Here is a 264,385-nt window from a genome sequence, read left to right on the forward strand (position 1 = left end):
TTTTTTTTGTTACATTTGTAGAAAGATATGATTCTACAGTTAAACACAGACTCCGAAATGGCATTTCTGTAATTACGGTTTTTTTATGAAGTGTTTCTATAAAAGCGGAAATATCCCACACTGACCGTTTGCTAAGAAAATTCTTTCACTGCGAAGGATTAACACAGAAACCGTTTCCATTCATAATACCGCTTGGACTTCACAATTTCCTTTCTTCTAATTTATATTGCAGAGAATTCTCCCGTCCCTCGCCCCCATCCTACCCTCCCGCGCACACAGAAATAGACCACTTCCTCAGAACCCTTGTGCCAAAGGGCGAATTCAATTCTCTGTGCAAGGGGCAGTGGTTAAATGGTTATAATAAGATCCTTGACCTTGGCCTCTGTTTTGTGCCTCTACTAGTGTGGAATTTTTAAAGCTGAATGGGAATCCGCTCGTTTTGTTTACATTGTGTTATTTAGGGTCCTATAAACAGTCTCTATTACCATTGTTGTGGCTCTTAATTACAAACTTGTTAAGTTAAAATGATGGAGTGCTTTACCCCAAGTTTGTTTTCTTCATCTATTTTCGTGGAACGTTATCCCAACGATCCACGCTTTGACATCTGAGCGTGTTCATGATTTTAAAAATAAGTAAGAGATTTTCAACCGTTTCCTTGCTTGTGAAATTATATCACTCGCACTTAATCCTAAATGTACTTAAGCATTAGTGATCTTGTTCGGCAGGTTTGTGGAAATGTGGAATAATTGCTTAAATAAAACAAACCGTGTGTTTATTTCTGAATCCCGAATTAGGGGGAAACAGTCAAAATATAGTTATGTGTGGATTTCGTTCAAAGGATGATACAAAAGACGGGAAAAAGAATGTCATGGCGACTTAAACCAGGTGAAAAGCTATTTTATCATACAAAATAAAACCCTCATCGACGAAAAACAGGAAATATGCTCATTTGCCACCAGTTATTTTTGGAGATAAATAGCTTTGCCTTTTATCGAATTAGTTTGCTGGATACATTGAACAGTCTGGTGTTATTGCAATGAAATGTTAAATTGTTTTAACCAGTGTTCAGAACGGGCTAGTAGAACTTGCAACAATTTACTACAACTCCACTCGGACATCCAATCAAATATAAGACCAACTGGTCGAGGGAGTGACGGAGTTGCTAAACGCACTAAAAAGCTGTTCTTTTAATAATCTGGTCGTTTTTACATAAATAATTCTAGCAAGTGTGTTTACCTACATATCAAACATCTTAATGCACTCGGCAAACTTTTTAGTACGCCACACAACCGTGACGGTTCGGACTTTGGTCTTTTTTTATCAATGTGTTCAACGATGATCGAAAAACAGAAACAGGGTAAATTTTGGGAATTCGAGTCGATCTTTACTGGTAAAATAAAAATCCAAATCTGGAAATACGGGTATTTACGAATCATTCCCGTGCGGTGATTTTGTTTATTCTATTGCATGTTAAAATGAGATGGTGAGTTTGGGGGAGGGGGCTGTATAAGTATAAAATGGAGCCAGAATTTGCATGTTTGCAGATCAGAATTACTAGGAACTGTGGCGTGTTTCTGAACCAAAACGATGGAGACGAGCGACCCCGAGTGGAGGGAATAATCACTACAACAGGCGTCTCCACTTGAGTGTTCAGACCAAACCACAAATACAAAAATATGTTAAAAAAAATCAAATCGTGGGATATTAAGAGCTTCCAATCTATTATGGAGCACCAAATTAATGGGACATGCTATATAAAACTGAGATCGTTCACGAAGTATAATTACACTAACTCCCCTTTGTGGTTAATCCTATTTCATTTAAATAATTGCCAAATATTCACGGATCCAAGATGGTTGGACGCCAGAAACCTGCAACAAAATTAAGAGGAATAGTTATCTTGTAGTAAAGTCTACGGTTGCCGTATACGAACTGAAACTACATTGTAGAAATGTGGAACCGGGGTACAGTGCGTTGGGGTGACTCCGTTAAGTAACGGGACCTAACCTATCACCATAAGCAATGCAAGAAATCCAAACCTAGGTCCTTTAAAAAAATCAATTATAAATAGTTTTTCCTATTTGATTCTGCCTTTCTATTTGTTAATTAGATAGGTCACTAGACTTGTGAATTTAAATATTACTGTACAATTCTAACAAAATATCTGGAACGGTTTATTCCCCAATTAAAATATCGTTGCTAATATTTCTTTTCTTAGTAGTTAAATGTTTGGCTCCAAAAAGTGTGTTATAATATAAACAGTATATCTCTCGAAGACTCTCAGAGACAATTCAAGTGATTGGAAATGAATATGCAACACATTTAGCCAGAGAAACACACAGTATATAGATCTAACATTGAATTAAAAATTGAACTCTTGTCTGTTCAGCTTCGCGGGGATTCTTATTTAATATGACTGAGGTAACATTACAGCTGGTGATTCATACTCTGACAGAACAACAGATAGGGGAGAGATGAAAGTAATTTTAGACGCGTACATAAAAATCGGTTTAAACCTTCTGTTAGTTTGAGGAATACGAATGGCTTCAGAGAGTTGTTTAAAATAAAGCCAATGATTCCTGCATCAATTAAATAAATATTATCCACGACACAAAATGTTCCCGTTTAAGAGATTTGACCTTTCCCGTGTAGAAAGGTTCTCATTAAAGAAGTCTGGAGACTTCTAAACAAATTTAGCATTTTGAATTTCTGTGGAACAGAGGGACATGATTGTTTGCAGTTAATATGTGCTCTGTAATATATGAATGTGGTTTTAGATCTATTGCAATCATTGCTTATATATTGATACACTCCTGTATATATATCTGATTTACCATTTAAATTATTAGTCACAACGGTAATTAATTCTCTATTAATTGAATGGTGATGCTTTAAAATTTTGAAAAGCATGAAATGTATTCGTTGCATTTTAAAGAGCGTCTAAGCGTCACAAAAGTTCAGTAACACCGTCCTCAGATACACATATATCTTTACTGTGTTTATTGCACACAAGCGCATAGTCTATACGCAAACACAAATAAATATCCACACTCCTAAAGACACATAAATATATCGATATTCACACATATGAAATATATGGCAGATTTCAATATATTCTTTAACAAAATACCTTGTCTCCATTCAAATTAAACCAGGGCATTTTAAACTGTTTTGAAAACATAAAAAACGCAAATATTTTTTAAAATATGTGAATAGATTTTAATAAGGTCGAGAATTTCAAACCTAGTTTAAATAATGATAGGACCCAAGTTTTTCCCAAAGTGTCAAAGGAATTGAATCAACTCGAACCAGCTCGCTAATACATAAGTTACTTGCAAAATACCCGCAAGTATTCGACCTGCATTGATTTATGGATTTATTAATTTGCAATAGAACCTTCAGATCAATTTAACGGGCATTTAACACGGTAACTTTTCGAGTTTTTTTCTGAATGTTACAATCATTTTGTTAGATCACTTCGAACACGTTGGCCAGGTAGTGAGCATCACGCTGAGATGAATCGAATTATTAAAAACCACAACATTTGTATTGATTTGCCCATGCTCGGTCCTATGCGAAAGTCAACCAATTATTTTGTTTGGAATATCGATACAAATTAGTGTTTACTTCCATGTTACCAGAAAACAAGATGAGAGGTACGTTCGATTCCATATCAATGAAATACGACATCAATAAATATTAAACGTAAAATCGTCAATTGAAATATTTAAAATGTCCAAGAGGGATTGCAGATATTGTTCTCAGTTTTTGTGCATACTGAGAAAATAGTCATTAAATAATTATTCCTACAGATTCACGTTACGTTATTAATAATGTCCCAATTTAGATTTGTGTTCCAAAAATGAATGATTTACAAATTAGCTTTAAGTCCAGGTTGTTCAGTGTGATATATATTGGTTTCATTATCCTTCATAATCTTGATGTTGAAACATGAATAATTCGATAAATATTGGATTTCTTTCTTTAAAATGGATCAAGCTAATGGCCATTCTTGGCAATTAATCGAACAGTAAATGGGGCTTGTACCGCCTTAATGTAAGTTTTGTAATTCGCGAGAATAAAACTGTGTGGGCCTTAAAACATAATCTTCTGCTAGATTTCATTTATTTCATTCATCAAAATGCTTTAAAAGATGGATTGATTTGTTGTATTTTCTCTTTACTCTGTTATGAAATTATTTTGTTTAACTTATGCTTGAAATTTTAACTGCAATTTATATTCTGGGTAAACGGTGAAACTCCTGAACATCAGCCCGAACACGAAATCAGACCTTTCATCGCTCACATTTCGTTACATTTAACGACTCATTCCAGCTGCCGGTGTGTTAGAGATCAGAAGTTGTCACTAAATAGAAGGAAAGTTTTACAATGAGGTAGATGTTAATTGCTGGCCGGAGTTACTGTGGAATTGTAAGGAGATATATCTAGTTCTGGTTGGGCAGTGTCACCATAACAATAGAATTTCCGTCTGATACCAACCAGAGTTATATACCAACCAGATGCAAAACTAAGCACGTTCCAACCCCAAACAGTATAATTTCACACATTGTTCATTTTGCTGAATTGACATTTCTAATGACAGAGTTGGAACCTGTCCACCGTCAGTGTAAACTTTCATTTTAGTAATTCTTATGGTTCATTTTGAAATTGGTAACTACGATCCATTGGAAATGGTAAAATGTTTGTCTCATAAATTTATTTTATAGGCATCGTGGTATCTGTTATGTTTCAGTGCGATATTCCAAGTTAAATTCCACAGCCAATTCCCAGTCAAGCCCTGAAGTCCTGTGTTGGTACCTCAAAGATCCTTTCTCTGTGATTTTGCCATCCAACCTCAGCAGGCTGTGATACCCCCAACCGCCCCCCCCCCCATTCTATAACACCTCCAGCCAAGTCCCTATTCCCGAAATGACCCCAGACGCTCCCAACCTGTAACAACTGCAGCCAAGTCCCCATCACTGTAATAACCTCAGCCACCCCTAACCCTGTAACAACTGCAGCCAAACCCCCCATTCCTATAATAACCCCAACCAATCCCAAACTGTACAACTCCAGGCAAGCTCTCCATCTGACTGCCGGTACGATGCAGAATTTCTATCCAAGGACACTGCCAAGCATATTTCCAGTTTGCTTATCTACCTGAAAACAACCTCAAGGGCTTTCATATCAGACAGCGAATTCCTGACGGTGCTTCAGTAAACCTACCACTAAATCTGAATACTTACTTATTTTTAAAATAATTACTGGAATTAGAGACTGTCTTGTTTTGTTCCTTGATGCCAAAAAGACACCGCTGCGTTAGATGTGATATTTTCTATTTTCTCAGACCTGCTAGGTAATAAACTGGCATCCCCGACCTCTTGGCGAGAGGCATCGCTCAGTTCTCGGACTATTGACAATGGCTGGCCGAGATCTGGCGTTTCATTCACTGGATGCCAGGTGGGATTCATTGCACATTCGTGTGGCAAACTTCCGAATGCACCAAGTTTTTGGCGCTGTCTCTAATGAACAAAGCATCCACCTCTCTGTCCGTTTTACATTGGTCATCGAGTTCGTTTTTGAACCTTACGATATGTAATTAAACAATTTGGAGACAGAATTGTTAAACTATTAACAATTAGTCCAACAAGGGGTCAGGGACCGAGAGACAAAACGATTTGCATCTGATCGATTCATGCTCAGCAGTATTTGTCCCGGGACCTCAGTACATCCACCCATCACGTTGAGATGATCTTGGCGGATTGTGGGAGGAAATTCGCTCCTGTGCTCAATTCTTTAAAGATTACAACGCCCACATTCTGTCTATTAAGCGGAAGACTTTTTTAAATAAAAGATAATACGTGTTGCGATAGCGAGAAAGTGAAGAGGATGCCTGTATTAACAGGAGAGTGGATGTCAGGAGCCAGAGACAGCTGACTGCTGATTGATGCAGGGACCTTTGATTTCTCCTGTGCATGCATATTCTGTTGTGCGTGTGTGATCTGGGCGTTGTCAAGTGGATATTTAGGGTCTTGTTACCGCTGATAACATAAACAACACATATCACACACCGCCCTGTGCACTGATACCCCTTACTGCCCCCAATGCAAACCCCACCTCGCTCTCCATTACAGATACTGTTGTGCCTCCCATATGGTCTAGAAAAGGGGAACCCGTTAGTTAAAGGATAACTATCGGTCAAGGGTCGTGCCAGGTGTCGGCTAGGTTTAAATATTCGTGTCAAACGTGAACTACCTGAAACCGCACCTTCCAAACTCACCCTCGCCACGTTACCTTCCCAATGACAACACCCACTTTAGCTCGCTATAGCGGCTCCTCCCCATCGCCAGATCGGTGGAGATGGGATCTGCGTTAGGAACGATCAGAGGCGGCGAGAAACTGCTGGAGTTCATTCCACAAACATCACCTCCCCCCCCCCCCCCCCCCACCGAACGCCAACCCCAACACCCCTCCCAACCCCAACCCCGCCCGCTGGAAGGTCACCGATCCTTCGAATTAAGAACACTCTTATTCGTAAATAAGTCAATGCTCTGGAAGTGGGAACACACCGACGGATCACACAGATTGGACGCATCCGTGGATCAGCCCGTGGACTACAATTGATTGATTACACCACACTGATCGAGCACCCTGCTGCGCATCGTTATGCCAATCACACTGCCTGGATATTCCAAACTTCAAGGTGCAACATTCCCCAAAACAATCTCCTGTTTGGTATTAAAAAGTCTGTTGATTTCCTGAAACAAATAAAATGATTTGAAAACTGCCCACAAGATCCCCCACTCTTGTTGCTTCAGGTAGCCGACATCCAGACACGGGCTCAGGAGGGGACACTGCAAGAACCAGACCCACTGGTACACTGGAAGGACACGCAGTATTTCCCCCAACAGCCAGGCCTGAAACGAACATAGCCTTTTGGATGAAGCACATGGAGCTATTTATACAGATAAGGCAGGCGTGGAAACACGTCCAGGTACACACAGAATATAGTCATGTAGCTGAACACGGAGGAACAGATGATACACGGGCAGGAACACATCACACACACAGGCACACTCCGAATACTCACATGACATAACACACACACATTACAGACACACTACAGACACATGCAAACACTCTCGGAAACAGAATCTATAGATACAGGCACACCAATACACACAAACTACAGATACAGGCATACCATCTCACACACACTATAAATACAGACACATCATCTCTCTTTCTCCCCCCCCCCCCCCCACTCACACACACACACACACACACACACACACACACACACACTACAGATACAGGTACACCATCACACACAAACTACAAAAACAGGCACGCCATCTCTCTCTCTCTCTCTCTCTCACACACACACACACACACACACACACCCCCCAAAAATACAGCACATCTCTCTCTCTCTTTCACACACACACACACACACACACACACACACACACACACACACACACAAACTACAGGCACACCATACACCCACACTGCAGAAACACACACTACATGTACAGGCACACACAGTCTCACACACATACATAGGTACAGCGGATGCACACACAAAAGCCCCCCCCCCACCTCCACACACGTGTACACTATAGACAAGGCACACACACACATAATACACACTAACACGCACACAAACACATAGTCACAGACACAGCTGGAAGGACACACAAATGAAATAATTGGAAGTAACCCGAAATCGCTCCATCTTCGGTTAGCACGGGCACAATGGGACGAACTGACTCCTCTGTGTGCCTTAGATTTCTATGATTCTACGAAACCAGATATGGAGATCCGTACATCATAAACCCGATCGACAATAGTAAAATGAGCACACACGCGAAAACCGCCAGTACACTATATGAATATAAGAGTTTCTGATTTGGGTCCTGAAAATCCTAAATGTCTTAAGACACTTTTGGGGTTGAAATTGTGTCTATATGTTTTACACCAACTGAACTGGTCACAGCGGTGAACCTATCCTTGCCCGGAACAGCGGGGTTTATTTCTCGGGATTGGTCCACACACTTGAACCGTTCACTCTACTGGACTTATTCCGATTGAGGCTTGGCTGGCGTTTTAAGCCACCGGTTGCACTGGTCAGTGCGGACACAGAGGGATCTGCCTCAGAGCGTTTGATTTTGTCATTGCGCTCGGAACTGGGACTCGGGCGATCCCTCAGAGTCAGATCCTTCCCTACTTTGTCCAAGCTGTAGTATCGACTTTGATTCCCCTCAGTGAGGTCAGTTGCCACACCGAACAATGTCATGGTTTTCCATCGCTTGGGATTCAATTACGGTATGAAGTGTCTTTCCTCAACTCCCCGATTCCCCACTAAAACTGGTCTGAGCATCTTCGGACAAAACCATTTACCGCATGGTTATTGACAATAATAAACTTCAGCCCGCAGAATGTAAACTTTTACGAATGCGACGTTTTTCATTTAAATAATCTACAGAAGATTTTCTTTGGCATTATCTCGTTCTAACAAAAATACAAATTCTATTGGGCATTAAATCTTTTCCACAAAATTGAGACCTTAAGCTTTAAAAGATTACGGGCAGGAATCTGTCCGCCTTCTTGCAATGCACAATTTGCAAAATGCACAAATGTTTCCGAACTTTCAAACTTACTGTGTACCACTTGTCTGTTCTGTTCCCGGCCGTTGCATCTGTGACTGGCCTCCGCTTTCTGGCTGCGCCGGAGTGTGAGGCGCGGCTCATGTCCGCCATCTGCCGGGCGCGATGGGAAACTTCAGCGGGGAAGAGGGATAACCGAGCCCTGGGAGGGGCAAGTGATTAAAGTCGCCGCTTCGCTGCTATCGCTGTTTCGTGGACTCATGCGAAAGGGAAACTCGCTAAATAAAAGGCAGACCTACCCTTCCTCCCCCATTGAAACCAAGCAACAATACTTTTGATTTCTCCATGATAAAAATCATTATGATGGGAAAAAATATTTTGATTCCCAATGAGTGGGGTGCTGTTGAGTGCAATACGTCAATTAATATGACAGCTACTTCCAGTAGCTTGTACCAACAAATAAAGGTGCAGGTCGACAGCATAGATCAAACCTAAGTATTAGAAATAAAAAGTAGCGAAAACCCTCGCACCATCCACGATACAGTCCTGAACAGACCAGATCAAATCAGGTTAGTTTATTGTATTGGTATTGGTTTATTATTGTCACTTGTACCGAGGTACAGTGAAAAGCTTGTCTTACAAACCGATCGTACAGGTCAATTCATTACACAGTGCAGTTACATTGGGTTAGTACAGAGTGCATTGAGGTAGTACAGGTAAAAACAATAACAGTACAGAGTAAAGTGTCACAGCTACAGAGAAAGTGCAGTGCAATAAGGTGCAAGGTCACTATGGTATATATTGTCATATATACCAGGGTTCCTTGTTTACCTGAAGCTCACAAAGTAAACTATACATGGTAATAATAAATCCAACAATAAATATAATGATGAACGCAACTCCAAAGATTGGCACAAAGATTGCAGTGCAAATGGAAGTAATTCAAAAACAAGAGCTCAAGTGACATTCACTCCCTTCACCACAGCTTTCAGCTGCAAAATGCAGAGATTACTAGGCAGATAAAGAAAGGTCAATGATGTGGTCATTTGCTTGAGAAAATGCAACATCCCCACTCAGTGCTGGGGATCTCGCGACCCACCGCTGCTCAAGTGGAGAAAGAACTTTTAGGATGGTGTTGAGAACCTCAAGTTCGTCCAGGGGGAGCAAACAGAAGCCCTGCATTTGTGAGGGAAGAAGCATATCACCCCACCAACCACCTGCCCATCTGTGGATGTCTGCAGTTCCCACCTGAGTCAGCTCGCAACCCAGAAACCAGAGTGGAAGCAAGTCATCCTCAGTCCTGACGGACTTCCTCAGAAGAGAAGTAGTGTATAGCAACTAATCCAGGCTTCTTCATCGCAATCTACAAATGCTTCGCTTTCACCATCTGGAAGGAAACAGACAGTGGGCACATGGGAATATCATCAAATCCAAGTCACACTCCCCTGACTTGCAAAGAGCCCAACACATTAATGCAATCATGAAGAAGGCATGCCAGCAGCTCTACTACATTAGGAGTTTGAGGAGATTTGGTATGTCACCAAAGACTCTTACAAAGTTCTATAGATGTACGGTGGAGAGAATCCTGATTGGCTGCATCACAGCCTGGTATGGAGGCTCCAATGCGCAGGATCGCAAGAGGCTGCAGAGGGTTGTAGACTCAGCCAGCTCCATCACGGGCACAACCCTCTCCACCGTCAAGGACATCTTCAAGAGGCGGTGCCTCAAGAAGGTGGCATCTGTCACTAAGGACCCTCACCATCCGGAACATGCCCTCTTCTGGTTACTTCCAATTGGGAGGAGGTACAGGAGCCTGAAGACCCAAACTCAATGTTTCAGGAACAACTCCTTCCCCTCCGCCGTCAGATTTCTGAATGGTCCATGAACCCATAAACACTACCTCGTTATTCCCTTTTTTGCACTATTTACTTATTTTGTAATTTAGGGATTTTTATGTCTTTGCACTGTCCTGCTGTCGCATAACAACAAATTTCACGTCATATGTCAAAGGTAATAAATCTGATTCTGCTTTTGAATCTGACGTCTGACGAAAATCCCTGCTTAATTGCATGGATCTGTACACCACTTAAACTGTGGTGATTCAAGAAGACAGTTTACCATCAAGGTGTCAAGGGTCATTGGGAATGGTTTGCCGATGATCCCCACATCCCATGTAAAAACAAAACTCTCTTTTCCTTCCCACTTCTTCCAGAAATCCTTCCAGTGCACTGCCTCAAAGCCCTTCAATGCTTCAGGAGGGCACATGTAGGTCCAACACCTTCCTGTCCTTGGAGCTCAAGTATCCATTCTTTTGCAATCCAGGACAGTACAGTGATTTTCAATGCCCTTACTATCAACTCACACTCATGCACTTGCCAGCAGGCATCTCCCAAACCCTCAGTGTCCCTCACAGAAAGGGACAAGGGCAGCAGACAAATGAAAACACCAACGTTCCTCTCCAAGTTGTGCACCAGTTTGACTTGGAAAGGGAGTCACAGAGTCATACAGCATGGAAACAGGCCCTTCAGCCCAACTCGTCCATGCCAACTGTGTTGCTAGTCGAGCTGGTCCCATCTGTCCATATTTGGCCCATAGCCCTCTAAACCTCTCCTATACATGTCCTTATCTGGATGGCTTTTAAATGCTGCTAATGTGCTCGCCTCACCCACAATTTTTGACAGCTCATTCCAAATACACACCATCCCTTGCATGAAGAAACTGCCCCTGATGTCCTTTTTAAATCTCTCGCCTCTGATGTCTTGTTCTTAGTATCCTCTCCCTGGGAAGAAAACGATGTGCTTTCACCCTGTCTGTGCCCCACTTCATCTTGTATGCCACCATTAGGTCACCTCTCATAAGATATCTTTCATTATACAAATCCTGGAACTCCTTAATCAACAGTGGGAGTACTTTCACCAGAAGGACTGCAGCAGTAGTTCACATGAGCTTTTCAAGGGTAATTTGTGTTGGGCAATAAAATACTGGCCTGTCAAGCAATGCCACCCTTCCAAAAAAAAATAATCTCAATCAGAGTTTCAAAGATCTTTACAGTCAATTAATGACTTTAAAATGTAGTCATTGTAGTATGTGGCAAATAAGAGTGTCCTTAAATTAGTGAAATAAGAACTGGGATCGATCAGCCATGATCATATTGGACAGCTGGGCAAGCTTGAAGGGCCGTGGCCTCCTGCTCCTGCTTTCTAAAGTTCATATGAAAGATCTGTTACCCAAGGGGGGCAGAATAAATGTGAGCTGCGTCCTGCCAGCTCTCAGCTTTCCAAACTTGTTTCACATTTTCCGGCTACTTGGCAATGAGGAAGAGCTGTGGGCGAGGGACATAACAGCAAGTTCCCACCAACAGCAATCTGATAATGAACAAACAAACACTTTTCCGTGTGTGTGTGTGTGTGTGTGTGTGTGTGTGTGTGTGTGTGTGTGTGTGTGTGTGTGTGTGTGTGTGTGTGTGTGTGTGTGTGTGTGTGTGTGTGTGTGTGTGTTAAAGGATAGGTACTGGCCAGAACACCAGGAAGAACTCACCAGATGTGAAGCTTTCACTTTGATCCAAGAAAGCAGGCAAGACATCTAATGGTCCCTCAGCACAGCACTGGCTCATCAGTGTTGGTTTATGCCTCAAGCCTTACCTCCTGGCATTTTTCGTATTTTTTGGGGATCTGGATGTAGCTGGCAAGGTCCACAATTATTGTCCATCCCCTAACTGTCCTTGAGCAGTGAGTGGTGAGCTCCTTTTTCAAACCGCTACTGTGCTTCAGGTGAAGGCCCTCCCACTGTGCTGCTCAACAGGGAGTCCTTGCTGCATAAAAATAGCTCATAACATAGAAATTGGCTAATAGACACACACACACTAATAAACCAGAGAAGCAGCTCCCTACGTAGCAAGGGCTGATTGTTTTCAGTCTGTTCAAACTGGGGTGAGACAGCATACATCACTGGGATGTTGGCAGACTGTTCTTACCTACATGAATCTCAGTGCCTTCAGACAAGGAGAAGATAAGGACAGAGTGGACATCAGTCACTATTGGTATTTATTGAAGTCAGAGGGGTCTAAGTTCAGCATTGACATGTCCACTTATACAGTGGCATGCAAAAGTTTGGGTACCCCTGGTCAAAATTTCTGTTACTTTGAATAGCTAAGTGAATAAAAGGTGACCTGATTTCCAGAAGGCATAAAGTTAAAGATGACACATTTCTTTAATATTTTAAGCAAGATTACTTTTTTATTTCCATCTTTTACAGTTTCAAAATAACAAAAAAGGAAAAGGGCCCGAAGCAAAAGTTTGGGCACCCTGCATGGTCAGTACTTAGTAACACCCCCTTTGGCAAGTATCACAGCTTGTAAAAGCTTTCTGTAGCCAGCTAAGAGTCTTTTAATTCTTGTTTGGGGGATTTTCGCCCATTGTTCCTTGCAAAAGGCTTCTAGTTCTGTGAGATTCTTGGGCCATCTTGCTCCTTTGAGGTCTATCTACAGATTTTCGATGATTTTTAGGTCATGGGACTGTGAGGGTCATGGAAAAACCTTCAGCTTGTGCCTCTTGAGGTCATCCGTTGTGGATTTTGAGGTGTGTTTAGGATCGTTATCCTGTTGTAGAAGCCATCCTCTTTTCATCTTCAGCTTTTTTACAGATGGTGTGATGTTTGCTTCCAGAATTTGCTGGTATTTAATTGAATTCATTCTTCCTTCTACCAGTAAAATGTTCCCCGTGCCACTGGCTGCAACACAACCCCAAAGCATGATCAATCCATCCCCGTGCTTAACAGTTGGAGAGGTGTTCTTTTCATGAAATTCTGCACCCTTTTTTCTGCAAACCTACCTTTGTTCATTACAGCCAAAAAGTTCTATTTTAACTTCATCAGTCCACAGGACTTGTTTCCAAAATGCATCAGGCTTGTTTAGATGTTCCTTTGCAAACTTCTGACGCTGAGTTTTGTGGTGAGGACGCAGGAAAGTTTGGAGAAAAAAGGGTGCAGAATTTCATGGAAAGAACACCCCTCCAATTGTTAAGCACGGGGGTGGACCAATCATGCTTTGGGCTTGTGTTGCAGCCAGTGGCACGGGGAACATTTCACTGGTAGAGGGAAGAATGAATTCAATTAAATACCAGCAAATTTAATTTGGAAGCAAATATCACACCATCTGTAAAAAAGCTGAAGATGAAAAAAGGATGGCTTCTACAACAGGATAACAATCCTAAACACACCTCAAAATCCACAATGGACGACCTCAAGAGGAACAAGCTGAAGGTTTTGCCATGGCCCTCACAGTCCCACAACCTAAAAATCATCGAAAATCTGTGGATAGACCTCAAAAGAGCAGTGCATACAAGATGGCCCAAGAATCTCACAGAACTAGAAGCCTTTTGCAAGGAAGAATGGACTAAAATCCCCCAAACGAGAATTGAAAGACTCTTAGCTGGCTACAGAAAGCGTTTACAAGCTGTGATACTTGCCAAAGGGGGTGTTACTAAGTACTGACCATGCAGGGTGCCCAAATTTTTGCTTCGGGCCCTTTTCCTTTTTTGTTACTTTGAAACTTCAAAAGATGGAAATAAAAAAGTAATCTTGCTTAAAATCTTAAAGAAATGTGTCATCTTTAACTTTATGCCTTTTGGAAATCAGGTCATCTTTTACTCGTTTAGCTATTCACAGTAACAGAAATTTTGACCAGGAGTGCCCAAACTTTTGCATGCCACTGTACATCAAAAAATTGGAGAGACAGCAAAAACAGTCCAGGAGCTCATTTTGAGTGCATGTCCCCACCTCAATATAGAGTGAGTCTCATGTTCATTCATATGGGCTTCTGGATGTGTTTATCCTCGCCCGGGACTGTTTGCTCAAGCTCTAACTGATGGTTCTAGCATCTGATCAGCCTACCAAGACATCCTCGAAAGCAGCCTCACAATCATGGCCAAAAATTTAAGAGATACATTTTTATGGTGTTGGGAGGAGCAGAAATGCGCTTTCTGTCACAAGACAATCACATGTCACTATTTGCTTTCCCTTGACCCTGCTCCTGCACATCTCTATCTCGAGATGTTTCTCTGGATCTTGAGTAGTCTGTAATTCGTAAACCCTGAATAATTTTAAGACCTAGATGGGCAGGCTTGGTGAGCCATCTGATTTATTGTAAAGGAGCTCAAGGATCAGTATTGTTCAGCACTCAACCCTCCCTTCTCCAGGTGCCAACCAGAATTACATTTTACTCGATCAACAAGGAGCACAGAATCAGAAACAGAATCAGATTTATTATCATTGACATATGACATGAAACTTGATGTTTTGCAGCAGCAATAAAGTGCAAAGACATAAAAATCTATAAATTACAAAGATAAATAAATAGTGCAAAAATAATGAATAATGAGGTGGTGTACATGGGTTCATGGACCGTTTAGAAATCTGATGGCAGAGGGGAAGAAGCTGTTCCTGAATCATTGAGTTTGAGTTTTCAGCCTCTTGTACATCCTCCCTGATGGTAGTAACGAGAAGAGGGCATGCCCCGGATGGTGATGGTCCTTAATGATGGATGCCGCCTTCTTGAGGCACCGCCTCTTGAAGATGTCCTGGATGGTGGGGAGGGTTGTGTCTGTGATGGAGCTGGCTGAGTCTACAACCCTCTGCAGCCTCTTGTGATCCTGTGCATTGGAGCCTCCATACCAGGCTGTGATGCAACCAGTCAGGATGCTCTCCACTGTACATCTGTAGAAATTTGTCAGAGTCTTTGGTGATATACCAAATCTCCTCAAACTCCTAGAGCTGCTGGCGTGCCTTCTTTGTGATTGCATCAATGTGTTGAGCCCAGGATAAATCCTCTGAGATGTTAACACCCAGGAACTTGAAGCTGCTCACCCTTTCCACTGCTGACCCCTCAATGAGGACTGGTGTGTGTTCTCCCAACTTCCCTTTCCTGAAGTCCACAAACAGTTCTATGGTCTTGCTGACGCTGAGTGCGAGGTTGTTGTTACAACACTACTCAACCAGCTGATCTATTTCACTCCTGTAAGCCTCCCCGAGGTCAAGTGTTTCCAGGTAAATGGAGGAGATCTCAGCGAGAAATAAAGGGAGCGAGAGAGAGAATAAGAACTTCTGCAATATCTTGATACCTCTTTACCAATGATTCAGAAAATTGATGGCTTTGAATTAGTGATAATAGACCAGTGAAAGGGACCTTTGTTGTCAGTGCTGTCAGGCTGACGGCTTCCTAGAGGGCAACTTCATCAAACATGGAAAAGATGCCAAATCCCTTTGTGATTTTCCTCAATGTAGAGATGTTTTAAGGGAGTTTTAAAATGCAGCTTGTTCACTTAAAATGTTTTCCCCTGTAACTGCACTTGAAAACTCACAATCCATGATATATCTTTATTAAAGGAGCATAATACCTTTACACTCTTTTGATTCCACTTCATGCTCAGTATATGACACTCGACATAGTGATACACGCTCATCGTTTCTATTGTGACAGTTCATGTCATTCTCACATGTTGCCAAAATGGCACCGCTCCTTCTGAAGATCGTAGCAACGCATTAGCACTAGATCCTTCTCATTCGCAATCTCTCCTGCAGATGCTTTAAAGGCTCTTTCCCGGGTGAGCTGAGTTTAATTCCTCACCAACCTCACACGTCACAATCAATAAATTCGAACAACTCATCCTCAAATTTTTGTATCAGTTCCAAATTCTATAACCTCTCTTGTCTCTCTCCTTATCAATTGAGAGTATCCCTTGAAAATGGTTGCAATGAACAAGTAGATGTTTCTACAAAACTGCAAAGTTTAATTGCTATCAAGTTAATTAAAATCTAGACAAGTACATCCAGGGGTCAATGAGGAGACTGCGGATATCCTGGCTCTAGAATTTTTGTGTTCCTTAGGTATTTCTTTGCACTTTTCTTTGAAGCATGACTCAGAAATTTGATTGTGTCATTTGTCAGAGAAGTGTGACAGTCAGGAAATGTACATTAGCCATACCAATTTTAGATTAGAGATAGATAGAAAGACATTATTCCTTTGAGGTTTTCTAACTTACAACTCCCTTCTATCTTCTCCCTGCATCTTTAATAGTTTGAAGCTAGAACTCATTTCCTACACTAACTCCCTCTTCCCCAAGTACTTCAAACTACAATTCCTTTCTACAGTGTGAAATCAAAACCACACCACTTCATTGTTGCATCTTCATCCACCTCGTCTCCTCTCAACTCTGGCAAACTCCTCCTACACATTGGAGATGTTTAATGGGATTAGTGCAACAAGCTCTTTAAACCATTGATGCTTGGTACTGAATTTAAGCAACTTATTTAGTCTAGAAGAACAAAAATTAAACCTCTCTCCCCCAGTCTGATGTAGAGTCCCGGACCTGAAATGTTAACTGTTTTTCTTTCCACAGATGCTGCCTGAGCCGCATCTTCTGTTTTTATTTTGGATTTCCAACATCTGCAGTATTTTTCATTTTCTTTTTGTTGGTTCTTACAATAAGCAATAATCATGACCAGAAGCCAATGGTGATAGGAGTCAGCACCCACAATAAGAAGAATCAACAGTGACTGAGAGTGGTGTTACTGACAACACTGAGTGCGTTACACAGAGAGAACCGAGTGTGACGGGGAGTGCAGTGTGGCACCAGGTATCAAGGACGATGGTGATGGAGTGCTGACTGATTAAAGCATCACTTGTGACAGGGAACACTAGCGGTGAGGAGAGCGATGGAGTACTAAGAGTTGTAGAGGGTGCCCTGAGTGTGATGCTGGATTGAGAGTGACAGAGGGTGTCGTGTGTGTGTGACAGAGCACAGAATGTGACAGTGGGTCTGGCAAACAGAACTGTGTGTGACTGAGAACACTGTGACCAAGGATACTGAGTAGAACTAGATGAACTGTTGTTGTGTATTTCTTTATTGGGATTTTCATCAGTCATAATGTACAGGTTAAGTTGTAAGAAACAGATTCATAATTTCCATTTTGAAGAAGATTTATTTTTCTTTGAACTGTATTATTTATCAGTATAAAAGATTGCCTCATTTTCCCTGATCCATTCGTATCCAGTTTAGACCTGAGCATACATTCTGTGCAAGCGTTGAGGTGCTGCTTCCATAGGGTTGGTGAAGAAGTCTTAGGTCGGTTTGTTGTTCCATTGAGATCTCCATTGTTCCATGTAATCGAATGAGCTCTGATGGTGAAGTCTTCTTCATACCATGTCTCCTTCAAGTCCAGATGAAGGGCCTTGAGTGGAAACATCAACTGTCCATTTCTCTCTGTAGATGCTGCCTGACTCGCTGAGTTCCTCCAGCATTTTGTGTGTTTCTCCTTCAAAATAATTTCCTTTGTTTGGCATTGCTTCCATTGTTTGATGGTTGGATGCAAGATGCAATTGGTGAAGTGGGTTTCAGGGGCTTTTTTTCTAACATCTGGCGACAGTTCTCAGGTATATTTAAGTCACTGTATGAGGTCTTCACCCCAACCAGCTGAGGGTTTCACTGACATTTTAAAAACAAGACCTGATGATGTCAACCTTTGGCCAACCTTTCAGGAATGTGCCAAACCTGCAGGAATTTTCGGGTAACTTTCGGAAACAATCCAGGAGAAAAATGAGAAAGTCAGAGGAGATTTTTACATTTATTAACACTTTTCTTTATTACAGACTGTCCTCAGATTATGAATGCCCCATTCATGGACACCCCAACAAATGAACGAGCTCCCATTATTATTATTAAATTCAAAAGTCCAAAGCACGTACATCTGTTCATTCCTACGAACAGCAGAGCTAGTTTCCTCTCTCTCTCCACTTTCAGTAATTGTTCTTTCAATTCAGTCTTATGTGCTTTTGATGCCATTCATTACAAGATTGTGGAGGTCTGGTACCGTAATGTAATTTTTGTGTATTTTCCAAATTATGGACAAAATAGACTTCTAGATGTCTGTAAAAGCGGAACCCATTCATTACCTGAGATGGCCTCTATTTCCAAAAATGTTAGTGATGGGAATAAACAGGCTTTTTGACTGGATGTGAAATATGGAAGCAAGGAGACTCCTGTGAGGGAACCTTCAGGAATAAAAGTATTCACTTAGACATTTTTGCAATACTGCCATTTACTCTTTTTGGTATATATTTTTGATTTATAGGCTGTTCTTCACCATAACAGAATTAGATAGGGGCCAGAAAAGATTTACAAGAAAGGTTCTGTAATAAGGACTACAGTTACAATGATAGATTAGAAAGGCTGGGACTGGTTTCTTTGGAGAACGGAGGGCTGAGGGGAGATTCAATAGAAGTATATAAAATGATTAGAGGTCTGGACGGAGAAGATAGTGCAAAACTGTTGCCTTTCATGGAGGGGTTGAGAAATAGAGTGGTCCTGGAAGAGGAGCAGCACAAACATGATGGGCTGAATGGACTCCTTCTATGCTATGACCTTTCTGTGATTCTACAAATAGCAGGCAACTTCCCGCTGAGAAATTCACACTGTTCCAAAGTACATATATTGCATTTCGCCCAACCTTTTCAACATATGAAACTTCATTTAAAAAATGTTTTCCAATGACACATCCCTTTTGTAAATCAAGGCAGGCACGGTAGTGTAGCGGTTAGCGTAACACTTTACAGCGCCAGCGACCTGGGTTCAATTCCGGCCGCTGCCTGTAAGGAGTTCATACGTTCTCCCCGTGCCTGCATGGGTTCCCTCCGGGTGCTCCGGTTTCCTCCCACATTCCAGAGGCGTACAGGTTAGGAAGCTGTGGGCATGCTATGTTGGCATTGGAAGAGCGGCGACACTTGCGGGCTGCCCCCCAGAACACTCTAAGCAAAAGATGCATTTCACTGTGTGTTTCGATGTACATGTGACTAATAAAGAGATCTTAAGAAGAATGGCTGTATATTCAACTGGGTTTGGAAGCGCTATGTCATACAGACCCAAGATCAACGTTAACTTAACTGGTAACAGTGAACTTGCTGCCTGGATTCCACCTCGCTGGGAAAATTTAGTGCATGGGATCATCAGGGCCAAAAGGTAGCTGACTGATCTTTCAAAGGCTTTGTTTCAAAGGCATTATTGCAGGATCAGAGGTTCAAGCCCCTTTTAGGCCCCAAGCTGAGTGTGCCCTTATTACAGAGGAATTTCATAGCTCAATTCCTCAGCTGCTGAAGGCATGACTGCCAATAACGGAGCAATGGAAATTGGGGCACATGTGAGGCCAGAGTTGAAGAATCCAGAATTATTGAGGATTGTTGAGCTATAGGAGGTGACAGAAAACATACAACATAGAACATTACAGTCCAGTACAGGCCCTTTGGCCCATGACGTTGTGCCGACATATTATCCTGCTCTAATATCTATCTAACCCTTCCCTCCCACATAGCCCTCCATTTCTTTATCATTTATGTGACATGATAGAGAAATGCAGGTCTATATGGGAGGGAAGGGAGATAGGGAGCAACACTTAGAAGTCAAAGTCGAATTTATTGTTGTATGCACAAGTACATGTACACACAGGTGCAAAGAAAAACTTACTTGCAGCAGCATCACAGGCACATAGCATCATATAAGCAGCATTCACAAGATTAACATAAATTAAACATAAAGTATACCTAATTTTGCCAGAAAGAACACAATTAAGACAAAAAAACCCACAAAATCCATTTTAGTGCAAAGTGATCAAAGTGGTCACAGTGTTGCTAAAGTGTAGTGATTAGGGTTGTGCCGGTTGGTTCAAGAACCAAATGGTTGAAGGGAAGTAGCTGTTCTTGAACCTGGTGGTGTGGGACTTCAGGCTTCTGTACCTCCTGCCTGACGGTAGCTGCAAGAAGATGGCATGGCCCGGATGGTTGGGATCTTTGATGATGGATGTTGCCTTCTTGAGGCAGCACCTCAAGAACTCCTACAAGAAATGTTTTACACTTATAAATTGACCGGCAAATGGAATGGCTACTTAGGTAGAGCAGTGGAGACTAAAATACTTAGAGTTAACAAAAGAAACAAAATTCAGATACTGTTGGAAGAATTTTAGGCTCTTTCTGAATGATGTTAGGCTGGGGCAAACTGTCCTCCTTGTCTGTTCCTTCATTGTGTAAAACAATATTTTGTGAGATCAAAGAAACAATTAAATTTATGGCAGAAGAAGTGGTCATCATTCATACCAGCTATAAAATGTTGCTGCCTAATCCCATTTGCCAGATCTTGGTCCTTACCTGTCTAGGCTAAAATATATCAAGTACATTTCACCACTCTTTCAAACCTGTATTTTAAATTTATTTGTTTTACTTAAATAATTTTACTTTTCATATCATTACCCGGAGACTTCCCAAGTAATTTTCCAAATTTTCACCTGCCGCAGTGTAGAAAGATGGGGTGAAATTAGCCCAGTATTTCCCTTCTCTTTCGCAAGTGGCGTGGTTCCCCATCTGTTTGCTAAGTGCACTTCTGATAACATTGAAAACAAAATATTCATTGGATCTATGTAGGCTGTGTACTGCAAGTGAGTAAAATAACACAAACAAAGCTAAGACACTTATTCTGCCTGGTGAATTCAGCAATCACCTAGCAACCAGTAATGTAAACATGGCCCATTCCAAGGCTCAGAGCTCACCTTGATCACAAGTTTGTGGAGGTTTTGCAGTCTAGAGTAAGTAATTCATCTCATTTTTTAAATTCTCGGCGAATAAATTTTGTTCCATTTGATATTCTGTTCAACCTGGTTTAGGCTATGAACTAACTGACCTAAACTTAATCCCTCATCTATGCTGCTAATAAGACAGTCATGGGGACAACATTGAATTTCAGTTGTATATCCATCTCAGTACTGACTCAGAAGCTTGTGGGTTTAAGACCTGAGATGAGAGTATAAAACTCCGACTGCTACTCTAGTGCAGTACAGAGTAGAGTTCCGCACTCTCCGGGCTGCCATATTTTAGATGAAATGTTAAATCAAGGTTTCAGCTGTCAAAGGATCACACAGCATGGTTCAATGCAAGGGTTCTGACCAATACTTACTCCAAAACCAACATCATTAAAACAGGTTGCCAGGTTATTACCTCACTGCTATCTGTGGGACTTTGGCATGTGAAAATTGGCTTTTGTATTTCATCAATGTCAAATATTCAAATGTGTTTAATTAGGTGTAAAGCACTTTGGGATTTACTGAGGCCATGAAAGAACCCATATAAGTATAAGTTCTTTCTTTATAACTGGCATGGGAACAGGAAGAGGGAAACTATCCAGGGTTCGGAAGCGGATAGGGCAGGTGAAATTGTCCAGGGGTCCCATTTCTGATAACTATCCAATTGCTCTTATTAATGAGTCTGTGTGTTTGTGCACTGCATGTAGACAATTAGAATCAACTGTAATGTTTGTGACTGTTGAATAACCTCACAACCCATGAAAAATGGGACCTTGGCTCAGTCCTCAGCGGGCAGCTAGGATCGGTGCAACTGCAAACCAGCCGAGAGTCACCACCTTCTGCAGAAGGAGGGGGAGTGATTGTAAAACAGAGCCCAAGGCCTTGCACTGAGTATAAATGAGGTGCTCCAAGTGGCAGCAATTGATTTGCATTGGCTCCCTTAATTCTGTATCACCCAGATTTGCAATATGCAAAACTCTTACTGTGATGTCCCTATAAATTCTCGTGAGAAAGAAAGTCTGGAAATAAAGATCCCATCTGGCACCTTCATGGGACTTTGAGCCAGAGCTGAAACAATGCCAAATGGGTCTGTTCAGCAGAGAATGAGTTCATGCAAATGAGGCAGAGTAGACATACAGAATGCTGTTGATTGGCCAGCAAGTACTGTAAAACCCACAATAGAGGCCCGGTTTCACACAGTCACCAGAGCCCCTTATTGTTCTACTCTGAAACTGCTGCTGTGATGAGGGGAATCACACAGTGACAGCAACAAAACTCAAAACTTTGCAATAAAAATATTAAATTAATGGGTTATTTAACAGTGATGTTGAATTCAAAGGCAGGAATTTATCTCTCCCTTGTCCATTTTAATGTACATTTTTATTTTGTTTCACTTTGTTTGAGTGCACAGACCCTGGTTGGATGAAATCCATGACACACATGGGTCTTTCAGTTCATTAATGCTTAATTGAATTGATTTGGTTGAGTACGAGACTCCCTTGTTTGCATTTTATAACTGGCAGACTAGCTGAATGAATTGTTTCTATGTGTGGTACGGGATTGCAATGCCACCAGCGGGCACACCAGGTACCATGGTTACGATGCAGCCACTGTGCCAGCATGGTGACATCATTTTTAGTACTGGCGCCTACCGTTGCTGGGAGACTAAGAGCCAAGCTGTGAAATCATTTTTTTTTTCTTTTGAAAAAAAAAGCTAGATACATAGCTTAAAGTAGGCACAGAATGTCACATTGATGCCAGGCAAAATCAACTGATAGACAGACTTGAGATTTAGTCTGTCACCATCCGCTTAATAAAACAGAACTGTTACTACTATGCTACTTCTGAAGATCCAATGCTCTCCAACTGAAATCCATTTACATGCACTGAATATGAATTTGAATCAAAACACATTCACTGTACCATTCCACCTTCACACCCTCCTACTGTCCCTACCACTTTTCATTAGCAGACACACCCAGCAGTCTGGTTGTGATACAGGAGGCAGGAGGAGATCTATAATTGGCCTCAGCATCCCTCAATTGCTCCTTTATCACTGTTCTAAAACCATTGTTTGAAAATGCACATGGGGATGAAATGAAAAAAGGGCAGGACTGGCATCGTGCACGATGGGATCTGCGATCATTAAGACTTTGTCCATGTTTAACGTTCAAAACATGGCCACATGACACCTATCGAACAATCATCCAGACTTGTTCGATATTTTCAGAAGCAAAGAGAAAAGTGAATAAAGCAGAAGTATGTAGACAGAGAGGATTTTCACCCTGCACAAATACTGTAGTACCCTAGGGGTTAACTCGTGTATGATGTTTCACTGTATTGCCATGGTAGTGTTGCTAAAACAGGCAAACAGTGAAGGATTTTCTCACTACATCAGTTTCCTCATCCTGTCTTGATAAAGAACACACCAGGTGCTGGCACCTAGTTCTGGTCAAAGATGTTCAGAGCTTTGGTTAATTTCTTTGATTTTGACCTAAAAAGAAGTTAGAATAATTGTTAGCTATTTGACAATAGAACATGACTGAATTTTTATTTTCCATTTCATTCTCCTTTTGCTCCCCTTCTTTAGCTGTTTTGTTATCGAGAGGTTGTTCACCTTCTGACATCACACTCAGGTGTCTGTCTTCACCTGGGACTCGCTGGGTGGTTTATGGTCAACATCTTCACCCAATGATTCCATTGCACTTTACAGCAGCGGTCATTGGATGATGACCTTAAGAAGCTGAGGACACCTGTAAGCCTCTGCAGCCACTACTATCTGGGGTCAGGCAACTCAGGGAATGCAACCTGGGGTCTTCCTGGAAAAATCAAAACAGTGCAGAATCAGGAAATCTGAAATAAAAACAGACAATATTGGAAACATTCAGCAGGTTAGGCAACATCGTGGAAGGAGAAACAGTTAAAACTTCAGGTCGAAGACGAATGATCTTCACCTTAAAACATTAACTCTGTTTCTTTTTCTACAGATGCTGCCTGACCTGATGAGTGTTTCCAGCACTTTCTATTTATACTTCTGGGGCCTTACTTGTCCATGCAGTGTGATTTGATATTAAACAGACTAAGATAACCAATAAAAGACCTTGTATTATGTATATTTAATCTGCTGGGTATTATTTAATGCTTTGCTGTCTTTTCCCTTCGCAGCAATGATCAAACCAGGAACTAAGATGAAGAACTCACTCCTCAGCAGCTCTGGTTACACAGGTCAATAAAGGCAGGGTAATTTTCAAGTTTGTACAAGGTGTCACATTTGATTTTTCATTCTTGAAGAAGCCAAGGAGAGCACGTCAAGGTCAGGGGAGAGGAACAAAGAATTCACATTACACAGTGAAACAAAACGTCACTGAACTTCATGGTCCATGGTCATCCCCTTCTTGACCTTCATGTGGATAAAGATAACATCAGAGCATATATTTTTAAAAATCTGCAGATGTTGAAAACCTGAAATAAAAGTAGGAAATGCTGTAAATACTCAGAAGTTTAGGGAGCATCTATAGACAGAGAAACAGAGCTAAAAGTTTCAGCTTGGTGTCCTTTCATCAAACCTACAGGATGTTAGCGGTGAACAGCTTTTATGCAATCACCCAACCCGGGAAAATGGGGAGGGAAGGAACAAAAGGGAAAGGTCTATAGTTGAGTGGAGGGTATTGAGAAGGAATTAAGTGAGAAACAAATGACAACATAAAGGGAAAAGGAGGTTCTAAGCCCATCTTATGTTTCTTTATGTCTCATTGTTATCCGCTATTGTTTTGCATCAACATTATGTTTATTGGGCAAGGACTTTGCAACACACATACCCCATAAATTGAACGAAAAAGAAAACAAAGGTGCTGACTTAGCGTCAGTATATTTAACTATTGATTGAATTAAAGTGTTTAAATTGCAGATTTCAGGAGCCATCTTGAAAATACATGGAATGAGGATTTCCATAAAGCTGCGATTCGGGCCAATTTTTCCTTGATTGTCACACAGCTTCAGATATCGCCAGTGTTCTACAGACTTCTCCGGGAAAAGGGGATTCTATCCGACCAACAAATCCGAACAATCCAGGTACAGGAGGGGAAAAATGGTTCTGGTACTAAAATGGACCTCTGTACTCACATCATATGTCAGTGATAATAAATCTGATTCTGATACTGAGTTAGGGTTCTCTATACACGATAGCATGAGTTGATGTTGGTGGAGAATGGGATCAGGCTTAGCTAAGATGCTTTTCTCAGTTAAATCTGCTATAAAAATTTCCTGTGCAGGCTCACAGATAAAGGGTCCTAACTTGTGAGGCATTTGATAGCTGCTGGTACCCATGGAAAGGTACCCAAGCATTAGTCAGTGGTTTCTGTGAAAGTGGGGCAGAAAGTTGAGAACAAATTGGATAATATTAACTCAAGGAGCAGAAAGTAAAGGGGTGATTTTTTTGCACTTGCTCCTTTGCTGGAATATGATTTTAGTTCTGAATTTCATTTGCTTTTTTCTTAAATTTTGCATTGTGTTCTATCCTTTTTACTTGCAGAGGGAAGGAAGCCAAGAGTATAAAGTTGCCAAATTGCTCTCGCTGTTGGAGGAGGAGGGATGTTGGGTCTTGGAGCCATTCTCTGAGGTGCTAAAAGAGACAGGCTATGTTGAGTTGGCTAAAGCCTTAAATAACACAGCATTAACAAGGAGCCTAGGTAAAGTAAAATAATGCTATCAAAAATAGTTAATTTACATGGGAAATAAAAAATGGCTTTTGCCTTACAATTCCTTTCCCCCTGTAGGTCATTTAATTCCCTTTTACATACAATGACTGATCTACTTTATCACTTTCTTTACCACAATCCATTAATGTCCCTTCATATACCCGGGTAAAAATTCTTCAGGGTCCATCTCCAGGCCCAGAAGCAGCATGAAGCAAATTGTGAATGTCCTAAGCATTAGGCCCAAGACCAACCTGAAAGTAGGCCTCAGCAACCTGAGCTAGTTAATTCTTGCCTCTCACCCCTTTATAGAGAGTTCTTCTCTATCTGAAAATGAGGCAATCCTCAAATATGTGCCAAGAAGTGGGCATAATGCAGGGACAGGTCCTAGGGAGACGGAGAAAAGACAATGGCTGCGGAAGGGAGGGATAGTAATGAAAGCCAGCAGCCATTGGGATGTTGTAGAACGGGGACAACCACTGTTTCTTATTCCATATGAATTTCAGACATAACGTTAGTTAGCCTCGTGACCATAGGCATAGAACATACAGCACAAGGACAGGCCATTTGGCCCACGATGTCTGTGCCGACCATGATGCTAATATAAACTAATCACACCTGCCTGCACATTGTCTATATCCCTCCATCCCCAGCCTGTTCACGTGTCTGTCTAATTGCGTCTTAAACGTTGCAGCTGTATCTGCTACCACCACCTCCCCTGGCAGTGTATTCCAAGCACCTATCCCTCTCTGTAAATCCTCGTAAATCTCCTTTAAACTTTTCTCCTCCAGACTTAAAGCTATGTGGGCAGCACGGTAGTGTAGCGATTAGCGTAACACAGTTACACGCCAGCGACCTGGGTTCAATTCCCACTGCTGTCTGTAAGGAGTTTATACATTCTCCCTGTGTCTGCGTGGGTTTCCTCTAGGTGCTCTGGTTTCCTCCCACATTCCAAAGGTGTACAAGTTAGGAGCTGTGGGCATGCTATGTTGGTGCCAGAAGAGTGGCGACACTTGCGGGCTGCCCCCCAGCACATTCTCAGTAACGCAAAAATAGACGCATTTCACTGTGTGTTTCGATGTATGTGTGACTAATAAATAAATATCTTATATCTTATCTTGTCTATGTGCTCTATAGTTCCACCCTGGGATAAAGACTCTTACTATCTGCTCTATCAATGCCTCTCATTATTTTATATACTTCCATCAGGTCTCCCCTCAGCTTATGTCCAGAAAAAGTAATTCAAGTTTGTCCAGTCTCTCCTGATAGCTAATACTCTCCAATCCAGCAATAGCCTGGTGAACCTCTTCTGTACCCTATCCAGAGCCTTCACATCCTTCCTGTAACATGGCAACCAGAACTGCACACACTATTCCAAATGTGACCTCACTAAAATTTTTATACAGCTGCAAAATGATTTCCTGATTCTCATACTCAATGCCCCAATCAATGAAGGCAAGTATGTCATCTTTATTACCCTATCTACTTGTGTTGCCACTTACAGGGAGCTATGGACTTGCACCCCAAGTTACCTTGTACTTTCCGCTAGCATTTGACCTCCCAAAGGGCAACACCTCACACTTGTCTAGATTAACCTCCACCTGCTATTTCTCCACCCATACTTCTAGCTGATCTATATCCTGCTGGATCCTTTGTCAACTTTTGTCACAATACACAGCTCCACTAATTTTCATGTCATCTGCAAACTTGTATGGTAGTGTGTGGGCAGGCACGGTAGTGTAGCGGTTCGTGTGATGTTATTACAGCACCAGCAACCTGGGTTCGATTCCAGCCGCTGTCCGTAAGGAGTTTGTACGTTCTCCCCGTATCTGTGTGGGTTTCCTCCGGGTGCTCTGGTTTCCTCCCACTTTCCAAAGACGTACGGGTTAGGAAGTTGTGGGCGTGCTATGTTGGCGGCGGAAGCGTGGCGACACTTGTGGGCTGCCCCCAGAACACTCTACGCAAAAGATACATTTCACTGTGTGTTTCGATGTATGTGTGACTAATAAAGATACCTTAATCTATCTTATTTTACTAATCATCTCACCTACATTTTAATCCAAATCATTTATATGTTTTACAAACAACGTCCCAGCACCGAAAAAATGCCATAAATATGTATTTTAATGATGTTGATTGAGATTTAAATATTGTCCATAAAATAAGTGACTAGCACTGATCCCTGCAGTATTGTCACTGTCAACCTTACAGCACTCTGAGCAACTTAAACCTGAGAAATCTCTGGATTTGACCCTGGGCCTCCAGTAATCACTGGTGATCCAGGAACTTTGACGCAAGCTCCAGGTCACTGTAGGGCAATAGGTCAGTCCCTTACAGCCACATGTGTACCCAATGCCCTGATTGCATAAGTACTACATTGGAGCCTATGGCTTGAAAGATCTCAGATGTGTTGAATGCAGATAGTTCCCAGAATTGTTGTCAACCACTGGGCAAGTCATATTCACCTCTGGAAACTGAGCATGATGGCTCAGCCATTTTTAGGCTGCCCAGTTCCCTACAGAGCAGGCTTTAGATCCTGTCATTAGCAAAGGCATTCACTCTGTTGCCTGGTTTGGATGGCCACCATGGATGATCCAATCATACTCTACTGCCTCTTTTGCTATTTTACCCAATTTCGCCCACTCCCCCTTCCCCAGCTAGAGTCTAACTTCACAACCTGTGCTATTCCATTCCTGAACAATTCCTGATTTTGGCACGTTTTCATATTTCCACCAGTTCAATATTCAATCGACATTTCAAATGAATGAGACCTAATATATATAGATAACATATATATATATATATATATATATATATAAGCACAAAAACTTTAAAAATGTGATGTTATTTAACTCATGATAGAGCAATTCAAACTGGTTAAAAGTAAATTTAGCATTAATATCAGGACTTGGAATCATCCTCTCGGTGCATTTATATAGTATCATCCCACATTTCATAAAATTATTTTGTACTTTGCATGTAATGAAGTTCAGTGACTGTTATTATGCAAGTAGACACCACAGCCATTTTGCACACAGCACTGTGTCACAAATAGCAATAAGATGAATGACAACTTAATTCAGATTTCTTAGTGTTGGTTGAGAGATAACCCTCATCTAGGACCTTGAGAGACATGGGCTTTCTTTTATGAATAGCGCTCAGGATCTATAACACCTATTTTAAATATCAGAGGAAAGTTTTGTTTGATACCTCACTGAAAAATATCTAGTTGATTATATTGTGTTCCTTCTTGATTGCCAACCAAGATTATGTATTCAAAACTCAGTGGGGATTGAACCCACAACCTTCCAAATAGAAGCATTTTTATCACTTCCTCAGCCAAGCCAAAACACAAAATCATTCTAAAAACTATTTAGAAGTGAGGCATTGACTGAGGTGGACTGCTCAGCATTCCTCCTATTTGTGTCTATGGTGTAACATTTTATCAGCCTCAACTAAATTTGCAACTTATATTTCACTGGTGAGACATTAAGATGAAGAAAGATGGGGATCATAATGTTTCAATTTGTGTATTAAAGTATAAAATAACTTCTAGATTCCACAAAGTTTAGTTGGAATTCAAATTCATATATTTTGGAATTGAATTGAACTGAGCTTTGACAACCTCAGAGCATTCAAAAATGGTTCTTTGATATAGTCTCCATTGTAATGTAGGAATGCAGCAGCCAATTCACACATAGCAGGTTGAGTTGAGTTTATTGTCATATGCATAAATATGGTGAGGTATAGATACATTGAAAAACTTGCTTGCAGCAGCCTCACAGGCACATAGATTCAGACAACACACAGAACATATATTATACATAAATTATACAAGGTACTGAAGGAAAAGACTGCAAAGCAAGACATTAGTGCAGAAAAACCCGCAATCAGAGTTGTCCATGGTAGTGCAAGAACTAGTCTGTAGTATCCTGCTACTGAGGTAGGATTAGGGTTGTGCAGGTCAGTTCAAGAACTTGATGGTGGTAGGAAAGTAGCTGCTCCTGAACCTGGTGTGTGGGACTCCAGGCTTCTGTACCTCCTGCCCACTAGTAGCAGTGACAAGAGGCCATGACCGGATGGTGGGGATCCTTGATGATAGATGCCACCTTCTTGAGGCAGTGCCTCATGTAGAGGCTGTCAATGGTGGTGAAGGCTGTGCTCATGATGGACCGGGCTGTGTCCACTACTCTCTGCAGCCTCTTGCATTCCCATGCGTTGGAATTACCATACTAGGCCATGATACAACCAGTCAGGATACCTTCAACAGTGCATCCCTGGAGGTTTGTGAGAGTATTTGGTGACATTCTCCTTAAGTTCTAAGAAAGCAGAGGTGCATGATTGCATCTATGTGCTGAGCTCAGGACAGGTCATCCAAGATGCTAATGCCCAGGCTGCTGCTAACTGCTGCTAACTCTCTCCACCTCTGACCTACCAATAAGAACTGGCACTTGGTCTGCTGACTTCCCCTTTCTGAAGTCAATAATTAGTTCCTTGGTTTTGTTGACGATGAGCGTGAGGTTATTATTGAGGCACTACTCAACCAGGTGTCCTATCTCACTCCTGTAAGTTGACTCATCACCACCCACGATTCAGCCAACAGCACTGGTGTCATCAGTGAAATTATATATGGCATTAGACCTGTGCAAGCAACCATGACCACATTGTGATGGTGACCATGTGCATTTTTAACCAACTCGACTGGATTATTAATATCAGCTAGAACAATCTGCCCAATTCCACAATGACAGGAGGCTGTGTTACCTGTGACTGGTTAACACTGATTATCAGGCAGCACTTTGGTACCACCACTGTTTCAGAAAGTGGTATTTATTCTGGGTGGCTGGGCACTTTGAAATGGTGACAACATTATCTAACAGCAGCATAACTAGCAGGCTATGAAACTGGAGGAGTATTAGGCCATACCCCAGCTCAGGCTGTGCAATTCAATAAAATCACAGCTGAACATTTTCTCAAATCCTCTCTTCAACCAGATCTCCACACCCCCCACACCCCCCAACTTCACTATTGCCCAAAGATCCATCTTGAATGTACTCAAACACTGAACATTCACAACCATCTGAAGTTGAGACATCCAAAGATTCACAACCCTCAGTAAAGACACTTTTCCTTATCACAGCCTTAAGTAGCTGACTACTTAGACTAATATGATGTATCTTAATTGTAGATTTTCCATCCTGAGGAAACACTCACTCCACATCTATCCATTTAATCCCTCTTCTAGCCTTGCATATCTCAATGAGACCACCTCTCCTCCTTCTAAACCCTAATGAGTTTCTCCTTGTACGGTTTAGCCCAGGAATCAATCCAATCCACTGGCTCCAAGACAAGTTAATGAAATCATCGATAGTCTGAAAAATGGCACCTGGGTTCTTAGAGGTGTAGCGGACAGTCACAGTTTTTTATTGAATGTAAATTATGGTGGAAACTGAGAAGGTAAGATGAAAAGACTGAAATCTGAAGCCAAATTAGAAGATAATGTCTTGTGTGATACTTCTAAGATAGTACATTTAAGATAGTAAAGAAACAGGATGATGAGATTTGTATAAATGGTCCCTTTTGGAGTTCAGGGAATAAGAAAGACAAGCTTGTTGACTTTATTAGTATGAATGCACAACACTATATCTCCCAAAACACTGTATGGGTAATGAATCAGTGAATAGAATTATATAAGGAGATATAGGAGCCATTTTGCACACAGCAAGGTGCTCTGTACAGCAATGAAGTGAATGATCAGCTAATCTGTTTTTGATAGTTTGCTGTGGGAGGTATGTTGCACAGAACATCTCCTTGCTCTTTGTTGCATAATTTACTGGGAATTTTAATATCCACCTAATCACTGGAATCAGATTTGTTGGATTTCAGACAAAAAATGGTGCTCTGTTACTGTAGCACTCCCTCCACGCTTCCGTGATGTGTCAGCTTAGATTATCTCAAATCCTAGATGTGTGCCTAAAACCAATACTTATTGCTTCAAAAATGAGAATTCCAATGAGTGAGAGAAACAAACTCCTAAATAGGGTGAAATTTCAAGGGTAGGATTAAACAAAGGATCACAGCACATGACAGAGGGTGAAACCTCAAGAGCAGGATTAAGCTAAGGATCACAGCATAGGATAAAGCTTTTGCTCAATGACAACGTCTCCATCATACCTTCTTTTCAATAATTGCATGCACAACATTAAATCTGAAATCTATTTCTTATCACATTCATGCCAACTCTGTTTGCATATTTTATTTCCAAAGCCACGGCAGATTATAATTTTCTACTGTTGAAATTATGCTTGTATGTGTTTACAGAGAAACAGGATAATGGTGGTAGGAGACACAGACTTTGGAAACAAATGAAAACACTTGAAGAAGAGCTACAGAAGGGTTACATGGAGGAGGCACTTACCCTCAGAAGAACCCTGGAAGACATTAAGAGGGAGTATTTACTACGGTAAAAGGATGTCATGTTATAACAATGGGATGTCAACAAGGAGAAACTGGGTTAATATTTCAAGTCTGAGGCCCTTAACTGGGACTGGGAAAGAGAGAGAACAAGTTAATTTTAAGTTGTAAAGGATGTGGAGGTGGAAGAGGATGGTTATAACAAAGAGAATATCTCTTTGTGACTCCCTGGTCCAGTTTTGCATCCCTACCAACCACTCCCCATCTTATGGCACTTACTCCCACAGCCACAGTAGATATAATGCCATTCCTTTCATCTCTTCACTGCTCATCTTCAACTTGGACCCAAACAGTTGTTCCAGGTGAAGCAGTAAGTCACTCACACTTCTTTCACTCTAGTACGATGTGGTTTTCTCTAAGTGCAGATTAGGCGATTGCTTTGTGGAACACCTGCATTCAGTCCATAGGAGTGACACTGAGTTTCCGATTGTCTCCCACTTTAATTCCCCATCCCACTCCCATTGTGACCTATCTGTCTGTGGCCTCCCGCACTGTTACAATGAGACCCACTTCAAGCCTGAGAATTGACACTTCATCTACCATTGGGTCATGTTCTAACCTTCTACACTTGCGATTGAATTCTTTGACTTTCGGTAACTCGCTCTTTCTGTCTGTTTGAGAACTGACAGTTTCTGCCTGTCATCCATTTGTGATTTTGACTCAGTTTTTCACTTCCTATTGGTATAGTCCGGCCTGCTGGACATGCCCCACAACCCTGCTATTAATGCAGACAGAAGCACAATCTGATTCAGTCACTTTAACACATTTGGTCTCACTCTATCACAGAAAATCCATCCCATCCCTCATCCACCTTCACTGCTACTAATTTATTTTCTCTTTCTCAGCTCTGATGAAGAGTCTCAGACTTGAACGGTTAACTGTTCCTCTCTCCTCAGATGCTGCCTGACTTGCTGAGTAGTTCCAGCATTTTCTGTTTTTATTTCAGATTTCCAGCATCTGCAGTTTTTTGATTTGCATGTTATAGAAATTCTGGTGATGGTAGCCCACATTATCAAAATGTACATATAGTTTCATTTCTCTACAACCATTTCAAATTTATAAAATCAGCTATGATGTGTATTCAACTTTTAAAACAATTTCATCAGAAAAGTTAGTCTCATTCAGGATCTGATCCTATATGTAATGTAATACAAGAGGAAGGAGAGGGAGAAGCTGGGTTGGCGGAGGATTGATGAGAGGGGATTTGTAGAGATGAGAAGGTGTGGTAGAGAAATAAAATCTTCTTTGACAATAATAATTGATACATAATAACCTTTAGGTTACAGGATTTGGAAAATGAGTTGGTCTTCATGGAGAGGGAGCGAGATATGGCCAGAAGAGAGCAAAATGTAGCACAACAGAAGAAAGAATCACTTTTGAGGGAGAACAAGGAGCTTCTGAAAATATTGAGACACTTGCGCCAATCCCTCGAACATCAGGAAAACAAGTGGAAAGGTGCAGCCTCGACTCATCAGACACTGTTCTATAACACACCGACTAGACAGAAGTGGAATTAATTCCCAATAATCCAGTAGAATTTGATCCTTAGTTGGCTTTTTTGTCTTTTCAAATGGAACTACAACTCATTTAGGAGTTCCTTTCCCATTTTAAATTCACATCTTGCTTAATAAAAACAGAAAATTCTGAAAAATCTCAGTAGATCAGGTAGCATCCATAGGAAGAGAAACAGTTAATGTTTCAAGTTGAAGATCCTTCTTCAGAGTTCTGATGGTGTCTTTGATCTGAAACATTAACTGTTTATCTTTCCACGTATGCTGCCTGACCTGTTGAGTTAGAGGCACAGAGTCAGAGAGCTCTACAGCACGGAATAAAGGTCCTTTGGCCCATCTCATCCATGCCGACCAAGTTGCCTAACTGAGCTGGTCTCATTTGCCTGCATTTAGCCCATATCCCTCTCAACCTTTCCTATCCATGCACCGTTTTCCCAGCATTTTCTGATCTTATTTCAGATTTGTAACATCTACAGTGTTTTTTTTTTGGTTTTCATATCTTGCTCCTGCTGATTAATATCGACTCTCCATGATTGTTTGTACCTTCTGGAAGGAATTTCAGAAGCATTTCCTCTTTCAGGATGTTCTTCTAATAATTTGAATGCTTCATTTTGCTAATCTTGTGGAATTGAAATACATCCCTGCAAATAGAGTGCAGTAGTATAACTTCTGTGGTGTTATTTCTGATGAAAAGCAATACTAAGTGGTAGTCACTGAAAAATGACTCAAGAGTTGCTTACAGGAATACTGCAGTCTATGCAAGGTTCCTTTTAGATTGTATTAATGTGAGAGAATGAAGAAATTTTTAAAAAGCCAGCAGCACAGCTGAAACTGGTCTGTCTCTTGATTAATTTGCTTTAAAAAATAATGTGGGGGGTGAACTATTGGCATCCCAGACCAATGCAATTAATGTCTCTCATTCCCCCTGTCTGCAGTATTTTGGACAGTTCTTGACCAAGTTTCACCTGGGCCTGGGATCATCAGCTATTCCACTCACACTTTTAGATGCCAGAAGGTGATTGATGATAGATGACAACTACTAAAACATATAATTAAATGGCATCTTTAACATAGAAAATTATCCTAGGCTGCTTCATCAGAGTGTTATCACATAACATTTGACATACATGAGGCGATTTTAGCAACAATTACCTGAAGTTTGGTCAAACAAATCTTTAAAGGTGGAAAAAGGAGTAAAAAAGCAGAAAAGTTTAGAGGGCAACTGGAGTTTTGGACCTTAGCAGCTAAAGGAGAACGACAAGCAAAAATTGGTGGGAGGTTCTCACAAGCAGTAGAGTTTTGTATGACCCCAAGTTTAGAGGATAGAACACGGAAGGCCTACGGGGGTGCCTTGAATATAATTACGTGTAGCTGAGGGTTTCAGCAGCAAATAAACTGAAGCAAAACTTGAGTTGGGCAATGTTACAGAACTGATTGCGTTTATTGAAGGGACAGAAAAGAAGCTTATTTAAGGGCCAAATATAATTCCAAGGTTTTGGGGAGTTTAGTTCACTTCAAATTGTCACGAAGGAGAGCAATATAATTGGTGACCAATGAAAAGGATCAGAAATAATGGCTTTAATCTTTTCAGTGTTGAGAGAAAGTTAGCAGTACAGTAGATGTTGTTGGTGTACATATAGAAACTAAGGATGCATTTTCAGGTGACGTTGAGAGAATTAAGATAGAGCCAAGGATAAATCCTAAAAGGATACCAACAACAACACCATTGCAAGTTATTCCCTCTGCAACGGATCGACGAAAGGAAAAAGAGACACTGTCTTCTCAATGTAGTCTCCTTTACAATGGAGAAATCAAAGACAGATGGGTTGATTGCTTTGTGCAGCACCTATATTCAGTCTGCAAAGTGACCCCGAGCTTCTGGTTGCCAGCCACTTTAATTCCCCAAACCACTCTCACTCTGATCTATCTAACTGTGGCTGCACTGTTACAACAATGTCCAATGCAAACCCGAAGGACAACACCTCATCTTCCACCAGGGGATGTGGCAGCCTTCCAGACTCAATATCAAACTCTCTAACCTTAAATAACTCAGTCTTTCTTTCTCTGTCTGTCTGTACCAGAATAGGCTATTTCTCCTTGTCATTCATTTGTGATTCTGGCTCAGTGTTCCTCTCTCCATTAGTACAGTCTGGCCTGCTGGGGTGTCCCACAGCCCTGCTATCAGCAACATGTAACACAGACAAAGAAGCACAACTGCCTCGCACTGCCACATTAACTCATATGATTTCACCTTATCAGAGGTATTCCTTTTGTCTCTTCCATCCTCTCCCACCTTCTCTGCCACCTGTGTTCTCTCTTTCCCAGTTCTGAAGTGTCTTGGACCTGAAATGTTAACTTTTTCTCTTTCCACAGATGTTGTCTGACCTACTGAGTTTACAGCATTTTCTTTTTTATTTCTAATGTCCAGTATCTGCAGTATTTTCAATTTTCATTTCAATCTCTCCCTGTCTCTTCCATACCAGAGGAACTAACAGTTTACGCTCATAACTAAAATTCTACTATCTTGCAACAAATCTTGAATCCTCTTTGTACCTTCTTTGTGCTTTCACATCTTTCATGTATCTGATGACTAAACTGTACATAGCATACAACCTGTGGCCCATTTGGTGTTTTGTACAGTTTTAGCATGATCTCCCTACTCTTATGTTCTTTGCCTTTGTTAGATAGTATGAACTTAACCATGTTATCTATGTATCCCACTTCCTTCAGGGATCTGTAGACATGAATTCCAAGGTCCCTCTGTCCTTCCACATTTCCCAATTTGCAAGTATTTATTGTTTGTCCTCTCCAGGTGCATCATCGCACCATTCTCTTGTTTGAATTCCATTTGCCATTTTTATGCCCATCTGAGTAGTCTGTTTCTGTCTTTACAGTCATGTTACAAATCTTTTAACCATTCACATGCATTTGAGGGATTTGATGGCTTGAGTTATCAGGAGAGATTGGATGGGCTAGGGTCTTTTTTTCTCTTAAGCAAAGGAGGCTGAGAGGTGATACAACAGAGGTATATAAAATTATGACAGGTATAATTTAGCATAGATAGGCAGTGTCTGCTTCCCATGGTAGGGGTGTCTAAAGTTAAAGGGTGTAGGTTTAAGGTAACAGAGAGGAGGTTTAAAAGGCATCTGAGGGAGTAAGATTAGTTGGTAAGATTGGTATCTGGAATGAACTGCCAGAGGAGGTAGTCAAGACAGGAATAGTGACAACATCTAAGAAGCATCTTGACAGGTACTTGAATGAACAGGGCATAGACGGACATGGAATTAATGCAGGCTAGTGGGATTAGTATAGATAGGTACGATGGTCGGCATTCACACGGTGGGCCGAACAGCCTGTTTCTATGCTGTACAACTCTATGGCTCCATTTGAATTTAAATCACTAATATTTACCACGTAAAGCAAGGGATTAGTACTGAGCCCTGCAGAACCCTACTACAAGAAGAATCTGAAACGCCAAAGCACTTTTTCACCATTTGCTCCCCATGCCTTTGGAGAATTTGTCTGGCGGGCTTCACGGCCCCTTTGGATCCATCACCTCCCTTCTCTCCCTATGCAAAACAAGACCACAAGTTGACTTGTTGGTCAATCTTGCGGGTAGCCCTCTCCCATGTAGCCCTACAAAAATACAGAAGTCAAAGGTTTAGGGGAAGAACAAGGAAGACAAACTAAATGAATGGAAAATCCAGCACAGACATGAGAGTTTGAATGGGCTCATAAAAATGCAAGATTTTATTTAATAACTCGTTCTGAAGAAGAGGGTAATCCCAAATGTAAAAAAAAATTGATCTTAAAAGCGACCGCGGCAGGACTCGAACCTGCAATCTTCTGATCCGAAGTCAGACGCCTTATCCATTAGGCCACGCGGCCGACGGGAGACACGGTGGCAGAAGCTTAGAAAAGCACTGACAGCGCTGATGTGTTTTAACCTGGGAATTATTCTATTGGGTCTGTAATTAATTATTTATGCTTTATAATCCATCAAGAGTTTTTCCCCAATACATTCAATGGGGTAAATGTTAGCATTTCGGTGTCTATTTCGGTACCGGTTAAGTGACATAAAGGGCGCCTATTGTGAAAACCTCGCTCCACATCGCCGCCTAGAGGAACCTGTGTTCAGCGCAATCACCCTCTGCGGGGAGCCGATCTCCGCCTGCACCGCCACCTAGGGGAATCTGCGCTCACCATACGCCTGTCCTCCAGGGACCCGATCTCCGCTCAGAGCGCCGTCTAAAGGAATCTATGTTGAACGCAAGCCCTCCATGGTAGGTTTCCGCTAACAGCGCCGCCTGAAGTCACCTGAGCTCAGCATACCTCGCCCCTGCAGGTAAATGACCTTATACCGCTACTTGGGGTACCTGCATGCAACCACAATGGGTCTACTCATTGGAATGCATCCTCAACGCAGACAAGAGTGAGTTTGTCTCCGTTGAGGGTGAGTTCTAAAGAGTGGACCAGTCGTAGTAAGATACAGATCGTCATTAATCTAAAAATTTAACTCTATTTCTCTCTGCACACGACCTGTTCCATGTCCTGCATTTTCTACTTTTGCTTTGTGATACGTGCTGTTTAAATTTAGTTAGTTCCATGAAATTATGATTAACTCCACAAAATACAGACAATACCACGTCTGCTCTTTCAAATTGGTGTAATGAGGGGACAATCATTAGAGTTGCTACTTCTTATTACTGCCCAATGATCCTGCTGCAAATGTGGGCATCAAGGAACATCAGGGTCTGATGCGATGCCCAGAAAGCCACTCTAATGAAATAGACTAGTTATACTTATTGCTGCTGAGATATTCCCCAATGCAAACTGCCCCAAATGCAGATATTTCAGCTGACAGCATGGGAGATTGTGACCTAACCTTCAAACAAAAGGATAAATCTAGTACAACACCATTCACTATAAGAACAAAAAATATAGAATGAGGAGTGGGCAATATAACTCCTCAAACGTTTGCTGCCATTCAACGCATCATGGCTATTCTGGTGCCTCAATTCCACTTTGATGCCCAACCTCTGAATCTTATGATGCTCTGAGTATATTCCTTTAATTAGGTCTCCTTGAGGACTCTCCACCATTCAATAAAATTGTGACTTGACTCTAAGAGTGACTCAGTATTCCTGCCTACCCTTTCACCCCCTTAAAAATCTATGTAACCCAGCTTTAAAAAAATAAGACTCCACTTTCATTCCAGAAGAGTTCTACAGGCTCACAACCCTCTGAGAGAAAAAAATCCCTTGTTTTTCTTAAATTGCCAATTGACTCCTTATTGTCAAAAAGTTCTAGATTCTCTCTTAACTGGAAACTTCCACCCTGTCAAGACCCTTCAGCGTCCTATACACCTCAACCAAATCACCTCTCACTGATCTAAACTCCAGCAGATACAGGCCTAGCCTGTTCAACTTTTCCTCTTAAGACAACCCTCCATTCCACATACCAGTCCAGTAAATTTCATCTGAACTGCTTCCAACTACATCCTTCCTTAAGTAAGGAGATGAGCCATGGTCTTACCAATACTCTATATAAACTGAATTATGACCTACCTACTGTTGTATTCTGTTCTTGCAAAAACATTCTGTTGGCTTTCCTAATTACTTGCTGTGCCTAAAGATTCACCTTTAGTACATCATGCACAAGGACACCCAGACCCCTTAGCATTTAGATAATATGTTTCTTTTTTATTTATCCTGCCAAAATAGACAATTTGCCACATTTTGCTAGATCTTGGCGTCCAAGTCCAGAGCTTCCTGAAAGTGACAGTGCAGGTTGGTAGGGTGGTAAAGAAGGCATATGGCATGCTTGCCTTTATTAGTCGAGTCGTTGAGTTCAATAGTCAGGAAGTTATGTTGCAGCTTTATAAAGCTCTGGTTGGGCCGTATCTGGAGTATTACATTCCTTTCTGGTCGCCCCATTAGAGGAAGGATGTGGAGGCTTTGGAGAGAGTGCAGAAGAGGTTCACCAGGATGCTGCCTGGATCAGAGCTCATGTGGTATAAGAAGAAGTTGGACATACTCGGGATGCTTTCTCTGGAGTGGCAGAGGCTGAAGGGAGACCTGATAGAAGTTTATAAAATTATGAGAGGCATAGATAGAATAGGCAGCTGGTATCTTTTTCCCAGGGACGAAATGGCTAATATAAGAGGGCATGCATTTAAGGTGTGAGGGCATAAGTTCAAAGGAGATGTGCGAGGCAAGTTTTTTTTCGTAGAGAGTGGTGAATGCCTGGAATGCACTGCTAGGGATGGTAGTGGGGGTAAATACAATAGAGGCATTTAAAAGGCTCTTAGATAGACACATGAATGTGCAGAGAATGGAGGGATATGGACATTGTGTAGGCAGAAGGGATTAGTTTAGTTAGGCGTTTAATTACTAGTTTAATTAGTTCAGCACAACATCGTGGGCTGAAGGGCCTGTTCCTGTGCTGTACTGTTCTATGTTCTACGTAACTGTCAAAATTCTTACTAAGTATTTTACATTTACAGTTCAATTTACCACTTCCTCTATTTTTTCCTTCCTTATTAACCTTTTAATTTTTTAAACATTTCCTGTCCATTCTCCAGTCCTGCCACCAATCTTTGCACAATTATATGCCTTTTCTTTAAGTCTGATCTTTCTTTACTATTTTTTAGTTCATCATAGATGACGAGTACTCCCCTTAAGAATATTTTTTCTCATCAGAATGTACCTATTCTGCATATTCTGAAAGACTTCCTTAAGTGTCCACCACTGCATCTTGATAAACTGATCTCTGACTCTAGTTTGCCTGTTCACTTTACTATTTGTACTTGTATGCCTTCATAATTGCCCTCATTTCAGTTTAAATACTAATCCCTCCCTCAAACTGAATGTAAAATTCAATCATATTATGATCACTGCTACCTAGAGGCACCTTCACTGTTACTTAATCCTATCTCATTACACCATACCCGATCAAGTGTAGCCTGCTCTCCATAATATGCTTTTCTTAGAAACTATCCCCAAAGCAGTCAATGAAGTCTTCATGTGGCTACCTTTGTCAATCTTATTTTTATCTATTTACGTGTAGACTAAAATTATGATTACCGAAGCACCTTTCAGAGAAGCAATGCAAAAGGTTATGTTTCAGTTACACAGAGCATTGGTGAAACTACATTTGGAAAATTATGTACAATATTGCTTCCTTATATAAGGAAGGGTGTAAATGCATTGGAAGAATTCAGAGAAGATTGACTGGACTGATACCTGGAATAGGCAGATTGTCTTTGAGGAAACCTGGTCTTATATTTGCTGGTGTTTAGAATTGTGAAAATTGACTTGATTGCAACATATAAGATCCTGAGTAATCATGACCAGGTCAATTTGGACAGGACGTCTCCTCTTTTGGGAGAGCCTAGAAGTAGGCATCACTATTTAAAAAATAAATGGTAACCCATTTAAGATAGAAATGAGGCAAAATGATTTCATTCAGAGTGTGGGAGTCTTTAGAACTCTCTTCCTGAAAAGTTGGTGGAAACAGTCTTTGATTGTTTTTAAGGTAGAGGTAGATCGATAAGCAAAGGGGTGAGAAGTTACTGATATAAGCAGTGATGTGGAGCTGAGGTTACAATCAGGTCAGTCAATGATCTTATTGAATGGCAGAGTCAGCTCGAGGAGCTGAGTGACCTACTCCTGCTCTTAATTCATATGTCCTTATGTCCAAAATCTATCAATCTCAGCCTTGTATATGTCTAACGAGTTCCTGGGGAACAGAATTCCAGATTAACAACTCACTGCCTAAAGAAATTCACCTTAGCTCAGTAAATGACTACTCATGCTGAGTCTATACCTACTACATTAGGATGTTCTGCAAAAAGGAAATAATCTCTCAGTATCTTCCCTGTCAATCCTTCTCAGAATTATGAATGTCTCAATGAGGTTATTTCTCTAGTCTAAATTCCAGTGAGCGTCTGACTTTTCATGCACATAAAAATAAACAACAAACATCCATAGTTCACCTCTGGAGTTGCCTGTGTCAGTTATCCCAGTTACGATAAATCCCCACGGTTTTATAGCGTAACGAAAATTAATTCCACGATTATATATTTTGCCACCCGAGTATTCTTCTGGAGATGCCTGCGAAATCCCCAGGGCATATGCTTTACACATTTTGAGAGCCTGTATTTTAGTTTCTAACAACAGGATTTTCCAAACTATTTTTATTTTGTCGGATTCATTCAACACCTGATTTGTTAACTTTCTTTTGCTCTTCAACAGAAGCTGAGACCTACTTCGCATTTCCATAGCTGTTCGTTGTAACTAGTGGATATTTGAGTTGTGTATAGATGGCGGTGTGGGTGGAGGTTAAGGGCTATTTAACAGCGCCTAGCATTGCATTGCCTCTTTTGCACTTGAGAGGGAAATGAATGTGGGCATGTGCGTTCAGCTGGTTTTATTTTTGTTACAAGGTAAGGAGTGGTGGAGTTCGTATTGAGAGTGATTGTAAACACACAGTGTTTGATTGCACAGAATGAATTACATCACAACTGGTGTATTCAAACCAAAACTTTACAGAGACGTTTCAGAACAACCTCCAAGTTTATAAAGTGAAGCATTGTAACCGATGTATTGTAAAACCTAAGTGCACAATGAATCTTTACATAACCCCAATTCTCGACTGTTGTCTCAAGTGCTCGGTGAAGCGGTGATATCAGACTGCCAGACTATCGGTGTGGGATGCAGGTAAATTGCCCCGAAGTGCAGGGTTTGTGCTCTAAGGGACTGCGGGCCACTGCGGGTGCTGGAATCTGAAGCAAAATACAAACTGACGGAGGAACTCCGCAGGTCGAGCAACATCTGTGGAGGCAGAGGGATGGTTAATATTTCGGGTCGAGCCTCTCTCTCAGGACTGAGAGTGTAGAGGGAAGATAGCCAGTAAAAAGAGTGAGAGGGAGAGTTGAGCCGGGGCTGGTAGGTGGAAGCGGGTTAGGTTTTTTGGCAGGTCTGAAACCACGTTGAACAGGAGTAGGGAAGGAGCTGAAGAGATTAGGACTAAGATATCAGGAATTGAGATGGATGAGAAAATGAGTGGTGTGAGGTTTGGATTTATTACGGATTGAGCAAAACTGGAGTGCATTTCAGAAAACTTGTAAGTCTACCACTAAAGCTTTGATTTGTTGTTAATTAAAAATAATTAAAACACCTCGATTATCTTCGTAGCAGAGAACTATAAATAGTTGGCTTCTATTTTGAGAGCCAGTCTTTTGATTTCTATCTTTATATCTTCTGCATCTTAGTATTGGGTAAATAAAAACACAATCCCAAAGGCCATTTAGGATTGACTTTGAAATTAGTTATACGGGGTGTTGTAGCTTGATTATTATTGTATAAGCCTTTGATACTAAGAATAAATTGCAGCCTCTTTGAAATTTGCATCACTGTGTGTAATCTGATTAACTGTGAACCTGGCATTACTGGGTTTACATGTTTTTAGAGTCATGGATGGAAGAGTCATCCAACACGGAAACCGGCCCTTCGGCACAACTTGTCTGTGGCGACCAAGATGTCCACCTAAGCAAGTCCCATTTGCTATTGTTTGGCCCATAACCCTCCAAACCTTTCCTATCCATGTACCCGTCCAACTGTCTTTAAAATGTTGTACCTGCCTCCACCACTTCCTCTGGCAGCTCATTCTGTATACGCACGACCCTCTGTGTGAAGAAGTTGCCCCTCAGCTCCCTCTTAAATCTTTCCCCTGTTTGGAATCTGGTCTTGCTGCATGATGCAAAGGCATGTGAGTGGCCCTTAGTTGTTGTTTGTGGGCAACCGGTTTGATTAATCTTCGCTTGCTGTCTTTGGGGGAAATTGACCAGTGTTCCTGACCTATCTTCAATTTGCCACTTTGGCAGATTCCTAAATTACTCCTCCCAAACCATATATAGGAGAGCTGGAGATTAGATTATGGCCTTTAAGTAAACCATCAGGTCAATACAGTGATATTATTAGTTACCAATGCTTATGTTTAATTCTGCCTTTGCCTCTGAATGGTATGAGGAAAAATATGGGAATTACTCAGCTGCAAACTAACCAAAGAAAATTGATGAGGACAGAGCAGTAGACGTTGTTTGCATGGACCTTAGTATAAGGCTCTTGACAAGGTCCTGCATAGTAAGCTGGCCCAGAAGGCTAGGACACAAGGGATCTGAGGCCAGTTGGTAAACTGGATCCAAAATTGGCTTGGTGATAGGAGGCAGAGGGAGGTTGTTTTGTTGACCAGAAATCTGTAACAAGTGGTGTACCACAGGGATCAGTGCTGGGACTTCTGTTGTTTGTTTTATATAGGATGAGAATGTATGTGTTATGATTAGTAACTTTGCAGATGACACAAAAATTAGTGGATTTGTGGATGGTGAAGAAAGTTGTCCAAGGATACAAGCAGGACGTAGAGCAGCTGCAAAGTTGGGCAGAGTGGCAGAAGATGGAACTTAATCCAGACAAGTGTGAGGTAATGCACTTTGAGAGGTCAAATTCTGGTAGGACATATGTAGGCTCGGTAGTGTAGCGGTTAGCGTCATGCTTTACAGCGCCAGCGACCCGGGTTCAACTCTGGCCACTGTCTGTGAGGAGTTTGTACGTTCTCCCTGTGTCTGCGTGGGTTTCCTCCAGGTGCTCCGGTTTCCTCCCACATTCCAAAGACGTACGGGTTAGGAAGTTGTGGGCTATGTTGGCGCTGGAAGCGTAGTGACACTTGCGGGCTGCCCCCAGAATACTCTACACAAAAGATGCATTTCACTCTGTGTTTCGATGTACATGTGAGTAGTAAAGATATCTTATCTTAGATGGCAGGAATTTTAGGAATATTGATGTACTGAGAGACTTTGGGGTGCAAGTCCATAGCTCCCTGAAAATTAAGACCGCAGGTGGATAGGGTAATGAAAAAAACATTTGGTTTGCTTGCCTTCATAGGCTGAGGCATTGCGTATAAGCGTTGGGACATCATGTTGCAGTTGTATAAAATATTGGTTAGACTGCCGTTAAGAGTATTGTGTTCTGGTAGCCACACTGCAGGAAGGATGTAGGTAGCAATAGAAAGAGTGTAGAAGAGATTCACCAGGATATTGCCTGGAATGGAGGCCTATAGTTATAAGGAGAGATTGCATAGGGTGGGTTTATCCTCAATGGAACGTAGGAGGCTGAGGGGTGACCTTATAGAGGTTTACAAAATTATGAGGGGCATAGGTAGGATAAATAGTCAAATTCTTTTTCCTGGGGCAGGAGAACCTAGAACTAGAGGGCATAGTTTTAAGGTGAGAGGGGAGAAATTTAACGGAGATCTGAGAGTAAGTTTTTCACACACAGGATGGTAAATATCTAGAACGAGCTGTCAGAGGAAGTGGTGGAGGCGGATACAATTACAACACTTAATAGGCATTTGGAAGGGTACTTGGATAGGGAAGGCATAGAGGGATACCAGCCTAATGCAGGTAAATGGGATTAGCGTTCATAGGCATCATGGTTGGCATGGACAAGGTGGGCTATAAGGGCCAGTTACTCTGCTGTACCTTTCTATGATTCTAAAATGCCTGTACAGATTTTTTATCGTTTACTTTTAAGTTTAATTTTGGAATGGAATGATGTGAAGCCTTGCTCCCTTTCCCATCTTTTTTGCATCATAGGAATCATGAGCAAGGAATAGAATGAATCTGTTATTGAAGAGGAAATCACTTCTTTCATTGCTCCCAAAATGGAGGGTTACTGTATCCAGATGGGCCAAAACTTCCACTGCAAGCTCAAAGCTAAAGGAGTGCGACAATCATGGAAAGTCTCAGATGCGCATGAATCCATTAAATATCCAGATGCTGTCTGGTGGTCTCCACAAACAGATCTTTGGAAATATTCAGGTTGAGTACTCGGAGGAGGCAATCCAAAAGAGCATTGAACATCTCAAATATCACAACCTCTGGGACAAGGAAACCTCCATACTTCCTGATGTAGATTTGCAGCTGCCTAGGATGTATGGCAGAAATATCGACGAACACTTTCGTATCCTTGCTCAGAAGCAAAGCTTCCCTTATCTGGAAGCAGCCAATGAACTACTGCAGTGTGACCTCCCTGCAATGCCCACGGAGTGGACCTGGGCTGTTGGCTGGACAAAGTACAACCAGCATGGTGAAGCAAAGTCAGTGGACTTCCCTGATGACAGGGCACTGGTGTTTGATGTGGAGGTGTGCTCAACCGAGGGCCTGTGTCCAACATTAGCTGTTGCTGTGTCACCAAGTGCCTGGTAAGAATTTAGGTATAAATACAATAAAGGGATTAACGATATGCTCCTCAGCAGGGAAATGAATAGCTTTCTGCTTTGTCCACCCAATATTAACGAGCACTCCTTGTTAAACACATTAGTAGTTGTATGCAGAGTCAAGCTTGCTAATCCCCACCTTGGAAAAGCTTCATTTAATGAGCCCTTCCAGTTTACTGGCATTTTAGTGTTAATTGAACAGTTTGACTCAGGGTATCAGTGTTTACAGGGAACTAGATTGAGACAAACCAAATAATTTCACACTGGGGGCACAAGAGGCTGCAGATGCTGGAATCTGGAGCAAAAATCAATCTGCTGAAGGAACTTAGCAGGTCGAGCAGCATCTGTAGAGGGAAATGGACAGTTGATGTTTCGGGTCTCTACCTTTCATATTGATTCCAGATAGAGTCCAGATCTATGGTCTTGACCTGAAATGTTGACTGTCCATTTCTCTCTACAGATACTGCCTATCTCACTGAGTTCCTCCAGCAGTTTGATTTTTAATTTCACATTGGACCCTTACAGATTCGAGACTTTCATTTTATCACGGGTTTGTTTAAAATTGAGGTTCCATAGGATAAAGGTCAGTCCATTGCCATCTACATGTTTGGTCCCATTGCCCAGCTAGTGGAGAATAGGCAGTGTCCCTTCTGGTCATTGACCTCGACCAGAAACTAATCATATTGAAATAAGATGCTGGCCAGGTACTCTGCTGACCTTGGCTGCTCAGCCCTGTAATTGAAGAATATAAATTTGGTGGAAGTGTTGGATTTGAATCAGCATCTGACAAGGAGGGGAAGCTAAATTGTTGGTTCTACTGTAGTGTAGGTCTGTGTTGCCTTGAAATTGGATTCTGTACAAGCCTTACCTGTTCCACAGGTATTCCTGGTGCAGTAAGCGTCTCATCGAGAAGCGTTACACTTGGTCCAATCATCTGGTCCTGGCAGATCTAATTCCCCTGGAGACTTCTGCAAACTTCACCCGCCCATCAAGAGGTGAATGGCTAAACAGACTGGTGATAGGCCACAATGTCAGCTATGACAGAGCAAGGGTGAAGGAACAATACCTGATGAAGGTGAGCTGGCCAGTTAGGTGAATCTTCCTATAAAATATCCTGTGCAAAAGTATCGCCTGCAAGGGTTGAAGCCAAGTCAATCAGAGCTTTAAAAAGTGGGATTGGATCAGTATTTGAAGGAAAATAGTTTACAGGGAAAGAGCGAGTTAATGATAATGAATACTTTGCTCTACAGGGAGATAGAATGTAATAATTCCATTTATGTACAAGAAGCAGAGCTATTTGGAACATGTGAACATAAGTTGTCCAATCAGAGAAGTCTGATTTTACCACAACACTCCTCATCTCAAGAAGGATTTTTGTAAATCTTTTCTGGAGCCTCTCCAAAGCCTTCACATCTTTCTTATAATGTAGCAATTAGAACTGAATACACATAAGCTTTAATTATATTGAAATTTATATTGTTTGTGTCGTAAATGTGTAAACAGGAGTTCATAATGTGAAAAGTTGACGCAAAAGTGTGACCAAAAACATGATGAGAAGTAGTGAAGTTTTAGGGAATCCATTAATTCCAAAGTTTTTTTTTGTTGCATGATTGACCCACAGTATTTACAACACAGGAATAAGTCAGTCATACAAATGTTCATGCTCCACGTCAACATCTTTCTGCCCTTCTTCATTCATCCCAAGCAAATATCAAATATAATGTTATTTTGCATGTGATAACCTCCTTTTCAATGCATTCATGCTGGTCACCTGAAATATTCCTTGTACTGAATCGATCCCGAGTTCTCATGTGGGTTTATTACTTATTATGACCCCAAAGTCTTCTCAAACTAATTCCCTTCACTAAGACCATCTATCTGCATCTTCATGATGTCACTTAGCTTGGCCGCTATCTCATCTCATCGACTGCAGAAACTCTCATCCATACCTTTATTCCCTCCAGACCTGACTCTTTCAATCCACACCTATCCAGCTTCCCTTCTTCCACTCTCCATGAACTTGAGGTTCTCTTAAACTAAGCTACCTCTTCTCTATCTTGGATCAAGCCCCATTCACCCATCATCCCTGTGCTTACTACCCTACAGAGGTTCCTTGTAAGAGATACCTTGACTTTGAATTTCTCATTGTTGTTTTCAGATCCCTCCATGATCACACCTCTTCCTACCCCAGTTACTTCCTCCAGTCTACAACTTTCCAAGCCATCTGCACTCCTCCAATTATCTTTATTTTCCTTAGATTTATTCTCCAGTGTCAACAGCTATGGATTCCACTGCCAAGTCCGGTACTGTGGAATTCCCTCCTGCACCCTGCCCACTCTTTTACTCTCCTTTTAAGACATTTAAGGCTTTTGATTTAAGTTTTTGCCATTTGCCTTATCTTTAGCCCTCCACCAAGTGTGACTTAATGTTGAATTTTGTTTGATATTGTGCACATGAATCATTTTAAGGGGTTTACCTGCAGCAACTACGTAGATATAATTTGTTGTGTTTTTTTTCATCTTCCTACACTCCTGGCTGTTACTTTGTGACTGTCAGGATTGGTATCTCACCCAACTGTCTGCGTTTAACTTGTGTCTGCAGGGGACAAAGCTGCGCTTTCTGGATACGATGAGCTTGCACATGGCTATTTCTGGCCTGACTGGTTTCCAGCGCAGCCTCTGGATGGCAAGTAAGAAGGGAAAGAGGAGTGGCCTGGAAGAAGTAAAACAGCACATCAAACGAACCAACAGCAAGTCCAGAAGTCCAGGGGTGAGTGCTGCAAAACAAGCTTGCCTCATTTGACTTTGCAGGAAAACTAAGCCATGAAAATATTCAAAATCTGAAGCAATGGATAAAGCGAATGGCAAAGGGAAGTCCTAGTGTCCCACCCAAAGCAGCAATCTGATCCATCGTAGGACATGAGTGTGGCCATCCATATTGTCCATACTGGAGAATCTGTTCACCCTCTGTATCTCGTAGGTGATGGATCTCAACTGCAATAGAATCTCCTGACCTTTTCTGCTAATTTAATTTTATAAATGGCCATCAAGCTAAGTCTCCACTCCAAATGGAATGTTTCACAGATGTATTTATTTATGTGTGTCATTATCCTTACTTCATCCAGAGGAGAGAAATGTGTGCATGTTCCAGACTGCTGAAGGGAGGGTCCTCTGAGAAATGTGCCAAGAGCCACACAGATATTTCCCTTCAATCTGAATCATCAGCTTCCTGCTGGAGTAGTTAACGGTTCCATTGTCACTTCTGTAAACAACTGGACTTTAAGTGCATCCAATCAACTCATTAGATGTTACATTCAGTGTATTTGAGTGCCAGTGAAGCAAGTGTAGTGACCCATGAAATAGTTAAGTAAACTAATGTTAACCCCTTGGGAACTCAGTGTTAATCCCTTGGGAACTCAGTGGGCTAAATCCTAGTGATATCCTAAACTGTTGTGAAGTCATGTACATATTGTACATCCATCTTGTTCACTGTCTTCCTTTTTCCTTGCACACTACCAAGCATGATCATCTCCATTCCATTCACATGGCCAAGATATGTCAGTTTCTGCTGGAGCATCATGTCCTCAAAGGGTTAATTGGTCCAGAACAGAACAGTTGGTTCTTTTTGCTGTCCATATCATTGACAAGTAACTGTTAACACCACTTGCCCTGCCATAATATACATCCTGAGGAGCGCAGGAGGTTTAGAGCTTGCAGGAGGTTTAGAGCTTGCGTCCCATCAAAGCAGTAACTGACACTCCTGGGTCTCTTGCTAAGTGTCTTTGATGAAGTGCTATAATGTGAATGACTCTCTAACTCTTGGGTTTTGTACCTGCATGATAGGGAAAAGTTACTGACTGTGCATTGCCTTGGAATATAATTGGGAATTAATTATGTTGATCTGGTTCATTCACCAAGTAAGTTTCTAGCCCTTGTTCTCGCTGTGCTTGAAAGATTAATGAGGTTCGTTATAAATAGTGGATCTGATATTGCCTAGTGTGATGGAGACCCATGTTTGTACTGTTCTTGTTGCAGATTGGAGTTTGGAACTGGGTGAACATCAGCAGCATCAATAACCTGGCAGATGTCCACGCACTCTATGTTGGGGGAAAGCCTCTAGAGAAGGAGGCTCGAGAGATTTTCATCAAAGGCAACATGAATGATGTTCGGGAGAACTTCCAGGTGGGACAATGATGCAGACTTCCTTTTATTGTCACATAATGGCATATCTTGCATTGTTGCAACTGATCAAATGACTGTTTTACAGCTGTTTTCTATCAAATCTATAATGAGTTGTCTTACAGTCAGTAGCAAAGCTGTGGTACTCATCATTGATAAGATAAGATTTATTTATTAGTCACATGTACATTGAAATGCACAGTGAAATGCATCTTTTGCGTAGAGTGTACTGGGGGCAGCCCGCAAGTGTCGCCACACTTCCGGTGCTAACGTAGCATGCCCACAACTTCCTAACCCGTACGTCTTTGGAATGTGGGAGGAAACTGGAGCACCTGGAGGAAACCCACACGGACGCGGGGAGAACGTACAAACTCCTTACAGACAGCGGCCGAATTGAACCCTGGTCACTGGCGCTGTAATAGTGTTACACTAACTGCTACACTACAAGGAAAGCTGCCTGCTAAAGTTTGGTTTCTCTGTTCCCTTTTCCAACACTGGTTGCAGTCAGGCATCAGATCCAGGTGAACATTAGCATCCAGTGACAGTGATATCATCAGGTGTAATTATCATGAATAGCAGACCAGGAAGTAAATGGCTCAATGTTAGCTAACTTTTTCAATATTTACCAAGAGCTAAATAAAAGTTGGAATGTACACATGTTGGATAGTATTATAAAAGTAATTGTTTTTAATATTCAGGTATTTAGAATTTTCAAACATGACGTGGGAATGACAACCCTAACATTTAAAATCAGATTTTTGGTGTAAAACTAGTTGTTGGATAGTAATTATGGCCTCATATGCAAAAAGGACTCTTGTGCAACAAAGCATACATTTTTTTTGTCTTTTTTTTAAGGTGACAATAATTCAGAGATGCCTTAGATTCCTTACAGTTCAATGATTTTTGCAGCTTGGATTTAGAATAAATTTATTATTGTCACATGTACCAAGGTATAGTGAAAAGCTTGTCTTGCACACCGTTCATTCAGCTCAATTCATTACACAGTGCATTGAAGTAGTACAAGGTAAAACAATAACTGAATGCAGAATAAAGTGTAAGAGCTCTAAAGAAAGTGCAGTGCAGGTAGACAATAAGGTGCAAGGTCATAATGAGGTAGATTGTGAGATCAAGAGTCCACCCTATTGTACTAGGGAACTGTTGAATAGTCTAATAACAGCAGGGTAGAAATTTAACAGCTTAAATTAAGAAGGCTGCAACAACACACCCCATAGAGCAGCAGGGAATCAGTGACAGCATTTCTGCATTTAACTTCGCATGTGTGTATTCCAGAAGTTGCTGTTTCATTCCTTCTGTTGCTGTCCCCGTAGATTCTGGACCAATAAAAAAAACACGAGTAATTTAGAAATTTATAATTTATCTTAAATTTTAATCACTATGTTCTTTCTCAGGCAAAGTGCTGTCACTCACCCAAGGCTGTTGCCAAAGAGGCAGCTTACAATGTAAATGTAGGAATTGCAATATCTGCATGTATAATGGATGTCATTCTTGGCTCAGCAATAACATTTCTGCCTGTTTAAACAGAAAATGATGGGTACGGATGTTATTCTAGAGATGCACAGTTATAAAACTGAGTGATGCTTCAATGCAATTTTGGGGAAAGTCGCAAAGTATGTAAACAAAAAGAGAGGTAGAATTTGATGTGAATTTTTTTTTGTCTCTCGTTTTGCGTGTAACATCAGTCTAACTTGTATTTTATTCCACCTATGGCAGGAGCTGATGCGTTACTGTGCACTTGATGTTAAGGCTACATATGAGGTGTTTTGTGAGGAGCTTCCACTATTTCTAGACAGGTGAGTCAGCTTTTCTGAATAACCAGTGTCGTTTTTTTTTTACCCTTATTAACTGAAAGCCAGATTAAGTCAATAATAAACGTGTCCATAACGTCTTGCTGAGCCCCACACTGATCAAAGGTTATTAGACTAATCTTGGCTGATTTTGATGCGGTTCTATTAGAGGGGTATATTTCGCCTCAGGAGCAAGGAAGAGTTGTCCAGGCTTCCTGCTCCCAAACACTAATGGATAACTCACTGCCAAAAAAATGCATAGGTTTCCATATTCCCTTATGATGCAGAAGGAGGCCATTAAACCCGTTGGTTTCAATGTTGGCTCACAGATCAATCCCATTTTCCCACTTGTTTTCCCTGTAATTAAGGTATACCCCTCCTGTTTCCTGTCGTAGACCATGTCTTTTGTTGGGGGCTTGGGGGACAGGTGAGCAAGAGTGTTGATGCATCTCGTTTTACTCTACCCTCCAAGAATTGCGGGGATTATCGTGTGCTTGCAGACTCTGCCTGCTGAATTTGTGAAGAGAAGCCCAGGAACCTAATTTTACCTTCTGATACAGATGCTGTCTGCTTTAGCCATAGACTTGTTTGCACAGAAACAGGCCTTTCGGCTCATTATGTCCACATGACCATCAGGTACCCATCATTTACCAACACTGGGTCGGTAGCCTTGGCAATTCAAGTGATCGTCCACGTACTTAAAAAATGTAGTTGTGAAAGGATGAAAAAACAACAAGATGCTGGTGGAACTCAGCAGGCCAGGCAGCATCCGTGGAGAAAAACAGTCAACTTTTCGGGTCAGGACCCTTCTTCAGAACTGAAGATAGGAAAAGGGGAAGCCCAATATATAGGGGGGAGAAACAGAGCTTCACCACCTTCTCGGGCAGTGCATTCCAGATTGCAACCAGCCTCTGAGTGAAAAATCTTTTTCCTTGGCTCCTCTCTAACCCTATTATTCCTCAATTTAAACCTATGCGCTCTGGTTTTAGATATCTTTGATATGGGGAAGTTCTTCATCATCCATTATGCCTCTCCCAATTTTGTATGCCTCTAACAGGTCTGTCCTCAGTCTCTCCCTCTCTAAACTTCTGTCATTTGCCTTCTAGGTGGGTTGGTGGTACAAGCAGGATGGTTAGTGCCCCCTTGTTCAATCGGCTTTACCCTAATTTCTGTATGTTCATCAACTAGAGAAATCACCATCTAGCGCTGTGGCGAAGAGCATGACTTCCTTGCTGGATGGTTAGGCATACAGAACACTAACTGTGATTGTTTCTTCCTGCTGAGGTGCCCACACCCAGTGACTTTTGCTGGCATGCTGGAAATGGGTCAGTGCTACCTTCCCGTAAACCACAACTGGAAGCGTTACCAGGATGAGGCACAGGGGACGTACGAGGAACTGCAATGGGAGATGAAGCAATCCCTCATGAACCTGGCTAACGATGCCTGCCAGTTACTGGAAGGTGAAAGGTGAGTCATTTTTTATATTTGATTTCTAGATTCCTACATCTAAATCTGGAATCTGTGGGGCTTGAGTGCTTAGAGGGAATGCTCTGTTTTTAAAGGCTCTGCTGTTCTTGGGAGATAGACCAAGGCTGCTCTGTCCATTGCAGTGAATTAAAGATCCTAAGGTACTTTCAGAAGTGGTCCCAAGAAAGAAGCTGTCCCCACATCTTGGTCAATCCTCCCGAGTCACTGCAGCCAGACAGGCCATTTGGCCCATCTAGATTTTGAAGCTCAGTGATTGCTACTTTGTAGCCAAATGCCATTCCATACCAGCACAGTCATTTGTTGTGTGAAGCTTTGAAATGTAAAGTGGATTTTTAACCCTTAACCTTCCAGATCAAAATTCAATGCAAATTATCTTTCTTGTCATTCAATTGTATTTGTGGACTACTAGAATCTTCTCCCTAAAGCAACCAATTCTGAAATTCTGGTAAGTATTCAAAAAGGATATGGACATATTAGTAATTCATCAAATGGCAGAGAGGAGTATTTCACTCTAGGGTCAAAATTGGGACTCTTGATGACACAATTGCGAATCGTTTTCTCCTGTGCTTGTATGCCTAAGAGATGTTGCATGTATTTGTCATTGCACAAAGCTTCTTTTCCCAGGTATAGAGAAGATCCCTGGCTGTGGGACCTTGAATGGGACATCCAAGAGTTTAAACAGAAGAAGAACACGAAGAGGAAAGGCAAGGCATCAGTTTGCACCAGTGAGGATAAAGATCACGTTTCGGCGGTGGAGTTTGAGGAAGGTCGGAAAGTTTTGAAACTTGCTGCTTTCATTAACGTTGTTGATCTTCTCTGTTGGCAAAACTATTAAACAGGAATTCTGTGTGGTAAGTGTACATTTAATGCAGAGTAGACTCCAATGAGAATAAGAACATAATCAGGAGTAGGCCATCCAGCCCCTTGCCCCAGCCCTGCCATTCAATAAGATTATAAACTATCCTCAGAACCACATTTCTGCACTAACTATGCTATGTTGGCGCTGGAAGCGTGGCGACACTTGCGGGCTGCCCCCAGAACACTCTACGCAAAAGATGCATTTCTCTGTGTGTTTCAATGTACATGTGACTAATAAAGATATCTTAACTTCATATCCCTTGATTCCCTCAGTATCCAAAAATCTATTGACCTCTGTTGAATATATTCAGTACTTGAGCCTTCACACCATATTAGATAGAGAATTCCAAAGAATCACTACTTTCTGGGTGAAGAAATTTCTTAGCTTGGTCCTGAATGACTAGTCCCTTATTTTGAGACTCTGCCCTCTGGTTCAAGACAGCCCAGCCAGCAAGCATATCCTTCCTGCATCTATCCTGTCACAACCCATAAGAATTTTGAATATTTCAATGACTACATCTGTCATTCTTCTGAATTTGAGAGAGTATAGCCAGTCAGCTTAACCCCCACTACATGGGGAAATTTAACCCATCCTGGAATCAGTATGGTTAATTCCTGTAGCACTAGTATTTTTCTTCCTTGGGTAGGCGATCCAGACCCTACACGTAGTATCCAGGTGCAGTCTCACCAGGCACCTATATATAATTGCAGTAAAACATCTCTACTTTTGTACTCAAATCTATTTGCAGTTAAGGCCTTTCTAATTTCTTGCAATGCTTGTGTGTTAACTTTGAGTGATTCATGTACAAGATGGTCAGTTCCTTCTGAGCACCATTACTTTGCAATCTCTTGCCATTAAAAATCTGCTCTTCTATTTTTCTTCCAAAGTATGCTGCTTCACATTTTCTGCCGCAGATGTCATTTGCCTATTCATTTCACCTGTCTCTATTCCCTTGAACTTCCTTTACTTACTATGACACAGAAGCCATAATGGGCTATCAGGTCCATGTGGAGTCCCAATAGAGCCATTCTGCTGGTCCCTTTTTCCACTCCTTTTTTCCCAGTAGGCCCAGCAATTTATTCTCTCTCACATTGCCCATCAACTTCCTTTTGATTGCTTTGCCACTCCCTACACTAAGGCGTAATCTACAACAGCCAATTAATCTACCGGCAAACCTCTGGGATATGGGTAAAACCGGAGCATTTGGAGGAAGCCCATGTGGTCACTGGGAGAACTTGCAAACTTCACACAGATAGCACCGGAGGTCAGGATCGAAACCAGACCCTGGAGCTGTGAGGTAGCAGCTCTAAAAGGCCTGGATAGAGTGAACATGGAGAGCATGTTTCCAGTAGTGGGAGAGTCTAGGATGAGAGGGCACAGCCTCAGAATAGAAGGATGTCCCTTTATAACAGAGGTGAGGAGGAATTTCTTTAGCCAGAGGGTGGTGAATCTGTGGAATTCATTGCCAAGTCAATGGGTATATTCAAAGTGGAGGTTGATAGGTTTTTGATTAATAAGGGCGTCAAAGGTTACGGGGAGAAGGCAGGAGAATGAGGTTGAGAGGGAAAAATAAATCATTCATGATCGAATGGCAGAGCAGACTGAATGGGCCGAATGGCCTAATTCTTCTCCTATGTCTTATGGTCTAACTGTTGTGCCAACTATGCTGCACATTGTTGTGTCACCATGCTGCCCACTCTATGCCCTCCTCTGCACTGCCACCAAGTTTTGGACTTGGACGCCTCATCCAAATCACTTATGTAGATCTTGAACAACAGGGTCTCTGGCAACAATCCCTGCTGCATAGTTACAGCCTCTCGATCTGAAAAAGACCTATATGTGGCTACTTTCCATTTCTTCCATTTTAGTGATGGTAAATGAGGAGGTTTATCTTCTTTCTGTACTTGGAAACCAATTGAAATGAGCCTGTCCTCCCAGATTAATTGATACTCAGTGCAAGAAATAAAGGTTTTATCCTGTGATGCTATTCAAGGAGTGTACTGTCACATTTAATAGTAGATGGGTCTGAACTTAATGATGTTATAACTGGTGCATTGTGTTCCAGCTGGCTACGCACACATCAATTCCTGAACCCCACTTCAAAGCATAAAACACTCCACGAAGGAATTTTCCTCCCGATCGTGCTGGGTGTCCCATTCTGTGCACTTTTCTTCTGCCCTGCATCTTCACTGTTGGAATGAAGAACTGTCATAGCACCACAACTCTCTGTCCCAGAACCTTAAAAGTGGAACCGCTAAACTCTTTGAATGTTTACGTGCTCCTACACTCGAAAGACGTTGAAAATCTAAACTTGGAATCAACTCACCACTTATTTCATTGAGGAGACAACATTCATTAAGGATCAAGTTTTCAGTCACCTTCAGTATAAGTAGAATAAAATGCAGTATAATAAATAAAATTCAGTATAATCACCCACTTTGTATGATAGTCCCATGAAGTTCTTTAGGATCCATTGTATAAATACACATTGTTTGGTTGAATCGTGGAATGATGCAGTTGAATATACAAGCTATTTAATTCTTTTCAGTCTGTGCCTCCATTTATTCATGTGTAGGGGCAGTCTTTTTCAAGTCTTTACTCTGCACTTTCACCTGTTGGTGAGTTGGGTCTTTATTATGTGATCCCGTTAGCAAAATGTAACCAATGATGTGCCATGGGGAGCAGTGTTGGGCTGCCAGCTTTTTACAATTTAAGTTAGTGACTTGCACAAAGGGAACAAAGATATGGTTGGTAAATGTGCTGATGATGCAAAGAAAGGCAGGAAAGTAAGCTGTGAAGATGAAAAAATGGAAAAAGTGAAAAAATCCATTTTGGCAGGTTTTTTTTAATTAGAAAAGCACATTGTCTGAATATTGAGAGCATATATAGGTCTGAGAGGCTGAGAGATTGAGATGTCCTTGTGCATGACATAAAAGGCAAGTATGCAGATATGGCAAATAAATAGGAAAATTGACAGAATGTTATTGCTCATTGGGAGGGAATTTAAAGCAAAAATAAGAAGGTTGTGCTTTAGTTATATAGGGCGCTTATGAGACCTTGTTGGAGAATTGTGTACAATATTGGTCTCCTTGTATAAGGAAGGATGAAAGTGCATTGGAAGCAGTTTGGACAAAGATTGTTAGACTGGTACGTGGAATGGGTAGGTTCACGTGACGAAACGTTGGACAGACTGGGCTTGTATCTGCTGGAGTTTGGAAAAGAGAGAGGTTGTGATTGAAATATATAAGATCCAGAGGGGTTTTGACAGGTTAGTGGAGAGGATGTTTCTGCTTGAGTGAGAATCTGAAATTCTGGGTCACTTTCTGAAAATAAGGGATTGCCTATTAAGGGCATTTTTGTTTCTCTCAGTGAATTGAGTCTTTGGTACATTGCTTCCACTACTGTTTGAGGAAGAGAGTCTTTGAATGTCTTCAAGGCAGAGGTAGATAGATTCTTGATAATCAAGGGGCTGAAAGATTATTTGGGATAAATGGGATTGCAGAGTTAAGGTTACAGTCAGATAAGCTATGATCTTATTAGGTGGCAGAGCAGACTTGGGGAACTAATTGACATGTTCCTACTCCTTATATATTCATATCCCCATCGGCAATGTGTTTTTAAAGTATCAACCCTAATTCCTTGATAGAAGTCTTAATTCTGAGTTAGCTTCTACTCCAGACACTTGAGCACACTGTCAATGGTGCCTTTCAGCAGTGATATTAGAGAAAACCCTTGTCTGTCCTCTGGATATAAAAGCCTGCATGGTGCCACCTGAAGAATAGTGGATGTCTTCCAGTGTCCTTTCCAACATTTATCCCTTATGCAAAATTATTCAAACAAATTGTCCAATTGCTCTGTATGGCATCTTAGTGTGGAAATTTCTTGTCACATATCTCTTCAGCAACAGTGCATTAGTGAAGGTTGTGGAAGAGGCTATTCAAAGGCACCATTGCATTTTGTTGTAGTTTGTTTCTGAAACACACTGCCTCCTCTCCCATTTTCTACATCCTAACATCTGGCCTCTTGTGACACTGCAAATTATGTCCTTGCAGGTCAAGATCCAGGACCTCCTTCAGAAGAAGAAGAGAAGATGAAGGTTGTTACAAGTACAGCCCTCCTAGATAATCTGCAGCAAACAGCCAGTCTTCTTCCAAAGAGGAGACAGCACCTTCCAGGCCATCCCGGGTTAGTTGGCTGATCTAAAAAATCTATTTATGTTCAATGCCTTCATATGATCTCTAAGCCATAGAAAGCAGGGAGAGAATCAGTGCAATCTCTAGGCAGTGGTCTGCCTTATCTCTCTGAACTAATGTCTTGAAAACTTCAGTCAGATCCAGGGAACACCTCCCAGGTTTATGAAATTCTCTCCTTGTACTTCAAATACTGGAGCTCAGGCATCATTCTTGTAAGTCTGTGCCCCACTCCCTCCATCCAATATATTCTTCCCAAAATGTGCTGACCCGAACAGTGTTTAGTACACAGACTCTGATCTAACCAGGGCTTCAAGTAGCTGTGGCTTAACTTCTATTTCACTATACTTGAATCTTCTGGAAATAAAGGCCAGTATTCCATTGGCCTTTCTGATTATTATTCTGTGTCTATCCAGATCGCTTTAGGCCTTCATTTCTTCTAGATTTTTGCTACATAGCAAATGCTCTCTTCTATCTTTTTGGACAGGTATTTGGTTTTATTATTATCTATTTGCCATGGTTCTGCCCCTTTAAGTTATTAATATCTCTTTGCAACTTAAAGCTTTCATCTAAACAGTTTTTAAATGCTGTCAATCTTTGTTTCATCAGTAAACTTTGTTTTTTTTTCCATATGGTTATCCCTGTAGATCAGTAAGCTCCTTTTGGAGCACTGCTGTGACAGCTTCGATACCTGTTGATTATCCCTAGTGTTTTCTGATGCTGAGCCAATTTCTTGTTTAAGTAATTTGTCTTCAAATCCACAAACCTCAGCTATCAGTCTGTTAAGTGGAAATTCAGATGGTTTCTGAAAGTCCATATAAATAATTTTCCTGGACTTTCCTGTTCATTATTTTGATCACCTCTTTAAAAGTCAAACAGACATTCTTTGGTTAGTGAGGTAGAAACCTTGACAGGGTTCTTGCTCCTGTACCTTAACTGATGTTTGCTGGAAAGTACATGTCTGTAGAAATCAGGTGTAGACAAGGCCCCACGTGGCTCTACTGACGCTCATTTGTCCGAAGAATGGTGAAGGAGCAGGCCAGTACCCAGAAGATTATAGCTGGGCAGAAAGGACTGTTAAAATATTGATTTATGGTCTGTTAATCTGAAATGTGTAGTCAGCTAAGGTTAAATCTAATAGGAAGTGGGCCAGTAAATTGCTTATAAAGCCATTTCCTTCCTCTGGTTGCAGATGGTATCGGAAGATGTGTCTTAAGTGGAATGATCCACAGTGGCTGCCAGGGCCCGGCCTCATTAGTCTCCAGATGAGGGTCACTCCAAAGCTGATGCGCTTGACTTGGGATGGATTCCCACTGCACTATGCAGAGAATCATGGGTGGGGTTATCTGGTCCCAGGAAGAAAGGACAACCTACCCACTGCTTCAGAAGTCACGAATGCACCTTCCTGTCCGTACCAGTAAGTAAAGACTTTTGCTTAAGCTCATGCATTAAGCAGTTTCTGCCCTGACAGGAGAAGTATTAAACCAGTTACTTTGGATTACATTTGGAGAGTTAGTATGTGCATTTACCAGCATTATTGTGATGACCAATCGTACCACCAGTGTGATTTTTAGCTGTAAAGGAAGAAAAGACCATCCATGACCTCTGGATGGCCATAGTCCAAACCAACCCATTTTAATCTCTATTATGTGCAGAGCTGGCTGATCTAAAAGTCTGGGCCAGAAAAGTCAATGTTTATCTGGACTATTCCTTCTGATGTCTGTATTAACACCAGCTAAGGCTCATTGCAATTGACCTAAAGAGAAAATTCCCAGTAACTGATACTGTTTGCAGGCTATAACATAGATTAATCGCCTTTTAAAACACTTTTTTTTTAACCTATGCACCTGACTATTCCAACAAACTCTTGGCCATAGACCTGGGTTCAGTTCCGACCTCTGGTGGACATCTGTGTGGAGTTTGCACATTCTCCCTGTGACTGTGTGGTCCCAACGATGTACGAGTGTTTAGATTACACTGTAAATTGCCCGTACTGTGTAGGTGAGTAGTAGATTCTGGTGCGGGGGGGTGGGGGTAGTTGATGAGAATGTGGGGAGAATAATAAAAAAAAATGGATTAATGTAGGATTAGTGTAAAATAGGTGGTAGTCGACTGGTGGACTGAAAGGCCAATTTCTATGCTGTATCTCCCTTTGACTCTGGGAATTCGTTGTTACCATATTCATAAGGAAAAGTTATCTGTTTTTGTATCCACCCTATAAAGTTACCCATATTGCTTTACTTATAGGGTTTGAACCAGGACTTCAATATCACGAACATTGACAGATTTGGTGCACTTTTTCAGCAATTTTCTGCTTTATTTCAGATATTTAGCCATGTCGGGATATTTTTTCGATCTTAATTTTTGCCCTTTGTTTGTCAGAGCCATTGAGAAGTTGTACAAAGAACACAGCAAAAAGAAAGAGCAGGACTCAACAGAAGCCCTGGAGACTTCACTCAGTGATGAATTCATGTTGACAGAAGACAGTATGTGGGAAAAGGTAAGAGTGACTAAGAAAATAAAATCAAGCTGCTTGTGATCTATGATGTTTATCTTCCTTCCTTTGTCTTCCTGTTATAATCCATGAATGCATTGGGCCAATAAGGTTATCTAGCTGATTCATCGGTTAATGCCAAATGTACCTGATCAAGAATCACCCAAACACCACCACCCCTATTCCAGGATATCAAGTATGTTTAAGTAAAATAATTAAATGGACCGGACTTAGATAAGGCATGATCTAACTGAATGGGTGAACGGTCTGCTGCTCTTTCTCTGTCGTCTCTTGGGAAAGCCGTAGATCATAACTGTTTCATTCTATGACATGATTGAGGTATATAAAGTTATGAGGAATATTGATAAGGTGGACTGTAGGAAACTTTTCCTGATATCAGAGGTAGATAAAACAAGAGGACATTGATTTAGGGCAAGGGGGAAGAGATTTAAAAGGATATGAGGGGGACCTTCTTCACCCAGAGTGTGGGAAGTACCTGGAATGCACTGCCTCAAAGGCTGGTTGAAGCTGGGTCACTGACAGCATTTAAGAAATATCTAGATGAGCACTTGAATCACTTAGATGAAGAAGGCTATGGACTAAGTGCTTGGAGATGGGATTAATATAGAAGGGTGCCCAATGGTCAGTGTGGATGAGTTGGGCCAAATGGCCTGTTTCCATGCTGTACGATTATGTGACTCTCATATCAAAAGCACAAGACTAAGTTGTTAGTTTTTACACTGGATGTGGGCATTGCTGGAAGGCCTGCATAAAATGCTAATCCTTAATTGCCTTTTGAAGGTGGTGAGTTACCTTGAGCTACTGCATTCTGTGTTGGAGAGGGAATTCCAATATTTGGGCCCAGTCACCATGAAAGAACGGCAATAATTCCAAGTTAGGAATGTGTGTGACTTGAAAGGGAAATTGCCAGTTCTGACATTCTTTGCACCTGGGGTTCTAGTCCTTCCTGGTGAAAGATGAAGTCCCATTAATGAAGTCTTAGAAAGTTTCTGAATTGCATTTTGCAGATGGTGTATATTGCAGTAGGGTTCCCTGGCAGTGGAGCGAGTGAATGTTTAAGGTAGCGAGTGAGGTGCCAATTGAGTTAAGCTGCTTTGTCCTGGATGGTATGTAGCATCTGGCTAGAATTTTACTCATTCATTACTCATGAAGCATATTCATTACATTGCTGACTTGACGCTTGCATGTAGTGGAAAAGCCTTGGGGAGTTGGAATGTGAGTCACAAAATTTGTTACAAGATATGTAGGACATTCTAAGACAAATGGCCCAACATCTTGGCCAAAGAAGGAAACTTTAAGGGGCTAAGGGCCAGGGTGTTCAAAAACATGCCAGTGGTGAAATGATTAAAATCGAGATGCACAAGAGGCTAGAATTGGAGAAGTACAAATCTCAGGGTTACGGGGTTATGGAGAGGCAAGGTCATAGATGGTTTAGAAAGTAAATGTTTGAAAATAGAGCGGGAGTCGGTGAACAAATGGGTGAAAGGTGAACGGGATTCAGATGCGATTGCCTCCATACAAAAAGCCCACGGACAACCATCATGTGACCTTGCACTAGAAAAGTGGCAACTTGAGCCAGGTTCTGAAGGGAGAAGATCAGCAGTACCCCTGCAGGGGTGGGCACTTCCCAAGGAGGAAGCAGAAAATTCCATTGTGATTGATGCAGGCTGCCTATTCCATGGGATTGTTAGTGACAAGTCTATCTGTTGCCACCAGGTGGAGGAGCTGAGCTGCTTGGAGACTGAGCTTGAAGCTGATTTCCACGGGTCTGGGAGCGGGAAGAAGAATTCTGAGCAGGTGAAGCCCAAAGCCTGTTTGTCTTCAATTCATAAAAAAAAATGTTCTGTGTTTATCTTATTCCAAGAGGTGTTTAGAAACGGTGAGAAAGTCAGCAGTCTGCCACTATCTGACCCAGAGGCTCAAAACAAAAGGCTGTGTCTGCTGTCTTTGGCTGGAAGTGAGATTCCTTCTCTTAAACCTTACAAGTGCTTACTGTGAGAACATTATGCAACCCTCGTTCCAGTCTGGTGTGAGTCCATCTGTTCACCTCTCATCATTTCCTCATTTTGATTCATGGTTAGTTTTACGTGTTGTCACACTGTTTATATTAAGATATCATCATACCCTTTCTCCCCTGCAGACTTGTAACACCACTTGCCTTGCCACCCTACCAAAAGCTGCCCCCTGTGTTTACAAAGTCATGTGATGCTTAAGTTATCTCTCTGCATTATAAATTGTCGCGGTAACTGATTTATTTCACATCAGCTGACTTAATTTTCAGTGATGCCAAATGCTGCTTCTCTGCTTTTCTTTCAGAATCAAAATGGAAAGCTGCAGCCAACTCTTGAGGATAGCTGCCATTCATATTACCATGGCAACGGCCCGTACCCAGTGGTCAATGTGCCTGGATGCTGGTTCTTCAAACTTCCACACAAGGTTTGTTATTTTTCTTTCCCAGACTGGCTACTGTCTCCTGGGTTGGCCCTCACAGTCTTGCCTTGCCTCAGTCTTTTCACTGCGCCAACAGATGGTGATAATTCTTGCCACGATCCCACGTGTAAAGATATCCCCTAATACCAAATGCAACAGCCCATTCATCACATCTGAAAGTACTAGTGAGGATTGTGGCAACTCCAACCGCGTTTTGCAATTGCTTTGCACCACGGGAAAACATCCTGAGGTGGCTCAGAGGCCAAACGGGCAAAAGAGTGAAGGCAGTGATCACTGGGAAAACTCTGCGGCTCAGGCTCCATCTGTGGAGGGAGAAACCAAATCGGCATTTCAGTTCAATGATCTTTTATTATCAACGAGTGGACGAGTGGGTTTAAAGGAAGAAAGTAGTTGGTGGGGATACGCAAGGGAAGGAGGCATGGGGTAACACAAACACTGATGATGGCTCTAGTGGGAGGGCAAAAACTGCAGTCAAGGGAGTAAGTTGAGCTTCAGGCTGTATATATAGATCATCACAAAGCCCGACTGTGTTCATCTCCAGAACGTCACCCATTTCTGCCCTTGCTCATCTGCTGCTGAAACTGTGATCCAAGTCTTTGTAGCGTATTCCTATGCATTCCTGAGTGTCCCAGTGCAATCCTGGCCAACGTCCCTCTTTGTACCCTCTCTAAACTTGAGCTGCCTATATCTTAACTCTCCAAGTCCATTCAGCCTTAGTTCACCCCACTGCTGGGTGATTTAGAACATAGAAAACCTACAACACAATTCAGGCCTTTCGGCCCACAAAGCTGTGCCAAACATGTCCCTACCTTAGACATTACTAGGCTTACCCATAGCCCTCTATTTTTCTAAGCTCCTTGTACCTATCCAAAAGTCTCTTAAAAGACCCTATCGTATCCGCCTCCACCACTGTTACCAGCTGCCCATTCCATGCACTCACCACTCTCTGAGTAAAAAAACTTACCCCTGACATCTGTGGGGCGGCACGGTAGCATAGCGGTTAGCGCAACACTATTACAGCGCCAGCGATCAGGGTTCAATTCCCGTCGCTGTCTGTAAGGAGTTTGTATGTTCTCCTGTGTCTGCGTGGGTTTCCTCCGGGTGCTCTGGTTTCCTCCCACATTCTAAAGACGTACGGGTAGGTTAATTTGGGTTTTAAAAAATAGGCGGCGCGGACTCGTTGGGCCGGAAGGGCCTGTTACCACGCTGTAAATAAAACTTAAACTTAAATCTCCTCTATACCTACTCCCCATCACCTTAAACCTGTGTCCTGTGGCAACCATTTCAGCCCTGAGATTTTTCGGTAATGAACACCTCATACTTAAAATTCTGAGCCTTGTTTTCCGGATCCTCTGTGGCGTTACCTCTCCTTCCACCTGAAATTTCCTCGGGTACCTGCACTTCTCCAATTTTGGTCTTTTGATCGCCCCCAAATGTAATCAGCCATTCTTTTTGGTGCCAAGATCCTAAGTTCTGGACATCCCTCCTTAAATGTCTGCATTGCACCCCACTTAAGGAGATCCTTTAAAACTATACTATCTCCTGATGTGCCTCATTGTGCGATTAGGTTTGACAACACTCCTGTGAAGCACCCTGGGTGTTGTGAACGGCTTGATGATTGGATGGTGTTGGAGGAGCTGAGACATCAGATTGGGTGAGGGCAGGTCAGGGAGGTTCTTAAATGTGAAGAAACGTAGAGAGGGCCATGATATTGACGGGCTGCCAGTGTCCAAAATGGGAGTGATGGTTGGAGCAAGGTTGGTAAAGAAGTAACTGAGGAAGTAACAGTGAGGGTGTAAGTCAATTAATTTAAATGCAGGACTGTGGGTCATTTGAAAGTTATAAATTTCTGCACAACGTGCAAGCTCCTTCTTGCAGCAGAGGAGTAGATACAGACCAGAAGCAGAACTATTGTATAATATTTCCCTTCAGCACCACAATTGATGCCTTATCTGATAAGAGTTGATTCAGCCCAACTGAGACTTCATAGAAACATAGAAAACCTACAACACAATTCAGGCCCTTCGGCCCATAAAGCTGTGCTGAACATGTCCCTACCTTAGAACTTACTAGGCATACCCATAGCCCTCTATTTTTCTCAGCTCCATGTAACTATTCCAAAAGTCTCTTAAAAGACCCCATCGTATCTGCCTCCACCACCATTGCCGGCAGCCCATTCCACGCACTTACCACTCTCTGAGTAAAAAAACTTACCCCTGACATCTCCTCTATACCTACTCCCCAGCACCTTAAACCTACGTCCTCTTGTGGCCACCATTTCAGCCCTGGGGAAAAGCCTCTGACTATCCACCCGATCAATGCCTCTCATCATCTTATATACCTCTATCAGGTCCCCCTCTCATCCTCCATTGCTCCAAGAAGAAAAGGCCGAGTTCCCTCAACCTGCTTTCATAAGGCATGCTCCGCATTCCAGGCAGCATCCTTGTAAATCTTCTCCGCACCCTTTCTATGGTTTCCACATCCTTCCTGTAGTGAGGTGACCAGAACTGAGCACAGTACTCCAAGTGGGGTCTGACCAAGGTCCTATCAGCTGCAACAATACCTCTTGGCTCCTAAATTCAATTCCACAATTGATGAAGGACAATACACCACATGCCTTCTTAACCACAGAGTCAACCTGTGCAGGAATGAAAGTGGAAAATGCTGAAAGCACTCAAAGTCAGGCAGCATTTGTGCTCAGGGAAACAGACTTAATGTTTCAGGTCCAAGAACCTCCATCAGAACTGGGAAAGAGAGACATCAAGTTAGTTTTCAGTCGCAGAGAAGTTGGGAGAGGGATGGGTAAAATAAAAAGAATACCTCTGATAGAGTGAGGCCAGTGAGTTAATGTGCTAGTTAAAGTCAGTTGTTAATAACAGGGCTGTGGGACATGTTCAATAGTCAAGGCTATACTAGCAAGAGAAACTGAACCAAAGTCACAGATGGCAGAAAATGGAAGATCTGATACAGACAGAAAGAAAGAGCAAGTCGATTTAATATTGAGTCTGGAAGGCTGCAACATGCCCAGATGGAAAATAAGGTGTTGTTCCTCAAGCCTTGCTACTACAGTGCAGGAAGCCATGGACAGACAGATCAAAGTGAGAGTGAGATGGGGAATTAAATTGGCAAGTAACCGGAAGTTCAGGGTCACACCAGCGGACAGAACGCAAAGCGATTGCCCAATCTGCATTTGGTTTTCCAGTTTGGAGGAGATGACGTGAGTCCAGAAAGTACTGTATGAAACATTTACAACCACCCTGCATCTTTAGATATTCAGCTCCCTTTGAGCAACTACACCCAATGCTGCTCCAAGGAGATGCTAACAAAGCTGGGACCTGTGCCACACACATCTGTGACCTATAAAGTTTCATCAATTTCAGTACTGGGATTAAAAACTAACAATGTGATGGAGAAACTGAAACGGAATCTGTGCTTTCTTCTTTTTATCTATTTCAGGATGGGAACCATAACAATGTTGGAAGCCCCTTTGCGAAGGATTTTCTCTCGAAGATGGAAGATGGTACCTTGCGGGCGAGCAGCAATGCCACAAATGCAACCAGAGCATTGGAAATAAACAAGATGATCTCCTTCTGGAGGAACTCCCAGAAAAGAATTGGGTAATGGTATTTTCTATATTCTGTTTTGTTCCAGTCATTTCTTGCACAGTCTTCCACATGCGTGCGTGTGCGCGTGCGCGCTGCAGACTGAATGTGGTTAGTGTTTATCTCATTTAGAAAACCGCCTAATAAGCCTGGCCACATCCAGTTTCCACTACATAGGTTCAGTGTACTCTCAGGTTTTAATTGTTCACAGTAAGCAACAGGTTCCTGCTCTCACCATTGGCATTGTACAGATCAAATCAGAGCAGCGCCGTAAATCCTTGCCTGTCCCATCAAACGCATCCAGGTTACACCGTGTTAAGCAGTCGGCATCAGTCAATCTGTGATCAGCCAGCAGCTGTTCGAATGCAAGGTGAAACTCCATCTTTGTGTATCAGCAATGTGTCTCCATCTCAGCTCCTATTAATTGGACCAATGACATTCAGTGGGCACACTGAAGGTTCTACTAACAACATTATGCCAGAATTTGCAATAATGTTTTGCTGCGACAGGATGAGTACAAAGGGCTGAGCCCTTGCAGGAAGACTGGTCTCTAATCTGAAGCAGTGCAAAAGGCCTAGATGCAGACATTGCTGCATGGTAGTCAGCATTTGGGGAGGGTAGTGGTGGGGCTGGTTTTATTGTAGAAACAACAATGTTAATCATCTGAAGGCTGTTTTGCAAAAGTCACTTAAGATTGGGAACTTCAATTGTAAAGTTCACAGAATAGCAGTGAATGGTAAATTATCCCAGCGTAACAAATTAATGAATGGATGCTGCAATATTTGGAGTGGCAGTGATAAGGAGAGTGCTCCCGGGGGTGAGCAAGACCTGGACAGGTTGGTGAAGAACAATGCATCAGGAAGCCTGTTCTTTGTGCAAAAGGGTCCATGGCCACTCTCCAGGCGCAGGTCGCCAAGGAGGTTCCTATAGTGATGTGAGTGCCATCTCTAAGTGCCTGTATTTTTAGGAAACCCAAGTAAATCCCTGTACCTACTCTGCCCACAGTGGGCTGAAGGAGAAGCAGATAAAGACTCCTGTCATAGAGCATGGAGTTTGCGCGACCTTGCTAATACAGCGGTGAGCTGCAAACAAACCATGGTGCTACAAATTTTATTTTTGTGTAATAGCTGACAAGTCGACATAAACTCAAACCCCATGATTGCTTGCACATTATTGCCTACTTTCAGGATCTGCAGCTAAGCTCCAGATATTGCCTCCTTATTGCAACACTGATTAGCCTCAGAATCAGGTTGATTATCACTGACTTATATGACATGAAATTTGTTGTTGTTGTGGCAGCAGTACAGTGCAAAGACATAAAACTACTATACATTACAAAAATAAATAAATAGTGCCAAAAAAAAGGAATAATGAGGTGGCGGATTCATGAATCATTCAGAAATCTGATGGCGGAGAGGAAAAAGCTGTCTATTGAGTTTCTGAAATGTAGGATTGCAAGGGACTTGACAATGAAGGTCATTCATCCCAGTAAACGTGCTGCATTTTGTGATAACATAATGCAAATTTGATTTTCTTCTGCAGTTCTCAGATGGTTGTGATGCTAAAGAAAAGCGAACTGCCTCGATCAGTCACCAGGTGTGTATATTGATTTATCACCAATCTTTGGGCACTTTTACCTTGTCAATATCTCTTGAAGACATTGATTCCTTGTTGGAGTCTGGTTGCTCATTCTGTGGGATGCCGTTCAAATGCCTGTTTTTCATTTTGTTGCTGACCAACTATTTCACCAGGGAGTTGGTTCTGCTTGAGGTTTTGCGCATATACATTTTGGTTTTGGGCATGTATAGATAATGGCACTGGGGCAGCTCCTCACAGGAGGGGGAGAAATATTGACAGAGAAACAGGCCTGCAGTAGGGTATAGAAGGTGATGGAGACTTGCTCAGCACCCTGCATCCTTTCGTGACTCCTTACCGCTAGTGGGTATTATCAAGGTATTGATCGAGCGCAGTTAAATGTTTTGTATTTCACAATTGCAGGCATGATGCATTTGAAGAAGAAGCCGCTTATGGAGCCATTTTACCACAGGTGATCACTGCTGGCACAGTGACCCGAAGAGCAGTTGAACCAACCTGGCTAACTGCCAGCAATGCACGGGTATGTGAAACTAATATTAGGAACATTGCCATTCCTTTAAACACTATTGCCAATACCAATACCTGTCATACCGTATTGGAAAGGTAATGGCTTGATGGGACAATGCAGAGTGATCTTTATTCTGCACTTGACTTCTGCTACAGCTGAGTTTGCCTAAAACTGTTAATAAAAGTATGAAGTGGCCTGGTTTTATGTTGACCAGTATTAATTAAAGAGCAATCCTTTCTCCTGTTCCTCTTCTGTCAACCACAATCCTAATTGCAATACAAGTTGAATATTGCAAGGTATTACAAATTAAGGCAAATTTTGTACTTTAATAAAGACATCAGGATTTTTCTTCCAGGCCAAACTCTAGTTAGATATCATTAGTTGCTCTTAATTGTGTCACAGCCTGAGATTTAATTTGCAAGCATCAATCTATTTCATAAAAAATTGTACTGCCTGATGTCTTCCCCAGGGCATTAATCCATTAGAACCCAGTGCTCTCCAGTCCCTGCCTCACAGGCCATTCTTTAAGGGTGACTTTAGAGGTTCAGGGCATTTTGTCTTGCTGCTGAAGTGTAAGACAGATGATAGCAAACCAGTAGCCTTCCCTTCATTTCTATTGGAATGGATGTGAAACAGGCTACTGGTTCACAATTGTCCAGTTTACACTTTTTTGCATAAAATAACTGCATGCATTTATATGGGGCCTTTACCATCAAACTCTGCCACTGTGCCTCATGGCTAAATTTGAAATTAAACCGCATATGGACATATTAGGGCAGCTTGATCAAGAGGTAGTTTATATGGAGCATCTTAATAGAGGAAAGGGAGGCAAGGCAGATAAGGGAGAGTTATAAAATGTTTAGGGCCTGGATAGCTAAAAGCCTGCCTGTAAATACCGAAGCAATTAAAATAAGTGATCTGCAAGAGACTGGAATTGGGACAGTAAAAGACTTCTGAGGATTGAAGGGTTATAGGAGATCACAGGGAAAGGTGGGGTGAGACCATGGAGGGATTTGGAAGCTGGCGTGTGAATTTTAATATTAAGCTATTGCTGATCTGGGAGCTCGTGCAGGTTAGTGACTGCAGGAGCTGATGGGTAAACAGATCTTGATGTGAGTTAGTATCCAAGCAACAGAGGTTGGTACCTTAATGGAGGGTGCAAAGTGGAAGGCTGGCCAGATGTGCATTTGAATTGGGGTGGGGGATGGAAAACAGCTAAACCCAATTAGTTGACATCCACACAAGTCCAGCAGAGTCATTAAGTAGTGATCTTGAGTTTGCTGCCTGATTATTCTGTCCCTAGCCCAGTCTGTCCCTAACTAGCTTAGTTAGTTAACTTGATAAAAATCAGAACAGAAATGTCCTGGCCTGCATAGTTGAATACTACCCAGGCCAGTGAATGGACTTAATCACCGTGATGTTATCGCGGGAGCAGACATTTCACTGTCAGCTCCATGTAGAGTGTAAATGTATTGCTTTCCTTCTCTTCCTGCAGAGTGATCGTGTAGGAAGTGAGCTGAAAGCAATGGTTCAGGTACCACCCGGATACCATCTGGTCGGGGCGGATGTCGATTCACAAGAGCTGTGGATTGCTGCCACCCTCGGAGAAGCCCATTTTGCTAAAATACATGGTAAGGATGGAGACTCGATGAACTTCGACCCAAAATTGGATTACACAGATTATGCCGAAAGGCTCCGGCTTTGACCTCCTTTACATCATTTTCTGATCAAGGAAGCGCTGTCAATAGATCTCTCTTTCATGCCTAGATCCCATCATTTGGCCTAACTCTCTCACAGTCGGCTCTTTCCGTTTTACCTCCCACTTAATATGTAGCAGGAACATTTCAGATGACTTTCTCCTCTTTGTCCCACTGCTAGAACATGAGCCTTCAGTCTTTTTTGAGTCGGGCATTCGCTCTCTAACTCCCCTACCTTAGACCCTCTCTCCTACTTTAGATCCACTTTAAAGCCCATAAGTCTTGACCAAACTTTCGTTCACTCAATATTTTGGCCCTTCCTCCATTTTCAATTGATCAGGTTTCGTTTAGTGCTTTTCTATGTTGACAGTGCGACATAAGTAGAACTTTTTATTGAAGATTTTTTTCAAATTTGAGGTGCTTTATATGAATCAACCAAGACTGATGAAAAAAATGTGTTAATTAAGAGTTTTAATGAAGGAACTTTGGCTGTTCCAGGCACGGTAGCGTAGCGGTTAGCGCGATGCTATTACAGCGCCAGCGATCGGGGTTCGATTCCCGTCGCTGTCTGTAAGGAGTTTGTACGTTCTCCCGTGTCTGCGTGGGTTTCCTCTGGGTGCTCCGGTTTCCTCCCACATTCCAAAGACGTACGGGTAGGTTAATTTGGGTTTAAAATGGGCGGCACGGACTCGTTGGGCCGGAAGGGCCTGTTACCACGCTGTAAATAAAATTTTTTTAAAAATTTAGGGATGCACGGTGGTGCTTCCAATTTGACCCAAAATTCAGTTTTTCTTGCAAGTGGTAGAAGGTGCCTGATGTTGCTGGATGTAGATACCAGAAGACCCAACCAAGAGGCCTGGGACACATTCACCACAAGCATTCCAGTTCAAGGAGCTCATCCCCACCTTCTTCGGGGCAATTAAGAATGGGCAATAAATGCAGGACTTGCTAATGACACCCACGTTCTATAAATGAATAAAAAAAAGAGATAAGCTTGCATTTATGTGCTGCCTTTAATGTTGGAAAACATCCCAAGGTGCAAAACCTGAGACAAAAAGAAAGACTAAACAAACACTTGATTGGAAAAGCTCAAATATAAATCAATAGCTATCTTCATTTCACAATTCAATTAATGTGCAGAATTGTAGTTATAAGATTAGTTTAAACAGCATAATGCTATGGGGCGAACCTTTCAGTGTCCCAGAATTGCTAGCTGTCTGCCTTGTTGAGTGCTGTTTGTTTCAGTGCTGCCCTATGTGCCATCTTCTGCAGGGAGGCCAGCTCCTCGTACTTCAGCATGGCCGTGCTTCTCAGTCCGATTGCAAATACTTGGGTCTTTATCCTGCTTCAACAGACTGGGCTCTGTCTTAAGTTTCATCCTGCCTCCAACTCAGTGTCAATGGATGGTCTCACCCTGCTGAGTCACTTTACTTCACTTTAATGAGATCGTCACAGTAATTTCTGTTTGATGCAATTAGCAATCTAGTTTGATGACTCTAGTCACAAATGATGTGTCTCTCCCTTTAGGCTGCACTGCATTTGGGTGGATGACGCTTCAAGGCAAAAAGAGCAATGGTACAGACCTGCACAGCAAGACAGCTGCCACGGTGGGAATCAGCCGAGAACATGCCAAGGTTTTCAATTACGGACGTATTTATGGGGCTGGGCAGCCATTTGCGGAACGGCTCCTCATGCAGTTTAACCACCGACTGACGCCTCAGGAAACTGAAAAGAAAGCACGGAAGATGTATGCAGCTACTAAGGGCATACGAAGGTTAGCTCTTTGTATTCCATTTCCTCTCAATCCACCTCATTCTTATTAGCAAATGGCCAGTTGTAAATGACACTTGTTAGTCCTTTGACAATAAGTTAAGCAGTGGTTTCCAGTGACAACATTAGGCTTTTCTTGGGTTGTTGTCATTGCGTCACTTGATTTTTTTTCCCCCCATTTCTTAAACCAGCTGTACTCTGAGTCAGTTGTACATTGTTGATAATTTTGAGTGTTTTTTTTCTGTCCATTTCCCTTTCACTGTGATTCTTGCAGAAAACCTTTGTCCTGCCCCCAGAGGTGGATGGAAGGGACAGTGAGAAAAGAACTGGCTTTACGCAGACAGTTAATGGAGATGATTCTACACTTGTATTTCATAATTACTGTTTGCCAAAGTATGGGTCTCTTCTCAGCTCTGCCATTTATCCTTCTTCATCTCTTTTGAAGGCAGTGACTTTTGCTGGCTTATTGTTCCTTGTTACAAATGCTGTAGTGTCTTCCCCAGATAAGCAATTGCATTGGCTTGTCCAGACCTCAAATGCAAGTCTTAATGTACATAGAGCTGCATCATCAGAGGATATGGGCACTTTACAGGCCAACAAAGAGTGTGGACTCCTGAGATTCAAATATTTATGATGTTTGTGGGTTGTCTTCATTTTCCACCAAGGGCAAATAAGTGCACTGAAATTGTCATCCCAAGTAATAAATCGATGAGAAGAGGTCAAATAATAACAAAGATGAAGATAATCGGGGAAAGTGAAATGGATTCAAAAGATACTTAGAAGCATTCGTTAGGGGAATTAAGACAATGGAAAGACTCAATGTGTGAATGAGAGAGAAAACTTGTTTATAAAGTGCCTTGAGAGGAATTGGGTGGCATGGTAGCATGGCGGTTAGTGTAACACTATTACAGCGCCAGCGATCGGGGTTCAATTCCCGCCGCTGTCTGTAAGGAATTTGTACATCCTCCCCGTGACTGTGTGGGTTTCCTCCAGGTGCTCTAGTTTCCTCCCACATTCCAAAGATGTACAGTTAGTGGGTTAACCTGGGTGTAATTGGGCAGCGCAGGTTTGTTGGGCTGGAAATGTTCAGGATTTCCCAGAGCACTTTATGGCCGATTAAGCACTTTAACTGTGGTTACTAGTGTACTTAAGAAAGTGTGGCTGCCAATTTGCCCACAGCAAACTTACACAAATAGTTTTGATGTTAGTTGAGGAATATGTATTGGCCTGGGCACTAATCCTCAAACAGCAAATAAAGTATAATGTTATATTTCTCTGGCATACTAAGCTATTGATGAAGAGTTCAAGGCTCAGCTAAAAATGAGGAAAGCTTAGTGGTCAAGGAGTTACCACAATCTCATTATAACTTACTATTATTAAAAAAAGTCTCAACTTAAGTGATCAGACTTGAATTATATCCACTGTTTTGATTTGAACCAGGTGTGTGCTTTCACAAGATGGGGAGTGGCTGGTGAAGGAATTGGGAATCTCTGTGGAGAGGGCAGAAAACGGAACAATCTCGAGCGCAGATGCAAAGAAAATCCAAAAGGAGGCTGCGAAAAGGTCAGTGTGCTTTATGAAATTCCTAACCCATATAACAAGATAAAAATAACTAGATATAAACGTATCTTATGATCTGTCTGCCACACTTCTAATGCACTCAGTGGATGCCATTTGAACCTTTCCTTCCCTGATGACTTTCAATAGATTTACACATGAGCCACTATAGCCTGATTGACAGTAGTGTATTGACCAACAGCAGGGTACTGATGCTTCCGGGATTCAGCTTCACCCTTTATTTGCTCTCCAGCAGAAGACAGTGAGAATGAAGCTGTGAGGTAGGATTATCCCAGCTTTGCTACAGGAATTGAAATTCCAATTAAAATACAAACAATGAGCCAGTAAGGAGGTCCCTGTGGTGACTGAAATCAATAACTCACCTGCTCCTAAGAGCAGGTTAGAAGCTGAGGAACCTGCAATGAATGACTTTCCTTCTGACACTTAAAGCTTTTTCATCTGCAAGGCACAAGTCAGGAAAGCAATGGAATCTTTTCCACTTGTCTGAATGAACATGGCTCCAGCAAAGCTTGGGAGGTGACACCATCCAGAACAAAATCGATTCAGAATAGAGCCCTTACCTGAACATGTCATCCAAATGATGCCACCGCTAGCACGTCCTTGGTAACATACTGAAAAGTTAGCCTTTTTGTGCTCAAATCCTGGAATGGCACTTCAGTCCACAGCTTTCCGACTTGTTTGAGTAAATAAAATCCCAGATTCTTTTGGTGCCACTGAATGTAGTTGTAGGATTGTTAGATGGCCTTTGACTCTGGGCCTTGGTTCTGTAGGTGTAAAGGCTGTGGCTGGAGACAACAGAACCTGAATCAGCCCGCGGCACCATAGATTGGTGGGATGGAGATTTGTGTCACCAGATCAGTGTGAAGTGACAATAAGTGGAAATATTTATTTGAACATTTTATTTGCACACAGTGTTGCGATGGTGTGGGGAGAGGGGAGAATAAAAGCTGTGAGAAATGATCCTAGAAGATTCTTTGCGATAGTGAAGAGAGGTGCAAAGCCCAAAGTCAAATTTGACTTCTTATAATAAATAAGGTTATTGTACCAAGAGTGATGGTTTCTGGTCAATACTAAATTTGCTGATCTTAGGTTTGGCCTTTGGCTGAGGGGAACCAAGATAATTTGATCTGTAAATGCACTGTTGATTAGTGTTCTGTTGTTCTGCATGAGTACACTAAAAATACTCAGCTATGACACTTCTACAGTTGCAAAGGCTTCTAGTCACTGACTGGATTCGTGCAAAATTTGGTGTGGAATTGGAATTGCATCCAATTATATGCCTCCAACTGGAAGTGTCGGGAGGTGGGATCAGCTAAAAACTGTGCTGAACTAATAAGTGTAAAACAGCATAATAGCTGAGTTGCTGGACTTGCAGCTGGAGTTCTGGGCCATTGATCCGGAGACATGAGTTCAAGTCCCACCAAAGCAGCTGGAGAAGTAATGAAATGGAAATCTGGAATTTAATGAAAGGCTTATCTCAGTGACATTAACTGGGATTGTTGTAGAAACCTACCTGCTTCACTAATGTACTTCAGGGACAGAAATCAGCCGTGGATAGCCAGTCAGGTGCATATATGACTCCAGACCACTACCACCCCTCAACAGATGTGGGCAACGCCAGCAGAGTCCATATCATATGAAAAATAAAAAAAACTCTGATTCTAAAACTACTTTTAAAATTGAACTGTATAGGTCAAATGGTGCTAAGTGGAAGGTTGTGAAACAGCGAGTCTGGAGTGGAGGTACAGAGTCCGAAATGTTCAACAAACTGGAATGTATCGCCACATCACACTGCCCCCGCACTCCGGTGTTGGACTGCTGTATCAGCAGAGCTCTAGAACCAAGTGCTGTAGGACATGAGGTATTGATGATCTTTTTAACCTTGTTTACACTCCTAAAGGTTTAACGTAGCAATGTCTAAATCTTGGGCTAAAGCAGAAATGGTATTTCTGCATTTAACTTCTTTCATTCTCCAGACTTTAATGCCTTAAATTAAGAACCACCAAAATACACCATCCTGAACTGTTTTGTCTCCTATTCATTGCATCCTTGATGGTGTTGTGCATTGTGGACTTAGCCCCTTCCAGGCACTTTCTTTGTATGATGTGCACAAAATTCAAAGTATAAGTTTGTAAGGTATGCAGGAATCTTAGAAAAGTATGACATGGGAGGCCGTAGGCCTGATGTGTCTGTGGCAGTGAAATATGTGCTACGACACCCAATCCCAATTTCCAGGACCAGCTCTGTAATCTGCTGGTCACAGCTCTTCAAGTACACACCCAGGTACTTTAAATGTGACAAGGATTTCTGTATTTGCCACCCTTTTTTGGGTAGTAAGTTCCAGACCTCTGTGGTTGAAAATCTCTCCTCTAATACTCTAATACTCCAATTAACCTAAATTTTTCTCCTCTTCCCCCCCCCCCCATTTTTTGATGACTCTGTTCAGGGAAATAAATCCCCTTCTAATTTTATGAACCTCAGTTAAATCTCCATAGTCTGACAGACCATATTTTAAAGTTTCTAAGATTCTGAGAAAAATATAAGGGTAATTTTCTGAAACAAAAAGATTTTGGGCTTATTCAGGGGAGACGGTGACCTTCCTGAGTGTTTACATTGCTAACCTTTATGTCAATTAAAAACGTAGACACATGCTCTCTCTTTCAAAGAACTATACTTGATGGGCTGAGTCGGCAAACAAGATTCATTGTGAGAGTTATTAAAATCTAATCTCTTCAAACCCAAGCTCGCAAAAGAGAATAAAGAGTGAAATCATTTCTGGTTGTCATACTGTAAGATTTAACAGCAAAGGGGATTTATTTTGTCAATACTCTCAGCCAATGAATTTGTGACAGTAAAGAGCACATGACCCTCGTCAAATAGTCACTTTATTCAGAAAGGTTCATATAAAGACTAGAAAGAAACTAGAGCAGTGTCTACTAATAAAAAGTTATTTGCCCAGAAATTGCAGTAAGTGGGACATAGTTGCATGTAAATTGTGAATGAAATCAGTCTCACAGTGGTATGATTGCAACACCCAGTCATTTCTACACTGATGACTAAAGTATTGGCACTAGATGCAGCCAAAATAGAAAAATTTATTCCTAGTCCTCACGTACATATGGAACTAGGTCTGATCATGTAACATTCTCACATTCCTTCCCTTCTACAGTTCATGACTAGCCGTGTGAATTGGGTGGTTCAGAGTTCAGCTGTGGATTACCTTCATCTGATGTTGGTGTCCATGAAGTGGCTGTTTGAGGAATTCAATATTGATGGTAGATTCTGCATCAGCATTCATGATGAGGTCCGTTATTTAGTGAATAGTGAAGATAGATATCGAGCTGCACTGGCATTGCAGATTACTAACCTTCTAACACGGTAAGAGATTTTCTGTTTCTGCTTGTCACTTTGATTTTGGGTCAATATACAAAAAACTCCAGTGTTGAGCTGTGCAATACAGCCAAATGGTCTTCAACCTCATTATTGTTTTTAAGTTTGGGCTGCCTCTGATCACAATCTCCTAACTACCTGCTTAATACCTAGAAGTGCATGTGCAATCGCCAGGATTAAGTTTTATTTGGATTTACCCCTCTGCATTTTGCTATTCACTTTTTATACTAAATATGAAAAATAGCCGGAAAATAATTTGCCCCTATGTCACAGCACTTTAAGAATTAGTATCTTCAAGCTAGGAAAACAAAATTGGGAGGTTTAGGTGGAAGAAAGTTATTTCAATGTTTGACAAGAAGCAATTTAAAAAAAACTGTATGCAGTTAGTAGAATATTATAAAGTGATGTGTTAATAGTGAACCACAATTTTTCTCGTTTCAAGTTGCATGTTTACGTACAAACTCGGGATGCAGGATCTGCCACAGTCCGTGGCGTTCTTTAGCACAGTGGATATAGATCACTGCCTGAGGAAAGAAGTGACGATGGATTGCCAGACACCATCCAATATTGCTGGACTGCAGAGGCGATATGGGATTCCAGAAGGTACGGCTGACAGTTGAATGGAATGTATAGGGTGACAAAATATAAACTTTTTATCTATGGAATTGAATAAATGGTTTGAGATGGGATTGACTGTATGCTAGAAACTTGAAACAAATATACAGGAAGGCAGAAAGAAATGCTGGAGTCAAACTCAAGATATTAGTCAAATTTAATACAATTAGGTTTTAGTTGGAATTTGGGAGTTTGTGATTACATTTAACAAAGTATATTCTTGCTGCAAGGCTTGAGGGAATAAAGTTTCCAACTTAAACTGTCCTGAGAGGGGAGTATTTATATTAGTTTTTAAAAAATATTGTGAAAATTTCCATTTTAACAGCAGTGGAGTCCCAATTAATGCAATTAGTTTAGCCAGTTCCTAATTCTCAGACGCACAGTGAAACAAAGCATTGAGGGTTGGCTTAATGTCTTTGTTTAGTGTTCAAGTCATCAACATCATCTCCATTGGACTCATTTTTAAAACTTCTCAGATCTGTGTACTTTCTCGATGTCCCAGTTACCGTTTGCCTACAATGCATCAGTGTATGAGGTAAAAACCTTAACCTGATTCATGTCCAGAAAGCAGAACAAAAGCATCCAGAACCCATTCAGAAAGGCACTAGTCACATGGACCAGAACAAGCTGTGATCTGACTATCAAACACTAAATGTTCATATTTTTAAGTGATTTAATCCTAAACACATTTAAGTTGATGTGTTTGCTTTATTTAAAAAAAAGTAACTTGTTACGGCCATGAAGTTCTGTTGCAATGAATAGGCTTGCAGATCCTGCCACAGATCTAACCTGGGTGCAGGTTCTGTAGGCTAATACTCCAGCAAAAGTACTGGGCAATCTAGCAAGCTTGCATTCTGTTGTTGGACCCCATGTAGAGTCCAGCAGTGGAGAGAGCAGCCAGGAAATTGGAGAACCATATTTCTGGCAATTACACATAGTAGTGTTTGGTTGTTGTGGAATTGCCATTATTTCTGGCTTATTGGGAAACTGGCAAATGTAATGATTTTTACAACTCGGGGAGATAATGTGGCAAATAGAAAGAAGACACCATTCTTGCTTCTGAACTACTTATGCCCAATGTTTTCCTGGCTGGAGTATCTAGAATCAAGGATCATAGTCTCAAATTGACTATTCAGGCCCAAAATAAGAAATGTCTTCACTCAGTAAATCTTTATAATTCTCTAACCAAGAGGGCAGTGGATGAGTATATCCAAGAACCAGATTGCTTGATAGTAATAAAATCAAGGAATATGGGGATAGTAAAGGAAAGGGGCACTGAGGTAAAAGATCAGCCATCATCGTATTGAATGGTGGAGTAGCCTCCTACTTGTTTATGTTGCTCTTTGGAAAAAATGTATATGAATTTTTGCAGGAATGTAAAAGCATTTGACAAAAATAATCGGGCAAAATGTTCACTGCAGGGATAATGCTCAAATCTTGCAACAGGGTGGGGTGAGGGTGAAGACATGGTACAAATTTAGAAACTGGCTGTAGGAAGATGTGAAAAGACTGCTTTAAGCCAGTGGCTAATTGTGACGTGGAATGTTACCATGGAAGTAACCATCAAAGAGGGAGACAAGAAGACTTCTACAGAGGGAAGATCTGAGTAACAAATGGAAGGGGAAAAAAAAATTAGTAATGTGGAAATGATCAATAGACCTAAAAATTAACTTTTTTTTGCTCCTTCACTGGTTGGACTATCTCGTCAACATTTCACTCTAAATGCATTTTGCTAATTTGAGTATTTAAATTGAATACTTTCATCCCTTCAATTCTTAGGTTGAATATGATACACAGCCATGTATTAAATAAACAAATTGGCTCCTCTGCAGGAGGGCTGCAGTTCCTCTGGTCTTCAGTGTACAAAGGAATTGACAGAGGGGCTTATAAGAGCTGTGCAGTACCAGATGTTAATTAATTATCAGCTTTTACTCTTTGCTTTAAAAGATTAAGTGGCAGCACTTTAGTCATTATCATTTGAACCTTACAAAATATACATCTGGTTTTTTTGGCACCATCTGCGAAAAAATGAATCTTGTATAAAGTTCTGAATCCTGGCAAATGGCCCATTTAACATTGCCTTGCCTCCCACAAGCATAGCTTTTGTCAGGCTTTTTGTCAAGCTCTCAAGTAGTAGATTGGTCCTGACTCTATCCAAGTCCAATCTTAATCTTCCTCCTGGGTCCCCAGGATGGATGATAATTCTTTCTAATAGGTGATTATATATTAAACCATTTAAAACTGGAATGCCACAGTGGGTATCTAAGGTAGAGAAGGAAGTACTAAACAAAGTTTCTGCTGATTACTATTGAGTGATTTTTTTTTGTTTAAAATTGCACAGAATAACTCATTGATGATGCCCCTTGTCCTTTGCCCCACCCACTTCATCAGATGAATGGCTTTTCAGCAGTCACTGTGCGAAGTGTTGCCATATTTCACCTCTCTGCCATCAAGGGAAGCAGCAGACAGCATTATCATGCCTGTGAATCCATAGGCTTTGACTAATAGGGGTACTTAGAATGAATCTCATCATTCCACGTACCAGGCCAGTTAATGTTGGAAGCAAGACGGCTGATTGAGGAAATTAGATTGCTAATATGTGTGGAACTATATCTACAGCATGTAGCAGTACTTTTAACATGGGAACAATTGGTTTTTGAGCTTGAAATAGCAAACTTCTATTTTCAATTTTTAAAAAATGTCTTCACAAAACCTAATAAACTAACCATTCAGTGCGCTGTCAAATGATTGATGAGCACAAATCCATTTGATGTCTAGACATGTTCATTAAAGGCTATTCAATAATTTGGAAAAGAACAAATGAAGATTTTGTTTCACTTTAATAACTGCATTTTTCAGAGTTTACATTATATAATTTATGGTTTTCTTTCTGGCAGGAGAAGCATTAGATATTTACCAAATCATTGAAAAAACAAATGGTTCTCTTAAACGAAAATAAGCACAGAACAAGAAATCTTTGGACTACAAATGACAACTTCAGGAAAGTGACAACACAGTTCACCCACAATTACTTGTGTGTGGTATTTTGGAACATAAATTGTACAAATTGAAGCTCTGAGATCACTCATCAGGACCAACTTTTGAAAATCAGAATGGGAAAGGATTCAAGACTGATAATGAGAAGCTGATTACATTTTGAATGGTTTGGATCTTGTGATGGGTGCAAGCTTAACTCTAATATCCTTGCTGGACAAAATATTCACCATTGATTTAATTCATCTTTTTCTTCTTTTCTTCTTTGGTTCTCGGTTTTCATCTACAGTGGTATTTGACTAAATAAGGAAAGTAAAAAGTTCCACTGTATTAATTGCACAATATGGAAACCTCTGTTTAAATATACACGCTTCATTTAACACAAAATTTCAGTAATGCTGAAAGACTACTTCTCTCTTTCCTGTGCTGTAATTACTATAATTGTATCAGTATGAGCTATGAACAACCACTTGGCAAATCAACATGATTATTTCCCAGTGATTATTCATGGGTCAGGGATTAGAACCACTGGGTAGCAGTAATAATGGGGTGTATTTAAAGTCTCTTAGAATGAGCATGGTATTTGGCACATTTCTCACTATAATTGTGTGCTCCATCCTTATTACCTTTCACTAATCAAAAGGGAATCGACTTGCACATTTAATCAAAGCATAAAAGTTCAGTTTTTTCCATTCCTACTGTGTGAAATTCCTGAACTAATATAAAATGCTCTCAGTAGTTTGATTGCTTAAGATATAAAAAATATTTTTGTATATAATCAATGTTAAGAACCAATGTTTAAAATGTGTTCATAAAAATTTCCCCTTACAACAGTTTTGACCATCTCCCAGTCTAGTTTGTACTTTACATAATGAAAATTAAACTGCAAATGCTGGAAAGACACAGCAGGTCAGGCAGCATCTGTAGGAAGAGAAACTAGAATTAATGTTTCAGATAGATGTGAAGTGATAACTGTTTTTTGCTCTACAGATGATGCCTGATTGGCCGGGTACCTCCAGCATTTTCTGTTTTCATTTACACTTTATTCAAATGAATAACTTTGTCTTGGTTACTCTACAATGACTGCCTGAATTTTTAAACCAAAATTGTTCTGTTCAAAAAAAAAACCCAAGGTATTCATTGCCCAAATCCATTTGCAGTCCCCATTCCTTTGTATAGGTGGATCTTGGCAATTTTAAGTCATAGCCAGTGGAAATGAGAATCAGTGCTTTTCTTTCTTACTCCCCAATAGAAAAACAAAATGCTATTAAGTATAGTTGTCTCATGCAAGTTAAAGGCATGTTAATAGTTCTATTTTAAACTGGTTGCTTCCTCTCCACCTTTTCCTCTTGTAATTTTTTTTTTGGTGACTTAGGCATCATTGTTTAAAATCAATTATTTTGAGAGATGCACAGCTGTGGACCTGGATCTTGCTTAACAGTGTGTATTACAGCAGTCCAGTGTGAACTTTGTGTGAGATGTTGCTCAACACCAAACAGCCTTTGACAACTGAATATACTGAACTGCTAGAAGGTTAGGTGTTATGGACTCAGTGAAAGTCCCTTTAAGATAGAGAGTGTGTGTGTATGTGTGTGTGGGGCGTGCTTACGTCAATAGAAGATAAAGGACGTAATGACGTTGTTGAAGAAGTCAGAAGAAGAAGAAGGAGAGAGAGAGAGAAGGGAGAGAGACACCAGCCTGCTTGTTTTCTCTATCGATGGATGAGAAACAATAACTGTGTTTGCCACTGAAATCCATGTATGGAAGTTGGAAGTAATCCGGTGGAGTTCACTTTGTTGCTGACCTGTAGAAGGAAACAGGTATTTGTATGTGGACGACCACGGTTCGGATGCTTTTCGGGGTGAGGAAGTCACTACCAAGTAAACACTGAAGTGTCGTTTGGGTTCCATCATGGAACATTTGGATTTCGTATGTACTCTCTCTATGTTTTTCTACATCTACATCTTATCTTCAGACAACGGTGGTTGTTGAAGAAGCCCTTGCTCAGGTTTCACCTTATGGCTTGCGGAACTGAACTTTAAGAACCATTCAGGAACTGGGAGTTTTGGACTTTGTCACACACACACACACGAAGAGTTTAGTTTTGGGGTTAACGTTCGAGGTTTAACATTTTTGAATTCTAACATACTAACTTTTTTTAAACTTTTATTTTACGTATTATCATAAGTAGTGATTAATAAAATAGTTTTTAACACTGAATCATGCTCAGTGTGTTTCTTTTGTTGCTGGTTTGTGACATAGGTGTATAAAGTAACTTCACAGCAAGAACTGCAAAATATTTTTCAAATTTTACCTGATCATCATTTTCATTCTCATCATGCAGAATGTCACCCTCTTCCTGTTCTTGGAGGGCTGCATCCAACGTGGCTGCATTAATCCTGAAATCTCGGGATGTGCTGAGCTTCATGTACTGCATTAAGTTCACCTGCAAGGAGGAAAAAAACACCCTCTTAGTGGAATGTAAGGTTAGTCACAAAGCTGTTCAGCTGCTAAACAAAAGGATCCACAAGTCGCTAAACACTACAGGAAACCGTAGTTGGGTGACAGGAAGGAAGAAGCCAACCATAGCATTTTTCCAGAAGTATGGGCCAAATGACCTTCGTCTTTAAATTCAAGAGAAAGAGAACAATCTGCTTAGCTTACCGATTTTTATACAAGTAGTTCATTGCCTCATTGATACAGTGTGTAGTGATTCAATTACCATGGCCATTTCTGTCAGATCACTGAATAAGTCAATAAACTTTACCAGAAGCATAAGGTTTGAAATACTCTCCTTCAAATGATGCATCCTAGATTTACCGAAGGAGCAGTTAGAACAATTAATTGAATGGCTCATGGTTCACCCTCAAAGCTATTCTTTAAAGGCTGCCATTTTAAACTTGTAGATCTTCATCCCCTTGCGGTTCAAAGTCAGGGGCTGTAGAATTTTAAATAAAAACAAAATGTACATTGTTGCACTTTACCATATTTTATACCAGCATCATAGTAATCAAATTCAGCAGTCAGATCTGCAATAATGATGCACTGCAGAAATGTGGGTCAAATCTGCCTATGGGCTGTTGCCACTGGTAGGAAGCAGTAGCAAAGCCTTACTAATGCATCAGTGCTTGCTGGATACTACTTTGAACTATTGTAATATTTTTGGGAAAAACTATAATTTTTCAAAAGAAAAATTCAACACTCCATTTCTTACAGGTAAATATACATTGCAGAGTTGTGATGGGTAACAAAATTCAAATCCAGATTTGTCAGTATCTTGAAAATGAATAAAGTAGCAAAAGGTAAATCAGGATAAGGTATGCCTTACGTCGAAATTTTTTTTTACATATTTTAAGCTTCTTCATCGAGCACATTTGGTCAGATCTTACTGCCCTTGTTGGCAGAAAAATGAAAGCATCACGTTTCATAAACATAATTGATAAGAAAAGTTAAGGATATTTGTTTTCCTTGGAATGTTACTCAGATTTTCAAGATTATGAAAAGGTTTCAAAACTGACCCAGGCAAGTCAATCTACACTGAAAAGCTCAAATTATAGCGAGTTAAAACCACCTCTACAATAGGAAATAAAGTTTTACTTCTTCACCCAAAAGATAAATAATTTCTTGAATACGTTGTCATGAAAGTATACTGAAAATGATACAAATGGGCTCAAGGCAATTTTATTAATGGAGAGATAAAGAAATTAAGAATATAACTGGACATAGGATTTTTGGAGTTGGTTATAACCGTGCTGTGAAAAAGAGATCGATTGAGCCTAATGGCATTTTTATGCTTTGCAATGTGACATATGCTGTCATAGAATTAAAAAGATCAATTTCTCTAGGACGTAGATGGTTTAATTTCCTTCAGTGTCTTTTATCTCTAAAAAAAATTAATGCAATTTTTCTGATCAATAAAACAAAGGTCATAAATTAACAGTTGAAGAATAGCCATCTACCTTTGATTTCTTGGTAAGGTGGATCAGGAATTTCTCATACTGCTCAATGGCAAATATTAGGTTGGGTATAGGCTTGGTTTCACGCAGTACTCGAGCCTGAAAATAGAACAAGATATAAGCTGTTTATCCTGAGCGACCATGAACAACAGGTCAATGATAGGGTAGATAATGATCACAACACAAGCTTTCACATGCCTTTAGTATTCACAATTATCTCTGTAAATCTCAAATGGTGACATCAATTTTTAAATTAATTTCACAAACGATAGAATTAGTGTGTAGATGACAGAACATCTGAACTCAAGATTGTATTTCCACCATCTTTAGATAATGTAATAATCTATTATAATAGTAATTATCCTTGTTAACAGAGCTGAGTCACATAATACAAAATGTTTATATCAATAAATTAAGTTTTTTTAAAATTGCGTGTCACAAAAGGCCAAGAACAAACTAGCAAATGACTATTCTTAAGACTTAAATTCTTTTTCTTCACACTGATAAACTCATGAAAGGAATCTTGGATTGGCGGGGAGCCAAAGAATCATTAGTTGATGTAGCAGGTGAGTAAGGATTGATGAACTAAGACAATAAATGGCATTCCTCATCCACAATTATACTGTGAACAAAAGGCTTCTGCTCCAGGTTAAGGATTTGGAAGATCTTGTACCGTTGCTGCGCTAACAGCTGCCATTTCCTTCTTTTTGTCCTTTTTCTTTTCTGCACCTCCTCCAAAGCTCATCGTCTCATTCTGGATATTCTATTAAGGAAACTCAAAAGTTAGAATGAATAAAGATTTGTTTCTGACACTGATCTGCTGCAAAACAGTAATGCTACATTCACACACTTGCAAGAGCTAGGCAAAACAAATGTCCTTTAAACTATGATTTGTAACTTCGGCAGGGGAAGGTGGAATGGAGTTCCCAAAGTAGGAATGATCGACATTTCAAATAGATCAAAAGCATAAATGAAATAAAAATATCCAGCAAAATATTTTAGAAATAAGCTATTATCTATACTGTCCTTGTTTACATTAAACAAGCTTCATTAGCTCAGGTAAATAAATTGTTTGATGTACCACTAAAGAATTACTGCTGAGTGCAAGTTCAACCCCTGCTTTGTGCCAAACTGACAAAGATCTCTATGGGAACTTAGTTTCCCTAGAGCTAAGGGAAAGGTCAGTCCATGCTTATAATTCCTATTCGATGGCCCTTACTGGAATATGTGTGTATGTACTATATCATGTAAGAGTAGAAGCAAGCTTAGTTTAATTCTTTATTCTTCTTGCCATTTCTACAATCTGGTTAATGTCTGCTCTTTTCAATCTTTCTTGCTGCAATGTTATGTCTCACCTCCAACAATCTTCCCCTGGGACTGGAGCCAATCTTCAGAACTAATGGGAAGCTTTTCAACTTACAGTTACTACACTCCAGGATCAGAATTACCCAAAACTCAGTGGCTGAGCTGCAGTATCCAGATAACTTTTACATATATAGAGGTAACATTGTCCCATTACATCCAAATATTAAATGTACCAAAATTGCCAGAAGATCATTACCATAACTATATACAGAAAATGAATTATTACATACCTGAACATAGGTTATAAAAGCATAGCACTGTGGCGTCAGATGTGATCCCGAAAGTTTAACCTAAAGGCAACAGATCAAAGATGTCAATTTACAGTTCAATGCATTATATAGAGTTTCCACAAAGGCATAAAATAGGAACCTTAATTCTTAACATCACATGGGGAAGGGCTGCATGTTTGTCCAAGGTACCACTCAGCTCTTGATCTTATAATTTTGTGGAAGGTACCATAGAGGCTACCTCTTTTTTTTCTTGTAATATTCTGAAACCGGTGGACCCTGAAAGCAGATTGCTCCTCAACTTGGCATGTTTGTAGGGTAGAGCAGAGAGATTCTATAATACTCTTTCACCAGTTTTTATCAGTCACATTCCCAAACACCTCATTCTTTGGTTCAGTATTGTTTTGGAATATGACCTTACAGGTTTTTTCCCTATTTTATAACTACAAGTTCTTGATTGTATTGTGCCTTAGATACAAAAGAGCGCACCGTAACTGCAATTTCCTACAAGAGCCAGGTACTGCCTATACAAGGAAAGATGGCAAAAACAATACAAAATCAACTGCTCCACACAAGGTAAACACAGTTAAGTTGGAGTACATGGAATGCCCAGCAAGTTCCCAGGATGCTCGTTATTTCCCCAAGGAGCCATTAATAACAGGCTGGGGACCAGGTTGTCTGCCTTTGGCTATAAAGTGGGCACAAGCTGGAAGGGCAAGACTAATTAAAACAAACAAAAAGCTGGATCTAAGCAATGATTCTTTGGATAATACTCTGGTGCATTACTAGATACAGAATCCAGGAGAGTTGCAGATGTAATAACTGATTGATACTGGGTTGACTGATTACTACTGGTGAATTTGAGCTGATGCTAATTGGTTTCAGAACGAGTTAGGGAGAATCAACCAGACTACCTTCTGGTATTCTGTGGCCTCAAGTTGGGAACTGGATGCATTTATACTAGTGTTTAACAGCCTACTCATACTATCCAAGTATTAATGTAAAGAATGGAGGCTTAGTTGATGTGTGGGGTTACTGCCCAATGACTGAGGAATACAAGGGTATGTGAATCAACTCGTTTTAAACCTTTCCACCAACTAGTAGTGATCACTTGCTGCACGGGAATTACCAGCGCATTGATTTGCTGCCCTCAGGTGGTCGCACTGTTTGTAAAAAGAATGCAACATCTAATAATTTCAGCAACTGAATTTCTCGCTTAATACATAGAATTTGTTCTTATGTTTTGTGCTTGTGCATTAACAGGAAATACAGTGGTTTTTATTACAGGAGTCCCGTCTTCATTATTACCAAACAGCTGTACAATATCACATCCAGATGACAGAATTGCAAATTGGAATTGGTTTATTATTGTCACATGTACTGAGATACAATGAAAAGTTTTTGTTTGTGTGCCATCCAGACAGATCATGCTATACACAAGTACATTGAGGTAGTAAAAAGGAAAACAGAATGCACAATATATTGTTACAGTTGCAGAGAAAGTGCAGTGCATTAGGTCTTACATTTGCCATTAAATAACATGTAGTCTTGTAAATATTACACAATGGTCAAGAGAAAAAGAGAGAATCCTGTCTACCTAAAGTGGTCACTTTGACCAGTAGATGATCTGGGAATCAAGCTGAGAAAGGTACAACTTGCAAGTGACAGCAATAAGAGAAATAACACTCCAAGGCAAAATGAGATCAGATAAGATTATAAACTGGCAATAGTAAAATGCCAGACTTGTTAAATGAGTACTTTTTAAATGTTTACCCAGGAGAAAAACACAAAATCCAGTGTAACCTGGAAACCAAATTGTGAAGAAACCTAGTATGTTAACTAAGTAATAATGAAGAAAATGAGAGTCAAGAATATCTCTTGGTGGATTTCCAGTCCAAGTACTAAAAGGAAAATAAATGCAAATATGTTCTTCATAATGTTTCAAAACTCCTTAATTTCTGGATTGTATCTATGAATAGAAAAATGTCACTCCTTTAATTTGTTTGTGAGGAAGGAACAAATCAGGCAACCTCAGGCCTACTTAGCACTTCCCCCAGAATTTATCATCAGGAAAACAATGATAAGTACAACTGATGGAAGAGACCCAGTGTGGATTTGCACAAGATAGATCATGTCTACCTATTCCATTTAACTTTTTTTTAAAAGGAGGATATAGTCAATGGAACAGGATTAACTGATGTCTGCCATGGACTTTTAGAAGGCATTTGCTCCACACAGAAGATAATCAAAAAAGAATGTGGAATTGGAGATACAAGAGATTCTGCAGATGCTGGAATCTGGAGCAACACACACAAAATGCTGGAGGAACTCTGCAGGTCAGGCAGCATCTATGGAGGGAAATAAACAGTCGACATTTCAGATCCTGATGAAGGGTCTCGACCCGAAACATCTACTGTTTATTTCCCTCCACAGATGCTGCCTGATGTGCTCAGTTCCTCCAGCATTTTGTGTGTTGTTGAACTTGGAATTGGAAACAATTTTATTACACAAAATGGATAATTTGATTGAGCAGTCACATGGAGTTGGGCTTAAAGGGTAGGCAAACTGATCGTTGTCATCTGTGATCAGTTTCTCACCCATATATACAGTATTAATCCTCAAGTGCGACCGAATGAATGCAGAGCAGGAGGATACAAAGGGTCGTAAATTATGTGAGTGGGTAAAACTGCAGCAAATGAGATTCCATGTTGGAAAATGTGTGGTCATCTGCTTAGAATTTATGAAAGTCAAGTCATGTTTTCTTAAATGGAAGACCCCAGTCAAGGAGCAAAGTGATCACAATTCGCAAAGCTTGAGCACAGGTACTAAAAAAAAGTCTCATGGAACCTTGGACTGGAACTGAAAACAGGAAGTGATGCTTCAAGTGAATACTGCTTTGTTCAGATCCCATCTCAAATATTGTGCAGAGTTTTGGCCACTGCATCTCAGTCAAGGTGCATTGGCTTGGAGAGGATGTGGCACTGACACAACAGAATGATAAGGGGTTAAGAGGATATATTACAGGCATAAGCTGCACACCAACTTGTTGGTATTCCTTAAATTTAGAAGGCTATGAGATAATCCAACCAAGGTGCTTGTGATGATAAAAGAACTGGATATTGTAGATACAGAGTTGTTGTTTGGGGAGTCCATAACAAGATCTTAAAATTGGAGCCAGACCATTAACACCTTTCCTGCACATGATACTAGAGATTTTGAACTCACGCTCCAGAGAGGTGTAAGGAACTGAACATTTGAGGGATACATAGATAGGTAAATGGAACTGAACTGTAAATTGGTCATGGTCTAATAACACAGGTGGAACATAGCTTCATGGCCTACTAGCAATCTGATGGGATGGTCTTTATTGGGAACTTTCATTTACATCTCCCCTCCTCACAAAAGGTTTCATAAAATAAGAATCAACAGTTTATTACTTACTAGTTTCTCAAATCTTGCAGGAAGATGTGCCACATTTGTTGTGTAACCTTGGATGTACTGGGAGGGCCGACAAAAGAAAATGTGTTAACATTCACATTCAGTAAAGATGTTAAATTCCCCCCAGTCACCCAGAGGGATTGGATCTACAGACAATAGAATACCATGCACTTAGAAAGAAAAATATTTCTGTAATACCAAAGAGCAAAAATGGCTCCAACCTCGCCCCTTTTCTAAACAATGGTTAATTTGGTCAACTGGTGCAGAAGAAGGAGAAGGAAAGTGGATTCTTCCTTTTCCTTCACACAACTTGCCAAAGGAACATTCAAAGGAAACGACTGAACTAACAGGGATGTTAAAGGTATGTTTGGTGCCAGAAACAGATTATGTTAGATTGATTAAGCTCATTACAATTGAACTGACAGAAAAAAAAAGTCAACCAAGGACCTAGAAGGCACACAGCTAATTTCACCTATTTCGTGCACTTACCCACCTGACCATTAAACAGATCCTACTTTTCAATATAATTTCTACCCCTTCCTTTGCTCACCCTGTCATCCCTACTGTAAACAAATGCAGGGAGCAACCAGTTTATGTTAGGGTTAGATTCATAGAGTGGTGCAGCACAGAAACAGGCATTTTGGCCCAACGTGTCCATGCCAACCGTGATAGCAATCTATGCTAATCCCATTTGCCGGCATTAGGCCCATATCCTTCTGTTCTTTTCCTATCCAAGTAGCTGTGTAAATGCCTCTTAAGTGCTGTAATTGTATTTGCCTTTACCACTTCCTCTGGCAGCTCGTTCTATATAACCACTCTGTGTGTGAAAAACTTGCCCATCAGATCTCCTTTAAGTTTCTCCCCTCTCACATAAAACCTATGCCCTCTAGTTTTTGACTCCCCCATCCTAAGAAAAATGCCTTCTGTCTATGCCCCTCAAACTTTATAAACCAATACAAACCTCTGAATCTCCTACATTCCAGTGACAATAAATTCAGCCTATACAATCTTCTCACAAGTAAAACCCTCCATTCCTGGCAACATCCTGGTGGTTATAATGTGGTGATTCACCATTCAATTTCCTTCCCTTTTTCTTCACCATCCCACACAATATTCACCTCTAAAAATCACATTGTAATCATGGTCCAGTGCAGTTCTTTGTGTGCATCAGGAATAAGCAAAACCAGTTCTGTATACTTACGTATTTTACTAATGAGGTGAGAATGTTATACATTTTGCCCAACTCCTTCAGGAGGATGTCCACGCAGCCTCCAGATGGAATCGATGTTTGTATAAGTTCATGGAAAGCAGTCAGCAGGGTGCCCAGCTGAAGGATTATGGCTTTCTCCACAGGTTCTCTCACAGTTGATCCTTGAGAATTCTCATCTACAAATAGAGAACAAAATTTAATGTGGATGAGCCGAGTTACTGAGAACTGGAATTACAACCTTCATCTTCTTTCCTGGTGTCACTGACAATCCTGTGGGTGACAGTCACCTCCCTTTTGTAATAAATTATTACCGAAGGGTTGATTCCATTCAAAGTGACTTCCATTTATTAACATCCTACAACCTAAAAGCATACAATACATACATAGTGAAGAACTATCTTATTCTTAGACAGTCCCTTGGGGGTCAAGGATAACTTGCTTCCATTGTGGTGCTGTGGACTTCAAGGTGGCTGATAAAGTCATTCTGGGATCCACAGACATTGCCGCAGGTGGGGTAGCTGATGCTTGATGCTGGTGTGGGGAGGGAGAGTTAGATTGTTTGGGATGTCCTGTGCTCATTCCTTTTTATGTGCTTAATCTCCTCGCACTCCTGTCATGTAGACTTAAGGTGCCCAGTGCTTTCCTGGATATTTCTCCATTTTGAGCAGTCATTGGGAAGGGATTCCCACGTTAGTCAGGATATTATGCCGTTGGTCCATCCTGGATGTTGCCTGATGTTTTCTGGTAGAAGAGCCTTACTGGTGCCAATGATGCTGGACATCAGGGAAAACCAGGCACTGTGATTACTTTGTAGCTCCTGTTGGCTGGGAGTCAACAGGTTGTTAGTGGGGCACTGACTGAGCAGATCTCTTTGCAGGTACCTTGAAACCTTAAAACACTGTTTATCTTGTAGCAGCGTTGGAGAGAATAGACCAGATTAAGTGGTGTAAAGTTTGTCATGCCAGAAGTGATCTGCCATCCCTGTAGCCCTTCTCTTGAACAATGATGCAGGTGCCAAAACTTGGTTTAAGGACATTCCCATGAGCCCTTGTTTCTCTGACGATCATGTTCCAAGTGTTTTATCAGCACGTTGACTTTCTTGACTCTTTCCTTGCCAATCACCCCTTTTCAGAAGACGATGTCCTTTGTTACGCTGGCAATAAAATCACCAAGCAGCTCATCTTCAATTGGGAACCAGGCCAGGAGCTGTTGAAGGTCGGCGTTGAATGCCTCTTTATCTTATCTGTTGCTTCTAGCGATAACGCACATGTGATGACACCCACAGCCCCCGGTTCACTACAGTGATCCAAATAAGATGCTTGTTTATCACTAAGTTCTAAGACTAGTGACGAAGACTGCGTGAAGTAGCAAGAATGGACAGCTGAACAAAGTGTGGGTGGGGGTGAGTGGACTTAATGGAATACGAGGGTCAGTCTACTAACTTGTATAAGCTGATAGTTCATTTTTGCAAAACTTAACATATTTCATAACAAAGCATTTCTCAGCAGCTTTTAAAATCATGTGTGTGAGCATGACAGAAGGTCAGGCAAGGCAAGAGAGAAAGGAGGGAGGGAGGTGAGGGAAGGAGGCAAAGGAAGGAGGGGAGGGAAGGAAAAAGTTTAGGAAAGAAATTCCAGATCCTAGAACCTAGGCAGCATGGTTGTCTACAGTGGAAAGTTTAAAACTGGGGATACGCAAGGGACTAGGTTTGAAGGAGCTTGGAGAATTCAAGAATTGTAGGTTGGAAGTAGGTGAAAAAGATGGAGAGAAGCAAGGCCAGGATGAGATCTGAAAACAAAGATGAGAATTTTAAAAGTGAGGTATTGCAAATTATATTAAGGACAGCATACAGCATATAAAATGTGGAAGAGGTTTACCTAGCCGTATATTGGGATATACTAGGTATGCATTGGAACAGTCAAGCCCAGATGTAACAAAGACATGGATAAGGTTTTGAAAGAAGACAAGCTGAGGCAGGCAAAAAGCCAGGCAAAAAGCCAGGCAATGTTACAGAGTTGGAAGTAAATGGTCTAGCTAATGGAGCAGATATGTCATCAGAAATTCATTTTACATCCAACACTAAGTTGGGGTTCAGGTAGAGGGGCAGTCAATGCTCAGGGCTCTAATGGCTTAATTCTTTTCAATAATTAAAGGAAGTTTCTGTTCCTCCATTACTGAATGCTGCAAAAGCAGTGTGACAAATTAAAGACCATGGAGGGCTGTAGTGATTAAGCTCATTGTTCAGAGCATATGGCACTTGATGAGTTTTAAGATTATTACTGTGAGTGACAGCATGCAAATGAGAAATATCATGGGGCCAAGGATAGATTCATGAAGGACTCCAGAAATAATGGTCCAACAGTGGAAAGAAAGGGAAAAATGGAATTTGCCATGATCACAATTACATCTGCAACATTGATAAGACCTTTTCAGTACTGCTACAGGTGGGGAAACTTGATCAGTGGGATATCCACAAGTTCCAGAAAAGGTACGAGGGATTGGACAGGTATAAGTACATTCAAGGATTTAAGAGAAAAGAGCAATTGGATAGAGGGCAGATTAATGCCAGGAGTTACCATGGTCTTGAAAAGCAGGGAAATGATGAAAAGGGATTGGAACCGTACCAGAAGCTAGCAAATAATTAACAGCTGACATAAGGGGTTATCAGCAGTTAGTGGGAAAAGACTTAAAGGAGTTAATTGAGTTCCAGGAGGACATGACGAGACAAGATACATAGATGTTATAAGGATGGCTGAAAACCACAGAACCCTGCCCCAACACACGTCAATGCTTTCTGGATTTGAATTGGGGAAAGAGAATGGGATTAGTGTAGTTGCTCTCCTGATTATTGCAAAGAGACCAACTTCTTGGTCTGAGGCCCATTCTTATAAACTAACAGATAACCTATATGGACTAAAGCATGGTGTTACTTCACCATTCAGTGAGTACGTATGCTACTCCCATGGCGCACTGTTGTATTGTGAAGTCACCCTACCTGTCGGTGCTTTTTCAGAGCTCAGCTGGGCCTTTAGTTTTGTGATAAGCCAATCAACTTCTTCCAAAACCTTCTCCACTTGGGATAAAATGAGCTGCTGTAAAAGAAACAAAAAGTACATTAATACAATTATCCTTTTGTTATTTAATCTCTCCTCCCTTTCACCCCATCACAACCCCTTCCCTTTTGTGCTTTTTTTCTCTACGCCTCTCCCTTCACCTTGAAACCCTTTTATCTTTCACTTTTCACAGTTCCAATCGAAGGGCATCAACCATAAACATTAACTTTGTTTCTCTCTCCATATCCGCTGACTCACTTGCTGAGTATTTCCAGCAATTTTTATTTCAGATTTCCAACATTTGTAGTTTTTCACTTTTGTATTGAAGTTACTTTCCCTGTCAGATACCTCCATGACTTGGACATTTAATACCACTATTTTTCCTTTTAAATGCAGCACACTCAGAATACGAGAATTCACCATCCATTACTGTGGGAGCACTGTAAAATTTACAGTAATTCAAAAGGACAAACCCCCACCTTCTCAGGACATCCAAGGATGGGCAATAAATGCAACCATGCCAGCGTTATAGTATCCCAGGAACAAAACTTTAACAAAGACAATTTAAAATAACACTGCAATGCCAAGAGAAGAACAGTAAAAGTTCAACTACACAGGCAGAGTAGGGGAGATAAAAAAAAATCAAGATTCTCACAAGCTGTTATGAAATGTCAGCACTGCACAACAGGCTAATCTTCATCTCTGTAATGTGGAAATAACTTTAAGCCACTTTTGTTTTGCCACCTCCCTCTTATCTCAAAAGTCTCTTAAAACAGAACCATTTATTTTTGCTAGGTTTCTCTGCTTATTGTTCAGTATTTCCTTGTCGCTGGCTATTCATGAAGTATGCAAGTTGTTATTGCAGCAAAAAGTACAGCTATTTCCCCGATAGCCAGTTACAAAGTGTTTACCACTACAGTTGGGGCTGCAGTCTTCGAGTTCACCATGGCAAAATGGGATTGTTCATCTATTTCAATATCCTAGAGAAGTTAAGCAAGGAACACGGTTATATTTGAGTGAACACCAAAGAAACATGCACAGTACAGGACAAGAATCATTCAAGTATAAATTATGCAGGGTGTATGGTTAGATTGGTATTCTGGTCATATTGTATAGCAACATCAAAAATAAATGTTTTACAATTCTAGTGAAATTATAGAACATATTCAAATGTGTTTCCTTAGAATTTTCATTTTAAAAAAGATCTTATTTAATTTTGTGAAACAAAATCTTTCTTCAGATGAATAAGTGAGAGAATCCATAACACAGCACCACTTGGAAGCAGCATGCACGTTGACAACAAATACTCCACTTATTTCAGGCTTTTTATGAAAAAGTCTCCAGGCCCGTACGTTTAGTTCAGCAATTACATCATTAGACACTGAGAGGGAGTGTAGTCACAAAAATATCAATCTGAGGGGCTGGATTATTTCAATTTCACCACCTCAAATTTTATTATTCAGGAATCAGCATAATCTACAAAACTGTGAAAGGATATTGGCATTTAGTCAGGTGCCAACAATTTATGATCAAATTTTTATTAAAAAATAGGCTGCCACAGAACTTTGTGAAGAAGTTCTATCAATCAAAAATTGGAGAAGTGGTCATCTAAGTTTTAGTCACTACGCTAAACTGCATTTTCTGATTTTTGTACAAGGTATTTAGAAAAAGCTTAGGACTTTCTGATTGCAGTCTTAAACACACTCTCCCAAAATACTTTTTACAAAAACCCAGTTCACAATTGCAAGTTAATGAATTCTGTTTTAATATTTCTAAAATATACAATGACTATCTGAAACTACAAAATATGCACTCTAAGAGTATCTAATTGAAGACATAATGTCACTGTACTAGATACACAGGGTCATCTTTACAATGCAACAGATTTATTCAGACATGTTCACTAAATATTTAAAACTTCCACAAACCATTTTGTAAAAAAAATCTTAACTTGCAGACTTATTTGGAACTCCGATTAAAGAACTGAATTAGCTTTAATATTTTAATATAATGCAATAAAACTGATTAATTTCCTGTGTGATTATTTGCACTGGGCACAAACAAACAATGCAGCTCTATTAAGGCATTGGAGACACAAGAGACTGCAGATGCCAGAGTCTGGAGTAAAGAAACAAACTGCTGGAGGAACTCGGCAGGGTGAGCAGCAGCTGTGGGGTGCTTCGGGTCAGGAGAGACATGAGGCACGAACTATCATAACTTTCTTTCATCAATGAATGGACATGCACCAGAAACTTACTGTTTCAATCGCACCCCTAAATTCAAGTTGTAAGCCAAAAGTATCTCTCTCATTGATTTACTGTTTAAGAGGTCAGTCGTTATTTTTAATCCCAACTCTTCTCAAGTGGTTCACTCAGCTTGGGCAGTGGCCTGAAACCTTCATACTGTTACACTGATAAAGATAATTGGTACAGCATCAACTGGAGTGCACGATATATATTTTGGAAAATGTGACAAGCCTTGGAAATATTAAAATATCACCAAGCTCCGAGACCTGGGACTCAACACCTCCCTTTGCAACTGGATCCTTGACTTCCTGACCAACAGACCACAATCAGTAAAGATAGACAGCAACACCTCTGGCACGATTATTCTCAACACTGATGCCCCACATGGCTGCTACCTCAGCCCCCTACTCTACTCCCTATGTACTTATGACTGCGTGGCCAGATTCTGATCTAACTCCATCTACAAGTTTGTAGAAGATACCACCAAAGTGGGCCATATCTCAAATAACATTGAGTCGGAGTACAGGAAGGAGATAGAGAGCTTAGTGGCATGGTGTCATGACGACAACCTTTCCCTCAATATCAGCAAAACAAAAGAGCTGGTCGTTGACTTCAGGAAGGGCGGCAGTGCACATGCTCATGTCTACATCAACGGTGCTGAGGTCAAGAAGGTTGACAGCTTCAAGTTCCTAAGAGTGAACGTCACCAATGACCTGTCCTGGTCCAACCACGTAGACGACACAGCCAAGAAAGGGCACAAGTGCCTCTACTTCCTCAGGTTAACAAAATTTGGCACGTCCCCTTTGACACTCACCAATTTTTATCGATGAACCATAGAAAGCATCCTATCTGGATGCATCCCTGCTTGGTATGACAACTGCTCTGCCTGTGACTGCAAGAAAGTGCAGAGAGTTGAGGACACAGCTCAGCACATCACAGAAACCAGCCTCCCCTCCATAGACTCTGATTATGCTGGCTGCTTTACTAAAGCAGCGAGAAGTATAGACAAAGACCCCACCCACACCGGACATTCTCTCTTCTCCCCTCTCCCATCGGACAGAAGATACTAAAGCTTGAAAGCATGTACCCAGCAGGCTCAAGGACAGCTTCTATCCTGCTGTTATAAGACTATTGAACGGTTCATTAGTACGATAAAATGGACTCTTGACCTCACAATCTACCTCATTATGATCTTGCACCTTATTGTCTACCTGCACTGCACTTTCTCTGTAGCTGTGACACTTCATTCTGCATTCTTTTATCTTGTACTACCTCAATGCACTGTGCAATGAATTGATCTGTATGAACGATATGCAAGGCAGGTTGTTCACTGTAGCTCAGTACAAGTGACAATAGTAAACCAATTCCAAATATTAAACTTGAATGATCTGTGTGGAGTTTGCACATTCTCCCTGTGACCACCCGGGTTTCTTCTGGGTGCTCTGGATTCCTCCCACAGCGCAAAGACATGCAGGTTCGCAGGTTAAATGCTACTGTAAATTGCCACCTGTGTAGGTGTGTGGTGGAATCTGGGGGAATAAACTGGGATTAATGAACATGGATGCATAATAGTCAGTGTGGACTCAGTGGATAGAAGGACCTGTTTCCATGCTGTATGACTAACTACTTAAACAGAGGAAATAGATGTACAGATTTCCATCAGTGAAACTGTCTTGTTACTAAATGGAAACGTACTTTAAACTGACAGACTTTCCTGCAGTGATCTTTCGATTGAATCCCAGGTATCCTCTGCAAACTCCTCAAATTAGAACTCACTCAATAATCAGGTACTGCTGAGCATCAATATAAAAAAGTACTGCATCTAAATTGAATTTAAAATGATCTACACGGCTATGATATAGCATAAGTGAAATATGAGAAATTGTATTTTCTGATAAAGGATTCCTATGAAAGTTCAGATTTGAAACTTAATAGGAATATGCCCATTTGAAATATTATTTATTTCTAATCATTCACTTGCACCTCAGTATTAGTTGTAGGTTGAGCTGCATCAACCAGTACACTATAACAGGATCAAATTGATCTTGTCACCTAATGACACAACGTTTAGTTCATGGTCTCACAAAGATGATTAACTGTGAGTAAACAAGGATGCTGTCTTTGCAGACAAATCTTTGTTACATGTCACATTCTCCCCAACTACACCCCATTATAAACAATCTTCAAAGGAGGATTGTAGGAAGGTGGATAAATTTGTAAAAAATAATTAATCTCCCAAAAATAACCACTTGCCCTGTCTTATAGGGGGATGCTAATGTATAGAAAATCAGTAGTTCACTGTTCCTGTTGCTAGAGAATTTACTCATGACAAAACCTATAACTAAAATCCAGAAACATAATTAGGAGCCATGATTGATATCTAAATGGTCGAACAATATGCAATCATGAATTTTGTTAGTACTGCTTCACAATCTAAATCATAAATGTGATTTGAGTAAGTATTTTCTGAATTTGTGGTATAAAAATCCCAACAATCAGACATCTTTATTAATTCTTAACACAAACTAAATTACTGCATGCATTATCAAATGGTTATGGTGACAGGAAAGGGAAAGCTTTCTTTCTGGTTTCCAGTTGTCTCTTTTAATCATGAAGCACAACTGAAGTGTCACCAAAGTGACACCAAGTCTGTTGATTTCTATCGTACATCAGGACCAAGGCCATTCAGATCATGCTGTTTGCGCTGGGTGAAAACTGGCTCAAAGGATCTAGTATCTTCCAACAAAAAATTCCGCCGGAGGAACTTAGCAGGTCGAGCAGCAACTGTGGGGTGGGGGGTTGGGAGAACTGTCGACATTTCAAGTCAACAATTCCTCTCCCCCAACAGATGCTGATTGACTGCTGAGTTCCTCCAGCGGATTGTTTGCTGCTCCAGATTCCAGCATCTGCAGTCTCGTGTCTCTAGTTATGTTCCATTCCTCCCTAGACATGGTTATTACCTGATCAATATCACCCAAGCGACTGTGAACATCTCGAGATAGCTCTTGGAGCAAGCTCACTGGACTCTTACGCAGAACATGCAGACTGAACATCATGCTCATCAAACCTTTACAGAATTGTACATCTTCTGTGAATCCAACAAAACATTTTATTATACCAAATGTCCACTTAAAAAATGCCAATACTCTCAGAACATATGAAGATTGCAGACCTGATCACTACAGCATTTTGTTTCACTTAAGCCTCCATTTTAAGGTGAAAAATGTTTCACTGATTTTGCTTGACACCAATGGATAACGTGCTTAAAATCTAACATGCACCCACCTCCTTACAGAAAATAAAATCTTCTTCTAGTAAGTTAGTAATGAGAAATATTTACAACTTATTCATTAATTGCATTTATCCTCAACTGTTACCTTAGAAAAAACCTTAATAAATCTAATATTACTGATTCACATTCAACAAAAAATACACTTCAGGCAGCTCACTTCCCTCAGTAATGATCTGGTGTATGTTGTCGTGTCCCACTTGAAACTTTAACCTGTCGTTTCTTCTACAAATGCCAACGGACTGGCAATTTATTTCCATCATTTCCTATCTTATCTGCAAAGGTTACACTTCTCAGATTAGTGTTTGAAGTATTCTTACCTATATTATTTTCCTTGCAAATCTTTATTGTCCACATTAACATTTGAGCAAACTGTCAAAAAAAAGGTAACTCACGTCATTCAATTGATAATCAATGCTTCACTTTTCACTTGACAAATTAAGAAATAGATAACTTGGATTGCAATAAATAAATTTTCACACATTTTATTAAAAATACAAGACCTTTTTTACCCTTTTCAGCTCCAATATAATAAAACTAACAGGCTGCCAAAGAAAAGTAGCATTGCCATAGTAACATATTTAATGCACAGAAAGATATTAATCAACACTGTTATTCTAAGAATACCTCTTTCGTGACTACTTCTGTGAAATTGTTCACTGTCATTGTGGAGACTTAAGTACCTTATTGTTTTCCAAGTTATTTTCTTCTCTGTGTATTATCCATAAAAAAATGGAAGCAGAACAGTTCTTTTTGTTTCTAACAAAAGATCACGGCAATTATCCATGAGGAAAAGAAAGACAGTTAGTGGGGGGGACAGGTCTCACCTCAACCATAGTCAGTCTCATATTACATTAGTTAACAGATGTCAAATTTGTCAAAGTGACCAAAACTGAAGCAGGGGCTGGGGAAATTTCGAACAAAGACGAGAATAAATTTCTTTATTGGACAGTTGTGAATCTTTGGAATTCTCTACTATTGAGGTCTCTGGATGGTCAGACAATGAGCAAGTAATTTGGAACATTGCCCTTTATTGCAATGGGTATGGGCTATAAAAGTAGGGAAGCTTCAATGCAACTTTATAGGATGCTTGGTGAGACCACATCTAGAGTGTCACATACAGTTTTGGTCTCCATATTTAAAGAAGGATTATGTTTGCATTGGAGGCAGTTCACAGAAGATTTATTAGGCTGATTCCTGGGTTGAAGGGGATGACATTTGAAGATCAAGATTAGGCCTCTCCTCCAGTAAAACTCCAATAATGCAGCAGAGGTTTGTTCAAAAGTCCTGATGGTCTGGCATCTGCCTCACTCACTAGTCAGGAATATGAGTCGAGGGTCCACAGTACAAGTGGGGTCCAGAATGGGGCTGGGGCCAAGGCCTGGACTGCAGGTGAGGTGAGTGGCTGGAACCAGGGTTGGGATCCAGTATACCGGGGTCAGGAAAGTGGATAGGTTTGCTGCTGGAGCAAGGGTCTGAAGTATTTGTTTATTCCCCACTCTCTTTGAACTGACTGTGCTCACTGGAAAATTTATATTTACTTGTGACATATAAGAAAGTGAAAAGAATTGGGCTTTCTTCTTGGAGGGTTAATCAGGAAGCTCTGTTGAAAGGGAGAGTTGTTACAGTCTTACAGTTCTATCACCATAGGTAACCATAAATACTTAATATGGTTGGTGCAACACCAATTGCTTTACTAGATTACCAAGCCAATCAACATTAAATGATTTCTTAGGGATGGGCATCAGAAACAGATTTCATATAACCTGTTACTCTTCATTTTATTGGCAATCTTGAGTCTCCCACACTCACGTGATACATAAATACAGAATTACAAGAAGTCTGATTCTCTTTATGTGCTCCATCGTACCCTGAACGTGCATTGTTTGTAACTTCTGGAAAACATACACTGGACATACTTTCTTTGGGTGACACCAGGATTCAAATCCAAACCAGAAGATGAAACTCCTCTGTCTGTTATGTGGCTTATTGTAGTCCAATTTTTCCAGTAGCATGTGGCCACACACAACATTCTTAACTACAATTGCCCTAACAGGGCAAAATTAATCAATTATTAAGATAGCTCCTGCAGGAAACAGAAAATCTTCACATATTTGCAAGAGTGATCGCTCCTTATCCCAAGGCTAATACAGAATGTTAAGGTTAGGTTAAATAATAGAAAATAGAATCCTCTGGTTGTACTATATCTGAAATGTTAGTGTTGAACAAGTACAATGAGAATATTTCACTCCCTATTTGTAACATGATCTTCTTGATCACAAAACAATAGGGAAAATAGAAATGTGCTTTTTGTATGACTCTCAAACTCACTGGCGAGAAACTAGAAACAGCTGTCAGACTTAATGTTTACATACTTGTTCAGATGTCGGTTCTAATAGCCGAGAGAGTGTTGACAGTATGCTCACTAAAAGCTGTGCTTCCTTGCTGTTAAAATCCTCTTCATCCCCACTCAGTTGTGTCACAAGGGATCTCTGACAGCAAATGGAACAGAGCAAAAATCTTTTTTATTTTCCATTTGCTGTTCACATTAAAGGGTAATCACACATTCACAATTAGAAGCATAAATAAGATATATTTACTACAGATTGTTGCAGGGGTACAATCGTGCTACAAAAAGATAAACCACCTTAGTTTGAAAGCAGCACTACTTACTTGGAACTGTCTGATGTGGAAAGCTGCTTTCTCTGTAATATTGATGTCCTCCTGCTCTTCTTCCCCATCACTCATTACATCTAAATATAAAATTCACAAAGCAGTTTATTCTCCATTTTCCCCTTTCCAAAAGGATTAATGTTCAACAACCACTGCTCGTACCTTCTCTCATTAACTAGTCTTCAAGGAACCAATGGAAACGTCAAGTGTTTCCAGATTACTTGCAACTCTGGTCAGATGCACACCTCTCTTTATAATGCTTCGTCAAATATTTCCTGACCAGATACTGGAAAGCAGGTGTGGATTCATCAGATTGACCAGACGTTGAATGCAGAGCAGGCTTTCGTTTATACTAACCCAATAACATTCTTCATTCTCAAACACAGACAATCGTGTTATTTCATTCTTGATTATTAACGAGAAACTCAATTAAACTTAGATCCAGTTGCAGTTTGGGCATGGTCTTGGTAGCTGGATGCCATTTTCCCTTTTTCAATTTTATTAAATTCTTGCCCATATCCTACAAAATTTCCCATGATTTAACCCTCAATACACAGCTCTAAACTCCAAATAAGGTTTTTTATTGGAGATGGGGTCATCGATGTTCATGAGTTCTCAAAAGGAAGGTTTCTTTCTATGTTGTTTGTTTGTTAGTAAACTGGGTGGAGATGGCATAAGAAAGATCAAGAGAGGCGAATAAATCAAAGTAATTAGTCAAATATTCCAGTGCCCTTAAGTACTAGGCAACAATGAAATACCATATGCATGAAGAACAGCTCACATGGAATTCCAAATCAATGATAAGCAATTAACAGAAAAACTAGAAATCTAAACAAATGCCTTTGAACAATTTCAGACAATCGAACTTGCCAACACAGGTCAGTTTCATGGGACTCAAGTATGCAGGTTACTATAAAGCTTCTAATCTGCACAACTATCAAATTGAATTGGTCAATTATATAAGGATTTCCAAGTTGTATGCTATACATTCTCAACAATGATTAACAGATTTAGGATCAACATTTGGCAGCCACATGTTACAGCTTCAGCCCACTTTCAAACACAAGTCACCACTGACAGCTTTTACTTGAGAAGGGAAATGGGAACCAAATGCAGCAATGGGACAATGTAGGAAAATGAGACAGTACGCAAGTGATTTAGGAACAGCAGAAACCACACACTTACACACACATTCAATGTACATAAATTACTTACAACATTAATGGTAGAAAGGAAAGAAAGAGAGAAAGAACAACAGAAGGTACCTCTCAATATCACAATAATGCATTGAAGTGTCAGCCAGATTACCTGTTCATTTGCCCATAACCTTTCAAAGACAAGGAGAATACTTTTGAATTGAGCCATGGAAACTATCAGCTAGGTGCTCATTTAGTTAATTTATATGAAGGTATCATACAATTTAATATTAATGAGTCACTTAAACAAAATATCATGTACATTCTAGGGGACTACAACATTAAAAAAAATTTCAACAGCTGAATGGATTTTAAAACACTAATGGTATTCTCATCTGGCTGATCCAGTCTGGCCTTCACATTGCCTAGAAACTTAGGAACCCATTCCCATGACATACTGTGAAGGTTTATTGCAAGCAATAAAAATCATGGCCATGCCTACTAACCTACTGCACTGAAGAACTGTTGAATCTTGTTTTGATATCTATGTTGCACAGTGTTAAATATGCGCAGTAATCCCTCCAAACACAGTAATGAAATAGTTCTTCCTTTCTCTTTCTTCCCAGATTCTTCCACTGCTGATGGAATTGAAGTATATCTCCATAGCAGAACCCTGCCATGCAACAAATGAATGCTGGTGACCGTACAGATTGCATTATTTCTCAACAACTGAAATCTACAGTTTGCTGGTACCAATTACACATTTACAAATTCAGGTATTTCGATGCTTGAATATTAGACAATTAAACAATACATTTAAATTCTCAACAAAATTAGAAAGCACATAAGACAAACGACATCTGTTAGGGTAACATCTGAAAATGGAACCATTAACATTTTGTCTGCAATTCTTCAAAGCAACCCAAAACAATAAACCGTATTTCCCTTTCCAGTGCTGACCAAGTTGCCGTGTATTTGGAATATTCTCCAATTTTAATTTAGGTTTACAATATTTGCAGCCTTTTTTTTATTGCCACTAAAAGTCAAAAATAATTATATAAACATGCTTCGGAAAAAATGATGCAATATTATCCAATTCTGTTGATATGCAAAAATGCCATTTTACCGAGTAATATCACATAGATATTTGAATGTTCTCTCAGTATTTTGCCCATCTGGTCCATCTGCCTGTCCCGTTTCCTCAAGCTGCTGTACTTTCTGCAGTGCCATGCTTGCAGCATAACGCATGAACTCATTATTAGAGCGCAGAATAGACAAACTCTCCTTGTGGCTCTGTGCATTATCTCTGAAAAAAAAGAAACATCCTTTTAGAAATTTATAAAAATTGATCTTTCATATATGCAGTCAATTTTATGACTGGGGGTCCTAACTTATTTAAGTAGGTTAACGGTTTCAGGGGATATATTATGAAGGAAGATAAATGGAGGTGATGCTCAGATTAGCCCTAATCGAGGCGAATAATGGTGAATGAACCTACAAGGGGCTAAATAGCTCACTCCTGTCCAAACATTCCTGATCCTGGACAAAGATCGGCAAGTACCGAACACAACGGGAGCTTTTAAGGAAATAAAGAACACTTAATGCCTGATGTACTAGCAAGTAAAAGCACCATCCTTTAACATTGCTCTTGTAGACATAAAAGTTTGATATCAAATTGCTCACTGTATGTGGAATTGGGTGCTCTCAATACAGAAAAAAAATTGGAATCCTAGATCCTTAGCACATCTGTGATCGTGGAGAGAAAAAAAATTGAGTTGGATTTCCGTTCCTCATCAGTAGTCACAAAATGCTCAGAACTGTGCACATGATGTTAACCAAGCACAAGATCAGATACTGCTGGCCTGTAATGAGGAGCAACCTGCCATCATTTCCATCGGTTAGCGTAATGCTTTACAGCACCAGCGACCCGAGTTCAAATCCGGCCGCTGTCTGTAAGGAGTTTGTACGTTCTCCCCGTGTCTGTGTGGGTTTCCTCCCACATTCCAAAGACGTACGGGTTAGGAAGTTATAGGCATACTATGTTGGCACTGGAAGTGCGGCGACACTTGCGGGCTGCCCCCAGAACACTACGCAAAAAGATGTATTTCACAATGTGTTTCGATGTACATGTGACTATCTCATCTAGAGCAAATACCACAATTCAGATGGATTTAGAAAAGGACAAAGTTAAATTGTAGTGAAAGCTCCTAAATGGGGCAAGGCCAAGTTTACTCTGTAAAGAGGTAATTTCACAAAAGTAGAGAAGCACTAGCTAGTTGACTGCAAATCTGTCTCAGGGCAATGGGAGATATTCAAAAGAGACTCAAAGAGGTTAAAGTTCCCAAAAAGACAGATGAGTCTACCAAATCTAGAGCCCCCAGATGAAAAGTTCTATAAAGGGTAGAAGGCAGCAAAAAGGGAAGCCTCTGTCATATAACTGAGAACTGAATACTTCAGAGTATGTAGAAAAATATACAAAGTGTAGGTCTGAAAATAAAAGGGAAGTTAGGAAAACGAAGATGAGGACATAAAAAATATTGGCAGGTAGAGTCAAGGAAAATCCAAAGATGTTCTACAAGTGCATAAGAGAACAAAATGACAACTAAAGGAAGAGCAAGGCCTTCTGGGGATCAAAAAGGTAATCAATGTGTGAAGGGAGTGAATATGGGGAGGGTTCTTAATGAATACTTTGACATTATCGCCTTTCTTGTAAAGATAGCTGCAATGTTCCAGTTAAGGAGAAAGTATGAGAAATATTAGATTGAATAAGAACAGTAAAAACAGGAAATGTTGAAGGGGATTAGGATCTTTGATGGCGTAAAGTTGCCAGGCCCAGATGAACTGCATCCTAGGCTTTAAAAATGAAGGGATAAAATTGCAGAAGCTCTGGTCACCTTTCTCTCTCATTCCTGGCTGAAGCAGTGGTGACAGAGAATTAGAAGACTGCTAACATTGTACCATTGTTTCAAAAGAGAGGAGGAAATAAAATATAATTATAGACCATTTAGTGTAACCTCGGGGTGGACAAAGTAAAGACCACCCCTGGGTTAAGAACACCCGACTTATGGACATTCTGTACATACGACTGAACTCCCAGAATATTATTACATTTAAAGTCCAATGTACATACATACATTCATTCCTGTGAGTGGCAGAGATAGTTTCCTCTATCAATCTACTTTTAGAAATCGTTCTTTTTCATCAGTCTTATGTGCTTTTGATGTCATTCATTACAATACTGTGGAGGTATGGTTACCATATCGAGAGATTTTTGTGTATTTTCTGACATATGGACAAAATCAACTTATGGGCACCTATAACAACGGAACCTGTTCACTACCCAAGGATGGCCGATATTGGAATCAATTCAGTGGAACAGCATAGGCCTTCATTTAGAAAGACGCAAATCAATCAAGGACTGTCAGCATGGATTTATTAAGGGAAGATCACTTCTGACTAACTCAACTGAATGTTTTTGAGGTAACAGGAAGAGTCAAATGAGGGCTATATGTTTATGTCGTCTACACAGATTTCAGCAAAGCTTTTGATAATATCCTACTTGATGGCTGGTCAAAAAAGTAAAAGTGCATGGGATCCAAGGGAGAGTACCAAATTAGACCCAAAGCTGGGTCTAATTATTGCCCTCGGCTCAGTGTCAAGGAGCCAAGGTCATTAATTGATGGATGTTTTTGTGTAACTGGATGGCTGTTACCAATGGGGATCCACCAGGCTCAAGTACTCTGTCCCTTGCTTATTGCTGTATTTGTTAATGACTTTAACTTAAAATGCATTGAGCATGAAAGAGAAGTCTGGCTGTGTAGTTGACAGGGAGGTAGAAAGAGGATACAAATGGCCTTGTCATTCAGGCAGAAAAGTGGCAAATTAAATTTAATCCAGAAAAGTGCAAGTTGTGAATTTGGGGAGGTGCAACAAGACAAAGGAACAGATAATAGATGGGAGGATACACAGAAGTGGGGAGAAACAAAGAGAAGTGTAGGACTATACATCTATAGATCCTCAAAGTAGCAAGGCAGGTAGAGAAGGTCATTTGAATATGCATGCTGTCTGCTTTCATTTATTTGCTGAGGTTTATTAGACCATAGCTCAAGCCTAGCATACAGTTCTGGTCACCCCATTACAGGAAAGATATGATTGCACTGAATTCAGTGCAGAGGAGATTTAAAAGTATGTTGCCAGGACTGGAAAAAAAAGCAATGAGAAATTATTGGACTGACTAGGATCATTTTCTTTAAAACTTAGGAGATAAAGGGAAGATTTAATTGGGTATAAAATTATGAGGTGCCTGAACAGAGTAGATAAAGGCCCATTTCCCTTGGCCGAGTCAAAAACCTATGGCCATAGATTTGAAGTAATTTAAAGATTTGAGGAAAATCATTTTCACCCAGATCGTGGCATGGGCCTAGACTCATTGCCTGGAAAAGGGCCTGGACGTGTACTGGGAGAGCTGTGTTTGGCCAGACTACGAACCAAGTGCTGGATGGTTGGAATAAAGTTGGGAAGCTCTTTCTCAATTTAAATGGAGACCTTCTGATGTCTTGAATTTTCTATGATCTCTGTGATAATAGTAGTTTTACCATGTCAAGGCGGCTAAGATCAGTATCGCAGAAAAAAAACTCCCTTCAAGAGAGAAATGGTAAGTAATTGGCAGGGGGTGGGAAGAAAATTATAGCTCCTGGTTTTTATAAATGAATGTTTCATTGTGCATTCACAGGAAACTATATTTACTTTCAGAAATTTACTGGGGAGAAACAAGTGCTCTGCTAATTGTCATGACAAAGACTGTCATATATCAACTGAAAAAAAATAATGTACAGGAGATTTAAAGAACTGGGGAATAATGGCATTTTCAAATCAATTACTGATGCAGTTCATGTTTTCTAAATACAAAAAGATCACAATTAGTACAGTTACCAAAATTAAAGTCAAAAAAGCTGAGCAATTTGCAGTACAATTAAAATTCCACATATTGGACAGTAACAAAGATAAAGACAGATTAATATTTCAGCTGGAATCCTTCAGTACAATTTTTCCGAGTTGCCACCCTACCATGCCTTTCCAATTTCATTCATATGCATTTCTAAATTATCATTTAGAGTTCTTGATAATGCACCAATATATCAATTATAAAATTTGGAAATCCCCAAATCATTGATGAGGTTCTTTCAAAGCATACAAATGTATGTTTGCTAGATTTAGTGTCATCAGCTCCTGATATTTGGGTTTCATGAAGCTAGTGGCAACTCTAAAGCAAATTTGCTGGAATCACCTCATTAACACACTTACTTTGGTGCATCAGCAGCATCTCCACAAATGTGATATACAATTTGCTAAAAAATTCAGGCTACAATATTGTCATTATACATAGAGAGGCAGGAAAAGCCAACATAACATTCTGTGTTCATAACTTATTCGTCATAAAATAAATCATACAGCATGCACTTTGTTTTGAAGATCTTGACTGTTAAACTGTATGACATTCATTCCCCAAGCATCAAGATATTTTTATGATCCGTTTCAGTGTAAATATGAGTATTACAACACAGCATAACACGCACATTTCCATAGCATGGAAAATTCTCATTCATGCACAAATATTCTAGCAGATGCAGAATTTCTCTTCTGCAGGGTCATTGCACAGGTCTCTATTACCTGAAAAGTGCAGTCAGTAATCTAGAGACAAAACCAAAGGTTAGAAGACTCCTGGTCGTTTTACTGGATGAGAGGGATTTGCCTTTTCCAGATTTCTCTTTCAGAAGTTCAGAAAGTTTGTAGTAACAGTTGAAGAGACTTATAACATCTTCAAACCGATTTGCACTACAACAAGAAGATAAACAATCTTAGTTTCTTACTTTAATCTGCTAATAGAATAGCTTCAAAAACCCAAGAAAGTTTTATGCATTAGACCCAGAAGGCATTAAAATAGTTTACCAAGCAAAGAAAATTCAATGGGATGTTAATCTATCATTGTGCAGTGTGCCAACAACTATTTTGGTTAGTGCTACGTCCCCTAAATCAGCATTGCCTGAATTCAAAGGCTTCAGGCACTACTGATGCCCCATACACATTTTCCACAGCATACTGCGCCATTGCAGAGTGCACGGAGAAAGTAGCAGGTAAATCCAGGAGCAAGGCTGAGATTGTTAAAGAGGTTTATGGGAGGGAGCAGGGAAAGAAAGGAGAGATAGGAGCCTAGTAACTGGGAGTCAGATCATTGGATCATTGCTGCGCTCCAAATAGGGGTTTTACAAGGAAAATGTTGGTGTCCTTGTATGCATCTGGCATGGAAAATGCATCCTCAGTGCAAGTGCAGTTCACAGCAGAAGTGCCTGGTCTAATTTCTGGAGTGGTGTAGTTTGGTCCAAAAATTGTAATTAAATTACAGAAAAATTTTAATGCTGAAAAATTTGCACAGAATTGTGCATCAAAATTTCTATACTACACCATCATGGAACTATAATTTTGCTTTTTAATTTTACTTGAAACATTACATAGTGCAGATAGATTTGAAATAATTGCTTAAAGTGCCAGATTAAAGGTTATTCCAAACTAAGGTAAACACAGTATATTTGTCGCCTTTAGCTTTTCTTCCCATTATCTTTCCAAGTGCAGCAAGTCATCAGTAGTACAGTTCCAATAATATGATACTAGTAGGAGATGTAAGTAGGCAATGTTGCTCTGGGGCTACCATAGCCAAGTCTGATTATATTCCTATCCACAGTGGGGTCATAAAGGTAGCTGCCAAAAGTCCAAGATCTGGTTGATTTTCACGATCGTTGGATGAAGATGTGTTCATCAGGTGTAACCACAACGCTAGCTAAGAAAGACCAACCCATCATGGTACAATATTCCTGCTCTAATTGTTTACTATCACAACACAGAGGGTAAATGCACTGAGCTCTTAGAAGTAACAAGCTAAGCAAATTTAAAATAATAAATTACTGAAAACCACACAAAACGTGGCACATACAAATGATAGTGCTTTGCAGGATTAAACAAAAATCAGCTGATGAATTTGGAAACATTTATAAATTACAACAAAATGATAACAATTTATACGAAGTGTCCTCTTCCTGTGTCCTACTGACTATGTTCTTATGTTCTATGTAACTCATCACAAAAACATGCATTCTTATGGTTTAAAGGCTATTTAGACTGTTGAGAGCTTACAAACATAAACAGTACATGTTGATCAGGATGCATGTGAAAGATGCATCCTGATCAACTTAACTTTAATGGTACTGTGCCTCAAAACTGGATCTACATGAGCATGTATTTTATGTGCAGTTTGCCATAAAAATTGTCCTGTGCAGGTTAGATCGTGCTTGCTTTCTTACGTTAGTGATTTCCAAGTTGATTCATGACCATCAGGAAGGTGGCCCAGGCACTTCCAGCCGTGATTCACCCCAGCACATCTGTCATTTTCCCAGAACCATTAAAGAACCAAATTAGTAAGTTTGCGGATGACATGAAAATTGGTGGAATTGTAGATATCAAAGAAGTTTGTTAAGGATAAAGAGGGCCGTATATCAGATGGAAGGTTGCGTAGAGCAGTGACAGATGGACTTTGATCCATTCAGAGTCTTTTTCCCAGGGCGACAATGGCTAACATGGCGGGACATAATTTTAAGGTGATTGGAGGAAGGTAGAAGGGGGATGTCGGGGTAAGTGTTTTTTTGTACACAGAGAGTGGTGGGTGCGTGGAACACACTGCCGGCAGAGGTTGTGGGGCAGATACATTCGGGACATTTAAAAGACACTTAGATAGCCACATGAATGATAGAGAAATGGAGGGCTATGTGGGAGGAGAGGATTAGATAGATCTTAGAGCAGGATAAAATGTCACCACAACATTGTGGGCCGAAGGGCCTGTACTGTGCTGTAATGTTCTATGTACATATTGTCCAAGATCAAGTTGTCTGAATATTTTCAAATATAATCATATTTAAAGAAAATACAAAACCACTCATTTACAATTTGCAAACCAAAAATTAGAAACAGGAAAACACCAGTCTCACATTAAAAGCCTTTTTCATTGATTTAATAAATCTCACCTTGCTTCAGAAGAAAATTCAGTGCCTGTTCAAGTCCCATTACAGGACCTGATAACATAACCTGGGCTAATAGTTTCAGTACACTACACAGGGAGTATTGCATTCTTGTGTATAGTGATCTTAAAACAACTTGTCACTCTGTCTGGCTCACTAATTCAGGTGAATTGAAAAAAATACATGAAGCAAGCTAATTAATTACATATAACCACTATGACTTTAGTGGCATACCTGTAGTTGCTGGTTATAAAGTTGTACTCCATCAGAACTTCAAAGACTCCCATTACAAGGACAGCATAGATATTATTTTTAATACCAACATTGGATGTTAATGAAAAATCTGCTGATTTGTCCTAAAAGGAAGGTGGGGAAATAAAAGAAGGTATGAGAAAATTTTTCACAACAAATAAAATTCAGGCACGGAATTAGAAACAATCAAGTAGCATGCATAGGAAGCTGATTGGGAAAATGAAAACACTGCGCTTTGATGAGTAGTGAATTCTTAGATTAGATCATGATTACCCAAAGATACAGAAGGACTAGATTTAGTGCCAGGATACATATATCTAAGTTTATAGATGATAATAAACTGGGTGTAGAAACTATAAGTAAAGAAATGAATTAAATAATTGGACAGATAACAGCAGTCGCAGTTCAAATATTAATACACAAGGCAGTACATGTAGGTTGAAAGAAAGGTGGAGTGAATCCTACAAGAAACACTTGTGGCAACAGGTGAATGAAAAGTTTAGGAGTCCATGTGTGTAAAAGCTGGCTTGAAAGAGAAAACACAATGAAAAACATTAATGGCAGGATGAAATTCATTGCAATAGGTGAAGAATTTGTAAACAATGTGTTGCTGCTGCAATTATATAGAATACTAATAAGTACACATTAACAACACGGGCTTAGTTTTCGGCACCTGAACTTATGCAACTTTCAGCCTTGAAGAAAGCCCGGTGATGATTTATCAAGATGACATTAGGAATGAAAAGATGGGATAAAATTTGGGTTCTACTCAGAGATGAAGAGAATAAGTTATGTTGTGATCAAAATATTTAAACTAATAAACAGAATTGACAGAACAAATTAGAAATGATTCATTTTCAGTAATGGAATTCAGAATAACTTTAAAATTTGAACTATGCTGCAAGTGAACTAAAGAACAGCACCTCAGATGGTTGCAGGGTTAATGGCTTTGATTTTGCAGTGGTAACGATGATGAAATAACAGCTATTCATAAAACTGACAGCATCCACCACTTTAGAAGCTGCAATGTTTGTAACCTTCTCTGCTGCAATCAATCTGGAATCACTTAAACTGAATTTACCGATGTACAAGATTATTTTGTTTTTAAAAAAGGCAAGAGATAGGAAGGTGTCGGTGTTCAGACAGGCCCGAGTGTCCTTGTACACAAATCACTGCAAGTTAATATATGGGTTCAGCAAGTAAATGGCATGTTGGCTTTTACTGCAAGACGACTTGAGCACAAGAGCAGAGACATCTTGCTCCAATTATACAAGGGCCTGGTGAGATGACCTTGTGTTCAGGTCTCCCTACCTTAGGAAGGATATACTTGCAGCAAAGGGAGTGCAATGAAAATTCCCAGACTGATTGCTGAGATGACGGGTTTGTTGAGAGTTTGAACAGACTAGGCCTAGGATTCAGAAGAATGAGGGATGACCTCACTAAAATGTACAAAATTCTCAAGGGATTTGACAGAAGAGGTGCAAACTTAATGCTTCCGTTGGCTGGTTGGCTAGAACTTGGAGTCAGTCTCAAAATATGGGGTCCCCTTCCTGCAGAAATGGACTGGACTGTACAGAAATTTTTAAGCAAATTCTTGTCACAACTCCTTCGGTAAAAGCAATGCATAGCTAAACCATGAAGAAGAAGTGAATTCAGCTCTTATTTTCTTCCTCCTGTCGAAATCAGTTTGCATCTCCACAAGCCCAGATATCTAACAAATGTATTTTGCGGTTCCAGATTAAAAAGCTTGTCCCTTGTATTTTATATTGCATGTCGGCCCAGAATTCTGGATCCTGCATGGAAGGAGGCTGTGGTCATAAAATCAGGGCTACCTCAAAAAGGATAAATGATCAGTAGGGTTCACACTACTTGGAAAAACGGTTGAAAACGTCTGACCTATGTTCAACAAAAATAAGGTATAACATCGGAGACAGTTAAATTATTGGGTTGGTAATCAGTAACCTTGATTGTTGATTTAGAAACAAGTTCTAATCCTATCATGTTAACTAGAGAATTTAAGTACATTTAATTAAATCAATCTGAACTAAAGAAGCTTGTATCAGTGATGATAACCATGAAACTACTTGATTGTCGTAAAACAAGCATTTGCTTCACTCATGTCCTTCGAGATAGGAAGTCTGCCATCTTTACAAGGCACAGTTTTCAGACCCACCAATGTGCTTGACTCTTAACTACTCTCTGCAAGTGGCCAGAAAGCTAGTTCAATTAAGATGAAAAATAAATGCTAGCATTTCAAGGAAAGATCCATATTCCAGCAACAAATGAAAAAACCTAACTGGATAAAAGTGGTTATTTTGACATTTATTGGGCAGGCATGGTAGTGTAGCGGTTAGCATAACGCTATTACAGCGCCAGTGACCTGGGTGCAATTCCGGTCACTGTCTGTAAGGAGTTTGTACGTTCTCCCAGTGTCTGCATGGGTTTCCTCCGGGTGCTCAGGTTTCCTCCCACATTCCAAAGACGTACGGGTTAGGAAGTAGTGGGCATGCTAGGTTGGCGCCGGAAGCGTGGCGACACTTGTGGGCTGCCCCCAGAACACTCTACGCAAAAGATGTATTTCACGGTGTTTCAATGTACACGTGACTAATAAAGATCTTATCTAATCTTATTTGCATAATTATAGCGAGAAATAACCTACCCCAAATGGCTTTGACACAAACATACTTTAAAGCAATATAAAGTTAAACTAAATGGGATATAGGCAAAAATTAAAATAATTACCAGTTCAAAATCTTCCAATTCACTCTTAATCATTCTCCGAGTGATTGAGTCCAATTGCGCCTCCAAATCATGTTGAAAACTATCTTCATTGTCCTCCTCCTCATCATCATCATCACCATTAACCCTCTGACACTGTAATAAGGACTGTTTATACCAGGCCAAACAGTTCTGAATACAACTCAGAAGGTGTCCCTGTGCCGAAAGAAAAACACAAGAACTGGATAACAAGTAAAGCCATAATAACTAAAATGAATCACTTAAAAATTCACAACAGAGGAAACTGAATGCATGTAGGTCCACAATCACATTTCTCAGAAAAATCCCAATAATTTAAAATGATGAAAAGCTATATTAGACATGGAAGCCAGTTTGCAAACTGCAATACGTCAAGAACGGCTATCATGTTTCTGTTTTTTTTAATTTAAGACTGAGTATGAAATAACTAGGTTCTCTTTCAGTGTCACAAGAAACATCACAGACAGATGGAGCTTCAATTTATTGCATTTGGGTAGCATCTGAATTACACAAATTAAGCAGCAGTTTTTGAACTCATACCTTGTTGAATTAGTGCTGTCACTGAACGCAACTGAATTCACTTTGAAAAATCATGGCCACTGTGCAAGCTTTGTCCTTATTGTACAATGAATCACCTTTGGTAACCTAATTAAACGTGCAACTCCGCATCTCTCCTGAAGATGGTACTCATATCCAGAGGCATTAGCTGCTTTCTGGTACTTCACCCAAGTGACAGTATCTTCCCAAGCAAACTTTGACAGCTTGCTAAGAGCTCTGAACTCGGGCTTTGTAATAGCAGAATTTAACCCTGTGTTTTCCTCAACTGACATCCACATTTGGAGACACAAGAGATTGCAGATGCTGGAATGTCACTTGACCATCCTTTTGCTTCCACAGATGCTGCTTCACCAGCTGACCTCTTCCATCAGTTTACCTTTTGCTCCAGACATTCACATTAGCTTTTTCTGGTGGGGGGGGGGGGGGGGGTGGGCAAGGGTTTGAAATTAGGAGCAAACATTTTCCTGGTCACTTCCTTTTCTTATTCCAGGGAAACAAGTGTCAATGTCAACCATAATTTCAGAGAGCAGATTCATGGATCAGGGCAGAACCAGAGGCCTTCCAAGCAAGACTAGCTCACATCTGTGTAGAACTTAACTTTTCACATGAGCCACAATATTTGTTGATACAGATTTCAGAGTCTAACGTCATAAAAGGCTCCACATTTCAAAAGAACTGTCCAGTTAATTCAATTAACAAATAAGAATAAATTACTTGATTACCAGTGGTTCTTGGAGGTAGATCTGACCTCCCTGAGTGGTGATGCAACTTTCTAGCTTGAGCGGAGGCAGCAGGTCCTCCTCCAGTTCATAATATCGGTTGAGCTAAGGCAAGATCAGAGAGACAATGTTACAGCAATAAAAAGGTTTACATTTAGAGTTAGAAGATGTGGTATTGATCAATATCTATCATCACATCTAAAAATTAGCAATCAGGGTAATTGCTGGAAGGCTCAACTGTCATAGCCCTGTGTGGATGAATATGGAACATCTTTGGCAAGACCCATAACAGAAAATATTGGTATGGGAAATGGAAAAATAAATAACGTTAGTTCAATAATTAGTGTTTTTTTTGAGGTTAGTAACAGCTAACTCGGAAAACAGCCAACTCGGAAAATAGCCAATCCAAGAGTGCTAAGTAGAAAAGTGTAGGAGTTTTGCTCTACATATGCCCATGCCTAACTTTGTACATTTAGCATAACTTTCTGATAACAGGTGTCTGATCTGGAAAGTCCATCAATCATTAGCTAAGGTATTTCTCACCCTGACCATGGGTTGAAACATAATGATTATAAATAAATGCCTTGGTTCTAAAACACATGTATGCACTGCCACAAAGCTGTGATAAACACAGATTTATCTTGAGAATTCATGTTTATTTACTCATCCCCAGGATTGGTAATCAAGAACGGCAGTGACCGAATTCATACTGCAAGATTAGAAGGGGAAAGTTAATGTAATTGATGGCAGGCAAAATTAAAGAGTGTTCCGGACAGGATTCAATTACACAAATCTTTAAAAGATAGCAACACAAGCTCATTAGTTAATAATTCAGGCAAAATCCATGCATTTATAAATAGAAGCATAGAATATACAACCAAGGATATTATACTAAAAAAAAAATGACTGGACTTATCAATCTAATTTTAGCCACCATAACTTTGGATGTCAGGATCTCAAAAAGTGGATTTACCAGAATTATGCCAGGGATGGGAGACCTGGAAAGACCACAGGAATTGGGAGCATTCTCTTTATCATTAAAGGGAATGTCTTAATAGAGTAAAGAAGGGAAAATTATTTCAAATTTGAGTAGTCAAAGGTCATAGATAATTGGCAAACAAACCAGACAAAGAAGAAAATTACTTTTGAAACATATTAAGCTGACATGATCCAAGAGCAACTTACAATAGTGAACTGAATATATGCTTGAAAAAGGGAAATAAAAATCACTTGCTGTGGGGGAAAAGCAGGGGAGCAGAGCTAAATGGTTAATTCTCTTTACAGTTGCACAGGCAAATTGCCCTTTTCCAGATGATTTAATGGCTTCTCTCAGAAGCCTCCCAGCATCTGGTTCAAAAGCAACAGAGTGCAAGTAGGCTGCCTACTACTGAAATGCCAAATAATTTGTAACCAGCAGGAGCATCAATAGGAAGAATAAACATATACATCCAACTGCTTAAGCTTTGATGTTGACAAACTGGTGCCATCCTTTAACTATTTCGCACTCACCTGTGAAAGAAGGGTTCGTAAGATGGTATTTGCCAGCTGTGAATTTCGGCGTAGAACATCAAATAAACCCTAAAAATGACAAAAAAAAGCAAGACCGAAATTGAAGGAACAATTAAACAAATCACCAAAGAGCACTTCTTTCAAAAGATATTATGAGAGAAAGGAATGGTGGAAATAGTTAAGTCAAACAGCATATTGACAACTATTAGCAACTCTCCTTGGTAAATCCAATGGTGGCAAAGGACGCAGGGTAAACCTTGATAAAGTAGTTCTCTTTCAAAGGAGTAAGAAATGACTAGTGAATATTCATGTTAAAATTTAAACTTATGGACATGGAAACAACAGGTTCAGGTTTTCCTTTTTTGTTTATTTAATCATTTCTCAGGATGTGGGCATTGCTGGCAAACTGAGCATTTATTTGCCACCCCCAAGTGCTCTTCAGATGGTGCCGGTGAGCTCCCTTCTTCAACTGCTGTGTATAAAATTATGAAGGGCATAGAAGGGGTGAATGCACAGTCTTTTTGTCAGGGTTGGTGAATCAAGAACTAGATGTCATAGGTTTAAGGTGAGAGGGGAGAGATTTAGTAGGAACCCGAGGGGCAACTTTTTCACCCAGTGGTCAGTATGAGCTGCCAGAGGAAGTAGTTGAGGCAGGTACATTAACAACATTTAAGAGGTACTTGGACAGGTAAATGGATAGGAAAGGTTTAGTGGGATATGGGCCAAACACGGGCAAATGGGACTAGCTTAGATGGGAATCTTGGTTGGCATGGACCAGTTGGGCTGAATGGCCTGTTTCCGTGCTGTATGACTCTATGCTGACATCACTCCCACTATGCTGTTGGATAGGGAGTTCCAGGATTTATAACCAGCGATGATGGAGAAATGTATTTTAAATCAGGACGGTTTGCGACTTGGGAAGAGAACCTTCTGTGTGGCAGATATCATGGGAAATGATTTTGGAGTAGCCCAAGGAAGTAACTGCAGCATATTTTGTAGATGGAACGCACTACAGTCCCTGAATGCTGGTGATGGAGAGATTGAATGGTCAGGGTGTTCAATTCCATTGTAGTCATGATTTATGCCTTGTAGATGGTGGAAAACGTTTGGGAGGTGTCAGGAAGTGAGCCACTTGCCACAGAAGATTTAGCCTCTGACCTGCTCTTGAAGCCATGCATGTATGCAGCTAGTCCAGTTGAGTTTCTATTCAATGGTGACTACCAGGAGGATGGTGGGGAGAAATCACAGGTAAGGTGGATAAGGGAGAGGCGGTAGATGTTGTGTATTTAGACTTTCAAAAGGCCTTTGATAAGGTGCCTCACAAGAGACTGATTAATAAGATGAGAGGTCATGGAATTACGGGTAGGATAACAGAATGGATGGAGCATTGGCTGGTTGACAGGAAGCAAAGAGTGGAAATAAAAGGATCTCGTTCTGGTTGGTTACCGGTTACTAGTGGTGTGCCGCAGGGGTCGGTGTTGGGACCGCTCCTTTTTTACCTTGTACAGTAACGATTTGGATGATGGAATAAATGGTTTCGTGGCTAAGTTTGCGGATGACACCAAGATAGGGGGAGGAGTAGGGAGTATTGAAGAGATAGGAAGGTTGCAGAGGGACCTAGACAGTTTAGGAGAATGGGCAAGGAAATGGCAGATGAGATTCAATGTAGGGAAATGTGCAGTTGTACACTTTGGAAGCAGAAATAAGCGGGCAGGTTATTATCTAGGAGGAGAGAAAATCCAAAGCACGGAAGTACAAAGGGACTTGGGGGTACTCGTGCAGGATACCTTAAAGGTTAACCACCAGGTCGGATCGGTGGTAAAGAAAGCGAATGCTATGTTGGCATTCATTTCGAGAGGTATAGTGTATAAAAGTAAGGAAGTGTTGATGAGGCTCTACGGGGCACTAGTGAGGCCTCATTTGGAATATTGTGCGCAGTTTTGGGCCCCACATCTTAGGAAGGATATGTTGACGTTGGAGAGGGTTCAGAGATTTACGAGGATGATTCCAGGAATGAAAGGGCTTACGTATGAGGAGCATTTGTCGGCTCTTGGACTGTACTCACTGGAGTACAGAAGAATGAGAGGGGACCTCATAGCGACATTTAAAATATTGATAGGAAAGGACAGAGTAAATGTGGCTAGGCTGTTTCCCTTGGTGGGTGAGTCCAGGACCAGAGGGCACAATCTTAGAATTAGAGGGTACAGTTTCAAAACAGAGATGAGGAAAAATTTCTTTAGCCAGGAGGGTGGTGAATTTGTGGAACTCCTTGCCATGTACAGCAGTAGAGGCCAGATCAGTGGGGGCGTTCAAGGAGGAGATAGATAGATATCTAAATAGTCAGGATATCAAGGGATATGGGGATAAGGCCGGAAATTGGGATTAGAATAGTTTTTTTTCTTCTTCTTCTTCCCCCATTCCCCATTTCTCATTTCTATTTCCCTTTCCTTGGAGCAGACTCGATGGGCCGAATGGCCTGCTTCTGCTCCCTTGTCTTGTGATCTTGTGACTTGTTGGTAAAAACACTGAATGTCAAGGGTAGATGGTTGGACTCTCTCTTTTGGAGATGATACTTCTGTACAGCGAAAACTACCTGCCATGTATCAGCCCTGAATTTTGTCTCATGCTTGCTGCATGCAGAGATGGACTGCTTCATTTGGAGTGTTGCTGCAAACAGAATTGAACATTGTGCAATCAGTGAACATTCCCACTTCTGACCTTATTATGGAAGCAAGTCACTGACGAAGTAGCTAAAGATGGTTAGGCCAAGGACACTGTCATAAGGAAGTCCAACAGTGATGTCCTGAGGCTGCAATGATTGACCTCTGACAACCACAACCATCTTCCTTTGTGAAAACTACTGCGCTAATCATTGGAGTGTTTTCCCCTTGACGTCAAAGCTCGTCACTCTCACCTCACCACTGGAATTCGGCTCTTTGATCCATGTTTGGACCAAAGGAGTGCTCAAGTTTGGAGCCAAAGGGTCCTGGCAAAACTCAAACTGGCGAGTAAGCACCACTTGGCAGCACTGCTATGATACCTTCCATCACATTGTTGATGATTGGGAGTAGATCAATTAGGCTAGGTTGAATTTATCCTGCTTGTGGTGAACAAGATATCCCTGGGTAATTTCTCACATCGTCAGGTAGAGGCAAGTGGTGCTAGAACACCTTGCAAGAGGAACAGTTAGTTGTGGAGCCCAGGTCTTTGGTTCCCCAGCTGGGATGTCGGCCAGTCCCATAGCCTTTGCTGGAAATTGTGCTCTCAACCACTTCTTGATGTAATGTGGAATGAATCGAGCTGCCCTACCATTGTAAAAGATGGGTACATTCATGTAGGATCTTCCTTCCATAAGCCATTGAATTGTCCACCACCATTTATGACGAGATGTGATTGGATTGGACAACTTCAATTTGATCTGTTGGTTGCTACGTAGCTCTGCATTGCACGATGTTTAATTTGCATAGAATCCTGTCTTCCATCATCACTAAACTAGCACCTCAGCAGTTTTAGATTTAGTTGATACTGCTCCCAGCCTGCCCTTCTAAACTCCTCATTGAATCAAGCTGATCTCTTGACATGGTAACAACGGTAGAGTGAGAAATATATCAGGCCACAAGGTCAGATAGTGGTGTTGTACATTTCTGCTGCTGCTGATGGATCCACAGCCTTTAAATTTGTTACATGACGTATAACTATTGTTGCCCATTTAACCTATTTGTACAGACTGACCTGCACCAACCTACTTTCACCTATGTCCTCAGTGTCTCATATCTGTTATTGGAGAAGCAGGGACTGATCAGCGATAAACAGCATGGCTTTGTTAAGGAGCATGTCTTCACTAATTTGATAGAATTTTGAGGAAGTGACTAAATTTGTCAATGAGGATAAAGCACTTTACGTAATCTACGTGGAATCCAGTAAGGCCTTTCACAAGGTACCACAGGCACAACCCTCACGACTACAGTTTAGCAACACCACGACCACTTTGGTCACTTTGCACTACAATGGACTTTGTGATTCTTTTGTTCTAATTGTGTTCTTTCTTGTAAAAGTTGTGTATTTAATTTATGTTTTTCTCATGAATGCTGCTTATATGATGCTATGTGCCCGTGATACTGCTTCAGTTAAGTTTGCTATTGCACCTGTGCATACATGTACTTGTGCATATGACAATAAACTCGACTTCGACATGGGAGACTGGCCCAAAGGTAAGAACTTATGGGATCTGGGACAGTCTGGCACTTGGATCCCAAAATGGTTTGGTGATGGGTGACAGAGGTTGATATTGATGGTTGCTTTACAACTGCAAGACAATGGCAAGTAGAGTACCGAAGGGGTCAGCACTGGCACCCTTGCTGTTTGCTCTGTACATTAACAACCTGGATGTGACTGTCGGAGGTACGATTAGCAAGATTGCAGATTGTACATAGATTGGTGGTATTGTTGATAGTGAGGAGAGTAGTCTTTGGGTGTGGAATGAAATTGAACAGTTAGCAAGATGGGAAAAGAAACGATAGATGGAATTTAACCCTGAAAGATACATGGTAGTATATACTGGGAGGTCAAATAAGGCTAGAATATACATATCAGTGGTACAATCCCAGGATGTACTGAGGAACAAAAGGACTTTGGTGTACATGGCCAAGGATCCCTAAAGGCTGTGGCACAGTTACTTAAGGTGATTAAGGAATAAGGGATACTTGCCTTCATTACCCAAGGGGTACAGTTCCATTATCACATTAATAGGAAGGATGAGATTGCAGAAGATATTCAACAGGATGTTCCCTGGGATGGAGTGTTTCATCGATGAAGAGAAACCTGATAGGCTGGGTTTATTTTCTTTGGAGTAGATAAGACGATAGGTGGCCTGTCTGAGATATATAGACTTATTGGGGCATAGACAGAGTAGATAGTGAGAACTTTTTTCTCCTTAGCAGAGGTGTCTACAACCATGGACCATACATCAAAGATAAGAGATAGTCAAATTAGAGTGGATTTGAGGAAGAATCCACTCTGAGGGTAGCTGAAATCTGGAAGGCACTGCCTGAGTGGTTGTGGAGGCAAATACCTTCACAACATTTTAGAAATAATTAGAGGAACATCTTTAAACACCATGGCATAGAAGGCTACAGGTCAAGTGCAGGGTAATGCATAGGTACTTGATAGCCAGCACAGACACAATAGGCCAAATGGCCTGTGTCCATGCTACGTGACTATCTGTTCTGAGTCTATCCAATTTAGCACAATTGTAGTGCCACACAACATGATGGAGGGTGTTCTCAGTGAGAAGGAGAGACTTATCTCCACAAGGACTGTGTGATGGTCACTCCTATGATACTGTAATACGGCCAGATGTTTCTAACCCACATAGATTGTAAAGAACAAGATCAAAATAGGTTTACCCATGCTGACTGAAAAGAGAAAACATAAAGCTGATATAAAAATTGAAGAGAAAGATGTAGGATGCAGGATGCAAAAACGAAACCTCTTTCAAATTGCTTCAGTATTACTAATGCAGTAATAATTAGAATTAAACTTGGCATAAAAAAAACAGTTTCTAACGTCAATACCTCATAGAGCATGAGCCTAACATCAGCTTGCTGGCTAAGGCAACGCCTTAGGCTGCCCAAGATTTCCAAACATAGGGCTTCATTGGCAGAAGCATTGTAGCATGTATGCACATCCACTTGCACCTGGAAAATAACAAGATACTTTGCTCACTACTTACAATATTTATGAAGTCAAGGTAATTGCATGATTATCTGTTTTTAATCAACTTGCACTGCCACCTTTAATGATCAGAATCAGATTTATTATGTCTTATGACATGAAATTTGTTGTTTTGTGGCAGCAGTACAGTGCAAAGACATAAAATTACTATAAATTACAAAATAAATAAACAGTGCAAAAAAACGGATAATGAGGTAGTGTTTATGGTTTCATGGACCGTTCAGAAATCTAATGGCAGAGGGGAAGAAGCTGTTTCTGACTTGTTCAGTGTGGGTCTTCAGGCTGCTGTACCTCCTCCCTGATGGTAGTGATGAGAAAAGGGCAGGTAGTATTCAGGTTTGATTTCCAGTATATACCTTTTAATGAAACACTTAAGATCAATCTAAATTATTGTCTTGACAACCAACCCATGAACCATGATTTTCTCTCCCAGTCAAATCAAGGGGTCTTAATTTGGATTTATTCCACTAGATGGCAGGATATTTCTCAATTTTATCTTATTTCTCAGCTCAAAGCCACATTTTTTTTGTTTAGCACAAATCCATATTGACCCAAAGGTACTATTTAAAGTTCTCTTGGTCCTTCTTCCAGAAGGACATTAAGCATGCAGGAAACCCCATTGGGGTAACGGAAATTTGCCCTTATTGAATTCACAAATCACTACCCAAAAATATATGATACATCATAAAATTTACTGTCATGGAATTTATGTGGAAAAAATGATGAAAATCCAGATGGCTATTATAGGCAGATACAACTGGGAAGAACAAATGCCGATGATTTACCTGACTGGCTGTGAGAGTCTGAGTGCACTGACTGAAAGCCAGACTTCCCAACAACTTGAAGTTCTTCAGCAGCAGCAGAAAGCCAGCAACTGCCGACTTCCGGGAGTCCAGTTGGCTGAAGGAAACAAAGGAGGGGAGAGGGCAAGAGAGAAAATAAGCAGTAAGATTTATAAAACTTTATAGTTCAATGCTACAAGTGCAATTCAGGTCACCAGTGAATAATCCTTTTAATCCGGGCCACATCAAATCCATATGTTATTCTGATGAGCAGAGTAACTCCTTTCCCTCAGGAGTACAGTATGCAGCAGATAACAAATGACAATTCACAACCATTTGACATTTTCTCACTAGTGCGCTTCAGTTGCACAGCCTTTCAGTCAAATACAAAAATACAAAATAATTGCAAAACTAGTTATAACAAATAAATCCTAAGTTTGAATAATTCAAGGAAAAATTCTTCTGTTCTACTTATCCCTCCAGGCTAAACTTCCAGTTATCTAGAAAGTTAAGAAATCTCCATAGAATAAACAAGCAAACAGAAGCACAGGCTGTAACATACCATGACTTCCATTTACGTGGCCTCAGAGCATATTACACAAATAATTAATTTTATAATGACCGTTGTCACAAACACAATGGAAACAAATGCAAGATAAACAAATCTTACTACAGAGCGTGTTATAGCAGCTAAGTATTTCCTTTTTAAGAAAATAATCTACGCATCCAGCTAAATGTTAGTACTGGGAAATTTAAGACTTTCCATTTAAAACACCAGGGGGCAGAAATTCACCTTTAGTCACCAGCAGCAAACACTTGCAAGTGATTGAACCATTGCAGAAAATATGAATGCAAACCATTCTATTTCACAAAAACCAATGGAACCAAATACATAGTAGGCAAGTAAAATTGGCAACTGATATTTTCAAATGCATTTAGCACTAGCAATCAAAGATGGATGAGTATAACAAAGCTTTTCATTATCAAATAGATTCAGAATAAAATTCCTCTGCTCTCCTCTGGGAATGCACCTCAGCGACAGAAGACTTCTTTAGCAACAGTGTGTTTTATTTCCTATTACCATGATCCAACTTCCTCTTTTCAGTCGATCTGTGACAAATTAATGAATTTTGTGCCTTGCCCCAAGCCAACAAGCAATAGTTGCAAGAGCAGGTGAAATAATGGGGATCTGAGGGGGACCTATTTTTAACCCAGAGAGTGATGAGTACCTGAACTACACTGCAAAAGAGTGGTGGAAGCAGAGTCACTGACAGCATTTTAAAAAAATGTTTAGACGAGCTCTTGAATCACTTAGGCATAGAAGGCGATGGGTCAACTGCTGGAAGATGAAATTAGTAGTAGATGAGTCCCCACTGGTCAGTGTGAACATGGTGGGTCAAATGGCCTGTTTCCTTGCTATATGAATATACTCTATTAACAACCCCTGCTTTTTAATTCCCAGTATATAGAGGTAACAAACCTTAAAAAGGATAACAATTCAATCCCTGCTCCTAAAATTCTATATTTTAGATAAAGAGCCACCGAGTGAAGGCAGATCTGGAGTCAACAAAAATGCCTCAACAGTTAAGAAGCATCCTAACCCACACAACAGTGTGCAGGAGATACCAAATGGCTTATGGCACCTATGGGGAAAAATAAGCCCTTTAAGCATCAACACAGAATGGGAAATTTTAAAAAAGCTTAAAATCAATATTGATTTTAATGTACAAATTAATAAAAATCAGACCATTAGAAAGCTGTATAGTAACAAGTTTTTATATAACACTTGTCATTTCAATAGATTAAATAATTCATGGGTTCTGCTGCACAATCAGAAATTGACAATGCTTTGCCACCAAGAACGGAAGTTCTTTTACAGAATAAAATTCGCTGCAGCTCCAGTTGGCTGTTCTTTATTCACCTGGAAAACATGGCTTTCCGCAGGACCAAGATTAACGAATCTTTCATGGACATACTGATTTTCAGCAGGGGCTTTAAAAAGAAAAGAAATTATTAAATAAACCATAAGTTACTGACTTCATATCACATTAAAAATAGGATAAGTGTTGAGAGTGTATGTAGTGCAGGGCTACCCTGTTAACTGATTTTGTTCACATGGATGGAATTGAAAAGAACAAAAGTCCATCCCACATTACTGTCAACTGAGGTATGGTCACATATCCTGCTTTACATGCATGAAGTAAAAAAGTTTTATCAGAATTCAACAAACAATTGAATCCTGAAACTGCATTTCAGCTATTGCACAGTAACCTATGTTCAATACAGTACACAGAAAGGATTAAAGCATTCATAATCTATTACAATTCTGTAACATCAGTTATGCATTAAAAAGCAAACTGTTTAATATCTTGTCTGAGATATTGTATCTTATCATGCAAAACTCCAAGTACCTTATTGATCTATCATTTTAGGTTATCAATTCAAACTCCTGGAATGGGGTTCAAATTAGAAACACCACAAAAGGGGTCAAACTAACACAAGTTTGGATCAAAGTCGTTAAGTGATATCAATATGTTTTACAAAGAAAATGGGAAATCCCATGGCCTTTTTAAGATTAGAAATCAATCACAGATTATTCTATTACGGAAGATAACAGATAGAACAGAATGCTTTACCTGCACGGCTTTTAATAATCCCTGGACTGTGCTGAGGGGCAAGTAGGACAAGTGATCAAATGCCTCAATAACCTTGGAGGAAGAATCCAGGAGAATGAGAGGTGCAGATGTAACAATATCAGATAGCAAGTCTGAGAAACAGAAAGAAAAGATTTTCTTTTCTAAACACATTTCACTTCAGTGTGACCTCTAAAAAAACAAGTGGTGGGAAAGCAAACTACACTAGAATAGGCATAATTGATTAATTGCCATCTGAACAGTATTAAAAGGACTGAGAGTTAACGATTTTGAAACTATACATTTAATATGACAAGGCTGTAGCATCCAGGTAGAAATACAAATTTACATTGTATTCCCAGAAGCTGTAATCTTGACCAGATAAAAAAGGTGACTGAAATTGTTGTGTAAAAGCTCAACTTGCACAGGAAGAAATTAAATAACAATGTCTTTGGATTCTCTGTTCTCCATCTCCACCTGCTGTGTAAAAAGTTTAATTGGGTGAATAAGTCGAACCAAGAAGTTTTCAAATCTACTTGCTTTACACCCAAGCCTATTAGGACAATTCCTTCATTTTCAGAGTCTTGTTTTCACATGTACTTGCCTATGTATTGACTGATGGGTGAGGTTGTCTTTGTCACCACCCTGTTCAGAACTTGCTCCAAGATTTCACTTCTAATTGGCTCATGCACCTGAATAAATGGTAGGAGAGGAGAGTTGGGACGGAGAAAAAAAGATGATAACATGTATCTAAAACAATAACTTTGATGCATCTGAATATTCAAAGCAGAAAGTGGAAAATATTAAAAGGCCAGATGATTAAATTAAAAATATTAGTAAGTTTTCATACTCAGAACAAGATGCAAAGTTTATGTCTATTCCAGCTGCTTAGACGAGTTTAAAGAGTCTATGGCACTAAATGAAGTACAGAAGATCTTTCAATATCCTCTGGAATATTTTATCCTCAATCAATAGAAATAAAAATATATTAACTTCATTCTAAATCATTCTCTGCAACATGCATTCTACACTTTCCAGTCTCACTGGAACTGAAGTTAGGATGGCTTGAATACTGATCACATTATATCACATTCACCTTGAAAGTTTCCAGAAGAATCTTGGCTCCCAGTCTAGAGGCCTGCTGTGCTGGTGTTTTTGCTGCCACTGGATTGATTTCCATAACTTTCCCAAAAGGACCCCCTTTTGGTCCAAAGGAATCCATGAATATAAAGCCCAGTTGTACCAGTGATTGAGTAACATGGTCCCAACCAAACACACTGCATAAAGAAACAAGGAAAACGTCTCAGATGGAGTGCAAGCAATTTATACGACCTAACAGGAGAGCCTACAATTACAGGTAGTTAAACATTTAGTGGTTAAATCACTATTCTGCAAGGGACAATAATATCTCAGGTCTTACCAGTCCTTTCCATAAAAGGTCAAATCCCACCCCTGCCGAAGAATCCAATATTTGTTCTTTTATTACCACTTCTTTGAAAAAAAATCTCAAGGGCAAATATACTACTTTCATTATAGTACTAAATGAAGGCTGGTTAGGTAGATATTTCAGTGTGGTAATGGATGCCCTCACTCTTTAAAGCAAGTTTAAAAAAATAAAATTGGCAGTGCAGTAAATACCTGAAATTCTTTCAATAATAATAGTAGTGGCTGAAATACTGAAATGTAACAGCAGAAAAAAAAATGTGAAAAAAACTGATGAAAAGTCATTGGACTGGAACAATAGTTCCTTCTCTTTTCACAGCTCTTACTAGTTTGCTGAGTACTTCCAGCACTTTGTTTCTGTATCAGCATTCACAGAATCTTGTTTTTGTGAAAGTACAAACCTGTTTGACACCGTCTCCAGAATCATTTCAGACACACTGCATTGACCAGGGATCAAATCCTGGAGAAACTTTGAATTCTGCTGAAACAATCTATCTTTAAAACTTTTAATAGTCGCTGTTTTGAGAAAGTCAAACACCTACAAAGATAAATAAATAAAATCATCAACAAAACCCATCTGCTGCAAAAGCAATGTGTTTTAGCCATATATCTGCAACAAGAGCATTATTTCAATAATTTCAGAAGATTGTAGGTATCTTAAATTATATTGGGATATTCAAGTATGAACAGTGGACATGCACAATTGAAAGAAAGACAGGTCTTGATCTCAGGTAAATCCTTCCTCAGAACCATCATACCCAAACAAAAGAATTTCTTTTATACATTATGCGTTTCCAAGTTTTAACAAAAAGCATGTTGATATTACTTAGCGCCATTCAAAGACTTAAAAGTTCAAAACAAAGAAAGTCAGAATACCGACAGTCATCCCATGCATTATCTGACAAAGCTAATCTGCTACTGCAAATTCATTCCCAATTTTAACATCAGTTGATTAACTCATTCTCTGGAGACACCCTTCCCCCCCTCCCCCCTTAAACAAATCTGGTTCTTTCCAATACATCAACACTGCGTGCCAGTATCCCAACCTGCATAACGATACTGATAAATTCAGACTTTCCAGCTTGGTAACATTCATATTGTATTAGCTATCGTCCACATTTATTTTATTTATAGTCACCTTCTATGAGGGCTAGATTCAAAACTCCAGTGCCAGGAGAACTAACTTGCTATTTAAATTTAATCCCAGAAACAACTAAAATCTTGAGGAAAACAGAAGAATATTACAAATAAAATATTTGCTTATGTAGAACGATTCTATTCTAGTTCTGCAATAACCAACTGATAAATTGGTTAAGCAGTTAGTAGAAACTGATAAGATTCACACACAACCTAAAAGGCAACCACAACCACTCCACAGGAGCCGAAAATGTAAAACAAGAAGTGAAATTATTGATCATTTTAAAAGTTGTAACTGAGTTTAATACAAGCTGAGCTTCAGCATCTAGAAATTCAACTGTAGCTAAAAGCTCAATTGAAAAGAGCCACAGGGCTAAGAGAAGCAAGATATGTAGGCTGAATAGCTTGGATTAATAAGCAGCCTTGTGCACTGTTTCTGACTTGACTATGACATGTTAAGGCAATTTCAAAATATTAATTCTGAATTTCATAAGCGAGTCCTATAATGCAAAATTTAACTAATTTATATAAAATTCGTTGGTCTCTTAAGTCTGGGAGAACCAGCTCAGCTTGAACAATAAGGATTAAGATCTAGAATTTCTTCAGTTCAAGTTTCTAACACAGGGGGCCCTGATATTGTACTGTAGACTTAGAATTGGCCTTGTACCAGCAATCACACACAACAGCTTTTCATCGGTGATCCCACAACTCAGAGAGCAGAGATTTTGGCATGAGCACTGGGCAACAGAAGATGGGGCAAGGATGGGCTAAAAAGGATTGTGCAGAGGATAACAGATAACTGAGAACAGAGGTGGGAAGAGGTTAAAGAGGATCTGGGTGAACAGTGGAACTTTAGAATGGGCTGGGGATACTCAAGGTTACATAGAAGTTTAGCCGCATCAGGAAACAGATCAGTAAGAGGAAACACCCGACAGGAGAGATGCAAGAGGCTATACAAAAGGTTATTGGTAAGAGAACAAACTGCAGGGGCTAGGAACTAGTGCACTCATTATGGATGAGAAGATAAAACCAGAACCTACTAAGGCTGACTGACACCTCAGACTCCATGCAGATAAGTCCTTTCACTAGTACTGAAGCAGACCTCAACCCTCTATTTCAGCATTGGAGGACCACGCCTCAAATACAATTTCACACGCCAGCCGATAACATTGCACATATCCAGTGGACTCCATGTCAATTGTGCCAAAAGTATGCAGATCCAGGTTGAATTTCCAAAATTCCACTTTACGTGATTAGGTAAAATTCAATCATGTTGTACGAAAATGTTGTGCTTCGCAGTTAATTTTTTAAGCCTCCATCCTTTATAATCAATAATACAATGTCTAATTACAACCTTCTTGGTCAGCTCGCACTTAAGTCTATTTGCAGATTCCAAATGGAGAAAATAAACCTACCTGATCCTCAAATCGGTGTATCCTTGCTACCGAGAGCAAGAGAGCAATGTTAAAAGAGCAGAGAACCCGACTAGTGTCTCCTTGTTGACCAGCCTAGACAGATGACAAACATAAAACAAGGCTTTTATTAATCAGATCAATTTTACTTGCACCTAAAATACACAAAGAGAATTTCTGGAAAAAATGGTCCTTTCCTCCTGCAATTTTTGGGAAATGAGTGATGTGTAAAAAAAACAACAAAGAAACTGCAGATGCTGAAGGGGGAAGTTAAGGAGAAGACGTCTGGTGGTGGCACTGCACAGGAGGTGGCACAAGTTGCTGAGGATGAACAGTTGAGCACGAACAATGTTCTTCTCCAACCCCCCCCCATCCCCCATCAAGCAGAAGATACAAAAGCTTGAGAACATGTACGTACCACCAGGCTCAAGGACACTGTTATAAGACTCCTGAACGGACCTCTGATACGATAAAGTTGAACTCTTGATCTCTCAGTCTACCTTGTAATGGCCCTTGCACTTTATTTGTCTACCTGCACTGCACTTTCTCTGTAACTGTAACACCATATTCTGCATTTTCTTTCCTTTTGTACTACCTCAACATACTTATGTATATGATCAGTCTGGATGACATGCATACGAAAGATTCTTACTGCATCTCAGTACGTGTGACAATAACAAACTAATTACCAATATGGCAGGATGGATGCAGAGATCAAAGGGAATCCCATCCTCGTTAGGAGTTGTGTGGGGGGGGGGGTGTGGTGGGTGGGGAAGAGAAAGAATGGAGAACGAGACAAGAAGTGGACCAGACACATTTGGAAGTTATTTTAATTATGATAGATGGGGAATTGGAATTGGTTTATTATTGTCACATGTACCGAGGTACAATGAAAAACTTGTCTTGCATACCGTTCATACAGATCAATTCATTACACAGTGCATTGAGGTAGTACAAGGTAAAGCAATGTCAGAAATAGAATAAAGTGTCACAGCTACAGAGAAAGTGCAGTGCAGGAAGACAATAAGGTGCAAGGTCATAATGAGGTAGATTGTGAGGTCAAGAATCCATCTTATTGTACTTGGGAACCATTCAATAGTCTTATAACAGCGAGATAGAAGCTGTCCTTGAGCCTGGTAGTACATGCTTTCAGGCTTTTGTATTTCTGTCCAATAAGAGAGAGAAGAGAGAATGTCCAGGGTGGATTACGCTGGCTGCTTTACCGAGGCAGCGAGATGTATAGACCATGGAGGGGAGGCTGGTTTCCGTGATGTGCTGAGCTGCGTCCACAACTTTCTGCAGTTTCTTGTGGTCATGAGCAGAGCAGTTGCCATACCAAACTGTGATGCATCCAGATAGGATGCTTTCTATGGTACATTGATAAAATTGGTGAGGGTCAATGGGGACATGCCAAATCTCTTTAGCCTCCTGAGAAAGTAGAGGCATTGGTGATCTTTCTTGGCCATGGTGTCTACAAGGTTGGACCAGGACTGGCTATTGGTGATGTTCACTCCAAGCAACGAAGCTCTCAATCCCCTTGACCTCAGCACCGTTGATGTAGACAGGAACGTGTGCACCGCCCCCCCCTTCCTGAAGTCAATGGCCAGCTCTTTTTTTTTTTTGCTTACATTGAGGGAATGACACCATGTTAGTAAGCTCTTTATCTCCTCCCTGTACTCTGGGGTAAGATAACATGACGACATTTCAGATGCATAGGTATAATAGGTGCTGTCTTCAGAACAGATACAAGAGAGCCAGAAAAACTGTAATCCTTCTGGGAATAGGGTGGGAAGAGATGCATTCAAGACAGATGTGGGAATCTATAGGATTGTAATAGGTATCGGTCACTACTCCAGCTCCATTTCAGGAAGGAAAGCAAAGAATCAGAGATAGCCCACATGAATGTGACAGCAGGGTGGCAGTTGACCACAAAAGTACAGAACTCAAAAGTTACATCACAAGAGCACAAGGTAACATTGACATGGTGATCAATATAATGGAAGAAGAAATGAGGGAGACACATCCACCTCAAGTAGAACTAAAACACAAACCTTTCCACGTATCCCACAGGGACAGCCAAAAGCTTAGACTGTGTTGATTCCCATAGCTACAACTTTGACATAGAGGAAATGGGTGCAGTTGAGCAAGTTATGTGACCCCGACCACCCATCTTAATTCCATCATCTCGTTGGGAAAAACAACAACCTTTGCAACTGATGGTTTACATTGGAGACACAACAGGAAGACACACATCTGACACACATTGCAAGACATCAAACATCACTATGCTGATGCGCCATACCCAATGTTTAACATTTAAATACAAAGTCATTATCAAAGGTTGTCATACTGGTGGGTTGAACGTGGGGTAAGCAGTTAATGGGCCTTTGTAGCTAGGGGATAAAGGGAAGTGAGCAAATGCACTGTAGGAGATCAAAGTTTTAAGGAGGATTTTGAAGGAAGGACATAGCACTGGTTTTGGAGGTTAATTCCAGAGTTTTGTGGTCAAACAAATGAAATGTCTGCATCAGTTTTTTTTAAAAGAAAAATTAATGAAAATGTGATATAGACTAAAATGAAAGAAAAGGCTGAAGAAGATTGTAATTTTTAAAGAGGCAAGAAGCTAGATGAAGCTAATGGAAGTGCAGCCAATAAGTTGGGAGGTGCACTTCCAGACCCCCCAAGTAGGAGCTCTGTGTTTGAAGAATAGCATGAAAGGAGTTTCAGAGGACAATGCAAATGCGATAGAGGGGGAGATGGGCAATATTTCAGATACAGCTTAAATTTTATTTAACTGCCAAATTCATACACCCCCAGTGTTTCTATTAACAGATGAATGTCCATTATGAAATACGATCTCTCATTAACAAAAGATGACTTGCAATTAAGGCAGCCACAGAAAAATTTAGCAACTCAGATCATTAATAATAATTTACATTTCACTTTTAATCTATTAATTGGCTTGGTATGCTTTACCAAGGAGAAACACGGGCCTATAATTAAGGTAAAAGAGATAGGCTTCAATGAGGCATTTCTGGACAGGGGCAAGTTAAAAGATCAACAATGAAACAATCGAAGGATCCTCTACAATGAACGTCTGGAAGAGATGAGACAGAGCACCAGTGGCCGAAGTTTGAGACTTGGTGCTCAAGTATCCTACTTTATGGAAAAAGCACTGTGACGTGGAGGTAATGGAGAGGAGATAAAATGGAGTAAGAATAAATAAAAACTCCTGTTTAACAAGTTTCAAACAGAATCAATGCTTAAGCAGTAAAGTTGACAGGCAGCCTTTCCATTTTTAAAATGTTATTGTTATTATGGGTCACAAAGGTATTATATTATTGATCAAGAATAACCAAACAGATATACATTGAATATTGGGAATCATATACAGCCCTCTGCAAGGAATTATGTAGCTGCTGATTTTGACTGAAAATAAAAAATCTATTTCAGAAATATATTAACAACAAAACAAACATTAGCTAAAACTAAAACTTACAAGTGTTGCAAAAACCTTTACTTTCAATGACCCTAAGTTTTGGACAGGCAATCTTACATACATTTATTCCACAAAGTATCATCATATTTTAAACAAAAAGGTAGAAAATGTATCCAAGAAACATATAAAGGTGACACAGTGTGGAACAAACACCAGTCTTATGTGAGGACCAACCACTGAAACCCACATTCTCCCAACCATCCCCAAAATCCTCTAAGGAATGACGATCTCACTACGGTTGGCCAGAAAAGGGATCAGGTCATCAGAGAGAAAGGCAATTGGCAACCCCATCCCCAGGACATGAGCAGTGGGGGAAGAAGATAAGATAAGATCTTTATTAGTCACATGTACATTGAAACACACAGTGAAATGCAGCTTTTGTGTAGAGTGTTCTGGGGGCAGCCCGCAAGTGTCGCCATGCTTCTGGCGCCAACATAGCACGCCCACAATTTCCTAACCTGTACGTCTTTGGAATGTGGGAGGAAACCAGAGCACCCGGAGGAAACCCATAAAGACACGAGGAGAATGTACAAACTCCTTACAGACAGCGGCCAGAATTGACCCCAGGTCACTGACACTGGAATAGCGTTACGCTAACCGCTACACTACCGTGCCTGCCCCACACTAAGCAAAATATTTAAACAACGGTTGGCTCAGATTCCTCTTCCATCGTCAAAATATAATCAGGCCCGCTTTAAATAATGCCACTCAACAGGGGACTCATATGAACAGAACTATGCATGTGATTTTAAGATAAATGTGACATGCCATTTGCCAGCAGTACATGGGTCCAGTTGCCTTATCACAGAAGGCCTGTAACACATTTCCAGAGGTGCCCTGGTGCATTCAGATTTTTGATGAAATTCAATCATGTGCTGCACAAAAGTGCTGCACTACATATTAGAATTTCTCAACCAATTTGCTGCATAAATTCAAATTCAATTTCTGCCAGGGCCTCAAAACTGCAATTTTTCTTTGCATCAATCTCCTCTCCCACTTGCAATCTAAAGATTTTTGAACCCCAATTCAACATTACTTCAGCTGTTTCATCTCTACTTTGTCACAAAGCTTATTGCTGTCCTGCATAGCTATCCTTCTAGATTTCTCAATAACAGTAAAGCAAAAACTCTGAACAGAAATTGGACTTTACCACACCTTCAGATATTTGAGGAGTTCACGTCCCAAGTCATGGTCCAATTTGATAGCAAACACGATGTGAAGAATGATGGTTCCTTCTATGTGACGGAGCTGGTCTTTTGGTACAGTGGCAGCTTCCAACTCCGTGGACCTTTAAAACAAAAACCAAAGTCCAATTCAGCACATGAAAGAAACAAGGAAGCAATTTAGGGAGTAGGAAACCCAGATCTTCTGCAATATTCAAGAGACTCTAATCAGAAAGCAAGAGGGTACGTGTTAAACTTGATGGGAAAGTAAGAAGTGACAGTGCTTTATCTCCATCAAGTAATTCATCAGGTAAGGAGAAAGTCAGCTCAGATATACACTACCTTCATTGTCTGGATTAACACAGGTATAGTGATCATTTAAGTGAGAAATGGTTAAAACTCACTCAGTTCCCATCTGTTCTTCTTTTTGCAGTTGATCCTGCTGATGGAAAAATGTTACGATTCCTTCCAAAAGAGTTTTCTTACAACCCTGTTGAATGAGAGGAATAATCACCAAAGTGCACTGACCTTTCTAATTTTTCATCTCCAACTGCAATACCATGAATGTTATATATTCTTGCTGAAATATGGTCAGCCTCAATTAAAGTCTCAAGAAGCATCGTGAAGAACTGATGTCCATCATCAAATCTTAGACTGACACACACCACCACCACCTTTTCTACCATCTTACCTTAGCAGAGAGAAGGAGTAACTGGTAAACAAGTGGAGGTAGCTCCTGCAGATCCAACTTGGAGAACATCTTCAGCACTTTTATCATAACAAACTGAAGCTCTTCTGTACTGACAGGTACATCCCTTTAAGAATGGGAGTAAACAAGAATGGGTATTTACATATACAGTGTTTATGTAATGAAGTTCACTTAAATGAGTTTTTACCCCAAAAAATTAGTGATTAAACTGACCAAACCATACAAATTTTACCTAAACATGGATGTGAGGTGAATCACACACTTTGGATCCCATCTGAAAAATATTCAAAATGATTTTTAAAATATCAAGAATGTTGTCACACCATTCATTTATCCAAAAAGAATTCCAAGAATAATTTAAACACAGAAACATATAATTTATAGCTCTTATATACCCAATAAAATATAGGTTTGAGTTGGGAGTAGGATGGTGGATACTTGGGAGTGACATGTTCCATTTCCAGGCTGAACAGAGTCATTTCACTCTGGCTCGCAAAACACAAGGCCGATAGTGGAACCAGCCACAGGTCTGTGTCAGGGAGCTCCTGATACACAGTCAGTCTACAGTAACTTGTTGTTTTACAGCTTGTATGTGCACTTTCTGGAGAAAACAGAGTCAGATCTCCACAGGCATTTTGCGAGCCATAACCCACCATTCAAAATACAGAAAGACTAATCCTGGAACAATTTACCCTGGAGTAAGTGGCATTGTCAGAACAGTACTACACATGATGCTGGGATTTACAGGAGAGAAGGAGAAAGTGAAAAACATTGCAGTTTAAGATTTCACAAAATAGTCTTAAATTACCAAGAACCTTTCTAGTTCAAGAGATTATATTCTTTTGTGGCTCACTGCTTCTTGGTTAAGTATCTAATTCCCAAAATAATCCCAGCTAACAATATGGTATTTTGGTATAGTCAGACATGTTGCTACTTGCCTACTTGAGCATAACGTGTTTATCAATTGTTTTTTGTATTCTTCGCCACACAACTGACCTGGCAAAACAAACAGAATAAAACCACGTAACGTTATGCACAACAAGCAGTTAAAATCCCTTAAAGGTAGATCACTCACATGACAAAAACTTTTTAAACAGGATTAGGGAACAAAACATAATACTGTATATTCCTCACTTCATGCAGTTAACAAATTTTGCCTACCTCCACCATAACTTAAGCTTTCTTGAGAAGCCAGAACAGTAAGTATCGTAGGGAACAAATCCAGCGATTTGCCATTAATAATACTGCCTCCTTTGATGGCATCAACATACAGGCTTGCTAGTTCAGCTAGAGTGGCTCCAGGCAACTGATGAGCCTAAAATCAAGACTTCAGATTATGAGAACAATGTTCACCTATCCCAAATGGATGCTATAACTTGCAATTCCACCACCACACTCCACCATCCTTTTAATTCCTTGTTTAAACATAATACACTTCAGTCACAAGCACTGGGGAGCTGGTGTACATTATTTCTTGTAGTACTGGACCAGTTGGGAATCCCAGTTGGGAATTAAATTCATCTCAATTTAAAAGAAAAATTTAGTATCACTAATGGTGACCAGTCAGGCTGGTATAAAATTCCATCTGGTTAACTAAGGTTTTTCAATGGAAGGCAATCTACCATCTAAGCAAAACAAGACCTGCAAGGTGTTCTCTAAAATGTCCAAGGGATAATAAATGTGGGCCTTGCGTTGATAACCACATTCCATGAATGAACACAAAGAAAACCAGCAGCTCTCATGATACAGAGATATCTCAAGAATTTTAGATTTGTAGTTTTCTTTCTAAGAACAACACCACTGTTTCAATGGAGGCACTCATTGTGCATAATGGATGCCAAATAAATCATCTTCCTCACAAGTAATTATATTGAAAGCATAGGCACACATGCATTCACACACATACATAATCTTGCTACTTCATAGATATTTGCTTTCCAATTGACCGCATGACCAAGGTAATAAGCTCTTGGCCAACTACCATTATCCACCCTTCTAAAGCTTTACCTCACCAAAATCTTTGCTCATGTTGCCTTCTCTCACTCAAATCCCAGTCCACTATAATAATTGTTTTTGCTGATCTACCCTGACTCCCAATCCACAGTGGCTCTAATTTAAAAAACAGTTGTGCTCTTTTTCTAAATCTATTCAGGTCCCATTTCTTGGCTCATGGCTTCAATGTTTCTGTTGTTGATTTATTCAAGACAAAGCAACTTAGTTTTAAGATTTTGTTTTAGAAAGAGATACCAAAACGACATCATATCTCACAGCCTTCTGATGGATCTCAATCCCACCAACATTCTCACTGCATCCCCTTCTATCACTGGAAGTACGTCTTCTTATCTCATGGACCAGTTTGTTCTGCCAGGTTCAACAGATTTCCAAATGAATTAACCCACAACTCCATCATGCATCGCTTTCCAAGGTACCATTTAACTTCTGTTTTTAGTTTGCATTCTCCCACCTTTTTAAATCTCTCACCAGTGACGAAAGTCACTTTGTCAGTTTCTTTCAAAGTCTTACAATAAAATCTGGACCATATTCTATCTCCTATCATAAAGAAAACAAGTCCACTTTATTAAACTTTTTTTGGAGCACAAAGTACTCAATGTCAAAGACGAATGAACTTTTCAGTGAAACGTGATGGTGTGAATTTTTACATTCTAATCAAAGTCAGTAACACATCAAATACCTGTAGAAGAAGAATTTCCACCCAGGTTACGTAACTACATTAGGGCACAAAATGCTACCACCTTGCATAATATGTGGGTCATTTTTCACACTTAAAGGTCTTAATTAGATTGCATATTTACGGGCTATGGGAGCAGGGTCTGGTTAATAAATACTCTGAATACATTTCAAGTATTGAAAGTTATTGACAGTGAACTATAAAACTTTTCATAACTTACTTCAAGCATCAGTAAACCAATCACGTCTGTTGATATATCCGATTGAAGGTCTCCTGATTCAACCAGCTGTATGCAGTGTTTATAAACAAAAAGCCTCCGACAAACTCCTTCATTTTTAGAACATGGGGAACCTATAATGAAAAAACAAAGGTAGTAAATCACTGTTATGACAGAAATAATTAATTAAGAGAAAAAGATCAGGTGGTCAGACATGAATAAGATCAGAATTCAAATTTACTTTTCTTTGTTACATGGAATCATAGAATAGTTACAGCACTGGAGGCCATTCAGCCCATCATGTGTGTGCCAGTTCTCTACAAGAACAAGTATTTGGTTCCATCCACTGGCCCTTTCGTTGTAGCCTTGCAAATTTCTCTCCACCATGTATTTATCCAGTTCCTTCAAAGGCCACAAAGGAACATGTCTCCAACACATCTGCTGGCAGATTCCACGTATTCTATGTTCAATTTAATTCTTATCCCCTTTATTTTATACCTGTAACCTCTAGAATTTAATTCCCCACCACCAAAAAGAACACCACCCCATTATCCACCCTCTCCAGAGCCCTCATCACTTTACATATTTCGATTACAGCTCTTCTCAGCCTTTCCTCCTCCAAAGAAAGCAGTCCCAGCCCCTCTAATCCCTCCTTGTAATTGTGGCCCTTCGTTTCAGTAACCATGCTTGTCAATCTTTTCTGGACCCTCTCTAATGCCTTCACATTCTTCCTACAACGACATATGAAATAACAGCAGGAGTAGGCCATTTGGCCTTTGACCCTGCTCCACTATTTGTCAAGATCATGCTGGTCATCTACATCAAAGCCACATTTCTGCATCAACCCTATGTCTCTCGATTCCTTAATATCCAGAAATCTATTGATCTCTGCATTCAGTGAACTCAAAGACTGACCCTCCACAGCCCAACGGTGGAGAAAATTCCAAAGATGCACCATCCTCTGCAATGAATCAAGTTCTCCCCATCTTACTCCAAAATGGTCTATCCCACATTCTGATTGTGAACCCCTAGTTCTAGACTTCTCAAGACAGAGGAAACTATCCTTCCTGTTGACCCTTGCAAGAATTCTGTAAGTTTCAATGCAATCTCCTCTCATTCTTCCAAACTCAGGAGTGCACAGAGCTGGTCCACTCAATCTCTCCTCATACGCACAACCTATTATCCCTGAACCAGTCTAGCGAATCTTGACTGCACTCCCTCAAAGGCCTGTGCATTTTATTTTCCCCCTGGAGACCAATACTTCATGTACAATCTCATCAAGGCTCTAAAGATATCTTTACTTCTGCATTCAAATCCTGTTGCAATAAAGACCAATGTATCATTTACCTTCCCAATCACTTGCTCCATTTGCACGTTGACTTTCAGTAATACGTACAATGACACCCAGGTCCCTTTGAATATTAACATTAGCCAATATCTTACCATTTATAAAAAATATGATGCTTTTCTGTTGTGTGTACCAAAGTGGATAACTTCACACGTTCCTGCACGATATTGCACCTGCTATGTTGCTGCTCCCTCACAAAGTCTGTGAATATCCCCTTGATGTTTCTTACATCCTCCTACTACTCACAATTTCACCTAGCTTTATACTATCAGCAAACTTAGTCAGGTTGTTGTTGTAGGTAGTGAACAGCTAGGCTCCAGGCACTGATCCATGGTATGCCACGAGACGCAGTCTGTCAATCCACGTACTTCCACTTTTTGCTTTCTGTCCAATATCAAATTGTCAATCTATTTTAGTATATTACCCCTCGTTCCATGTGCTCTAAACTCATTGAACAACCTGTTATGTGGGACCTTATTAAAAGCCTTCTTGAAACCTAAATATACCACCTCCACTGGTTTTCCCTCACTTATGCTACAAGTCACATCCTCAAAAGAACTCCAGTAGATTTGGTGAACATTATTGTCCTTTCATAAAACCAAACCAGCTCTGCTGAATCCTATTATTAATTTCAAGGCGTTCTATGGTTATATTCTTCATTATAGCATCCAGTATTTTTCCTACTACTGACGCTGGGATAACATGTCAATAGTTCCCCATTTTTTCTCTCCCTCCTTTCTTAAACAGTGTGGTCACATTTGCTACCCTCCAATCTTCAGAAATAATTCCAGAATCAAGAGAATTTTGGATGATGATAACCTGAACATTTACATCTCTACACCAAGCCTTTCAAAACTCTGAGATATTGGTTATCGAGTCTTTGGGATTTATCAGCTTTTAGTTTCACCAACATCTCCAGTACTTGTTTTAACCAATACTCATATCCTTCAGTTCCTTATTCTCACTAGACTCATGGTTCTCTAGTACGTCTGACAGGTCTTTTTGTGTATTCCTTGAAGACAGACAAAAAATAGCCATTTAACCTTTTGACAATTCCTCATTCCCTGTAATAAATTCTCACCTGTCTCTCTTACAGAGATCTACATTGGTGTTCCCTAGGCTTTTCTTTGTTAGATTCCTACAGAAGGACACTTTTATGTTTGTTGCCAGTTCTTCCGTTAGTTGTTAAGTGCAATTTAGAAGTGCAAATGCTCGTAATCTTATATCGTACTTACTCCAGCCACTAGGCCAGCCAATTTAAGGCTTATTGCCATAAATACTGTATATTGTTTATTTATTTACCAACCAGTGTAAATACTGGGCTAAATTCATAAAAATAATTTCTATTTGTGTTAAACAGCTTTGACGCTACGGTAATCTTACACTTTCCATGTTAATTGCCCTCTTTCATTCCATCCTCTGCTGAGTTAGCATGGAGGACCCAACCTTGACCATTTCATTAGAGAATAGAGTTCTTCTACATCATGGATGATTCTTCAGACAGAGAGTCTTGGTAGCACCTTCTCCTCCCAAAATATAGCTAACCAGTGATTCACTGGGTGCTCATCTGGCCTTTGACAGGTCTTATTTTTATCCTGCTGAGTCCCCCATACACTCTCTTCACCCACACTGGTCCACATAGAGGCAACGGTTATTTCAACAACAATGGGACCATCTCTAGGGGTTTACACACACCAGACAGACATAGAGAGGCCTAGCTTAACTGGACATCATCTTCAACACAATATTAATGCATTTATATTGCTGAAAACATTCATAGGCATTTTATTTTCCAAATGCAATGAACAAATTTATGCCAATCATGGGAGGTGGCAGGGTCAGATAGATCTGTTACATGCTTAAAAAGAACCAACCTTTAAAAATAGCTCTGACAAGCATTCCAATTTCTTTCCCTTTCAAAGCATGACCTGTTATCAGAGCGCCAATCTGAAACAAATGCAGTAATGAAATTCAAAATATAATTTTAGATTGAACAGCTACAGGTCAAGGACTACATTACAGATGCTCAATCTTATATGTCACATCATTCATAATTCATTCTAGTTACAATCTCCTTTTAAAAAATTAAGCACTTTTCAAATCACATACCGTAAGTATGTGCTGGAATGAAGCTATTTGAAAGAAAATATTTGGTCTATAAAAATTGGTTTTGGAGAAAATAAAGCACAATGTTTACATCTTTGAAATGTCTATTTGAATGCAACATACATGTTATTTGAAGTAAAAGAAAACATTAATTTCAACAAATATATATTTTAATCCCACTGCTGATTTCAGAAAATGTGGAAATACAGCAGCTGCTTACCTCCTGCTCTTTCATGTGCTGCAGACATTGTTGCAATCCTTCTGCATCCTCAGCTGAGGCCAAATACAGAATCTTCTGATCCATCCCAGCTCATATAAAAGCAACACTGAAATTATTGAGAGTTACCTTAACAAGAAAAAAGTAGTGAACAGGTCATTTCACAGAATGCCTTAAATATTGTTCAAATATCTCAGCAGGCTTCACTTCCAATAACCAACTGCAGCAAAATAAAATCCTTATGAATGACAAGATAAAATACTTGCTTGTCTGGTTGAAGTCCAAATGTAGAATTTAGAGCATATAATTCTAGAGCATATAATTCAGGAGAAGTTCATCAGTACAGACCCCAGGGAATGCCACATTGTCAGTGATGCCATGTTATAAACGCAACAGATAACTTTGTTTTCTGTTCTGTTCTCCTTCTCTCTCTTCCTTTTAGCTGAAGGAAGGCACATCGCAACAGAGCGTCACCATCAGATAACATGCAAACAAGTCTTTATTAGTCCAGGCCCAAATCCTAGACCACCGTTTACCCTGATAGCATAGGGGGAAAAGAAACCTGAAGCAAGCAATACAGGGTCATTGGGCTGCTATTGGAAATTTGATTGGGACTTAGGAAAGAAACAAATTACAAAGTTCAGTATAAAACCAAACAGCAACAACCATCACAACATGTTGTATGTTAGTAAGAGGGAGCACATCACAGGAATCCAAAGTAAGTACGTCACTCCATATGGTTTAAAATTACAATCTAATCTGTAATTATTTCTAAATTACACTTTCACAAACAAATTAATTTGAATAAAATCCAAACACTATTAAGGAACATCAATTGCAAGTATCTGAACTCTGATTACAGCTTCAATTGAAAGCATTTCAAATGGATGTTCCAAATGTAATTCAACACTTTAGCACTGATAGTTTAGTAGAAAAGGAAATCACTGTACAATCACTACTAACCAGGACAGAAATTCAATACAGTCAGCCCAGCACAGAAGAGTTTGCCCTGGCATATAGTTCACCCTGTCAGACCAGCGGAGAGGGTAATAATCATTGTGGGCCACCTTGTCATTCCTGGGGAAAGGGCTATCACTCCAGGGCAGTGAAAGAAGTTGATGGAGAGGGTATAACTGTGCAACAGTTGAGATGAGTGGGTTACCTTGGCACAGTGAGGGACACCATTCACCATATACCACAATACGTGTGGTGTGCAGGGAAGACTGCATGCTTGTGTCACTATCATCATTAAAAAGGAGCATAATACTGTACCAACTATACTTAGATGTAAATATCGCCCTCTGATCAGCAAGGAGCCCACATTTAGCCCTCTGACCGACACTGCTCTCTCAGCTTGCTTGATGCCGAGTTGCTGAGCACCAACAGCCGAGCTGAGAGTCACTGAACCAGATACTCAAACCCTGCCACACAGCAAATTAACGCGCCCTGAACCTTACCTCCGCCATCACACCTCCCGCGCAAATACAGCCAGCCCATTGGCCAACGCTCAAGACACTCATTCCTTTCATTGGTGCAAGGAATATCCAATCAGCATAAGGGAACGACAGAGGCACGCTGTGATTTCATTGGTCCAACCCCGAAACCAAGGCGGGCGAAGCAGCCCGCAGTTATCAAACGGCAATTGGCCCTTTTCATTTGTCCGTCATAGTCAATGGACAGAGAAACTGTCAATCAACTGTTCTGGCCACTGATTGGTTTGTTTTCTAAGAGCTGAACGTGTAATATACGAATGCTGCAATTAATGAATGGAGCTCACGCAATAAAATAGCAACTAAACCCCAACAAAGCAGTGTCGGGAGATAAATGGCACTCAGCAATGAATTAAATGGATTCTCAAAGTGTAAATGACAGGAGAAAAAAATAACGTTTCAAATCCGTTCCGTGGAGCCTTTACTTACAGGGCAGACTTAAGTTCAATCAATCTAAAGCCTGGGCCACAATGACTAATAAATGAATCTGATTCTCGTGTCTTCGGTTGTTTTGTTGTGCTGGCTGCAGGGAATACGGAAAAGAAATATCATAAATATAAGTAGAACATCGTTTGAAAGAGATTCCTACCACTAAAAGTAACAGTAAATTTCATCGGGCCAGTGGCGCAATGGATAACGCGTCTGACTACGGATCAGAAGATTCTAGGTTCGACTCCTGGCTGGCTCGAAAATTTTTATACGATCAGTCTTTTTGCAATAAACGTACTTTCCCATTTTCTGTTGCTGTTATATTTATGTGATGTTTGCAGTTGATTTGTTACAATGTCTGATTTTGGCATATTATTTAATGTCCAGGGGCTGAGATGTAATAATATAATGCAAATTATTTACTAGAAAGCGCCCTTCAGAAATACTTCTTCATTTTTGTCTGAGAATAGTGATAACACATTTATGTTAATGTTTTATAGATAATTGTCGTGGAAACACTAATTTAATCTAAAACACCCCCTAAATCCTCATCATGTTTGTTAGAGAACATAACTACACTGTGTGATGAATTGACCTATATGATCGGTATGCAAGACAAGTTTTTCACTGTACCTCGGTACAAGTGACAATAATAAACCAATACCAATACCAAGTGTTGTGTAGCAATATGTGTAGTTTGCATCTTCTCCCCCTCCTCCCTGAGTGGAAAGAGAATTAGATGAGAACTCTTGAATTTAAATGGCTATTTCTAAGATGGTTCTGGTAAATACCTGGGAGAACAGGTAAGCAGCAGAATGTTTCCTTACCTTGAATGGCAAAACCTGAACAGGGACGTATTACATAAGTTAAGCGTACCTTTGAGAACTGTGACATGCCGTTTGATGTATTATTGAAACAGACACTGCACTTGGTTGAGAATCTACTGCTTTCAATAAAGGATGTTCTGTTAATAGCTTTACCTCTGTTATTTGCCTTTGCAACCAGGAGCAGGGGAAAGATTGGTGAACACGTATCAATGCTGGAGACACTGGCAATAAATTGCAATTTCACGACCTTTTCAGATTAGGCATTGCAGAATTACTTTCTGTACAGACTAACCAATGAAAGGATTCTGGCAAAACCATTAATATGCTAGATTCTGCATTCAAGAAATCATGTAAAATAGCCATCATTATTGAAAATGCATTTAAAAATTGGAGAAAATTTCACAGTGGATGATTCAAACATGCAAGCAAGGAACAAGCCTGCAAGTATGGTAAAGGCAATATGATCTTCTTTGCATCCAAAATCACGTGAGCACTCCAAGTCAGTTTGATGGGAAATCCATTTGTCATATATGTGCCAAAGGCAGGATGACTGGAAGTCATATGTGTGGAACAAAAAAAGCAGGATGTTTTGCCATACATATACAGAGAGCTCATTCAAGTTGTCCCACTGTTATAATTATCACAGGCAAAGGAACATTGCACGAAAAAGATAACTTCCAGTAAAGATAGTAGTTTCCATTTGCCTTGCATGCAATGGTATGAAACAGTCCCACTGGGCTACCATACACAAAAATCATATAATGAGAAAGTGGAGTGCTCAACAATATCTATTGCACTACCAGGGAGTGTGATGACGAAAATATATTTGTTATTTTATTGATGAGGTAACAATTGATAGCTAACACATCGATACTGCCACTTTCCAATGACTAAGAGCAAAATGGCACTGGAATATGTAGGATGGACCCTCTGTGTTGGGGGTGGTGGTGGTGAGTAAACTGTTGACTTGCCAGTGGAGATTCAACAATCAAAACGGTTTCCCATCATAGCATACACCAAGAATTATGGGCAGAGATTGAACTGAGTCACTTGGATTGAGAGTGTTTTTGAAAGGATCATTGCACTGGTCAAAAGGGAAATCCAGGAACTACTTGCCCTTTGGGGTGCACTGACCACACTTAAACACATCACTGGTCAAGTGAGCCTGAGAGATATCGAAATGTCTCCAACTAGTGTGCACTGCGAGGCCACTTAAAAGAATATATCACTAACAAAACTGTAACAAAATTCAGTATAAGTACATGGTTCACTGAAAGTGGAGTCACAGGTAGAAAGGGTGGTGAAGAAGGCTTCTGGCATGCTGGCCTTTATAAGTCAGGGCATTGAGTATAAAAGTTGGGAGGTCATGGTGTGATTGTACAGGACACTGGTGAAGCCTCACTTGGAGTATTGTGTTCCGTTTTAGTCACCCTGCTATATTAAACTGGAAGAAGTGCAGAAAAGATTTACAAGGATTTTGTCAGGACTTGAGGGACTGAGTTATAGGGAGAGGTTGGATAGGCTAAGACTTTATTCCTTAGAGCACAGGAGACTGAGACGTGATCTTATGAAGATGTATAAAATCATGAGGGGCACGGATAGGGTGAATGCACTCAATCTCTTTCCCAAAGTTGGGGATTCAAGAACTAGAGGGCATAGGTTTAAGGTGAGAGAAGAAAGATTTAATAGGAACTTGAGGGGGAACATTTTTTTTTACACAAAGGATAGTATCCATGTGGAATGAGCTGCCAGAGGAAGCGGTTGAGGCAGGTATGGTAACAATATTTAAAAGGTACTTGGACAGGTACATGGATGGGAAAGGTTTAGAAGGTTATGGGCCAAATGCTGGCAAATGGGACTAGCTTGGATGGGGCATCTTGGTAGGCATGACCAGTTGGGCCGAAGGGCCTGTTTCCGTGCTGTATAACTCTATGATAATGAAAACTGCTGGTTCGATCTACCATGCATCTATATGGGATAGTGGGAGAAGCAATGATCTGGGATGAGTGTGCAGCAAATGCAGGCAGCTCTTGTTATGAGGATAGGTGTGGTAATGAAGGAGTGGTGCATCAACATCATTATTAATTAAGTTAGATCACTGTCCATCTGATGAATGTGAAGCTTGGGCTGTGAAGAGAGTCAAGCTGTCAAACATCAGACCATCCTGAATCGAGGTACGTCAGTAGTTTGGTCAAAGCATGCAAATATTGCATGCTAATGAAACTGAGAAAAAAGTTGTGCAATGCAGTCAAGGGCTGTGGTGTGGTGAAACCACGTGAAAATGAATAGGATCACCATATCCTCTGAAGTGGGCAATATCAACAAAGAATATAACTTCTGAACAAAAAAAGAATATTGAGAGAATTCTTTGAGAGTTGTGGAATTGCAGTGCTGATAATGGGTGTCTGTAGCATTTGTCCATCTTGTTTGCAGATTGTGAAGTAATGCAGGTATTGCATCATGATGGCAATCAGATACTAGGACGGAAAGTTTCAATTATGGAAGCATCAAGTAAGGCCACCATGAGCTTCAGAAATAGACCTGCGGAACAAAGTACTGAGCTGGCCAATGAACTAGGAGATTGAGGGGTAATGTTATAGAGGTGTATAAAATGTGCAGGGCTTTAGATAGGGTGAATGCATATTGTCTTTTTCTCAGGGAAGGGGAACTAAAAATTAGAGGGCATAAATTTAAGGTGAGAGGTGAAAGATTTAAAAGAGACATGAGGGGCAACTTCTTAAGGCAGAGAGTGGTGCGTATATGGAATGAGCAGCCAAAGAAAGTTGTTGAGGCAGGTACAATAACATTTAAAAGACGTTTGTATAGGTAGATAGGTAGGAAAGATTTAGAGGGATATGGGCTAAATGCAGGCAAATGGGACGAGCACACTGGGCAACACAGTCGGCATGGATGGGTTGGACTGAAGGGCCTGTTTCCATGCTGTATGACTCTATGACTCTTATAACTGTCATGTACATGGAATAAAGAACAATATATGGTAAAGGAGCACATTCTTAGTGTCTGCATTTCTCTAAATCATTTTGGCTAAGGAAAACTTCAAGCCCAAGTTGTCAGTATTGTGACTGGATTTTAGGGTGGTATTAGAACTGAATTAACTAACATGAACCCTTCTGAGGATTAAATGTGTTAGGACTTCATGCAGATTGGGGGAACAAACAAAATGTTAAAAAAAACAAATATTTGTTCCCCTTGTAGGTGTCAGCACAAATGAAATTTGCCAGTGTTATTTTGACTGATTTTAGTTTTCCAACTTTGTCTCATGTTGCAATTCTTGCTGCTGTAAATAACAGCAAAGTTCATGTGAAATGAGGAGGAACAAATTGTTCCTAAAAGTAGAGTTGACTTTGTGCTGATGTTTAACAGAAAGTCAAACTTCTGTGCTTTCAGTGGAGCAAAGGCTATCTAGGGATGGGACACAGAGTGTGCTATCGAGAGAACTTCCATCTCAGAAATGGGAAGCTCTCACTGAGTTTTTTTAAATGACTTTATTCACAAATCAGTATGACAATTAATAATTAACCTTTATCCACACATAAACAGTAGCAGTAAAACCAAGTTCAGTGGTTGTCAATTTGAGAGGGTGAATAACCTCACCAAAGAGAAAAGAATGTTAGCTTCATTAGTTGTTATTGCTTTATCTTATGCAAAATATTTTCCCATTCGCATGACACTGCAAACTTGTGGAAGTATGTTTTTCAAGGGTGAATTCAATTATGAATAGTCTTAAATGTAATTTGATGAATGCACAGTGGGAGGGTTGGTATGATGCCTCATCAAGGAGCTCCATGGGAAGGTATGGGATAGTTTTAACTCCAGCAGGTCATTCTTACCATTATACTTTGTGGGTTGGCTCCTCAGGCATATAGCCAAGGGTCTGATCTGGTTTAGTCTGTTAAGAGAGAGTGAAATGTTAACCTGGGGTGGGGCTCATTTCTCTTGGTGTTTGCAACTATATTAAGCGCAATAGCACTGCTTCCACTTGCATTAAGATCATATACTCCATCTACAAGTTTGCTGATGATACCACAACAGTGGCCATATCTTAAATAATGATGAGTCGGAATACAGGAAGGAGATAGAGAACTTAGTAACATGGTGTCATAGCGACAACCTTTCCCTCAGTCAGCAAAGCAAAAGAGCTGGTCATTGACTTCAGGATGGGGGCTGTGCACATGCTCCTATCTACATCAATGGTGCTGAGGTTGAGAGGATTGAGAGCTTCAAGTTCCTAGGAATGAACATCACCGACAGCCTGTCCTGGTCCAACCATGTAGACACCATGGCCAAGAAAGCTCACCAGTGCCACTAATTCCTCGGGAGGCTAAAGAAATTTGGCATGTCCCCTTTGACCCTCACCAATTTTTATCGATGCACCATATGAAGCATCCTATCTGGATGCATCACAGCTTGGTACGGCAACTGCTCTGCCTGTGACTGCAAGAAACTGCAGAGAGTTGTGGAGACAGCTCAGCACATCACGGAAACCAGCCTCCTCTCCATGAACTCTGTCTATACTTCTTGTTGCCTCGGTAAAGCAGCCACCATAATCAAAGACCCATCCCACCCTGGACAATCTCTCTTCTCCCCTCTCCCATTGGTCAGAAGATACAAAATCCTGAAAGCACATACCACCAGGCTCAAGGACAGCTTCTATCCCACTGTTATAAGACTGTTGAATGGTTCCCTAGTATGATAAAATGAACTCTTGACCTCACAATCTACCTCGTTATGACTTTACACCTATTGTCTACCTGCATTGCACTTTCTCTGTATCTGTTACACTTTAATCTGCATTCTGTTATTGTTTTACCTTGTACTACCTCGATGCACCGTGCAATAAATTGATCTGTATGAACAGGATGCAAGACAAGCTTTTCACTGTAGCTCAGTACATGTGCCAATAATAAACCAATTTCAATTCCAGTTCCAGTATGGGTGGTAGCAGAGGTTGTACTGCTAATCAAGATGGAATTATATCCTCCTCTTGCTCAGAGTGGGCCATCAATAACCTTGAGATCACAGGACTTCTTTCCCCTGCTAGCATCGGCTTAGTTCTAGAGGGATGCTTATGACAATCAACACTACAGGGGCTAAACTTGAGGTAGCACCAGAAGTATAAAGCAGGATGACTTTCAGGCATAGCACTGATAGAAATCATATAGTATAGTTTAAGCAAAATAATGTTTACATGGCAGAAGATTGTGATATCTCTTTTCATTGTGTAGCTGGAGGTCACGAGGACTAACAGTTTTCATATGAAATGTCCAAGTCTAGTTTTTTGAGCCATATCTGGTGTGAAATTCTATAAATCTTTCTGCTTCTGGCCACCTTTAAGATGTTTGACCATTCCTTTGAAAGTCTTCCCTAGCGTCTCTATGCGATAGCTTGAAGAATTGTCAATGCTCTTATGAAACACCTTGAGATGTTTTGCTGTGTTACAGCAAGCTACAATTGGATGAAAAGCTATAAAATGCTTGTCAGTAACTTTTCTGTTGCAGAGTCCTGATTTTAAAAGGTCATTTTTTTCACCAAATTTCACAAAGCATTCTGGAATTTTTGTTAGCTTAGTTATGTTGAGTTGTATGAAGCTAGTTATTGACCGAGCTCGCTGAGCCCAGGTTGCACCTACATTAGATGATGCTGATCCAACATGATTGAATAATGATTTGAGCTCATCTTGACCAATCTACCTGTCACAGATACATTTGTTAATGACAGTATTCATAGGACCATCTATCAGGTGCCCCGTAGAGACATTTTCACACTGAGGATATCCCATCTAAATAATATAATTTCAAAATGGAGTGATCCTCACGATTGCATGGCCAGATTCTGCTCTAACTCCATCTACAAGTTTGCAGATGATACCACTGTAGTGGGCCATATCACAAATAACGATGAGTCGGAGTACAGGAAGGAGGTAGAGAGCCCAGTGACATGATGTTATGATGACAACCTTTCCCTCAATATCAACAAAAGAAAAGAGCTGGTCATTGACTTCAGGAAGGGGGGCGGTGCACATGCTCATGTCTACATCAATGGTGCTGAGGTCAAGAGGATTGAGAGTTTCAAGTTCCTGGGAATGAACATCACCAATAGCCTGTTCTGGTCCAATTACACAGATACCATGGGCATGAAAGCTCACCAGCACCTCTACTTCCTCAGGAGGCTAAAGAAATTTGGCATGTCCCCTTTGACCCTCACCAATTTTTATCGATGCACCATAGAAAGCATCCTATCTGGATGCATCACGGCTTGGTATGGCAACTGCTCTGCCCGTGACCGCAAGAAACTGCAGAGAGTTGTGGACACAGCTCAGCACATCACAGAAACCAGCCTCCCCTCCATGGACTCTGTCTATACTTCTCGCTGCCTCGGTAAAGCAGCCAGCATAATCAAAGACCCCACCCACCCTGGACATTCTCTCTTCTCATGTCTTCCATGAGGCAAAAGATACAAAATCCTGAAAGCACGTACCACCAGGCTGAAGGACAGCTTCTATCCCTCTGTTATAAGACTATTGAATGGTTCCCTAGTAACATAAGATGGACTCTTGACCTCACAATCTACTTTGTAATGGCCTTGCACCTTATTGTCTACCTGCACTGCACATTCTCTGTAACTGTAACACCTTATTCTGCATTCTGTTATTGTTTTACCTTGTATAACCTCAAAGTGTAATGAATTGATCCGTGTGAACAATATGCAAGACAAGTTTTTCACTGTACCTCGGTATATGGGACAATAATAAATCAATTTGCCAATTTACCAATTTATTCTGTGGACCATTAGCAGATTTGTTATTGTTTAGTTTGTTTCTCTTCTCTCCCTTGCTGTCACCCTAAGACCTGTTTAGTTCTGAATTTTCCCAGTTCTGATGAAAGATCAAAAGTAAACCCTTGCAGTTGCTGGAAATCTGAACCAGAAACGGAGAATGCTGGAAATAACTCGGTAGGTCAAAGAACATTTGTACAAATAGAGAAAAGAGTAAATATTAATATAATATAAATTAATATTAATATAAAGAGTAAAGAGTAAAACAGTAAATATGAGGTTGTGGCCATTATAGAGACTTGGTTGAGAGAGGGACAAGACTGGATGCTTAAATGTTCCAGGGTTTCAATGTTTTAGAAAAGGTAGAGAGAGGTAAGAGAGGTGTTGGGGGGTGGGGGGGGGGGGGGCAGGCGAGTTCCACTATTATTTAGGGACAATATCACAGCTCCACTCCGAGGCGGCATAACAGAGAGCTCATCCATTGAGTCTGTGTGGGTAGAATTCAAAAATAAGAAAGGTGCAATCACTCTGATGGGATTATACTGCAGACCCTTGAATAACCACCGGGACATTGAGGAGCAGATATGCTGGCAGATCAGGGAAAGGTGTAAAAACTACAGTGTTGTTTTCAGGGGTGACTTCAACTTCCCCAATATCGACTGGGACTTCCTTAGAGCAAGAGGATTTGTTGGGGCAGAATTTGTTAGGTACATCCAGGAGGGTTTCTTAATATGTAGATAGTCCAATGAGAGGAGAAGCCATACTGGACCTGGCGTTGGGAAATGAGCCTGGTCAGGTGACTAACGTTTCAATGGGAGAACACTTAGGGAACAGTGAGCACAACTCCTTAAATTTTAAAATGGCTATAGATAAGGATAAATATGAACTTTGCAGGAGAGTATTAAATTAGAGCAGGACAAATTACAAAAATGTTAGGCAGGAACGAGGCACAGTTCATTGGGAACAACAATTTTTGGGCAAGTTCATATCTGACATGTGGAGGGTGTTTAACAACCAACTGTACAGAGTACAGGACAAGTATGTTCCAGTAGGAAGGAAGGCCAAAGATGGGAAGGTAAGGGAACCTTGGATGTTGAGAGAGATGGTGAATTTGGTCAAGAAGAGAAGGGAATCGCATGTAAGGTTTAGGAAGCTAAAATCAAGTGGAGCCCTTGAGGATTGTATGGAAGCTAGAAAAGAACTCAAGAGGGGAATTAGGAGAGCAAGGAGGGGACATGAAAAGTCCTTAGCAAGTAGGACTAAAGAAAATCCCGAAGGATTCTATACATACATCAAGAGCAAGAGGATAACTAGGGAAAGGGTAGGACCACTCAAGGATAAAGGATGGAACATGTGCTTGGAGGCGGAGTATGTGGGAAGAGGTCCTATATGCGTACTTTGCATCAGTATTTACCAAGTAGAAGGATGTTGAGGATAGGGAGATCAGTGTGGAGTGTGCTAATATGCCAGGGCATTTGGAGATAAAGAAAGAGTAGTGTTGGGTCTCTTAAAGAATATTAAGGTGGATAAGTCCCCAGGGCATGATGAGATATACCCCAGGTTAGTGAGAGAGGCAACAAATGATTTTTCTGGGGCCTTGACCAAGATCTTCATGTCCTCTCTAGCCACAGGCAAGGTCCCAGAGGACTGCCAAGTAGCTAATGTTGTTCTGTTATTCAAGAAAGGAAATAAGGATAATCCTGGAAACTATGGACTGGTGAGTCTCATGTCAGTGATAGGGAAGCTATTGGAGAGGGTTCTGTGGGATAGGATTTATAAGCATTTGGAAAACCATGGCCTAATTAGGAACAGTCAGCATGGCTTTGTGTGGAGCAAGTTGTGTCTTACTAACTTGGTTGAGTTTTTTGAGGAGGTGACAAAGGTGATTGATGAAGGTAGAGGTGTGGATTTTGTCGAAATGGATTTTAGTAAGGTGTTTGACAAGGTCCCTCATCGTAGGCTCATCCAGAAGATTAAGATGTATGGGATCCACAGTAACTTGGTTGGTTGGATTCAGAATTGGCTTGCCCATAGAAGACAGAGGGTAGGGGTTGATGGGAGCTATTCTGGCTGGAGGTCCGTAACTAGTGGTGTTCCACAGGGATCCGTACTGGGACCTCTGCTGTTTGTGATTATATAAATGACCTGGATGAAAATATAGATGGGGGGGGTTAGTAAGCTCACAGATGATACAAAGATTGGTGGTGTTGTGGATACAGCAGGATATAGATCAGTTGCAGATATGGGCAGGGAAATGGCAGATGGAGTTTAATTTGGCCAAATGTAAGGTTTTGCACTTTGGGAGATCAAATGAAGAGGGACAGTACACTGTTAATGGCAAGACCCTTAACAGTGCTGATGTAGAGGGATCTTGGGGTCCAAGTCCATAACTCCCTGAAAGTGGCTGCACAGGTTGATAGGGTGGTAAAGAAGACGCATGGCATGCTTGCCTTTATTAGTCGAGGCATTGAGTTCAAGAGTCGGGAAGTTATGTTGCAGCTTTATAAAACTCTAGTTAGGCTGCATCTGGAGAATTGAACTCAATTCTGGCTGCCCCATTATAGGAAGGATGAGGAGGCTTTGGAGAGGGTGCAGAAAAGGTTTACCAGGATACTGCCTGGACTGGAGGACATGTGTTATGAGGAGAGGTTAGACAAACTTGGGTTGTTTTCTCTGGAGTGGCAGAGACTGAGGGGTGACCTGATGGAAACTGATAAGATTATGAGAGGCATAGATAGAGTGGACAGCCAGTATCTTTATCCCAGGGTCGGAATGTGTAATACAAGAGGGCATGCATTTAAGGTGAAGGGGGTAAGTTCAAAGAAGATAGAGTGGTAGGTGCTGGAACGTGCTGCCAGGGGTGATAGTGGAGGCAAATACAATAGAGGCATTTAATAGCCTTTTAGATAGGCACATGAATGTGCAGAGAATGGAGAGATATGGACATTATGTAGGCAGAAGGGATTAGTTTAGTCAGGTATTTAATTAATTCAGCACAACATTGTGGGCTGAAGGGCCTGTTCCTGTGCTGAACACTTCTATGTTCTATGTTCTATTTCAGATCAATGACTTTTCATCAAAATTATATTCAGAACAAAAGTGGGTAACATGTATACACCCACTGAAAAATTCTTATGGATGGTTATTGAAAGCATTTTCTATTGTTTGGTTAGGATTTCCAGCATCTGTGGTGATTTGCTTTTTACCTTTGATCAGAGCTAGGAAATCAACTTGGGTATTTCCAGAATTTTCCATCGTTGTATGGGATTTCCAACGTTTGCAGTATTTCCATTTGAGGTAAGAGATTGTCCACACAGTGATCTATTTACACAAAAATGAGAGCAAATCAGACCATTCAAAGAATTAGCTGAACCTGTGAGTGGGAGGTGGGTGTGGAAGGAACTCATTTCAGAAAACAATGATGTTAAGAATAAATAAAACCCACGAGCTGGACTGGATATTAATGCACTGACAATAAAAAAACTCTCCCTTCCTCCTTAAGCTATCGAGAACAGTGTTCGAAGGTAAGTTAACCGACTCTGATTTAAGAATTTTAGAAAGTACAGGATTTAGATGAAAGGAAATGACAAAATAACAAACGGCCTGATCACCAAACCAAAAAACCTTGAGCACATCTTACAAATGGGGGGGCGGAGGGGCATCTGAATTTTATCAGAAACAATCAAAGGGCAGTCTAACTTTTAAAAGGGTGCCACTGCAGGCCCGTATTGGTTTTCTGAAGTGCACTGCAGACTGTAACTCCGCTGCTTGTAAAACATGTAAACATGTAAAAATGAATTATTTTATGCAAACTTGCCAAGATAGTGCCTGCGATCGAATGCTGCTCGATTGGCTGCTTTTGTCATCCAGATTGTTTCCCATTTTCTTAATGAAAGAAGCTTGGGGGAACATTGGAAGGCAGATTTAGGTGTTTACCTTGCAACACAAGAACTTTGGAAGACAAAAGGACAATGGGGGCAGTCATCATGTAAATTTTCGGGAGAGAAACATTGTCTCACTTCTCTATTTTTGTAAACCTGTCAGTCTAACTCCAAACAGAGAAGTAAAGCTTTTGTAGCATTGTAAACACGCCACTTATCACACAACAAATACAATGATGAAACTGGAAAAGTTAGTAGCAGGCACAGTAAGTAGCAAAAGCATGGACGGAGACACAAGAAACTGTAGATGCTGGAATCTGGAGAAAGTAAAACAGTCTGCAGGAGGAACTCAGTGGGCGGAGCAGCACCTGTGGGGGGAATTTCGACATGTCCCCAGGGTTTTGACCCGAAACATCGACAGTTCCTATCTCCACCCCCCCCCACACCACACCACCACAGATAGGAAGGCACACTGCTCTTTATAAAGTCATAGAGTGATACAGCATGGAAACAGGCCCTTCAGTCCAACCCACCCATGCCGATTGTGTTGCCCAGCGAGCTGGTCCCATCTTACTGCATTTGGCACATAGCCCTCTAAGCCTCTCTGATCCATGTACTTATCTAGATGGCTTTTAAATGCTGCTAATTTGCCCGCCTCACCCATTACTTCTGGCAGCTCATTCCAAATATGCACCACCCTTTGTGTGAAGAAGCTTTCCCTATGTCCTTTTTAAATCTCTTGCCTCTGATTTTAAATGAATGGCCTCTTGTTTTAGCACCCCCTCCCTGGAAAAAACGACTATGTGCTTTCACCCTGTCAAAGCCTCTCATGATCTTATAAACCACAATCAGGTCACCCCTCAATCTCCGATTTCCAGGGAATAAAGTGCTAGTCAACGCAACCGCTCCTGTAACTCAAGACCCCCAAGTCCAGGCAACATCCTGGTAAATCTTTTCTGCACTCTTTCTAGTTTAATAACATCTTTCCTATAACTGGATGACCAAAACTGTACACAATATTCCAAGTGCAGTCTTGCCAATCGGTTGAGGAATTAAGGGCTATGTGGAACCGGCACAGAAGAGGAGTTGACATCTGAGGCAGATCAGCCATGATCATGTTGAATGGTAAGGCAAGTCTGAGGGATGTGGTGGCCTGCTTCTGCTCCTAATTTCTTGTGATCTTCCAAATTCAGGCCACACTGGTTTTACACATCCATTCCACAAACATAACAGTGCGTCCGGCACCCAGGTACCAGCACTGTCTCCTGGTCAAATCATGTCTCCATGTTAAAAATTCTCATCCTTGTTTTCTGGTTGCTCCCTATCTCCGTCATTCCTTTGAGCTTTACGTGCTTATCCTCTACTGGCTTCATGCTCATTCCTGAATTTAGTTGCTCCATTGGTGGCATTGCTTTCAGTTACTAAAGTCCTAAACTCTGGAATTCCTTCCCAAAACGCTACACCTCTCCAGCTCAGATGTAGAAGGGAGATGGAGAATTTTTTTTCACACAATGGGTGGTGAGAGTCTGGAATTCACTGCCAGAAAGACTGGTGTAGGCAGAAACACTCATCACATTCGTATGGTGTAGTGAGCTAGAAGGCGGGATTAAGTAAATTAGCTACTTTTATGCCCAGCACAGAAACTATGTGGTCTCTTCATTGAAAATTTTCTATGAAATGATTCTTGTAAGATACTCCTTAAAACCTATTTTAATACTTAAGATTTTGGTCATCGACTGTGTTCGATAAAGCTTTTGTAAAGTAAACTTTAAGCATTTGCTATGTTAAAAGGTCCTAAGTAAATAAACTTCCTATTGGGTCAAATCCCCGAATGCCGCACTGGTATTTTCTGACCACTGCCTCCCACTGGCCGATGGTCACCTACAGGAAGACCAGAAGGCTGGGTAAGGGTTATGGAAGCTGCAATTGAAACTGATGACTCTGGAAAACAATGAAGACCTCAAAAGGGATTATAGAGGTTGGACAACCATGATATTTTTCTTTGATTTCCCCAGTTCACAGCTGAGTAGCAGTCAAGGTGAACATAACGAGGTTCTTCTTCCTCAGAGGTGTTTAGAAAGCAAAAGACACTGCATGAAAAATGCACTTACTTCAGGAATGCATGCACTATCTGTGCCTTCTGCAGTCAAAGGGGGTAGTTGTTGTGGAGGAGCTTCAAGAGATAAAGAGCCAGCAAGTCACACTGTTTGTCTCAGAACATTTTGATCCAGAGCCTCCTCCATGGGCCAGCCTGCAACACAATGTTGTTATTGATTGGACAGATTGAATCAACCATTAACTCCTGGACATACCTGCCAGGGTTTTTCCATTAGTATTGGTTTATTATTGTTACATGTACTGAGCCACAGTGAAAAGCTTTTGTTTTTATGCTATCCAGACAGATCATGCCATACATAAGTACATTGAGGTAGTACAAAGAAAAAACAGAATCCATAGTAGTGTTATAGTTACAGAGAAAGTGCAGTGCAGTTAGATAAATAAAGTGCAAGGACCACAACAAGGTAGAATGGGTGATCAAGAATTCATCATTTAGCATATGAGAGGTCCATTCAAGAGCCTGATAACAGCAGGATAGCAACTGTCCTTGAGCCTGGTGTTACGTGCTCTCAAGCTTTTGTATCTTCTGCCTAATGGGAGAGGGGAGAAGAGAGATGACTGGGGTGGGACGGGTCCTCGATTATCTTGGCTGCTTTTCCATTCCTTCACGACAAGTAAAACCCTTGGATATGCTGGCTTGTACTCGGCTCTGTGGGACTAGATCAGTCCAGATCTGCTGGAAGCATAGAACATCAGGTGTCTAGCTTGCAGCATGTCAGAATCCACAAGGAAGGGCATTGCTGCCCTTGTCTATAACTGAAAAGGGCAGATTGAAGAGATAAGAAGTTGGTGAACTCATTGCATAATGTGGATTTCAATACTCTGTGCAGGGTCATTGTTAGAATCAGAATCAGGTTTATTCCCACCGATATATGTTCTGAAATTTGTTGTTTTGTGGCAGCAGTACCATGCAAAACATAAAGAAGTAAAAATTACTATGAGTTACAAAAATAAATAGTGCAAAAGAGGAATAACAAGGTAGTGTTCATGGGGTCATGGACCATTCAGTAATCTGACGGCAGAGGGGAAGAAGCTGCTCCTAAAATGTTGAGTGTGTGTCTTCAGGCTCCTGTACCTCCTCCCCAATGGTGGTAACGTGAAGAGGGCATGTCCTGGGTGGTGAGGGTCCTTAATGATGGATGCCACCTTCTTGAGGGACCACCTCTTGAAGATATCCTCGATGGCAGGGAGGGTTGTGCCCATGATGGAGCTTGCTGAGTCTACAACCCTCTGCAGCCTCTTTCGATCCTGTGCGTTGGAGCCTCCATACCAGGCGGTGATGCAACCAGTCAGAATGCTCTCTACTACACATCTGTAGAAATTGAGTTGAGTCTGATCTGGGGCTGGTGATTCACCAAGGTTGGTCCTGCACTGTACTTCACCACTTTGCACTTCTCAGAGATATGAATGCCTGCCTGCAGGGCAGGAGGGGCAGATGCTTGCCTAATGAGCTTGAACCAAGAGAGAGCTTTTGACTGAAAATAGCATGTGTACATAATGGACATGCTCTTCGAAACAGGGTTTGGGGAGGGAATACCTAATCAGATTTGACTGATCTACACAGACATTAGTGTAGACGGACAAAAATGTCAGTATGGATATGGTGAACCATTTCTGTGTGTACAACTCTATGACTCCAAGGCTCTGAGGCTGACAGCTGGAATGTTGCTCATGTTCACAAACATTCATAGAATCAAAAATGGAAAACAACATTGCAGGTTCGTAGAATCAAACTTGAAACTAAACGTCATAAAATGATTGAACCAAAACATAAATGTAAGTCCCAAACTTCCTGATGGGCAGTTACATCAAGAACGATCAGCATTCTCCAAAAATATCTGTGAAATTATATTTAAAAGGGGTTACATGAGGGGTGTGAGCTGACCACTTATCCCCTCTCAAAGTTAATTTGGGCACTGGTGAGGGGAAAGGGTATTCATGTATTCCACTGTTTCTCTGAATGTTGCAGACCTAGAACAATATATCACCACCCACCACCTGCCTTTAGCACCACTTTTGAGCAATAATCTCAAACTCCATATAAGGGATACTGAAATTGGTAATCTTGCTGGTTGAGAAGAGTAGGGTCATATATAAACCTCCCTTTCCATGGTTCATTGTAATGAAATCTGCTACGGTCTTGTCATAATCTGGTCACCAATAGAATTTAAATGATTTCACATACAAAAGCTTTTGAAACTGCACACCTGATATGCTTTATGTTGAAGCCCCAGTCTGCAGTAATCAAGGAGTGAAGCTGTAGCAAAAGTATCACATTACCAAATTATGTACTGTATGTATGTAAAAGAACAATTCATGCCGTGTAGGTGTAATGTGAATTGTAGAAGTAAGCGAAATGATTTGTACTGTGAATGTACTGTATTATTTATTTGCAAACTTTACAAATAAACCGTATTTTGGAAAAAAATGCATTGGCAGTCAGCAAGGTCTTGACCTGAGTCCAAACCTGCTGCCAAGCGGCAGGACATTTCAAAATGATCTGGGGCTAAGTTCTTTTATACAGAGAGTAGTTGATATCTGGAAAGCGCTGCCAGAGGAGTTGATGTTGTTATCACCAAAACCAGTTTTCAATTTGCCAGCAGAACTTGGAGATCACTCACTCTCAATATTAAACAGTCCAAATGGGAAAATAGATTATTGGCCACTTGTGTTCTTAGTGCAATTGGTATTGGTATTGGTTTATTATTGTCACTTGTACCGAGGTACAGCGAAAAATTTGTGTTGCATACCGGTTGTACAGGTCAATTCATTACACAGTGCAGTTACATTGGGTTAGTACAGAGTGCATTGATGTAGTACAGGTAAAAACAATAACAGTAGAGTAAAGTGTCACAGCTACTGAGAGAGTGCAGTGCAATAAGATGCATGGTCACAACAAGGCAGATCGTGAGGTCATAGTCTATCTCATCGCATAAGGGAACCGTTCAATAGTCTTATCACAGTGGGGTAGAAGCTGTCCTTAAGTCTGGTGGTAAGTGCCCTCAGGCTCCTGTATCTTCTACCTGAAGGAAGAGGAGAGGAGAGAATGACCTGGGTGGGTGGGGTCCTTGATTATGCTGGCTACTTCACCAAGACAGCGAGAGGTAAGGACAGAGTCCAAGGAGGGGAGGCTGGTGTCATGATGCGCTGGGCTGTGTCCACAACTCTCTGCAGCTTCTTGCGGTCCTGGGCAGAGCAGTTGTCATACCAAGCCATGATGCATCCAGATAGGATGCCTTCTATGGTGCATCGATAAAAGTTGGTGAGTGTCAAAGGGGACAAACCAATTTTCTTTGGCCTCCTGATGAAGTAGATGCAGGCGCTGGTGAACTTTCTTGGCCATAGCATCTACGTGATTTGACCAGGACAGGCTGTTGGTGATGTTCACTCCCAGGAATTTGAAGTTCTCAACCCTCTTGACCTCAGTACCGTTGATGTAGACAGGTGCATGTACACAGCCCCCTTTCCTGAAGTCAATGACCAGCTCTTTTGTTTTGTTGACATTGAGGGAAAGGTTGTTGTCATGACACCATTCCACTAAGCTCTCTATCTCCTTCCTGTACTCCGACTCATCGCTGTTTGAGATACGGCCTACAACGGTGGTATCATCTGCAAACTTGTAGATGGAGTTAGAGCAGAATCTGGCCACACAGTCATGAGCGTATAGGGAGTAGAGTAGAGGGCTGAGGACGCAGCCTTGTGGGGCACCAGTGTTGAGAATAATCGTGCGGAGGTATTGCTGCCGATCCTCACAGATTGCGGTCTGTTTGTTAGAAAGTCAAGGATCCAGTTACAGAGGGAGGTGCTGAGTCCTAGGTCTCGAAGTTTGGTGACAAGTTTGCTTGGTATTATTGTATTGAAGGCAGAGCTGTAGTCAATAAACAATAGTCTAATGTAGGTGTCTTTACTGTCCAGGTGCTCCTGAGTGTAGGGCCAGGGAGATGGCATCTGCTGTAGACCTGTTTCAGTGATAGGTGAATTGCAGTGGGTCGAGGTTGTCTGGGAGGCTGGAGTTGATGTGTGCCATGACCAGCCTCTCAAAGCACTTCATGATGGTGGATGTCAGAGCCATTGGTCGGTAGTCATTGAGGCATGTTACCTTGCTTTTCTTTGGTACCAGGATGATAGTGGTCTTCTTAAAACAGGTGGGAACCTGAGATTGAAGCAGGGAGAGGTTAACTATGTCTACAAGTACTTCTGCCAGTGGATCAGCACAAGATCTGAGCACACGGCCTTCTGCAATTAATATATTGGCTGTACCTGTTGATGGAAATCATTGGGTCAATATGAGAATTCTGGTGAAAGATCTGAAACTTGATGGACATAACATCACTGTGCTTCATCCATCAACATCTTAGTATAGCCTGATCTTTATCAATCCATTGTGGTCCAAATGAAAAAATGTGTTGGAAAAAAAGAAACAGAAAAAACAATACAAAATTATCTACAAGAGATACTGACAGCTTTAAGGTATGGATTGACACCTTGGGCATTTCTTCAGCTGCAATATCAGGTGTGGTCTGCACTGTACTATTACTGTCAATGTGCTGGACAAATGGCTGTTGCAGTATTAAAAAACAAAGTTGTTTTAGACCAACTTGAAGGTGCTAACTTTGACTTGGTACTTACAGGTCCTGCTTTTGGCACTGGCGCAACGATATCTTATTACTTAAAACTTCCGCTGGTGTATAATGTAAGATGGTTCACCAGTAGCGAAGCACGTTTCTTCTCTGTCCCATCACCACCTTCCTACATCTCAATCCCTCGTTCACAATTGACAGACAAAATGACCTTTCTTCAAAGGACACAAGATATCATTCTAAATCTTATTCAGAAAGCTTTTTCTAAATGTTTCATTCAGCTCATTTACAATGAACTTTGCCGTCAGTATCTGGGACCAGATATGGACATTGGGATAGTCCTCCTGAGGGCTGATGTGTGGCTGATGAGAGTCGATTTTGTATTTGAATTCCCAAGACCCATCATGCCAAATATCGTGTACATTGGAGGCTTCCAGTGTAAACCAGCCCGACCACTAGCAGCAGAGTTTGAAGAGTTTGTCCAAAGCTCAGGGAAGCACGGACTTATTGTGATGTCATTGGGGTCCATTGCCAATGCAGATCACAACGGATATAGCTGCAGTTTTTGCTCAAGTACCCCAGAAAGCTATTTGGAGACATGATGGCTTGATCCCCCCCAATATAGGAAACAATACTGGCAAAATAGATCCCTCAGAGCGACCTGCTAGGACACTCCAACACATGAGTCCTTGTTTCTCATGGTGGCACCAATGGCATTTACAAAGCCATCTACCACAGGGTGCCAGTGATTGGCATGCCTCTGCTTTTTGACCAGTTTGACAATTTACTTGGATTTGAATCCTGAGGAGCAGCAAAAGTGATTAATGTTGCGACCATGCATTCAACAGATCTATTTCAGGCACTTAACAAGGTGATAAACAGTACATTTTATCAGGATAACATGAAGAAACTCTCTGGTCTTCACTGGGACCAACCAGAGTCACAATGGAGAGAGCCGTTTTCTGGGATGAGGGCATTTGCGCTCAGAATGCTACCGACTCCCCTGGTACACTTATTAATGTGTAGATGTTTTGATATGTGGAAGTGAATGCTTTCATATTTGCATGCTGATAGAAAATGTAATGCGTAATTTGGACTAGTTAATTTGAGAGAGTACAAATAAACAAAATGTTGGTATCTTTGGTACAGATCAGTTCTCCTGGAAAGTTTCTATGATGTGATTTTGATGAGAAATGTTACCTAGGAAGAGTGGAAGCACCGGAGCAATGGGAAGGAATGATGTGAAAGTGGAGGTATGGCATCTGCTGTGGTTGCATGGGAACATGCTAGCTGTGACTGAGATTAATTGGAGTGTTATAGAGCAAGCAATCACTTTAAATGTTCACAGGGGAGGACAAGATGTAATTCAAGGAGGTATCGTGCTGGAGGCGCCAGAATGGCAAAGAATCTTCTGGAAGCACAAACCCAGGCACCCTTGAGAAGCTGCAAAAATGTGAAGCAATCTGTAATCTCATAGCCCAACATATCCCTCAATCCACCATTACCATCAAGCCAAATAATCAACTTGGGTTCAATAAAGACCAGCTCATCTGAACAGGAGGTGGTACCAATCGAGTGAAACTGTAAGGCAGGAATAGTGTGACCATCTTGTGCTTGACTTTCAGTGGCATTATCATTATCGAGTCACCAATCATCAATACCCTGGGGATCACCGTTGACCAAAAGCCCAACTACATAAATTCAGTGGCTACAAGAGCAGGTCAGAGGCCTTCCATACTGTGGCAAGTGACTCACCTTCTGACACTCCAAGGCTTTCCCACCATCTGCAAGGCACAAATCACGAGTCCAATGGAATCTCTCCACTTGCCTCAATGAGTGCAGCTCCAGCAAGTCTCAAGAAACTCAATACCATCAAAGGTGAAATTGTCCACTTGATTGACACTCCGTCCACCACCCTAAATGTTCACCCCCTCCACTACCAGTACACAGTAGCTGCAGTGTGTACCAACTACAAAATGCACTGCAGTTACCTCGCAGGCTACTCTGAAAGTACCTCCGAAACCCACAACCTCTTGCACCAAGAAGTACTAAGGGCAGCAGCTGCATGGGAACATCACTACCTGTAGGTTCCCCTTCCAAGTTGCACACCATCCTAAGTTGGAAATATACTGCTGGTCACTGTTGGGTCTAACCACTGGAATGTCTTACTAAACAGCATTGTGGGAGTATCTTCATCAGAAGGCAATTTAAGAAGGTGGCTCACAGAAGACCAATAAATGATGGCCTTGCTGGCAATGTCCAGATCCCAGGAAATTAATAAATAAATAAGATTCACTGAAAATGAAGACTGATGAAGTAAAAGGCAAAATGGGGAAAGCCTGTTATGGTTCGGAGAAGGAGGGGCAGAGACAAGAGCATAAATGAGGGAAATGACATGGACCATGAGTCCTTCCAAGATGATAAAAAGCTGTCAGTCAGTATCTGTTTCTCATCAATGGTTAGAGATTAAATGTAAGTTAAATGTAAGGTTAAATGTAAGTTACTATTTGTTAAAGAAATGATAGTATACTCTAACAATCTAATTATAAAATGTTATTGATCATCCAAGTATTAAAGTTATGATATGCCTTTTTATAATAAACCAAATTTTGGTGACTCTGACAATAATGGGTGCTTATTCTGAGGGTTTCCTTGATATGATTTTAATTTAAAAACATCTACCTATGACTCTTTCAATAAACTTAAGACTTTGGATGTTCACTGAATCATTATTGTCTCATTCACTTATGGGGCCTCTTTAAGCAAAGCGGATTAGAAACAATGGTAATGCATTCAGCTCCTCGAGACTGCTCGCCATTCAATTAGATTGTGGTTGATCTGTACCTTCCCTTTTTACGCCCATGTTGGTTTCATAAGCATAAATACAGTTAGCTAACATTAATTTCTGAACATCAATTTTTGAAATATTTAATTGTCTTCCAAACCTCAGTCAGTGGGGAGAAGAACTTGAGATTTCCACTTCTCTTTGTGCAGGATGGGAAGGAATGCTTCTTGATGTCACCTTGAACAGCTGAGCTGTAATTGTGGCCTTTTGTTTGAACTTGCCTTCACAGAAGAATGTTTCCCGAGAAGCAACTTTAGTCATCTTAAAATTCTCAGTTAGATCATGACATAATCTCTAAGGAAGTAGAAACCTAGTCCAAGTAACCTGGCTTCATAATTCAACCCTTTTGGCACAGGTATCATTTTGGTGATTATGGATTACAGTCTCCAAGGCAACTAGTGGGACAGTGATCACATTTTAGCCTGTGCTTAAACCAGTATGAGAGGACCACAAAGAGTATTGAAGATTATAGAGGTCAGACCTTGCAGGGATATGAAGTCAAAAAAGAGAAGTTTAAAATCAAGGCAATGCCTACTGAGGATTAATGCAGCCCTTGAGGATTGGGGTAATGGATGAGTGGAGCTTGGTACAAGTCAGGATACAGGAAGTAGAGTTTAGGATAAGCTCCAATTTAAGGAAGACATAAAGTACGCAATACCACTGGAATAGTCAGATCCAGAGGTGCAAAAGACATGGGTGAGGATCTTAGCAGAAAATTACCTGAGAGAATGGTAGTTGGGCATTACTACAGAGATTAAACTTGGAGGTCTTGTTGACAGACCAAATTTATGACTGGAAGATTACGTTAGCACTCAGGATGGTGCTGAGAACCTTGTCCATGGACCAGGAGCATACAGAAACCCTGAATAAATGTCAGTAGGAGTGCACTACCTTACAGATTACCCACCTGCACTCTCTATACAAGCATCTGCTGGTCCCAAATTGGCCTCATCAGTCACCTCAGAACTCAGTAAACTGAAGTGAAAGCAAGTCATCTTCAATCCCAAGGCACTGCCTAAGAAGAAGTTAAGAGAGAGATCAAGATATAAAAAAAACCAGCAGGTCACAAAGTTAAGATTGTTTGGAGGAGACTTGAATAACAATAGAACCTGATTTACTGAGTGAATGAGATTTTGGTTTGTGTGTGAGTGGTTGAATATTGTTTTCAAGTTTGTCTTTAAAAACTGACTCCTCAGTATCACCCGCTGTCCTGTTCATAGAGTTGAAAGCAGCTTAATCATTTTGTCTTCGTTGTTGGATGCGTAATATTTTTGAGATGCTTGAGCTATAATCAGTTTTGATTCAATGTGTGAATATTTTGAGCTCAGTCCCCCTCATAACCTTTGAATGTATCTTGAAATTTGGAAAATATATCCATTTACAAAATTCTGCCGTTGCCCAATGACTACAAGATGCAAGTGCATACAAAGGGAGAAGTATTGGATTTTTTGCTCATCGTTGTGGTGAAAAATCTTAGAAATCATTGAATCATTGCCTTCACACACACACACACACACACACACACACACACACACACACACACACACACACACACACACACACACACACACACACACACACACACACACACACACACACACACACTCCCTTTCAGCAATCCCTACCCAAGAGTTTCACACATACTAGCACCAATGCCAACAGTTTCACACATACAGACAGACCAAGAGCCACACACACATGGCTACTGACACTGACTGATGGTCATATATGCCTGAATTACAAACATGCAGAAGATCACACACAAAATGTGTTTAGATGGAATTATACACCTGTCTCTAAAGAAAACTAATTTGATAGATGACAAGATGGTTAGATTTAAGCTCCTTACACATATTTATTTTGTTATATTTCAAAACTAAACTTTATTCATAGTAAATATATACAAAGAAGAAACTGCAAAACATTTAGATTTGTGGTCATTACATTCAGTAGTATTATCTTATTTTTTTAAAACCATAGCACCATTAGCAATTATGCGGCCCCCTGGGGTGATACATCCTTTCAAATGTTTGAGGGGCTTCCCCACCTGACTCAGCCCCTCCATGCCCTGTAGCAGAAGGAGCCTAGACTGTGGTCCTTCCCCAGTGACCCTTAGCATTGGCTGCACCGAGCTTCAGTGCATCCCTCAGCATGTACTTCTGCAGCCTGGAATGTGCCAGTCAGCAGCATTCACCTACGGACATCTCACTGTGCTGGAAGACCAACAAGTTTCGGGCAGACCAAAGAGTGTCTTTCACCGAGTTGATGACCTTTCAGCAGCATTTGATGTCTGTCTTGGCGTGTGTCCCTGGAAACAGCCCATTAATCAGAGAGTCCTCTGTCACACAGCTGCTGGGGATGTTTGCATTCTTTGCATTCTTCTCCATACCCTCTTAACAAATCCACAGTCTGCAGAGGTGGGTGACCGTCTCTTCCCCACCGCAGCCGTCCCAAGGGCAGCATGCATTGGGGATGACCTGTTATCTGTACAGGAAGGATCTGACTGTGAGGGCCCCTCTCACCGCCAGCCAAGTGAGGTCATGGTGCTTGTTGGTGAGTTCATGGCTCAGTCAAGAAGCAGGGACTTACTCCATGAGCTCTGCTGCAGGTTTTGCAAGTTTAGAGAAATATCACAGATGATTTATCACCATTTCATGTTGTCCCTATGCTTAATGCTTTAGTACACCAAAATAAGCCTTAAATCTGTCAATCCATTATTGTTCAAATGCAAGATTGCCATGGAGAAAATAAAAATAAAACTGTAAACATAATAAAAGGTTGTCTAAAAACAGCCCTGAACAATAGGCTGGCATAATGGGCCTTTGTTTATCAACAGTATATGAGCTTGAGTCTGCATTGTATTCGTATCATGGTTGCATGAGAAATTTTGCCCTTGCAAATTTCAAAAACTTGTTAGACCAGTTTGAAGATGTGGAGTTTGACTAAACAATTCTGCTTTTGGTACCAATCCAATGATTGGTATTAATTCAAATCTCCCTTCAGTGTACAAGTATATAAGGTTGATCAATGGCTCGTTGCCTTTTTGCCCTCCACCACTTTCCTATATAACAATTCCTGGCTCATGATTGACAGAGAAAATTAGTTTGCTATAATGAACACAAAATATGAACATATGAGGAAATAAGTTAGGAGCAGAAGTTGACCACACAACCCCCCTCAAGCCTGCTCAGTCATTTTACGAGATAAAAGGTGATCTGATTGTAACTTCAACTCTGCATTCCTTCCTACCCATAGTAACCTCTTACCTCCCTGGTTATCAAGTATCTATCTTCTTCTGCCTTAAAAATCATCCATTGCTCTTTCAGGAGGAGAGTTCCAAAGATCAAAGCCCTCTGAGGGGAAAAGGATTGCCTCATCTCTGCCATTTTTAGCCATTTTAGAGTGGCCATTGTGGGAGTGGACCAGTGTAGGAGTGGGAATCTGAGGCTTTGGCTCAAGAGGCTTCAGTGAGGAGGCAGAGGTGAGTAGCAGATATGACAGGTAAGGTTTTTTTATATAGTAGTTAGATAAAAATATACCAAATTACAAATAATTAGGGATGCAGGATCAGATGATGTGTTGCAGCTGCATGATGTGGGAGCTGGTGGACCCCATTGTGGTTCCTGGTGACCACATCTGCAGCAAGTGTTGGTTGTCCGAGGGACTCAGGCTCAAAGTTGATGACCTGGAATCTGAGCTTCAAACACTGTGATGCAACAGGGAGGGAGAGAGTTACCTGGACGCTGTGTTTCAGGAGGCAGTCACACCCATGAGATTAACGACTTCAAATTCAGTCTGTGGTCAGGGACAGGAGGGTGTGACTGTGAGTGAGGCAGGTAGGGGGATCCAAGAGGTGGTGCTGGAGGAGCCTCAGTCCTTGAACTTGTCCAACAGGTCTGAGATTCTTGCTCCCTGTGCGGTTGAGAGTGGGGGCTGTAGGAAGGATGAGCAACTGAACCGTGGCACTGTGGTTCAGGGAGCCATTCAAGAGGAGGAGAGAAGAGAAATGTAGTTGTAATTGGGGATAGTATAGTCGGGGGGATAGACACGACTCTCTGTTGCAAGGATCGAGAGTCCCGAAGGCTATGTTGCCTGCCTGGTGCCTGGATTCGGGACATCTCATCTGAACCGCAGAGGAATTTGGAGGGGAAAGATTCAGTTGTCATGGTCCATGTGGGGACCAACGATGTAGGTAGAACAAGGAAAGAGGTTCTGCTAAGGGAATTTGAGCAGCTAGGGACTAAATTAAATAGCAGAACCAAAAAGTTAATAATCTTTGGATTGCTATCTGAGTCACATGCAAATTGGCACAGGGTCAATAAGATCAGAGAGTTAAATGCATGGCTCAAAGATTGGTGTGGGAGAAGTGGGTTTGAATTCGTGGGACATTGGCACCAGTATTGGGGAAGGAGGGAGCTGTTCTGATGGGATGGGCTCCACCTGAACTATGCTGCACATTCACCAGGACCCTTGGTCCTGGTGAATCACATAACTAGGGCTGTGGATAGGGCTCTAAACTAAATAATAGGGGGTTGGGTTCAACAGATTGGAAAAGTATGGTTAAAGTAAAAGGGAAGGAGAGTGCAGGAGAGGTTACTGAAGTCTCCAGAATAAAGAATAAGATGGAAAGTTTAGAAAGGGATAAGAAGTTGACTTCAGGCAACATGGAGGCAAATCTGAGAAGAAGGGTGGTGAATACAGGACTGAAGGTGTTATATTTGAATGCACACAGTATACGAAATAAGGTAGATGAGCTAATAGCGCAGTTAGAAATTGGCAGGTATGACGTTGTGGGCATCACAGAGTCGTGGTTGAAAGATCACAGCTGGGAGCTAAATATCCAAGGATACACATCCTGTTGAAAAGACAGGCAGGTGGGCAGAGGGGGTGAGGTGGCTCCATTGGTAAAAAATGAAATCAAATCCTTAGCAAGAAGTGACATAGGATCAGAAAATAAAGAATCCTTGTGGGTAGAGTTAAGAAACTGCAAGGGTACAAACCCTGATGTGAGTTGTATACAGGCCTCCGAATAGCAGCCAGGATATGGGGTACAAATTACAACAGGAGGTAGAAAAGGCATGTAAAAAGGACAATGTTACAGTGGTCATGGGGGATTTCAAAATGCAGGTAGATTGGGAAAATAAGGTTGGTATTGGATTCCAAGAGAAGGAATTTGTAGAATGCCTACGAGATGGCTTTTAGAGCAGCTTGTGGTCAAGCCCACTAGGGAAAAGGCAATTCTGGATTTGGTGTTGTGCAATGAACCAGATTTGATTAAGGAGCTTAAGGTAAAGGAACCCTTAGGAGGTAGTGATCATAATATGATAGAATTCATCCTGTAGTTTGAGGGAAGCTGAAATCAGATGTTACGGTATTACAGTTGAGTAAAGCTAACTACAGGGGCATGAGAGAGGAGCTGGCCAAAGTTGATTGGAAGGGGACCCTAGCAGGGATGATGGTACAGCAGCAATGGCAGGAGTTTCTGAAAGTAATTGGGAAGAGGCTGGGTCAGTTCATCCCAAAGAAGAAGAAATATTCTAAAGGGAGGATGAGGCAACTGTGGCTGACAAGTGAAGTCAAAGGCAACAGAAAAACAAAAGAGAGGGCATACAGTATTGCAAAAATTAGTGGGAAGCTAGAGGATTGGGAAGCTTTTAAAAACCAACAGAAGGCAACTGAAAAAGCAATAAGATGAAATATGAAGGTAAGCTAGAAGGTAAGGTAATATAAAAGAGGATACCAAAAGCTTTTTCAGATATATAAAGAGTAAAAGAGAGGCAAGAGTGGACATCGGACCGCTGGAAAGTGATGCTGGAGAGGTAGTAATGGGGAACAAAGAAATGGTGGACAAACTGAATAAGTATTTTGCGTCAGTCTTCACTGTGGAAGACACCAGCAACATGCCAGAAATTTGAGAGAGTCAGGGGGCAGAAGTAAGTGTAGTCGCTATTACTAAGGAGAAGGTGCTAGGGAAGCTGAAAGGTTCGAAGGCAGATAAGTCACCTGGACCAGATGGACTACTTCTCAGGTTCTGAAAGAGGTAGCTGAAGAGATTGTGGAGGTATTAGTAGTGATATTTCAAGAATCACTAGATTCAGGAATGGTTCCAGAGGACTGGAAAATCGCAAATGTCACTCCACTCTTTAAGAAGGGAGGGAGGCAAAAGACAGGAAATTGTAGGCCATTTAGCCTGACTTCAGTGGTTGGTAAGATGTTTGGAGTCCATTATTAAGGATGAGGTTTTGGGGTACTTGGAAACACATGATAAAATTGGCCAAAGCCAGCATGGTTTCCTTAAGGGGGAATCTTGCCTGACCAATCTGTTGGAATTCTTTGAGGATGTAACAGGCAGGATAGACAAAGGAGAGTCAGTGGATGTTGTTTACTTGGATTTTCAGAAGGCCTTTGACAAGGTGCTGCACACGAGGCTGCTAAACAAGATAGGAGCCCATGGTAGCCTGGATAGAGTGGACGTGGAGAGGATGTTTCCAGTAGTAGGAGAGTCTAGGACCAGAGGGCACAGCCTCAGAATAAAAGGATGTCCCGTTAGAACAGAAATGAGGAGGAATTTCTTTAGCCTGAGGGTGATGAATCTGTGCAATTCATTGGCACAGATGGCTGTGGAGGCCAAGTCACTGGGTATATTTAAAGAGGAGGTTGATAGGTTCTTGATAAGTAAGGGCATCAAAGGTTACAGGGAGAAGGCAGGAGAATGGGGTTGAAAGAAAAAAATAACTCAGCCATGATCGAATGGCAGAGCAGACTCGATGGGCTGAATGGCCTAATTCGGTTCCTATGTCTTATTTTTGAACAGTGATCCCTCATTCTAAATCCTCCCACAAGAGGAAACATTTCTCTGCATCCACCCTATCAAGATCTCTTTTTCTTTTCTTTTTCCTGCAAAAATGGACAATTTCACATTTTCCCACATTATAGGGCCAAGCCATTGGCTATATAATGTAATTGTAAAAAAAATTGAGCTGGTGTTCCATTCATTACATCTTGCCAACCAGAGGAAGACCAGTGTAAAGGCTGCTTTCAATTTGTTGTTAGCTGCCATTCTTCTATTCTTATCCGGTGAGTCCCTTCCCAAACCATAATTTTTTTTCCTTAACAGCCTTTGATGTGGCACCTGATCAAATGCCTTCTGTAAAACACATCCACTTGTTCCCCTTTATCCATAGCACATGTCACTTCTTCAAAGAACACTGATAACTTGGTCAAGCATGACTGCCTTTTCACAAAGTACGTTGACTTTACCTCATCACCTTGAATTGTTCAAACTTCTCCATAATAACAACTTTAATAGTAACTTCTACCCTTTATTACAGACATGAAACTAACTGGCCTGCACTTTCCTTTTTGAGTAAGGGAATGAAGACAGAAAGCAAAAAACTACATTCTAAATATTATTCAAGTAGGAGGGCTGTGGTGTCCAAGTCGTTGGGCATATTTAAGGCAGAGGTTGACAGGCTCTTGATTGGTAAGGGGGTTATGGGTTATAGGGAGAAGGCAGGAGAATAGGTTTGAGAAACAGCTCTGATTGAATGGCCGAGCAGACTCGATGGGCTGCTCCTATATCTGATGGTCTAAGTATTTGCTTCAGAACTTATCATTCATCCCATTTACAATGATGTTAACCATGGATAGCAGGACCCAGACGCAGATATCAAGACAATTGTCTAAGGGTAAATGCACCCACAATGAATTACAATGAAAATAGCAGAAGTCTTTGCACAAGTACCCCAAAAAGTTATTTGGAGATATGATGGAGAAACCCCTCCTAATGTAGGAATATGCTACTGGCAGAATGTATCCCTTTTCTCTCAAAGTGGCAGGAAATCTGTTGTTACTGCAGACATACATACTGTCAGAGTGTATGTTTGCTGCTGGGGGAGACCTATCTGGATGGCTCACTACATAAGCCACAGCTGCTGGTTTGGTGCAGATGATCAGCAAACCCAGGATAGCAGAGGATCTGTCCCATTGTGTATATTAACGACTTGGGTGTACAGGGCAAAACTTCCAAATTTGCAGGTGACACAAAGCTTGGTTGTATAATGAATTATAAGGAGAATCGTGGTAGACAGGCTGGTGATAAGGGCAGATACAGGACAGGTGAAATAATCATACAGAGAAATGCAAAGTGTCACATTTGGAAGAAAGAACAAGGAGAGGCAATATAAACTAGAGTGCGAATTGTAAAAGGATCACAGGAACAGAGAGATCTGGGGTTTTTTTGTTCATGGTAAGGTACAGTGTAGGGCAGGCAGTGTAGCGGTTAGCGTAATGCTATTACAGCGCCAGTGACCCGGGTTCAATTCTGGCCACTCTCTGTAAAGAGTTTGTACGTTCTCCCCATGTCTGCATGGGTTTCCTCCGGGTGCTCCAGTTTCCTCCCACATTCCAAAGACACACGGGTTAGGAAGTTGTGGGCATGCTACGTTGACGCCGGAGGTGTGGCGACACTTGTGGGCTGCCCCCAGAACACTCTATGCAAATATGCATTTCACTGTGTGTTTTGATGTACATGTGACTAATAAAGATATCTTTATCTTATAAATCATCAGAAGTGACAGGATGGTGAGAAAGCAGTTAAGAAACTTAAAGGATCCTGCGTTTTAATAGATGTATAGAGTACAAAAGCAGTTAAGTTATGATGAACCCTTTAAACACAGATGTCAACCACAAATGAAGTATTGTGTCTAGTTCTGGATTACACTTTAGTAAAGATTTGAAGTCATTGGAGAAGGTGCAAAAGTGATTTACAGGATATCTACCTAACTAAATCAAAAGAGAAAATACCACTGTAAGGGGACTGATGAAAGTGTGATTTGATTATAAGGACCACACTGCCAGAAAACAATGGAATATAAAAGCCATGCTACCATGAAAGAAGAACGGTGACATCAGTCATTTCCATTAACACGGCACGGTAGTGTAGCGTTTAGTGTAACGCCATTACAGCGCCTGCGACTGGGTTCAATTCCCGCCACTGTCTGTAAGGATTTTGTATATCCCCGTGTGTCTTCGTGGATTTCCTCCAGGTGCTCCAGTTTTCTCCCACATTCCAAAGACATACAGGTTAGGAGCTGTGGGCATGTTATGTTAGCACTGGAAGAGTGGCAACACTTGCGGGCTGCCCCCGGCACATACTCAGTAATGCAAAAAGACGCATTTCACTGTGTGTTTTGATTTACATGTGACTAATATCTATCTATCTATCTATCTATCTATCTATCTATCTATCTATCTATCTATCTATCTATCTATCTATCTATCTATCTATCTATCTATCTATCTATCTATCTATCTATCTATCTATCTATCTATCTTAATATTGATCATCCACAATAACCCTATGAATGGCAAGGAACTTTTTCCATTTTAACTGACATACTGCAAGTATCTGAGGAGGGGTGGATATTGAAAGCTGATCTGCAGGCCACGCATACAATGTTGGCTATGGAAGGGAATATGAAAGAATTTGGCAAGATATAATTCCCAGTGGGCATGCTGGGTGCAATTTTGGTGAGAAGGCAGAAAAAGGCAAAATTGAAAATTCTGCTCAAAAGGTGGCGGGGAATGAGAAGGGAGTGCAGATGTTACTTGGTGTTGATTTTGTGCTTCTGTGGGATTGAAGAGCCGGGAGATGTGCTGATTCAATGAAGGGGCAAAACAAAGAATAACAGTTAGAGTTCACTTTAACATACAGCAATAAGCTTCAGTCCCAGTGTATGTCTGGCCAGGATCCATACAATTAAAATTAAAACTCAAAAGACAGTCTGATCATTAGGACTATCTCAAGGGGAGAGTACTGAAAGGGATAGGCTGTACTGCAGAAAAAGATTACATTAAAACTTAAGCAACTAAATAGAAAACCAAAGTCACTGCCACTGTGCTATGGATATATAGAGGTTTGAGAATAGTCAGGATTCAGATCAAAATGCAAGCAAGAAACCAAAGCTTAAAGATAAAAACAAAGAATAGATAAAATCTTGGTGTAGACAGTGAGACGTTAACTTTAAGCTTGTTTTTAAAGCCAGAACAACTTAAGAAGTGGATGAGAAGACTGAGGGAGAAATGACAAGCAATGGCAGAGAAAGTCCGGTTTGAAGTTACACAGAGATGGATCTCTCTCAGAGCTTATCAGCTTGGGAACCATCAACAGCCTTCTTTAAGTGATGAAGGTGCTTACGCCCCTAAATCACTGGTATCTAAGTTCATAGCTTCCCACGCTAGCATTTATTTTTCTTAGGTGCAAAGTAAATGAGATTACACATTCCCATGTTCAACCTTCTGTGTCCCAGCATTACCAGCTAACATGATCAAACAACATTCCATTTCAATGTTCTGCTCCCATCTATATCAGCATTGCCCTTCAATGGGATAAAATTCAAGTCTACACAGTTATGGCAATGGTCTAATTAGAAGTATTTCAGAATAAATTGTCATTGGATTTTGATGCTGAATCACAATAAAATTCATTAAAAAGTAGCAGAAATTGAATTGTTGCAGAATTGGATCTGTGTTCAAGTCATCCTGAGAAATATCTTCTACACATGCAGAACTCAGTTTCTTTATAATCATATAATCAAAATGTTTAAAAAAACTTAAGAGATTCACAAGTGCACTTTAGAGAAGGATATCTGTCATTGTTACCTGGTCTGGCCAATGGTTGACTTTAGTTGAATCTACTACAATGTGGTTGTCTGCCCTCTCTGCTTATTTGTGTTCATCCACTTTGCATTGTTGAATACCTCTACCATACAGACTTCAGCAGATCACAAAGGTTGCTCAATATCAGGACCATCATGTTCCAGTAAGGAGTTCTCAGAGACTAGAGAGTAGCCAATGATGTTACTTTGTTCAAGAAGAGAAATAGGGATAATCCAGGAAATTATAGACAGGTGAGCCTCACAGCAGTGGTAGGGAAGCTAATCCAGTAGCATCTGTGGAAAGAAAAGCAGGGCTAAAATTTCAGGCCCAGATCCCTTTGTCAGAACTAGGAAAGAGAGAACATGAGGCAGTTTTCCTGTCTCAGGACCACACTGCTACATATATTTTGTTACTGTTTCATGACAGTATATCAGCTTCAATACTGGTTGTGCCTCAATGATACTTTCTGGCAAGTTTATCTTTATCTCTTCCCTTCTCCTCAGCAACAGTAATACTCATGTGTCAGATGGTTTTTTGATTAAGCTCAAATTTACAATGTGGTTGACTGCCCTCTCTGCTCATTTGTGTTCATCCACTTTGCATTGTTGAATACCTCTACCATACAGACTTCAGTAGATCACAAAGGTTGCTCAATATCAGGACCATCATGTTCCTAGAGACTAGAGAGTAGCCAATGATGTTACTTTGTTCAAGAAGAGAAATAGGGATAATCCAGGAAATTATAGACAGGTGAGCCTCACAGCAGTGGTAGGGAAGCTAATGGAAAGGATTCTTAGGGATAGGATTTATGTACATTTGGAAAGTCATGGCCTGATTATGGCTAGGCAGCATGGCTTTGTGTGAGGCAGGTCATGTCTTCAAACTTGATTGAGTCTTTTAAGGAAATGACCAAGGTGATTGATGAGGATAGGGTAGTGGATGTGGTTTACATGGATGTTAATAAGGCATTTGACAAGGTCCTTCATGATAGGCTGATCCAGAAGGTTAAGATGCATGGGATCCATGATAACTTGGTAGTCTGGATTCAGAATTGGCTTGCCCATTGAAGACTGATGGTAGTGGTGGAAGGTTTTATTCTGGCTGGAGGTCCATGACCAGTGGTGTTCCACAGGGATCAGTGCTGGGACCTTTGTTGTTTGTGTTATATTTGACTTGGATGAAAATGTAGTAAAGAAGACATATGGCATGCTTGCCTTCATTGGTCGAGGCATTGAGCATAAGAGTAAGGAAGTCATGTAAAACTTTGGTTAGGCTGCACTTGGAGTATTATGTGCAGTTCTGGTCGCCCCATTAAACGAAGGATGTGGCAGATTTGGAAAGGGTACATAAGAAGTTTACCAGAATGCTACTTGGATTAGAGAGTATGAGCCTTAAGGAGAAGGTGGACAAACTTGGGTTGTTTTCTCTGGAGCGTCTGAGGCTGAAGGGACGGCATGATAGAAGTTTATAAAATTATGAGAGGTATAGGTAGGGTAGACAGTCAGAATTTTTTTCCCAGGGTAGATTCATCAAATACCAGAGGACATACATTTAAGGTGAGAGGGGGAAAGTTTAAAGGAGATGTGCGAGGCAAAGTTTTTTGCATAGAGAGTGGTAGATGCCTGGAATGTGTTACCAAGGGAATTGTGGAAGCAGATACAACAGTGGCATTTAAGAGACTGTTAGATAGACACATGAATATGCAGGGAACAGAGGGATATGGATCATGTGCAGGCAGAAGAGATTTAGTTTAATTTGGTGTTGTGTTTGGCACAGACATTGTGGGCTGAAGGGCCTATCCCTATGCTGTTACTGTTCTATGTTTTACCATGTTCATAAGGGCACATTTCATTGGGTAATACATGCAGGTTGAATGCATGCATTCTGTGAATGAGACACAAACCCATAAAGGATCATAGATTTTCATTAATTCTGCTCTTGACCTTGAGGACACTCTGGACATTACTGCTCAGTATAAAATCCTAGTCTTAACAGATTAAAATAACTGTACTCTTAATATTATTACATTCCCGGATATCTTATGTTTGTAATGTCAGTGCTTTAATTTTCTGAAAATTCTTTGCGTCCAATTTCAAGGCTGCCCAAAGTATTCTAATTTTCTGTCAATAACACAAAGAGGGCAGAGAGGGCAAAAGAGATAGGACAGTAGCACAAACAAAAAAACTGAAAGAAGGCAAATAATTAACAAGGAGGTAGCATACTAACAGATATATGGAAGAGAAGGAAATGCACCCTAAGTCAAAGTCAAAGTTAAAGTCGAGTTTATTGTCATATGCACAGGTGCAATGAAAAACTTGCTTACAGCAGAGTCAAGGGCACATAGAATCATATAAGTGGCATTCACAAGAAAAAAACATAAACATAAATTATGCACAATATTTACAAGAAAGAACACAATTAGAACAAAAGAAACAAAGTCCATTTTAGTGCAAAGTGGGCATGGTGTTGATGAAACCAACACTATGCCCACTTTTACTTCAACACAGCAGATCTTCTGGAGAATCTACTTTTTCTTTCCCTACACTCAACAGTACAACAAAGTTTTATACTTTTTCAACACAAAGACAACAAAAAACTATTAACTTCACTTTCAATGGCTAACTTTCACATCTTATTCTCCCCTTTCTGGTGTGTCTTCAGTTGTATTGGCCAACCATAAACAGGACCAGGTATTCAAACTCATTTCTTTATTCAATTGAAATAAAAGCGGAAATTGCTGGAAACACTCAGCATAGTCAAGTAGCACCTGTGGAAAGAAAAGCAAGGCTAAAATTTCAGGCCCAGATCCCTTTGTCAGAACTAGGAAAGAGAGAAAATGAGGCAGTTTTCCTGTCTCAGGACCACACTGCTACATATATTTTGTTACTGTTTCATGACAGTATATCAGCTTCAATACTGGTTGTGCCTCAAATGATACTTTCTGGCAAGTTTATCTTTATCTCTTCCCTTCTCCTCAGCAACAGTAATACTCATGTGTCAGATGGTCTTTTGATTAAGCTCAAATTTACAGCTTCCTTGTCTTTGGGATTTAACTGCATTACCTTCAATTCAGCACAGACATCAGACATCAGACTATGGCCTGTCCTACAGCACTCCTGTACCTACATGCATTTGAATGATACAAGTTGAGTTACCCTGATGTTTCCTATTCTCATCCTGAGAGAATGAAATATTCAATCGTTTCACAAACCAGAAAATGACGTAGTGGCTGTGTTATTATGTGTTATTATGTAGTTATAATAAAGAACTACAGTTCCCAGTAGGCAATGCAAGCGGTCACATGGGGGAGCTGGAAGTGGCTGTAAAAAGAGGGGGAAAGCAAGCCAGTCTGTTGTGTTGGTTAATAAAATGTTCAGATGTTAAACCCATGCGAAGTTTGTCTCTTGATGAACAACAAACATAACAGTGGCAATCACAAGAAAACGCACAGTTGTATCTAAAATTTTTTGTTGCCAATTTATGTTGCTTACCAACATTTCTAATCAATTCTACAACAGGACCGGTGTGATCATCCTCTCTCAACATGGATAGTCCTGGATGGAAAGGCAGATTACAGGTGGCATATGTTCTTAGTATCATCTTGATCATGCTGCCTTGTCCAGTTACACAAGGGGCTAAAATATTGATTGTACCTGTTGATGGTAGTCACTGGATCAATATGGAGATTCTAATAGAAGAACTGAAACTTCACGGACACAACATCACAGTGCTTTATACCTCATCAACTTGGTATATTAAAGAAAGACCAGATCTGTATCAATCCATCTTAATTCAAGTACAACAAAGAACTGGACAAGCTGAAATGAGTAAAGTGATTCAAAGTCTGGTGGAAAAATCATTGGGAATCTCACAGAATGGTTGGACAACATGGGGCAAAATTAAGTTGCAATATGAAATGAATTTGGGTATTTATAATTTCCATAAATTGTCTCTAAAGGGAGCTGGAGAAATTTTTGAAAACAAAACTTTGTTAAAACAACTTGAGAATGAAAATTTTGACCTCATACTTGCAGATCCTGTTTTAGGTACTGGTCCAATGCTTGCTTATTATTTAAAAGTCCCACTGATGTATAATGTTCGATGGCAGATGAGTGGAGAAGCTCATTTCCTCTCTGCCCCATCACCACCTTCCTATGTCCCAATCCCTGGCTCACACTTCACAGATAAAATGAATTTTTTTCAAAGAACAGAAAACCTCATCCAAAATCTTCATCAGCTACTGTTTTCAGAATTTTTTCTATATGCTATTTATAATGAAGTCTGTCATCGATATCTGGGACCAGATATAGACATCCAAACACTCCTCCTGAGGGCTGATGTGTGGCTGATGAGAGTCAATTTTGTACTTGAATTCCCACGACCCACCATGCCAAATATTGTGTACATTGGAGGCTTTCAGTGTAAACCAGCCCGACCACTAGCAGCAGAGTTTGAAGAGTTTGTCCAAAGCTCAGGGAAGCACGGACTGATTGTGATGTCATTGGGGTCCATTGTCAGTTCCTTGCCAATGCAGATCACAATGCAAATAGCAGAGGCTTTTGCTCAAGTACCTCAGAAGGTTATTTAGAGATATGATGGAGAAATCCCTCCCAATATCCTACTGACAAAATGGATCCCTCAGAACGACCTGCTAGGACATCCCAACACACAAGTCTTTATTTCTCATGGTGGCACCAATGGCAGTTACGAAGCCATCTACCACGGGGTGCCAGTGATTGGCATGCCTCTGCTTTTTGACCAGTTTGACAATTTATTTCAACCTGAATCCTGAGGTGCAGCAAAAGTGATGTATGTTGCAACCATGCATTCAACAGGTCTATTGCAGGCACTTAATGAAGTGATAAACAGTACATTTTATCGGGATAACATGAAGAAACTCTCTGTTCTCCACCAGGATCACCGGGACCAACCAGAGTCACCAATGGAGAGAGCCATTTTCTGGATTGAGTATGTTGCCCGACACAAAGGAGCAGGGCATTTGCGCTCAGAATGCTACCGACTCCCCTGGTACGTTTACTATTGTGTAGATGTGATGATCTTTCTATTGTCTGTGTTACTCTTGGTTACAGTGCTGGTGGTTGTAACATTGAAGAAACTTTGTAATATTGTTCGGAAGAAAAATCTAAAGAATGAGTAAGGTTACCCCATTTTTTGCTGGGAGTTAGTGTTTTAATTTCTTTCAAATTAGTTGAGGGATGTTTTTCCTGCACTTAATCCATGGAACATCCTTTTCAGAAATCATGAATTTAGCAAAGTCTATTATGAAAAAAACAGCAGTGATAGGTCAGTTAAATAATAGCCTTTACACATTGATATGCACAGAAAAATTGTAGCTACCTGTACCACATTTTGCAGGAATGTTACTTAAAAATTAAGTAATATTCTTTCACTTGGCCACAAACCTTTGGGATTCACTAGCAGGGGTGACCGTTCCTGTGCTATTTTTCTTTCTTTTTCAAACTTTTTATTAGTTTCCAAATTAATACAGATTAATATATAACATCAATGTTTGTACATGTAATACAAAGAGATCAGGAGAACAATCATGACATAGATAATCATAAAGAACAATAAAATATTTTTTTAAAATCTGTAGATCCCACGATCTCTTAGTAAGTGAATATAATATAAAAGAAAGAAAAAGATTTATTACATATATAAAAGAAAAGAAAGAAAAAAATCCCCAAATCAATAAGAAAATTTACAAACAATATATCAAACCAAACTAAACAGAAAAATTTCAAAAAAAAACAAAAGTAAGAAAAAAAAGACTGGACTGAAATTTCTCAGTAGAAACAGCAATATTATGTTGTCAACTCCGTTCCTCTAAATTGGAAAGTTATTGAAATATTTTCTCACCTACTGAATAATGGCCAAACATCTCACTACACACTCTCAATCTGTCAGCATGTTTGGTTCCTTTCCAGAACTTTCATTATTGTCAGCAACACACACAAAATGCTGGAGTAACTCAGCAGGTCAGGCAGCATATATAGGGAACAATAAATTGTCGACGTTTCGAGTCGAGACCCTTCTTCAGGACTCCCTTTATTGTCAGTCATGGTATGAAAAGCTGAAGAAATGCTTATCTTTTCATTAGATATACAATATGTTCGAGGATCAGAATTGTTCCACTTATTTGTGATGTCTTCCAAGATGTGGGACCTGGGGCAGGGGGGTTTGCAATTTGTTTGCAGTTTGCAGTTTGATTTTAAGATGTTTTGAATTTTGATCATTAAAAGAATATTACTCTGAAATCTGTCAATGATGTGTTTGGTTTCAGGAACATACATTCTTTCACATGTAAATCCTAAAACGGTCTCAGAAGAACAAATTGATCTCAGATACATATGCATTCATATGTATCACCTCCAGACATGTAGCCAGCGCTGTTAGCAATAGGAATGGGCTACTCAGTCTCTCAAGCCTGTTCGTTTTGTATACCTCATTCCACCTTAATCTCAACACAAAAGTGAATATAAGCCTAGATGATGCAAACTGTGCTCATATTTCACTCTTTCAGTCCAGACATTATCCTGCTCAATTTGCCCTGTACATGTTTAGAACATAGAAAACCTACAGCAAAATTTAGGCCCTTTGGCCCACAAAGTTATGCTGAACATGTCCCTACCTTAGAGATTACTAGGCTTACCCATAGCCCTCTATTTTTCTAAGCTCCATGTACCTATCCAAAAGTCTCTGAAAAGACCCTATCGTATCCGCCTCCACCACCCTTGCTGGCAGCCCATTCCATGCACTCACCACTTTCTGAGTAAAAAATGTACCCCTGACATCTCTATACCGTCTCCCCAGCACCTTCAACCTGTGTCCTCTTGTAGCAACCATTTTAGTCCTGGGGAAAAGCCTCTGGCTATCTACCCGATCAATGCCTCTCATCATCTTATAAACCTCTATCAGGTCCCACCTCATCCTCCGTCGCTCCAAGGAGAAAAGGCCGAGTTCACTCAACCTGTTTTCATAAGCCATGATCCCTAATCCAGGCAGTATCCTTGTAAATCTCCTCTGCACCCTTTCTGTGGCTTCCACATCCTTCCTGTAGTGAGGCAACCAGAAATGAGCACAATACTCCAGCAAATTCAATTCTCTCAGAGTCATAGAGTCATAGAAGCCTCAACCACTTCATCTGACCAGTGTTCTATATAGCTGCAACATTACCTCTCGGCTCCTAAATTCAATTCCATGATTGATGAAGGACAATACACCATATGCCTTCTTAAATACAAGAGACATCCTATGCAGCTGTCTTGAGCGTCCTATGGACTCGGACCCCAAGATCCCTCCGATCCTCCACACTGCCAAGAGTCTTATCATTAATACAATGTTCTGCCATCATATTTGACCAACCAAAATGAACCACTTCACACTTATCTGGGTTGAACTCCATCTGCCACTTCTCAGCCTAGTTTTGCATCTTGTGTCCCGCTGTAACCTCTGACAGCCCTCCACACTATCCACAACACCTCCAACCTTTGTGTCATCAGCAAACTTACTAACCCATCCCTCCACTTCCTCATCCAGTTCGTTTATAAAAATCACAAAGAGTAAGGGTCCCAGAACAGATCCCTGAGGTACACTACTGGTTACCGACCTTCATGCAGAATATGACCCATCAACAACCACTCTTTGCCTTCTGTGGGCCAGCCAGTTCTGGATCCACAATGCAATGTCCCCTTGGATCCCACGCCTCCTTACTTTCTCAATAAGCCTTGCATGGGGTACCTTACCAAATGCCTTGCTGAAATCCATATACACTATATCTACTGCTCTTCCTTCATCAATGTGTTTAGTCACTTCCTCAAAAAATTCAATCAGGCTCGTAAGGCGGGACCTGCCCTTGACAAAGCCATGCTGACTATTCCTAATCATATTTTACTTCTCCAAATGTTCATAAATCCTGCCTCTCAGGATCTTCTCCATCAACTTACCAACCACTGAAGTAAGACTCACTGGTCTATAATTTCCTGAGCTATCTCTACTCCCTTTCTTGAATAACCCTCCAATCCTCCAGAACCTCTCCCGTCTCCATTGATGATGAAAAGATCATCGCCAGAGGCTCCGCAATCTCCTCCCTTGCCTCCCACGGTAGCCTCGGGTACATCTCATCCGGTCACGGCAACTTATCCAGCTTGATGTTTGCACAGGTCCAATAAAACAAAACTTACTTGCAGCAGCATCACAGGCACATAGCATCATATAAGCAGCATTCACAAGAAAACATAAATTAAACATAAATTATGCACAACTTTTACAAGAATGAACACAATTAAGACAAAACAAAGTCCATTTTAGTGCAAAGTGGGCGTGGTATTGCTAAACTGCGGTGATTAGGGATTTGCATGTTGGTTCAAGAACCAAATGGTTGAAGTGAGGTAGCTGTTCTTGAACTGGTGGTGTGGGACTTCAGGCTCTTGTACCTCCTGCCCGATGGTAGCTGTGAAAAGATGGCATGGCCCAGACAGTGGGGTTCTTTGATGGTGGATGTTGTCTTCTTGAGGTCTGGCAAAGTGAAATGAACAGGATATCAACCAAATTAGCAAAATTTGCTTCCAGCAAATTCAATTCTCTTGGAATCATAGAGTCATAGAAGCCTAGACAACTTCATCAGGCAGCTCATTCCACAAACTCACCACCTGCTGCATGAGAAAGTTGCCCCTCAGGTCCCTTTCAAATCTTTCCCCTCTCACCCTAAACCTATACTCCCTGGTTTTGGAATCCCCTACCCTGGTGAAAAGACTGTTACCATCCAACTTATCTATGCCTCTCAGAATTTGAAACAGCTTTATGAGGTCACCCCTCATTCTCCTGCATTCCAAGCAATAAAGACCTAGCCTGGCCAACCTCTCTCTATAACTCAGGCCTTCTAGTCCTGGCAACATCTTCATAAATCTTCTTTGTACTCTTTCCAGTTGAGCCATGACTTTTCTATAATAGGGCAACCAAAACTGTACCCAGTACTTCAAGTGCGGCCTCACCAATGACTTATAAGACTGCAACATAATTTCCTATCTCCTATATTCAGTGCCCTGACTGCTGAAGGCCAGCACGCTAAACACCTTCTTCACCACCCTGTCTACCTGTGACACTGTTTTCAACAAACTGTGCACTTGTACTCCTAGATCCCTCTGTTCCACTATACTCCCTAGTGTCCTACCATTCATAGTACAAGTCCCACGCTGGCTTGACTTTCCAAAATGCATCATCTTACACCTACCTGCATTGAAATCCATCTGCAGCTCCTTGGCTCATTTCCCTAACTGAAAAAGATCCCTCTGTAATCCATGATAACCTTCTTCACCATCAACAACACCTCCTATTTTATTGTCATCCACAAACTTACTGATCAAGTCTTGTGCGTTTGTATCTAAATCATTTATATAAATAACGAATAACAAAGGTCCCAACACCGACTCCTGTGGAACACGACTAGTCACTGGTCCCCATTCCAAGAAACAACCTTCAACCACCATCCTCTGCTTCCTACCTCTGACCCAATTTTGAATCCATCTAACTAGCTTTCCCTCATATTCCAAGGGACCCAACCTTCCAGACCAGCCTGCCATGCAGGGCCTTGTTGAAAGCCTTCATGAAGTCCAAATAGACAACACCCACAGCCCTACCCTCATCTACCTTTCTGGTTATGTCTTCAAAAAGTTCTAAAAAATGTGTCAAACATGACTTTCCATGCATAAAGCCATGCTGACTCCTCCTAATCAGACTTTGTCTATCCAAATGCTGCTAGATCCCGTTCCTCAGAATTCCCTCTAGTAACCTCCCCACCACTGATGACAGGCTGACCGGCCGGTAGTTCCCTGGCTTGTCCTTGCCACCCTTCTTAAACAACAGAATGACATTAACCACCCTCCAGTCTTTGGGAACTTCACCAGTGGCTAACGATGAAGCAAAAATCTCCACAAGGGCCTCTGCAATTTCTTCTCTAGCCTCCCACAAAGTCCAGTGGTGCAGCTGGTCAGGGATTTATCCACCTTAATGCGCTGTAAGGCTACAAATACCTCCTCCCTGGTAATATGAATGTTCTCCAAAACATGTCCACTTGTTTACCTTATCTCTTGAGTAACCATGATTTACTCCTCAGGAAACACTGAGGATGAATATTCATTTAAAATCCCATCCACCTCCTGTGGCTCGACACATAGGCAGCCCTGCTGATCTCTAAAGGGACCTATTCTCTCCCCTGCCACCCTTTTACTCTTAATGTAGCTGTAGAACCTCTTGGGATATTCCTTAACTTTATCTGCCAGATCCATCTCATCCCCTCTCTTTGCCCTCCTGATTTTCCTCTTAAGTGTATTCTTAATCTTTTTATAGTCATCAAGGGATTCACTTGTCCCCGACTTCCTAAATCAAATGTATGCTTCCTTCGTTTTTCTGACCAGACCCTCAATATCTCTCGTCAGCCAGGTTTACCTTCACCCTAACAGGAACATACTGCCCCTCGACTCTTGATATTACACTCTTAAAAGCCTCTCAGTTGACATTCGTTCAAATTCTTCTTGAGTATCATGACTCTACCAAACATCTTCTCCACTAGGCACAGAAGAGTACAGTTAATTATAAATGGCTTACCATCAGTATTAAACTATTTTCAATTAGAAAATTCACTACTGTAAGTCTGTTACAAATTTCTGCATTCAAACACATGAGCTCACAAATCACTGGCTTCTTTCCAAAAAACATACAGATATAAACACAGCTATCAGTATTCAAGGTTGGAGTTATTTAGAAAGTTTGTCGATGCATCAATGATATCAATATTTCTCTGAATCTGGAATAATAAAGTAAAAGTGTAACAACTAAATAGGATAGAGACTCAGAGGAAACAAGCCAATTGAACTTGTTGATCGTGGCAACAGAAAGTTAATACAGATGGGAATATAAGAATGGGAAAGGATTAATATTACACAACAAGAAAATCTGCAGACTTTGGAGCTACCAGTTGAAATGTGCCCTACACTTTTCCTTTGCTGAGGTCTCAACAACCTGGAAACCAAAACCTTCTCTCACTTCAGTAAGTAAAAGATTATATTTGCTGACAAAATGTTACATAAACGATCTCCTATTTTTTGATGAAGTTAACAGCCAGTCTGAGTTGTAAAACACGTAGTGCGTTTGTCGATGAATGTATTAAAGTTAGTACTTTGCAGAACTGGGAATTGGATTAGCAGCAGTAGCTGAGAATTTTAGTGTTGTCCAGCAAAAGGATACATTCTGTGACTCCATGTTCTCCTAAATTATCTCTTTTCTGTATTATATCAACACACAACTTGCAGTTTGAATCTCACCCAGCAGTAGCATTTTTCATTTACTTATCTTATGATTAACACTTTTCAAACTTGGTTCCATTCTGATCCATTTATTCTGCACCCACAACATGAACACTTCTCCTCAACAGCTATCGTATAAAGGCGTGCACTGGAAAGAATCAAATATTCCATCTGTGGTCCATTTGGTTGGATTTTTACCTTTCCTTCTTAGTTTAACTTGTTCAAAGGCTTAACATACATACTTGTTTGTTCCCATGTTCTTCACATCGCAGATGAAGTTTGAGACTCCAGTGGCCTATAGTTTTGCAGGCTCAACTTCATCCATTATCCTGGTTTGAAACAAAGGGTTATATCATGCGCAAAAAAAAGGCACGTGAATGACATGCTCCTCCACAACTCTGTACATTGGTCAGCAGTCAATTACAAGACAGAGATATCCCATCTATTTCAAATTACTACAAAGGCATCACATTAATAACATTTTGTATTAAACTTCCCCATAGCTCCCTTGATATTATAGAGAATCATTGAAACTTAGAACACGGAAATGAGTGTAGAAGACCATTGTGGTCACATGGACAAGGAGAGCCAGGTCCTTTCAGCCCATCTCATTCGTGCTGACCGTGATGCCTATCTACACTAGTCCCATTTGCCAACATTAGGCCTTTTCACTTTATCTCGGTACATGTGGCAATAATAAACCAATTGTCAATTACCAATTACCAGGTTCTGATTAAGTAGGACAGTGAAAAATGCCCTTCACTGAGGATCCCCTCCCAAATATTGCGGTACAGACAACCTGGACCCATTGCAATTCACCTACCGCCGAAACAGGTCTACAGCGGATGCCATCTCCTTGGCCCTTCACTCAGCTCTGGAGCATCTGGACAGTAAAGGCACTTACGTCAGACTATTGTTTATTGACTACAGCTCTACCTTCAATACAATAATACCAAGCAAGCTTGTCACCAAACTTCGAGACCTAGGACTCAACATCTCCCTCTGTAACTAGATCCTTGACTTTCTAACAAACAGACCGCAATCAGTGAGGATAGGCAGCAATTCCTCCGGCACCATTATTCTCAACACTGGTGCACCTCAAGGCTGCGTCCTCAGCCCTCTACTCTTCTCCCTATATACTCATGACTGTGTGGCCAGATTCTGCTCTAACTCCATCAGCAAGTTTGCAGATGATACCACCGTTGTAGGCCGTATCTCAAACAGTGATGAGTCGGAGTACAGGAAGGAGATAGAGAGCTTAGTGGAATGGTGCCATGACAACAACCTTTCCCTCAATGTCAACAAAACTAAAGAGCTGGTCATTGACTTCAGGAAAGGGAGAGGTGTACCTGCACCTGTCTACATCAATGGTGCTGAGGTCGAGAGGGTTGACAGCTTCAAGTTCCTGGGAGTGAACATCACCAACAATCTGTCCTGGACAAACCACGTGGATGTCATGGCCAAGAAAACTCACCAATGCCTCTACTTCCTCAGGAGGCTAAGGAAATTTGGTTTGTTCCCTTTGACTCTCACCAACTTTTAGCGATGCACCATAGAAAGCATCCTATCAGGATGTATCACGGCTTGGTATGACAACTGCTCTGCCCAAGACCGCAAGAAGCTGCAGAGAGTTGTGGACACAGCCCAGCACATTACGGACACCAGTCTCCCCTCCTTGGACTCTGTCTTTATCTCTCGTTGTCTTGGTGTAGCAGCCAGCATAATCAAAGACCCCACCCACCCGGGACATTCTCTCTTCTCTCCTCTTCCATCGGGTAGAAGATACAGGAGCCTGAGGGCACGTAGTACCAGACTTAAGGACAGCTTCTACCCCACAGTGATAAGACTATTGAACAGTTTCCTTATACAATGAGATGGACTATGACCTATGACCTCATGACCCCACAATCTACCTTGTTGTGACATTGCACCTTATTGCACTGCACTTTCTCTGTAGCTGTGACACTTTACTCTGTACTGTTATTGTTTTTGTTTTACCTGTACTACATCAATGCACTCTGTACTAACTTAATGTAACTGCACTGTGTAATAAATTGACCTGTAAGATCGGTTTGTAAGACAAGTTTTTCACTGTACCGCAGTACAAATGTCAATAATAAACCAATACCAATACCAATACCTTATCTTTGTACATTTGGTGTCTAAATAATTTTGGAGCTATCAGACATGGCTGTTAGTAGTTAATTTATGGGCAAGGGCCACCAGCTGGATAACTTAGTTTGTCTCAGGTGCACTGGCTGTAACTCATGTTTCATTACAGAGAATGGTCTGGGTCAGAGTCACCACAAGTCTCTCCGTCGCTTTGAGCCATCTACAGGAGGGTTTGAGCCATCTACAGAATGGCTGTAGACACCTTACCCCAGTGGTACCCCATCGTGGTATGGACTTCCACTGGCTGGTGCAACTATTGTAGCGGCCCAGCTCATTTTTTGTTCACTCCCAGTGAACCAGCCTTCATTACAGACTATCAATTACTGTTATATTTTAGCACTTGGTTCATAATTATAAGAACATAAGAAGTAGGAGCAGGAGTCGGCCATCTGGCCCGTTGAGCCTGCTCTGTCATTCAATAAGATCATGGCTGATCTGGTCGTGGACTCAGATCCACCTACCTGCCTTTCCTCATAACCCTTAATTCCCCAACTATGCAAAAATCTATCTAACTGTGTCTTAAATATATTTAATGAGGTAGTCTCTACTACTTCGCTGGGCAGAAAATTCCACAGATTCGCTGGATTCTGGGAAAAGCAGTTTCTCCTCATCTCCGTCCTAAATATACTCCCCCGAATCTTGAGGTCATGTCCCGTAGTTCTGGTCTTACCTACCACTGGAAACAACCTTCCTGTCTCTATCTTATCTATCCCTTTCAGAATTTTATTTGATTCCATAAGATCCCTCTCATTCTTCTGAATTCCAGCTAGCATAGTCCCAGGCGACTCAATCCCTTCTCATAGGCTAAACCTCTCATCTTCGGAATCAACCTGGTGAACCTCCTCTGCACTGCCTCCAAAGCCAGTATATCCTTCCTCAAGTAAGGAGACCAGACTGCATGTATTACTCCATGTGTGGCCTCATCAGTACCCTGTTCTGGTGCAGCATAACTTCCCTGCTCTTAAATTCAATCCCTCCAGCCATGAAGGCCAACATTCCACTTCCTTCTTGATAACCTGTTGCACCTGCAAACCAACCTTTTGTGATTCATGCACAAACACTCCCAAGTGCCTCTGCACAACAGCATGCTGTAATCTTTCACCATTTAAATAATAATCTGACCTTCTATTTTTCCTTCCATAATGGATGACATCGCATTTACCTCGCATTGACCAAGATTGCACTCCATCTGCCAGACCCCTGCCTACTCACTTAACCTATCTATATCTCTCTGCAGACTCTCCACATCTCCTGTATAATTTGCTATTCCACTCAATTTAGTGTCATCAGCAAACTTAGATACGCTACACTCAGTCCCCTCTTCCAAATCGTTAATGTATATTGTGAACAGTTTTGGGCCCAGCACCGACCTCTGCTCACTACTGATTGACAACCAGAGAAACATCCATTTATCTCAACTCTCTGCCTTCTATTGCTTAACCAGTCCTCTATCAGACTATGGCCTGTCCTACTGCAGTCCTGCAGCTACTTACATTTGAATGATACAAGTTGAGTAACCCTGATGTTTCCTATTCCCACCGAGACGATGAATGTACAACCGTATCGCAAACCACAAAATGACGGAATGGCAATCACAGATCTTTGTGGTGGAAGATCTAATTCCCTGATCACTCTGTTAGAATTTGCTTCTGTTGGGTGTGCAAAGTCAGAACTTACCATTCCAACACTCCTTGATACTCTGCTCTGCACACTGCCAAGTCTTGCTCCCTGAACTAGTTTGTAGAACCAGTTGTTCTCCCTCCCTGTTGGAACTTGTCACTCTTGAAACATCAGCTGAAAACATGAACCAGAAACATGATCTACTTGTGCGGCTGGGTTCCTGCTTCCAAATCATGTCTGTGTGTTGCATGTCATGTAAATTCATCTACATCTGAGAATACATTCAGTGCACAGAGTTGTGTTAGTTAAAGTGGTGACAAGAAAACACACAATTGTATCTAAAATTGTTTGTTGCCAATTTATGTTGTTTACCAGTATTTCTAATCAATTCTACAACAGGACCAGGGTGATCATCCTCTCTCAACATGGATAGTCTTGGCTGGAAAGGCAGATTACAGGTGGCATATGTTCTTAGTATCATCTTGATCATGCTGCCTTGTCCAGTTACACAAGGGGCTAAAATATTGGTTGTACCTTTTGATGGAAGTCACTGGATCAATATGAAGATTCTCATAGAAGAACTGAAACTTCACGGACACAACATCACAGTGTTTTATACCTCATCAACTTGGTATATTAAAGAAAGACCTGATCTGTATCAATCCATCTTAATACAAGGACAACAAAGAACTGGACAAGCTGAAATGAGTAAAGTGATTCAAAGTATGGTGCAAAAATCATTGGGAATCTCACAGAATGGTTGGACAACATGGGGCAAAGTTAACTTGCAATATGAAATGAATTTGGGTATTTATAATTTCCATAAATTGTCTCTAAAGGGAGCTGGAGAAATTTTTGAAAACAAAACTTTGTTAAAACAACTTGAGAATGAAAATTTTGACCTCATACTTGCAGATCCTGTTTTAGGTACTGGTCCAATGCTTGCTTATTATTTAAAAGTCCCGCTGGTGTATAATGTCCGATGGCAGGTGAGTGGAGAAGCTCATTTCCTCTCTGCCCCATCACCATCTTCCTATGTCCCATTCCCTGGCTCACACTTCACAGATAAAATGAATTTTTTTCAAAGAACAGAAAACCTCATCCAAAATCTTCATCAGCTAGTGTTTTCAGAATTTTTTCTGTACCCTATTTATAATGGAGTCTGTCATCGATATCTGGGTGCAGATATAGACATCAAAACACTCCTCCAAAGGGCTGATGTGTGGCTGATGAGAGTCGATTTTGTATTTGAATTCCCACGACCCACCATGCCAAATATTGTGTACATTGGAGGCTTCCAGTGTAAACCAGCCCGACCACTAGCAGCAGAGTTTGAAGAGTTTGTCCAAAGCTCAGGGAAGCACGGACTTATTGTGATGTCATTGGGATCCTTTGTCAGTTCCTTGCCAATGCAGATCACAATGCAAATAGCAGAGGCTTTTGCTCAAGTACCTCAGAAGGTTATTTGGAGATATGATGGAGAAATCCCTCCCAATATAGGAAGTAACACCCTACTAACAAAATGGATCCCTCAGAATGACCTGCTAGGACATCCCAACACACGAATCTTTATTTCTCATGGTGGCACCAATGGCATTTATGAAGCCATCTACCACGGGGTGCCAGTGATTGGCATGCCTCTGTTTTTTGACCAGTTTGACAACTTATTTCGACTTGAATCCCGAGGTGCAGCAAAAGTGATGAATGTTGCGACCATGCATTCAACAGATCTATTGCAGGCACTTAACGAGCTGATAAACAGTACATTTTATCGGGATAACATGAAGAAGCTCTCTGCTCTCCACTGGGACCAACCAGAGTCTCCAATGGAGAGAGCTGTTTTCTGGATTGAGTATGTTGCCCGACACAAAGGAGCAGGGCATTTACGCTCAGAATGCTACCGACTCCCCTGGTACGTTTACTATTGCGTAGATGTGATGATCTTTCTATTGTCTGTGTTCCTCTTGGTTACAGTGCTGGTGGTTGTAACATTGAAGAAACTTTGTAATATTGTTCGGAAGACAAAGCAAAAGAATGAGTAAGGTTACCCCATTTTGTTCTGGGAGTTAGTGTTTTAATTTCTTTCAAGTTAGTTGAGGGATGTTTTTCCCGCACTTAATCAATGGAACATCCTTTTCAGAAATCATGAATATGGCAAAGTCTATTATGAAAAAAAACAGCAGTGATAGGTTAGTTAAATAATAGCCTTTACACACTGATATGCACAGAAAAATTGTAACTACCTGTACCACATTTTGCAGGAATGTTACTTAAAGTTAAGTAACATTCTTTCACTTGGCCACAAACCTTTGGGATTCACTAGCAGGGTGACCTTTTCTGTGCTATTTGCTGATCTACTGAATAATGGCCAAACATCTCACCACACACTCTCAATCTGTCAGCATGTTTGGTTCCTTTCCAGAACCCTCATTATTGTCAGCAACACACACGAAATGCTGGAGTAACTCTGCAGGTCAGGCAGCATCTACAGAGAACAGTAAACTGTCAATGTTTCGGGTTGAGACCCTTCTTCAGGACTCCCATTATTGTCAGTGATGGTATGAAAAGCAGGACCTTTTGCTCAAGTACCTCAGAAGTTATTTGGAAATATGATGGAGAAATCCCTGAAAATATACGAAATAATGCTGATCATTTCATTAGATATGCAATATGTTTGAGGATCAGAAGTGTTCCACTTGTTTGTGATGTCTTCCAAGATGTGGGACCTGGGGCAGGGTTGTGTGTGTTGTTGGCAGAGTCGGTGTTGTGGGCTCCGTGCTGCCATCTTTTCCTATCCCCACCCTCCTTTAGATGCTGACTCTGAATAATGTGTTTAAGTTACATTAAATGAACTTGCTTCTCATTCTCCCAGCTACACTTTCTCATCAGGAAAGTTGGTCAATATTGCACATATATCAGATTACAGCTTAGATAGAAAGGTCTCATTTATAGAAGGGCAGATGTTGGTGCTGCACTTTGTTGGTGCTAACTTTGCAGCAATCCCACAAATTAGTAAATCACATTCTTTTTCTCAGTATGTTTGCATGTTCCACAGGAGCAAAAGCAACATGCTCTCTTATACTGTTGTGCGTGCCATGTAATACTGCATCATGATGACTATTTTTTTTATTGCAACAGTTACTAGCAGTTCTCTAAAGTTTGGCGAAAGAGGTAGTTATACAAACTTAGTATTAGTGGTTACAGTTTTCCTGTAATCACCAATAGTAAGAATCTGATTCTGATTCTGATTTCCCAGCAATGGTCAGAGTAGGTAAGAAATTTTAAATGTGGAGTTACTTTTGTTGTGGAAGATTAAAAAAAGTGTTTGCAGTTTGATTTTAAAATGTTTTGAATTTTGATCATTAAAAGACTATTACTCTGCAATCTGTCAATGATGTGTATGGTTTCAGGAACATTCATTCTTTCACACGTAAATCCTAAAATGGTCTCAGAAGAATAAACTGATCTCAGATACATATGCATTCATATATATCACCTCCAGACATGTAGCCAGCACTGTTAGCAATAGGAATGGGTTCAATCATTTAGTTATATTATGGACGATTTGAATCATAAACCCATGTTACCAATTCAGGACGGGGAAGTGGGGCGAACAGGTGCCAGTCTACATCAGGGGATCGGCAGTGCAGAGGGTCAGCAGCTTTAAATTTCTGGATGTTAACATAATTGGAAGACCTGTCTTCAGCCCAGCACACAGATGCAATCACAAGGAAGGCAGCAGCATCTTTGACTTCTTGGAAGGTTTGGCATGTCACCAAATGTTCTAACAAACTTCTACAGATGTACTGTTGACAGTGTCTTGACTGGTTACATCATGGTCTGGTACAGCAATTCAAATGTGCAGGAGCACAAGAAGCTGCAAAGAGTAGTGGACTTAGGCCAATAGATCATGGGCACATCCCTCCCACCATTGGTAGTATCTACAAGAGGTGCTGCTTCAAGAAGGCAACGTCTATCATCTCAGCTCCCCACCATCTGGGCCATCTTCTCACAGCTACTGTCAGGCAGTGGGTACAGAAGCCTGAAGTCCCACACCAACAAATTCCCTTCAACCATTCGGTTCTTAAATCAACCTGCACAACCCTAATCACTATGTCAGAAAAGCATCACAATGACAACTTTGACCACTTTGCTCTACGATGGACTTTGTTTTCTTTTGTTCTAATTGTGCTCTTTCTTGTATAATTCTGTATAATCAATGTTGTTAATGTATGATTTTCTTATGACTGTTGCATATCTGATGCTTTGTGCCTGTGATGCTGTTGCAAATAAGTTTATCATTGCACTTGTGTAAACATGTACATATGACAATAAAGTGGACTTTAACTTTGACAATATTGCAATATTCTCAGTTAACCCCTGGACTAAGCAATATTTTTGTGGAGAGTGTTGCAAATATCCTCTATCCAATCAATGCCCTATGGTTACTGACATCATCCCTGAAAAGCTTAGCTGTAATTATTTTAGATTTCTCCCTATTGTTTAATCATTTTGTACACCTCATTCCACCTTAATCTCAATACAAAAGTAAATATAATCCTAGGTGATGCAGACTGTGCTCATATTTCAGGCTTTCAGCCCAGACGTTATCCTGCTCAAAGTGCCCTGGATATGTTTGCACATGTCCAATGAAAAAAACTTACTTGCAGCAGCATTCCAGGCACATAGTATCATATAAGCAGCATTCACAAGAAAACATAAATTAAACATAAATTATGCACAATTTTTACAAGAATGAACACAATTAAGACAAAACAAAGTCCATTTTAGTGCAAAGTGGACGTAGTGTTGCTAAACTGCAGTGATTAGGGATTTGCATGTTGGTTCAGGAACCAAATAGTTGAAGTGAGGTAGCTGTTCTTGAACCTGGTGGTGTGGGACTTCAGGCTTTCGTACCTCCTGCCCGATGATAGCTGAGAAAAGATGGCATGGCCCACATGGTGGGGTTCTTTGATGGTGGATGTTGTCTTCTTGAGGTCTGGCAAAGTAAAATGAACAGGATATCGACCAAATTAGCAAAATTTGCTTCCAGCAAATTCAATTCACAGAAGCCTCAACAACTTCATCTGGCAGCTCATTCCACAAACTCACCACCTGCTGCATGAGAAAGTTGCCCCTCAGGTCCCTTTCAAATCTTTCCCCTCTCACCCTAAACCTATACCCCCTGGTTTTGGAATCTCCTACCCTGGCGAAAAGACTGTTACCATCCACCTAATCTATGCCTCTCAGAATTTGAAACAAACTTCAACCACCATCCTCTGCTTCCTACCTCTGACCCAATTTTGAATCCATCTAACTAGCTTTCCATAGCATTCCAAGGGACCTAACCTTCCAGACCAGCCTCCCATGCAGGACCTTGTCAAAAGCCTTGTTGAAGTCCAAATAGACAACACCCACTGCCCTACCCTCATCTACCTTTTGGTTACCTCTTCAAAAAGCTCTAAAAAATGTGTCAAACATGACTTTCCATGCATAAAGCCATGCTGACTCCCCCTAATCAGACTTTGTGTATCCAAATGCTGCTAGATCCTGTCCCTCAGAATTCCCTCTAGTAACCTCCCCACCACTGATGTCAGGCTGACCGGCCGGTAGTTCCCTGGCTTGTCCTTACCACCCTTCTTAAACAACAGAATGACATTAACCACCCTCCAGTCTTTGGGAACTTCACCAGTGGCTAACGAAGAAGCAAAAATCTCCGCAAGGGCCTCTGCAATTTCTTCTCTAGCCTCCCACAAAGTCCAGGGGTGCACTTGGTCAGGGATTTACCCACCTTAATGCGCTGTAAGACTACAAATACCTCCTCCCTAGTGATATGAATGTTTTCCAAAACATCTCCACTTGTTTCTCTTATCTCTTGAGTAACCATGATTTTCTCCTCAGGAAACACTGAGGATGAATATTCATTTAAAATCCCATCCACCTCCTGTGGCTCGACACATAGGCAGCCCTGCTGATCTCTAAAGGGACCTATTCTCTCCCCTGCCACCCTTTTACTCTTAATGTAGCTGTAGAACCTCTTGGGATATTCCTTAACTTTATCTGCCAGATCCATCTCATCCCCTCTCTTTGCCCTCCTGATTTTCCTCTTAAGTGTATTCTTAATCTTTTTATAGTCATCAAGGGATTCAATTGTCCCCGACTTCCTAAATCAAATGTATGCTTCCTTCGTTTTTCTGACCAGACCCTCAATATCTCTCGACAGCCAGGTTTACCTTCACCCTAACAGGAACATACTGCCCCTGGATTCTTGATATTACACTCTTAAAAGCCTCTCAGTTGACATTCGTTCAAATTCTTCTTGAGTATCATGACTCTACCAAACATCTTCTCCACTAGGCACAGAAGAGTACAGTTAATTATAAATGGCTTACCATCAATATTAAACTATTTTCAATTAGAAAATTCACTACTGTAAGTCTGTTACAAATTTCTGCAATCAAACACATGAGCTCACAAATCACTGGCTTCTTTCCAAAAAACATACAGATATAAACACAGCTATCAGTATTCAAGGTTGGAGTTATTTAGAAAGTTTGTCGATGCATCAATGTTACCAATATTTCTCAGAATCTGGAATAATAAATTAAAAGTGTAATAACTAAATAGGATAGAGACTCAGAGGAAACAAGCCAATTGAACTTGTTGATCGTGGCAACAGAAAGTTAATACAGATGGGAATATAAGAATGGGAAAGGATTAATATTACACAACAAGAAAATCTGCAGACTTTGGAGCTACCAGTTGAAATGTGCCCTACACTTTTCCTTTGCTGAGGTCTCAACAACCTGGAAACCAAAACCTTCTCTCACTTCAGTAAGTAAAAGATTATATTTGCTGACAAAATGTTACATAAACGATCTCCTATTTTTTGATGAAGTTAACAGCCAGTCTGAGTTGTAAAACACGTAGTGCGTTTGTCGATGAATGTATTAAAGTTAGTACTTTGCAGAACTGGGAATTGGATTAGCAGCAGTAGCTGAGAATTTTAGTGTTGTCCAGCAAAAGGATACATTCTGTGACTCCATGTTCTCCTAAATTATCTCTTTTCTGTATTATATCAACACACAACTTGCAGTTTGAATCTCACCCAGCAGTAGCATTTTTCATTTACTTATCTTATGATTAACACTTTTCAAACTTGGTTCCATTCTGATCCATTTATTCTGCACCCACAACATGAACACTTCTGCTCAACAGCTATCGTATAAAGGCGTGCACTGGAAAGAATCAAATATTCCATCTGTGGTCCATTTGGTTGGATTTTTACCTTTCCTTCTTAGTTTAACTTGTTCAAAGGCTTAACATACATACTTGTTTGTTCCCATGTTCTTCACATCGCAGATGAAGTTTGAGACTCCAGTGGCCTATAGTTTTGCAGGCTCAACTTCATCCATTATCCTGGTTTGAAACAAAGGGTTATATCATGCGCAAAAAAAAGGCACGTGAATGACATGCTCCTCCACAACTCTGTACATTGGTCAGCAGTCAATTACAAGACAGAGATATCCCATCTATTTCAAGTGACTACAAATGCATCACATTAATAACATTTTGTATTAAACTTCCCCATAGTTCCCTTGATATTATGGAGAATCATTGAAACTTAGAACACGGAAATGAGTGTAGAAGACCATTGTGGTCACATGGACAAGGAGAGCCAGGTCCTTTCAGCCCATCTCATTCGTGCTGACCGTGATGCCTATCTACACTAGTCCCATTTGCCAACATTAGGCCTTTTCACTTTATCTCGGTACATGTGGCAATAATAAACCAATTGTCAATTACCAATTACCAGGTTCTGATTAAGTAGGACAGTGAAAAATGCCCTTCACTGAGGATCCCCTCCCAAATATTGCGGTACAGACAACCTTGACCCATTGCAATTCGCCTATCGCCGAAACAGGTCTACAGCGGATGCCATCTCCTTGGCCCTTCACTCAGCTCTGGAGCATCTGGACAGTAAAGGCACTTACGTCAGACTATTGTTTATTGACTACAGCTCTGCCTTCAATACAATAATACCAAGCAAGCCTGTCACCAAACTCCGAGACCTAGGATTCAACATCTCCCTCTATAACTGGATCCTTGACTTTCTAACAAACAGACCGCAATCAGTGAGGATAGGCAGCAATACCTCCGGCACCATTATTCTCAACACTGGTGCACCTCAAGGCTGCGTCCTCAGCCCTCTACTCTTCTCCCTATACACTCATGACTGTGTGGCCAGATTCTGCTCTAACTCCATCAGCAAGTTTGCAGATGATACCACCGTTGTAGGCCGTATCTCAAACAGTGATGAGTCGGAGTACAGGAAGGAGATAGTGAGCTTAGTGGAATGGTGTCATGACAACAACCTTTCCCTCAATATCAACAAAACTAAAGAGCTGGTCATTGACTTCAGGAAAGGGGGAGGTGTACATGCACCTGTCTACATCAATGGTGCTGAGGTCGAGAGGGTTGACAGCTTCAAGTTCCTGGGAGTGAACATCACCAACAATCTGTCCTGGACAAACCACGTGGATGCCATGGCCAAGAAAACTCACCAGCACCTCTACTTCCTCAGGAGGCTAAAGAAATTTGGTTTGTCCCCTTTGACTCTCACCAACATTTAGTGATGCACCATAGAAAGCATCCTATCAGGATGTATCATGGCATGGTATGGCAACTGCTCTTCTCAAGACTGCAAGAAGCTGCAGAGAGTTGTGGACACAGCCCAGCACATTACGGACACCAGTCTCCCCTCCTTGGACTCTGTCTTTATCTCTCGTTGTCTTGGTGTAGCAGCGAGCATAATCAAAGACCCCACCCACCCGGGACATTCTCTCTTCTCTCCTCTTCCATCGGGTAGAAGATACAGGAGCCAGAGGGCACGTAGTACCAGACTTAAGGACAGCTTCTACCCCACAGTGATAAGACTATTGAACAGTTTCCTTATACAATGAGATGGACTATGACCTATGACCTCATGACCCCACAATCTACCTTATTGTTACCTTGCACCTTATTGCACTGCACTTTCTCTGTAGCTGTGACACTTTACTCTGTACTGTTATTGTTTTTGTTTTACCTGTACTACGTCAATGCACTCTGTACTAACTTAATGTAACTGCACTGTGTAATAAATTGACCTGTAAGATCGGTTTGTAAGACAAGTTTTTCACTGTACCGCAGTACAAATGACAATAATAAACCAATACCAATACCAATACCTTATCTTTGTACATTTGGTGTCTAAATAATTTTGGAGCTATCAGACATGGCTGTCAGTAGTTAATTTATGGGCAAGGGCCACCAGCTGGATAACTTAGTTTGTCTCAGGTGCACTGGCTGTAACTCATGTTTCATTACAGAGAATGGTCTGGGTCAGAGTCACCACAAGTCTCTCCGTCGCTTTGAGCCATCTACAGGAGGGTTTGAGCCATCTACAGAATGGCTGTAGACACCTTACCCCAGTGGTACCCCATCGTGGTATGGACTTCCACTGGCTGGTGCAACTATTGTAGCGGCCCAGCTCATTTTTTGTTCACTCCCAGTGAACCAGCCTTCATTACAGACTATCAATTACTGTTATATTTTAGCACTTGGTTCATAATTATACGAACATAAGAAGTAGGAGCAGGAGTCGGCCATCTGGCCCGTTGAGCCTGCTCTGTCATTCAATAAGATCATGGCTGATCTGGTCGTGGACTCAGATCCACCTACCTGCCTTTCCTCATAACCCTTAATTCCCCTACTATGCAAAAATCTATCTAACTGTGTCTTAAATATATTTAATGAGGTAGTCTCTACTACTTCGCTGGGCAGAAAATTCCACAGATTCGCTGGATTCTGGGAAAAGCAGTTTCTCCTCATCTCCGTCCTAAATATACTCCCCCGAATCTTGAGGTCATGTCCTGTAGTTCTGGTCTTACCTACCACTGGAAACAACCTTCCTGTCTCTATCTTATCTATCCCTTTCAGAATTTTATTTGATTCCATAAGATCCCTCTCATTCTTCTGAATTCCAGCTAGCATAGTCCCAGGCGACTCAATCCCTTCTCATAGGCTAAACCTCTCATCTTCGGAATCAACCTGGTGAACCTCCTCTGCACTGCCTCCAAAGCCAGTATATCCTTCCTCAAGTAAGGAGACCAGACTGCATGTATTACTCCATGTGTGGCCTCATCAGTACCCTGTTCTGGTGCAGCATAACTTCCCTGCTCTTAAATTCAATCCCTCCAGCCATGAAGGCCAACATTCCACTTCCTTCTTGATAACCTTTTGCACCTGCAAACCAACCTTTTGCGATTCATGCACAAACACTCCCAAGTCCCTCTGCACAACAGCATGCTGCAATCTTTCACCATTTAAATAATAATCTGACCTTCTATTTTTCTTTCCATAATGGATGACATCGCATTTACCTCGCATTGACCAAGATTGCACTCCATCTGCCAGACCCCTCCCTACTCACTTAACCTATCTATATCTCTCTGCAGACTTTCCGCATCCCCTGTACTATTTGCTATTCCACTCAATTTAGTGTCATCAGCAAACTTAGATACGCTACACTCAGTCCCCTCTTCCAAATCGTTAATGTATATTGTGAACAGTTTTGGGCCCAGCACCGACCTCTGCTCACTACTGATTGACAACCAGAGAAACATCCATTTATCCCAACTCTCTGCCTTCTATTGGTTAACCAGTCCTCTATCAGACTATGGCCTGTCCTACAGCAGTCCTGCAGCTACATACATTTGAATGATACAAGTTGAGTAACCCTGATGTTTCCTATTCTCACCCTGAGAGGATGAAATACAAGCGTATCGCAAACCAGAAAATGACGGAGTGGCGATCATAAGTCTTTGTGGTGGGAGATATAGTTCCCTGATCACTCTGTTAGAATTTGCTTCTGTTGGGTGTGCAAAGTCAGAACTTACCATTCCAACACTCCTTGATACTCTGCCCTGCGCACTGCCAAGTCTTGCTCCCTGAACTAGTTTGTAGAACCAGTTGTTCTCGCTCCCTGTTGGAACTTGTCACTCTTGAAACATCAGCTGAAAACATGAACCAGAAACATGATCTACTTGTGCGGCTGGGTTCCTGCTTCCAAATCATGTCTGTGTGTTGCATGTCATCCAAATTCATCCACATCTGAGAATACATTCAGTGCACAGAGTTGTGTTAGTTAAAGTGGTGACAAGAAAGCAAACAATTGTATCTAAAATGTTTTTGTTGCAAATTTATGTTGCTTACCAATATTTCTAATCAATTTTACAACAGGACCGGTGTGATCATCCTCTCTCAACATGGATAGTCTTGGATGGAAAGGCAGATTACAGGTGGCATATGTTCTTAGTATCATCTTGATCATGCTGCCTTGTCCAGTTACACAAGGGGCTAAAATATTGGTTGTACCTGTTGATGGTAGTCACTGGATCAATATGGAGATTCTAATAGAAGAATTGAAACTTCACGGACACGACATCACAGTGCTTTATACCTCATCAACTTGGTATATTAAAGAAAGACCAGATCTGTATCAATCCATCTTAATTCAAGTACAACAAAGAACTGGACAAGCTGAAATGAGTAAAGTGATTCAAAGTCTGGTGGAAAAATCATTGGGAATCTCACAAAATGGTTGGACAACATGGGGCAAAATTAAGTTGCAATATGAAATGAATTTGGGTATTTATAATTTCCATAAATTGTCTCTAAAGGGAGCTGGAGAATTTTTTGAAAACAAAACTTTGTTAAAACAACTTGAGAATGAAAATTTTGACCTCATACTTGCAGATCCTGTTTTTGGTACTGGTCCAATGCTTGCTTATTATTTAAAAGTCCCGCTGGTGTATAATGTCCGATGGCAGATGAGTGAAGAAGCTCATTTCCTCTTTGCCGCATCACCACCTTCCTATGTCCCAATCCCTGGCTCACACTTCACAGATAAAATGAATTTTTTCCAAAGAACAGAAAACCTCATCCAAAATCTTCATCAGCTGGTATTTTCAGAGTTTTTTCTATACCCTATTTATAATGAAGTCTGTCATCGATATCTGGGACCAGATATAGACATCCAAACACTCCTCCTGAGGGCTGATGTGTGGCTGATGAGAGTCGATTTTGTATTTGAATTCCCACGACCCACCATGCCAAATATTGTGTACATTGGAGGCTTCCAGTGTAAACCAGCCCAACCACTAGCAGCAGAGTTTGAAGAGTTTGTCCAAAGCTCAGGGAAGCACGGACTGATTGTGATGTCATTGGGGTCCATTGTCAGTTCCTTGCCGATGCAGATCACAATGCAGGTAGCAGAGGCTTTTGCTCAAGTGCCTCAGAAGGTTATTTGGAGATATGATGGAGAAATCCCTCCCAATGTAGGAAGTAACACACTACTCGTAAAATGGATCCCTCAGAACGACCTGCTAGGCCACCCCAACACACGAGTCTTTGTTTCTCATGGTGGCACCAATGGCATTTACGAAGCCATCTACCACGGGGTGCCAGTGATTGGCATGCCTCTAATTTTTGACCAGTTTGACAATTTATTTCGACTTGAATCCCGAGGTGCAGCCAAAGTGATGAATGTTGCGACCATGCATTCAACAGATCTATTGCAGGCACTGAATGAGCTGATAAACAGTACATTTTATCGGGATAACATGAAGAAACTCTCTGCTCTCCACCGGGACCAACCAGAGTCTCCAATGGAGAGAGCCGTTTTCTGGATTGAGTATGTTGCCCGACACAAAGGAGCAGGGCATTTGCGCTCAGAATGCTACCGACTCCCCTGGTACGTTTACTATTGTGTAGATGTGATGATCTTCCTAATGTCTGTGTTACTCTTGCTTACAGTGCTGGTGGTTGTAACATTGAAGAAACTTTGTAATATTGTTCGGAAGAAAAAGCAAAAGAATGATTAAGGTTACGCCATTTTGTGCTGGGAGTTAGTGTTTTAATTTCTTTTAAATTAGTTGAGGGATGTTTTTACTGTGCTTAATCAATGGAACATTCTTTTCAGAAATCACGAATTTAGCAAAGTCTATTATGAAAACAAAACAGCAGTGATAGGTCAGTGAAATAATTGGCTTTACAGATTAACATGCACAGAAAAAATGTAACTACCTGTACCACAATTTGTAGGAATGTTACTTAAAAATTAAGTAACATTCTTTCACTTGGCCACAAACTTTGGGATTCATTAGCAGGGTGACCTTTTCTGTGCTATTTTCTCATCTACTGAATAATAGCCAAACATCTCACCACACACTCTCAATCTGTCAGCATGCTTGGTTCCTTTCCAGAACCCTCATTATTGTAAGCAACACACACAAAATACTGGAGTAACTCAGCAGGTCAGGCAACATCTATAGAGAACAGTAAACTGTCAACGTTTTGTGTTGAGACGCTTCTTCAGGACTCCCATTATTGTCAGTGATGGTATGAAAAGCAGAAGCTTTTGCTCAAGTACCTCACAAGGTTATTTGGATATATGATGGAGAAATCCCTGCCAACATGGGAAATAATGCTTATCTTTTCATTAAATATGCAATATGTTTGAGGATCAGAAGTGTTCCACTTGTTTGTGATGTCTTTCAAGATGTGGGACCTGGGGCAGGGGTGTGTGTGTTGTTGGTGGAGTCGGTGTTGTGGGCTCCGTGCTGCCACCTTTTCCTATCCCCACCCTCCTTTAGATGCTGACTCTGAATAATGTGTTTCAGTTACATTAAATGAACTTGCTGCTCATGCTCCCAGCTACACTTTCTCATCAGGAAAGTTGGTCAATATTGCACGTATATCAGATTATAGCTTGGATAGAAAGGTCTCATTTATAGAAGGGCAGATGTTGGTGCTGCACTTTGTTGGTGCTAACTTTGCAGCAATCCCACAAATTAGTAAATCACATTCTTTTTCTCATTATGTTTGAATGTTCCACAGGAGCATAAGCTACATGCTCTCTGATACTGTTGTGCGTGCCATTTAATACCGCATCATGATGAGCATTTTTTTTATTGCAACAATTATTAGCAGTTCTCTAAAGTTTGGCGAACGAGGTAGTTATACAAACTTAGTATTAGTAGTTACAGTTTTCCTGTAATCACCAATACTATGAATCTGATTCTGATTCTGATTTCCCAGCAATGGTCAGAGTAGGTAAGAAATTTTAAATGTGGAGTTACTTTTGTTGTGGAAGATTAAAAAAAGTGTTTGCAGTTTGATTTTAAAATGTTTTGAATTTTGATCATTTAAAGACTATTACTCTGCAATCTGTCAATGATGTGTATGGTTTCAGGTACATTCATTCTTTCACACATAAATCCTAAAATGGTCTCAGAGGAATAAACTGATCTCAGGTACATATGCATTCATATATATCACCACGAGACATGTAGCCAGCACTGCTAGCAATAGGAATGGCTTCAATCATTCAGTTATATTATGGACGATTTGAATCATAAACCCATGTTACCACTTCAGGAAAGGAAAGTGGGGCTAACATGCGCCAGTCTACCTTAGGGGATCGGCAGTGCAGGGGGTCAGCAGCTTTAAATTCCTGGTCGTTAACATAATTTTAAGACCTGTCTTAGGCCCAGCACACAGATGCAATCACAAGGAAGGCAGCAGCATCTTTGACTTCTTGGAAGGTTTGGCATGTCACCAAATGTTCTAACAAACTTCTACAGATGTACTGTTGACAGTGTCTTGACTGGTTACATCATGGTCTGGTACAGCAATTCGAATGTGTAGGAGCACAAGAAGCTGCAAAGTGAAGTGGACTCAGGCCAATACATCATGGGCACATCCCTCCCACCATTGTTACTATCTACAGGAGGTGCCGCTTCAAGAAGGCAACATCTATCATCTAAGCTCCCCACCATCTGGGCCATCTTCTCACAGCTACCGTCAGGCAGGAGGTACAGAAGCCTGAAGTCCCACACCAACAAAATTCCCTTCAACCATTTGGTTCTTAAATCAACCTGCACAACCCTAATCACTATGTCAGAAAAGCAACACAATGACAACTTTGACCACTTTGCTCTACAATGGACTTTGTTTTCTTTTGTTCTAATTGTGCTCTTTCTTGTATAATTCTGTATAATCAATGTTGTTAATGTATGATTTTCTTATGACTGTTGCATATCTGATGCTTTGTGCCTGTGATGCTGTTGCAAATAAGTTTATCATTGCACTTGTGTAAACATGTACATGTTCATATCAATAAAACTGGACTTTACCTTTGACAATATTGCAATATTCTCAATTAACCCCTGGACTAAGCAATATTTTGGTGGAGAGTGTTGCAAGTATCCTCTATCCAATCATTGACCTATGGTTCCTGACATCATCCCTGAGAAGCTCAGCTGTAATTATTTTAGATTTCTCCCTATTATTTACTCATTTTGTACACCTCATTCCACCTTAATCTCAATACAGAAGTGAATATAAGCCTAGATGATGCAGACTGTGCTCATATTTCAGGCTTTCAGCCCAGACGTTATCCTGCTCAATTTGCCCTGGATATGTTTGCACTGTCCAATGAAAAAAACTTCCTTGCAGCAGCATCACAGGCACATAGCATCATATAAGCAGCATTCACAAGAAAACTTAAATTAAACATAAATTATGCACAATTTTTACAAGAAAGAACACAATTAGAACAAAACAACAAAGTCCAATTCAGTGCAAAGTTGGCATAGTGTTACTAAATTGCAGTGATTAGGGATTTGCATGTTGGTTCAAGAACCAAATCGTTGAAGTGAGGTAGCTGTTCTTGAACCTGGTGGTGTGGGACTTCAGGCTTTTGTACCTGCTGCCCGATGGTAGCTTTGAAAAGAAGGCATGGCCCAGACAGTGGGGTTCTTTGATGGTAGATTCTTGAGATCTGCCAAAGTAAAATACGACAGGATATCAACCAAATTAGCAAAATTTGTTTCCAGCAAGTTCAATTCTCTTGGAGTCGTAGAGTCATAGAAGCCTCAACAACTTCGTCTGGCAGCTCATTCCACAAACTCACCACCTGCTGCATGAGAAAGTTGCCCCTCAGTTCCCTTTCAAATCTTTCTCCTCTCACCCTAAACCTATACCTGCTGGTTTTGGAATCTCCTCCACTGGGGTAAAGACTGTTACCATCCACCTAATCTATGCCTCTCAGAATATGAAGCAAACTTCAACCACCATCCTCTGCTTGCTACCTCTGACCCAATTTTGACTCCATCTAACTAGCTTTCCAGGTCATTCCAAGGGACCTAACCTTGCAGACCAGCCTGCCATGCAGGACCTTGTCGAAAGCCTTGATGAGTTCCCAAATAGACAACACCCACTGCCCTACCTCATCTACCTTTTTGGTTACCCTCTTCAAAAAGCTCTAAAAAATGTGTCAAACATGTCTTTCCATGCATAAAGCCATGCTGACTCCTCCTAATCAGACTTTGTGTATCCAAATGCTGCTAGATCCTGTCCCTCAGAATTCCCTCTAGTAACCTCCCCACCACTGATGTCAGGCTGACCGGCCGGTAGTTCCCTGGCTTGTCCTTGCCACCCTTCTTAAACAACAGAATGACATTAACCACCCTCCAGTCTTTGGGAACTTCACCAGTGGCTAACGAAGAAGCAAAAATCTCCGCAAGGGCCTCTGCAATTTCTTCTCTAGCCTCCCACAAAGTCCAGGGGTGCACTTGGTCAGGGACTTATCCACCTTAATGCGCTGTAAGGCTACAAATACCTCCTCCCTGGTAATATGAATGTTCTCCAAAACATCTCCACTTGTTTCCTTTATCTCTTGAGTAACCATGATTTTCTCCTCAGTAATCACTGAGGATGAATATACATTTAATACCCCACCCATCTCCTGTAGCTCGACACATAGGCGGCCCTGCTGATCTCTAAATGGACTTATTCTCTCCCTTGCCACCCTTTGACTTTTAATATAGCTGTAGAATCTTTCTGAATTTTCCTTAACCTTACCTGCCAGATCCATCTCATCCCCTCTCTTTGCCCTCCTGATTTCCCCCTTAAGCATATTCTTAACGTTTTTATAGTCATCAAGGGATTCACTTGTCCCCAACTTCCTAAACCGAATGTATCCTTCCTTCTTTTTCCTCAACAGAGCCTCAATATCTCTCATCAGGCAGGTTTCCCTAAACTTGCCAGGTTTACCTTCACCCTAACAGGAACATACTGCCCCTGGATTCTTGATATTACACTATTAAAAGCTTCTCAGTTGACATTCGTTCAAACTCTTCATGAGTATCATGACTCTACCAAACATCTTCTCCACTAGGCACAGAAGAGTACAGTTAATTATAAATTGCTTAACCATCAGTATTAAACTATTTTCAATTGGAAAATTTATTCCTGTATGTCTATGACAAATTTCTGCAATCAAGCACGTGAGCTCACAAATCACTGGCTTCTTTCCAACAAACTTACAGATATAAACACAGCTCTCTGTATTCGAGGTTGGATTTACTTAGAACGTTTGTCGATGTTGTGTGAAATCTTAAAGATCGAGGACTCTGAACATGAGCTTTGTAGACCAAAACTCGTTTAATCACAAAGGCAAATGCGGGACAGAATGGATGGGAACAGACACACGCTCAGTCATGCACAGGATGCCACGGACACGAGAGGGAAATCGAAACTGGGGTAAAATACACTCACACACACGCACACTGATACAAACAAGCACACAATAACAATGTACAAATTCAGGATATAACACTTCAATGCCCCACACTAGCATTGTCTCTTAACGCTACCTGAGTCTGAGTGAAGCGCTCATTGACCATGTGGTGATGGACTCTTACCAATGATCTCTCCAGCGTTGTCTCACTACTCCTGGGGTCATCAGAAGAGAGAGAGCTAGGGGATGGTAGCCCTTGTAATGGTCCTAGGAGGCTGAGTGGATCCTCAGTGATGTGAATCAAAGAGACCAATGGTGTATGGGGGGGGGGGGGGGGTCAAAGACAAAGGTTCCTGCTACAGGCCAATGGTCAGGCAGGTTCAGAGACAAAGGGTACTGGTCAGGCAAGTTCAGGGGCAAAAGGTACTCCCACACCTGAGGGTGGGTGGAGCCGCACCTTGATTGAGAGTAGTATCACTTCCTATCAGAGGAGCAATGCTGTCTTCCGGTCAGCTGGGTCAGTGTCGTTACTGTCACGTGACAGCCATGTGGATTTCTCACAACTGTCGATGCATTAATGTTTCTCTGAATCTGGAATAATAAAGTAAAAGTGTAATAAACTAACTAGGACAGTGACTCAGAGGAAACAAGCCAATTGAACTTACTGTTGATCGTGGCAACAGAAAGTTAATACAGATGGGAATATAAGAATGCGAAAGGATTAATATTACACAACAAGAAGACCTGCAAACTTTGGAGCTACCAGTTGAAATGTGCCCTACACTTTCCCTTTGCTGAGGTCTGAACAATCTGGAAACCAAAACCTTCTCTCACTTCAGTAAGTAAAAGATTATATTTGCTGACAAAATGTTACATAAACAATCTCTTATTTTTAGGTGAAGTTAACAGCCAGTCTGAGTTGTAAAACACATAGTGCGTTTGTCGATAACGTATTAAAAGAAGAACTTTGCGGAACTGGGAATTGGATTAGCAGCATTAGCTGAGAATTTTAGTGTTGTCCAACAAAAGGATATATTCTGCGACTCCATGTTCTCCTAAATCTCTCTTTTCTGTACGATGTCAAACACACAACTTCCAGTTTGAATCTCACTCAGTAGTGGCATTTTTCATCTACTTATCTTATGATTAACAGTTTTCAAACTTGGTTCCATTCTGATCCATTTATTCTGCACCCACAACATGAATACTTCTGCTCAACAGCTATCGTATAAAGGCGTGCACTGGAAAGAATCAATATTCCATCTGTGGTCCATTTGGTTGGATTTTTACCTTTTCTTCTTGGTTTAACTTGTTCAAAGGCTTAACATACATACTTGTTTGTTCCCATGTTCTTCACATCGCAGACGAAGTTTGAGACTCCACTGGCCTATAGTTTTGCAGGCTCAACTTCATCCATTATCCTGGTTTGAAACAAAGGGTTATCTCATGCACAAAAAAAAGGCACGTGAATGACATGCTGCTCCACAGCTATATACATTGGTCAGCAGTCAATTACAAGACAGAGATATCCCTTCTATTTCAAATTACTACAAAGGCATCACATTAATAACATTTTGTATTAAACTTCCCCACAGTTCTCTTGATGTTATAGAGAATCACTGAAACTTAGAGCACAGAAATGAGTGTAGAACAGCATTGTGTACAGCATGGACAAGGAGAGCCAGGTCCTTTCAGCCCATCTCATTCGTGCTGACCGTGACGCCTATCTACACTAGTCCCATTTGCCAACATTAGGCATTTTCACTTTATCTCGGTACATGTGGCAATAATAAACCAATTGTCAATTACCAATTACCAGGTTCTGATTAAGTAGGACAGTGAAAAATGCCCTTCATTGAGGAACCGCTCCCAAATATTGCGGTACACCTTGCATCCTTATCTTTCTTCATTTGGTGTCTAAATAAATTTGGAGCCATCAGACATGGCTGTCAGTAGTTACTGTATGGGCAAAGCAAGCAGCTGAGTAACTTAGTTTGTCTCAGATGCACGGGCAACAATTCATCTTTCATTACAGAGAATGGTCTGGGTCAGAGTCACCACAAGTCTCTCCGTCCCGTTGAAACATAGTCCCAGGTGACTCAATCCCTTCTCATAGGCCAAAGCTCTCATCTCCGGAATTAACCTGGTGAACCTCTTCTGCACTGCGTCCAAAGCCAGTATATCTTTCCTCAAGTAAGGAGACCAGACTGCATGCAGTACTCGACGTGTGGCCTCTTCAGTACCCTGTACTGGCGCAGCATAACTTCCCTGCTCTTAAATTCAATCCTTCCAGCAATGGAAGGCCAACATTCTACTTCCTTCTTGATAACCTGTTGCACCTGCAAACCAACCTTTTGTGATTCATGCACAAACACTCCCAAGTGCCTCTGCACAACAGCATGCTGTAATCTTTCACCATTTAAATAATAATCTGACCTTCTATTATTCCTTCCATAATGGATGACATCGCATTTACCTCGCATTTACCAAGATTGCACTCCATCTGCCAGACCATTGTCCACTCACTTAACCTATCTATATCTCTCTGCAGACTCTCCACATCTCCTGTATAATTTGCTTTTCCACTCAATTTAGTGTCATCAGCAAACTTAGATACGCTGCACTCAGTCCCCTCTTCCAAATCGTTAATGTATATTGTGAACAGTTTTGGGCCCAGCACCGATCTCTGCTCACTACTGATTGACAACCAGAGAAACATCCATTTATCCCAACTCTCTGACTTCTAATGGTTAACCAGTCCTCTATCAGACTATGGCCTGTCCTACAGCAGTCCTGCAGCTACATACATTTGAATGATGCAAGTTGAGTAACCCTGATGTTTCCTATTCTCACCCTGAGAGGATGAAATACAAGCGTATCGCAAACCAGAAAATGACGGAGTGGCGATCATAAGTCTTTGTGGTGGAAGATATAGTTCCCTGATCACTCTGTTAGAATTTGCTTCTGTTGGGTGTGCAAAGTCAGAACTTACCACTCCAACACTCCTTGATACTCTGCCCTGTGCACTGCCAAGTCTTGCTCTTTGAACTAGTGTGTAGAACCAGTTGTTCTCTCTCCCTGTTGAAACTTGTCACTCTTGAAACATCAGCTGAAAACATGAACCAGAAACATGATCTACTTGTGCGGCTGGGTTCCTGCTTCCAAATCATGTCTGTGTGTTGCATGTCATCCAAGTTCATCTACATCTAAGTATACATTCAGTTCACAGAGTTGTGTTAGTTAAAGTGGTGACAAGAAAAGAAACAATTGTCTCTAAAATGTTTTTGTTGCCAATTTATGTTGATTACTAATATTTGTAATGAATTCTACACAGGACCGGTGTGATCATCCTCTCTCAACATGGATAGTCCTGGATGGAAAGGCAGATTACAGGTGGCTTATGTTCTTAGTATCATCTTGATCATGCTGCCTTGTCCAGTTACACAAGGGGCTAAAATATTGGTTGTACCTGTTGATGGTAGTCACTGGATCAATATGGAGATTCTAGTAGAAGAACTGAAACTTCACGGACACAACATCACAGTGCTTTATACCTCATCAACTTGGTATATTAAAAAAAGACCAGATCTCTATCAATCCATCTTAATACAGGGACAACAAAGAACTGGACAAGCTGAAATGAGTAAAGTGATTCAAAGTCTGGTGGAAAAATCATTGGGAATCTCACAGAATGGTTGGACAACATGGGGCAAAATTAATTTGCAAAATGAAATGAACTTGTTTCTTTATTATTGCCATAAATTGTCTCTAAAGGTAACTGCAGAAATTTTTGAAAACAAAACTTTGTTAAAACAACTTGAGAATGAAAATTTTGACCTCATGCTTGCAGATCCTGTTTTTGGTATTGGTCCAATGCTTGCTTATTATTTAAAAGTCCCACTGGTGTATAATGTTCGATGGCAGATTAGTGGAGAAGCTCATTTGACTACCGCCCCATCACCACCTTCCTATGTCCCAATCCCTGGCTCACACTTCACAGATAAAATGAATTTTTGCCAAAGAACAGAAAACCTCATCCAAAATCTTCATCATCTAGTGTTTTCAGAATTTTTTCTATACCCTCTTTATAATGAAGTCTGTCATCGATATCTGGGACCAGATATAGACATCCAAACACTCCTCCTGAGGGCTGATGTGTGGCTGATGAGAGTCGATTTTGTATTTGAATTCCCACGACCCACCATGCCAAATTTTGTGTACATTGGAGGCTTCCAGTGTAAACCAGCCCGACCACTAGCAGCAGAGTTTGAAGAGTTTGTCCAAAGCTCAGGAAAGCACGGACTTATTGTGATGTCATTGGGGTCCATTGTCAGTTCCTTGCCGATGCAGATCACAATGCGAATAGCAGAGGCTTTTGCTCAAGTACCTCAGAAGGTTATTTGGAGATATGATGGAGAAATCCCTCCCAATATAGGAAGTAACACACTACTGGCGAAATGGATCCCTCAGAACGACCTGCTAGGCCACCCCAACACACGAGTCTTTATTTCTCATGGTGGCATCAATGGCATTTACGAAGCCATCTACCACGGGGTGCCACTGATTGGCATGCCTCTGCTTTTTGACCAGTTTGACAACTTATTTCGACTTGAATCCCGAGGTGCAGCAAAAGTGATGAATGTTGCGACCATGCATTCAACAGATCTATTGCAGGCACTTAACGAGCTGATAAACAGTACATTTTATCGGGATAACATGAAGAAGCTCTCTGCTCTCCACTGGGACCAACCAGAGTCACCTATGGAGAGAGCTGTTTTCTGGATTGAGTATGTTACCCGACACAAAGGAGCAGGGCATTTACGCTCAGAATGCTACCGACTCCCCTGGTACGTTTACTATTGCGTAGATGTGATGATCTTTCTATTGTCTGTGTTCCTCTTGGTTACAGTGCTGGTGGTTGTAACATTGAAGAAACTTTGTAATATTGTTCGGAAGAAAAAGCAAAAGAATGAGTAAGGTTACCCCATTTTGTGCTGCGAGTTAGTGTTTTAAGTTCTTTCACATTAGTTGAGAGATGTTTTTCCCGCACTTAATCCATGGAACATCCTTTTCAGAAATCATGAATTTAACAGTCTATTTTGAAAAAAAACAGCAGTGATAGGTCAGTTAAATAATAGCCTTTACACACTGATATGCACAGAAAAATTGTAACTACCTGTACCACTTTTTGCAGGAATGTTACTTAAAAATTAAGTAGCATTCTTTCACTTCGCCACAAACTTTGGGATTCACTAGCGAGGTGACCTTTTCTGTGCTATTTTCTCATCTACTGAATAATAGCCAAATAGCTCACCACACACTTTCAATCCGTCAGTATGTTTGGTTCCTCTTCAGAATCCTCATTATTGTCAGCAACACACACAAAGTGCTGGAGTAACTCAGCAGGTCAGGCAGCATCTATAGAGAACAATAAACTGCTGACGTTTCGGGTTGAGATCCTTCATCAGGACTCCCATTATTGTCCGTGATGGTATGAAAAGCAGATGCTTTTGCTCAAGTACCTCAGAAGGTTATTTGGAAATATGATGGAGATATCCCTCCCAATATAGGAAATAATGCTTATCTTTTCATTAGATATGCAATATGTTCGAAGATCAGAAGTGATCCACTTGCTTGTGATATCTTCCAAGATGTGGGACCTGGGGCAGGGGTGTGTGTGTTGTTGGTGGAGTCGGTGTTGTGGGCTCCGTGCTGCCACCTTTTCCTATCCCCACCCTCCTGTAGATGCTGACTCTGAATAATGTGTTTCAGTTACATTCAATGAACTTGCTTCTCATTCTGCCTGCTACACTTTCTCATCAGTAAAGTTGGTCAATATTGCACATATATCAGATGACAGCTTAGATAGAAAGGTCTCATTTATAGAAGGGCAGATGTTGGTGCTGCACTTTGTTGGTGCTAACTTTGCAGCAATCCCACAAATTAGTAAATCACATTCTTTTTCTCATTATGTTTGAATGTTCCACAGGAGCATAAGCTACATGCTCTCTGATACTGTTGTGCGTGCCATTTAATACCGCATCATGATGAGCATTTTTTTTATTGCAACAATTACTAGCAGTTCTCTAAAGTTTGGCGAACGAGGTAGTTATACAAACTTAGTATTAGTAGTTACAGTTTTCCTGTAATCACCAATACTATGAATCTGATTCTGATTCTGATTTCGCAGCAATGGTCAGAGTAGGTAAGAAATTTTAAATGTGGAGTTACTTTTGTTTTGGAAGATTAAAAAAAGTGTTTGCAGTTTGATTTTAAAATGTTTTGAATTTTGATCATTTAAAGACTATTACTCTGCAATCTGTCAATGATGTGTATGGTTTCAGGTACATTCATTCTTTCACACATAAATCCTAAAATGGTCTCAGAAGAATAAACTGATCTCAGGTACATACACATTCATATATATCACCACGAGACATGTAGCCAGCACTGCTCGCAATAGGAATGGCTTCAATCATTCAGTTATATTATGGACGATTTGAATCATAAACCCATGTTACCACTTCAGGAAAGGAAAGTGGGGCTAACATGCGCCAGTCTACATTAGGGGATCGGCAGTGCAGGGGGTCAGCAGCTTTAAATTCCTGGTGGTTAACATAATTTTAAGACCTGTCTTAGGCCCAGCACACAGATGCAATCACAAGGAAGGCAGCAGCATCTTTGACTTCTTGGAAGGTTTGGCATGTCACCAAATGTTCTAACAAACTTCTACAGATGTACTGTTGATAGTGTCTTGACTGGTTACATCATGGTCTGGTACAGCAATTCGAATGTGTAGGAGCACAAGAAGCTGCAAAGTGAAGTGGACTCAGGCCAATACATCATGGGCACATCCCTCCCACCATTGGTACTATCTACAGGAGGTGCCGCTTCAAGAAGGCAACGTCTATCATCTAAGCTCCCCACCATCTGGGCCATCTTCTCACAGCTACCGTCAGGCAGGAGGTACAGAAGCCTGAAGTCCCACACCAACAAAATTCCCTTCAACCATTTGGTTCTTAAATCAACCTGCACAACCCTAATCACTATGTCAGAAAAGCAACACAATGACAACTTTGACCACTTTGCTCTACAATGGACTTTGTTTTCTTTTGTTCTAATTGTGCTCTTTCTTGTATAATTCTGTATAATCAATGTTGTTAATGTATGATTTTCTTATGACTGTTGCATATCTGATGCTTTGTGCCTGTGATGCTGTTGCAAATAAGTTTATCATTGCACTTGTGTAAACATGTACATGTTCATATCAATAAAACTGGACTTTACCTTTGACAATATTGCAATATTCTCAATTAACCCCTGGACTAAGCAATATTTTGGTGGAGGGTGTTGCAAGTATCCTCTATCCAATCATTGACCTATGGTTCCTGACATCATCCCTGAGAAGCTCAGCTGTAATTATTTTAGATTTCTCCCTATTGTTTATTCATTTTGTACACCTCATTCTACCTTAATCTCAATACAGAAGTGAATATAATCCTAGGTGATGCAGACTGTGCTCATATTTCAGGCTTTCAGCCCAGACGTTATCCTGCTCAATTTGCCCTGGATATGTTTGCACTGTCCAATGAAAAAAACTTCCTTGCAGCAGCATCACAGGCACATAGCATCATATAAGCAGCATTCACAAGAAAACTTAAATTAAACATAAATTATGCACAATTTTTACAAGAAAGAACACAATTAGAACAAAACAACAAAGTCCAATTCAGTGCAAAGTTGGCATAGTGTTACTAAATTGCAGTGATTAGGGATTTGCATGTTGCTTCAAGAACCAAATCGTTGAAGTGAAGTAGCTGTTCTTGAACCTGGTGGTGTGGGACTTCAGGCTTTTGTACCTGCTGCCCGATGGTAGCTTTGAAAAGAAGGCATGGCCCAGACAGTGGGGTTCTTTGATGGTAGGTTCTTGAGATCTGCCAAAGTAAAATGCGACAGGATATCAACCAAATTAGCAAAATTTGCTTCCAGCAAGTTCAATTCTCTTGGAGTCGTAGAGTCATAGAAGCCTCAACAACTTCATCTGGCAGCTCATTCCACAAACTCACCACCTGCTGCATGAGAAAGTTGCCCCTCAGTTCCCTTTCAAATCTTTCTCCTCTCACCCTAAACCTATACCTGCTGGTTTTGGAATCTCCTCCACTGGGGTAAAGACTGTTACCATCCACCTAATCTATGCCTCTCAGAATATGAAGCAAACTTCAACCACCATCCTCTGCTTGCTACCTCTGACCCAATTTTGACTCCATCTAACTAGCTTTCCAGGTCATTCCAAGGGACCTAACCTTGCAGACCAGCCTGCCATGCAGGACCTTGTCGAAAGCCTTGATGAGTTCCAAATAGACAACACCCACTGCCCTACCCTCATCTACCTTTTTGGTTACCTCTTCAAAAAGCTCTAAAAAATGTGTCAAACATGTCTTTCCATGCATAAAGCCATGCTGACTCCTCCTAATCAGACTTTGTGTATCCAAATGCTGCTAGATCCTGTCCCTCAGAATTCCCTCTAGTAACCTCCCCACCACTGATGTCAGGCTGACCGGCCGGTTGTTCCCTGGCTTGTCCTTGCCACCCTTCTTAAACAACAGAATGACATTAACCACCCTCCAGTCTTTGGGAACTTCACCAGTGGCTAACGATGAATCAAAAATCTCCGCAAGGGCCTGTGCAATTTCTTCTCTAGCCTCCCACAAAGTCCAGGGGTGCACTTGGTCAGGGACTTATCCACCTTAATGCGCTGTAAGGCTACAAATACCTCCTCCCTGGTAATATGAATGTTCTCCAAAACATCTCCACTTGTTTCCTTTATCTCTTGAGTAACCATGATTTTCTCCTCAGTAATCACTGAGGATGAATATACATTTAATACCCCACCCATCTCCTGTAGCTCGACACATAGGCGGCCCTGCTGATCTCTAAATGGACTTATTCTCTCCCTTGCCACCCTTTGACTTTTAATATAGCTGTAGAATCTTTCTGAATTTTCCTTAACCTTACCTGCCAGATCCATCTCATCCCCTCTCTTTGCCCTCCTGATTTCCCCCTTAAGCATATTCTTAACGTTTTTATAGTCATCAAGGGATTCACTTGTCCCCAACTTCCTAAACCGAATGTATCCTTCCTTCTTTTTCCTCAACAGAGCCTCAATATCTCTCATCAGGCAGGTTTCCCTAAACTTGCCAGGTTTACCTTCACCCTAACAGGAACATACTGCCCCTGGATTCTTGATATTACACTATTAAAAGCTTCTCAGTTGACATTCGTTCAAACTCTTCATGAGTATCATGACTCTACCAAACATCTTCTCCACTAGGCACAGAAGAGTACAGTTAATTATAAATTGCTTACCATCAGTATTAAACTATTTTCAATTGGAAAATTTATTCCTGTATGTCTATTACAAATTTCTGCAATCAAGCACGTGAGCTCACAAATCACTGGCTTCTTTCCAACAAACTTACAGATATAAACACAGCTCTCTGTATTCGAGGTTGGATTTACTTAGAACGTTTGTCGATGTTGTGTGAAATCTTAAAGATCGAGGACTCTGAACATGAGCTTTGTAGACCAAAACTAGTTTAATCACAAAGGCAAATGCGGGACAGAATGGATGGGAACAGACACACGCTCAGTCATGCACAGGATGCCACGGACACGAGAGGGAAATCGAAACTGGGGTAAAATACACTCACACACACGCACACTGATACAAACAAGCACACAATAACAATGTACAAATTCAGGATATAACACTTCAATGCCCCACACTAGCATTGTCTCTTAACGCTACCTGAGTCTGAGTGAAGCGCTCATTGACCATGTGGTGATGGACTCTTACCAATGATCTCTCCAGCGTTGTCTCACTACTCCTGGGGTCATCAGAAGAGAGAGAGCTAGGGGATGGTAGCCCTTGTAATGGTCCTAGGAGGCTGAGTGGATCCTCAGTGATGTGAATCAAAGAAGCCAATGGTGTATGGGGGGGGGGGGGGGGGTCAAAGACAAAGGTTCCTGCTACAGCCAATGGTCAGGCAGGTTCAGAGACAAAGGGTACTGGTCAGGCAAGTTCAGGGGCAAAAGGTACTCCCACACCTGAGGGTGGGTGGAGCCGCACCTTGATTGAGAGTAGTATCACTTCCTATCAGAGGAGCAATGCTGTCTTCCGGTCAGCTGGGGTCAGTGTCGTTACTGTCACGTGACAGCCATGTGGATTTCTCACAACTGTCGATGCATTAATGTTTCTCTGAATCTGGAATAATAAAGTAAAAGTGTAATAACTAACTAGGACAGTGACTCAGAGGAAACAAGCCAATTGAACTTACTGTTGATCGTGGCAACAGAAAGTTAATACAGATGGGAATATAAGAATGCGAAAGGATTAATATTACACAACAAGAAGACCTGCAAACTTTGGAGCTACCAGTTGAAATGTGCCCTACACTTTCCCTTTGCTGAGGTCTGAACAATCTGGAAACCAAAACCTTCTCTCACTTCAGTAAGTAAAAGATTATATTTGCTGACAAAATGTTACATAAACAATCTCTTATTTTTAGGTGAAGTTAACAGCCAGTCTGAGTTGTAAAACACATAGTGCGTTTGTCGATAAACGTATTAAAAGAAGAACTTTGCGGAACTGGGAATTGGATTAGCAGCATTAGCTGAGAATTTTAGTGTTGTCCAACAAAAGGATATATTCTGCGACTCCATGTTCTCCTAAATCTCTCTTTTCTGTACGATGTCAACACACAACTTCCAGTTTGAATCTCACTCAGTAGTGGCATTTTTCATCTACTTATCTTATGATTAACAGTTTTCAAACTTGGTTCCATTCTGATCCATTTATTCTGCACCCACAACATGAATACTTCTGCTCAACAGCTATCGTATAAAGGCGTGCACTGGAAAGAATCAAATATTCCATCTGTGGTCCATTTGGTTGGATTTTTACCTTTTCTTCTTGGTTTAACTTGTTCAAAGGCTTAACATACATACTTGTTTGTTCCCATGTTCTTCACATCGCAGACGAAGTTTGAGACTCCACTGGCCTATAGTTTTGCAGGCTCAACTTCATCCATTATCCTGGTTTGAAACAAAGGGTTATCTCATGCACAAAAAAAAGGCACGTGAATGACATGCTGCTCCACAGCTATATACATTGGTCAGCAGTCAATTACAAGACAGAGATATCCCTTCTATTTCAAATTACTACAAAGGCATCACATTAATAACATTTTGTATTAAACTTCCCCACAGTTCTCTTGATGTTATAGAGAATCACTGAAACTTAGAGCACAGAAATGAGTGTAGAACAGCATTGTGTACAGCATGGACAAGGAGAGCCAGGTCCTTTCAGCCCATCTCATTCGTGCTGACCGTGACGCCTATCTACACTAGTCCCATTTGCCAACATTAGGCATTTTCACTTTATCTCGGTACATGTGGCAATAATAAACCAATTGTCAATTACCAATTACCAGGTTCTGATTAAGTAGGACGGTGAAAAATGCCCTTCATTGAGGAACCGCTCCCAAATATTGCGGTACACCTTGCATCCTTATCTTTCTTCATTTGGTGTCTAAATAAATTTGGAGCCATCAGACATGGCTGTCAGTAGTTACTGTATGGGCAAAGCAAGCAGCTGAGTAACTTAGTTTGTCTCAGATGCACGGGCAACAATTCATCTTTCATTACAGAGAATGGTCTGGGTCAGAGTCACCACAAGTCTCTCCGTCCCGTTGAAACATAGTCCCAGGTGACTCAATCCCTTCTCATAGGCCAAAGCTCTCATCTCCGGAATTAACCTGGTGAACCTCTTCTGCACTGCGTCCAAAGCCAGTATATCTTTCCTCAAGTAAGGAGACCAGACTGCATGCAGTACTCGACGTGTGGCCTCTTCAGTACCCTGTACTGGCGCAGCATAACTTCCCTGCTCTTAAATTCAATCCTTCCAGCAATGGAAGGCCAACATTCTACTTCCTTCTTGATAACCTGTTGCACCTGCAAACCAACCTTTTGTGATTCATGCACAAACACTCCCAAGTGCCTCTGCACAACAGCATGCTGTAATCTTTCACCATTTAAATAATAATCTGACCTTCTATTATTCCTTCCATAATGGATGACATCGCATTTACCTCGCATTTACCAAGATTGCACTCCATCTGCCAGACCATTGTCCACTCACTTAACCTATCTATATCTCTCTGCAGACTCTCCACATCTCCTGTATAATTTGCTTTTCCACTCAATTTAGTGTCATCAGCAAACTTAGATACGCTGCACTCAGTCCCCTCTTCCAAATCGTTAATGTATATTGTGAACAGTTTTGGGCCCAGCACCGATCTCTGCTCACTACTGATTGACAACCAGAGAAACATCCATTTATCCCAACTCTCTGACTTCTAATGGTTAACCAGTCCTCTATCAGACTATGGCCTGTCCTACAGCAGTCCTGCAGCTACATACATTTGAATGATGCAAGTTGAGTAACCCTGATGTTTCCTATTCTCACCCTGAGAGGATGAAATACAAGCGTATCGCAAACCAGAAAATGACGGAGTGGCGATCATAAGTCTTTGTGGTGGAAGATATAGTTCTCTGATCACTCTGTTAGAATTTGCTTCTGTTGGGTGTGCAAAGTCAGAACTTACCACTCCAACACTCCTTGATACTCTGCCCTGTGCACTGCCAAGTCTTGCTCTTTGAACTAGTGTGTAGAACCAGTTGTTCTCTCTCCCTGTTGAAACTTGTCACTCTTGAAACATCAGCTGAAAACATGAACCAGAAACATGATCTACTTGTGCGGCTGGGTTCCTGCTTCCAAATCATGTCTGTGTGTTGCATGTCATCCAAGTTCATCTACATCTAAGTATACATTCAGTGCACAGAGTTGTGTTAGTTAAAGTGGTGACAAGAAAAGAAACAATTGTCTCTAAAATGTTTTTGTTGCCAATTTATGTTGATTACTAATATTTGTAATGAATTCTACACAGGACCGGTGTGATCATCCTCTCTCAACATGGATAGTCCTGGATGGAAAGGCAGATTACAGGTGGCTTATGTTCTTAGTATCATCTTGATCATGCTGCCTTGTCCAGTTACACAAGGGGCTAAAATATTGGTTGTACCTGTTGATGGTAGTCACTGGATCAATATGGAGATTCTAGTAGAAGAACTGAAACTTCACGGACACAACATCACAGTGCTTTATACCTCATCAACTTGGTATATTAAAAAAAGACCAGATCTCTATCAATCCATCTTAATACAGGGACAACAAAGAACTGGACAAGCTGAAATGAGTAAAGTGATTCAAAGTCTGGTGGAAAAATCATTGGGAATCTCACAGAATGGTTGGACAACATGGGGCAAAATTAATTTGCAAAATGAAATGAACTTGTTTCTTTATTATTGCCATAAATTGTCTCTAAAGGTAACTGCAGAAATTTTTGAAAACAAAACTTTGTTAAAACAACTTGAGAATGAAAATTTTGACCTCATGCTTGCAGATCCTGTTTTTGGTATTGGTCCAATGCTTGCTTATTATTTAAAAGTCCCACTGGTGTATAATGTTCGATGGCAGATTAGTGGAGAAGCTCATTTGACTACCGCCCCATCACCACCTTCCTATGTCCCAATCCCTGGCTCACACTTCACAGATAAAATGAATTTTTGCCAAAGAACAGAAAACCTCATCCAAAATCTTCATCATCTAGTGTTTTCAGAATTTTTTCTATACCCTCTTTATAATGAAGTCTGTCATCGATATCTGGGACCAGATATAGACATCCAAACACTCCTCCTGAGGGCTGATGTGTGGCTGATGAGAGTCGATTTTGTATTTGAATTCCCACGACCCACCATGCCAAATTTTGTGTACATTGGAGGCTTCCAGTGTAAACCAGCCCGACCACTAGCAGCAGAGTTTGAAGAGTTTGTCCAAAGCTCAGGAAAGCACGGACTTATTGTGATGTCATTGGGGTCCATTGTCAGTTCCTTGCCGATGCAGATCACAATGCGAATAGCAGAGGCTTTTGCTCAAGTACCTCAGAAGGTTATTTGGAGATATGATGGAGAAATCCCTCCCAATATAGGAAGTAACACACTACTGGCGAAATGGATCCCTCAGAACGACCTGCTAGGCCACCCCAACACACGAGTCTTTATTTCTCATGGTGGCATCAATGGCATTTACGAAGCCATCTACCACGGGGTGCCACTGATTGGCATGCCTCTGCTTTTTGACCAGTTTGACAACTTATTTCGACTTGAATCCCGAGGTGCAGCAAAAGTGATGAATGTTGCGACCATGCATTCAACAGATCTATTGCAGGCACTTAACGAGCTGATAAACAGTACATTTTATCGGGATAACATGAAGAAGCTCTCTGCTCTCCACTGGGACCAACCAGAGTCACCTATGGAGAGAGCTGTTTTCTGGATTGAGTATGTTACCCGACACAAAGGAGCAGGGCATTTACGCTCAGAATGCTACCGACTCCCCTGGTACGTTTACTATTGCGTAGATGTGATGATCTTTCTATTGTCTGTGTTCCTCTTGGTTACAGTGCTGGTGGTTGTAACATTGAAGAAACTTTGTAATATTGTTCGGAAGAAAAAGCAAAAGAATGAGTAAGGTTACCCCATTTTGTGCTGCGAGTTAGTGTTTTAAGTTCTTTCACATTAGTTGAGAGATGTTTTTCCCGCACTTAATCCATGGAACATCCTTTTCAGAAATCATGAATTTAACAGTCTATTTTGAAAAAAAACAGCAGTGATAGGTCAGTTAAATAATAGCCTTTACACACTGATATGCACAGAAAAATTGTAACTACCTGTACCACTTTTTGCAGGAATGTTACTTAAAAATTAAGTAGCATTCTTTCACTTCGCCACAAACTTTGGGATTCACTAGCGAGGTGACCTTTTCTGTGCTATTTTCTCATCTACTGAATAATAGCCAAATAGCTCACCACACACTTTCAATCCGTCAGTATGTTTGGTTCCTCTTCAGAATCCTCATTATTGTCAGCAACACACACAAAGTGCTGGAGTAACTCAGCAGGTCAGGCAGCATCTATAGAGAACAATAAACTGCTGACGTTTCGGGTTGAGATCCTTCATCAGGACTCCCATTATTGTCCGTGATGGTATGAAAAGCAGATGCTTTTGCTCAAGTACCTCAGAAGGTTATTTGGAAATATGATGGAGATATCCCTCCCAATATAGGAAATAATGCTTATCTTTTCATTAGATATGCAATATGTTCGAAGATCAGAAGTGATCCACTTGCTTGTGATATCTTCCAAGATGTGGGACCTGGGGCAGGGGTGTGTGTGTTGTTGGTGGAGTCGGTGTTGTGGGCTCCGTGCTGCCACCTTTTCCTATCCCCACCCTCCTGTAGATGCTGACTCTGAATAATGTGTTTCAGTTACATTCAATGAACTTGCTTCTCATTCTGCCTGCTACACTTTCTCATCAGTAAAGTTGGTCAATATTGCACATATATCAGATGACAGCTTAGATAGAAAGGTCTCATTTATAGAAGGGCAGATGTTGGTGCTGCACTTTGTTGGTGCTAACTTTGCAGCAATCCCACAAATTAGTAAATCACATTCTTTTTCTCATTATGTTTGAATGTTCCACAGGAGCATAAGCTACATGCTCTCTGATACTGTTGTACGTGCCATGTAATACCGCATCATGATGAGCATTTTTTTTATTGCAACAATTACTAGCAGTTCTCTAAAATTTGGTGAAAGAGGTAGTTATACAAACTTAGTATTAGTGGTTACAGTTTTCCTGTAATCACCAATAGTAAGAATCTGATTCTGATTCTGATTTCCCAGCAATGGTCAGAGTAGGTAAGAAATTTTAAATGTGGAGTTACTTTTGTTGTGGAAGATTAAAAAAAGTGTTTGCAGTTTGATTTTAAAATGTTTTGAATTTTGATCATTAAAAGACTATTACTCTGCAATCTGTCAATGATGTGTATGGTTTCAGGAACATTCATTCTTTCACACGTAAATCCTAAAATGGTCTCAGAAGAATAAGCTGATCTCAGATACATACACATTCATACTTATCACCTTCAGACATGTAGCCAGCACTGTTAGCAATAGGAATGGGTTCAATCATTCAGTTATATTATGGACGATTTGAATCATAAACCCATGTTACCACTTCAGGAAGGTGAAGTGGGGCGAACATGCGCCAGTCTACATTAGGGGATCGGCAGTGCAGAGGGTCAGCAGCTTTAAATTCCTGGGCGTTAACATAATTGGAAGACCTGTCTTAGGCCCAGCACACAGATGCAATCACAAGGAAGGCAGCAGCATCTTTGACTTCTTGGAAGGTTTGGCATGTCACCAAATGTTCTAACAAACTTCTACAGATGTACTGTTGATAGTGTCTTGACTGGTTACATCATGGTCTGGTACAGCAATTCGAATGTGTAGGAGCACAAGAAGCTGCAAAGTGAAGTGGACTCAGGCCAATACATCATGGGCACATCCCTCCCACCATTGGTACTATCTACAGGAGGTGCCGCTTCAAGAAGGCAACGTCTATCATCTAAGCTCCCCACCATCTGGGCCATCTTCTCACAGCTACCGTCAGGCAGGAGGTACAGAAGCCTGAAGTCCCACACCAACAAATTCCCTTCAACCATTTGGTTCTTAAATCAACCTGCACAACCCTAATCACTATGTCAGAAAAGCAACACAATGACAACTTTGACCACTTTGCTCTACAATGGACTTTGTTTTCTTTTGTTCTAATTGTGCTCTTTCTTGTATAATTCTGTATAATCAATGTTGTTAATGTATGATTTTCTTATGACTGTTGCATATCTGATGCTTTGTGCCTGTGATGCTGTTGCAAATAAGTTTATCATTGCACTTGTGTAAACATGTACACGTTCATATCAATAAAACTGGACTTTACCTTTGACAATATTGCAATATTCTCAATTAACCCCTGGACTAAGCAATATTTTTGAGGAGAGTGTTGCAAGTATCCTCTATCCAATCAATGCCCTATGGTTACTGACATCATCCCTGAGAAGCTCAGCTGTAATTATTTTAGATTTCTCCCTATTGTTTATTCATTTTGTACACCTCATTCTACCTTAATCTCAATACAGAAGTGAATATAATCCTAGGTGATGCAGACTGTGCTCATATTTCAGGCTTTCAGCCCAGACGTTATCCTGCTCAATTTGCCCTGGATATGTTTGCACTGTCCAATGAAAAAAACTTCCTTGCAGCAGCATCACAGGCACATAGCATCATATAAGCAGCATTCACAAGAAAACTTAAATTAAACATAAATTATGCACAATTTTTACAAGAAAGAACACAATTAGAACAAAACAACAAAGTCCAATTCAGTGCAAAGTTGGCATAGTGTTACTAAATTGCAGTGATTAGGGATTTGCATGTTGCTTCAAGAACCAAATCGTTGAAGTGAAGTAGCTGTTCTTGAACCTGGTGGTGTGGGACTTCAGGCTTTTGTACCTGCTGCCCGATGGTAGCTTTGAAAAGAAGGCATGGCCCAGACAGTGGGGTTCTTTGATGGTAGATTCTTGAGATCTGCCAAAGTAAAATGCGACAGGATATCAACCAAATTAGCAAAATTTGCTTCCAGCAAGTTCAATTCTCTTGGAGTCGTAGAGTCATAGAAGCCTCAACAACTTCATCTGGCAGCTCATTCCAGAAGCTCACCACCTGCTGCATGAGAAAGTTGCCCCTCAGTTCCTTTTCAAATCTTTCTCCTCTCACCCTAAACCTATACCTGCTGGTTTTGGAATCTCCTCCACTGGGGTAAAGACTGTTACCATCCACCTAATCTATGCCTCTCAGAATATGAAGCAAACTTCAACCACCATCCTCTGCTTGCTACCTCTGACCCAATTTTGACTCCATCTAACTAGCTTTCCAGGTCATTCCAAGGGACCTAACCTTGCAGACCAGCCTGCCATGCAGGACCTTGTCGAAAGCCTTGATGAGTTCCAAATAGACAACACCCACTGCCCTACCCTCATCTACCTTTTTGGTTACCTCTTCAAAAAGCTCTAAAAATTGTGTCAAACATGTCTTTCCATGCATAAAGCCATGCTGACTCCTCCTAATCAGACTTTGTGTATCCAAATGCTGCTAGATCCTGTCCCTCAGAATTCCCTCTAGTAACCTCCCCACCACTGATGTCAGGCTGACCGGCCGGTTGTTCCCTGGCTTGTCCTTGCCACCCTTCTTAAACAACAGAATGACATTAACCACCCTCCAGTCTTTGGGAACTTCACCAGTGGCTAACGATGAATCAAAAATCTCCGCAAGGGCCTCTGCAATTTCTTCTCTAGCCTCCCACAAAGTCCAGGGGTGCACTTGGTCAGGGACTTATCCACCTTAATGCGCTGTAAGGCTACAAATACCTCCTCCCTGGTAATATGAATGTTCTCCAAAACATCTCCACTTGTTTCCTTTATCTCTTGAGTAACCATGATTTTCTCCTCAGTAATCACTGAGGATGAATATACATTTAATACCCCACCCATCTCCTGTAGCTCGACACATAGGCGGCCCTGCTGATCTCTAAATGGACTTATTCTCTCCCTTGCCACCCTTTGACTTTTAATATAGCTGTAGAATCTTTCTGAATTTTCCTTAACCTTACCTGCCAGATCCATCTCATCCCCTCTCTTTGCCCTCCTGATTTCCCCCTTAAGCATATTCTTAACGTTTTTATAGTCATCAAGGGATTCACTTGTCCCCAACTTCCTAAACCGAATGTATCCTTCCTTCTTTTTCCTCAACAGAGCCTCAATATCTCTCATCAGGCAGGTTTCCCTAAACTTGCCAGGTTTACCTTCACCCTAACAGGAACATACTGCCCCTGGATTCTTGATATTACACTATTAAAAGCTTCTCAGTTGACATTCGTTCAAACTCTTCATGAGTATCATGACTCTACCAAACATCTTCTCCACTAGGCACAGAAGAGTACAGTTAATTATAAATTGCTTACCATCAGTATTAAACTATTTTCAATTGGAAAATTTATTCCTGTATGTCTATGACAAATTTCTGCAATCAAGCACGTGAGCTCACAAATCACTGGCTTCTTTCCAACAAACTTACAGATATAAACACAGCTCTCTGTATTCGAGGTTGGATTTACTTAGAACGTTTGTCGATGTTGTGTGAAATCTTAAAGATCGAGGACTCTGAACATGAGCTTTGTAGACCAAAACTAGTTTAATCACAAAGGCAAATGCGGGACAGAATGGATGGGAACAGACACACGCTCAGTCATGCACAGGATGCCACGGACACGAGAGGGAAATCGAAACTGGGGTAAAATACACTCACACACACGCACACTGATACAAACAAGCACACAATAACAATGTACAAATTCAGGATATAACACTTCAATGCCCCACACTAGCATTGTCTCTTAACGCTACCTGAGTCTGAGTGAAGCGCTCATTGACCATGTGGTGATGGACTCTTACCAATGATCTCTCCAGCGTTGTCTCACTACTCCTGGGGTCATCAGAAGAGAGAGAGCTAGGGGATGGTAGCCCTTGTAATGGTCCTAGGAGGCTGAGTGGATCCTCAGTGATGTGAATCAAAGAGACCAATGGTGTATGGGGGGGGGGGGGGGGGTCAAAGACAAAGGTTCCTGCTACAGCCAATGGTCAGGCAGGTTCAGAGACAAAGGGTACTGGTCAGGCAAGTTCAGGGGCAAAAGGTACTCCCACACCTGAGGGTGGGTGGAGCCGCACCTTGATTGAGAGTAGTATCACTTCCTATCAGAGGAGCAATGCTGTCTTCCGGTCAGCTGGGGTCAGTGTCGTTACTGTCACGTGACAGCCATGTGGATTTCTCACAACTGTCGATGCATTAATGTTTCTCTGAATCTGGAATAATAAAGTAAAAGTGTAATAACTAACTAGGACAGTGACTCAGAGGAAACAAGCCAATTGAACTTACTGTTGATCGTGGCAACAGAAAGTTAATACAGATGGGAATATAAGAATGCGAAAGGATTAATATTACACAACAAGAAGACCTGCAAACTTTGGAGCTACCAGTTGAAATGTGCCCTACACTTTCCCTTTGCTGAGGTCTGAACAATCTGGAAACCAAAACCTTCTCTCACTTCAGTAAGTAAAAGATTATATTTGCTGACAAAATGTTACATAAACAATCTCTTATTTTTAGGTGAAGTTAACAGCCAGTCTGAGTTGTAAAACACATAGTGCGTTTGTCGATAAACGTATTAAAAGAAGAACTTTGCGGAACTGGGAATTGGATTAGCAGCATTAGCTGAGAATTTTAGTGTTGTCCAACAAAAGGATATATTCTGCGACTCCATGTTCTCCTAAATCTCTCTTTTCTGTACGATGTCAACACACAACTTCCAGTTTGAATCTCACTCAGTAGTGGCATTTTTCATCTACTTATCTTATGATTAACAGTTTTCAAACTTGGTTCCATTCTGATCCATTTATTCTGCACCCACAACATGAATACTTCTGCTCAACAGCTATCGTATAAAGGCGTGCACTGGAAAGAATCAAATATTCCATCTGTGGTCCATTTGGTTGGATTTTTACCTTTTCTTCTTGGTTTAACTTGTTCAAAGGCTTAACATACATACTTGTTTGTTCCCATGTTCTTCACATCGCAGACGAAGTTTGAGACTCCACTGGCCTATAGTTTTGCAGGCTCAACTTCATCCATTATCCTGGTTTGAAACAAAGGGTTATCTCATGCACAAAAAAAAGGCACGTGAATGACATGCTGCTCCACAGCTATATACATTGGTCAGCAGTCAATTACAAGACAGAGATATCCCTTCTATTTCAAATTACTACAAAGGCATCACATTAATAACATTTTGTATTAAACTTCCCCACAGTTCTCTTGATGTTATAGAGAATCACTGAAACTTAGAGCACAGAAATGAGTGTAGAACAGCATTGTGTACAGCATGGACAAGGAGAGCCAGGTCCTTTCAGCCCATCTCATTCGTGCTGACCGTGACGCCTATCTACACTAGTCCCATTTGCCAACATTAGGCATTTTCACTTTATCTCGGTACATGTGGCAATAATAAACCAATTGTCAATTACCAATTACCAGGTTCTGATTAAGTAGGACAGTGAAAAATGCCCTTCATTGAGGAACCGCTCCCAAATATTGCGGTACACCTTGCATCCTTATCTTTCTTCATTTGGTGTCTAAATAAATTTGGAGCCATCAGACATGGCTGTCAGTAGTTACTGTATGGGCAAAGCAAGAAGCTGAGTAACTTAGTTTGTCTCAGATGCACGGGCAACAATTCATCTTTCATTAGAGAGCATGGTCTGGGTCAGAGTCACCACAAGTCTCTCCGTCCCGTTGAAACATAGTCCCAGGTGACTCAATCCCTTCTCATCGGCCAAAGCTCTCATCTCCGGAATTAACCTGGTGAACCTCTTCTGCACTGCTTCCAAAGCCAGTATATCTTTCCTCAAGTAAGGAGACCAGACTGCATGCAGTACTCGACGTGTGGCCTCATCAGTACCCTGTACTAGCGCAGCATAACTTCCCTGCTCTTAAATTCAATCCTTCCAGCAATGGAAGGCCAACATTCTACTTCCTTCTTGATAACCTGTTGCACCTGCAAACCAACCTTTTGTGATTCATGCACAAACACTCCCAAGTGCCTCTGCACAACAGCATGCTGTAATCTTTCACCATTTAAATAATAATCTGACCTTCTATTATTCCTTCCATAATGGATGACATCGCATTTACCTCGCATTTACCAAGATTGCACTCCATCTGCCAGACCCCTCCCTACTCACTTAACCTATCTATATCTCTCTGCAGACTCTCCACATCTCCTGTACTATTTGCTTTTCCACTCAATTTAGTGTCATCAGCAAACTTAGATACGCTACACTCGGTCCCCTCTTCCAAATCGTTAATGTATATTGTGAACAGTTTTGGGCCCAGCACCGACCTCTGCTCACTACTGATTGACAACCAGAGAAACATCCATTTATCTCAACTCTCTGCCTTCTATTGCTTAACCAGTCCTCTATCAGACTATGGCCTGTCCTACAGCAGTCCTGCAGCTACATACATTTGAATGATACAAGTTGAGTAACCCTGATGTTTCCTATTCTCACCCTGAGAGGATGAATGTACAAGTGTATCGCAAACCAGAAGGTGACGGAGTGGCAATCATAAGTCTTTATGGTGGAAGATATAGTTCCCTGATCACTCTGTTAGAATTTGCTTCTATTGGGTGTGCAAAGTCAGAACTTACCATTCCAACACTCCTTGATACTCTGCCCTGCGCACTGCCAAGTCTAGCTCCTTGAACTAGTGTGTAGAACCAGTTGTTCTCTCTCCCTGTTGAAACTTGTCACTCTTGAAACATCAGCTGAAAACATGAACCAGAAACATGATCTACTTGTGCGGCTGGGTTCCTGCTTCCAAATCATGTCTGTGTGTTGCATGTCATCCAAGTTCATTTATATCTAAGAATACATTCAGTGCACAGGGTTGTGTTAGTTAAAGTGGTGACAAGAAAACACACAATTGTATCTAAAATGTTTTTGTTGCCAATTTATGTTGTTTACTAGTATTTGTAATGAATTCTATACAGGACCGGTGTGATCATCCTCTCTCAACATGGATAGTCCTGGATGGAAAGGCAGATTACAGGTGGCATATGTTCTTAGTATCATCTTGATCATGCTGCCTTGTCCAGTTACACAAGGGGCTAAAATATTGGTTGTACCTGTTGATGGTAGTCACTGGATCAATCTGGAGATTCTAATAGAAGAACTGAAACTTCACGGACACGACATCACAGTGCTTTATACCTCATCAACTTGGTATATTAAAGAAAGACCAGATCTGTATCAATCCATCTTAATTCAAGTACAACAAAGAATTGGACAAGCTGAAATTAGTAAAGTGGTTCAAAGTCTGGTGGAAAAATCATTGGGAATCTCACAGAATGGTTGGACAACATGGGGCAAAATTAAGTTGCAAAATGAAATGAATTTGTTTCTTTATTATTGCCATAAATTGTCTCTAAAGGTAGCTGCAGAAATTTTTGAAAACAAAACTTTGTTAAAACAACTTGAGAATGAAAATTTTGACCTCATACTTGCAGATCCTGTTGTTGGTACTGGTCCAATGCTTGCTTATTATTTAAAAGTCCCACTGGTGTATAATGTTCGATGGCAGATTAGTGGAGAAGCTCATTTGACTACCGCCCTATCACCACCTTCCTATGTCCCAATCCCTGGCTCACACTTCACAGATAAAATGAATTTTTTCCAAAGAACAGAAAACCTCATCCAAAATCTTCATCATCTAGTGTTTTCAGAATTTTTTCTATACCCTCTTTATAATGAAGTCTGTCATCGATATCTGGGACCAGATATAGACATCCAAACACTCCTCCTGAGGGCTGATGTGTGGCTGATGAGAGTCGATTTTGTATTTGAATTCCCACGACCCACCATGCCAAATTTTGTGTACATTGGAGGCTTCCAGTGTAAACCAGCCCGACCACTAGCAGCAGAGTTTGAAGAGTTTGTCCAAAGCTCAGGAAAGCACGGACTTATTGTGATGTCATTGGGGTCCATTGTCAGTTCCTTGCCGATGCAGATCACAATGCGAATAGCAGAGGCTTTTGCTCAAGTACCTCAGAAGGTTATTTGGAGATATGATGGAGAAATCCCTCCCAATATAGGAAGTAACACACTACTGGCGAAATGGATCCCTCAGAACGACCTGCTAGGCCACCCCAACACACGAGTCTTTATTTCTCATGGTGGCATCAATGGCATTTACGAAGCCATCTACCACGGTGTGCCACTGATTGGCATGCCTCTGCTTTTTGACCAGTTTGACAACTTATTTCGACTTGAATCCCGAGGTGCAGCAAAAGTGATGAATGTTGCGACCATGCATTCAACAGATCTATTGCAGGCACTTAACGAGCTGATAAACAGTACATTTTATCGGGATAACATGAAGAAGCTCTCTGCTCTCCACTGGGACCAACCAGAGTCACCTATGGAGAGAGCTGTTTTCTGGATTGAGTATGTTACCCGACACAAAGGAGCAGGGCATTTACGCTCAGAATGCTACCGACTCCCCTGGTACGTTTACTATTGCGTAGATGTGATGATCTTTCTATTGTCTGTGTTCCTCTTGGTTACAGTGCTGGTGGTTGTAACATTGAAGAAACTTTGTAATATTGTTCGGAAGAAAAAGCAAAAGAATGAGTAAGGTTACCCCATTTTGTGCTGCGAGTTAGTGTTTTAAGTTCTTTCACATTAGTTGAGAGATGTTTTTCCCGCACTTAATCCATGGAACATCCTTTTCAGAAATCATGAATTTAACAGTCTATTTTGAAAAAAAACAGCAGTGATAGGTCAGTTAAATAATAGCCTTTACACACTGATATGCACAGAAAAATTGTAACTACCTGTACCACTTTTTGCAGGAATGTTACTTAAAAATTAAGTAGCATTCTTTCACTTCGCCACAAACTTTGGGATTCACTAGCGAGGTGACCTTTTCTGTGCTATTTTCTCATCTACTGAATAATAGCCAAATAGCTCACCACACACTTTCAATCCGTCAGTATGTTTGGTTCCTCTTCAGAATCCTCATTATTGTCAGCAACACACACAAAGTGCTGGAGTAACTCAGCAGGTCAGGCAGCATCTATAGAGAACAATAAACTGCTGACGTTTCGGGTTGAGATCCTTCATCAGGACTCCCATTATTGTCCGTGATGGTATGAAAAGCAGATGCTTTTGCTCAAGTACCTCAGAAGGTTATTTGGAAATATGATGGAGATATCCCTCCCAATATAGGAAATAATGCTTATCTTTTCATTAGATATGCAATATGTTCGAAGATCAGAAGTGATCCACTTGCTTGTGATATCTTCCAAGATGTGGGACCTGGGGCAGGGGTGTGTGTGTTGTTGGTGGAGTCGGTGTTGTGGGCTCCGTGCTGCCACCTTTTCCTATCCCCACCCTCCTGTAGATGCTGACTCTGAATAATGTGTTTCAGTTACATTCAATGAACTTGCTTCTCATTCTGCCTGCTACACTTTCTCATCAGTAAAGTTGGTCAATATTGCACATATATCAGATGACAGCTTAGATAGAAAGGTCTCATTTATAGAAGGGCAGATGTTGGTGCTGCACTATGTTGGTGCTGCACTTTGTTGGTGCTAACTTTGCAGCAATCCCACAAATTAGTAAATCACATTCTTTTTCTCAGTATGTTTGAATGTTCCACAGGAGCATAAGCTACATGCTCTCTGATACTGTTGTACGTGCCATGTAATACCGCATCATGATGAGCATTTTTTTTATTGCAACAATTACTAGCAGTTCTCTAAAATTTGGTGAAAGAGGTAGTTATACAAACTTAGTATTAGTGGTTACAGTTTTCCTGTAATCACCAATAGTAAGAATCTGATTCTGATTCTGATTTCCCAGCAATGGTCAGAGTAGGTAAGAAATTTTAAATGTGGAGTTACTTTTGTTGTGGAAGATTAAAAAAAGTGTTTGCAGTTTGATTTTAAAATGTTTTGAATTTTGATCATTAAAAGACTATTACTCTGCAATCTGTCAATGATGTGTATGGTTTCAGGAACATTCATTCTTTCACACGTAAATCCTAAAATGGTCTCAGAAGAATAAGCTGATCTCAGATACATACACATTCATACTTATCACCTTCAGACATGTAGCCAGCACTGTTAGCAATAGGAATGGGTTCAATCATTCAGTTATGTTATGGACGATTTGAATCATAAACCCATGTTACCACTTCAGGAAGGTGAAGTGGGGCGAACATGCGCCAGTCTACATTAGGGGATCGGCAGTGCAGAGGGTCAGCAGCTTTAAATTCCTGGGCGTTAACATAATTGGAAGACCTGTCTTAGGCCCAGCACACAGATGCAATCACAAGGAAGGCAGCAGCATCTTTGACTTCTTGGAAGGTTTGGCATGTCACCAAATGTTCTAACAAACTTCTACAGATGTACTGTTGACAGTGTCTTGACTGGTTACATCATGGTCTGGTACAGCAATTCGAATGTGTAGGAGCACAGGAAGCTGCAAAGTGAAGTGGACTCAGGCCAATACCTCATGGGCACATCCCTCCCACCATTGGTAGTGTCTACAGGAGTTGCCGCTTCAAGAAGGCAACGTCTATCATCTAAGCTCCCCACCATCTGGGCCATCTTCTCACAGCTACCGTCAGGCAGGAGGTACAGAAGCCTGAAGTCCCACACCAACAAATTCCCTTCAACCATTTGGTTCTTAAATCAACCTGCACAACCCTAATCACTATGTCAGAAAAGCAACACAATGACAACTTTGACCACTTTGCTCTACAATGGACTTTGTTTTCTTTTGTTCTAATTAAGCTCTTTCTTGTATAATTCTGTATAATCAATGTTGTTAATGTATGATTTTCTTATGACTGTTGCATATCTGATGCTTTGTGCCTGTGATGCTGTTGCAAATAAGTTTATCATTGCACTTGTGTAAACATGTACACGTTCATATCAATAAAACTGGACTTTACCTTTGACAATATTGCAATATTCTCAATTAACCCCTGGACTAAGCAATATTTTTGAGGAGAGTGTTGCAAGTATCCTCTATCCAATCATTGCCCTATGGTTCCTGACATCATCCCTGAGAAGCTCAGCTGTAATTATTTTAGATTTCTCCCTGTTGTTTACTCATTTTGTACACCTCATTCCACCTTAATCTCAATACAGAAGTGAATATAATCCTAGGTGATGCAGACTGTGCTCATATTTCAGGCTTTCAGCCCAGACGTTATCCTGCTCAATTTGCCCTGGATATGTTTGCACTGTCCAATGAAAAAAACTACCTTGCAGCAGCATCACAGGCACATAGCATCATATAAGCAGCATTCACAAGAAAACTTAAATTAAACATAAATTATGCACAATTTTTACAAGAAAGAACACAATTAGAACAAAACAAACAAAGTCCAATTTAGTGCAAAGTTGGCATAGTGTTGCTAAATTGCAGTGATTAGGGATTTGCATGCTGGTTCAAGAACCAAATCGTTGAAGTGAAGTAGCTGTTCTTGAACCTGGTGGTGTGGGACTTCAGGCTTTTGTACCTGCTGCCCGATGGTAGCTTTGAAAAGAAGGCATGGCCCAGACAGTGGGGTTCTTTGACGGTAGATTCTTGAGATCTGCCAAAGTAAAATGCGACAGGATATCAACCAAATTAGCAAAATTTGCTTCCAGCAAGTCCAATTCTCTTGGAGTCATAGAGTCATAGAAGACTCAACAACTTCATCTGGCAGCTCATTCCACAAACTCACCACCTGCTGCATGAGAAATTTGCCCCTCAGTTCCCTTGCAAATCTTTCTCCTCTCACCCTAAACCTATACCCCCTGGTTTTGGAATCTCCTCCCCTGCGGTAAAGACTGTTACCATCCACATAATCTATGCCTCTCAGAATATGAAACAAACTTCAACCACCATCCTCTGCTTGCTACCTCTGACCCAATTTTGAATCCATCTAACTAGCTTGCCATAGCATTCCAAGGGACCTAACCTTCCAGACCAGCCTGCCATGCAGGACCTTGTCGAAAGCCTTGATGAGTTCCAAATAGACAAAACCCACTGCCCTTCCCTCATCTACCTTTTTGGTTACCTCTTCAAAAAGCTCTAAAAATGTGTCAAACATGACTTTCCATGCATAAAGCCATGCTGACCCCTTCTAATCAGACTTTGTCTATCCAAAAACTGCTAGATTCTGTCCCTCAGAATTCCCTCTGGTAACCTCCCCACCACTGATGACAGGCTGACCGGCCGGTAGTTCCCTGGCTTGTCCTTGCCACCCTTCTTAAACAACAGAATGACATTAACCACCATCCAGTCTTTGGGAACTTCACCAGTGGCTAACGATGAAGCAAAAATCTTCGCAAGGGCCTCTGCAGTTTCTTCTCTAGCCTCCCACAAAGTCCAGGGGTGCACTTGGTCAGGGATTTATCCACCTTAATGCGCTGTAAGGCTACAAATACCTGCTCCCTGGTAATATGAATGTTCTCCAAAACATCTCCACTTGTTTCCTTTATCTCTTGAGTAACCATGATTTTCTCCTCAGTAAACACTGAGGATGAATATACATTTAAAATCCCACCCACCTCCTGTTGCTCGACACATAGGCGGCCCTGCTGATCTCTAAATGGAATTATTCTCTCCCTTGCCACCCTTTGACTTTTAATATAGCTGTAGAATCTCTCTGAATTTTCCTTAACCTTACCTGCCAGATCCATCTCATCCCCTCTCTTTGCCCTCCTGATTTGCCTCTTAAGTGTATTCTTAATATTTTTATAGTCATCAAGGGATTCACTTGTCCCCGACTTCCTAAACCGAATGTATCGTTCCGTATTTTTCCTGAACAGAGCCTCAATATCTCTCATCAGGCAGGGTTCCCTAAACTTGCCAGGATTTCCTTCACCCTAACAGGAACATACTGCCCCTGGATTCTTGATATTACACTATTAAAAGCTTCTCAGTTGACATTCGTTCAAACTCTTCATGAGTATCATGACTCTACCAAACATCTTCTCCATTAGGCACAGAAGAGGACAGTTAATTATAAATGGCTTACCATCATTATTAAACTATTTTCAATTAGAAAATTTATTCCTGTAAGTCTATTACAAATTTCTGCAATCAAACACATGAGCTCACAAATCACTGGCTTCTTTCCAACAAACTTACAGATGTAAACACAGCTCTCTGTATTCGAGGTTGGATTTACTTAGAACGTTTGTCGATGTTGTGTGAAATCGTTCTTGCTGTCTTAAAGATCGAGGACTCTGAACATGAGCTTTGTAGACCAAAACTAGTTTAATCACAAAGGCAAATGCGGGACAGAATGGATGGGAACAGACACACGCTCAGCCATGCACAGTATACCACGGACATGAGAGGGAAATTGAAACTGGGGTAAAATACACTCACACACACGCACACTGATACAAACAAGCACACAATAACAATGTACAAGTTCAGGATATAACACTTCAATGCCCCACACTAGCATTGTCTCTTAACACTACCTGAGTCTGTGTGAAGCGCTCCCTGACCATGTGCTGATGCACTCTTACCAGTGATCTCTCCAGCGTTGTCTCATTACTCCTGGGATCATTAAAAGAGAGAGAGCTAGGGGATTGTAGCCCTTTTTATGGTCCTAGGAGGCTGAGTGGAGCCTCACTGTTGTGATTTAAAGAAGGCAATGGTGTGTTGGGGGGGGGGGGGGGTCAAAGACAAAGGTTCCTGCTACAGCCAATGGTCAGGCAGATTCAGAGACAAAGGGTACTGGTCAGGCAAGTTCAGGGGCAAAAGGTACTCCCACACCTCAAGGGTTGGTGGAGCCTCACCTTGATTGACAGTAGTATCACTTCCGATCAGAGGAGCAATGTTGCCTTCCAGTCAGCGGGGGTCAGTGTCGTTACTGTCACGTGACAGCCATGTGGATTTTTCACAACAGTCGATGCATCAGTATTTCTCTGAATCTGGAATAATAAAGTAAAAGTGTAATAACTAACTAGGACAGTGACTCAGAGGAAACAAGCCAATTGAACTTGTTGATCGTGGCAACTGGAAGTTAATACAGATGGGAATATCAAAATGGGAAAGGATTAATATTACACAACAAGAAAATCTGCAGACTTTGGAGCTACCAGTTGAAATGTGCCCTACACTTTTCCTTTGCTGAGGTCTCAACAACCTGGAAACCAAAACCATCTCTCACTTCAGTAAGTAAAAGATTATATTTGCTGACAAAATGTTACGTAAACGATCTCCTATTTTTAGGTGAAGTTAACAGCCAGTCTGAGTTGTAGAACACATAGTGCATTTGTCGATGAACGTATTAAAACTAGAACTTTGCGGAATTTGGAATTGGATTAGCAGCATTAGCTGAGAATTTTAGTGTTGTCCAGCCGAAGGATACATTGTGCGACTCCATGTTCTCCTAAATCTCTCTTTTCTGTATTATATCAACACACAACTTGCAGTTTGAATCTCACCCAGCAGTAGCATTTTTCATCTATTTATCTTATGATTAACACTTTTCAAACTTGGTTCCATTCTGATCCATTTATTCTGCACCCACAACATGAATACTTCTGCTCAACAGCTATCGTATAAAGGCGTGCACTGGAAAGAATCAAATATTCCATCTGTGGTCCATTTGGTTGGATTTTTACCTTTCCTTCTTGGTTTAACTTGTTCAAAGTCTTAACATACATACTTGTTTGTTCCCATGTTCTTCACATCACAGATGAAGTTTGAGACTCCAGTGGCCTATAGTTTTGCAGGCTCAACTTCATCCATTATCCTGGTTTGAAACAAAGGGTTATCTCATGCACAAAACAAAAGGCACGTGAATGACATGCTGCTCCACAACTATGTACATTGGTCAGCAGTCAATTACAAGACAGAGATATCCCATCTATTTCAAATTACTACAAAGGCATCACATTAATAACATTTTGTATTAAACTTCCCCATAGTTCCCTTGATATTATAGAGAATCATTGAAACTTAGAGCACAGACATGAGTGTAGAAAAGGATTGTGGTCACCATGGCCAAGGAGAGCCAGGTCCTTTCAGCCCATCTCATTCTTGCTGACCATGATGCCTATCTACACTAGTCCCATTTGCCAACATTAGGCATTTTCACTTTATCTCGGTACATGTGGCAATAATAAACCAATTGTCATTTACCAATTACCAGGTTCTGATTAAGTAGGACAGTGAAAAATGCCCTTCATTGAGGAACCGCTCCCAAATATTGCGGTACACCTTTCATCCTTATCTTTGTCCATTTGGTGTCTAAATAATTTTGGAGCCATCAGACATGGCTGTCAGTAGTTACTATATGGACAAGGGCCACCAGCTGGGTAACATTGTTTGTCTCAGATGCACGGGCAACAATTCATGTTTCATTACAGAGAATGGTCTGGGTCAGAGTCACCACAAGTCTCTCCGTCCCTTTGAAACATAGTCCCAGGTGACTCAATCTCTTCTCATAGACTGAACCTCTCATCTCCGGAATTAACCTGGTGAAAGTCTTCTGCACTGCGTCCAAAGCCAGTATATCTTTCCTCAAGTAAGGAGACCAGACTGCATGTATTACTCCAGGTGTGGCCTCATCAGTACCCTGTACCGTTGCAGCATATCTTCCCTGCTCTTATATTCAATCCTCCCAGCAATGGAAGGCCAACATTCCACTTCCTTCTTGATAACCTGTTGCACCTGCAAACCAACCTTTTGTGATTCATGCACAAACACTCCCAAGTCCCTCTGCACAACAACATGCTGTAATCTTTCACCATTTAAATAATAATCTGACCTTCTATTCTTCCTTCCATAATGGATGAAATCGCATATACCTCGCATTGACCAAGATTGCACTCCATCTGCCAGACCATTGTCCACTCACTTAACCTATCTATATCTCTCTGCAGACTCTCCACATCTCCTGTACTATTTGCTTTTCCACTCAATTTAGTGTCATCAGCAAACTTAGATACGCTGCACTCAGTCCCCTCTTCCAAATCGTTAATGTATATTGTGAACAGTTTTGGGCCCAGCACCGACCTCTGCTCACTACTGATTGACAACCAGAGAAACATCCATTTATCCCAACTCTCTGCCTTCTATTGGTTAACCAGTCCTCTATCAGACTATGGCCTGTCCTACAGCAGTCCTGCAGCTACATACATTTGAATGATGCAAGTTGAGTAACCCTGATGATTCCTATTCTCACCCTGAGAGGATGAATGTACAACAGTATCGCAAACCAGAAAGTGACGGAGTGGCAATCATAAGTCTTTGTGGTGGAAAATATAGTTCCCTGATCACTCTGTTAGAATTTGCTTCTGTTGGGTGTGCAAAGTCAGAACTTACCATTCCAACACTCCTTGATACTCTGCCCTGCGCACTGCTATGTCTTGCTCCCTGAACTAGTTTGTAGAACCAGTTGTTCTCTCTCCTTGTTGGAACTTGTCACTCTTGAAACATCAGCTGAAAACATGAACCAGAAACATGATCTACTTGTGCGGCTGGGTTCCTGCTTCCAAATCATGTCTGTGTGTTGCATGTCATCCAAGTTCATCTACATCTAAGTATACATTCAGTGCACAGAGTTGTGTTAGTTAAAGTGGTGACAAGAAAACAAACAATTGTATCTAAAATGTTTTTGTTGCCAATTTATGTTGCTTACCAATATTTCTAATCAATTCTACACAGGACTGGTGTGATCGTCCTCTCTCAACATGGATAGTCCTGGATGGAAAGGCAGATTACAGGTGGCATATGTTCTTAGTTTCATCTTGATCATGCTGCCTTGTCCAGTTACACAAGGAGCTAAAATATTGGTTGTACCTCTTGATGGAAGTCACTGGATCAATATGGAGATTCTAATGGAAGAACTGAATCTTCACGGACACAACATCTCAGTGCTTTATACCTCATCAACTTGGTATATTAAAGTAAGACCAGATCTATATCAATCCATCTTAATTCAAGTACAACATCCAAATGGACACGCTGAAGTTAGCAATCTGGTTGAACGTCTGGTGGAAAAATTATTGGGACTCTCACAGAATGGTTGGACAACATGGGGCAAAATTAAGTCGCATTATGAAATGAATTTGCTTATGTATAATTTCCATAAATTGTCTCTAAATGTAGCTGGAGAAATTTTTGAAAACAAAACTTTGTTAAAACAACTTGAGAATGAAAATTTTGACCTCATACTTGCAGATCCTGTTTTTGGTACTGGTCCAATGCTTGCTTATTATTTAAAAGTCCCACTGGTGTATAATGTTCGATGGCAGATGAATGGAGAAGCTCATTTGCCTACTGCCCCATCACCACCTTCCTATGTCCCAATCCCTGGCTCACACTTCACAGATAAAATGAATTTTTTCCAAAGAACAGAAAATCTCATCCCAAATCTTCATCAGCTACTGTTTTCAGAATTTTTTCTATACCCTATTTATAATGAAGTCTGTCATCGATATCTGGGACCAGATATAGACATCCAAACACTCCTCCTGAGGGCTGATGTGTGGCTGATGAGAGTCGATTTTGTATTTGAATTCCCACGACCCACCATGCCAAATATTGTGTACATTGGAGGCTTTCAGTGTAAACCAGCCCGACCACTAGCAGCAGAGTTTGAAGAGTTTGTCCAAAGCTCAGGGAAGCACGGACTGATTGTGATGTCATTGGGGTCCATTGTCAGTTCCTTGCCAATGCAGATCACAATGCAAATAGCAGAGGCTTTTGCTCAAGTACCTCAGAAGGTTATTTGGAGATATGATGGAGAAATCCCTCCCAATATAGGAAGTAACACTCTACTGGCGAAATGGATCCCTCAGAACGACCTGCTAGGCCACCCCAACACACGAGTCTTTATTTCTCATGGTGGCACCAATGGCATTTACGAAGCCATCTACCACGGGGTGCCAGTGATTGGCATGCCTCTGCTTTTTGACCAGTTTGACAACTTATTTCGACTTGAATCCCGAGGTGCAGCAAAAGTGATGAATGTTGCAACCATGCATTCAACAGATCTATTGCAGGCACTTAACGAGCTGATAAACAATACATTTTATCGGGATAATATGAAGAAGCTCTCTGCTCTCCACCGGGACCAACCAGAGTCACCCATGGAGAGAGCCGTTTTCTGGATTGAGTATGTTGCCCGACACAAAGGAGCAGGGCATTTGCGCTCAGAAAGCTACCGACTCCCCTGGTACGTTTACTATTGCGTAGATGTGATGATCTTTCTATTGTCTGTGTTACTCTTGGTTACAGTGCTGGTGGTTGTAACATTGAAGAAACTTTGTAATATTGTTCGGAAGAAAAAGCAAAAGAATGAGTAAGGTTACCCCATTTTGTGCTGCGAGTTAGTGTTTTAAGTTCTTTCAAGTTAATTCAAGGAAGTTTTTCTTGTTCTTTACATGAATCCGACTTTCCAGATATTGTGACTTTGGCAAAGCCTCTTAAAAGCTAGTGATATGTCAGTGAAATGAAAGCCTTCGTGCACAGGAAATATGCACATGGAAAAAAAGTGTAAATGCGTGAATCAACTTAAACAGGAATAAACAAGTTTATCTATGATTATTTAAAATAAAGTAAAGTTTGTTCATATGGTCACAAACTTTGGAATTTACTGTCATAAAGACCCCTTTTCCTTCTGTTCTTTCAACCATTGTTCAATAGCCAAATATAGCACAGTCCCTTGCAATTTGTCAGAATGTTTGATTCCTTTCCCACATCCCCATTGTTGTCGGTCATGGTTTAACAGGCTGAAAGCATCCATTTTTGGTTGTTTGAACTAGTTTGCAATTATTTCCTCAGCCACTGCACATCCCCCTGGAGATGATGACTTTGAGTAATGGAGTTACATTACCACACGAGTAAATGAACTCTCTCCCAGCGACACTTTCTGATCAGTGAACCTGGGGAATATTATGCGGATATCAGATTGTAGCTTGATAGAAGGGTTTTATTTACAGAGGGGAAGATACCGTGTTGGTGCTGAACAGGATTTGCAGCATTTCCACAGTCTGGAATAACAGATGATGTGCAATCACTTCTTTTGTTGCATCTGTTTGTATGTTCTTTAGGTGCATAAGCATCAGGCTCCGTTGTACTGTTGTGACCTCCATATAATGCCACCAGTGACGCATAAAAATGTATTTTGTTATTAAAATAGTTTTAAGTAATTCTGCTGAACTGTTAATAAAGAAATGTATCTGATTTTAATGATTTTTCACATCTGGCAGATTAATTTTATCACACATGCATTCCAATGATAGTTTGGTGTAAAATGAACTCGCTGATGCAAGATAGGTCAAATTTCAGTGTCAGGTGCTTCTTTGATGCTTTTTGCATGAATTGTAAGCAGCAGTACATAATAATTTCAGTCAGCCTTCATGTTGCAAGGAGAATTGCATTCACACGTATGAACTGCAGTCATCTGGGCAGCACTGATACCAATAGGAATGAGCCACACAGCCCCTCAAGCCTGTTGAGTCACTCATTTAGATATCATCAACACTTTGGATGTATTCACCTAAACATGCTTGCTCAACAAAAATCTATCCATGTTCATCAATCAATTAACCCTCTAGACTAAGCAGCTTCTGTGGAGAGAGTTCCAAATACTCAGAACTGAGAACATGCAAAATGCTTGCACTTGAATACACACTTACTTATTATCATTTTGCATCTATACTCCACTGTAATGTCAAGATTCAACTGAATACAGGCCTAGGTGATGCAAATTATCCTCATATTTCACCCGATGTCCCCTTAAAGACGTTGTATTCTCTCTGTGATGTGATGACCCTATTGGGATGCCCCAAGATGTGACCTGTCTGCTTTCAGTAAGATAACTTACATTTGTGTGACTCTGAATCTATTTTTATCACTCAATTATTTTGTGCTTGTGTACAATCCCATAATAATTGGCATTTATATAGTGTCTTTAATGCAAGAAAATCATGCAGGCTGGCCTGATGAGCTTTATCAAATGAAATTTAAATGAGCCAAAAATAAGATGTTTTGCAAGGCTGGCAGGAGTAGGGAACCCTGGATGACAAGGGATATTGAGGCTCTGGACAGGAGGAAGAAGTAGGCATGTGTCAGCTACAGGCAGCTGGTGTCAATTGAATCCTGGGAGGAGTATTGGGGTTGCAGGAGTATATGCAGGAAGGAAATCAGAAGGGCATCTTTGTGTAGAGCCATAGGAGATGGGCAAGGAACTCGATGAATATCTCTCCTCTGTTTTTACCATGGAGAAGGGCATGAAGATGTCAGATGAGATAGTTAATGGGGAGGTCTTGGGAATAGCCTCTACTACAGCAGATGATGTCTTAAAGTCATGAAGGTAGATAAATCTCCAGGGCCAGATCAGGCATATCCAAGAACACTGAGGAAAGCTAGAGAAGAAATTGCCGGAGCTCTGCTTGAGATATATGCATCACTATTAGCGACGGGTGAAGTGCCAGAAGCTGGAGGGTGGCTAATGCTGTGCCTTTACTTTAAGAAGAGATGCAAAAAAAACCTGGGAACTATAGACCAGTAAAGGCAACTTCTGTGGTAGGTGACTCACTAGAGGAGATTTTAAGGGATAATGGAGACAAGCATTTGAAAAGACAGGGGTTGATTAGGAATAGTCAGCATAGCTTTGTGCATGGGAGATCATGTCTCATGAGTTTGATTGACTTTTAAAAGAAAATAACCAAGAAGGTCGCAGAAGGCATGGTGATAGATGTGGTCTATATGGACTGCAGTAAGATATGGACTTCAGTAAGGCCTTTGATAAGGTTCTGCATAGTAGGCTGCTATAGAAAGTCAGATCATTTGGGATCTAGAGAGAGCTAGCTACATGGATACAGAATTGGCTTGAAAGGTAGGAAGCAGAGGGTGACAGTAGACAGTTGTTCTTTGGACTGGTGGCCCATGACTCGTGGTGTTCCCCAGTGCTTGGTGCTAGGCTCATGGCTATTTGTCATCTATATCAATGATTTGGATGAGAATGTGTAAGGCATGGTTAATAAGTTTACAGATGTCACTAAAATAGGTGATGTTCTTGACATTGAAGGTGGTTATCTGAATTAACAGAGGGTCTTAATCAGCTGGGTAAGTGGGGTGAGCGATGACAAATGGAGTTTAATTTGGATAAGTGCAAGGTGTTGCATTTTGAAAAGACAAATGAGGGTGAGACTTTCACGGTGAAAAATAGGGCACTGGGGAGTGTAGTAGAACAGGGGGACCTGGGAGTACAAGTCTCACATAAAGATGGTGTCACAAGTAGACAGGGTGGTGAAGAAGGCTTTTGGCACTCTGGCCTTCATCAGTCAGGGCACTGAGTATAGGAGTTGGGATGTTATGTTGCAGTTGTACAGTGGTTGGTGAGGCCACATTTGGGATACTGTGTTCAGTTTTGGTCACCCTGCTATGGGAAAGATGTCAATAAGCTGGAAAGAGTGCAGAGGAGATTCACGAGAATGTTGTCAGGACTCAAGGGCCTGAGTTATGGAGAAAGGTTAAGCAGGTTGGGACTTTATTTCATTGGAGTGGAGGAGAATGAGGGGTGATCTTATGGAGGTGTATGAAATAATGAAGTGCATAGATAAGGTGAATGTGCACAGTCTTGTTCCAAGGATTGGAGAATCAAAAACTGGAGGGCATAGGTTTAATGTGAGAGGGGAGAGATTTAATAGGAACCTAAGAGGCAACTTTTTCACCCAGAGGTCAGTATATGGAATGAGCTGCCAGAAGAAGTGGTTGAAGCAGGTACATCAACAACAGTTGAAAGGTTCTTGGACAGGTACATGGATAAGAAAGGCTTAGAGGGGTACGTGCCAAATGCAGGCAAATGGGAGTAGCTTCGATAGGAATCTTGGTCAGCATGGACCAGTTGGGCTTAAGGGCCTGTTTCCGTGCTGTATGACTCTATGACTCTATATTCGTGCAGGTGTTCAAAAGATTGTACAAAGAGGTAGGTTTTAAGGGCCATGCACATTGAACAGCCCAACTGTAATGAGTCTAGGACTGGAGACTCCAGAGCCAAGGGACCACACAGTTGAAGGCACAGTCATCAATGGTGGAGTGATGAAAATCTGGAGGAAGCTTAAGCTCAAGATTGGGCAGATCCGGGGCTGCTGCAGAGCTGGAGGAGATTGCAGAGATGGGGAAAGGCAAGATCACAAAGTGATTTGAAAGCATACAAACAATCTGCTGGAGGTTCTCAGCAAGTTGAGCAGCATCTGTGGAGGAAAGGAATTGTTGATGTTTTGGGTCAAAACCCTGCTTCAAGACTGGAAAAACAAAGATGGAAATTATAAAATTGAAAACAAGGTTAGATAACTAGGGCAATGAACTTAAGAGGAGAAAGCGGTTGAGCTGACTGTCTGAAATAAGCAAAATTAAACAGGCTACTCAGTGCAGAGATAGAGGGAGGTAAACAGTGGAGATATATCAGTGAGATGTTTGCCACAGGATCTGAATGCATAATAGGGTACAAAGATTTTTGTTGGCAGGTGACTGGGGTGGAGGCAGCTGAGATGTTCAAAGGAAGGTGCCAGAGGTGTAGAAGGGAAGTCAAAGCATGATTTGAGTATAAGGTCCATGCCATTACAATCCCAATTGGGTAAATGATGGCAGGTAACCACAAAGTTATCATGAAAAATATCCATCAAGTTTCCATTAAGGTGTTCATATTGATACAATCATCTGCAATAAGCTTGAGGTAGCAGAGGAATTTTCCCATTTAAACCTGTGTATTGGAGATACTTAACGATAGGGGTCAATGATAGCTCACCAACAGGTAAAGGGCAACATGTCAAAGTCAAGTTTATTGTCATTTGTAGAAGTACATGTATGCACAGGTGCAATGAAAAATTACTTGCAGCAGCATCACAGGCACATAGCATCACATAAGTAGGATTTGCAAGAAAAACATAAATTAAGCATAATTTATACACAATCATTTGCCATCACAATATTCGCCATCACAATATACACCATCATTTCTGAACAACCATGAACCCATGAACACAACCTCGTTATTCCTTTTTTTGCACTATTTATTTATCTTAGTAATTAATTGATTTTTATGCCTTTGCACTGTACTGCTGCTGCAAAACAACAAATTTCATGTCATATGTCAGTGATAATTACTGGTGTGGGACTTCAAGCTTCTGTACCTCCTGCTCAATGGTAGCTGCGAAAAGATGACAATGGACAGCATGGTGAGGATCTGTGATGATGGATGTTGCCTTCTTGAGACAGCAGCTCCTGTAGATACTACGGATGGTGGGGAGGGATGTGCCTGTGATGTATTGGGCTGGGTCCACTACTCTCTGCAGCTTCTTATGTTGCTGCGCATTCGAATTGCTCTACCAGACCATGATGCAACCAGTCAGGGTACTTTCAACAGTACATCTAAGTTTGTCAGAGTGTTCAGCGACAAGCCAAACCTTAACCTCCTCAGAAAGTAAAGGTGCTGGTGTTCTTTCCTTATGATTGCTGCCATTTGCTGGGATCAGGACAGGTCGGCTGTCGGCATAATGGGAAGAATATGAAGAAAATTGACAAGATTATTTCACAGTGTGTCAGAGGGATGGAACTGTCAGTGAGAGGGTAGGAGGAGGTGGTTGAGTGGTTTGCCTTATAAAGAGGCTGTAAGTGAGGCAAGTGAGTGCAGCAATAACTTGAAGGGTGAATAAATTATCAGAGATATATTTTAATGGAATAGAAAAGCTGGGGGCACACAGAATCAACCTGGGACAAAACGGATCATGGCAGATGTATGCAAGTAGCTAAAAAAGTCAGGAAATGATCCTCAACCCAAGAGAGAGAGTTGCTGGCCAGGATTCCCACATGTAAAGCTAAGAAGCCAGGATGTCCAGTCATCAAAATCTGGGCATGGGATGTGGGCCAAGATACTAATTCATTCTTAGTGCCAGGAGAGAACAGAGAGCATAGAACAGTACAGCACAGGAACAGGCCTTTTGGTCCACAATGTTGTGCCAAACTAAACCAGTAATTAAATACCTAACTAAACTAATCCCTTCTGCCTACACAATGTCCATATCCCTCCATTCTCTGCACATTCATGTGCCTATCTAAGAGCCTCTTGAAGGCCTTTTTTGGCTCCATCACCACTGGCAGCACTTTCCAGGCACCCACCACCCTCTATGTAAAAACTTGCCTCGCACATCTTCTTTGAACTTACCCCCCCTCACCTTAAATGCATGCCCTCTAGTATTAGACATTTCAACCCTGGGAAAAAGATACCACTGTCTACTCTATCTATGCCTCTCATAATCTTATAAACCTCTATCAGATCTCCCCTCAGCCTCTACTGTTGCAGAGAAAACAATCCAGGTTTGTCCAACCTCTCCTTATAGCATATCCTCTAATCCTAGGCAGCATCCTGGTAAACTGCTTCTGCACCCTCTCCAAAGTCTCCACATCCTTCCCATAATGGGGCGACCAGAATTGAATGGAATATTCCAGATACGGCCCAACCACAGTTTTATAAAGCTGCAACATAACTTCCTAACTCTTGAACTCAATGCTTCCTGCTTACATATGCTTCCTCCTTCTTCTTGACTAAATTCACCACCTCCTTTGACATCCAAGGTTCCCTTACCTTGCCATCCTTGTCCTTCCTTCTTACTGGAACATACCTGTCCTGTACTCTGTGCAGTTGGTCTTTAAACATCTTCCACATGTCAGATGTGGACTTGCCCAAGAACAGCTATTCCCAATGAACTCTCCCTAGGTCCTGCCTAATACTGCTCATAATTTGCCCTGCTCCAATTTAATACTCTCCTCCAAGGTCAATATTTATCTTTATCTTTTGCTATCTTAAAAGTTAAGGTGTTGTAGTTACTGTTCCCTAACTGTTCTCCCACTGAAAGGTCAGTCACCTGGTCAGGCTCAATTCTCAGTACCAGTCCAGTATGGCCCCTCCTCTTGTTGGACTATCTACATACTGATTTAAGAAACCCTCCTGGATGCACCGAACAAATTCTGCCCCATCTAAACCTCTTGCACTATAGAGGTTCCACTCTATATTAGGGAAGTTGAAGTCACACCTGAAAACAAGGTTGTAGTTTTTACACCTTTCCCGCGTCTGCCTGCACATCTGCTCCTCAAAGTCCTTGTGACTACTGGGGGGATCTGAAGTATGATTCCTTCAGAGTGATTGCACCTTTCTTATTTTTGAGTTCTACCCATATAGACTCAGTGAATGAGCCCTTCATTATGTCCCCTCTGAGTGCAGCTACTGTCCCTGATTAATAGTGCAACACCACCCACCCCCAACACACACACACACACACACACACACACACACACACACACACACACACACACACACACACACACACACACGTGTACTTCCTTTTCTATCTTTTCTGGAACATCCAAACCCTGAAACATTAAGCATCCAGTCCTGACCATCTCTCAACCAAGACTCTGCAGTGGCCACAACATCATATTTCCTTATACTGAACCATGCTCTAAGTTCATCACCCTCAACTCATCCAACTCAACAGTCCATCAATGGCACATTTCAAATATCTGCTTCCAAATACTCTACTCACTGATGTGCCCTAACTTCTGACAATCAGCATTACCTATCAATGGCACATTTCAGGATAAATTTAATTCAGAGGGTGAATCAGTAGACTTTTTTATATAAATAACTGGAAATGCAGTAAAGATTATTAAAAGTTATAAGAAGTGGATCTGTGTCTGTTACACATTTAGGAAGTGAATTTGTACGCAAAATACATTTAATTCATTACAACAGATGAAAAGTTACAACAGAAGTAAAGTTGCAACCAGGCCGTGACAGTCACGAAAACACAGAGGACAATGTGTTTCCCCAAAGCTCGTGCTGACTGGAACGTCACGGGGACAACAGTGAGTGCCAGGAAGGGAATACTCACTCCAGATTTCATTTTAGCGTAGCCTCGCTCCCGAAAAGTTCACTGCAACTGGATTGAACTCTGCGAGGAAAAGGTTGAAACCCTGTGAGGAAAGAACAAAAAAACCCGGTTGAACCCTTTGAGGGAATGCTGAAAGAAATCAATAACGAGTAAATCCATCACTGGAGATACCTTGTGGTGAGCTCACAGCATCCGGTCTGTGCGAACTTCATGCTGATTTTGAACTTCCTTGAGCTCCGGTTAATATCTAACCCCAATCCAAGACATCCCCCACACTCATTTTCGGCTTCAAAAGTAAGTGAAAACTCGCATTTTGTTGACAAAAACTTGCATCAACTTCAAATTACAAGTGATTTTTCAGATGCTGTTATAATCTAGTGTGAGGCTAGCTGCATAGCAATGCATTTAATTTTTGCATGTCAACATATTTATAAGTAGTTTCGGGGAAATGGATAGTTCATCTCGTTAGTATGGTTTTGCTTAAAAGTTGAACATAGCGAAACTCGCTCGCTGGCTTCCAGGCCCTTTAAGTGAAGACTGTGGTCAGGGATTCCAGTTAAATCTCGGCAGTTTTTGCAACGAACGTCATTGCTTAATGTTATTGCTTTTGAATGATTTCCACACGGAATCCAACACCAAAACCCATACCGTGAATGTGACAGCTCACCCGGAACTTAACGTTCCTCTCAAACATTCCTTTCAGTTATTAACGTTGATACCAACTTATTCTTCCTTATTATGAATAGCACCGATCAATAACCCCCGTTTACCAGCCTCTTATTCTCTCCTTCGCTTAATAAAATGTTTCATGTGCCGTGTGAGGAATAAGTTGACATAAATGTTAACAACTGAAAGGAATGTTTGACAGAAATGTTAAAATTCCGGTGAGCTGCGATGTTCCGCCTAAACAGAATCCAACAGTGTAACTGGAGCCGATTTGGATAGATTTTTGTTTTCTTCTCCGGCTTTAACCTGAGCTCCTCCAGTATTTGTTTCAGAGATTTTGTAAATACTCCTGTTGCTTCTGGTGTTTTCCCATTCTCCGGTGAAAATGGGTAATCTTGACCTACGACAATATCAGCCCTTCTAACCCTTATCTATGTTTGCAGCAAAAATATTTTGTGGGAATGAACCTTGTCTGAATAACGTCAGCCTTCATTACCCTGCAATTTAGCTTCCAATAGGTAAGGAGGGGAGATACCCTGTTGAATGAGATTTTTAAAAATTTTTAAAAATCAACTTATTCATAATAAAATATATACCAAAGAATAACTACATTGCAAAGCTCTTTTCATTCTTAGTGTGGATTGGTCAATACATTCAGAGAGTAGTGCACACGGCCTATTGCATTGTGGGCACAGGCCTCCCCACCAGTGACAGCATCTACAGGAGATGCTGCCTCAAGAAGACAGCATCTGTCATGGAGGATCTCCACCATCCAGGTCGTTCTCTCTTCCTGCTGCTACATCAGACAGGAGGTACAGAAGCCTGAAGGCCCACACCACCAGGAACAGTTACTTTCCTACAACCTCCAGGAACTTGAAGCTGCTCATCCTTTCCACTGCTAACCTCCAGTGCTTAGCTACATGGTTAGGAGTGTAGAGAGAGTAGAGCAGTGAGCTAAGCACACATCCTTGACACGCTTGTGTTGATTGTCAGCGAGGAGGAGATGTTACTACCATTCAGTACTGACTATGGTCTAGGATTCAGTTGCAAAGGGAGATACAGAGGCCCAGGTTTTGAAGATTGTTGATTAACACTGAGGGGATGATGGTGTTGAATGCCAAGTTATAATTCTTTTTATACAAAATAAACTTTATTCATAAAAGAAACTACATACAACAATAAAACTGTTCAAGCCTTTACATTCATGTACAGTTCAATTCTTAATGTTACCTTTTTATAAATAAAAAACACAGCACCGATGCCACACATGTGGCTCCCTGAGGTGATACCCCAATCCCATATTTACCACATTTGAGCAGCTTCCTCGCCTGACCCCGCCCCTCCTCCTGTGGCAGAAGGACCCTAAACTGTCGTCCTTCCCCACCGAGCCCTCGCGCTGTCTGCACCCAGCTTCAGTGCATCCCTCAGCACGTACTCCTGCAGCCTGGAATGTGCCAGTCAGCAGCGTTCCCCTACGGACATCTCGCAGTGCTGGGAGACCAACAATTTTCGGGCAGACCAAAGGGCGTCTTTCACCTAGTTGATGACCTTCCAGCAGCAGTTGATGTCCGTCTCTGTGTGTGTCCCTGGGAACAGCCTGTAGATCAGAGAATCCTCTGTTAGGCTGCTGCTGGGGATGAAACGTGACAAGGACCCCTGCATCTTTTGCCACACCCTCCTCGTAAACCCACAGCCCGCAAAGAGGTGGGCGACCGTCTCGTCCCCGGCGCAGTCCTCCCGGGGGCAGTGCGCGCTGGGGGTGATGCCCCAACCATGCAGGATGAATCTTACTGGGAGGGCCCCTCTCACCGCCAGCCAAGCGAGGTCTTGGTGCTTGTTGGTGAGTTCTGGCGATGAGGCATTCTGCCAGATGGTCTGGACAGTCTGCTCAGGGAACCACCCCATGGTGTCCATCGAGTCCTTCTCCTGCAGTGTCTGCGGGATGTTCCATGCTGACCACTTCCTGATGGACTTATGGTCCAAGGGATTGGTCCGGAAGAACTTTTCCATGCAGAACAGGTAGTGTGGCAACGTCCAGCTGACTGCGATGCCGTGTGGCCACGGGGCCAGGCCCATCCTTCGCAACAGCCGAGACAGGTAGAACCTCGGTACGTAGTGACACTTGGTGCCCACGTACTTGGGTTCCACGCAGAGCCTGATGCAGCCACAGACGAAGGTGGTCATCAGCATGAGGGTGACATTGGGGTCACTTTTACCCCCATTGTCCAGGGACTTGTGCATAGTGACCCGCCAGACCCGCTCCATCTTGGATCCCCAGACGAACCGGAAAATGGCCTGGGTGATTTCCAAGCTGGAGGAGCGAGGAACAGGCCACACCTGCGCCAAGTACAGCAGCCCTGAGAGCACCTCACACCTGATGACCAGGTTCTTCCCAGTTATCGATAGGGAGCGCCGTTCCCACAGTCCCAGTTTCTGCTTCACCTTCCCAATCCGCTCCCGCCAATTTTTGTTGCACGCCCCGGCCCCTCTGAACCAGATCCCCAGCACCTTCAGACAGTCAGGCCTGACGGTTCGGTCGGGCCAGTTGCCGAAGAGCATGGCCTCGCTCTTCGCGAGGTTGACTCTGGCCCCTGATGCCGAATCAAACCGGTCGCAGATGCTGATCAATCTGCCGACTGACCTCCATAAACACAGCATGACATATGTTTTGCTATTGTCTTTGTGCTCCAAAGTTGAGTGGAGAGCCAGTGAGATTGCATCCATTGTAGACCTGTTGTGGCGGTAGGCAAATTGCAGTGGGTCCAGATCCTTGCTCAGTGAGGAGTTAATTCTAGCTATAACCAACCCCACATGTAACACTTTTAAACATTTGAAAACTTTGAAGCAATCTTAAGTAATTGACAAAATGCAAATTAATTATTCTCTGCTGCAGCCACTCCCCTCCATTGTAATGCACAGAATTGCTGTTCCAGTGCCGGTCCACATATGTGCAAACATAAGCCAAATCAGAGGAGAACACACATTCAACCTCAAATCTTTTTATATATGTCTCACTCAGAAGCACACTACCCCTTGTATTTTGTCACTGCATTGCTAAATTATATCTGCTACAATGCCGGTTATGTATCGATAAAACAACCTGGCAAGTTTAGCTTTATCTGCCTTCAACAGCCGTAATATTTAGGTGCAGGTGATCTTTCAGTTTAGCTAGTATTTACAGCTTTTTTTCTCTTTGGCGTTTAAGCACATCACTCTAAATTCGGAACAGACATCAGACCTTGGCCTGTCCTACAGCAGTCCTGTAGCTACATACCATTGAATGTTACAGGTTGAGTAAACCAGATTTTTCTCATTCTCACCCTGAGAGGAGGAACTGAACAACCATAAGATATCGCAAAAGTGGTGGAAGATATGATTCGTTGATCAGAATTTGCTGCTTTTGGGTGTGCAAAGTCAGAACTTACCATTCCACCACTCCTTGTTTCTCTGCCCTCTGCACTGCCAAGTTGTGCTCCTTGAACTAGTTTGTAGAACCTGTAGTCCTTAATTCCTGTTGGAGCTTGTCAATCTTGAAGCATCAGCTGAAAACGTACTAGAAACATGATCTAGTTGTGCAGCTGTGTTCCTGCTTCCCAATTATGTTTGCATGTTGTATGTCATCTAAATTCAGCTACAGCTGAGAGTACACTCGGTGCACAGAGTTAAGTTAATTAGTGATAACAAGAAAACACACAACTATATGTAAAATGTTTTTGTTGCCAATTTATGTTGCTTACCAGCATTTCTAATCAATTCTACAACAGGATTGGTGTGATCATCCTCTCTCAACATGGATAGTCCTGGATGGAAAGGCAGATTACAGGTGGCATATGTTCTTGGTATCATCTTGATCATGCTGCCTTGTCCAATTACACAAGGGGCTAAAATATTGGTTGTACCTATTGACGGTAGTCACTGGGTTAATATGAAAATTCTAGTAGAAGAACTGAAACTTCATGGTCACAACATCACAATGCTTTATAACTCAGTATCTTTGTATTTCAAAGAGAGTTCTGATCTGTATCAATCAATTGTGGTTCAAATGCAAAATAAATCTGACGAATATGCAGGGAACGAGGTGATCCAAGGACTTGTGCAAGAGTCATTGAAGAGCTCACAGAATGGTTGGACACTGTGGGATAATATTATGTTCCAAAATATAATGGCAAATTTTATCTATTCTTCTCATAAATGGAATCAAGCTTTTAACATAGCAATTTTTGAAAACAAAACTTTGTTAAAACAACTTGAAAATTCAAACTTTGACCTGATACTTACAGATCCAGTTTTTGGTACTGGTCCAATGCTTGCTTATTATTTAAAAGTCCCACTGGTGTATAATGTCCGATGGCAGATGAGTGGAGAAGCTCATTTCCTCTTTGCCCCATCACCACCTTCCTATGTCCCAATCCCTGGCTCACTTTTGACAGATAAAATGAATTTTCTCCAAAGAACAGAAAACCTCATGCATAATCTTCTTCAGTTCGTGTTTTCAGAGTTTTTTCTATACCCTATTTATAATGAAATCTGTCATCGATATCTGGGACCAGATATAGACATCCAAACACTCCTCCTGAGGGCTGATGTGTGGCTGATGAGAGTCAATTTTGTATTTGAATTCCCAAGACCCACCATGCCAAATTTTGTGTACATTGGAGGCTTCCAGTGTAAACCAGCCCGACCACTAGCAGCAGAGTTTGAAGAGTTTGTCCAAAGCTCAGGAGAGCACGGACTTATTGTGATGTCATTGGGGACCCTGGTCGGTTCCTTGCCAATGCAGATCACAAAGCAAATAGCAGAGGCTTTTGCTCAAGTACCTCAGAAGGTTATTTGGAGATATGATGGAGAAATCCCTCCCAATACAGGAAGTAACACTCTACTGGCAAGATGGATCCCTCAGAACGACCTGCTAGGACACCCCAACACACGAGTCTTTATTTCTCATGGTGGCACCAATGGCATTTATGAAGCCATCTACCACGGGGTGCCAGTGATTGGCATGCCTCTGCTTTTTGACCAGTTTGACAACTTATTTCGACTTGAATCCCGAGGTGCAGCAAAAGTGATGAATGTTGCGACCATGCATTCAACAGATCTATTGCAGGCACTCAACGAGCTGATAAACAGTACATTTTATCGGGATAACATGAAGAAACTTTCTGCTCTCCACCAGGACCAACCAGAGTCTCCAATGGAGAGAGCCGTTTTCTGGATTGAGTATGTTGCCCGACACAAAGAAGCAGGGCATTTGCGCTCAGAATGCTACCGACTCCCCTGGTACGTTTATTATTGTGTAGATGTGATGATCTTTCTATTGTCTGTGTTACTCTCGTTTACAGTGCTGGTGGTTGTAACATTGAAGAAACTTTGTAATATTGTTCGGAAGAAAAAGCAAAAGAATGAGTAAGGTTACCCCATTTTGTGCTGCGAGTTAGTGTTTTAAGTTCTTTCACATTAATTCAAGTAAGTCTTTCTTGTTCTTTACATGAATCCGACTTTCCAGATATTGTGACTTTGGCAAAGCCTCTTAAAAACTAGTGATATGTCAGTGAAATGAAAGCCTTTGTGCACAGGAAATATGCACATGGAAAAAAAGTGTAAATGCGTGAATCAACTTAAACAGGAATAAACAAGTTTATCTATGATTATTTAAAATAAAGTAAAATTTGTTCATATGGTCACAAACTTTGGAATTTACTGTCAGAAAGACCCCTTTTCCTACTGTTCTTTCAACCATTGTTCAATAGCCAAATATCATAGCACAGTCCCTTGCAATTTGTCAGAATGTTTGATTCCTTTCCCACATCCCCATTGTTGTAGGTCATGGTTTAACAGGCTGAACGCATCCATTTTTGGTTGTTTGAACTAGTTTGCAATTATTTCCTCAGCCACTGCACATCCCCCTGGAGATGATGCCTTTGAGTAATGGAGTTACATTACACATGTAAATGAACTTTCTCCCAGCGACACTTTCTGATCAGTGAACCTGGGCAATATTATGCGGATATCAGATTGTAGCTTGATAGAATGGTTTTATTTACAGAGGGGAAGATACCGTGTTGGCGCTGAACAGGATTTGCAGCATTCCCACAGTCTGGATAATCAGATGATGTGCAATCACTTCTTTCATTGCATCTGTTTGAATGTTCTATAGGTGCATAAGCATCAGGCTCCGTTGTACTGTTGTGACCTCCATACAATGCCACCAGTGATGCATACAAATGTATTGTTGTTACTAAAATAGTTTTCAGTAATTCTGCTGAACTGTTAATAAAGAAATATTCCTTCAAAATGTATCTGATTTTAATGAATTTTCACAACTGGCAGATTAATTTTATGACACATGAATTCTAATGATAGTTTGGTGTAAAGTGAACTCACTGATGCAAGATAGGTTAAATTTCAGTGTCAGGTGCACTTTGATGCTTTTTGCATGAATTATAGATAGATAGTTATTTATTAGTCACATGTACAGCAATACACACAGTGAAATGCATATTTTTGCATTACTGAGAATGTGCTGGGGGCAGTCTGCAAGTGTTGCCACTCTTCCAGCGCCAACATAGCATGCCCACAGCTCCTAACCCATATGTCCTTGGAATGTGGGAGGAAACCGGAGCACCTGGAGGAAACCCATGCAGTCATGTGGAGAACATACAAAACTACTTGCAGACGGCGGTGGAATTGAACCCGGGTCGCTGATGCTGTAATAGCATTACGCTAACCGCTACACTACCATATGCAGCAGTAGAAAATAATTTCAGTCAGTTTTCATGTTGCAAGAAGAATTGCTTTCCCATTGTATCATCTGCAGACATCTGGGCAGCACTGATACCAATAGGAATAAGCCACACAGCCCCTCAAGCCTGTTGAGTCACTCAGTTAGATATCATCAACCCATTGGATGTATTAGCCTTAACATGCTTGCTCAACAAAAATCTATCCATGTTCATCAATCAACTAACCCTCTAGACTAAGCAACTTTTGGGGAGAGAGTTCCAAATACTCTGAATTCAGAATGTGCAAAATACTTACACTTGAATACAAACTTATTATCATTTTGTGTCTATACTCCATGTCAAGGCCTGGGTGATGCAAATTATCCTCATATTTCACCCGATGTCCCCTTAAAGACGTTGTATTCTCTCTGTGATATGATGCCCCTTTTGGGATGCCCCAAGATGTGATCTGTCTGCTTTCAATAACTTACATTTGTGTGACTACAAATCTATTTTTATCACTTAATTATTTTGTGCTTGTGTACAATCCCACAATAATTAGCATTTATATAGTGTCTTTAATGCAGAAAAATCATGCAGGCTGGCCTGAGGAGTTTTATCAAATGAAATTTAAATGAGCCAATGTTGCAGAAAAGTATCATAAGGACTCGGCAGGCATCTGCTTTCGAAATCTTTATTGTAGCATGATATCATGGAGAGCTCAGACTCCTAAAAGCGGAGTTCCATGGCTCTGCCTGACCAAGAGATTACCACCTTTATTTATTTTACAAGAATACGTGACTACAAGCATCCAAGCACAAATAGCATAAGTGAATAGCAGAAATAAATGGCAGAAGTGAGCAACTATGGTTTCAGCCTTAGTCTAGCACTCTTGAGGAACAAAGTATAATTAGATTGCTGCATCCTGCATAGTGGACAAGACACAGGACACCACCATACATGGAGAGCTCCTTGGCTACCGGCAGAACAAAAGTTAACCCTCTAGCTCCCCTCCTGCAGAAATTCGAGAACATTCTCAATTGTCTTTCACACTTCTCCCACAGTTCCCTCCTTGTTGATCTTTTAGATCAACACACCTCATCCTCCTCTTCATACGGAGGAGTGTACCCTTCTGGGAAGGGACATTCAAGGCTGGGGTACACTTCCTCACCCCAACTACCTTACCGGACCAGCCGGGGCAACATAGGAACCATCTTGGGACTGCCTCCGTTGCCTAAGACTCTTTTGACTAAAAGGGTCCACAGACCCAGCAGGGCCCTTCTCCACTTTGTTCGGCATAAGAATAGCAGAGGGACAAGAAGGTATTATAGGTACCACCCTCCCTTAGCATCACTCTCCCCAGCATTAGTCCCAACAGAAGCCCCTTCATCTTCTTTCAATTGGTGGTGCCGCTTGCACCTCATAGCATGGACCCAATTCTCCTTTCCGTTGACCTTCAGGGCTGTTCGAGTGGTCAGCAGCACAGTGTAGGGTCCTTTCCACCTAGGAGAAAGGGATTCCTTGTTTAGTTCTTTTACATATACCATGTCTCCCGGCTGAAGGATGAGCCAGGCCATCCCCCACAGGAACCAGGGCTTGCCTCACTCTCTCATACAGTTCCGCGGCCGTTTCACACCGTGCTTGGGCATTCGGCAGAGTTTGTTCATTGTTTCAAATCAAGGCCAACTTTTCAGTGGTTATTGGGGGCCGGATTTTGTGAGAGGTCAAACCGGTGGCCCGGTTCTTTCTGTTCCTCATAGAGTATAATACTATGGGAAGGGCCTCCGACCAAGACAACTTATTGTCCTGACAGACCTTTGACAGGGCTACCTTCAATTCCCCATTTACTCTTTCCACGATTCCGGAAGATTGGGGCTGACAGGGATGTGCAATTTCCACTGGAACCCCAAGGCCTGCACAATTCGACCTGTAAAGTGGGTCCCTCTGTCACTGTTTATTCCCATGGGTATTCCATACCTGGGTATTATTTCTTTCTATAATATTTTTATCACTGTCCAGGCATCATCCTTGCGGGCAGGGTAAGCATCTACCCATCAAGTAAACATATCAACTATCACTAACATGTACTTACAACCCAAAGCCGGTGACATATGCACAAAATCAGTTTGTAAATTTTCAAAGGGCACTTTAGGCATTGGGAGGTGATCATATTTGGCTGCCCCGGGTCCTTGGTTAGTTTGCTGACAAATCACAGGATCGAGTAATTTTCTGTCTGGTTGGGGTTATTCCAGGGGCGTACCATTGTTGGTCAATTGCATATTGCATCCTTCCTTTGCCCATGTGTGCCTGTGCAGGCACTAGGCCACACAGGGGCAAAAACAGGTCTCTTGGACATGCCACCCGCCCATCTGGGTGAAACCAAAAGCCATCCCTATACTGGCATTGTGCCTTCTCCCAAGTCCGTTTTTCTTGTGGACTAGAGTTTTGCTGTGCTGCCTGTAATTCAGAAGACCCTAAAACAGGGATGGGAGGGTTACTTGAGGCGAGGAGAGCTTGCAGCACTGGTTTCTGTGCGGCTGCCTTAGAGTTAGCCTTTATGGCCGCCTGGTCAGCGCGGGCATTCCCCTGGGAAATCTCGTCTATTGCATTGGTATGTGCTTCGCACAATATTAGCTAATTGCTTGGGCAACTGAATTGCTTCAGGTAAGTTCAACACTATGGGAACGTTTAATGGACTTTCCCTCCGATGTAATGAAACCCCTATTCTTCCATATTTGGCCGAAATCGATATTCTTCCATATTTGAATGATGCAAAAGGCATAGCGTGAGTCTGTGTATATGTTGGCTGCCTGATCCTTAGCCAGTATACAGGCCCGTGTGAGTGCTAAGAGCTCTGCTGCCTGTGCTGAAGTCCCCAGGGGTAGCGTATATACTTCCACTGTTTGGTATAATTCAACTATGGCATACCCTGCCAGGAGCAGGTCATCCCTTGGCCTATGTAAAGACCCATCTGTGAAAAGGATCATTCACTCGGGAGGAAGTGGAGTGCTGTACTACTGCAAGGCAGTCATGTTCGTTCTCTTCCATGGGCTCTGGGTGAGCACTCCAGTGGCGAACCCTTCTTTTTCACAAACGCGCAACTGGAATGGGCGCTCATAATTGGGAAGACCCAACACTAGGGCTGTCATTACTGCCGTTTTGAGAGCCTGGAAAGCATCATCTCGCTCAGGAATCCACTCCATTTGTGTGGGTGCATCCTTAGCAGCGGCAGCCCGGAGGACAGCATCATGTGGACGGTAATCATGTATTCACTGCCGACAATAGCTGACCATTCCCAGAAAGGAAAGAATTTCCATTTTTTTTTGTTTTAGGAGGTGGTATTCGCAGGATGGCTTGTATTCTGTTCGGCCCTACCTCTCGTACTTCAGCCGTCAAAGAGAAACCAAGGTACTGCACCTGTGGCCGGCAGAATTGTAGCTTAGACTTTGACACTCTGTGCCCGTGGCCAGCTAAAAACTGGAGCAAAGTTATCAAGTCCTTCACGCATTCTGATAGGCTAGAGGACACTACTAGGAGGTCATCAGCGTACTGTAGCAAAGTGGAGTTCCCTCCTAGGTGGTATTCGTCCAAGTCGTGCTTAACTGCTGCTGCGTATACGGCAGGACTTTCGGTGTACCCCTGGGGCAATCGAGTCCAAGTGTATTGCTGTCCCCTGTACGTAAAGGTGAACAGATATTGGCTTTCCATTTGGAGGGGGATGGAGCAAAAAGCGGAACACAGGTCAACTACGGTATATACTGAAGCATCGGCAGGAATAGACGAATCATGTTGACATCAGGCACCACTGGAGCTATTGGAATCACAATATTGTTAATGGCTCTCAGGTCTTGCACAAGACGCCACCCATTGGGTCGTCCGACTTTAGGTATGGGTAGTATAGGTATGTTACAGAGGCTAACAGTGGATTTAAGAATCCCTTGTTGGAGCAATGAATCTATCACTGGGGCTATGTCTTCTTCTGCTTCGGGGGCCAGTCGGTACGGTCTAATACATGGCAAGACAGCACTTTTCTTTAATGTAACGCAATGGTCCTTTGCAGCGTACCCGGCCCACATGCGTCTTGTGCAAGGCCCATAATTTTGCGTCTACCCCCTCTAATGCCAAGGGGTCTGCGAGACCTGGCGCCTCGGATGGCTGCTGTCTCTGGAACTTTGCCGGACAAATAAGAAGTTCCGGACAGGTATACTCATCCCTCTTCTGGCCCAAACCACTCTAGGTCTTTAATTCGATCTATAGTTGTTGCTGATTGCAATCGTTTTATCGTTACACCTATTTGCTTCTCATGATAGGGCGGGCGTATAGTGATGGTTAAATGAGGTACGGAATCTGTCCCCTGGCGAAATAGGGGCCTCTGCTCTGCGGTTAAATTTACTGGAATACCCAGCCCTTCCTTTCTGAAATAAAGATAGGGTTGTGGGTATATTTCACTTCCTTCAGAAGCGGATGACCTCTTCCTGTACTCTCGGTCATCTTCTGTAGTATACCAAGAGGTACAGTGCAATCGGGAATTATGCGTCTTACAGAGGCCCTCTTCTTTAGGGCCGGCCTCAATTGAATCAGCACTTCATGGAAGGGGTTACTCTTCAACTGCCAGCAGTATAGCACAGGCCCCGGGACAGTTTCAGATTCAATGAGCAGGGAAGTCAGCTGATGTGCACGGGGAAGGACACTCCCATATACATGCCCTGTGGGGTACAGTAAATAGTGGCCCCCAACTTGCAAAGAACTTGGCATCCAAATAGAGGCAGGGTAGTGGACTAGGAAACTATTAGGATCTCTTCTATTCTACTATCACCGAGGGACAGGGTAACTTCTTCCGATAAGGGCTTGGTCAAGGGAATATCGGCCACTCCCATAGTTACTACCTTTCGCTGACTAAGGGGTAGTCCCAGGGAGGGGGGTACAGAGGACATGGTAGCGCCGGCATCAACCAAGGCTCGCAGGTGAGTGTCTCCTATCCTGAGGGTTACCATGGCTTGCGTTTTGGGGTCTTGGGAAAGTGGTATAACTGCTCCCTGTACCACCACCCTCCCCGGGCACACCATTCTTGTGGGAAAGCGTTACTATAAGAGAAGGAAGTCACTCGTCCCTTAGTTTGCTCGGCTGGTCTTGGGGGTTCCCTACAGGGGGTGCTTCGACACTCCCGGGCCCAATGCCCCTTCCTTCCACATTTCCTACATATATCCTGAGACTTATCCCTTCTTTGCCCTCTGTTCGGTCTCCTACTCCAATTTCCCCTGCCCTGCTCCTGCGGGTAAAATTTGCAGCCAGGTCATAGCCTGCCAATTTAGGTTTCTCATTTTAAAGGCCTGTGCCTGCTGGGGCAACATGCAATTGAGCAACGTTTGAACAGCCAGTGGCCCATTTTCTTCCAAGGGGACCCCAGCATATTCCGCCCAGGTGTTCCGGAATCGGGCTATAAAACCAGGGGCTCTTTCATCCTTCTTTTGCAGGCATCTGGTGACCTCTCACAAACCCCCATGCCTCTGGCCAGCTCTCATAATGGCTCCCTTATCCAGATTTTTAGCCAATGCTCTGGAGGTTCATTTCCCTGATGGACGAGAGTATCGTCTCTTCGCCAATCACCATTCTCTCCCGGCGGGACTTGAAGGGTATCCTTCAGGGTGGCCCAAGAGCTCCCATGTGCACATCTCAGCAATGTTCTCAGGTCTCCCGGAAGGCCCTTATAGGTTTTACACATTTGCTCCAGCCAACTAAGAAACGCGGCTGGTCTTTTTATTGGGTTGGGAGCTTCTGCCACTATTGCTCGTGCATCTGAAGGGGTCCAAGGCTTAAATATTGGAACATCCCCTATCATAATCTTTGGGGCCATTTGCACTGCAGTAGAGGTAGAGTCAGCTGGATCCTGTTGGGTCCTTCTTCTAGTTCTCATCTCCCTATCTGCCCCTCCTTCCTTTGTTTGGATGGCTGGTGTTTTTAGCTACTTCCATCCATTTTTCAAAGCACCCCATCATATACTCAAAATCCCAATTAGGGTCCCCATTCCTGTTTGCTATTTCATCCCACCAAGTCTGTATAAG

General features: G+C 41.2%; 9 protein-coding genes, 2 non-coding genes and 2 pseudogenes across 23 annotated transcripts; 11 read left to right on the top strand and 2 right to left on the bottom strand.

Moving 5' to 3' along the window:
• Window positions 1-37,717: 37,717 nt before the first annotated feature.
• Window positions 37,718-37,790, bottom strand: trnar-ucg (transfer RNA arginine (anticodon UCG)). The gene has a single exon. It is a non-coding gene; the product is annotated as a tRNA-Arg (tRNA).
• Window positions 37,791-42,235: 4,445 nt separating this feature from the next.
• Window positions 42,236-81,465, top strand: polg (polymerase (DNA directed), gamma). Of its 2 annotated transcripts, none has more exons than XM_052040296.1 (23): window positions 42,236-42,348; window positions 45,556-46,163; window positions 47,058-47,253; window positions 48,780-48,947; window positions 50,213-50,359; window positions 52,088-52,167; window positions 53,446-53,628; window positions 54,274-54,416; window positions 58,561-58,693; window positions 59,891-60,115; window positions 61,081-61,198; window positions 62,930-63,010; window positions 63,530-63,649; window positions 67,121-67,281; window positions 68,809-68,862; window positions 69,265-69,382; window positions 70,866-71,001; window positions 72,595-72,841; window positions 74,278-74,400; window positions 76,108-76,276; window positions 77,585-77,793; window positions 78,248-78,408; window positions 81,318-81,465. In XM_052040296.1, the coding sequence occupies exons 2-23, from the start codon at window positions 45,577-45,579 to the stop codon at window positions 81,377-81,379; spliced, it is 3,621 nt and encodes a 1,206-aa protein (XP_051896256.1). In that variant the 5' UTR covers window positions 42,236-42,348; window positions 45,556-45,576; the 3' UTR covers window positions 81,380-81,465. The 2 variants fall into 2 exon arrangements, with proteins under 2 accessions (XP_051896256.1, XP_051896255.1); XM_052040295.1 differs by lacking the exon at window positions 42,236-42,348 and adding an exon at window positions 42,359-42,622.
• On the bottom strand, window positions 81,244-144,403 carry fanci (FA complementation group I). 3 transcript variants are annotated; one of them, XM_052040293.1, is made up of 38 exons: window positions 144,229-144,403; window positions 142,960-143,085; window positions 142,508-142,580; window positions 139,289-139,419; window positions 137,541-137,694; window positions 137,318-137,375; window positions 136,612-136,653; window positions 136,362-136,485; window positions 136,075-136,160; window positions 135,663-135,795; window positions 131,012-131,104; window positions 128,861-128,997; window positions 128,113-128,293; window positions 127,621-127,708; window positions 127,020-127,150; window positions 126,305-126,375; window positions 124,387-124,501; window positions 123,442-123,564; window positions 117,869-117,937; window positions 116,363-116,464; window positions 115,068-115,259; window positions 112,308-112,429; window positions 109,678-109,842; window positions 105,134-105,313; window positions 104,514-104,680; window positions 102,872-102,951; window positions 102,574-102,690; window positions 100,519-100,570; window positions 99,870-99,997; window positions 95,575-95,643; window positions 94,606-94,702; window positions 91,602-91,786; window positions 90,404-90,460; window positions 86,966-87,025; window positions 86,044-86,133; window positions 85,374-85,469; window positions 83,729-83,860; window positions 81,244-81,713 (listed from the first exon to the last, which is right to left on the bottom strand). In XM_052040293.1, the coding sequence occupies exons 2-38, from the start codon at window positions 143,041-143,043 to the stop codon at window positions 81,657-81,659; spliced, it is 4,041 nt and encodes a 1,346-aa protein (XP_051896253.1). In that variant the 5' UTR covers window positions 143,044-143,085; window positions 144,229-144,403; the 3' UTR covers window positions 81,244-81,656. The 3 variants fall into 3 exon arrangements, with proteins under 3 accessions (XP_051896253.1, XP_051896254.1, XP_051896252.1); XM_052040294.1 differs by lacking the exon at window positions 144,229-144,403 and adding an exon at window positions 143,223-143,398; XM_052040292.1 differs by lacking the exons at window positions 81,244-81,713; window positions 144,229-144,403 and adding exons at window positions 83,116-83,218; window positions 143,223-143,363.
• A 658-nt stretch (window positions 144,404-145,061) lies between these two features.
• trnar-acg (transfer RNA arginine (anticodon ACG)) lies at window positions 145,062-145,134 on the top strand. Its single transcript has one exon. It is a non-coding gene; the product is annotated as a tRNA-Arg (tRNA).
• Window positions 145,135-163,051: 17,917 nt separating this feature from the next.
• On the top strand, window positions 163,052-163,881 carry LOC127583878 (UDP-glucuronosyltransferase 2B1-like; annotated as a pseudogene).
• Window positions 163,882-180,124: 16,243 nt separating this feature from the next.
• Window positions 180,125-206,944, top strand: LOC127583879 (UDP-glucuronosyltransferase 2B4-like; annotated as a pseudogene).
• Window positions 187,508-205,269, top strand: LOC127583841 (UDP-glucuronosyltransferase 2C1-like). Of its 2 annotated transcripts, none has more exons than XM_052040218.1 (2): window positions 187,508-187,648; window positions 202,980-205,269. In XM_052040218.1, exon 2 carries the CDS (start codon window positions 203,006-203,008, stop codon window positions 204,620-204,622), a length of 1,617 nt encoding a protein of 538 aa, XP_051896178.1. In that variant the 5' UTR covers window positions 187,508-187,648; window positions 202,980-203,005; the 3' UTR covers window positions 204,623-205,269. The 2 variants fall into 2 exon arrangements, with proteins under 2 accessions (XP_051896178.1, XP_051896177.1); XM_052040217.1 differs by lacking the exon at window positions 187,508-187,648 and adding an exon at window positions 198,390-198,530.
• LOC127583847 (UDP-glucuronosyltransferase 2C1-like) lies at window positions 187,508-235,979 on the top strand. 2 transcript variants are annotated; one of them, XR_007958312.1, is made up of 3 exons: window positions 187,508-187,648; window positions 192,096-195,017; window positions 234,941-235,979. XR_007958312.1 is itself a non-coding variant. In XM_052040232.1 (2 exons), the coding sequence occupies exon 2, from the start codon at window positions 192,122-192,124 to the stop codon at window positions 193,736-193,738; it is 1,617 nt and encodes a 538-aa protein (XP_051896192.1). In that variant the 5' UTR covers window positions 187,508-187,648; window positions 192,096-192,121; the 3' UTR covers window positions 193,739-196,024. The 2 variants fall into 2 exon arrangements, 1 of the variants encoding a protein (XP_051896192.1); XM_052040232.1 differs by lacking the exon at window positions 234,941-235,979 and having other exon boundaries at window positions 192,096-196,024.
• Window positions 187,511-216,618, top strand: LOC127583844 (UDP-glucuronosyltransferase 2C1-like). 3 transcript variants are annotated; one of them, XM_052040227.1, is made up of 2 exons: window positions 187,511-187,648; window positions 212,657-216,618. In XM_052040227.1, the coding sequence occupies exon 2, from the start codon at window positions 212,683-212,685 to the stop codon at window positions 214,297-214,299; it is 1,617 nt and encodes a 538-aa protein (XP_051896187.1). In that variant the 5' UTR covers window positions 187,511-187,648; window positions 212,657-212,682; the 3' UTR covers window positions 214,300-216,618. The 3 variants fall into 3 exon arrangements, with proteins under 3 accessions (XP_051896187.1, XP_051896186.1, XP_051896185.1); XM_052040226.1 differs by lacking the exon at window positions 187,511-187,648 and adding an exon at window positions 198,393-198,530; XM_052040225.1 differs by lacking the exon at window positions 187,511-187,648 and adding an exon at window positions 210,014-210,160.
• Window positions 187,511-235,979, top strand: LOC127583843 (UDP-glucuronosyltransferase 2A2-like). 5 transcript variants are annotated; one of them, XM_052040223.1, is made up of 2 exons: window positions 187,511-187,648; window positions 232,003-235,979. In XM_052040223.1, exon 2 carries the CDS (start codon window positions 232,029-232,031, stop codon window positions 233,643-233,645), a length of 1,617 nt encoding a protein of 538 aa, XP_051896183.1. In that variant the 5' UTR covers window positions 187,511-187,648; window positions 232,003-232,028; the 3' UTR covers window positions 233,646-235,979. The 5 variants fall into 5 exon arrangements, with proteins under 5 accessions (XP_051896183.1, XP_051896182.1, XP_051896181.1 ...); XM_052040222.1 differs by lacking the exon at window positions 187,511-187,648 and adding an exon at window positions 198,393-198,530; XM_052040221.1 differs by lacking the exon at window positions 187,511-187,648 and adding an exon at window positions 210,014-210,160.
• On the top strand, window positions 210,014-225,446 carry LOC127583845 (UDP-glucuronosyltransferase 2C1-like). Of its 2 annotated transcripts, none has more exons than XM_052040230.1 (2): window positions 210,014-210,160; window positions 222,330-225,446. In XM_052040230.1, exon 2 carries the CDS (start codon window positions 222,356-222,358, stop codon window positions 223,970-223,972), a length of 1,617 nt encoding a protein of 538 aa, XP_051896190.1. In that variant the 5' UTR covers window positions 210,014-210,160; window positions 222,330-222,355; the 3' UTR covers window positions 223,973-225,446. The 2 variants fall into 2 exon arrangements, with proteins under 2 accessions (XP_051896190.1, XP_051896188.1); XM_052040228.1 differs by lacking the exon at window positions 210,014-210,160 and adding an exon at window positions 219,686-219,832.
• A 2,943-nt stretch (window positions 235,980-238,922) lies between the features above and the next one.
• On the top strand, window positions 238,923-244,231 carry LOC127583846 (UDP-glucuronosyltransferase 2A1-like). Its single transcript, XM_052040231.1, has 2 exons — window positions 238,923-239,202; window positions 241,703-244,231. Exon 2 carries the CDS (start codon window positions 241,729-241,731, stop codon window positions 243,343-243,345), a length of 1,617 nt encoding a protein of 538 aa, XP_051896191.1. The 5' UTR covers window positions 238,923-239,202; window positions 241,703-241,728; the 3' UTR covers window positions 243,346-244,231.
• Window positions 244,232-250,938: 6,707 nt separating this feature from the next.
• On the top strand, window positions 250,939-257,011 carry LOC127583880 (UDP-glucuronosyltransferase 2A1-like). Its single transcript, XM_052040271.1, has 2 exons — window positions 250,939-251,232; window positions 255,369-257,011. The coding sequence occupies exon 2, from the start codon at window positions 255,395-255,397 to the stop codon at window positions 257,009-257,011; it is 1,617 nt and encodes a 538-aa protein (XP_051896231.1). The 5' UTR covers window positions 250,939-251,232; window positions 255,369-255,394.
• Window positions 257,012-264,385: the final 7,374 nt, after the last annotated feature.

The sequence above is a fragment of the Pristis pectinata genome, chromosome 28 (genome assembly GCF_009764475.1).
Source record: "Pristis pectinata isolate sPriPec2 chromosome 28, sPriPec2.1.pri, whole genome shotgun sequence".
Lineage (NCBI taxonomy): Eukaryota > Metazoa > Chordata > Chondrichthyes > Rhinopristiformes > Pristidae > Pristis > Pristis pectinata.

What these genes read in the sequence shown, in the direction of transcription:
- polg (XM_052040296.1), top strand. Translation starts at nt 45,577, where the DNA reads ATGAATCTGTTATTGAAGAGGAAATCACTTCTTTCATTGCTCCCAAAA. An exon ending in GGCGGTGGAGTTTGAGGAAG is followed by an intron (nt 54,417 to 58,560) that starts GTCGGAAAGTTT and finishes ATGTCCTTGCAG; the next exon opens with GTCAAGATCCAGGACCTCCT. An exon ending in CACCTTCCAGGCCATCCCGG is followed by an intron (nt 58,694 to 59,890) that starts GTTAGTTGGCTG and finishes CTCTGGTTGCAG; the next exon opens with ATGGTATCGGAAGATGTGTC.
- fanci (XM_052040292.1), bottom strand. Translation starts at nt 143,043, where the DNA reads ATGGATCAGAAGATTCTGTATTTGGCCTCAGCTGAGGATGCAGAAGGA. An exon ending in AATTGGAAGATTTTGAACTG is followed by an intron (nt 112,430 to 115,067) that starts GTAATTATTTTA and finishes CCTTCCTTTTAG; the next exon opens with GACAAATCAGCAGATTTTTC. An exon ending in AGAATGAAAATGATGATCAG is followed by an intron (nt 83,219 to 83,728) that starts GTAAAATTTGAA and finishes TTCCTTCTACAG; the next exon opens with GTCAGCAACAAAGTGAACTC.
- LOC127583847 (XM_052040232.1), top strand. Translation starts at nt 192,122, where the DNA reads ATGGATAGTCTTGGCTGGAAAGGCAGATTACAGGTGGCATATGTTCTT.
- LOC127583841 (XM_052040218.1), top strand. Translation starts at nt 203,006, where the DNA reads ATGGATAGTCTTGGATGGAAAGGCAGATTACAGGTGGCATATGTTCTT.
- LOC127583844 (XM_052040227.1), top strand. Translation starts at nt 212,683, where the DNA reads ATGGATAGTCCTGGATGGAAAGGCAGATTACAGGTGGCTTATGTTCTT.
- LOC127583845 (XM_052040230.1), top strand. Translation starts at nt 222,356, where the DNA reads ATGGATAGTCCTGGATGGAAAGGCAGATTACAGGTGGCTTATGTTCTT.
- LOC127583843 (XM_052040223.1), top strand. Translation starts at nt 232,029, where the DNA reads ATGGATAGTCCTGGATGGAAAGGCAGATTACAGGTGGCATATGTTCTT.
- LOC127583846 (XM_052040231.1), top strand. Translation starts at nt 241,729, where the DNA reads ATGGATAGTCCTGGATGGAAAGGCAGATTACAGGTGGCATATGTTCTT.
- LOC127583880 (XM_052040271.1), top strand. Translation starts at nt 255,395, where the DNA reads ATGGATAGTCCTGGATGGAAAGGCAGATTACAGGTGGCATATGTTCTT.